Source organism: Cucumis melo, chromosome 7 (genome assembly GCF_025177605.1).
Source record: "Cucumis melo cultivar AY chromosome 7, USDA_Cmelo_AY_1.0, whole genome shotgun sequence".
Classification (NCBI taxonomy): Eukaryota; Viridiplantae; Streptophyta; class Magnoliopsida; order Cucurbitales; family Cucurbitaceae; genus Cucumis; species Cucumis melo.
In genome coordinates this window covers 28,185,895-28,465,069 of record NC_066863.1, presented here as the reverse complement: position 1 = coordinate 28,465,069, position 279,175 = coordinate 28,185,895, and the positions used below count along the sequence as shown (strand labels likewise).

General features: G+C 31.5%; 41 protein-coding genes and 2 non-coding genes across 80 annotated transcripts; 17 read left to right on the top strand and 26 right to left on the bottom strand.

The window, feature by feature from the left end:
- Nucleotides 1-187: 187 nt before the first annotated feature.
- On the bottom strand, nt 188-4,052 carry LOC103494689 (palmitoyl-monogalactosyldiacylglycerol delta-7 desaturase, chloroplastic-like). The gene is made up of 4 exons (XM_051087410.1): nt 3,605-4,052; nt 3,152-3,520; nt 1,572-1,678; nt 188-713 (listed from the first exon to the last, which is right to left on the bottom strand). The coding sequence occupies exons 1-4, from the start codon at nt 3,968-3,970 to the stop codon at nt 506-508; spliced, it is 1,050 nt and encodes a 349-aa protein (XP_050943367.1). The 5' UTR covers nt 3,971-4,052; the 3' UTR covers nt 188-505.
- Nucleotides 4,053-10,662: 6,610 nt separating this feature from the next.
- Nucleotides 10,663-14,268, bottom strand: LOC103494688 (phosphatidylcholine:diacylglycerol cholinephosphotransferase 1-like). The gene is made up of 3 exons (XM_008455991.3): nt 13,371-14,268; nt 11,354-11,491; nt 10,663-11,078 (listed from the first exon to the last, which is right to left on the bottom strand). The coding sequence occupies exons 1-3, from the start codon at nt 13,767-13,769 to the stop codon at nt 10,767-10,769; spliced, it is 849 nt and encodes a 282-aa protein (XP_008454213.1). The 5' UTR covers nt 13,770-14,268; the 3' UTR covers nt 10,663-10,766.
- A 3,314-nt stretch (nt 14,269-17,582) lies between these two features.
- LOC103494687 (SNF1-related protein kinase regulatory subunit gamma-like PV42a) lies at nt 17,583-19,564 on the bottom strand. The gene is made up of 3 exons (XM_008455990.3): nt 19,041-19,564; nt 18,330-18,690; nt 17,583-18,030 (listed from the first exon to the last, which is right to left on the bottom strand). The coding sequence occupies exons 1-3, from the start codon at nt 19,469-19,471 to the stop codon at nt 17,698-17,700; spliced, it is 1,125 nt and encodes a 374-aa protein (XP_008454212.1). The 5' UTR covers nt 19,472-19,564; the 3' UTR covers nt 17,583-17,697.
- A 2,424-nt stretch (nt 19,565-21,988) lies between these two features.
- Nucleotides 21,989-23,437, top strand: LOC103494686 (protein TOO MANY MOUTHS). The gene has a single exon (XM_008455988.3). The coding sequence runs from the start codon at nt 22,007-22,009 to the stop codon at nt 23,324-23,326; it is 1,320 nt and encodes a 439-aa protein (XP_008454210.2). The 5' UTR covers nt 21,989-22,006; the 3' UTR covers nt 23,327-23,437.
- A 5,566-nt stretch (nt 23,438-29,003) lies between these two features.
- On the top strand, nt 29,004-32,709 carry LOC103494685 (PTI1-like tyrosine-protein kinase At3g15890). The gene is made up of 4 exons (XM_008455987.3): nt 29,004-29,476; nt 29,961-30,108; nt 31,363-31,625; nt 31,701-32,709. The coding sequence occupies exons 1-4, from the start codon at nt 29,433-29,435 to the stop codon at nt 32,353-32,355; spliced, it is 1,110 nt and encodes a 369-aa protein (XP_008454209.1). The 5' UTR covers nt 29,004-29,432; the 3' UTR covers nt 32,356-32,709.
- A 2,556-nt stretch (nt 32,710-35,265) lies between these two features.
- On the top strand, nt 35,266-36,268 carry LOC103494684 (ethylene-responsive transcription factor ERF003-like). Its single transcript, XM_008455986.3, has 2 exons — nt 35,266-35,370; nt 35,763-36,268. Exons 1-2 carry the CDS (start codon nt 35,288-35,290, stop codon nt 36,190-36,192), a joined length of 513 nt encoding a protein of 170 aa, XP_008454208.2. The 5' UTR covers nt 35,266-35,287; the 3' UTR covers nt 36,193-36,268.
- A 5,516-nt stretch (nt 36,269-41,784) lies between these two features.
- On the top strand, nt 41,785-46,183 carry LOC103494683 (ATPase 9, plasma membrane-type). The gene is made up of 13 exons (XM_008455985.3): nt 41,785-42,021; nt 42,118-42,237; nt 42,327-42,425; nt 42,513-42,650; nt 42,736-43,050; nt 43,130-43,456; nt 43,537-43,656; nt 43,732-44,269; nt 44,350-44,864; nt 44,950-45,123; nt 45,224-45,406; nt 45,500-45,681; nt 45,772-46,183. The coding sequence occupies exons 1-13, from the start codon at nt 41,974-41,976 to the stop codon at nt 45,866-45,868; spliced, it is 2,856 nt and encodes a 951-aa protein (XP_008454207.1). The 5' UTR covers nt 41,785-41,973; the 3' UTR covers nt 45,869-46,183.
- Nucleotides 46,184-47,225: 1,042 nt separating this feature from the next.
- Nucleotides 47,226-50,075, bottom strand: LOC103494682 (uncharacterized). 2 transcript variants are annotated; one of them, XM_008455984.3, is made up of 4 exons: nt 49,529-50,075; nt 49,188-49,440; nt 47,910-48,024; nt 47,226-47,448 (listed from the first exon to the last, which is right to left on the bottom strand). In XM_008455984.3, the coding sequence occupies exons 1-4, from the start codon at nt 49,688-49,690 to the stop codon at nt 47,292-47,294; spliced, it is 687 nt and encodes a 228-aa protein (XP_008454206.2). In that variant the 5' UTR covers nt 49,691-50,075; the 3' UTR covers nt 47,226-47,291. The 2 variants fall into 2 exon arrangements, with proteins under 2 accessions (XP_008454206.2, XP_050943366.1); XM_051087409.1 differs by having other exon boundaries at nt 47,910-48,015; nt 49,529-49,956.
- Nucleotides 50,076-54,313: 4,238 nt separating this feature from the next.
- LOC103494680 (thymidylate kinase) lies at nt 54,314-60,809 on the bottom strand. 9 transcript variants are annotated; one of them, XM_051087407.1, is made up of 8 exons: nt 60,663-60,809; nt 59,703-59,829; nt 59,048-59,233; nt 57,787-58,143; nt 57,408-57,519; nt 56,651-56,710; nt 55,985-56,089; nt 54,314-54,648 (listed from the first exon to the last, which is right to left on the bottom strand). In XM_051087407.1, the coding sequence occupies exons 3-8, from the start codon at nt 59,074-59,076 to the stop codon at nt 54,532-54,534; spliced, it is 780 nt and encodes a 259-aa protein (XP_050943364.1). In that variant the 5' UTR covers nt 59,077-59,233; nt 59,703-59,829; nt 60,663-60,809; the 3' UTR covers nt 54,314-54,531. The 9 variants fall into 9 exon arrangements, with proteins under 9 accessions (XP_050943364.1, XP_008454202.2, XP_050943360.1 ...); XM_008455980.3 differs by lacking the exon at nt 60,663-60,809 and having other exon boundaries at nt 59,048-59,236; nt 59,621-59,891; XM_051087403.1 differs by lacking the exon at nt 60,663-60,809 and having other exon boundaries at nt 59,621-59,891.
- Nucleotides 60,810-60,917: 108 nt separating this feature from the next.
- LOC103494679 (uncharacterized) lies at nt 60,918-64,370 on the bottom strand. Its single transcript, XM_008455978.3, has 5 exons — nt 63,335-64,370; nt 62,613-62,695; nt 62,092-62,203; nt 61,808-61,860; nt 60,918-61,434 (listed from the first exon to the last, which is right to left on the bottom strand). Exons 1-5 carry the CDS (start codon nt 64,287-64,289, stop codon nt 61,291-61,293), a joined length of 1,347 nt encoding a protein of 448 aa, XP_008454200.2. The 5' UTR covers nt 64,290-64,370; the 3' UTR covers nt 60,918-61,290.
- Nucleotides 64,371-65,614: 1,244 nt separating this feature from the next.
- LOC103494678 (3-isopropylmalate dehydrogenase, chloroplastic-like) lies at nt 65,615-69,895 on the bottom strand. Its single transcript, XM_008455977.3, has 11 exons — nt 69,550-69,895; nt 69,280-69,409; nt 69,059-69,170; nt 68,148-68,223; nt 67,947-68,035; nt 67,527-67,613; nt 66,813-66,929; nt 66,604-66,711; nt 66,437-66,490; nt 66,203-66,355; nt 65,615-65,902 (listed from the first exon to the last, which is right to left on the bottom strand). The coding sequence occupies exons 1-11, from the start codon at nt 69,764-69,766 to the stop codon at nt 65,828-65,830; spliced, it is 1,218 nt and encodes a 405-aa protein (XP_008454199.2). The 5' UTR covers nt 69,767-69,895; the 3' UTR covers nt 65,615-65,827.
- Nucleotides 69,896-71,592: 1,697 nt separating this feature from the next.
- LOC103494677 (putative UPF0481 protein At3g02645) lies at nt 71,593-73,203 on the top strand. Its single transcript, XM_008455976.3, has one exon. It carries the CDS (start codon nt 71,593-71,595, stop codon nt 73,201-73,203), a length of 1,611 nt encoding a protein of 536 aa, XP_008454198.3.
- An 853-nt stretch (nt 73,204-74,056) lies between these two features.
- Nucleotides 74,057-74,988, top strand: LOC103494676 (uncharacterized). Its single transcript, XM_008455975.3, has one exon. It carries the CDS (start codon nt 74,160-74,162, stop codon nt 74,757-74,759), a length of 600 nt encoding a protein of 199 aa, XP_008454197.1. The 5' UTR covers nt 74,057-74,159; the 3' UTR covers nt 74,760-74,988.
- Nucleotides 74,989-78,017: 3,029 nt separating this feature from the next.
- LOC103494674 (protein NUCLEAR FUSION DEFECTIVE 4) lies at nt 78,018-82,304 on the top strand. The gene is made up of 3 exons (XM_008455974.3): nt 78,018-78,747; nt 80,422-81,323; nt 81,595-82,304. Exons 1-3 carry the CDS (start codon nt 78,418-78,420, stop codon nt 82,058-82,060), a joined length of 1,698 nt encoding a protein of 565 aa, XP_008454196.3. The 5' UTR covers nt 78,018-78,417; the 3' UTR covers nt 82,061-82,304.
- A 660-nt stretch (nt 82,305-82,964) lies between these two features.
- On the bottom strand, nt 82,965-84,086 carry LOC103494673 (uncharacterized). The gene has a single exon (XM_008455972.3). It carries the CDS (start codon nt 83,982-83,984, stop codon nt 83,382-83,384), a length of 603 nt encoding a protein of 200 aa, XP_008454194.2. The 5' UTR covers nt 83,985-84,086; the 3' UTR covers nt 82,965-83,381.
- Nucleotides 84,087-123,848: 39,762 nt separating this feature from the next.
- On the top strand, nt 123,849-132,358 carry LOC103494671 (protein TOPLESS). 4 transcript variants are annotated; one of them, XR_001763247.2, is made up of 28 exons: nt 123,849-124,099; nt 124,624-124,751; nt 124,869-125,048; nt 125,177-125,290; nt 125,362-125,520; nt 125,777-125,954; nt 126,042-126,168; nt 126,287-126,396; nt 126,512-126,677; nt 126,811-126,920; nt 126,999-127,068; nt 127,148-127,221; nt 127,299-127,394; nt 127,492-127,587; nt 127,678-127,805; nt 127,932-128,166; nt 128,260-128,421; nt 128,514-128,615; nt 128,761-128,907; nt 129,194-129,304; nt 129,403-129,582; nt 129,669-129,797; nt 129,874-129,969; nt 130,228-130,416; nt 130,509-130,675; nt 131,068-131,337; nt 131,690-131,748; nt 131,988-132,358. XR_001763247.2 is itself a non-coding variant. In XM_008455969.2 (26 exons), exons 2-26 carry the CDS (start codon nt 124,672-124,674, stop codon nt 131,279-131,281), a joined length of 3,420 nt encoding a protein of 1,139 aa, XP_008454191.1. In that variant the 5' UTR covers nt 123,849-124,099; nt 124,624-124,671; the 3' UTR covers nt 131,282-131,577. The 4 variants fall into 4 exon arrangements, 2 of the variants coding, with proteins under 2 accessions (XP_008454191.1, XP_008454193.1); XR_538691.2 differs by lacking the exon at nt 131,690-131,748; XM_008455969.2 differs by lacking the exons at nt 131,690-131,748; nt 131,988-132,358 and having other exon boundaries at nt 131,068-131,577.
- Nucleotides 132,359-135,238: 2,880 nt separating this feature from the next.
- LOC103494670 (uncharacterized) lies at nt 135,239-139,208 on the top strand. The gene is made up of 10 exons (XM_008455968.3): nt 135,239-135,712; nt 136,246-136,311; nt 136,396-136,576; nt 136,687-136,883; nt 137,297-137,347; nt 137,436-137,527; nt 137,782-137,915; nt 138,359-138,441; nt 138,634-138,738; nt 138,965-139,208. Exons 1-10 carry the CDS (start codon nt 135,407-135,409, stop codon nt 139,100-139,102), a joined length of 1,353 nt encoding a protein of 450 aa, XP_008454190.1. The 5' UTR covers nt 135,239-135,406; the 3' UTR covers nt 139,103-139,208.
- Nucleotides 139,209-139,921: 713 nt separating this feature from the next.
- Nucleotides 139,922-141,507, bottom strand: LOC103494667 (triphosphate tunnel metalloenzyme 3-like). Its single transcript, XM_008455964.3, has one exon. It carries the CDS (start codon nt 140,983-140,985, stop codon nt 140,197-140,199), a length of 789 nt encoding a protein of 262 aa, XP_008454186.2. The 5' UTR covers nt 140,986-141,507; the 3' UTR covers nt 139,922-140,196.
- Nucleotides 141,508-141,540: 33 nt separating this feature from the next.
- On the bottom strand, nt 141,541-143,648 carry LOC127143758 (uncharacterized). 3 transcript variants are annotated; one of them, XM_051087402.1, is made up of 3 exons: nt 143,506-143,648; nt 142,415-142,767; nt 141,541-141,929 (listed from the first exon to the last, which is right to left on the bottom strand). In XM_051087402.1, exons 2-3 carry the CDS (start codon nt 142,709-142,711, stop codon nt 141,792-141,794), a joined length of 435 nt encoding a protein of 144 aa, XP_050943359.1. In that variant the 5' UTR covers nt 142,712-142,767; nt 143,506-143,648; the 3' UTR covers nt 141,541-141,791. The 3 variants fall into 3 exon arrangements, with proteins under 3 accessions (XP_050943359.1, XP_016901457.1, XP_050943358.1); XM_017045968.2 differs by lacking the exon at nt 143,506-143,648 and adding an exon at nt 143,148-143,184; XM_051087401.1 differs by lacking the exon at nt 143,506-143,648 and having other exon boundaries at nt 142,415-143,067.
- Nucleotides 143,649-143,906: 258 nt separating this feature from the next.
- On the bottom strand, nt 143,907-147,082 carry LOC103494669 (uncharacterized). The gene is made up of 6 exons (XM_008455967.3): nt 146,615-147,082; nt 146,387-146,511; nt 146,194-146,290; nt 145,062-145,171; nt 144,881-144,955; nt 143,907-144,252 (listed from the first exon to the last, which is right to left on the bottom strand). The coding sequence occupies exons 1-6, from the start codon at nt 146,682-146,684 to the stop codon at nt 144,202-144,204; spliced, it is 528 nt and encodes a 175-aa protein (XP_008454189.2). The 5' UTR covers nt 146,685-147,082; the 3' UTR covers nt 143,907-144,201.
- A 2,107-nt stretch (nt 147,083-149,189) lies between these two features.
- Nucleotides 149,190-154,473, bottom strand: LOC103494666 (NADH dehydrogenase [ubiquinone] flavoprotein 2, mitochondrial). The gene is made up of 10 exons (XM_008455963.3): nt 154,214-154,473; nt 154,103-154,135; nt 153,920-153,985; nt 152,921-153,037; nt 151,970-152,047; nt 151,745-151,850; nt 151,380-151,426; nt 149,826-149,903; nt 149,670-149,735; nt 149,190-149,553 (listed from the first exon to the last, which is right to left on the bottom strand). Exons 1-10 carry the CDS (start codon nt 154,268-154,270, stop codon nt 149,446-149,448), a joined length of 756 nt encoding a protein of 251 aa, XP_008454185.2. The 5' UTR covers nt 154,271-154,473; the 3' UTR covers nt 149,190-149,445.
- Nucleotides 154,474-155,348: 875 nt separating this feature from the next.
- Nucleotides 155,349-160,010, top strand: LOC103494665 (formamidopyrimidine-DNA glycosylase). Of its 10 annotated transcripts, none has more exons than XM_008455961.3 (10): nt 155,351-155,739; nt 156,290-156,341; nt 157,179-157,236; nt 157,499-157,567; nt 157,700-157,825; nt 158,098-158,148; nt 158,307-158,384; nt 158,524-158,623; nt 159,180-159,214; nt 159,325-160,010. In XM_008455961.3, exons 1-10 carry the CDS (start codon nt 155,511-155,513, stop codon nt 159,730-159,732), a joined length of 1,206 nt encoding a protein of 401 aa, XP_008454183.2. In that variant the 5' UTR covers nt 155,351-155,510; the 3' UTR covers nt 159,733-160,010. The 10 variants fall into 10 exon arrangements, 8 of the variants coding, with proteins under 8 accessions (XP_050943354.1, XP_050943356.1, XP_050943357.1 ...); XM_008455960.3 differs by lacking the exon at nt 158,524-158,623 and adding an exon at nt 158,675-158,777 and having other exon boundaries at nt 155,354-155,739; XM_051087395.1 differs by lacking the exon at nt 158,524-158,623 and adding an exon at nt 158,675-158,777 and having other exon boundaries at nt 155,642-155,739; nt 157,483-157,567.
- A 1,634-nt stretch (nt 160,011-161,644) lies between these two features.
- On the top strand, nt 161,645-164,627 carry LOC103494664 (protein FAR1-RELATED SEQUENCE 8). Of its 3 annotated transcripts, XM_051087393.1 has the most exons (4): nt 161,645-161,793; nt 162,224-163,190; nt 163,284-164,359; nt 164,454-164,627. In XM_051087393.1, exons 1-4 carry the CDS (start codon nt 161,725-161,727, stop codon nt 164,526-164,528), a joined length of 2,187 nt encoding a protein of 728 aa, XP_050943350.1. In that variant the 5' UTR covers nt 161,645-161,724; the 3' UTR covers nt 164,529-164,627. The 3 variants fall into 3 exon arrangements, with proteins under 3 accessions (XP_050943350.1, XP_008454181.2, XP_050943351.1); XM_008455959.3 differs by having other exon boundaries at nt 162,224-164,359; XM_051087394.1 differs by having other exon boundaries at nt 161,713-161,793; nt 162,228-164,359.
- A 1,778-nt stretch (nt 164,628-166,405) lies between these two features.
- LOC103494662 (protein FAR1-RELATED SEQUENCE 6-like) lies at nt 166,406-169,226 on the top strand. 2 transcript variants are annotated; one of them, XM_008455957.3, is made up of 2 exons: nt 166,406-166,673; nt 166,905-169,226. In XM_008455957.3, exon 2 carries the CDS (start codon nt 166,935-166,937, stop codon nt 168,942-168,944), a length of 2,010 nt encoding a protein of 669 aa, XP_008454179.2. In that variant the 5' UTR covers nt 166,406-166,673; nt 166,905-166,934; the 3' UTR covers nt 168,945-169,226. The 2 variants fall into 2 exon arrangements, with proteins under 2 accessions (XP_008454179.2, XP_008454180.2); XM_008455958.3 differs by having other exon boundaries at nt 166,456-166,673; nt 166,908-169,226.
- A 1,157-nt stretch (nt 169,227-170,383) lies between these two features.
- LOC107991265 (zinc finger BED domain-containing protein DAYSLEEPER-like) lies at nt 170,384-173,242 on the bottom strand. Its single transcript, XM_017045975.2, has 2 exons — nt 172,997-173,242; nt 170,384-172,668 (listed from the first exon to the last, which is right to left on the bottom strand). The coding sequence occupies exons 1-2, from the start codon at nt 173,041-173,043 to the stop codon at nt 170,640-170,642; spliced, it is 2,076 nt and encodes a 691-aa protein (XP_016901464.2). The 5' UTR covers nt 173,044-173,242; the 3' UTR covers nt 170,384-170,639.
- Nucleotides 173,243-174,769: 1,527 nt separating this feature from the next.
- On the bottom strand, nt 174,770-179,996 carry LOC103494661 (signal recognition particle 54 kDa protein 2). Its single transcript, XM_008455956.3, has 9 exons — nt 179,541-179,996; nt 178,329-178,428; nt 177,998-178,151; nt 177,322-177,472; nt 177,094-177,242; nt 176,757-176,857; nt 176,516-176,673; nt 175,536-175,650; nt 174,770-175,434 (listed from the first exon to the last, which is right to left on the bottom strand). The coding sequence occupies exons 1-9, from the start codon at nt 179,769-179,771 to the stop codon at nt 175,106-175,108; spliced, it is 1,488 nt and encodes a 495-aa protein (XP_008454178.1). The 5' UTR covers nt 179,772-179,996; the 3' UTR covers nt 174,770-175,105.
- Nucleotides 179,997-180,884: 888 nt separating this feature from the next.
- Nucleotides 180,885-191,158, top strand: LOC103494660 (uncharacterized). Of its 3 annotated transcripts, none has more exons than XM_017046041.2 (3): nt 180,911-181,205; nt 182,536-182,760; nt 190,910-191,158. In XM_017046041.2, the coding sequence occupies exons 1-2, from the start codon at nt 180,984-180,986 to the stop codon at nt 182,725-182,727; spliced, it is 414 nt and encodes a 137-aa protein (XP_016901530.1). In that variant the 5' UTR covers nt 180,911-180,983; the 3' UTR covers nt 182,728-182,760; nt 190,910-191,158. The 3 variants fall into 3 exon arrangements, with proteins under 3 accessions (XP_008454177.1, XP_016901530.1, XP_050943349.1); XM_051087392.1 differs by having other exon boundaries at nt 180,924-181,205; nt 190,783-191,158; XM_008455955.3 differs by lacking the exon at nt 190,910-191,158 and having other exon boundaries at nt 180,885-181,205; nt 182,536-182,976.
- LOC103494659 (uncharacterized) lies at nt 183,013-195,851 on the bottom strand. Of its 6 annotated transcripts, none has more exons than XR_007822283.1 (12): nt 195,271-195,834; nt 194,360-194,428; nt 194,048-194,137; nt 193,819-193,940; nt 192,944-193,139; nt 192,523-192,698; nt 192,080-192,209; nt 191,490-191,650; nt 190,954-191,057; nt 189,795-189,915; nt 183,317-183,558; nt 183,013-183,183 (listed from the first exon to the last, which is right to left on the bottom strand). XR_007822283.1 is itself a non-coding variant. In XM_008455954.3 (11 exons), exons 1-11 carry the CDS (start codon nt 195,589-195,591, stop codon nt 183,513-183,515), a joined length of 1,518 nt encoding a protein of 505 aa, XP_008454176.1. In that variant the 5' UTR covers nt 195,592-195,851; the 3' UTR covers nt 183,201-183,512. The 6 variants fall into 6 exon arrangements, 2 of the variants coding, with proteins under 2 accessions (XP_008454176.1, XP_050943348.1); XR_007822284.1 differs by having other exon boundaries at nt 189,795-189,897; nt 195,271-195,831; XM_008455954.3 differs by lacking the exon at nt 183,013-183,183 and having other exon boundaries at nt 183,201-183,558; nt 189,795-189,897; nt 195,271-195,851.
- A 1,025-nt stretch (nt 195,852-196,876) lies between these two features.
- Nucleotides 196,877-199,487, bottom strand: LOC103494658 (uncharacterized). Its single transcript, XM_008455953.2, has 5 exons — nt 199,014-199,487; nt 198,495-198,627; nt 197,744-197,958; nt 197,383-197,556; nt 196,877-197,246 (listed from the first exon to the last, which is right to left on the bottom strand). Exons 1-5 carry the CDS (start codon nt 199,173-199,175, stop codon nt 197,160-197,162), a joined length of 771 nt encoding a protein of 256 aa, XP_008454175.2. The 5' UTR covers nt 199,176-199,487; the 3' UTR covers nt 196,877-197,159.
- Nucleotides 199,488-200,856: 1,369 nt separating this feature from the next.
- On the bottom strand, nt 200,857-203,260 carry LOC103494657 (U11/U12 small nuclear ribonucleoprotein 25 kDa protein). 2 transcript variants are annotated; one of them, XM_008455950.3, is made up of 5 exons: nt 202,931-203,260; nt 202,334-202,433; nt 202,085-202,184; nt 201,901-201,989; nt 200,857-201,391 (listed from the first exon to the last, which is right to left on the bottom strand). In XM_008455950.3, the coding sequence occupies exons 1-5, from the start codon at nt 203,133-203,135 to the stop codon at nt 201,154-201,156; spliced, it is 732 nt and encodes a 243-aa protein (XP_008454172.2). In that variant the 5' UTR covers nt 203,136-203,260; the 3' UTR covers nt 200,857-201,153. The 2 variants fall into 2 exon arrangements, with proteins under 2 accessions (XP_008454172.2, XP_008454174.1); XM_008455952.3 differs by having other exon boundaries at nt 200,857-201,380.
- A 1,734-nt stretch (nt 203,261-204,994) lies between these two features.
- Nucleotides 204,995-209,297, top strand: LOC103494656 (uncharacterized). Of its 2 annotated transcripts, none has more exons than XM_008455949.3 (10): nt 204,995-205,349; nt 206,059-206,143; nt 206,370-206,444; nt 206,545-206,581; nt 207,144-207,227; nt 207,330-207,390; nt 207,504-207,610; nt 208,080-208,145; nt 208,850-208,990; nt 209,090-209,297. In XM_008455949.3, exons 1-9 carry the CDS (start codon nt 205,268-205,270, stop codon nt 208,943-208,945), a joined length of 693 nt encoding a protein of 230 aa, XP_008454171.1. In that variant the 5' UTR covers nt 204,995-205,267; the 3' UTR covers nt 208,946-208,990; nt 209,090-209,297. The 2 variants fall into 2 exon arrangements, with proteins under 2 accessions (XP_008454171.1, XP_050943347.1); XM_051087390.1 differs by having other exon boundaries at nt 205,036-205,349; nt 208,850-208,994.
- A 1,847-nt stretch (nt 209,298-211,144) lies between these two features.
- Nucleotides 211,145-213,900, bottom strand: LOC103494655 (deSI-like protein At4g17486). Its single transcript, XM_008455948.3, has 3 exons — nt 213,471-213,900; nt 212,321-212,608; nt 211,145-211,780 (listed from the first exon to the last, which is right to left on the bottom strand). The coding sequence occupies exons 1-3, from the start codon at nt 213,601-213,603 to the stop codon at nt 211,497-211,499; spliced, it is 705 nt and encodes a 234-aa protein (XP_008454170.1). The 5' UTR covers nt 213,604-213,900; the 3' UTR covers nt 211,145-211,496.
- Nucleotides 213,901-217,483: 3,583 nt separating this feature from the next.
- On the top strand, nt 217,484-221,268 carry LOC103494654 (uncharacterized). Its single transcript, XM_008455947.3, has 4 exons — nt 217,484-217,746; nt 218,109-218,158; nt 218,260-218,312; nt 220,634-221,268. Exons 1-4 carry the CDS (start codon nt 217,499-217,501, stop codon nt 221,027-221,029), a joined length of 747 nt encoding a protein of 248 aa, XP_008454169.2. The 5' UTR covers nt 217,484-217,498; the 3' UTR covers nt 221,030-221,268.
- A 2,434-nt stretch (nt 221,269-223,702) lies between these two features.
- LOC103494887 (zinc finger protein 3-like) lies at nt 223,703-225,129 on the bottom strand. The gene has a single exon (XM_008456267.3). The coding sequence runs from the start codon at nt 224,755-224,757 to the stop codon at nt 223,945-223,947; it is 813 nt and encodes a 270-aa protein (XP_008454489.2). The 5' UTR covers nt 224,758-225,129; the 3' UTR covers nt 223,703-223,944.
- Nucleotides 225,130-237,546: 12,417 nt separating this feature from the next.
- Nucleotides 237,547-240,837, top strand: LOC103494652 (Golgi SNAP receptor complex member 1-1). Its single transcript, XM_008455946.3, has 5 exons — nt 237,547-237,947; nt 238,675-238,914; nt 239,636-239,803; nt 240,071-240,184; nt 240,478-240,837. The coding sequence occupies exons 1-5, from the start codon at nt 237,897-237,899 to the stop codon at nt 240,589-240,591; spliced, it is 687 nt and encodes a 228-aa protein (XP_008454168.2). The 5' UTR covers nt 237,547-237,896; the 3' UTR covers nt 240,592-240,837.
- A 963-nt stretch (nt 240,838-241,800) lies between these two features.
- Nucleotides 241,801-244,062, top strand: LOC103494650 (uncharacterized). Of its 2 annotated transcripts, none has more exons than XM_051087389.1 (2): nt 241,801-242,360; nt 243,683-244,062. In XM_051087389.1, exon 1 carries the CDS (start codon nt 241,824-241,826, stop codon nt 242,253-242,255), a length of 432 nt encoding a protein of 143 aa, XP_050943346.1. In that variant the 5' UTR covers nt 241,801-241,823; the 3' UTR covers nt 242,256-242,360; nt 243,683-244,062. The 2 variants fall into 2 exon arrangements, with proteins under 2 accessions (XP_050943346.1, XP_008454165.2); XM_008455943.2 differs by having other exon boundaries at nt 241,802-242,360; nt 243,710-244,062.
- LOC103494651 (aquaporin NIP6-1) lies at nt 243,417-246,266 on the bottom strand. Its single transcript, XM_008455944.3, has 5 exons — nt 245,957-246,266; nt 245,392-245,616; nt 245,079-245,273; nt 244,586-244,647; nt 243,417-243,935 (listed from the first exon to the last, which is right to left on the bottom strand). Exons 1-5 carry the CDS (start codon nt 246,185-246,187, stop codon nt 243,734-243,736), a joined length of 915 nt encoding a protein of 304 aa, XP_008454166.2. The 5' UTR covers nt 246,188-246,266; the 3' UTR covers nt 243,417-243,733.
- A 3,487-nt stretch (nt 246,267-249,753) lies between these two features.
- On the bottom strand, nt 249,754-254,275 carry LOC103494649 (uncharacterized). 2 transcript variants are annotated; one of them, XM_008455942.3, is made up of 11 exons: nt 253,623-254,275; nt 253,347-253,418; nt 252,821-252,862; nt 252,629-252,731; nt 252,192-252,256; nt 252,034-252,078; nt 251,844-251,951; nt 251,649-251,736; nt 251,439-251,485; nt 250,267-250,370; nt 249,754-250,023 (listed from the first exon to the last, which is right to left on the bottom strand). In XM_008455942.3, the coding sequence occupies exons 1-10, from the start codon at nt 254,232-254,234 to the stop codon at nt 250,281-250,283; spliced, it is 1,272 nt and encodes a 423-aa protein (XP_008454164.2). In that variant the 5' UTR covers nt 254,235-254,275; the 3' UTR covers nt 249,754-250,023; nt 250,267-250,280. The 2 variants fall into 2 exon arrangements, with proteins under 2 accessions (XP_008454164.2, XP_016901449.2); XM_017045960.2 differs by having other exon boundaries at nt 250,306-250,370.
- Nucleotides 254,276-255,989: 1,714 nt separating this feature from the next.
- LOC103494647 (probable 3-beta-hydroxysteroid-Delta(8),Delta(7)-isomerase) lies at nt 255,990-259,391 on the bottom strand. Its single transcript, XM_008455939.3, has 4 exons — nt 258,988-259,391; nt 257,240-257,386; nt 257,031-257,139; nt 255,990-256,368 (listed from the first exon to the last, which is right to left on the bottom strand). The coding sequence occupies exons 1-4, from the start codon at nt 259,139-259,141 to the stop codon at nt 256,104-256,106; spliced, it is 675 nt and encodes a 224-aa protein (XP_008454161.1). The 5' UTR covers nt 259,142-259,391; the 3' UTR covers nt 255,990-256,103.
- Nucleotides 259,392-259,534: 143 nt separating this feature from the next.
- Nucleotides 259,535-259,607, bottom strand: TRNAE-CUC (transfer RNA glutamic acid (anticodon CUC)). Its single transcript has one exon. It is a non-coding gene; the product is annotated as a tRNA-Glu (tRNA).
- A 2,458-nt stretch (nt 259,608-262,065) lies between these two features.
- TRNAE-CUC (transfer RNA glutamic acid (anticodon CUC)) lies at nt 262,066-262,138 on the bottom strand. Its single transcript has one exon. It is a non-coding gene; the product is annotated as a tRNA-Glu (tRNA).
- Nucleotides 262,139-262,430: 292 nt separating this feature from the next.
- LOC103494648 (potassium transporter 5) lies at nt 262,431-268,139 on the bottom strand. Its single transcript, XM_008455940.2, has 8 exons — nt 267,980-268,139; nt 267,193-267,661; nt 266,312-266,350; nt 265,297-265,557; nt 265,129-265,181; nt 264,751-264,865; nt 263,817-264,594; nt 262,431-263,285 (listed from the first exon to the last, which is right to left on the bottom strand). Exons 1-8 carry the CDS (start codon nt 268,118-268,120, stop codon nt 262,778-262,780), a joined length of 2,364 nt encoding a protein of 787 aa, XP_008454162.2. The 5' UTR covers nt 268,121-268,139; the 3' UTR covers nt 262,431-262,777.
- Nucleotides 268,140-276,103: 7,964 nt separating this feature from the next.
- LOC103494646 (ethylene-responsive transcription factor LEP-like) lies at nt 276,104-277,148 on the bottom strand. The gene has a single exon (XM_008455938.2). It carries the CDS (start codon nt 277,087-277,089, stop codon nt 276,409-276,411), a length of 681 nt encoding a protein of 226 aa, XP_008454160.1. The 5' UTR covers nt 277,090-277,148; the 3' UTR covers nt 276,104-276,408.
- Between the last annotated feature and the right edge of the window lie 2,027 nt (nt 277,149-279,175).

Genomic DNA, 279,175 nt, shown 5'->3' with positions numbered 1-279,175 from the left:
TTTCCATTGCACTGAATTTATTTGAATTTAATGATTTTATTATTATTATTATTATTTAGTTATTATTAATTGTTATTATTATTATTAAAATCATTTTAAATGATAAAGCAATCGTAAATATTTAAAAATATAGCCAAATAAGTTTCAACCTATTCCATTTTACTTCCAAAAATATAACAAAAGAAAATAGAAGCTGAAAACAACGTTATATTAAATTGTTTAGAAACACTCTTACAAATATTTCACACACTTAAGTTTCTCTCTCTTTATTGAAATGGCCAAAAGTATAGACAAACTCCAATTTTCTTTTTCGCTTTATTCTACATTTCAAATATTTAAAAAACATAAAATTAGAAGTGTTCAATAATATATATCAAACAAATTAATTAAAGGGGATTGATTCATACCACACCACAATTACAGAAGTTGAAGAAATCAAAGAAAAGTTGAAAGAGAGAGAGAGAGAGAGTATTTAATCATTTATCAACCATGTTTTACTGTTATTTTACTCGCTCTTAGGTTGAATGGCCAACTTTTGCATGTGATTTCGAGAGGGCAACTTCACATCAGTGGCTAACCCTATGGCTTCAAGAAACAAAATGATCCACCAAGTTACGTCGAACTGCCACCATTCTAGGCCATGTCGAGCTGAATACTCAAATGCATGGTGGTTATTGTGCCATCCTTCTCCAAACATAAGTAACGCCACCATCCTAAAAAAAAAGGTCAAACTATTAGTTCAATGAAAATACATGGATGGAAATATCAATTGAATATTTGTTTAGGTTTTTTCAGATTATCAACTTTTATTCAAATTGCTGCAGGTCTCAGCAACACAACCATCATTTTGATACCAATTAATGGAGAAGTACATATAGTACGGATTCCCCCTCAAAACTAAATATCTATAATAATTAGAAATATGAGTCATTTTGGTTTTTCCGATCCTCAACATCTCAATAGAACCTTTTTTTTGAACAAGAAACGGTGGGTCAGTAGGTGCACCCGGGCATCTCCACTAGGTGGACACCCCCTTAGTACCATCATCATATCCGCTTCATTAATAATATAACATTGAACAGTACACGGAAGCAGGAGAGCCCAAAACGAAAAACAAAGGGCTTGAGAACAGCCCCAATGGTAACAAAGTATAATAATATATTACATTATCAACATAAAGCCTCGTGGTTTTGCTTTGAAATCCACCGGAAAGGTTTCATATTAGTAAAAAATCATAATTTGATCTAATAATAACTTAGGTAACATGATTATATTCACTTCCTTCTCTAATTAACATAGAACTATGTTTTACATTCAATCTAATAATAAGGATTACTAGATGTAGAATTGCGTTCAAAGCTAAGTACACTTTAAGCAACGTAGAACTAATACTATATATCGATAATAATTAACTATCAATTTTATAAGCGTTCCTCTAACCATACTTTCATATAACCTTTTTTATTTGTATGTGATCTGACATTATGAAAATTATATTCATGGATGTAATCCTGAAATAGTTATTTAAAGCAAATGTGAAAAAGAAAGATAAACATTTGGAGATATATCACCAATTATTTCTGGACTGATCCCCAGTGTTCCATTGTTGTTTTCCCCACATGTGGCCAGCAGAGTTTAGAGAGAAAGTGACATGTTGAAAGCATACAATTCTCACACCCTGCCCACAACAAAATAACTAAAATATTCAATGCCATTATTTATTCAATATAACTACTTCATCAAACCCTTTTCACCACCACGATCGACGTCGTCCTTTCAATTTTCAAATATTCTCTTTTCTGATGTAATTAACATATATATGAACAAATAATTAATGTTCTTCAACCCCACTTCAGATATTGTACAAAAGAAGAATATAGATTGTATATCTTAACTACTTAACTTGCAATAAATTAACTATTCATATCTAATTCTCCCTAAGTACATCAATTTAGTGACTCAAAACTCCATCTTCCCCTATATTATGTTGTTAACAAAAAAAAAAAAAAAATAGAAAATAACAATAAATAAAACAGACCCAATAATTTTGTTATCAGTTATATTGTGTTAGTACAGCTGTCATCAAATTATAAAAATTAATTACCAATTAATGTGTCTTAAACTCTTGTTATTTTTAATTACCATATTTATACCCACTAGGGTTTCTTCTATTGTATCAAAATTAATATTCAACAATGATGATGTTTGGTATGATATTTTAACAAGAGCATTGCAAAACGATCAAAAAATTTTAAAAAATAGTAAAATTTTACTTTATATTTAGTAAATATAAACAAAAAAAAAATTGATAAAACTTTTATCTATGTTTATCAATATCACTTATAAAAATTTATCAATATTTATCGATGTTTAAATAGAATCTAAAGTTTTGTAATATTTTGTAAATATTTTTAGTATTTTTAGCCAATATAATAATTACCTTCTAATAAACTTTAATCTTACAATATTACATAGATTATACATATTGAATTGAATAGTACGTGGCTTCAAGATTTGAATCTTTTAATGTTAGTATTTTTTAAAAAAGATACAACGGGTGAGCAGGTGTACAGTTAGATTATATATACACACTCTTATAATAAATCAATTGTGCTATCGTCCTGATTTGTCAAAACAAACATTAGAAAATTTTGGTTTTTCTTGCAAACTTGTATTGGGTTGTAATTAATAAGCTAACATGTTGCGTAAAATTAATAATAATTATTATTGTTTTAAATTATTTTACATTTGAAATCATAACTATCTAACATATAGTGTAAACTTACTATATATTATGATTATTAATTATTCTAAATAACAAAATTTAAAATATATTTTCAATGACTAAATGGTAAAATAGATATGTTTTTTTTATACATATGAAAACGTCCTATAAAAATATTTTAAATGATAAAACTGTTGAAATTATTTGCAAATATAGCAAAATATATATTATTATATGTGACTATATATCTGCTATTTGTATTGTTATATAAACATACATCGTAGTCTATCACAATTTCTCACGGATATGATTTATATGATACTTTGTTATATTTATAAATATTTTAGTTTATTTGTTGCATAAAAAAACTTAAAACTAAATTAAATTAAGTCAATCTAATTAAAAGTAAAATAAAATATATCTTACCATTCCCCAAACGAGAAAGGGAAGCCCTCCAACAACATAGAGGATAATTGCAAGACCAAAATGATGAAGAATATATGTTCTTCGAATAAACCTATAAAAGGCTTGCTTTTGTAAATCCTCAGCATTTTTAGGTCTTCCATACTTCAAATATCCCACAAAAATATTGCTAAATGTCTTTCTTTTTTCATTCCTTTCCTCAAATTTTTCGATATATTTTGGATTAACTTTTTCAGTCAAATCATATGAATCAAATATCCAAGCAATATGTCCGAACCAAAACCCATACACTGTTGGGCTATGTGGATCTCTTTCCGTATCAACAAACTGATGATGAATTCTATGTGTGCTCACCCAGTCAATTGGATCGCCCTATAAAACATACAAATATAAAATCACAAAGAATGGAAAAATAAAAGAAAAGGCCTAGGACATTTACTAATAAATATCACTAACTTGAAGAGAATGAACTCCCATATATGCAAACGTGTATTCAAGCCATTTAGGAAGTTTGAAACTCTTGTGCGAGAGTTGTCTGTGGTATGAGAGCGTGACACCAAACAAGCCGGTGATAATGTAGAGTACAACGGCAAGCCAGAAGGCTGGCCATGTGAAATAAAATGGTGCCAAGAGACTAAGCAAATGCATAGCCATAACACCACCAAAAGAACGTCTGTCTAAAAGTGTCCATTTTCTTCGAAAAAACGGCCTTCTTCGTCGAGGTCTAACTCGAGCTTTGTCTTCTACTGCCATACCCTTGTGATCACTATTTTTATCTTCCAGCTCTTTTCTTGTCGCCTCCATTTGAGGAGTAAGGGACATTAACGGCAAATTAAAATTAAGAAAAAAGATAAACAGTAGTATGAGGGAGTTTTTGAAAGCACCAATGCCTCAACTCAGACGATGCTAGGTTTAATTTTTCATGCCTTGTTATGCCTTTATTTATAGTAGACTGAGGGTTACATTTTTGGGTACTAGAAAAAAAATAATATAACGGCTTTTCTTTTTCGTAAACTAAATAATAATGGACTATTTGAAAAATCTAATGGTCATAAAAGTGGCAGGTCACCAAGATCAGTGACCACATTTAAACTATAACTCTTACCTTCCTGATCCCTTCTAGTGTATCTACTGAGATATGACAATGACTTCAAATGTGCATCTACTGAATTATTGTTATGATCTCCGGTGGATTTATTAAGGGTCAAGTGAGGTCGCGTACTTCCTCACATTATTGGGTTTTACGTTTTAATATTAATTTTGAAGTCATATTACAATATATACTAAATAATGCTTTGTTTTAAACAAAATATAGCTGTAGCATGGTGCTTGTGTCCGCTTCGTAAAGGTATTAGTAGTGTGTTTATTATATATAGTGTCTTTGTATAAATTGTATGAATCTACCACTTATCGTTTTGAATGAGTTAATTTTAGATGGATTATATATATATATATGTGTGTGTAATTTCTTATTTATGTTTAACAATCATAAATGTATTATAAAATTACATGTAGAAAAGATAATTGCAATAGTCACAAATATAAAAATGAAACTGAAAGTATTAACGTGCATAATTCAATAAAAAAGAATTTTTAGTATATAAACAAAATTAGTTTAATTTATATACATTCCAAGTATCCTGGGGTTTATTGACATATATATAATGTAAATGTACTACATTCTCCCATTAAGGGTAGGTTTAATCTCTTAAAATTACATATTTTATGTACTTTCATTAACATTATTTAATAAGCAATATATATAAAATATAGAAATTGGTAAAATTTTTCGTAAATATAATAAAAGCGTCGGAATATTTATGGTCCGTATAACAAATAAAAAATTCTATGAAATCGGTTTTAAATATTCCAAGTTTGTCTTTTCTTTCCATATTCTTTATCCAACAATTTTTCTTCTTCTTTTCGTCGTTATATCTTCTTTTATAATTTTTCTTTTATTTTTTTTAAATTGTTATTTGATTTAAGATCGTGTACCAAATATGAAGAGATATATATATTTTTTAAATTTTTTCAAATTGTTATTTGGTTGTTTAAGATCATGTGCTAAATATAAAAGATCTAAAATGATCGTAATCTTAAGAAAATTGCTCATGTATCCACCAAATCTAAATGATCGTTTATCAAATATATTACACGCGATGTCAATTAAGGACGGGGAGTTTTTTGTATTTTTCATTGTGGGTCTATGGTTTTTTTCATTTTTTATTTTCAAAATTGTTTTATACGGTGTAAATATTTTGTCGTTTTTTTATATTTTTTAAAAGATCCCTATTTTTAAACTTAAAACTCAAAGATGTGATGGTATATAACTTAATTAATATATCGCGGCGTGGCGATCTATTATTAACAACAGTGGCGATCTTTTTATATATAACTTAATTCAAATATTTCCTCTAGTTCCTCTAAAGCTCCGTGGCGATCTATCATTAACAACAGTGAATGGTTCAAAAGAAATCAAGGTTGGGATTTAAACAATGGAGATCAAATTTCTTTCTGGTTTTCTAACTGGTCTACAGAAGGCTGTCTATCTACTGCCTATCCCAGACTATTTGCTCTCTCTATCGACAAAGAATCATCAATCAAAGATGTGTGGAACTCAATAAACAATCAATGGGAAATTGCATTTCGAAGAAACTTGAATGATAGAGAATTTAGTACTTGGCAGAGAATTTTAGGGAATCTTCCAGTTCCTAGAACAAACAGAGGTTCAAGCAAACCTACCTGGACTCCCGACAGCAAGAAATCTTTCTCTATCGCCTCTGCAAAACGCTGTATCTCCCACCAGCCGGAGCTTTCGGTAGCGTCTCCTCTATCTAAGCTGCTGGATCTTATTTGGAAATCTTTCATTCCTATGAAGATTAAATTCTTCATGTGGTGCCTGATTCAAAGAAAGCTAAACACAACGGAAGTTATACAGCAAAGAATGCCAAATTTGGCGCTTCAACCAAATTGGTGCGTCCTCTGCAAAAAAGATAGTGAATCGGGAGCTCACCTGTTCCTTCAATGCGATATGGTGAAACCCCTGTGGTCTCTGCTCCAGCAAGCTCTCAACTTCGCCCATTTTTCCGATGATTTTGAAGCGTTGATCTCCTTCTTCCTCTACCTAAATCAGTCCCTCCCGAAGCACAAGATCGTTTATTGCGGTGTGATCGCTATCCTTTGGTGCATCTGGTCAGAGAGAAATAATAGAACTTTTGATAATTTAAATTATCAAAAAACTATTATTAATTTATGGGAAGAATGCAAAATTCTCATAGGAAATTGGAGTAGTAGGGACCCTACTTTTAAAAATTATTCAGCATCTACCATAGCTCTTAATCTTAATGCACTATGTAATTAGTGTTTGAGCTTTTCTCTAGCCCTTCTTTAATAATATTCTAGTTTGATCTTAGGCTTGTCCTAAGGTCAAATTGGCTGTTTCCCTTTTCAAAAAAATTAATATATCGCGGCGATCCTATTCTCCCTTAGTATAATTTTCAAAAAAGCAAAACAATCTTTTTTAAAAGTTGAACCTAAAATAATTAAATGTTGACCCTATAATTTCATGCATGTGCCTAAAGGTCTACATAACTTTGAAGTTATAAACAAGTACTAGCCAAACGCATTAAAGAAGCTATATATGTATGTATATATATATTTTTTCTATTGCTATATGGTCCACAGTCAAATAGGAAAATGAAGAAATATTAAAGAAGCTGTTTAAAGACCCATCAACCGTAATGTTTGTTGGCAAAATTCAGTATCTATAAATTAAATAATTTGGAGGGTCTTTCAAAAATTAATAGGGCAACTTTATTTTTCATTATTTCAAACTGTTCGTTTGTCATTTATTTAATTGATAATTGAAGACCGATTGTTGGTTGAAATTGGTGGAACAATGACATTCGTCTTCCATATTCATTGGAAACACTTATTTTGAACATTAACCACAGATTGTACTTTACTTTTTCTATAATTATGCATATATAGTTCAAAGAAGATACGAATAATGTATTAGTAATAAAAAGGGTTTCTGGTTTAAATCTTTTATATCTATACTACTGAAAAAGAAAATATGTAAAAGTATATTATTCTTCATATATATATAAAAAAGATATAAGAATGAGAGGAAATCACTTTTCAGCAGCTTTCTTATCTTACATTGTCGGAAAAAAAATCTTGAATGGAAGAGTAGAGAGTTCACACCTCTGTTGTTCATGCACCGAATAGAAAGAAAATAAGGAAAAGAAACTTCTGAAAAACAATAATGTGTATGGTTAGTATTATGGCTAAGTTTAGTTTGTTGGATAGGACCCATGTGTGAAGAGTCTTAGTTTCGAAGGAAGACAAGGCCTAAGCATGAGGAGTATGGCCTTGGTGGGAGGCATTAAAGAAGCATAATCATAATTCGAGATAGTTCTTGCAGCACAAAAATGGAGCTTAATTAGACAGAAACGAAGTCAAAATGCATTAACGGGAGTCATAAAGGAGGGCAGCTATGGCCTTTGAGGCCTCCCTCTACCTTTAAGCACCAGCGGCGTTGTAAGACAGTAGTCTTCTAAGTTCTAATTCACAAAAAATGCTCAACACCAAATTATATATATTCATACAATAATACTGTTCTCCACAATAATACTATTCTCCATACATAGGAGTTTATATAAATCAAACATTTACATGTGGGTGTATATATAGTGTAAATTTTGAGGAATAAAATTAAAATAAAATTCAAATGTAAGATCGTAACATTTTGAGAATCTAACAACTAAATTGAAACCAAAAACTAAATATATAACATTTTAAAATATACAAGAAAAAAATAGGAACTAAACCCAACGAAATAATACTCTGTGATAGGCCTAATTGGGTAATGGGTGATTCGATATCAAATAATTGTGAAGCAGCCCTTGTAGGGTCCTAATGAAATTAATTATTTTCGGTCATAAATATTGTAACACCCAATAAATTTAAGGAACTTATTATGGGTATTACATTAAGTGGACTTCAAAGTTAAGGAATATATTCAGTTGTTTTGTGTTGGATTAATTAAATATATATACATGGGTGTGTATATTTAATTAAAGATTATGGAGTTTGGTATAATTTGTTATTAATTAAGACGTGAGAGCCAAGTATCCCAAGTTGTTCAAAGATTAGAACTTTTGAGGACGAAAGTTGTTAAAGGAGGGAAGATTGTAACGCCCCAAAAATTAAGATAATTTATTGGGCGTTATTTTGAATCCATTTAATGAGAATTATTTGATTTATGTGGGAATTGAAATTAATTAAATATTTGTTGGATGAATATTTAATTAATTAGAGGTTTTGGCATGTGTTATTTGTTGAGATTTTGATTAGATGGTAAGTTAAGAGAATTAAGTAAAGTTGTGGACTTTTAGTGTTGTTGAAGTTGAATTTAATTAAATAATTATGGATGTTATTTAATTAAATTATGGGGTGGAAAGTTTGTTGGAGATTTAATAATTATATGTATATGTGGAAATATATATATAATTATTATGTTAATGGAAAAGATTTGATTGATTAAAAGAATTGAGGACTTAAGTTAATTTGAGATTTTGGAGGGAAAAGTTGGTTTTGGTGGAATTGGATTTAATTGAGTATATATATATATATATATATTTAATTAACTATTTGGAAAAGTGAAGTTAATTATATGATGGAATCTAATTATATTTGTTTGGAAAAGAAGATAATCCATGAGGAGAGATGGTTGATTTGATTGGACGAAAAAGATATATATTTATAAGAGAGAATAATGGTTTAAATAAATATATATTTATTGTAGATTTTGGTGAGAGAAAAATAATAATAATAAAGAAGTATTATTATTATTACTAATGGTTATAAATGCCTAAGATTAACGCATTTATTTAGGAAAGATAATGGGAATAAAGATATATGTATATTTTTTTTGAGTCTATAAATAGCATTGGAATGCTTAAGTTAGAAAGTAAAAGAAAAAAAAAAGTTCTTCATCTTCTTCTCTAAGATAACCCTTCGTTGTCGCAGCCGCCTCATTAGTTGAAGTTAAGATTGGTCTCTTTGGAAGCTTGAGGATTTAAAGTGATGAATTTTTCATCAAGGATAAGAGGATTTTCCAACCTCCATCTGAGTAACCTTGGTAAGCCAATAAAATTAAATTAATATTTTATTAATTTAATTTTGGATCTATTTGAGGTTTCTTTAAAGGTTCAATTGGCTAAACTTTTTAAGATTTAAATCTTGGATTTTTCCCAATCAAGGTTGAATTGGTTTCAACCTCTTTTTTTAGAAAGTTAATTAATTTGAGAGAAAGAAAACTTAGTATCTTAATTAAATGAAATTAGCAATTGGCTAACATCCAAAAATTCTCTCAAATTAATTAACTTTCCAAAAATTATTATTATTATTTTTCTCTCACCAAAATCTACAATAAATATATATTTATTTAAACCATTATTCTCTCTTATAAATATATATTTTTTTCGTCCAATCAAATCAACCATCTCTCCTCACGGATTATCTTCTTTTCCAAACAAATATAATTAGATTCCATCATATAATTAACTTCACTTTTCCAAATAGTTAATTAAATATATATATATATATATATATATATATATATATATATATACTCAATTAAATTCAATTCCACCAAAACCAACTTTTCCCTCCAAAATCTCAAATTAACTTAAGTCCTCAATTCTTTTAATCAATCAAATATTTTCCATTAACATAATAATTATATATATATTTCCACGTATACATATAATTATTAAATCTCCAACAAACTTTCCACCCACAATTTAATTAAATAACATCCATAATTATTTAATTAAATTCAACTTCAACAACACTAAAAGTCCACAACTTTACTTAATTCTCTTAACTTACCATCTAATCAAAGTCTCAACAAACAACACATGCCAAAACCTCTAATTAATTAAATATTCATCCAACAAATATTTAATTAATTTCAATTCCCACATAAATCAAATAATTCTCATTAAATGGATTCAAAATAACGCCCAATAAATTATCTTAATTTTTGGGGCGTTACAAATATCAACCAAATAATCACACTTCTTCTTACTCCCAACTAAATTCTTAATTAATCAAACTTTTAAATTAAGGTCAGTTGCTTACATCTTCATGTTCAACTTTGTGTCTAACTATTACAAGTTTTCAAACTTTAAATTCTTAAATTTTCAATAGCTTTTAATATCATCAATTCCGTAAAAAAAAAAAAAGAATGTTATCGATCCAATTAAATATATTTAAAAAGTGCAATTTTGAAAACCCACAAGAAGTTGAAGAGAGAAGTCCATGCCCTCGGTTTTGTATCGTCTCGATTAGATTGATGATGGTTTATTGTGAGAATCGTGACCATGTAAATATTAATTTGTACTTCCAATATATATTTAATTATTTAACTTTACTATATCAAATATTATTTTAATTTGGACATTAGTAATTGCAGGTATGTAATGCTAACTAGAACACATTTAGAATTAAGAAGAAAACGAAACCCAAGTTCCTTACTAATTGAAAATTTTCCAATGGGGAGGGGCTCAAGGCTCCATCTTTAATCATCTTTTGTTGGGTTTTGAAGCAATTAAGCAAAAGTTTTAGCTAACTTGTTGTCAAGGTTCTTCCTCTGCAGGCAGGCTTCATAATGTCCGGCAAGGGAATCAAAAAGAAATCCGGCACCGACGCCTACTGCTAAATCGATAGTATAGTGACCTCTAGTACCCAACAATCTAATAACTTGAAGAAGGTTAAGAATGTCGAATGTCCAAGCTAACCCCCACCGTTGCACCCGTCGCATGTCCAACGACGCTATCACTGATCCGGCCACATGACCCGAGAAGAACAAGAAGAACGATATGTTTCCAACTGGGAAATCCATCTCCGATCCCAAAAATCCCTACAACTCATCACAAAAATACATTTTAGAAAAACCTGAACCAAGTCAAACGAAAATAGAGCATCAGAAATGTTTGAATTCTAATTTGTTCAAGATAGAATAAAGTTTATTTAGCCTCTAAATTCAGAATAAGTCTATCCCCATGATTTCAGTGTTAACAAAATGCTAACTTTTGAAATGTCTAATTAGTTCTATAACATTCAAGAGTTCTTTTTATGACGTGTGGTAGAGATACCTCTTATAATTGCAGGTAATTAAGCAGTGAGTGAGTGCACCTGAGGAAGTGGAAGTTGGGTGGAGTAGCCAAGAATGCCACGGCAAGTGAAAGTGAACACAGCTGCAAGAGTAGGCCTTAGTCTCCCTTCGATGAGCCAAGTCCATAAGATGTAGCTTGTTTGCATTACCACGAACACCTAAAATACCAACCCTTAATTAAACTAATTTATATTAAATTTAAAATGTATAATTTAATCAATCCAAACCTTTAAGGTTCAGTACTATAATTCAAACAACTAAATAGTAATATTAATTAGTTAAGACTTTCATTTAAAGATTTTAGTTAAGTAGAGAACACACAACTGAAAATATTTGTCCCAATCTGTGTAGCTTTGTGGCTATTGCCTTATTTTAGATGTCGAAGACTCTCAAAATCGGACTAAAGAAAAATAACAATTTTTTTCAAACTTCTTAAAAGTTTCATTAATTTAGTTTTATCTAAATTTATAATTGAGATGAAATTATGTAATTATGACCCATGACGAAAATATTAGCGAATTAATATTCTAAAAAGCAAATACATCGAAGAAAAATTTACCGAGCACAGTTCAAGGAAATGAGTCTTAAAAGAAAAATATATCAAGACCAAACCACTTGATTAGTCATCCAAAACGATTGCATGCTATCGAGCATTTAAACTCCTAAAATGGTCAAGTCTCAGTGTTCGAACACTGACGTACCTCCAACACGTGTTTGACATACCAAATTGGCATCTCTATTGTTTTTATTTTTATTTTTTTTTCTTTCAAACACATTCGGAAGACGATTAGAACACACTATTTTCAAAAACAAATTTTGAAAAATGAAACATGGCCTACTATATTTATTTTCGTAAGAAAAACATGTATAATGTCTATTATTTAAAAAGATTAATGTGCCGCCATGTCGAGTATTAACTTGAGCTTTTTAGATCACAAGGTAATCGAAGAGGCACCAAGATTATCAATAATCAATTCAACTCAAGAAAAGAAAAAATCATTAACTAATTAAGTCATTGAAATAAACACACTCATGTACTATGTAATAAACAAACTAAGAGAACCTTAAAAAGAAATATTCGCAAAACATCTGCCACTGCCCTACATAATCTGACATATATATATATATATATATATATATATATATATATATATATATATATTATAATTTGACAAAATTAATATTAAAATATATATAGGGATAAAAGTGAGGGACACGTGTCCCACTATCCTCCGTCCATCCGTCGGTCTATATGAAAACATAAATTTAAAATTTAAAAATAATAATAAATAATAAAAGAAGGTAAGATAACTCCTCAAACTAACTTAAGTACTTTATTAATTAAAAGTCATTATCACTCTGAGGTTCAATCCCTGTATTAAAAAAGTTCTTGAACGTATAAATTTCCACCGTAATTAAATTAAATCGATGGCTGAGACATTTGGAAAACGGAAAATATGACGGACGCAAAAATGACCCAATTGTTCTATAATTTAAGTAAAAGTACAAAACCCAAATGTTAAAATAATATTTTGTCTCTATGAGATTTATTCAATTTAAATCCGTATTTTTAAATATCAAATCTTCAATTAAATCTTAAAATGCTAATAGTTAATAAATGGAATTTTAAAAAAAAAAGAAAAATCAACAAGGAAATAAACTAAAGACCAAAACCGAAATTGAATATCTAATAAATAGTATTAAATTTCAGGATCCAAATAGCATTTTAACGAAAAACCAAATTACACTCTTAAAAATAGTGAAAATTTTGCTTTGAAATTTCAAGATTTTGATGTTTGGAGCCTCAAAATTTCACTTGGGGAAGTTAAGTTTAATATTAAAATAATAATAGTAATAATAATAACAATTCCAATTCCAGAGGCAGACATAAATACAATTATTGGGAACATAAATAAATAAATATATAAATAATAATAAAAGAAAGATAAAAGGTTTGACCAAATCAAATACTCCAAAAATTAAAAAATTGGGAAATTTGATTGGGAGAGTAAAGTTTGGAGAAGAAAAAGTTCTAACCGTATTGAGAGCGGCGAGCAGAGTATTAAGCTCTGGCCACGAGGACAGCACGCCATGAAGTGACCGCGTTATCACAAACCCTAAATCGAACGGCGGAGAAGCCGCCGGAACCATCCGGAGCGTATACTCCACGTGGATAAAGAATAGCATACCCAAACCGAAAATACACGGTATCCAATGATTCTTCGCTACGTATACCACATCCTCCACCCTCCATGTCATAAATGACGCCTTCCCTATCCCTGTTCCTTTGTAACAATATCCCCCGCCATCCCCACCGTTCGAATCCTTAATCCCCATCTTCCTTCCTCCTCCGCCGTCGTTGCCGTGGCCGTTTCCTTTGCTGTTTCTATGCCGAAGATTATTGGTGGTTGGAGATGCAGAACCGTCGAATGCCATCAGAGATGGGTGAGAGGAGCATTGGAGGAAATTACAATAAAGCGGAGGTCGGTGGCGGAGGTTTCGAGGAGGAAGTGTATGGGAGATTTTAGAGATCTGAGAAATTGTTTGTGATAAAAAGGTGAAGGAAGAAAAAGAAAGAAAGAGAGGATTGTTATTTGTAAATGAGAAAGAGGTAGGTGAATGATGGGTGTACTATGTGTGGTTGAACCATTGATTAAATAACCCTTCAACCACTCTTTATTGTATACATTAATTTAGGCTAAATTTAACCTTAGCCAAAACATAATACTTCAATGAAAATAGAAATTAATAATAATAATAAAAAAAAAAAGTAACCCATTTCATTACTTTTGAATCTTTCCGTGTTTTTAAATTAAGGTCAATACTCTTGTAATGAAATTACATTGGCAGAGCGATCGTAATAAATCTCTTATTTATCTGTTTTGAAGTAGGTTTGTGGAGACTTCTAGTCATGTGTATAAAGTATGCAAGTTTACGAAAGGTATTTGACTTTACTTTTTCTTTTTCTTACATCATTTTTTGGGTGTTGTTAAAGATTGTTAAAGCTCGACGAGTTGCGAAGATCGATGGAGTCACAAAGAAGTTTTCTAGTTTAGATTGAAAGACCGCATGACCATACCATTCGGTGGGATGTCTAAAGATATTATTGTCCGGTGATTCCTTCAGTTCCATTCCTGATGGAGCTCTCTTAAAATGGACGATTTCTTTACATATTGACGAGTTTAACTCGGGTTTTGTTGCGACTCCCTTGTAGAGGAGCTAGTTCGTTGTCTCCTCCTAATCCTAGTCATTGGAAGATCAAAAAATATAATTTTTAATTTCCAATACATAACTTTTTTTAGCACAAAAGTAAAAAGAAAAAAAAAAGTTAAAGAGTAACTGTGTGTTCTCTCGTTGAGAGTCAATTATTGAGAAGTCAATGTGAGCCGAAGCTTAGTGGTATCAGTACGTTTTTCATTTTTAGAGGTTTTGGTTCAATCCTCCATTCAATATTTTGTTCTTTTGTTGTTTTAGAACTACAGTGACCGATGATCCAACCTCGACTTAAAAGAAAATTGTTAAAATAATGAGTTTTTTCCTAATAAATAATATCTTTTGCATGAACAAAATATGTCTTTTTCGTTCCCTTAATTAATGCATCCCATGTGCAATTTTGACTAAAAAAAAAAAGTGAAAAAGAAGTGAGTTTTTTTGGTTTTTTATTTGAAATTAATTGTAAATAGGCTTACTTCAATCTCACTTATGCCATCATTTTTATCTTTTTTATTTTAATTTTTTTTGTTTTTCTTAAAAGTCTCACTCTGAATTCCAATATAATTTTGTTTCAAAAAAATAAAATCAAGATAAGAATTTGAATTCAAAGTGTTTTATAAATAATTATAAATTTCTTTATTTTAGTATTTGGCTATCTACATTTGTTTTCAAAATCAAACTAAAAGAAAAAGGCTGGATTTTATAATAACTTTGTTTTTATTCTTTCATTTTTAAAATCTATTCTCTATAAGTTTTTTCAAAAATAGAAAAATTGGATACGTGCCTTCCATATCCATAGAACAAAACCACGAAAAACAAAATTTACTATAAATAAAGTGTAAATATTTTGTCAAAATGTTCTATTTTTCACCGTTTTCCTTCTCCCTTCTCTTTACAATCATTACCTAAAAATAATGAATTCAATCTCTTAGGATATATTTTAAAAAATATCTCAACTATCTTTATTATTAATGTATGGATTTTCACCCTTTTACTTATATATCTTACTAGAAAATCCATGTGACAAATTAATTATCTTTGTTTCTATAATTATTTCAGAAGTTTTGAGAAGAGATATAAAAATAAACTAAAATGAATATTAGTATAAAAATCAAAATAAACAAAGGTTTAATTTTATGTGTCATTGGTGGGAACAATTATGAGAGTCGACCTTTTAGATGTGGCCAAATTTTGTTGCTTTCCCTTTTTCTATTACCTATTGGTTGTGGATTGTGGCTTTCGTATTGGTTGGTATACAACTTCCCAACAAATTCCTTCTATCCCATTTTTGGATAACATCTTTATCTCTACCACTATTCATTAATTATTTCAACTTTTCCAGTTAAATGGATGGCTTAAGGAAAAAGCAAATTGTTATAGATAACTAAAGAAAATATCTGAAATTATTTTCACACGTTCCAAAACAGTTCGACATTTTCTTTCTTGAGAGTTGAGAGGTTCTATATCTCAATATAAACAATGTTTGAGAAGAAATATGAGGGGATTTAGTTGTGTGTGATTTCTCTAAAAATGGAAGCAATGTGATAGAGTGACAAAAGAAAAATGACAAATTAGATTAGTTTCAATATTCTCTATACATTTGTATAGAAACTTTTATTATAAAGAGATTGCTTTGACTTGTACGAAAATGTCATAAATTGAAAAAAGAAGATGATGGAAAACAGATCGGCTCAATTTCATGAGGATTAATTAAAGCAAGTTGAGATGAGGTTTATTACTTTGATCCTAAATTTCCTCGACAAACACACGTTTAGTAAGAATAAAGTATGAGGAAAGAATATGTGTGTGGGATTGTAACGACAACTTTCACTCTTAGAAGCAATAACTCTCATCACACCAAACAAAAAATAAATAGATAACAATGTCATATGTCACAAAATTGTTGTCGCCAAATATATGAGCTACTACACAAAGTGAGTATATATTACAAAATTAAAAATTTTTAATTTTAATAGAAGTGTGGCGGGTGGTCTATTGTTGCCTACCGAAATTAAACTTTAAAATTGTTGCAATGCTATCACGTGCAGAATGGTTAACATTCTCGAGTCTTAGAATTGCCATTATAAATTATGGTAAAGGAGTGATTGGTCACTAACTACAAATTGTATTAGGAGTCATATATATGTGTGGGAAATGTATTATATTTTCATTTCATTAATAAGATCTATAAAATGTTATTTTCATGTGCTTTTAGGTGTCTTATGTTTTGCTAGATGAAATAAAACATGAACTAAAAACTATGCGCCACCAATAAAATTGAAATTTATATAATATACTACCCCTCAAGAATATTATAACATCAAAGTTTGATATATATAATCTATGTCATAGATATTTGATGTTATAATAATTATTGTAAGATTCTCGAAAACCAAAAAAAAGAAATGATTATAAAATGGAACAACTAAAGAATTCATAAAGAGTTTTTTTAAAGGGAAAAGAATAAAGTAATAGTACGTCGTTGATTTTAGGCCTCAGGAAACCCCACAACAGAAGGAAGAAAATTGACATCCAAATCGAGACTATATTACAAGAAACTTTGTACGGTGGGAATCATCCTGACACCTCAGTAACACGTGAACATGTTTCCCACTATTTTGGACATTTTCAAATATTCAATATCAATAATTATTATTATTAATAATAATAATAATAATAAAAAAAAAGAATTCAAAAGAACACTTTCACAATTTTCACAATTTTCACAATTTTCACAATATAAATAAATTAAATTAATATAACGCCAAATATTGTTCCAATGTATTCGATGTAATGGGTGGACATTCCAAAGGGTACACGTGAACCTTATTATAACTATTCCAACCTATTGTTTATTTGTCCCTTTTCTAACTAAAAAATGTGGATCTTGTTTGTAGAATACAAACACTTATGGAACCAACAAAAGCAGAATACTTTTGCATGTACAATATATATATATATATATATATATATATATATATATATATATATATCCCCTCAACAATAGTTCACCAAAAAAGAAAAGAAGAAATTACCATACAAGCTCTTTTATGGAAACCCAAATATAAACAAAACATAGAACAAAGAACACAAGATCAAAATACATACATACATATATATATATTATGATATAAAGAGAATGAGAAGACTATTAGGTTTGGATTTTGGAGAGAAGTGAAAGCCTTATCACTCTAATCATATCTGATAGGGAGATTAGCCCAAGCAGCAAACCATGTTCATCAGTTACCCATACTCTGTGCACGTGTTTTGACAATACCTTCTCCATCACTTCCTCCAACGAACTTTCCGGCCGACATGTGACCAGCTCTCTCACCCCTACCCCTGCCCCTTCCAACAATGGACTCTTTCGAACTAAATCAGTGAACTCTAGCGCTGTCTGGTGTAGCCATGATTGCAGCGTCGCTAGATGGCACCCCCTTAGATCCGTTGCCGAGAATGTCCCTACTAGTTTTTTTCCTCTTCCCTGATAGAAACAAGAGTTGCAGATATATAACAATCAGACTACAATATAAAATAGTTTACAAATTAGATTCTACAGAGATCTAACATTGGAAAGAGATGAGAGATCTTAGGTCAAGAAAGATGAAGATATCTCACAATCTTAATAAAATAAATAAGTTGCTTATTGGTCATATTATAAACTCTTCCACTGTTGCGTGCTGACTTTTCTACTCTCTTGTAATTTGTCGAATGTTTCTTTCTTTGGTTGTGAGATACCTTATGAAGTCCTACGACTCAAGAATGGAAAGAAATTTGACTTACGGTAAAGAGTTGTGCGTGGCTTTGTTGGTCGACGCCGAGTTGAGTACTTCCAACAATGGGAACTGCATTGAGAAAACTAGATTTCATGCACTTGATAGCTTCAATGACACTTGTTTTATCTGTAATTGCCATAACGTTCTCGTTCATCATCCCTTCCATTTCCTTCACACTTAGCCTCAAAATCCCTTCGATTTCTGCCACTTTTCCTCTTAGGAACCTCAAGACATCCATCTGGGTCAGCATTCTATAACTCGACGCTGACTCAACCAGCTCCACGCCTACGGCCTCCTCAACCTGCCCATCCACAGGAACCAGGGCTCGGTGGATCCCCTTGCTGAATATCTCCATACAATCTAATATGCTATATAAGATCGAGCAGATCGAGACAAATCGTATCAGTTGTAAATGCAAACAAATTATTTATTATTCCCTAGTAAAATCATTTCTAATTGGTTCTGACACCGCAAAAGCTCAAACTCGATTGTAGTTTAAATTTAAATTTTCTACATGATGGCTATATTTTCAATTGTAGATAAATAAACAATCTAGAGTACAAAAAGTAAAGAATCAAACACCAAATTGAAATTCACCCCCAAAAGAACACAAAAGTTGAGAATTAATACCTTCTTTTTCATAAATTAATTATGTAGCCTCTTAATTAAGATAATATTTCAATAAATACAAATAATAAAACTTCAACATTCCACTTACCTGGTGTTGGGATTCAAAGTCCAGAGACTCAAACCTTCAACATTATGTCCAATAATATTGGATACGGGAACCGCCATCTTCCGTTCGAGATCAATCAGATCATCACGACCGCCATCGCCATCGTGATCATCGCCAGCAATATGAGCCAAGATATCAAGCATGGTGACCATACCAATATAATGCTTTCTTAGAACCCCAGTCCGCTTATCAGATTCCATGATCATAGAACCACCTGCGCCAATCCAATGGCCAGGCGGCGCCGCCACGGGAACCGCCACCACATGATTGGCAACTAGAACGTTCATTGTTTGAGCAAGAGAGGCGGTGTACGGCACCTCCACCAGCCGCCTCTTGTCCCCCATCAGATCCTTCACCTTCTTCTCTCCCACCGCCGCCTGAGTTTCGGTTATTCTTTTCGCCGTCGCCTGCATTTTCCCGGCGGTTTTTTTTTCTTTTTCTTTTTCCTTTTTTTTGCTTTTTTTTTTTTTTTTTTTTTTGTCTTTTGTGGATCGTGGATTGTGATTTGAGGATTTGTGGAGTTTATTTTCCTTGTGTTTTTGTAATGTGAATGAATGGAAAGAGAAAGAGAAAGAAGTTTTGTTAGGTGTCAACCATTGGAGAGGATTCCGTTGCATGAGGGTGGCTTTGCTGACACGTAACAAATGCTAGTATTAGTAATGACTTCACCTTTTTTCTTCACCCTTTAAAACTTGTGGGGATTGTGTACTTTAAGATAGGAAATCATTAGGTGCATCTTTGTTTCCTTCATTTTATGGCACGTTTCTTCTTGGGCGTAGTTTTAGACTATATTATAGATATATAGATGCAGTCCGACTGCATATATCCAAAATTAACATTAAAGTGAGATCTTAGGTTAGTTACACCCTGAGTCTTATGTGGTAGTAATTTAACTACCAGCTTAAGAAAAAGAATCATCTTCATATATATGAAATGCGTATTTCATACATCAGTACGACGTAGAATTCTTTCAAATTTTAGCTTTTTTTTTTTTTTTTATAGTTTTGTTGGTCTCATATCAATCTTTCTAGGATTACCATGACTAGCTTCCTGATCACCATATATATATATTTCCTCTCTTCTCCTTCTCTTATTCTTTTGAATATCTTTCCTCCTTCCTCCTCTTCATCCTACTCCCCCATCATTCAATTTTTTAAGGTTCATCCTTAACATATATCCATAAAGATATGAGCTTTTCGTACTGTTGTTTGATCAAAAATATCGAAATTCCGTTTGAGTTTAATGTTTTTTTCGAGTATAGCTTAATTAATGTATTCTAATATGATGCAACCGTATCTAAAAAAAATATTTATATCAAATAATTTCGAAAACGAAAAAACATCCATAATGAAAAATACAAAAAATAACCCAACGTTTAATTGGCCCAATGCCCCGATGATTAATTGGCTACTCTCGGGTGATATATTTGGTAGACGGTCTTTGTATACAGTTTAGATTTGGCAACAATTGACGATTAATGACCACCGATTTGGCTACAATTGACGATTAATCGACCACTTATGCGTAATATATTTGGTAGACGATCTTATACACACAATCGTTTAGAATTCGACTACAATCGACCATTAATTGGTCCCTCAAACGTAATATATTTGGTAGATTACACACTCATCGTTTAGATTTGATTACAATGTTGTACCCTAATCTAATCGTGTAGCCAAATCGTTTAGATTAGCCATCATTTAGATTTAACTACACCATACTCAAATCTAAATTACCAATACCGAACAACGATATCATTATTTAAGATCGTGCACCAAATATGCCAACTTCCCAATCAACAGCCTACGAGCTAACTCCGCTTCTCTGGATTCCCTAGCTAGCAATAGAAAAAGAGAACTGACTTGTTTTCGGAAAGGGGCAGCAAAAGATTGAAATCTACCAAAGCTAAGCATATAGATAGACTCCTCTCTGATTATTCCCTGGGATTCTATTCAGATTCTGGGTAATCACGTACGAAAGGAATGACATTATCTTTGTCAACTAGATTTGAGAACAACGCCTGAACTGAACTACTACTGGCTTAGCTGTCTAGCTACTAATAACTTGGCACCCGTCCTGCCCAAGTTGTTGAAGCTGAATTCAGTAGAAAGGCGAATGAATTAGATGAAGCAAGCTCGATCGCCGGAACTCGCTAGGTCTGTCCCCTAATCCCTCTCTGAACCTTTCGAGAATGGAGAAAGAAGGGTGAGATGAAAGCGTGCACGAAGCGAAGCGGTCGAGTTCTCTTTTCAAGCCTTCCTTGGGATTGGATCAAGGTACTGCGTCTAATAGAATGAAATAGGAATTCCTTCCGCCTGAAATGAGAAATTCATGGATAGGGCTGGACATTAATCGCATGAATTAGGAAAGATTGGTTCTGTCCATGGAGTCAGTCAGTGGACAAGGAAGAGCCATGAATATTTGGTGCATAATCTTTTAACAAAAGATAATAATAATTGATTGAAAAGAAATATCATGATTTAAAAAAAATAAAAGAGAAAAAGAGAAAAAGAGAAAAAAAAAAGATGAAAATAAAGGATAAATCTGAAACATTAAAAAAAAACGGCAGCTTGATGCACGATTTTGTTATACATAAATGTTTAGGTGTTTCGTTATATTTATAAAAATTAATCTATCTAAAAGCTAATTAACAAAGTAATACATAACTAGACAAAAAAGAAAAAAAGAAAAGAAGATTTATCATTGGTTTAGAAAAGAATAAAATAAAATAAAATAAAGTTGGACCCACGTGGAGAGCCCACTTCATCAAGAGCCCAAAAGCCCAAACGCGAAAAACCCGTGACCTCCTTAAATACAAATATTAATTAACATTCCTCCTCAAATTCCCGTGACGCAATAAATAACCTCACCTTCTTTAACTATAAATACTCCATCCCCCCAATTTCCCTCAAATTCCTCATTTCTCCCTTCTTCGACCTCTTCCCATGGCCGACTCTTATTTCCTCACACTCTTAACCCTTCTCCTCTTCCCTTCTTCCCTCTCCGCCTCCTTCACCGTCATCATGCCCGACTCCGACTCCGGCGCCCCCTCCGCCCTCATCGACGGCCCTCAATCCGGCTTCTCCCTCCACAATGCCGCCGTCCGTACCGACCCCGCCGAACAATCCGCCGTCTATGACATCATGTCCGCCACCGGAAACTACTGGGCCACCCAAATCCCCGACGTCTGCGGCGGCCGCTGGCACGGCATTGAATGTATGCCCGATAATCACAATCTCTTCCACATCGTCTCATTGTCTTTCGGCTCACTCTCCGACGACACGGCTTTTCCGACGTGCGACGCCACCCGGTCCACCATTTCCCCTTCCCTTACCAAACTCCCTCACCTTAAAACGCTATTCTTTTACCGTTGCTTCTCTAATAATCCCCAATTTATCCCTTCCTTTTTAGGGCAGTTGGGTTCTTCGTTGCAGACCTTAGTCCTTAGAGACAATGGGCTTATAGGCCCAATTCCGACTGAATTGACCAATTTGACCCGCCTCAAGGTTTTGGATCTTCATGGGAATAACTTAAACGGGTCGATTCCGGGTGGGTTAAACCGGTTGCTCGGTTTGAGGTCGTTGGATTTGAGTCGGAATAAGCTCACGGGTTTGCTCCCCAGTTTGGGCTTGTCTAATTTGAGAATACTTGACGTAAGTCAGAATCTTCTGATGGGTTCGATTCCAATTGGAATTGTTAGGTGTCAGTCTTTGATTAAGTTGGACTTGAGTCGTAATCGTTTGACTGGAGTGATTCCCGAATCTATCAGTGGTCTTACACAACTTGTTCTTTTGGATTTGAGTTATAACCAAATCTCTACACCACTTCCGACCTCGTTCCCGCTTTTGAGTTCTTTAGAAGCTTTGATTTTGAAAGGAAATGCGATGGATTGTGTTTTGTCCAGTGATTTGTTTGATGGTATGATGAGCTTAATGACTTTGATTCTTTCTAATATGGGCTTTCACGGTCCAATCCCCAATTCTTTGGGTCGGTTGCCCAATCTTAGAGTCCTACATCTTGATGCCAACCACTTCAATGGCTCAATCCCTTTAAGTTTTCAAGGCTTGACAAACCTCAGTGATTTAAGGCTCAATGATAATGAGTTGACTGGACCAATTCCATTGCGAAAGGATACGATATGGAGGATGAAGAGGAAGCTTAGATTGTACAATAACTCAGGATTGTGTTACAACTCCAAGGGTGGAGTTGTCGATGTCTCGGGATCGTCCTATAATATAGGTATCGGCCCATGTAATGTCCCCTAACTCGAATGATGGAGATGTATCTTTAGACCATGAAAATATGTAGCTTGAGTTGGTGTAAATGAACCACATGGGATAGTTTCTAATAAGATTGAAGCTTAACTCTCTCATATATATATATATACTCATATTCGTTATTTATATGTAAATATTTTAATAAAAGTCAACTTACTATTATTATTACTATTAAATGTTAAAGGTAGCTAGTAAATTAAAAAAAATACATTATGTTTTTAGACATTATATCTCATATTTTGATTCAATGAAGTTTAAGTTCACTTATAAAATTGAATACTTGTCCACTTCACATTATTACATGGTAGGTCATAAAATAACTACTAATGTTATAATGCTAACAACAAACAATTATAATGTAAATAATACATAACATTTAAAAATTTAAATCATCATTTCCTTTTAGATCGGTGCAAATAAATTGTGGATATTGTGAAAATGATATTTAAATCTTAAAGTCATATCAAGGATAGATTATATTGCTAATAAAAGTACTATCATTAGTACAAGTCTTTCATTGACAAAGTACTAAATATATATAGTTTTTGTTTTTATTAAAAAACCTTTGAAAAAAAAAATCAAGAACAAAATATTGAAATAGTCATCAAATAAGGTCTTCGTTATTTATCGATATAGTTCAAATTACTCAACAACAAATTCAAACATGTTGAAGTATTTTTTGTTATAAGTTCGAAGTGGAAATTGAAAAACCTTCATGACTTCTAGAGATGAAGGTTATACTAATACCAACGCGTCAAACTCAATTTGGACCATATATATAAAAGTATTCAATAATTCATATTAAACAATGAAACCTAAATTTTAAAACTTTAAATAATAATAATAAATAAGCAAACGTGTCAACCGTCAAGAAGCTTAAAAACGACTAGGGATAAGTGAAAGACAAAAATTATTTTTCCTCCCCCTCCCTCTTCCATTATTTGTTTAAATCCTAAGAAAAAAACTAACATATTTGTTGTAGTTTAGTAATTAAACTATATCTCAAAATTTAATATTTGTACGGTTGAAAAAATATTAGATTTTTGTTCTTATAAACCATGTGATTCTGTTTAGAATAATTTTATCGTAAATTTTAATCTTTAAGAGGTCAAAATTGTAACCTAAATTACTATTTAAGAAAATATATATCGTGTCGTAACCGTTTCAAAGAAAAAACAATCTCAACGGTCTCATTTATAATATAATAATATATGAAAATTAGATGAAATTAATGAATGGATTCAAAAAGTTATAAAGTTTCAACCAACCCATTTAGGCCAATGCCATTAATTTCTTGTTTCCATGTGACAAAAGAATAATATGTATGTATGTAAGTGTATATATAATAATTCCACAAAAAATGAATAATTGTTTGAAGCAATTAGCTGGCTCTCTCTCTCCTTCATGACCAATCATTGAATACAAACTTTATGCCATTTCATCATTCCAATCATTAATGCTTTTCTTCTTTTGTTTACATTTATTACACTTCAACATTGAAACTCATCCACACATATATATTTTTCTTTTTGTCAATCAAAGTTTTTTTTTTTTTCCTTTTCCTTTTTCAACCAAATCAAACTTTTGGTGAAAAAGAAAAAAAAATTACATTTTTATAGTTCGGTAAAACTCTTAAGACAGAGCTCGGAGTGAAGAATAGAAAGTTATGACATCTAATGAATTATGAACTAGAATCCATAATGTAAAGAATTGATAATGTATAAAACAGAAGTGTTTTTAGAGGTGGAATCCACGAAGTTCTTCAGCCAAACAAACAACACTCTACTTCTTTACTCCTACTTCCAAATTCGTTGGACCAAACACAACCCTTAATAACCAACCATGGTTGGAATTATGTATAAGGATTTTATCAAACCACATGAATTATTTGTGAAGTTCTATCGTATTATAAAATCTAAATTTTAAATTTCAAATCAATAGTATAAAACGGTATATAATTAAAATTTATTTCCCTCAAATTTTTAGATTGAATTGGTAATTTAAGAAATAGAAATAAAATTTTAATTTTCTTCCAAATATAATGAAACCAAATTTGTAATTAAATATTTTATATATTTCTAATTAATAATGTTTTACAAAATTTAAATGGTGTTTAATTATCACATGCTTGTTTTATTTTTGAGTGTCAATATCTAGTTGAGAGAGAGTTTAGAATTTATGATGGATAGTGATAGTTCCAAATTATATGCTCAAATAAAGGACTTCACTTAGAAGACTTTTAAGTATAAAAGCAAAAAGTTTGAGACAAACAAAGGGTTAATATGATCTATATAGACGAGAGTTTAATAACATAAGTCTTCGAAATTTATTTATGTAGATATTTATCTTAATCATTATATTGTTACATTCTTTTTTGTAGTTTCAAACGATAATTTATCGAGAATTACCGAATCTTCTAAATAGATCTTTACAGGCACCTGATAAAATCGAAAAAAAAAAAAGTAAATTGGCCATATCAACATAGACCCCAATGGCTAACAACACTTAACCACTTAGAGAAATAATCTATAATCTATTTGGTTAATTCGATCATATATATATATATATATATATATATATATATATATATATATATGATTGTTGTCATTGTATTTTCCATCATCTCCTAATCTTTTACTTATTTTGCTTCTTTTTCTATCAATATTTTCTTTATGTCTTTAGTGTATATGTTGCTAATTCATGAAGCAAAGAGATCCACTATATCTTTATTATTGGTAGAGTAGAGATGAAAATATAAATTATTGTTTGTGTTGCGAACTATATGAACTTTTCATCGATGAATAATTTTTTTTTATTTTTTTTACATAGAGTAGGATTCATTATATATTTGCAAGTAAAGTTTCAATAATTTCTAAATAATTATGACACCTATATGTAGACTTACAAAATGAAAAAAAAAAAAAACAAAAACTAAAAACCAAATTTCTAATTAAAGATTTAAATGTTTAATTACTAGTCTCTTATAAAACTATTTTGTTTTCTCAAGTTTTCAAATCTCGACAAAGACTATTAATATTTGATAAATTACATACGTCATGATAACAACGTAAATAATAATAATAATAACAGAGATATACTTTTTAGTCTTTAAAGATTGATATTATCGTTGATTTGATCTAAAAAATTTTAAAAGTTATATTTTTTTTAGTGCATGAGATTTGAAAAAAGGGTTTTAAATAGCTTAAGAGTTAAACAAAATAATCATCTTTCAAATTTAATAGACTACACTATAAGAATTATCGTCTCTTCCAATAAAAATTTCTAATGAGATGCCTTTAAAAACATCAGGAAAAAAAAAATACTTTTTTCCTTTTTTTCCAACAATTTTTAAACCATGAAATAAAATAGCTATCTCTGTCTTTTATGATCGTTTAGTAAGCATGAGGATGAGTTGTGATTAAGACACCATTTTTTAAGGTGGTGAGACAAAGTAAGAAGAAAAAATTATGATTGTCCTAAACTCTTAATTTTTCGATGCATTTTGGACTTTTTTTAACAAAAAGTTTTGAAAAAAGAAAACACACATTTCCTTTTGTACTAAATTGATGTAACTCTTGAAATCTAATAGACTAGATAAATTAAACATGGGTCACAAACTAAGATAAGTTTCATCCGAATACTCTTTAGTGTAATTTAGAAAAATTATCTTAAATAAAAAAACTTCTGAAAACATATATTTACAAATATAGTAAATTATCATCATCTATATTTGATAAGTTTCAATAGACCGAAAAACACTATTATTATTTGTATTTATCGTGACACAATAATAAAAATATAAAATTGTTATCACGAACGTTTTGAGATAATATTTTATTGAATAGATGTTAGGGATGAGAGAGAGAGAGGTAGAAAAGTGGGAGCATTACAATACATGATTGAGCTATAAAATTTTAATAACCATAAAATATCATTGTCATAGAAAAGATAGATCAAATCAATAATGAGTAAATATTTACACTAAATAACCTTTCTAAAGTCACCAACTACGTCATTGACTTCAATAATTAGATACAAACGAAACTATATTCCTCATATAGTATAATAGTCTACATTACAAACTATACCAATATTACACTTTTTTTCCTTTTAAAAAAACATAAGTAATGATCTCTAATTCTTTTAATGTTTGCATTACTTTTTTCATAAATATTTCGATTGAATAGATATTGGTTTATATGTTGGATAAAAACTGGGAAATACAAAAGATAGAGATGATTTACTATTTTAGTTTTTTAGGTCACTGTCAAACTTGTTTTACGTTTAAATTTTCGTTTAGAAATTTAAAAGGAGTTTATGTACGATGGAGCTTTGAAAAAGCTTTGTTATTATTAATTTAAGGATACTTTAGCGATTAGTTTTGTTAAATTTGATTGGTTAGTGTATATATGCAAGTAAATATATATACAATGTAACATAAATACATTTATCTTACGATGACTTCAAATTATCCGATCATAATTTGTCATGTGATAAGTTTTGATTTTTCATTTTGTTAGAATATTTTAATATATTTTTATGTAAGTGGTAAGAAGAAATGCATAAAGATAAATGTGCATTCAAGCATAAAAATCTATTCCTACAAAAAGAAAAAATATATTATAATCTAAATGTCTATTTGCCTGAACGTAATAAAGCAAACAATTAATATTTGAGTTAAATGTAAAAATTATTGTAAATGATAAAGCTATCGATAATTTTTACAAAATAGAGCAAAATTTTACATTTTATCAATGATATATACTAATAGACATCGATATTGTCGATAGACTTGGATAGAATTATTAATACATTCTAGATTTTATTTAATTTTGCTATCAATTAGTTCTAAAAGGTTGTAACTAATTTGTAACTAAGTAGTAGTCTCAGTAGCAAGATCGAGTCAAAAGCCATCGGGAGGCTAAGACAAAATCTCTCAAACCTAAATAAGCCTTTAGAAAAGTAGTAAAACGAAGGGTTTTGGGTTGTGGTGGAATAGAAAATTAAAATGCAGGAAAGTAAAAGAGATTGACAGAAAAAGAAAACAAAACATGAGATTACCTTTGTCGATTAGAGAATGTGAGACTATCTACTGATTAATTAATTGGTTTATCATACAAAAGTTCGTAAGTTAACTGATGATCAAATTTGATCGACTGCCTGGAAATGTTGGATAGACTCTTTAAGGAAAATCAAGTGTAAAGAATTTTGATTCCTAACGACTTAGCTAAATGTTGTCAAAAGATCTTACTTGATAAACTCATGAATTGATTATAACATTAGATTAAATCGGCCAAAACTAGACTAACGCATTCCATTAATTGGTTTCGTTACCTTTTGATATTGATTGACCCTAAAAACGCTAAAAGTTGAACCGTGGCTATGACTAAAATATATTGCTACTCAAATTAAGCATGCTTTTGTTACGACATGTATAGCATAGCATAGCATAGCATACAAGTATACGCGGTTAAGTTATAATGGAAATTAAAAAACTCTTATTTTAAAATTAAAAAAGATTAAGAAAAAAAGGGGTTTCCATGAGATTATTTGTTTTTTAAAAAATAAAATTGCTCTCCCGAGTCGTTTCGGTTGGGAATTTGTACACAGCTGGAATATTTGAATTTTAAAATTAACAAATAAAAAAAGAGAAAGAGAGAGAGAGAGTCAGACATGGAGGCGTGAAGAAGACTACAGGGGGAGGACGCCATTTCTCTCTCTCTCTCTCTCTCTCTCGCTATCTCTCTTCAAAACGCTCTCAATCCCCTCTGTTTCCGCCTCTCTCTCTTCTCAAACAAAGCCCAACATTCGTCCAACTTCTCTCTCTCTCTCTCTCTTGTTTTTTTTTTTTTTTGAACTTTTTTACACACCCAAAATCAAAACTCCATCAAACCAAACCAAACCCATTCCCTTTTTCTTTTTTTTTGCAAATGTTTGTTTCTTCCTCTGTCCCTTTACGCTTCGCATCTCTCTCTTCTTCTTCTTCTTCTTCTTCTTCCTTTCTGTAACATATATTAACTCTGTAAGCTAATTAAGCAACACCTACCTTTGTCTTTCATACTCACTAACTTCCCTCTGATTTGCCTCTGTTTTCATGGCCTTTCGCCCCTTCTCCTGCTGTGGAATTGGTTTGGATCGGTACGTTTGGACTAATTAACTCACTTTAACTCTCTTGATTTACTTCGTTTATATATTTGGTTTTATGTTTTGCTCTCTGGGTTGCCCTTCTTACTTCTTTTTCTCTGCCCCCTTTTAGTTTTCTGAAGGATTTAGCTTCTGGGTTGGGCTTAATATTTTTTTTTATTTCTGTAAATCTTTTGAGTATTGTATTGGGTTCCAATTCTTAGCTCGGGGTCTGACTTTGAATTTGTGAGATATTGTTTAAACTTCAAACGGGACTTTTATCGAGCAGTTTGCGGGCCTGGTGTCTTTGGAGGAAAGAGAGATGGGTATTGGATGTAGAAGTTGAATTTTGGATTACATAAGAATTTTCCGCGAACTTTACGTTTTTTTGTTGATCTGATTCTAATACTGTATTATGATCCTTACTCAACTGGTGGAAAAATTTTGCAACTTTCTGGGAGGTTTGTTTTTGTTTGTTGACTGTTGTTCTATTCTGCAGGAAAGAAAGAGGGAAGAAACAGCAAACATGGAGGGTCTTTTCATTGAAAGAATTACACTCGGCTACAAATAATTTTAATTATGATAACAAGCTTGGAGAAGGAGGATTTGGTAGCGTTTACTGGGGACAGCTGTGGGATGGATCACAAGTAATCAATGCGTTAACTTTTCTTAGTTTCCAAACTCCCGTAATTATTTTCTTAATGATGATTAAAGGATGCCTAACTTATCATAGTTTATCCTATCAATTGATGTGACATGGATTTATTTAGATTTGGAATATTATTCTTCAACTTGTTTCAAATAAACTATGCCACCATTCTTGGTTAGAGTCATTTTAGCTCCATTTAAATACGTGTTTTATCAGTTTTAAAATAGAAGTAAGCTGGTGAAGTTAAGATCTTTCCTTGTGGCGAATAAACTATTGAATGTACTACAATTTTTTGAGTTCGAGTGAAAGTGTACACTTCCTTGAAACTTCATGTATCATGTGAAATTTTTGAGATGTTAATCACATGATTGTGAAAGGACGGAGACCAGGGCTGTTTGGTACGACTTTTATCATTAAGATTCTTATCTTGTTCTGTTTAGCTACCTTAACATGCCAGCAGAATGTCACTATTTACAAGGATGTCTAAAGCGCATTAGAAGCTTTTCATATTGAGTTGTTATAAACCCAAACAAAATCACTGCCCTATGATCTCTGGACTATTCTTTCATATTCCACAGAAAATGTATTATATTTAGAAATAATATAATACCCTAAACTTGATCCGATCTGTTGGTCTTCATGGAAGTGCTTACATGGTAAATTGGTAATATATAAGGATACGTGCTCATTCTCTTCTCTGGCCAATTTGGAATTTTTGAGGGCCAAGTGCACAAGAGTTGCGAAATTTGGGCGAATGCCAGTATGAAGGGTAACCACCGATGGTTAGCTTAGTGTTAATAAGGTCCATGAAAATAACAAAGGACTTGTAAAAATTCGGTTAAATTATGGTGACCAGTGGCCACTTACCCAGGATTTGACATCTTACAAGTTTCTTTGGAAAACAAATGTAGTAGTGTTAGAGGATTCTCAGAAGTTGATGTGGAAGTCAAACTCCTCACGCAAATTGAAAAAAATAAGAATAATTTAGCGTTCCTGAAGATTTTGAATTTTAGATTTGTTGAGGCTAGGATTGACAATATATAGTAGGTTCAGCGCTTTAAGGAGTTAATACCATAAAGTTGAAAGAGGGTATCTCGTTTGTAAATAAATCTTCTCCTTTGCATAGTTCAAGGTTTGAAATTCCATGTCAGAACTTTGAGTTTTGGTCTCATCTGAACATGTTGACGCTATTTGTAATTTTGAATCTCAGAACTGCAACCTACTCTGAAATCTAAACGGAATGTTTTTGCAGATTGCAGTTAAGAGGTTGAAGGTCTGGAGCAACAAAGCAGACATGGAATTCTCTGTGGAAGTTGAGATACTGGCCCGAGTTAGGCACAAGAATCTATTAAGTTTACGTGGATACTGTGCTGAAGGGCAAGAGCGCTTGATCGTGTATGACTACATGCCCAATCTAAGTCTACTCTCCCATCTACATGGACATCACTCATCGGAATGTCACCTTGATTGGAAACGTCGCATGAAAATCGCCATTGGGTCTGCCGAGGGAATTGCGTAAGTAAACACATCTTTATTTCATCTTGGCATTCTTTTACGCATTTTGATCACTCTGAATTTTGTTTGGTTCAGCTATCTTCACCATCAAGCAACCCCACATATCATTCATCGAGACATCAAAGCTAGCAATGTTTTGCTGGATCCTGATTTCCAAGCTCGTGTAGCTGACTTCGGATTTGCAAAACTCATCCCCGATGGTGCAACACATGTAACTACAAGAGTCAAGGGCACACTCGGATACCTCGCTCCTGAATATGCCATGTTAGGTAAGGCATCAGAGAGTTGTGACGTATACAGCTTTGGCATTCTCCTGCTTGAGCTTGCCACCGGCAAGAAGCCGCTTGAGAAATTAAGTGCAACAATGAAACGCACAATCATAGATTGGGCACTACCGATTGTAGTTGAGAAAAATTTCGAGGAGCTTGCAGACCCAAAGCTAAATGGAGACTACAATGCAGACGAGCTAAAGAGGGTCATCCTCGTTGCGCTCTGTTGTTCCCATTCACGACCAGAGAAACGACCAACCATGCTCGAGGTGGTTGAACTACTAAAAGGAGAATCAAAAGAGAAGCTAGCGAAATTAGAAGGCGATGAACTGTTCAAGAGCCATCAAGTAGCTGCACAAACTACAGAAATAAAAGCTGGTGAAGATAGCTCAGACTTCATATCAGAAGAACAGGATTCAAAAGAGAAGGTGAAAGAGAATTCAACACAAAACCCCACATGAGAATAGTAAGTCTACTAGCTTAGAAAAAAAATTTCAGACAGCTTTCTTTCTTTCTTTCTTTCTTTCTTTTATCATTTTTATCTTGGGAAGTTGTGGGTTGGTTATACAGTAGTAGTTCTTCAAGTTCCATGTTACCTCTGGCTGTCCTTTACAAAAGCATGCCAGAGTGGTAATGGCCTATTGATTCTCAAGCATTGTTTTATGAGTGCAGCTGAGATTGTATGATTTGTGGTTCCCTTTTTAGACTCTTTTTTTGGGGGTTCCATTTTATGTTTGGATATATATATTTATATATATACATATTGTAAGTGGCTTCAAACTGTATCCAACCTGGTGGTTCTCTCTTTGGATGTATAGACCCTTTTTTTTTTTTTTTTTTTTTTTTTTGTTTTCATTTTGTTGTTTTAGTAGGAGTGACAAGATTCTTTACACCAACTAGTGTTTTTTTTTAATTGCACTATAAAATTGTTTAGGTGCTTTGGTTAGTCCCCACAGGCAAAAGGAGCAGATAAAACAAGAGAAGAGAGTACTATTAAAATGATTATAACTTTAGATTTTATTTTGTTAAAATACAAGAAATTTGAAAGTATCAATCTTATATTACAGGGGTTGTTATCAACTTTCTAATTTCCATCACTCATCTCGACTAATTTATTAAAATTAGTTAAACATTATGAAAGTGATATTAGGAAGGTTCGATCATCGTTAAACTTTGTCATTTGTTCTATGACTAATTTCGAGTTTTTAAAAGTTACAATAATATCTTTAAATTATTAAAAATAATGTTAAAGAATTTTTTAGGATGAAAACGGTTAACATTAAAATAGTAAAATAAATTAAAATATTTATAAAATAATTACAAATTTTTTAGATTTTAGCACTAATAAACACGGATGGATAGATAGACCTCTATTAGTGTTCGTCGATATCTATTATTGATAGAATTTGAAATGTTAATATATTTTATAAATATTTTCCAACAATTTGTCATTTACAATAATTTTTCTAATAACAACAAAATTATAGTAAATAAATTTTAACTACTTTACCCAACTATAATAAGTAACAATATTATAAATAATAATTAAGTATATAACAAAATTTTAAAAAAATTACAAATATTAAGAGAATGTTGGATCACATTTAGCATTAAAAAAAAAAGATAACTTTTAAAAACTTATCAGGAAATAAATACATAATTTTAATAATCAAAACATATAATTATGATTAAATTCATAAAAAGAGCAAATATATTAAAGTGTTTGATTTAGATACTTTCTCAAATAGGATTAGTGATTTTCCCTTTAGATACTATTAGGGTTGAGGATTGCATGGAACCAACAATGCCCCATACCAAATCCAAATTCTTTTGGGTTTTAGCCCAAATCGACTTCGTCCTCCCAAGGCCCCTTTGGATTTGTTCTACTTTAGTTTGTAATATAATAATTAATCTAGTCTTATCGTAATAAAATATCGTCGTCTATCTGTGTTATATTATTGTATATATTTATCTGTATCATGTTATGATATAAATAATATTTTATTATTTTATATTATAAATAAACTGTGGTATTTTTCTATAATTGTAAATATTTCGATCGATTATTTCGTTTTATTTGAGAACCGTCGTTGTTTTTATTTTTTATTTTTTATTAGATGATTTAAATACTATTACTAATTCTTTTTGTTAGGATCACTTTGATTTTTATGATTTAAATTTTTTTGTGGAAAATATATAACTCCTAAGTTAAGGATTTTGATTGGGGTACTTTAGTAATTTAATAAATTCGATAATGTGTTATGCTAAATTATATATAATTATGCTTTTGCTATATTTCCAATATATATATATATATATATATATATATATATATATATATATATATATATATATATATATAACAGTGAGAGTAGGGTATCCCCATAATATCAATGCATGCTTTGCTACACACCAAGGTAACATTCACAAATGTAAAGTCAAAATTGGAAGCTAATTAAGAAAAAAAGCATATAATTGTGTTTGTGAGATAGAGATTCAACATATTGCAAATAAGGCCACCTAGCTGTTCCCTTTAATTTGGAATTATTTCTCCTAATAAATAAGTGTATATAAAACATTAAAAATAAATTAAAGTACACTACCTACATCCTCAAATTCCCATATTGAGGCTAAAATCAAGTTATGTTATATGGTGGTGGAGAATGGAGAAGCATCGTAATCATTGTCCTAATAAGAATATATACGTAAAGTCACACGCATATAAAGTAATTATTAAGAAATTAATTTTACGTTCCACCTTCTAAAAGAAAATATCTATACATACTATGTTTAGTCACGTCAACATCATTTAGAATTCAATAGCAACAAAACATTATTTATAAGGAAAATAGCATATAATTCAAAAGGTAAAATAAAAAATTTTCCAACCCATTTAATCACAAAAATGAACTAATAATAAGAGTAATGAACTTCCATGCATTCTCTTCCAATCACACACAACGACCAAGACAACATAAACAAATATTGTTTCTTTTTCTAAAATTTATCACATGAAATTGACATGGAGGAGATTATATAGTTTAAAATGCACTTAAATATTTAAAAATTTCGAGTTTCACCCAACTTTATACATTCTACTACTCAATATTCAATCATGATTTATTTCATTGTAAATTTTTTTTAAAAGAAAATATAATTCCTTTGGTAATTAAAGTAATATAGGCATCAAGAAAGATGTAGACTGATATATCAGTTGCACTCAAATATATTAATCATATAATTTTTTCTCTTTAGAAAAAAGCAAAAAGAAAGAATGGTAAAATGATGATTTGGTAGGGGCATGCAGAGGGGATGGAAAGGGCAAAGAGAAAAAGATTGCTATAAATTTGCACTATTATTCTCTGATTTGTGTGTATATTTACTTTTAGAAAAATGGGAAGACCTCAACAACGCTATAGAGGAGTCCGTCAAAGGCATTGGGGCTCTTGGGTCTCTGAGATTCGTCATCCTATACTGTATGCTGCATCTCTCTCCCCTCTCTCTCACCTATTAAAATCACTTTCTCCCAAATCACTTCATTTTGTGTGACAAGACTTCTACTCAACGTAGTATAAGGAATGTAGAAATTTTTGTTTTAGCTTCTCAACAGTTTTTGTGATCACTCATGTTCTATATCTAAAAAACTCAGTTTTCTTTTTTATGAAAAAATATATTTCTTTAATACTGTTATTTCTTTTGTAATCGACAAAGATGGTAGAGACAAGTGTAGATTTTGGATGAACTAAGGATGTTTCTATGTATATATTAACATTTGAATAGGTTGAAGAAAAAAAATGATGAACGTAACGTAAGATAAGATGTATCCAAATACATGTTTAAAATTATTATTGAATTGTAAACGAATCAGGAAGACAAGGATATGGCTGGGAACTTTCGAAACGGCCGAAGACGCCGCCAGAGCATACGACGAAGCAGCTACGATTATGTGTTGTACTCCCAACAATCTCTCCACCAATCATAGCGCACCACATCATCCCTCGCCGGCATCGCCCTCGTCCAAGCTTCTAACTCCGACATTGATCGAGAAGTTGCAAAGATGTCGAATGGCTTCCCTCCAAATGACCAAAGCCCAATTCGCCGTCCGGAAATCCGCCGACCCAACTCAAACTCCGGCCACCAAACTCGAGGGAGGTCACTGGCCGGAGAAAGAGGCCAGATGGGTCTCCAGCCGGGAGGTTGAGGAGGTCCGCCGGCTTGAAGATGACCACGTGGAGCAAATGATTCAAGAGTTGCTTGATCTTGGGTCCTTTGAGTTTTGCCCTAATAATAATAATTAATAATCATCATTTTGGTTCTACAAATAATTAGATTACATTATTTATGAAATAAATTCAATGCTCTTTTTCTTTTTAATTCGAGTTCAATCACATAAAGAAAAACCAAATATTAAGATGCCATGAACAAATCATTTTTTTTCTTCCATGCTAGTTGATTCACCTCTATTTTAGGAAATCTCTATACAATATATCAAATATCACTCCACATTATGAAATATATATATATAACATTTAAGTAGAAAATTCTTAGTTCATATACAATTTCTTTTTATTTTTATTTTTTAAAAAATCAACCAAAAAAGAGTCAAAAGAAAGAATTGTTTAATTTATTTGACAAGTACATGTTGGAGCTACAACCTTGGATCATGTGAAGGGAAAAAAAAAAGTAAAATAAGGAAAACTATGAAAAGAAGTTGAAGAGAGAATAGAGAAAGGGAGAATAAAAAGGAAAAGGAAAAAGAAAAAAGAAAAAGGAAAAAGGAAAAAGAAAAAGAAAAAGAAAGAAAGACAAAATTAATAAAGTAGGAGTGAGACTAATGAAGGCTTGATTTAGACTATACAATATATGTTTGTTTGTCTAGAAGAATATGACAAATAAACTTTGATATATATTTTTTAAATTAAATCCCTAACAAGCTAATTAAATTAAGTTAATGTATCAAAAATACTTTATTTATGAACTATTTTGTCATTTTTTTCAATAAAATTGCAGCATATTTCAACAATAGTATATTTAAAAAATTATTTAATATATAAAATATTTATAAACAAAAGAAATTTTTGATATTAAATTTAAAAACATAAAAAAAAAAAGTTTAATTTTGTTTTCTAATGTTCAAATTTTGTTAAACTCAAGCATGCATGGTTCTTGAATTTTATTGTTATACTTCAAAAGCTTTTTTTTTTCCATTCAAAACTTTATATATATATGAATAAAACACATAGTTGAGCTATACTAATTAAGGTCAATTATTGGGAAAAAAAACTTTCAAGAAATAAAAAAAAATTAATAATGTGTTAAAAAAATAGAATTTTATGAAGCACTTGATGACAACCTACATAAAAGGAAAAAAAAAACAAGTGGAATAATATAGAGATAGGTAGAATGAGTATGTGGGTCAAAAGTGATGTTAGAAATGGGAAATATATATATAAGATGAAAGTGATAAAATAAATAAATAAATAAATAAATAAACCTGTCAAGTCCCTTATCAAGATGAGAGAAAAAAAAAAAAGAAACAAGTGAGAAAACAAAATGAGAATGTTTTGAAAGTGAGATTATAATTATTGTGATTTTTAGCAAACCACATGCATATTTGAAAAATATGCCTTTTAGTGTTAAATTTAATTATATATTAGTTTAAAATATTATCATATTCAAGATTATATCTAAAAAAATAAAAGAAAAAAAATTATTGAAAAAAAGCATTTGAAACCTTATAGATGGTTGATGTCAAATTTTAGATAATAAAATTCAAATGACACGAACACTAAAGTTGTTTTTAGAGAAAAATATAATGTGATTTGTAAAAAAGGAAAATTTGCATACGGGTGTGATCCTACTACACATTTTGATGTCAAGTCAAGAATGCAAGAGAGCATAAGTTAGAGGATTTGAGAGTAGATTCTAATTACCTCGTTATATAAAGTTATAATTATATATATACTTATAGGGGAAGTTGTTTTAAGGTTGTTCCCTAGGGTTTCAAGCTTTCTCAAGATAATTAGATAGCCAACTAGATGAGGGGCATAATCGATATCAATTGCCCTCTTCTAAGGTTGAACATCTTTCCTTAGGCTCATTTTGATCCTAGGGTTGATGCTTTCGGCCAAAGAGCACATATGAGATATGTCCCATTAGTTATTTTATTTTCTAGGGGTCGACCTCAAACTTGGCCTAGCTGAGATCAAGGACGAGAGCATAAATTTGGGCTTTCGCATTGTCTTACCTTCCTCTTAAAACTATTTCGAGTTTAGGGTGCTATTTTTAGTTCAAAATTTAATTTACTACTTTTTCAACTTTATTGTTTTGATTAAGCATTCAAAATCACCCATCACATTGGATATATACTTTTAATTCTTTTATTAATCATCCTTAAAAAAAAAAGTTAATTTGTTCGTAATTTAATTAGTTTGAATGTTGAATATTAATCTAAAATAAGTGAAAAATAGTATTGAGCAAATAATATGTTGGATGAAAAAACTAAATTTTCCTTTTCTTTTCCCTTCCCAATAAACCAAATCTTTTTATTTTCAAAAAGGGAAAACAATAATAAAAGGAAATATTCTATGAATCAAATCTTGGTTATAATATTAAAAATATTTATTACAAGTTAAAGAGCAACAAATACTTTAAAAAAACCTTAAGAATAGTAAAGTCATCATCGAATCCAATCTTTAATTATTACTACACATAACTCCAAAGTTAATCTCTAGATTAAATGGATAATCATTTTAATTAAGTAATAATAAGTAAAAAAATAATAATTAATAAGCTTATGAATGTATAATATGGAATAATCCATCAATTAGCATACAAATTCCAACAAATTAAGACCCAACTTTATCTATTATTATTTTTATTTTTATTTTTTTGGCTTAATGATTGTCTCCCCATTTTTTTTTTATATTTATGTAATAATATATGCTTTTTCTCCCATAAATAATTTATCTCTCCCTTAGGAAGCTCATAAGTAATGATGCTATGTACATGTAGTGAAATTGATTGTGTCCCCCATTACAAATTTTATACTCCAATTCTTTTCATCTTCTTCCTATCATCATTAATTACTATCAATTTTTTAAGTTATTACTATTCATTTACAAAAATTAATCTTTTTCTTAAAAATCGACTAACTATTCAAGGGTTTCGTCAAAAGTTACATCATTGATGATAAAATTATAAAGCAATATTGAACCTTCTCCTATTACTCTTGTGGAGATTTCTTCACCCTATTTCATTCATTAAAAAGATCACAGTAGAATGTTATAATATTATATAATATGAAGGAAAAAAAGAAAAAGTGAATGACAAACAATACATGCTCGAATCCGACTTATTAATATATATATATATATATATATATATATATATATATATATATATATATATATATATATATATATATATATATATATATATATATATATATATATATATATATATATATAAATGGGTTTTGGTTTCAATCATGAGTTTGAAATTTGTGTTCATGTGAATCATGTAGGATAGATAGTGATAACTCATCACTCATCATTTTGATCCTCTTTGCCTTTCTTTAAATTTCCATCTCCTATTTACTTTCTTTCCACACCCTCTGTATTGTATTAATGATGATAGGGCTAAATTATTTTATAATAACTTAAAAAGTTCACTATCCTATCAATATCAATGTCTAATTTAATAAAAATAATACACTGAAGAGAAGTATATTATAAAGATGAATTTTTCTTTTCACCCTTTACATTAAATTATAAAATTGCGTATTTAAATTTGAATTGACTTTATCCCTACGTTCATATGTTCATATTACTTTGCGTACGTCAATTTCATCTTTATACGTTAATTTGAGAGAATTTATTTTTTTCTTTTAAATATCTATTTAACTCTTTAAATATTACTTTCTTTGAGATTATATTAACAATAGTTAAGTTAATTTATATTATATTAATACTATAATTAGATAAATAATAATTGTGACTCTCTCACAATTGTATTACCATCAAGAATTTTCTAATTACAAGTAAATAAGCTTCAAACTTTTATAATTCTCTATAAAAAAAAATTATATAATTCTAAAATTTCTCATTGTCATTAATTGCTTTAAGAATTAATACCGATCCATAAACTTCAATTAATGATGTAAGGTTGTTTGGAAAATCTATGATTTGTAAATTGTTAAAGATATTTATAGTTTATTATTTTTAAAACAAAATGAATTGCATACAATATTGTTTTTCATCTTATAAAATATTGAATGAGAAAAAAAAAAGTGTATAAATTCAATAATAATGTCATTAGGTGTTAGATGATGACAATTTCCAGTAGAGATGTTATATAATTTTGAAAGTGATTGGTCGAATTTTTTAGATCCATGAAAATAATATCGATTATCTTTCTAACTTCGTTGAAATAGTACAAATTGAATTCCAAAAAAAAACAATTAACAACGATTAATTAATCAATGGGTAGAAATCAATCTTAACCAAGCTTTCAAATTAAAGGTGTAATTCTTATAATCCCATTGATAGGTTCATACATTAAACTAAACAACTTCTATATCTACCCTATCACGATTACTTTGCATTTCCACATTTAATATGCAAATTTCACCCCCAAAATTTTTAAGTAACTATATTCATATATCGACATATTCTCTTCTTCTTCTTCTTTTTGTTGATGATAAAACTTAATATGAATTACACTTCTTTCATGTGTTGTCAACAGAAGAACATATATGCCTTTATTATGCAATTTCCTTACCTTTAATTAATTCTTTTATGCAAAATGAACTTATAATAATGATATCTCTTAGCTTCTTTCTTCTTTGTTTACTTGTAGCTAGCATGCAGCTCCGCAATGAGATTGAAGTTTTTGATCAACAAAGAGCTATATGAAATAGAAGCGCATTCAATCAACGGGGAAGAGAGGGAGAAGAAGATCGAGACAGTGTTTATATAAGTGGTTGATCAGCTTAAAGCCTACGTCCACTATGCAAGATCAGATAGATTTTTCTTTATAAAGAGAGAAGATTACGGCACGAGGAAGATTCATATATAAATCCTTTCTAAATGATGGAGTTCATCCTATTGTTCACTTGGCGCCAATCAGATGACACTGATATTAAATTGCATTGTAAACCAGGTACAAATAGAACACATTCCAACATGAAACCGCAACACACCCTTCCATTGTAACGAGTGCTTTATTCTCATATGGTAAGCTTACAGGACTTGATTGAACTTTGTATGTATGATCCAACCTGTTCAAATTGTCAGTCACATGACAAGATGTGCAATCCAATCGACAATTGTTGTGTTGAATTCCACGACAAATATCCTTCGACAAGAACGAGAAAATCAATTAACTCAATCCCTCACAAATTAGCGCTGGGAGGTTTAAACCAAATAATACTTCAATCAAATTGTGTTGAAGATACAATCAAAATTGATAATATAATTAAGATATACCATCAAAATTGGACAATTTTGTTTTTGAAAATACAAAAAAAAGCTAATGCAAAACTTAAATCAAATTAACAAAAAGATTTTATGTCTTCTAAAATAATAATGATAAGTAATGCCAAATTAATTGGTAATTTTGAATTGAATGGTGAAAATTATATTTCGACCGTTTGAAAGCAAAATAATAACGAAAGTGAGGGGGCGTTAACGTAAAACAGCAATCATCCCTTCCAATTGCAACAAATGGCGCAAGAATGAAGGAGAAGGAAAACAGAAAGTTGCGCAATGGCGGTACTACACTCCCTTACGACGACCGAGCTTATAGGAAAACCATAACTCTCGCTCCTTCGTTCATTCCCATCACAAGACTTCATTATAAAACCATCATTCTCCTCTTCACTACAACATAACAAGAAAAACCAAAAAAATATTTTACCATTTTTCCCCTGGCCGAACCCGAGTTGAAGGAACCTGAAGGCGCTTCTCACTCCTTACAATGGAAAACTGAAAAAAAAAAAAAAATTACTGTTTTCTCCAAATACCCATTTGCTTCTTTTTGCTTAATCTTTATATTTTAACTTCTATACATTTCTCAGAATGACGGATATCAGTTTGCAAGAGATCAAGAATGAGAACATTGATCTTGTAAGTTGGTGTTTCTCTTTTTTTTTTACGGGTTGTTTTTTACTGTTTTCAATTCTTGTGGTTTTTGAAAATTTTGAGTTGTTGAATGATGTACAGGAGCGTATTCCCGTTGAGGAAGTGTTTGAACAGCTGAAATGCTCCCGAGAGGGTTTGTCCTCAGAGGAGGGGCGTCAGAGGCTCCAACTCTTTGGCCCAAATAAGCTTGAAGAGAAAAAAGTGAGTTGCAAAATTAATGAAACCAAACATAAATTTTCTTCTTTTATGGGTTTTTGTTCTAACGTTTCAAACTCTGTCACAAATTGCAGGAAAGTAAATTTCTTAAGTTTTTGGGCTTTATGTGGAATCCACTTTCATGGGTTATGGAAGCTGCAGCTATTATGGCAATAGTGCTTGCCAATGGAGGGGTAACGTTTATCTCTCTGTCTCTGTTTCTGTTTTCCTCTGTTTTTCAAATGAGATTCTGATGTGATCATTTCAACAATGGATTATAGGGACAACCACCGGACTGGCAAGACTTCGTGGGGATTACTGCGTTGCTTATTATCAATTCAACAATTAGTTTTATAGAGGAAAACAATGCAGGCAATGCTGCAGCTGCACTTATGGCAGGACTTGCACCAAAAACCAAGGTAAGTTAATGATTCAAGAAGAAGAAGAAGGTGATTGTTGGTTGGTGTTTTAGTAGTTTTTACTGATTTGTTGATTTGATGGAAGGTTCTTCGAGATGGAAGATGGTGTGAAGAAGAGGCTGCAATCTTAGTACCAGGAGATGTTATCAGCGTTAAGTTGGGAGATATTATTCCAGCTGATGCTCGTTTGTTGGAAGGTGATCCTCTGAAGATTGATCAGTCAGCACTTACTGGTGAGTCTTTGCCGGTTACTAAGAACTCTGGTGATGAAGTGTTTTCTGGTTCCACTGTCAAGCAAGGTGAGATCGAGGCTGTTGTAATTGCCACTGGTGTCCATACCTTCTTTGGGAAGGCTGCTCATTTGGTTGATAGCACAAATCAAGTGGGACACTTCCAAAAGGTAATGATGCCAACTTTCACATTCTCTTTTAGAGTTATGATGATAATGTTGAAACTGATGATAACTATTCAATTCTCAGGTTTTGACTGCCATTGGAAACTTCTGTATTTGCTCGATCGCCCTGGGGATGGTGATAGAGATCGTAGTGATGTATCCAATTCAACATCGTAGATATAGAGATGGGATTAACAATCTCTTGGTGCTTCTCATTGGAGGGATTCCAATTGCCATGCCAACAGTGTTGTCAGTTACAATGGCTATTGGTTCTCATAGGCTATCCCAACAAGGTGCCATTACAAAGAGAATGACAGCCATTGAAGAGATGGCTGGGATGGACGTACTTTGCAGTGATAAGACAGGAACACTAACTCTCAACAAGCTTACTGTTGATAAATCCATGATTGAGGTCAGTGCATTAAACACATTAATAAAAGATATCATGGAAGTAGTGAATGGAAATGATACTCATGGAATTGTAAATTTCAGGTGTTCGTAAGAGATGTAGACAAAGATAATTTGGTTCTGCTTGGAGCTAGAGCTTCCAGGGTTGAGAATCAAGATGCTATTGATGCTTGCATTGTTGGAATGCTTGGTGATCCTAAGGAGGTATTCTTTTAACTCTATCAAATATTTCCTTAATAGACGTTATCTGATGACATTCTAATATGTTAAACCTTACAGGCCAGAGAAGGCATTAAAGAAGTCCATTTCTTGCCCTTCAACCCAGTTGACAAGCGTACAGCTATTACATATATTGACAATGATGGCAACTGGCATCGAGTTAGCAAAGGAGCACCGGAGCAGATTATCGAACTTTGCGACCTCCGAGATGATATCAAGAAGAAGGCTCATTCAATCATCGACAAATTTGCCGATCGTGGTCTTCGTTCACTCGCTGTTTGCCGACAAACCGTTCCAGAGAAAACCAAAGAGAGTGCTGGAGGACCATGGCAATTTGTTGGTCTGTTGCCTCTCTTTGATCCCCCAAGGCATGACAGTGCAGAGACAATTCGAAGGGCACTAAATCTCGGTGTCAACGTTAAGATGATCACTGGTGATCAATTGGCAATTGGAAAAGAAACAGGGCGTAGACTTGGAATGGGCACGAACATGTACCCATCTTCCTCACTTCTTGGACAAAGCAAGGATGAGTCAATTGCTTCTTTGCCTGTTGATGAGCTCATTGAGAAAGCTGACGGATTTGCAGGAGTCTTCCCTGGTGAGTTTAACTTTCTTAATAGCATAATTCTGTTTGTGCCGTTGCTTTTACACTAAATGGATGATGTTGATTAAATACAGAACACAAATATGAAATTGTGAGGAGGCTTCAAGAGAGGAAGCATATTTGTGGAATGACAGGAGATGGTGTGAATGATGCTCCAGCTTTGAAGAAAGCAGACATAGGAATTGCAGTTGCTGATGCAACTGATGCTGCAAGAAGCGCTTCTGATATAGTCTTGACAGAGCCAGGATTGAGCGTAATCGTGAGCGCTGTTTTAACAAGCAGAGCCATTTTCCAAAGAATGAAAAACTACACCATTTATGCAGTCTCAATCACCATCCGTATTGTACTTGGATTTTTGCTAATTGCACTCATTTGGAAATTTGACTTCTCCCCTTTCATGGTTTTAATCATAGCCATTCTCAATGATGGTACCATCATGACCATCTCTAAAGATAGGGTAAAACCCTCTCCTCTTCCTGATTCATGGAAGCTACGTGAGATCTTTGCAACTGGCATTGTCTTGGGATCATACTTAGCTGTTATGACCGTTGTTTTCTTCTGGATTGCTAACGCTACTGATTTCTTTACGGTACTAAAAAATTACACTTACGATCGCTTTTAGCTACACAATACAATTGTTTGTGCTTCTGTATTCATAGATTTCTGTTGTTCAGGACAAATTTGGTGTACATTCTATTAGAGGAAGTGGTGGTGAGCTCACAGCAGCTGTGTATCTTCAAGTCAGTACAGTAAGTCAAGCACTCATCTTTGTGACAAGATCTCGAAGCTGGTCGTTTATCGAACGCCCTGGTCTGCTCTTAGTGTTCGCTTTCTTTGTAGCACAACTGGTAACAACACTCACAATAATACACATAAACAAATTGATATAATCATATAAGCAACCCCATTATAGATCTTAAAACTAAATAATAATTCAATTATTTTTAGGTGGCTACCTTGATTGCTGTGTACGCCAACTGGGGCTTCGCTGATATGAAAGGAATTGGGTGGGGATGGGCAGGAGTTATCTGGATTTACAGCGTAGTCTTCTACATTCCTCTTGACGTTCTCAAGTTTGCCACTAGATATGCTTTGAGTGGCAAGGCTTGGAATAACATGATCCAAAATAGGGTACAGTACATAAATTAAAAACAAACATGGATAATATTTTACTTGTTCCTGCTGCCTATTAGCTCACATTCTCATTTCCTGCTGCCATTTCAGACTGCTTTCACATCAAAGAAGGATTATGGCATTGGCGAGAGGGAGGCTCAATGGGCTGCAGCTCAACGTACCCTCCATGGCCTACAGCCTCCTGAAACATCTGACCTCTTCAATGACAAAACCAACTACAGGGAGCTGTCCGAAATCGCCGAGCAAGCCAAGAAGCGTGCTGAAGTCGCCAGGTAAATATTAACAAGCAAAAACTCTAGTGTTTGATCATCTGTAATGTCATTTTCCTTGAGGTTGTAATTGGGTTGTGATGTATTTTGAAGGTTGAGGGAGCTTCATACATTGAAAGGACATGTTGAATCAGTGGTGAAACTAAAGGGATTGGATATTGAAACTATACAACAACACTACACTGTTTGAAGATGAAGATGAATGGTAAAGAGAAATTTGAGGCGGCGGAAAAGGTGACCGCCGGCGACAGCAACAAGACGTAGAAATCATAAAAGAAACAACAACAACAAAAATGAGATATTTCTTTCTTTTTTTTTTCTTTTTTCATATTATTTGATTCATTGATGATTGGTTCAATCACATTAGGCTGTGTCTTGTTGTTTGATTTTTGTAGTAGGAAAGTAGAGTAATGGCAATAAGTCGCCAGCACGTGTGATTGTGAATTTCCAATCCTATGTTGGTGTCATCCCGACACGTTTCATCGGATAGGGTCTTATTATTCCATTTTTCTTTCTTTTTATTATTATCAAATAAGTAATAATAAAAAAAAAATTAGTATTTTTCTCTTATTATATTCTTTGATTATTTGATTCCCACATTAATTATGTTATATAGTTAAATGGATGAATTAATTAAAATCCTAGAGAAAATTATATATAAATATTTTACCCAAGTTTAATTGAACTTTGAACAAATTTTAAAATTTGTTAAAATTATTGACGAGTTGCAATACATAATGGATCATCCAACCTAACATAGGACTATAGTGATGGTGGTTCGTAAAGATGTAAGAATATGGATTTCTAGTTGTTGTAAAATCCGGAGTTTTTTTTTCTTTTTCTTGAAAAAAGAAAAAAAGGATATCATTTCCATGACCTTTAGAAAACGTAGAATATATATAAAGATAATTATAAAGACAATAGAAATTTATCACGATAGATTTTGTTATATTTGCAATTTCTTTTAAATATTACTATACTATATTTATAAAAAGAATTACTTTTAATACAAGTTTGGAAGGAAGTCAATTCTTAAAAAAGTAACAATGATTACTTCATGGTTCATATATAAATGAAAGCCGTTACTATCTCGCCAATATAGTGATATAATTGTTTGAAATTTTGGTGGATTAAAGAATTAATTTTAAAAGAAATTATATAGAGATGTATTCAATTCTTTAATTTGTTAGGTTATTACACCGATTAACGTAAATTCTTGTTAAACATATTAAGTTTAAAGATTCTGTTGCTTACTTTCTACAACATTTTAGTTAGTTATTGAGACTGTCTCTTTTTATTGCTATATCAAACCATAATAGTTAATAATGGTACTTTTTAAAGCTATTATTAACTTTATTTTGAAAGTTTGGTGCTTTTTTAAAGTTTACTAAAGTTTAAGAATGTTTTTAACCTAAAACACCGAGTTTAGGAGTATTTTGTATGGTTTACCATAATATGTAAAAGTTCTTCTATTTACGTAGACGTCGAGAAAAGCCTTTATTCTAGTTCTTTACAGGTTGAATAAAATCTGTATTCGATGGAAAGAGTTTAGGTCAAAAAATGATTTACTCATTTTCCATTTCTCATTTCTAGTTCTTTACAATTCCTAATTATCATCTTTCAAAACGATATCCCAAATTCTTTAAGTACCATAATGCTCCTTCGGCTGCATGCTCTGCTGCCATTTTCTTTCTTGTTTGAAGGTTTCCATAGCATTCCACAACTGCTTCACAATCTCCCTTCATTTCAATACTAACCTTGAATCTATACCTGAATCAAAATCAAAATTTTGCATCAATTCCTAAAATCCCATCAAATAACTCTGTTTTCCATAAATGAAGCTAGTTACTAATTTGATTCTTTGCTCGGATGTGTTTTTTTCTTCCTTTCGATCCGATCTATATTCTTGCTCATGTTCGCACAGTACAGATACTATATTGACATGTCAAATCCAAACATAGCTAAAAAGAAACCTTCATCAGCTGATTCCATGGTGCCATCTAATTGTACCCGTTTTGAATATAAAAAGAAGAAACAGAGTTGTACGACTTATAATAACAAATTTTGTTCAAGTAAGGCTTGTAAACGCTATAAAATCTTCAAAAAGTAGTTGTTAGAAGAGGGCAACTTCTGAGTACTATCGGTTAATCTACAAGACCAAAAGGCATAACAAGTAATCTGTAAGTTCGCAAGTGTATTACTTATGTTGATGAGAGTTATATTGAGCTTACTTTCTTGCATGGCTGGGACCTTCTTCTTCACAGCATTCAAATAGAGGAGGCTGCCAGTGATTTGCAGTGCATATCTCAAATAGAAGGGACTTTGCCGCTCTCTTTTCTGGAGTACCTAAAATGAAAAAGGGTGAAGCCAAACCATTAGAGCAAACTTTGAGTAGTCAAAATCAAAATTTCTGAAGCGCCATGGCAACGCTCATGGGAATCAGAGAGGCAACAAGCAGTCTTCCTCATCCAACTTAAACGAAGATAAAGTAAGCCATCAAAGTGAAAAAGCTTAAGCACTTTTGGATATTTAAGTTGCAAAATTATATTCCATCCTTTTAATTAAGGGGAAAAAAGGTATAAACATGTTTGAATAACTGATTTATTTTATTTGATAAATGGAGAATGAGGCTCACTCCTTGCACTCCTAGCTTATGTGCTCAACTCCAAAGAACAACAACGATTTTAAATCATTTAGTCTCCTATTTACATACTCGAAGTGATATTTTGAGATTCCAACTCTCAAGAGCAGAGCATCATAACTTGTTCTTTGGAGCAAGAGAAAGTAATAAATTATAAGTCATTTGATAACGACAAGTTTATAAATACTCATAACATCCATAAGTTTCTATATTTGTAATTCACTTTCTATTAATATTTAACATAAAACAAGTCAGAGTTTTGAAAACTAAACAAATGGTTTTCAAAAACATTTTTGTTTTAGAATTTGATGAGTGTTTCTCTGACTAATTAAAAATTAATAAGAGGAAACAATCATAAATTCAGAAACAACTCTCAAAGCTTTCAACCACTAGGGATTGTGATCGAATGATTTATGAAATCTAATGCATGCTATCATTCGCACACAACTTCATTCATTACTGAAAACAAGTCATCCTGAGAAGAATCAAAAGAAAAACAAGAGAGAAAAAATTGAAAGAAATCAAACTGTTCAAACATGATCCAGAAAATGGTTTTGATCCAGAGTTTTGTTTTGGAAAATTTTTAGAGACCAAATCCTTACATTTTCTTTCTTTCCTTTTTAAACTGCACTTTGAAATTAATGGACAAATATTAATGACGAATTGGGAAGTGAATAGGGGTAATAAACAGGCGATAAAGACAGTGTTCCTGATGAAATGCATGTGAGTTCAGTTGAACAATCAATTGTTGGAAGAAAATCGCGAAGAAAACAACAATAACCGAAAATGATAACACACAACAAGAATCATCTATCTCGAATTCGAAATAACAATCAATGAAGTTGAGGAACTAGGTTTAAACCGGCACCTTCTTTGGTCGAGCCATGTCTGCAACAACTACACCTCGAAGCTAAATCCTTGCAATTATCTTTCTTTTGAACGAAGTAATCCGCCGACGGAGCCACCGGAATCGTCTTCGTGTTCATAGCTCGAGCGGAATCAGAACACGCTAGTTTCATCGCCGGCAAGCCAGGGTAATCATTCGACCTTATTTCCGGCCGGTGATCAAACGGTATAAACTGAGGAACGCGCCTAATATACCTAGATTTCTCAAATTTAGCCTGAAACAAGTCAGATCGAAAGTCAAAAAGGGTTTCAAATCCCGAAGAAAAATCGAATACAACCGCAGTAAATCAACAGAGTTTTTACCGGAATCGAGGAGTGAGTCCCAGTAACATTGCGCGGGTTATTAATTGGAGGAAGATTTTTAAGATTGATATTTAATCTTGGAGGACAAGAAGGATTGTTCTTCTCCATCTGAATTCCTCGATTCTTTCGCTCTGCTCCGACGATTTCTGTGCAGTGTCTCATCAATCAAATTCAGAGCAAGAAAGTGTTGATATACAATCCAAGAAATGGGATAGGTTGTGCAGATTCAGGCCTTTCGATGATCGGAATAAATTCTTGGTTGGTTGTTGTTGTTGTTCTTCTTCTTCTTCTTCTTTATCTGAAAAGTGATTCGATGGTGTTAAAGGTTCCATGGGGGATGGGTAAGAAGTGAATAAGACTCATTACACTTTAATTTCATCCATAAAATGAATCAAAATTGAAGTGAACTCATTACACTCTCATTTACAAGAAAAAAAAGGGTAATTAATTATAGTTGAGGTGTTACAATCATATCAAAACTATCATATGGTAATTCAATATACTTAGAAAAATTACATTTTCCAATAGGTGCGTAGTGGAAAATAGATTATGTCCGAAGTTTCTTAATATGCATGAAGTGAGTAAGTAATAAAGAGATCGAGAGATTTTAAATGTATTTTGTGATTTGTTGTGGTGTGGTGGAGAGGATTTGGGATCATTCGTTTCAAAAAAACTATTCCCGAAAAGAAAAGAAGAAACGAGCATTCTAGAAAGTACAAGGGTAAATGGGTTGGTTTGGTTGACCATTGGAATAACAGAGTATTCATAAACCAACTCATTGTTCTTTTTTTTGTCTTTTCATTCCTAATGTTTGTTAAATTTAAAATTGTTGTACCTGTAAATTCAATCATCCATTCAAAATTTTTTAACATTCCATATATTATTCATAAATATTCATGAAGCACAATTTTAATAATAAAGTAACAAAAAAGTCCTTAAATAAAGGAGAAACCAAATATAAACACAACTTCTAAAATACATTCAAGTATCCCAAATGTTTAAATTTGTAAAATTCAAAAAACATATCAAGTAAGTAATTTAAATAAAATAAATAAATTAACGAGCATGAGGCGATATGAAATCATGAAATAGAATAAGAAGTGAGACGGGCCTAAATTTAGTTTTACTAAATTATAAAAAAAGAAAATACCAAAATTTTGAACTAACTTCATATAAGGATTGGACGTTGAGTTATTCGATCATTTTTACAATCCTACAAACGATGAGTAAAAATATGTTAAAAAAAAAAGCTCAATATAATGAATCAATGGAGGGGATTGATAATCACACTTTAAAACTATGTTAGGTAGTTTTTGTCTTAATGTATTAAGAATCTTTCCAAATAAGATACACATATGTCTTTTGCATGAGTGAAGGTATTTTCGACTTTTATAAACTTGTAATTATTTATTTTAAGATTCCACTTGCCATTTTGGTTTCCTATTTTTCCAAATGAAGAGTTAAAATCCACTTTCTTTCTTTCTCGTTAACCCTAAAATTAAACTCACCATAGTACTAATTAGTTTATAAAGAAGTCTCACCAAATACCCTCGACTCAACTCATTTCAACTTTACACTTCGATCACAACACACAAGACCGAGAAGACCGAGGTATTGTTCATTATTATCTACTCAACTAAAAAAATGACAATAACCCCATATGAAGTATCTTTCCTAAGAGCCCTCTACTGTTCCCATTTGGCAAAACAAAGCCATTCTCCTCATATCTGTATTCCCCCACATTCTGACCTTTACCAAGGAACTCTATCTCTTTGGAATAAAACACATCATAATCTCTACCGCCTGGGCAAAGTTGTCGTGGTGGAGCTCGATGTGACGATTCGAACAAGCTTGGACTTGGTGCCATTGCTGCAGAGGAAGGTTGAGGAGGTCGAAGTAGCCAATGAGGATTTTGAGAACAGGTTATTGTTGGAGAACATGTTTTTGAAGAAAAATTAAGTGTGAATATTTCTTAAAACTTTTTGTGAGAAACTAATAATAGAGATTAGATTTAAGATTGGTTGAAAATATGGAAAACAAAATACACTTGGCATTATCAATTGGAGTGAACATTTCTAGTGAAGAACCAAACAAGTTTATTAACATTATCAATAAAACTTATCCCAAAAATAGTAAAGAAAATTGGTGTAGACAAGTTCAAATCAGTGGATCAATTTGAAAAATTGATTATCGAATAAGATCAAAACAAGTAGAGATAACTACAATGAAGTTTATCTACCACTACAGTAAGAGATATCTCAATCAACTTCTTCTTGCCCTCCAATGATTGCAAGTGATCAAATTCTTGATGATAAACTTTACAAAGGTTAAAATATTGAAATACCTTAAAATTCTTTAAAGAATTTATCGATAGAAAATGAATTGAGGATACCTATCACTTTAGAGTGATAAATATCGAGTAAATCTAATAAAAAGTAAAATTTTATTATATTTAAATATCTTCGATAATTTTATATTTAAACTAATTTCATGGTGGTTAAAAAAAATCATTTTTTTCCTAAACAATATCAATTTTAATATAAACTTTTAATCTTGTTTATTTAAACCTTAAACTTAATCTTTGTTTATTATATTTATATTTATATATTTTTTTTTTATTTTTTTTTTTTTCCATTTTGCTGCTCAAAAGTTCTTCCCTTTGACAAGAAGATGGCACTTGAATCAAGACAGCCCTCAAGGATGAGTACCTTCAAAGTATATTTTGTTTCCATAACTTTAAGTTAACATCCTTACCCCCTTCAAGAAAAAAAAAAAAAAAAAGAATTACTTTCATTTTATTCTTACTTTGAATATTTTCATATCTGATTATTTTACCAAATCAACATTAAATACATGCAGAGTAACCTTCTTTTTCCTTGTTCAACTATACAAAATCTCAAAGTCCAAGTCATCATAAATGATAGAGAAGACTTTTATTCTTTCTTTCGAACTTACAAGATTTTCAACTACTAAGAGAGAGAAGGGAGAAGCTCTCTATGCAACTTTCAACTACTCAGAGAGAGATAGAGAAAGGTATTTATAGACTACTTACATAAATTGGCATTGGAAGTCACGAATTAGAAGGAAGCAACTCCTTGCTTCCCATTCCTCTCTCAGCATTGAGTATTGTGTATATTAATTCATACTGGTGCAGCATTCAAATTTTTCCACCTATCTAACTTCTGCTCTTTAAAACTCAAGAAAGTCAAGCATAAATGTTTATAGAATTCAGCATCATCGTTGCAAACTTCAAGGCAAAGTCAAACAAATCTTGTACCTTGCTCTTCTATATACATAACCAAAATGCATACTGGATTATGATAAAGAAAAATCAGAAGTGAAATGAAGCTTACAACAGTAATCGCATCATTTTTAGCTCTGCTGTTGATCTCCCAAGTACTTGTAGAAGCAGATACTGAACATAAGCAAAATCAACATGTAAGAAAAGGATGGAAGGATGAAGAAAAGAGACGAAGTAGAAGCAGAAGCAATGGAAGAAAAAGAAGAAGATCTGATTGTGATCCACTTTATCAATACTTATTTGGAACCTGTGGGCAGTGGCCTTTCCCAATCTCCCCATCAGATAACCCATTTTTGGCACCCTCAAGACCTCCTCTGCCTCCTTTAGTTTCTTCTCCTCCTCCAGTTTATCAGCCAGCTCCCTTAGTTCCTTCTCCACCACCCCTTCTTGCATCGCCACCACCACCCTTGACTTCACCTCAAAATCCATCTCCGCCACCCCCAACACCCCTGGTTCCTTCACCGCCACCACCAGTGCAATCTACTCCGACTCCTTCAGAAACGGTTCCACCTCCTTTGGTGCCTTCACCACCACCACCATTATCATTTACTCCAACACCTTCAACTTGGTTTCCACCACCTCTAGTTTCTTCACCACCACCACTATTATCTACTCCGACACCTTTAGTAACGTTCTCACCGCCTATGCCACAATTTTTACTACCTCCACCAGTGCTTGATCTGCCACCTCCTATTGAATTCACACCAGATCAACCACCGTTCATCCCTATATTTCCTCCACCACTAGTATCAATCCCAACGGACCCACCGCCTTTCACATTTCCACAGCCTCCCAGAACCTTTCTTCCACCTCCCCTCGTTCCTGAAGTCCCAGATATTCCACAGGAACCATTTCCCTTTGTGTCTGCACCACCAGCACCGGATATTGGTTTTAATGAGCCATTGGTGCCACTGCCACCTGAACCACCCTTCACAACTCCATGATTCCATTGCCAAGGAAGTGAATCGTTCGTTTTAAAATGCAGCAACTAGTAGCCAAGCCGTTAAGCATGTTGACCATAAGAGTCTTTTACTATCTTCAGTGTTCTGTCATGTTTGACTTTGAGCATTTTTACCCTGGATGATTACATTATACATGCCAGTCTATAAAGCATGAAACTTCTACAATCTTCAACTTCTCAAAACGTTCAAAACTAGAAAAAAGTTAGCCTTGCTCTAACAAAAAAGTTCAAATATTTCTGTATTCTTAGATGGTGTAAGCTAATGGGGACTTGGGGAGTGGTAGGAAGTTCGATAGAAGTGTCATGATTGAACTTATCTTTTCTAGCAATAATCACATATTGCTTCGTATTGTCTATGTTATGGAAAGCCTTCTCATTTCCCCATCTCTTTGGAATGTTATTTCCAGCAATTATTTACCTTCTCTCTTTGTAATATCCTTGCCTTATTTATTAGTCCTTTTACCCTTGAGGATTTTGCTATATTAGACATCTATCATTGTATATATATAATAGGGTTTACTCCTTTTGTCAATAATAAGAAGAATCTCAGCAATTCATAATTCTATAGTCTATAATGCTTGAAAATTAGAACTTTGTGAGAAAGGAACGCCAAATTAAACTTATATAAATGTTCAAAGAAACATAAAACACGTAAGAAAAGCCACCAAGTTCTGAACATGTTCGAAATAAAAACATTAGGGTTAATGAAAAAGAAAACCACTCAAGCTTCAGAAGAATGCATCAATTTGACCAAAGATGGGAAAGAGGTGCCCCATTTTGGCATTTCTTGACACAGTCCAGGACAGTCTCCTGTAGCTCTTTCTCGATAACTTCCATGGGTCGGCAAGCATCAACAATCTGCAATTAAATCAACAAAGGGAAGCTCAAAATACAGTCGGCAAACAAACCACCTTAAATAAGACGAAACATAAAGCCCAAAGCAATGTCTCCTCATCAATAAATTCGTTGAATAGGAGAGATTAGACAAAGTCATCAAAGGAACTTTCTATCTTGGTTAAATATATATCGAAAATTCTCATCCGTTAGCTCCACGGGACTTGAAAAACAATTTTTTTATATATATTCGTGAGTATTTAGGTCAGCTTACGCACCTCTACTAATCTCACAGGACAACCCAACAGATCCTACAACATTTAGGTGTCAAGGAAACTCATAGAAAATTAATTCCTAAGTAGGTGGCTACCATGGATTAGGACAAGTATTTTTTTAAGGGGTAGAATGATGTAGGAAGAAGAAGATTAATTTTTTTAACACAAAAATAATAGGGTTGATCGGGTAATATTCTATGTTACTTCCCCAGTTACCCCACTTATAATGAACTCTATGAATACGAGTATTTCCCTCTGGTATGAAACACATTATTACTCTAATAAAATATTCACAAACTTAATTTTGGGAGGATTGTTCTTTTAGGCTACTTACGCTACATGAAATAATTTTCCTATACTTCAACCATCGTATTCAATTATAAAGAGCTTGGATTCTACCCCAAGTTGCACCCAAATAGTCTCTTCATACTTGACAGTTACAAGAATCGGTGTCAGGGTAGAAAGGAAAAGATCATTTGAGATGAGGGGAAGGAAGTGAGAAGGGGAGCCTCGGCACCCATCGTAATTTATATAAGGTCACCAAATATTTTAATGTTCAAAATTTCCTTCATATTTTCAGTTTGAACTATAAGAAGCACAAACTAAAACTCGAGCAGCAACCAACATATGGCTGGTGCTTAAGTTAGGTTTACTATCATACATATTTATAAGAGGAAGGAAAAGAAGAAACATCCTACTATGAATAGGTATGTGAAGAAGTATAAAAAGGAAAACTAAAGAGTGGTAGTAGTTAGTTAGGGGGAAGAGGGGACAGTAGGGGGCATCAGTTACTTGGGAAAAGGGTGAAAATGTTCTGGGAGTGGCCGTATCAAATTGGCTACTGGAAGCTTTTGTATGTGGATCAGCTACGGCTTCTTTTCTAATTTATCTAACTTCCCCAAAAAGTTTTCAAGCCATTCAACCAAGTTTGAAAAAAAATAGTTAAATAACCAGATATTTAGGTGTTGGGCACATGCCCATGGGGCAAGGAGTGTCCAGTCTAGGCATCCTAAACACATACCACACACCAATCTCACAGTCTAGGCGTATAAATGTTTCCAAGACACAAATGTAAAACAAGTTACCTGCCAATTAGAACCAAGCAAAACTTGATAGGACTTAATAACTTTGTTCTGGAAGTCTATCCGCTCGTATCTCTCACTTCCATATCCTCCTCTTTCTGCAGCCATCTGATCATTCAAAACAACTCTTCATTCACCAAGCAATCATTATACAGAGAACGTTTTTGAACTTGAGAATTTGTCTGGTTGGTGAGGGTTGTAAATCAAAGTCAAGTTTCATCATTTCCATAAAAAATGGCAATACTCCTATAGATAAAGTCACGCAGATAGTATAATCTTTTGATATCATATATGGTACAAAACAACATTATTCTCTTGGATATTAATTTAATGTTTTCAAATCCATCGTCATCAATGACATAATAGAACTTTCAAATAAGTCTAATAACCTCTGCTCTACCGAACAATGACTTACTGTATGCTACAAACCAGATATTCATTGAGTTCCATACAAAAATCCAATACAAAATTTACAATTGCTCCTATATCTATATGAGCAGACGTGGTTGAAAGTCATTATATCATCTATGATTTGAAGGGTCCCAAACCAAAAATGTCAATATGTAGCTTCAGTACATTTACAAGTTGGAAAAGGTGATTCATGATAAACCATCCTAATAAATGTATTTAAATTGTTCCAAAATGAAATGATGTAACGATTTAACCGACCTCTGGAGATATTTCTAGGTAAAGTACTAGATCTGGAGCTGGCAAGCCAACCTCTGGCGCCTGCAAAGGACAAACATGACATCAGCATTTCCTTTTTTCTTTCTTTTCTCTTTGTTGGACATGAACCAACAGGAATATATTGCTTTTTTAAACCAGAAAACAAAACTTTTCATTGAGTAATGAAAAGAGACTAATGCTTAAAAGATAACCCCAATCCTCACTAGGAAGTGGAAAAAAGAACAAATAAAAAGGCATGAATTACGAAGGAGAAAGAAAAGCCTCTCACTTAAGACATATATCATAGGAAGAGTAATTAGTAAACAATCTGGAAAGGGAACACCAAGTAGAGACTTTTTGTAACACCAGTGTTTAGGAGGGGTATATACATGAATGAACAAAATCACTTCCAAATGAGAGGGAACTATGGTTAACAAGCACTTAACAAAAATAAGATATAATACTATAACAAAAATCACTTGGCAATAGGAGAATGATAAGGGCCCCTCACAGCATATAGTGAAGCAAAGCCTTAAAACATGGAGGTTTAAAGCTAAGCCATAATTACGAAAAAGGCTTTTGACTTAGACACCACAAAGAAGAAATGAGTTATACAAGTTAAATTACAAAATGGGTGAAATGAACCATTACATAACTTCAGAGTTTTAGCATCCCACATTAAAAATACAAATAGAAACGAAACGTTGATATCATATAAATAAACAAAGGATTCATCCAAATTGTTTATTTGTATTTTTACCTTACACCATTCAAGGTCAAGTCCTTTGGCACATGAAAAGGCCACCCCTGAGTAAGAATACCGATCAAGAATAAGAGTGGTTCCACCTTTCAACTTAGTTTCCATTAAGGATCTGCATGGGTATTACAGTAATTAAACACAAATCACATACTATTGGGGTAGAAATATACCATACCCTTATATTACAAGCAACAAAATGGTTATGGGTCATAATTTTGCAACTTCTGTTGCTTGGAACTTCTAAAACCAAGTATCAATATTTTTCATTTTAATGCTTGCTACTTAATAACAATAAAGAAAGCTCCATCATTTCTTAGGAGTTGAAAATTTATCAACCTAAGAAACTAGTATGCAGGTTGTATAAAGAAAAAATGTAAACCTCTTCTCCCATCGGTTAGCACTGAAAAGAAGATGTACTGTGTGGTCATCCAGCTGTGATTCATTAGAAAGATAGGAAGATATCATCTGTCCAACGCTAGTGGTTCTGTCAGGAAACCGCCATAGTTCAACAGAATGGCCAAGTCCTTCTAAGTACTGGGTTAATCTACTGGACTGCGTAGTCTTCCCACATCTATCCAACCCTTCTAGAACCACCAAGGCTCCTCTAGAGTTGCTGCTAGAACCTCTTGAGATGGAATTCTGATTAGTTCCCATTTGGATCTTCCGGATAAAGTTCTTACACACAACTTTTGGTCGAAAACACGAGAATAATCTAGTTGTTACTACTCCAAAATTCCTAAATAGGAAAAATAAAAATTAAAGAGGTCCTCTTTATCAATAATTTTCAAAAGAAATTTGAAAATGTTCATGATTGAAGCAGAAACTATTTTATGCACATTCGATTTTTTTTAGAAAAAGACACCTTCAAGAAAAGATTCAAATGTATGTCTAACCGACACATCATAGCCCCCCAAAACAGATATATAAGAGAATTTCTATTTTTACCACCACACTTGTCGTATGGTATTAATTTTTACTCTAAACCATCAAATCGCACCTCAAACTTAGGTGAATGTTGTGGTCTTAACCTTAAACTTAAAAGAGTCTTATAGTTTTTCCTCTATGATACGTTTAAATTCCAAATATCATCAAAAGAAATGTTCTAATAAGCCAAAGTGAGCAGGAATATTGGTACACACTCCTTACAAAAGGTTCAAAAAATAATTAAATAATAATAGTAGTAGTAATAATAATAACAATAACAGTACCATGAATTACAAAACACATATCATCTATAATAGGATTTTATAAGAAGCGGACACGAGAGCAATATTTTCTGTTAAAATTTTAATTTTTGATAATGTTATGCAATGGCTAGTTTGCACATAACTAAACTAAAATCAAATCTTAATATTACTGAAATTAGTGGTAAATGGAGATTTTTGCATCGTCATTAGTAATTGAATTAGCTAAAAATGAATAGATGGTAAAAATTACAACATTTATCAAAGTCTAGTGTCCAATATGATGAAATAGAAATTGAAGGTTTATGGGGAACAATGATGAACTTGACACTTTCAAGGGTAAAAATGATAGACTTGACACTTTTAAGGACAAATAAAATCTTCCCCAATATATAGGAATAATTATCTAAAAAAAAAACATCATATATTACAAGTAAAACAAGACATTAATCTTACAATGGCTTATAAAATGTGGAGGCAAGCATGGATCATACTTTGCCCTTGAAACTGCGTAAAATTCTATGCTAAAAACCTTTATCCCAGAGTCAATTAAAAACCATGAATAGAACTTGCAACTACCACAGACGCAAACGACACTGGTCCTCAAAGGCTAGCTGAAGTGGCAGCTCAAGTGAAGGAGGGCTGCTAAATTCAACATCATAATAAAAATGTGAGTAGATTTTACAATTAAAAAGAAGAAAAGGAACAGTGGTATGGAAAACGAAGTGGGCACAACTAAATGAGACATAAGTGAGTCCAACCAACTAGATTCAATAGGAGTATATATTTTGGAGTATCTCCTAATCTTTGATCTGAAAACATTTTGGAAGAGCAAAGCAAACATGAGTTCAACAGTACTCGATAAGAAATTTTCATATCAAGATACATTTCCTTTTACAACTCTTAGCAAAACTTTCTAAAGCAACTAGCAAACTTTTTAAAAATAATAATAATAATAAATTTTCAATTTAAAAACTTTGCTACAAACAGTTCTTTCAAAACCAAAATCCTTCAATCAAACGAGCTTACCAACCAGATGTGATGTTTCAAATGAACAGAACTTGCATTTAACCAAGGCTTTTTGAGACTTTTAAAAATCGGATATGCTTACGCTGCCGCCGTGAATAAGACGACGCCGCCAAACTCAGCTCGGGGAGCGTAGGCCTGAACTCGCGGGAACAAGGAATGATCTTGCGCCGGTTGTACGTCGTTGAAGGCTGTTCAGAGGGGAACCGCGGCTGTGAGGGAGAGGGAGAGTGAGAACTCAAACCGAGGAAATTGATTAAGCGGGGAAATTAGTTTTATCAGAAGACATTTAGTAAAATTAATTTATAAAGACTAAAATATAATTTAGAATATTTACGAAACAAAGTAGTTTTTTCAATTTTTGGAAAAACTCTTAAATTTTATGTTTGAATTTTAAAATGATTTTCATATTTTTAAATTGATTGTATTACGTTTGGTTACAAAGTTATTCCATTAATTAGAAAACTATTTTCAATTTGAATGAAAAATAATATTGGTAAGACAAAAAAATGATTTTGAAAATCTTAAAATTGATTTTTTTTAAATAATATTATTTAAAAGATAATCTCAAAATTACGGTACCAATTAAATTCATTATTTTTCATAAATAATTAATTAAATATACATAAATAAATAAATAATTTTTTTTTTAAATTTACTTTTAAACAATTAAATTCATTTTTGGTACCAAATTTGTAGAAGTTATTTTTCATATATTTATAATTTATTTTTATTTATTATATATGGTTCAAAAGGTTAATCTATAGTTACTCAATTATTAAATTCTTAAATGCTTGATATTTGTTTTATTAACTATTCATTGACATTCTTTTTTCTGTATTTCAAATTTTAAAAAATAAATAGTAACCAACAATATCTTACACAAAAATAAATTTAAATAACAATTTTTTTTTTTTTTGGGATTAATTTCCACTCAATCACTCAACAAAATTTATCTAAATATATCCATTTTCAAGTCCAATGATTTTCTTTTTGTCTTATTTGTTAAAAATTAAAAAGAATTTTGTTTTGACATTTGTGTTACCTCATCCTCATGCAATTTCATCAAAATGTCCTTGTTTCTTTTTCTTCTTATTTTCCTTCAAGTGCTATTTTTATTAAATGCAACCAACTTGGATGCGGCCATGCACCAATTCGTACAAGTCCACAGAAGTAGATCTTTCCCCTTCTTATTTTCTTCAATTCAGTACGAGTTGTAGAGCGAGACCATGAGAAAGGGGAAGAGGGAAGAGAAGAAAGGGAAGATTTAGTATAGTTATAAGTAAAATGAAATGAAAAATGGTTCAACTGCAGGCTAAAATTGTTGCAGACCACTTTACTTTCAAATCCATTATTTGCCAGCAGAAGCAGGGCAGTTCATTTTGCAGCTAAAAAGGAATGAATTCCCAAAAAAAAGAAAAAATTTAATCAGACCAGGATTTGATAATACAATCTATTGAAATAAAACTTTAAAAAACTGCACTTTCCCATTGTAGCGATGAACTATCTCCACGCCTCCAATGCCAATTTGCCTTTCATGCCAACAAGCTCAAGGCTTCTCTCTTCATGATATGATGACATAAATTAAACAAATTTTAATATCACAGAACTTTCTCACCAACAAAACTGAAGAGGAAACCTCGGGAAAGAGAAGGACAGAGAACCACTTGAACTCAGGCCTTGTAATCCGGGTTGTCTCGAAGACCAAGAGCGTTAAGAACCATACAGTAGGAATCCCAGTCGGTTCGTCGAAGATACTTCAGTAGCTTTTTCCTCTGTTGTACCATTGCAAGAAGACCTTTCTTAGAATGCTTATCCTGAAACATATCGACCAATTTTCACATTAGTGATCAATGATGTGACCGCAAATAGTAAAGAAAAAGTAAAAAATAAGCATAGCTCAAGTGGCCTCATTCAAGTACATGCTATAACCTCAAGGTTAGAGGTTTGAACACCCACCCCTTTTGATAGCACAGAATCAGATGAAAAAAACTTCGCAAATTAGTAAGAGAGAGATATGACTCCTAAAACCAGATATGAAAATTCAATACAACATACAACGGAATCGAGAAAAGCCAACTATGATCTTTTTTGTATAAGAAACATTTCATTGATAAATGATATATCCAAGGAGAGAAATACGATCTTTAAAATGTGCAGTGAGTCAAAGGAAAATATGGTTTCATTTACCTTCTTGTGCAGAACGGCAGTTAGATGATTGATTTTAGTTGTCAGTTGAGCAACTGCAGAGTACGTAGGGCACAAAATTAAGCATTATTTGAATCGGGGAAAAAAATCAAAAGCATGTCAAAATCTTTACCATAAAAATGAAACCTACTAGTCTCGTGTCTGTTAAATTACACAGCCTTAAAGAACTACAAAAATAAGGGAGGGGGAAGAAGGTTGGTGAAAAGTGCTCCAGAACTAGGTTGGAGGAGATGAATGGTTAAAACTACTACAGTCAAATGATATACCTTGAACACGAGCAGATCCACAGTCCGATTCTGACATTTTAAATTTTTCTCTAACTTTTGCTAGCTCAATTTTCATCTTTTCCGCAGATGACATGTTATCCGGATGGAAATACTGCACGAAATTACTGACTTGAGTAAATAATAAAACAAAATCAAGTAGTTCAACTTTTACATGAAGTAAGCAGAATGAAACTGCAGTGTGAAAGTTCAAATGCAACCTTAAAAATCTGGAGCTTCCTTCTATTTAACAATAAAAGGGGGTAAAATCAGGAAAGCGATTGTCTTGGACGATTTGAAGAACAGAACAGAAAAAAATGAATATTCTCATAACCATCGAAGAATCCAAAGGTAACAATGAACAAGCGCTGAGCTAGAAATGAGCGCTAGAGTTGTAGCAAACAATAGGACAAGCAAATATGTGTAGTCCAGCATCCATTACTTTCAAGGGCTATAATAGTTTTAAATTGTTCAACGAAAAGAAAAGCTAAAACCAGCTAATATTACAAAATGGAATCTCATACCTTCTCAACAAGATGTTCCTTTGGAGGTTCTAACATATAGTTTGGTGTTCGAACTAGCTGACCCATGATATCGAGCCGCTGGACTGGGTGAGCAAAAATGAAACAGTTTCAAACTTTCAGTGAATCGAGTAAAAGTGCATCACTCCCCCACAGTAGGACCAAGATAACAGTTCAAATCAATAACGTCCAAGAGACATGATACATTATGAAGATTTTGATTTTAAATTAGAAAGGGATAATCATAGACTTCCTAGTAGAAGCATGTGAACTATGAAGTGATTATATTATCTCAATCTCTCCATTTTGTAAACTCTTAATTAGAAAAAGAACTAAAACAGCCCTTACTAGTTCATTTGCTTTACATAGCTTCCTTACAAAATAAGAGCATGTTTGGATTGACTAAAGAAAAAAGTGTTCTTCAAAAAAGTCATTTTTGTTTAAACTATTTTGATTATTATCTCACTCTCTCCATTTTGCAAACTCTGAATATCAAAAGAACTCCTTAGAAGTTCTTATGCTCTACATAGCTTCCCTGCTAGGCACTTAAGATGGCTCCTATTCTAACTTTTTAAAGTTCCAGCATTTAAATGGGCACTTATTTGGCAAAATTTTTAATCCATTTACTCTTCCAGATTAGTTACAATAACACGATCAAATTTCTTGGAACAGTTCTGAATAAAACTAGTTATAATTCATAACGACGCACAAATTTGTTTACTCACGTGAAGCTTTCTTTGCCTTTTCATCATCAGAAATCTTCATCTGCATCAAGCTCGCTCTCAAATCCTGAAATGAAATCCCCCCAATTCTCGACTCAGTCTCCTTCTCCTCCATTGTTCTAAGCTTCACCAACCTGTCATTCAACTCCGACAATGAAAACCAATTCTTCCCTTTTTCATTATCTGGCCTCAGAGCTCTCAACTTATTTCCCAATTCATCATAGCTATACATCTTCACAAACTCCGTCTTCATTCCCACATTCTTCCCATCTTTTCTGTCCTTCATCTCCTTCCCAAAAACCGACACTGGTAACCTCTCTGTCCCACCCATCACCGGGTCCGACGGTTTCAATTTCAAGCTGTCCTTAAAAGCCGATAAAGACAACGAATCCCCAACCTTCAGTTCATTTTGCATCCCTCTCGCTGAACTCACCTGCCGTAAGCTCTCCTTAATAGAATCAAATGGCATACTGATACGGCCACCTCCCTTCGAGTTTGCAGGTGCATTACCGTCCTCACCCTTTCTCATGCTATTATTCTTGTACAGCTCTTGAAACGAGACACCACGCTGCCAAGACGAAGAAGAGGAAGGTGTAGAACTGTGGTCGGAGGGAGGAGGCACAGACGATCGGCTGCGAAATTCGGATAGATTTTTTCTGATTTCTTCAAGTGAGGCGGCTTTGGAAGCCGGAGAAGTCGAGCGATTGAGAGGAGAAGTGAATTGGTCGACAGGTCTTCTAGCCGTGGGTGAAGAAGAAAATTGTTGGTCCTGTTTGAGGCGGGCTCTGACATCGCTGAGGTAAGAGGAGATGGAAGATCGAGGTGAGGCAGTGGATGTATCAGCGGTTTCATCATTTGGATCAGATGGGGCAGAGGAATTGGAAGAGAAAAGATGAATGAGAGAAGGATTGGTGAGAGTTTTAGGGTTTTTGGGTTTGAAGGTGAGTTGAAGCGCCATTGTAAGTAGAAACTGAAGAAGAAGAAGAAGACGAAGAAGAAGAAGAAGGCGCCGAAATCTGACTTAGGGTTTGAGAAATTAACCTCTGGGACGGCAAACCGGGTCGGGTCGGCAAAACCGAAGAATAAGTCATTTAAATTTTTTTTTATTCTATATTGTTTTCTTTATGTATTGTTTATTAAAAAAATATTGTAAATGACAAACTTTGTTAAAATATTTACATAGTGTATATGTTAATACACTCTCTAAAATTGATAGAATCTAAAATTTTGCTATATTTTATAAATATCTTGATTCATTGAGAGACAATAAAGTTTAATTACAATATAGTTAATGCCTCATTTGGTAGCAATATTCATTCATTGTTTTCAATTTATGAGTATTAAACGTGCTTTTTCTTTCAATTACAATATAGTTAATGTCTCATTTGGTAGTGATATTTATTTATTGTTTTCAATTTTTGAGTATTAAACGTGTTTTTTCTTTCTTATATAAGTATAGTGGTTGAATTTTGAGTCAAATTCCAAAAATAAAAACAAAATCTTAAAAACTACTCTTCTTTTTTAGTTTTTAAAGTTGGGCTTGTTTTCTAAATCATCGATAAAAATGGATAATAAATAAAGAGATTTAAAGTTAAAAATAGTGTCCACAGTTTCAATTTTCAAAAACAAAAAATCAAATGATTATCAAATGAAACGATTTAATTTTCCAAAACAAAAACAAAGAAGTCAAATGGGTACCAAATCGAAGATTGTTTTTTATTTTGTATATGGTAAACCTTTGATTTGCATTTAACTAGTACTATAAAGACTCAAAATGTTTAAAAAATAAATGATTTGTTAAATATAGTTTAAGCTTTGTGTCTAATGCAATTACAAACAAGTTGCTTTTGTAGTAAAATCGTGAATTCCAAAGGATTTGATATCTCAAAATTTGTATTTTGAATTTTTTATAATTTTACAAACAAAATAGACACTAAGGTTCGAGAACTAATTTTGTAATTTAGTACTTAATTTATAGCTGAGCACCTTTTAAATTAAGAACTTTTACCATTGGCTCATTTTGTTATTGGATAGTTTTGGTCCCTTCAAAGTGAAATAAAGGACAAATTTGGTCCCTAGAGAAAACAAAATAGACATAGAAGGTAAAATAACCCAAATGAATCAATAGTTGTATTTATATAGCATGAAGTATCTCTGACTAGCAGAGTTCTGGCTTGACGACTTGCAACCTTCATTCCTTCCTTGATTTTGTCATTCTCACTGTGAACCTTTCTGTTTCAAATTAAGTCGATGTGAATGAAAATTTGGGAAAGAGGCAGCAAATTGGCCTGACAAATTAATTTTATTTTCCTATTATAAAAAATGTCAGAATGTTACAACCTAAGATGACAGTTATTTATAGTTCCAACGCAAAAAGAAGACCTTAAACTCAACTTGTTCATAAATATATTGAGAGAACCTCAAGGTTGGACACTGACATCAGAGCGCATTTGCAAAGCAATGAAGCAAACAAAGGATCCCTCGCCCACGTTCGACTCAAACTGTAGCAAGTTTATGGGACTCTATAGACTTTAACAGCTCCTCACCCATCTCTTTGCATCCGACTCGTTTCTGTGCAGTTAAGAAAATCGTTAGAATGATGACCAAAAAGAGGAAGTACTAAGGATAGTTATCAAAATTGGCAGTAAAACAGAACATCCTAGCTCCGCAATACATTTGATCATAAAAGGGATGTAATTTGAACCCTAAAAGAGTTGATCGAACAAATAAAACCAGCTTGATTTGATCAATATGGGACAAAAACTAGCAAATTATTCATTTTCATGATATTTAAAATATATTGGTTCAAGTCATTTGATTACTACTGGACAGAGTATCCAAAGACTAAAGAGAGAACGAGAAAATACGTACACATCCAGCCGAGTATATGTCTCCGGTTCTAAATCCTTTGTCCAGAGTATCCAAAACTGCAGCCTCAATTCTTTTGGCAGCATTTTCTTCACCGAGACCATACTTTAGAAGCATAGCAGCACTGAGAACTGTTGCCAATGGATTTGCTTTATCCTATAGATAAAGCCATGTCATTTTATATCATAAAACTTTGTATCCTTACTGATATGATTTTGATTTTCTAAAAACACAAACCTGTCCAGCAATATCAGGAGCTGACCCATGTATAGGTTCGAAAAGTCCAGGTCCCTGTGCAAACGGTTAAGTTCATTAGAAGGGATCGAAGAAGATTAGATCATAAGAGAAATGCACAACTTAATAGAAAATCCACGATACAAATGTAAGCGAAAAATTTTGATTACCGATTCACGTAAACTTGCAGATGGAAGCATCCCAATACTTCCGGTAATCATGGATGCAGCATCCGATAAAATATCACCAAATATGTTGTTTGTCAAAATTGTATCAAACTGCAAATTCCCACACTCAGTCCAAACAAAAATCAACTAGGAGCTATGAAGCCACTTTAATAGCTCCTATTATGGAAATAAGACTACTTTTCAATGCACACCTGTTTTGGTTCCCGAATTAGTTGCATCGCAGCGTTATCAACGTACATGTGCGAGAGTTCGACATCAGGGTATTCTGCAGCTATTGCTGTCACTCTCTTCCTCCAAAGTATCGATGCCTACAAAATAGACAGTTCAAGTGTAAGGTTGCTACAGCACACATGACCACACTTTTACATGCATGGACCATACATAACATACTGAGCTGAAATGTATGACTATATTTTAATAAAGTAAGGAAATCCTGAACTGAATGAATCTTCAGCAAAACTTAGAAGAAATCTGGAGATCACAGCAACACATTCTCAAAATTCAACCTATTTCCAGCAAAATAAAGGAATGGTCTGAGGTTGTCTTCTCGAACTTCCTAAAAACCTTTTCCAAGAGAAACAACTTTTTCAGTGGAGATCAATGAAATAGATGAGAAAGGCTAAGCCCTAATTTAAGGCTAGAGAAAGATTTTCTGCTCGGCACGATGCAAAATTTGCAATAATACAGAGAACTAAAATTTTTAAAAAGTTGACAAAGACGACCAAGAAGAAGAAAGAGGCACGATATTATCCCAAACTTCCTCCACTAACAGATTCCATAGAAAGCTTCCACCATCCTTCGTTAAGTAGGAAATGCTTGATAAGGGATGAAAAGGTTGTTCTTATGAATAACGATGGATACAACATCAATCAATCAAGAAAAGAAATTATCAAAGTTTTAAGCACCTCCAACACATTTGCTTTGTCTACAGAACAAACTCTTCCTTGACGCTTCCGAGCATTGTTAAATGCCACTCGAGCAACACGATCAATCTGAAATAGAAGCATTAACAAACCGAAACATAATTGTAACAATAGATACAATATGGTATATAAAATAAAAGAGGATTATTATAGATATAGAAACAAATTAAGCATGTAATCTTAATTTCAAGAAAGGTATAACTTTTACATGCAAGCGTGAATGATCACTTTGAAGAATGAATTTGTAAATCAGCGTGAAAATTTTGAATTCGAGGAATGCTGATCTCAATGTTATTGATGATTTTATGATGAAAGATGAGAGCATGTCGAATAAGAATAAAAGGTCGTGGATACTCTATATGCAAACTCACAAGGAAGTGGAATTAAAAATAAATAAATTACCTCCTGTGCTGCATACACTTCAGTATTAAATCCAATTTCTTCCCCATTTTCACTGGTTTTAAAACCTCTTGGTTGCCCAAAATAAATACCTAATTCAGGTGGAAGAAATCATGCGATCCTTATTCAAAACCCCAAAATTGAGAGATGGATGGAAATCAAGACATGCAGTCTCATTTCATTTGGGAGGGGAAAATTATTTACCTCCGGTGAGTTCCCTTACGACCATGAGATCAACACCTTCAGCAACCTCTCTCTTCAAAGTCGAAGCATCCACCAACTGAAGAAGTAAGAAACGGAGTAATCAATAGGCAATAGAGTCCCTCATATAAGCTTCTTCCTCATACTCGCTGGTATATCTTCATAAACTCACAGGCACATGAATTAATCTCAATTAAAAATGTTAATAGGGAAATTCTTTCATGTTTTCATTTAGGACCCATGAAATTTGAAGTTCCACCCTGCGCTTCTAAATATAATGCAAGCCATTGAAAGTCTTGACAAGTTGATCACTGAACTTACCAGCAAAATTTCTCTTATTTTTAGATATCCACGAGAGTTTAATCAACTTGCACATACCTCAACTATTTTCTTGGAAAAACTGTTTAGTCCTACTACATTTGGTTGCTAAGGTAACTCATAAGGTATTAAATCTTGAGTAGGTGGCCATCACGGTTGGAACTATTTCTTCACACCATTTTATTATTTACATAACCTTACAGACTAATAGGCTAACCCATTGGTGATTACGAACATTAAATCATAACATGTTTTATTAATTCAGATGTCTAAACTAACAGGAAACGAGGCCATCTATAGGGCTTCAAACAATAATCCATAGTCGTTATGAACATATTGACTATCGAGTCAGCATAAGGCTAGCCTAAAATTTAACATAAAACAAGACTATCTATAGGGTATCAAACCAAGCAACTTTCCCCAGTCTTCAAATAACCAAAAACATCTATTCGTTGCATCAGGAACTTGACAAGATACCAATCTTGTTTATACGGAATATAACTGACCACAGGCCAAAAAGTAAAAATGAACCTTGAGCTTGCAATATCTTTGTAAATAGTTTGGTGTAGTAGGGAGAGGATATTGTAGAAGTTTACCTGGGGAAAAACGGTTGCAGGCCGCAAATTAGCAAACACTCCAAGACCTTTCCGAAGTTGAAGCAACCCAGTCTCTGGCTTCAAATGTTTTGGATTATCATCCCATTTGTAACTTGGTAAACGGAACGAACAAAGAGATTATTCAACAAACCACACCATTTAAATAAAAAAAGAAAAAAAAAAGGACCAAATGTGATAGCATAAGCTATAAGTAGAGTTACCCTCCAATTGCCCCAAATAGAATGGCATCAGACTCCTTTGCTGCTAAAAGCGTCTCATCTGGCAATGGAACCCCGGTTAAATCAAGCGCAGCTCCACCCACAGGCATCTCTTTGTAATCAAATCCAATCCCTAATCGAAAACAAAATCCAATCTCATCAAAAACAAATACGAAATGTACAATCTCACCAAAGAATTCAGTATCCATCCAACAAAACATAAACCCAAATGGAAGGGGAAGAAACAGAGAGGGAGTATAGAGAGAGAGAGACCTTCAAGAGAAGCAGCAAAGTTGAGAACATCCTTGGCGACGGCGATAACTTCGGGGCCAATGCCATCGCCGGGAAGCAGGGCGATATTATAGCGCCTGGAAGGGGATGTCCCGGCAGAGCACTTGACTCGGAAAGGAGACGGCGATGACTTTGGAAGCCTAATAGATGGGGAACAAAGATTGAAAGGCTTAGCGTTGAGATGCAAAGCAGCCGCCATGGATGAAGTCAGCTGAAAGTCTCCAAGTGTGGAAATGGGGAATAGAATGGTTATTGGGCTTATTGCTTCTCTTTGCTTAAAATGATGTTATTAAATTTCCAGCAAAGATGCCATTTTTTTCCTTCTTCTTTTTTTGCTAAATTATACAAATATAAATAAGCTTTTCAATGCTTTCTACTTTATAAAGTAGTAATCTATTCAAAGTTTATAATATTTTCTCCTCAACCTCATAAGATAAAATAAAAAATTATTCGAAAATGTGTGGATATGTTTTGAAATTGTGTAACTTATAAAATAATTTATTACCAACTTTCCATAAAATTTCAGCTCAAACTTAAAAAAAAGTAACTTCCGATACTAAAAAAAATTACAAAATGGGTAAACTATTTATACCTTCGTTGTCTTTTTTATTTGTTTGTCATAAAGTATACGTAATTTGTATTTTCCTTTTATTATTCTTGAAAAAAATTCTATAAATAAATACAAAAAAAATCTTATTTTAAATATAATAACTAAAATAGACTTTCAGTCCATTTTTTTAAATTTAAAATTGTTATAAATTAGTTTTTAAATATCAAAGAAAGTATACTTATTTAAAAAATATAGTATATTTAAAAAAATAGAATTTAAACGTGAAGGAATGTATAATATATTTGATTAGGAGAAAAATATATAGACATATAAAATGAATTTTATTTAAGTATAAAATTGAGAACTAAATATTTTAATTAAAAATTTTACCAGATTTAAAGAAAATGTTAGGATCTTGTTTTTTTTTGTGAAGCTCACATGTTTTTAAAAATATAGATTTAATTTAAATATGTTTTATTAAACAAAGCTAAATTAAACGGAGCCTAAGTCTCTGCAATATAATTTTAGTTTATAATTTCTAAACATTTTTATAAGGTCGATATTGTTAGAAGAATAAAGATATTTTAATAAAAAATTGTAATCAATAGCAAAATAAAGAGACGTGATTCGAAGTAACCTAAAAAAGTTTTTATCTTCTATGAGTAATAGCACATTTTGAACAACTTATATAAATAATAATCATTCTCGATCTAGAACGATGGTAGGATTTGAATAAAACACTAAGATCTTTGTTCTTTTCATCATAGGACCAAAACTATCAATTATTTTGAATTTTCTTGGCATAATATTAATAAGAAGACGAGAGTCATATGTAAAATTTTCAAAATTACTTGTTTTCAACCAAAGTCACACAACAATCACGTAACAATCACGTCATAGAGATCATTGAACAGATGCTCAAAGGAAAAACAAAAAACTGTCCATTTGAAAATTCAAATAACCTTAGAAATAAACATTGGACACTGGAACTTAAGAATTTGAAGAAGATTTGATAAGATCAGGTCATTTGAACCGATTCAACGAAGATAAAGTGAAGAAGTGAGTTGTGTGCACCGAAAGACAATTTCTTCGAACTCCTAAGTTTTATTGTATTGTTCTTTATCACTCTTTTGACGCGATTCATATTTAGCATGGTCGAGTCGATTTTAAAGCTTTTAGGATCAATTAATAATCAAACTAAATCAGATGTAAGGTTTTCATTTTTCATTTTTTTATTTTTATTTTCCAAATCTCCAAATTTGCTCTCTTGGCAATGTGCTTCCCTACATCTCTTTGCTATTCCCTTCCAACGACAAAACGAAAGTTGAACTGAAAGTCATTTAATATTGATGAGGTTTTAAATTTCTAACTAAACTCCCTATTCACTTTAACGCCAAAAAAAAAAGAGAACGCATATCATAAGAAACCGAACCTTCTTCACCCATCATGGAACGATGCTTCCTCGCCACTCAACAATGCCGTCCAATTATTCCTCTTCCACCTTCGACGAGCTCAAATGGGTCATTCAAATTCGTCGAACCCTCGAAGAAGAACAAGAGGACGATGAGGACTATGGAATTCCAGTAGCAATCTTCAAGGTCCCCAAATTGTTAATGGAATCCGATCCACATTCCTACATTCCACAATTGGTTGCCTTGGGACCTTACCATTGTTGGCGACCGGAGCTCCATGATATGGTGAGACTCAAGCTCTCTGCTGCAAAAAGAGCTAAGAAATTCAGCTCTACAAACCTCCAATTTCATGATCTCGTCGAACAATTGTTGAAGCTCGAGCAGAATATCCGGGCGTGTTACCATGGTTACTTGGATCTTAATGGCGAAACTTTAGCCTGGATGATGGCCATTGACGCATCTTTCTTGCTCGAGTTTCTCCATGTCTATGCCGGCAAATTCGAGATTCTCCAGCGAGTTCCTTCGAGAATGTCGCATTTGATGGATCACGCTGGGACGAAGCCGGCACATAATGCGGTTCTTAGAGATATAATCATGCTTGAAAATCAGATTCCGTTGTTTGTATTGAGGAAGATGATGGAATTCCAATTCGAGTCCTCTCAACAATCTGATGAGATTTTGCTCTCCATGATGATCGGTTTATTCACAGAGCTTTCTCCATTCAACACTACGGATGGAATTCCAGAGATTCAAATTTCAGATTGCGCTCACTTGCTAGACTTTTTATACCAAATGATCGCTCCTAAATCGAAAGAAGCATCAGAAATCAACGAAATCCCAAACGAAATCGAACAATCTCCACAAATTTCATACAGATTCAAGCAATTCCTCAAACGCCTAATTAGTTATACAAAACGAGCGATGCAATCTCAACATATAAAGACGATCGCTCGCCTACCATGGACGATTCTCTCCACAATCCCTCCATTCACAGTTTTAAAACAACCCGCTGAAATTCTGTTCTTCAGAGAGCAACAAGAACCCAGAGAAGAACCAGAACCTCAAAACCTTAAATCAAACGCAAATAGACCGCCATTAACGGAAGAAATAGCAATACCTTCAGTTTCGGAGCTCTCCAAAGCCGGAATCCGCTTCTCACCCTCCCATGGCGGAATATCAACGATCACCTTCAACTCCCAAACCGGAACGCTGTACCTCCCAACCGCGAGGCTAGATGTGAACACAGAAGCAACGCTGAGAAACCTAGTAGCATACGAAGCGTCAAGCGGAATAGGGGCGTTGGTATTGACAAGATACACGGAATTGATGAACGGAATCGTGGATTCCGAGGAGGATGTGAGATTGTTGAGAGAAGGAGGAGTGATTGTGAATCATTTGAAGAGCGATGAAGAGGGAGCTTGGATGTGGAATGGGATGAGCAAATCGATCAGATTGAGCAGAGTAATGGAGTTAGATAAGGTGATTGAAGAGGTGAATGAGTATTACAATGGATTGTGGAGAGTGAAAATGGGAAGATTTGTGAAGGAATATATATACAGTTCTTGGCCTTTGATTGCTTTAACGACGGTCGCTTGGTTTCTTTTCTTAATCGCTCTCCAAGCCTTTTGCTCTTTGTTTGGTTGCTTTCGCGCCCTTCCTTCTAAGCGTTCTTGAAACCACTGGTGGTTGGGTTCAAATTCAATTGCAATTTGGTCCTCGTTTTACAATTGCTTTTCCGTCCTCATTTTTTTTATAATTACGAAGTGTTCTGAGTGCTATCTCTAATATTTGATAATTTGATTCTTTTTCTCTTTAAAAGTAAATTTTAGTTCTTAGGTTTGACGATCTACGTGAAAGATCTATGGATTGTCCTTCAAGTTGTTGACGGGAATGTATCGGCCTTTGATTTGTTTATCGACTTGTATCAACTTTAGTCTTGTTGATTGACTTATAACTTATTGACAAATTTAGATCCACCTCTGACTCGTAGATAAGAATGCAAAACTAACTTTAAACACAAGTTTACAAATATTTTGGAATGGAATGGGGAAAAAAGTTTGAATAAGTTAAAAATAATTACATGTTATTATTGCAAAACTAATTACTTTAAGTAATTAAAGTTTTAGGCCGAAAATAAAACTAAAAATCGAGGAAGAAGTAGGACGGTTGTCGAAAATATTTTTTTGCGTATAAATTTATAGAATTGTATGTAATAGATACCACGGAATTTTAAAACTTTATCCTAGTTTATATAGTTAACTAAGAATTCATAATATTTTACTCGAGCTTTTGTGGAAATTGGGAAATTTTGTTTGGTCTTGAAAGTTTTCAAATATAGCAATTAAATTCAAAATAATTAAATATATTAAAAATTTTCAAAAACTTAGGAAACCAATGATTGATTTACAATCGGTGAATGTTACCTAATTACCCTCAAACTTTTGCTTAATTCACCATCTCTGCCCTCTCTCTCCTTATAAATATCGCCTTTCACCTCTTATCACTCGTTTTGATAATTTGCGGCACATTGAATATTTTGGCGCCTCCACAAAGCTCAAAACCCTTCGTCTCTAATATTTTTCCTTCTTCTCCAAAACCTCGCTCTCTCCCACTTCACCTCCTGCAAATCCATGGCTTCGCCTTCCGGAGCCGAATCTCCACAATCCGCCACATCCTTGCGGTCGCGATGCTACTTTATTTCTCACTCAGCCTTCGCTTCGTCGAGTACGGCTTTCACGTCTCGACCGTCCTCCACGAAGCCTGTAGCAATGTCTAGAAAATCTTCGCCGGCTGCGGTGTTGACAGCGTCCACGGTATCTTCGTTGAGATTTCAGATTGATCAGAGATCGGCATCTCCCAGTCGTTCGATTTCGGTTCAGAAGAATCGCGACAGTAATGCGAATGCGGTTCCGTCGAACAAGAGAAAAGTGTGTGTGTGTTCTCCGACGAAACACCCTGGCTCCTTCAGGTGTTCTCTTCACAAGAATTCGACGCATTCTGTAGATGTCTCGAATGGTAGCCAATTACGGAACGGATCGTTGAATGTTCGGAGATCGGCAATGACGAATTCGCTAGTGAGAATTGGATGCGTAGAAGGTGCTGACCTCGTGAAAAGAGCTTTATCGGCTTTAATTAGGCCTTCTTCACATCAACAGCGACGGCCATCAGCTTTTCAGCGTAGACCTAGCCGTCTATCACTAATGTCAAAAGCAGAGGAAGAGGAGGACTAGAGGCACGTCCTCCAACCCTAATCATTCATTGTGAACTGATTTATTGTTTTGTTTTTGTCCAGAGAAACGATAACTCCATTACGAATTCTGTTTTCATGATACGATTCACAAAGTTAGTGAAGAATTGGAGATGGATAACAATTATGGAGTCTAGAGCTGTGAAGATGAAGTCGTTAGTATTATCAAATTTGTTTATGATTCTTATATTAGAAAAGATTTTGTTTCTGAGTTTCTCTTTGGTAGGGCTGAATATGATCAATTCTTGTAAATCTTCTATACACATTTTGATTTGAAGATTATGTATGTCAATATTTAATGCAGAATTTTACTTACAAACTTGGCATTGCCTCTAATTGTTCAATTGATTTGGAGATTAACTTTATCAATTTAAACTTCACATTGGAAAAATAAAATTACTTTCTCACTAATTGTAACAAAAAGAAAAAAGATATAAATTTATGGTATAGTTTTGATGAAATTGGAAATGATAGAGTTGAAATTAAAACAATTTGACAAAGTTTGGAATATTTTTTCCATACATATATTTTCTTTGACAACTCGAATATAATTATTCTGAGAATATTTTTAGAAATGCATGAGAATATTATTTACAATTATATGACAATAATATATATATATATATATATATATATATATATATATATATATATATATATATATATATATATATATTAATTTAACCTATAGGTTTTTCCTCAGATTTTATCCCAATTTATAAATGAAGTTATTAATATCTTAACCATATTTAAACATTCCTTTGTGGTTTTTTTTACGATATTTTTATTTAAAATTTTATCTCCCATTGTTGTCTCTTGACATAATGAATGTTTAAGAGATTGCATGTGTTTATTCGATCAATTATATCTTCCATAGCATGAATTTTGTTAAAAGTTTTAATCTTCGATGGTTGTGATATACTAAACGGGGTAAAGTTAATTAGTGTCGATTGCAATCATTAATCTTTAAAAGTTTAAGTAAAAGTAGTTGTGGTGGTTCATTAATTTCAATTCTTTGGACAACACTCGAACTCAATCGCTATATTAAAACTTTAATATTATAAAAAGCATGCAACAAACTTTAGTGGAGGTTTAGCAAGTTGATAACCAATAAATAGAATCGTTTTAATAATTGAGTTGTAAATAGTGCTACTGTAGCAAAGTGATAAAGAAGACAACAGAGTTTTACAAGGAAAAATAAAGTTTAGCAAGCTCGAGTTAGCTCAATTGAAGTTTGTACTAAAAATCATTGAGAGAGAACCTTCTAAGTCAATCCAATCATGGGGCAATTATTATGTCACAATAACTAATGACAAGAGCTAAAGCTAAAAGATTTCCAAGAAGGATTAAATGTTTGCTTCCAAGCTAAATTTCCAACCCACGATGAGGAGTTGCAATCCCTAATGTTTCGAGAGGTACTTGGACACACAAAAAGCATACCATAAATCTAAAAATTCAAACTCATTCACATCTTTAAAAAATTATGTACTTATATAAACCTTTTTTTCTTTGTACTTTTAATAATGGTAGTACGATGAAGATTCAATGCCCAACAAACCCACATCAATGACAAAAGGACTCTATAAATTTTACATCTACTAAAAAAACAAAATATTATCGATAATTAAAATAAAAACAATCTTCAATCTTAAAAATAAGATCATCCATTCAATTATCTATATCCTACCATTTAAAAAAACAATATATATGGTTCAAATTGAAGAACCACACGTGTTGGAAGTATGTGGGAGCAAAATTGGACCATGTTAGGACTCAGTCAAACTATCAATAGTCCTAAGGACCTTTATAATGTACCCATTTTCCCCTTGTCTTAAAATAGTGGGTGGCATAACTAACATTGAAAAATGTAATGTAACGAACAATACTTTTTAGTATAGTATTATGTGGATGAAAATGAAAATGAAAATCGAACATTTTACTTTTAGAATGAAAAATCATGTCATTTGACAAGGAGCGTGAAGAATAATATATACTGGATGTGATTTTTTTTCAATTTTTTTAATGCCGGAGACAAGCACTAGGTGGATATTGATATCATAATATAATAATACCAACAACTCATGGGGGGAAAAAAGAATCAATAAACAAATGTATTTAAGAAATATTAATTTCTCTCTTTTTTTCTCTTTCATGATATCATATTGTGAATCTCATTCTATATTCTAAGATTTGTTTACTCATTAGTTCAAATTCGATTTAATATTTTATTTATATTATATTATATTATATATTTTTTTCGATTTTTGTGTTGTGGTTGTGAGTATTTACCTTTAGCTTTTATTCTATAAAATTATGAAAACATGAAATTACTATCTAACAAAAATTTTAAGAATGATCAAAATACAAAAAACAAAAAATTGATATTTAAAGGTTTTGGAAAAGTAAAATAGAATAATGATGAAAAAGTGAAAATTAAACACATACATGTATACATATAAGACAAGAAAGTTGGCATCTTGGTGTGTTATGTGTTGTTTCTTTCCTCTTTGATTGCAATGTTTGATGTGTTGCTATTAAATATGGTGTTTAGTGGCATCACATCCGATTAACAATTTTGATAATTACTCATTTCTACATCTTCTTTCCAAGGCCACAATCAAACTATCCAACTTTAGGCCTTTGGCAAAAAATATTGTACTCATTTCCATCTTTCTAATGCTACTTTATCACATACATAACAAAGGAAATATGGATGAAAATGGTAAAAATAATTGTAAGATATAATAAAATTTTCTAAAGGATGTGGATGAAATAATCCAAATTTTTAGGATGTTTAGGAAAATATAAAAATCTTTTCTTTAATTTTATTGCGTATTAATTTGGACCGTTTTTAAGCACCAACTTAGTGCTTTCTATAACCGTTTTAATTCTTCTTCAAGTTTCTTTTTTTTTTTCTTCTTCTTCTTCTTAGAAACAATGTCTTTTCTTTTTTCATGTGATTCCTTTTGTTCATCCTTTCCTGTTGACTTTTGCAATGAAAACACAGATTTAAACTCACAAATTTGTATTTAAAGTTGAAAAACAAATTTTGCAAATAAACCAAGAAGGCCTAAATACAAGAGCATTAGACATCAATAATGAACATCATAAATGATTGAATTCAAGGCTCTAGCACTAGCTCTGATTATATATTCAACATCACCAGTCACATGGGTATTAACAAAAATTAAACTTTCACTTTAAGTATTCACATTAAAAAAAGAAAAAGAAAAAGAAAAAGAAAAAGAACTCAAATCAAACACTATCACTGAATCTGGTGCATTGCCTTGTGATCAAAGGATGATGTACCGACAAGTATGAACAAAATACAAACTTTTAAAAGAAAAAAAAATTGATTCTTAGCTTCCTAGGACTGCGTGTGTTGGGAGAAGCCTTCATGTTGTCTGGCTTCAATTCGTTTTTTCTTCCAATTTGACACCTACCCGTCTTCATCCCTTCAAAAATCAACTTATCTCGCTGCTTTACGCCAAAAAAAAAACAGACCTCATTTCAGTTTATTCCCATTTCTCCTCTGTTTCTCCTTTATAAACCCTTTTCAGCCCCCAAAATTAGCGATTGAACCCTTTTGCCCATCTGGGTTTTAGTTGATTTTAGTAGGGTAATCGTCTAATCTTAAGGGGATGCCGAAACTGGTTTTGAAAGGGGGAACTAGGCCGCCATGGGTTGGCTTAGCTGCTGCTGTTTGGGTTCAAATAGCTGGTGGTTCTTCTTATAACTTCTCTCTTTATTCACACTTGCTTAAATCTGTTCTGGGTTTGAATCAGCAGCAGCTTACTGTGTTGGGTGTGGCTAATGACATTGGAGAGAGTATGGGTTTGGTTCCTGGCCTCGCTTGTAACAGATTTCCTCCATGGGTTATACTTTTGTTTGGTGCTTTCTGTTGCTTTATAGGTTATGGAGCTATTTGGCTTGCTGTTAGTAGGACTGTCCCTAATCTGCCTTATTGGCTGGTGAGTTTAATGTTTATCTTTCTCTTTTTCAAGATCTTTTTTTCACGTTCTATGTGTTCTTCTGGCTTCCTGTTTTCAAGAACTTGTGGGTTTTCTTCTTTCTTGGTTGTTTGATGGTTTTGTTTGCTGTTCTTGGTTAAAGAAACGGTTTGGATTTTTTGTTGCTTTGTTATTAGCCTATGATCTAAGTCTTAATGTTTCTCTGTTAATGAATTCTTTGTTTATTGGTTTCTGGGAGATCTTGATTCAAAGCTGCTTACTAACTAGTTGTAACTTGATTGATAACTGATTAGCTAAATGCTGAGGGTTTTGATAGAGAAGTTTCTTTGTAAGATTTAATCCTTTTTTCGTTGATATGATACAAACAACTGAACTAATAATGCAAAGGGTTGATAACAAATCCCCGCAATTCATCTAAATGAGATCATACGAAAATGATTTTTTCAAACAGTATAAAAAGAGGTTCCTATTATTCCCTTCCATCAACAGAAATAAGAAATAGTCTTACACTGAGGTCGAATGCGGTTCAATCAAGTTAAACAATCATGATACATGATTATTTCCCTTGTGGAAAAGATTGTTTATCCGAATCTTTGTGAGTACATAAGCCTCATTAAAGTTGAATGGAGTGAACATACGGCATTGGCTAACTAATGAGGTCAAATTGTCAATAATGTTGTCATTATTTCATTCTTTTCCCTCATTAAAGTTTTTCACCAAAAGCACAGAAGAAGAGATGGGTCATATGATTGTTGAATAGGTTTAGGGTCAACATTTGAGCAACTTTTAGCAGAATTAGTTATTTCATTGGCATTCATCTATATATAATGACAGCCATCAAATTTTGAAATGAATGTATATGGCTGGTCAAAGTAATGCTGTCATCTTATTGATGCTAATGTGGTCATGCCATCTCTTGTAGTTGTAACTTACAAGCACAACCAGTCAGATGAAACTTCATATGTATTCAATGGATAAGGTTTAGTTGATTACAAGACGAATCCTACTATATGCAAGCAACTTTGGAACTCCGTCCTACTTGATTCCCAAGTTTCCTTCTAATTCTCACTTCCAACTTTTCATTTTGCGCCATTCTATTATCTACTAACTCTGCTACGCAACTTCAATTACATTTTCATATCTCCCATCGTTGATTGCTGAACGTCTGATTATAGTTTTTGATAGAAACTATAGAATTGGGACAGAAAACGTGTCGATTGCTAGAAAATACAATAAGAATACCTGAGTAAGTAGAGAAACTTGGAGACACCATTGAGAGAGAGTTGAAGCTTAAACTACCAAACATTTGTCTGCCTTCATCTTCATTAATTCTATTCATAATAACCATCCATGCCAGCCTATTCCTGATAATTTTCCTAACAGATTTACCCACTGAGCATAGGTAAAGCAGAAAAGAGGCCTAACATATATGATATATGTAGAAAATGGATGGGATATGAGTCATATGAGTGCTTACATATTCATCCATTTGCAAAGCTTAATTTCCTTTATATTTTCCTAGTCTTTGCAGAATTTTCCTTAGTTTTACTTCTTGATCTTGTATTCTTTCATTTTTTCTCAAGTAACGTTAGGTTATTCATTTAAAAAGAAGAAAAAAGAAAGAAAGATATAGGCCATGTGCATTGAACTTTATTATATTGAATGTCATGGCAGCTATGGCTCACACATTGTATTGCTACAAATAGCAATGCATGGTTTGGAACAGCTGTGCTTGTAACCAACATGAGGAACTTCCCTCTCAGCAGAGGTACCGTTGCTGGCATTCTTAAAGGTTATGTTGGGCTTAGTGCTGCTGTATACACGGTGATATACAGTTTGGTGCTCAAAAAGTCTGCTTTGAATTTACTGTTGTTTCTTACAATTGGGATACCCATCTTGTGCCTAGCGTTGATGTACTTTGTTCGACCTTGTACTCCGGCTTCAACAGAGGATCCATCTGAGCGAGCTCATTTTCTTTTCACACAAGCTGCTTGTGTTTTGCTAGGTCTTTTTTTAGTATCGACCACAATTCTAGATGCAACAACGACCCCTAGTGATGCCGTTGGATACACCTTAGTTGCCATTATGGTTATCCTTTTAATGTCTCCTCTTGCAGTTCCCATAAAAATGACCATTTGTGCAAAAACAAAAACAGTTGGCCCTCGAGTTGATTCTTCAGAACCTTTGGCTTCTGGAGGAAGCGATTCTTCCCAAATTGAACCTTTATTGACACCATCTTCCTCAGCTACGAATCTCGGAAGTTTCTATGAGAATGATGATGCATCAGATGTTGAAACCCTTCTTGCTGTGGGAGAGGGGGCAATTCACAAGAAGAAAAGAAGACCTAAAAGAGGGGAAGATTTCAAGCTCCGTGAAGCTGTAATCAAAGCTGATTTCTGGCTGCTTTGGTTCTTGTACTTCCTCGGGGTCGGTCCTGGAATAACAGTTCTCAACAATTTGTCTCAAATTGGGATTTCGTTAGGCATTAATGACACAACATTGCTATTGGCTCTTTTCAGCTTCTGCAATTTTGTTGGTCGTTTAGGCTCCGGTGTAATTTCTGAACACTTTGTCAGGTAAATGCTTGTACATAACAGATCACTGAATTAATAACTTGTTCCAACTTTTGTCAATAGGGTATCTCAGAAACTGCTCCCTTTCTTTGTCAAGTTTTGGGGGTCTTAAGACTTCCAAATCTTCAAACTCAACTATCGAAGAGTAATTTCAGAGTTAACCTGGAGATTTTTCCAAATTACTTTGACTTTATGTTCTGAGTATCTAGTGATTTTCTCTGAAGGTGCTCCATGTGTCAAATGCTCATCAGTTCGGTACTTTTTGGTCATGCAGGTCAAGAATGATACCTCGCTCGCTATGGATGATGTTTGCACTCGTACTCATGTCTATAGCATTCCTCCTGTATGCCTCCGGCCTCACAATTACTCTCTACATCGCCACTGGTCTCACTGGAATCAGTTACGGAGTTCTTTATTCTATGATGGTCCCTCTTGCATCTGAGATTTTCGGCCTAAAGAATTTTGGCGTCATCTTCAACTTCATGCAGCTGGGGAATCCAATAGGAGCAGTCCTTTTCTCAGTTCTACTCACCAGTACTTTATACGACAAAGAAGCTGCTATGCAAGGTTCGATAACCTGCATAGGCCAACAGTGCTTCAGGACGACTTTCTTCATCCTTTCGGGTGTCGCTGGGTTGGGTTCAATCGTGAGCTTGATTCTGACTATCAGATTAAGGCCAGTGTATCAAATGCTTTATGCTGGTGGCTCGTTCCGCTTGCCTCAAAGTTCAGGTCATTGATGTTTTGTAGATGGCTTGAAACATCGTGCTACATTCGTCGGTGCGATGCTTTAACTTAAGAGTTGAAAAATCTGCAGCTTGTTTTTGCAGCATAATATCTTTTGACAAGTGATAAATTTTGTGTAACTTGAGAATTTCTCTATAGGCTTTGGCCAACTTGTATTCTCTGAGTTGAATAACTAATGTGTGTTAGGGTTCTTTTCTCTTTTCTTTTCTTTTTCAATAATGTATGTTGTGTTTGTTACCCTTGTGCATTAAACACAATGTCAAAGGCCTTTTTCTTTTAGGTACAAAATACATCAGTATGCTGTTTGATTCAATAATGATGATAATAATAACAATTTAGTATGTAAAATTTGACCCTTTCTTTCCTTGGAAAAAGACCAAATGGGAAATAGATAACAAAACTTAGGAATTTGTAAGTCCTGCTTTGGTATATCAATTTGACAAGGGCTATAACATATTTCTAAATATATTTGTCCACTTCTTTTACTTTTCACTTAAAAGATTTTAATTGCATTTCCAACACATTATATTGGTACAAACAAAAAAAACATGAATTATAATATTAATCAACCTTTTCTAAAAATTATAAATATGCAATTCTACATTTTCAAAACTCTTGGATAATCCTTTTAATTTTTATGGATCATTAGCAACGATATAAACTTTCACATTTTTGTAACATGATACTGTCCATTTAATTGTCAAGTTCGTCCCTTTAACATAAGCTAAAGTAATGATTAAACAAACAAACAAATTAACCATTATAATAATCTATAATTAAGTTCTAAATTTCATTTCAAAGTTCTCTAGTTTCTCGATTATCGTATTTACTATTTTCTGTTCTTCCTTTTCTTTTTTATTTATCTTTGAATAAAGTGGGGAGAGATAAAGAAAAATGTAATAAAGAATGAAAAGTAAGATGTATTAATTAGATTATTACAAAGCTCAAACCACAAGAACAAAAGCTGGGTTTGGCAGAGATTACATTACCATAAAAATCTTCTAAAAAACACCAAAATCAATTATATCTCTCTTTAAGTCTTAACCTAATAAAGGCAGACATCGATTAAATATTCATCTTCAAGAAAGTAAAAAAGAACACAATGATCATCATCATTCTAAATCAAACCCTTCTTCCTAAAGCTTGTCTTCTCCTAAGACCCACCACTTCCCAAAACAAAAACAAAAAATGGAAATCCAATCTAATGGTGGAAGAACACAAAAAACCTATCTCTCACCATTCAAAATTAACCCTAAGTTGTTAACAAATTAAACAAAAACAACAATTTTGTTGAAAATTCCATGAATTTTATTTTCAAGTAGGTTTCAAATTCTGAAACATTGCATCCCACCTGATTTCCTCAACGCCCTCCTTCTTCTTCTCCTCCTCCGCCGCCGCCGACGACCGTACATCGTACAAGATCGGACCGGAAAAGTGTTGAATCCGCCGCCCAATCTTTACATCATGATCCGGACTTCCATTGGTAAGAAGAAACCTCCCCTGCGTTTTCCCCACGCTAAATGTCTTGTTCCTCTTCAGAATCTTAGCGGCGTAACTTGATTTAGGAACAAGAACTAGGGCTTTGGATTCTTCTAATTGATCATCGTGATGAGTGAAGTTTCGTATGAGATTTGCGAACCGGCGTTTGGTTTTCTTGAGAGCGAGGAGAATACGAGTGATTGGACGAGGGTGGAGAGCGTTTTCCTTACGAACAAGCTTAAGAATCTCTAGACGGTGTTTGGCTATGGAGATTCCGATGCTTTGGAGAAATTCATGGTTGAAATAGAGAATGTCTTCGTATTCGAGCTCGTTGTTGGCTAGGGCAAGGCCGTATTCGTAGACTAAAGATGGATGGAGAGATGTTTTTGAAAGCCATGAGAACCAATCCATCTCTGATTTGATTTGATCTTCTCTCATTTCTTTCTCTTTGAATTGGTTTACAGAATTTGTTTCTAAGTCTCACACTGATCCCCCCCCCCATTTTTATACTCAATAAAGAAGAAGAAAGAAAGAAGATGATGACGACCACCACCACACTTTTCTTTTTCTTTTTTTCTTTTTTCTTTTTTTCTTTTTTTCTTTTTTTCTTTTTTCTTTTTTCTTTTTCTTTCCTTGTGAATTTCAATATTCAAACATTTTAATTTCTTCTATTCTATAAAATTATTTGTAATTTGTTGGTTTTAAATACTACTTTTGACTTTACCTTATTTTCATATCCTTTTAATGTAAAATAAAAATTAAACGATTAAAGTATTATTTTTTTTGTTGTCTTTTTAAGTTTTTATTGAATTTGGTTAAATATTAATAATTATTATCCAATGAGAAAGAGAAAGGATCAAATATGACAAAATATTTACACTTAGTACTAATTTTTTCTTTTATGATTTTGTTTTATGCAGCTTAAAAAATTTGACAATTATATCTATTTTTTAAAATCTATTTGAAATGTACTTTTTTTTTCTTCTTTTTTTTTTAATAATAAAAAACATTTCCGATAATTTAAAAAGGGTTTTGTCCCAAAAAAGCGTTTATTTGAAAAGTCATAATATACTTTTTAAATTTAAATTTTTAGTGTTTGACTACTTTGCATTTGACTCATATATATTACATATAATTAAAAGAAATATTATATATATTTATATATATGTATATAATATTTGACGTTTTTATTATACAAAAAAGTCGGCTCTTAATTATGAATTTAATTACAGTTTATCTTAATTAAATCATAATTTGGATAATATATTTTGATTCAACATTTTTGTTATATCAAAGGTCGGTTACTCACTGAGTTAATTTAATTTATCTTAATTCAAACTTTCATTCAATAACACACATTAATGAAACTAAATTATATATATATAAACACACACATTGTTTATGAAAAGAAAGAAAAGAAAGTTGAGAAAACAGAGTCTAATTTTTTTTCTTCTCATTTTACTGTTATTTTTCTTTTGACAAAATTGGTGTTTGTTTTTGGTTATTATTTTTTTTAACAAAGAAAGCAAAGTATTGTAGAAATATTTTAATTTTTTTTTTTTTGGACAAGATAGATTTTGACTAATTGCCCTTTATTAGTCAATTTTCCATAAAAAGAAGTTTAACTATTAGTTAAATTTATTTTATTTTTTAAAAAAATGGACACAAAATATACAAATTAGGTAGAAAATTATTTTAAACTCCTTAGGGGTTTTATTGGACCAACTACACTTCTCTATGTAAATTGTAGTTAATGAACAATATTAATTTAAGTGGACTACAATATTTCAATATGAAATTGTTTTTTTTGAAATCTACCCATACAAGAATTGATTGCTTGGATAAATTTAAAACGTCTTTGTTAAGAATACGTCGTCCTTGCTTTTTTCCTTTCAGTGAGGGCTCGAAATGAAAGACGTTCGGACGTCTCTCAAATTCGAAAAGATCCCAAGGCTTCCTTCATACCAAGGCCAAGAGGATGTTGTCTTCTTCGAGATTGGAGATCGGATAGGCACTTTTCCTTTGGGTAGGGAATTCTAAGATTCCGCATCTTTCTCGTTGGAGCTTCGCGCACTGGAGGTTAGGAAGGAGAGGTTCAAAGAATTTTCAAGGTGGACCTGGAAGCCAACGAGTTCAGTCTCAGAGCTTCATATTTGTTAATTCATTTAATAAAGGTCTAAAGTCATCACCTACTTATATACTTTTTTCTATAAGCTAATTGAGTTTTATTTGGTATAACGAACTATTAATAAAAGAGTGTTAGGTTAAAGCTTGAGCGTGACAAAAGTAAAGATATATGAGAGTATTGTGGGGTAGCAACCAAACGAAATGGGTCACATTCCCTTCAAAATAGTGTATAGTGTGAGATATCAAATTGATGTAAAGTGAACACCTAAGGGTTTGTTTTTGTTGAAATATGCAATATTTTTCTCCCCCATCAATCAAGGAGAGAAAAAGAGAGAAGATTGGATTGGTTGAACTAAAAAAACAACTCTTTTGTGTTTTTGTTGAATTATGGTACCTAATAAAATGAATTTCATATCATTTTATTTTATTTTTAACTTGTTCTTGGCTTCAACTATCATGAACAAAATTTTGTTTCTTTCTCACTTTTTATAATTATTCATACCATCAACTTTCTAAATTTCAATTTAATATCATTTTGCTAGTTTTAGTTTGCTTTCTTCTTTTAATTTTAGTCTACAATAAATCATATATTTTATAAATATAATAGATTTTTTAATTTTAAAATTTGAGACACCGTCAAATATAGAAAATTTGATAAAATACTTACGATTCATTCAAAAAAATTATAGAGAGTAAATAGCTTATCAATTTTTTTATTTAAAAAAACTCGAAATATTTAATTCTTTCTTATTAACATATATATTTTTTAATTTTAAGCTTTGTTTTCACGTGCATTTTTAGGGAGTTTAAATAATAACAAATATATTTAATTTTCTCCTTCGCAATTTTTGTTTTCAAAATGGAACAATTTTTAAATTTTTTGGAAAACTTTCCTTACTATCTTAGAATTGAGAAGAAAACTATTTTGAAAAGTTTATAAACACGAGAAACTTTTTTTACGTACCTCTCTAAATTGAATAGTAAAGAGGGTTGAAAAAATTAAATTAGGTCAAACTCTTAGATAAAAATAATAGCTTGTCGGAAAAAAAAATTATCATAGGATGCATCTATCTCAAATGTTTCGTATCTCTCTACCACACGAAAATAAATTTAGAATGCGTCTAATCATCGTCTTATTTATTAAGAATTTAATTAATGGTAGGTTGGAGGCTTGGGACGTTTTGATTTATGCAATAAGTCTTTAATAATTGAATGGTGTTAATATTTGATGTCACTCTTTATTTAGTAAGATTTTTTTTTTAGTTTTTTTAAAATATGTTATCTTATGCACATAAATTAAAAATAAAATTAGAGAATTTATTTAAAAAAAGTTTGTTGTGTATGAAAGAGTATCTAATTACTTTTTTTTTGAAGAAAAGCAAAAATTGGAAATGCTTCAAAGTCAACTTTTTGGGTTTGACTTAAATTATTATTTTCTTTTGCTTTAATTAATCATATTAGCTCAATCAACTCTCATATATTAATGTGTGTATGCAAATATTTTGGTATTTGACCTTCAATGAAGAGATAAGACATGCTTTTATTAGTATATATATATATATATACCCAAAAAACATGCTTTTATTATTTTAATTTTCTTTGTAAATTTCATTGTTTTTTTTAAGTATTTCACTAAATAGTTTAGAAAAGTTCGTTATCCTCTTGAAATTAAAAGCTTAGCATTGTTGATGTCAAATTTTGGTTGAAGAAAACCTCCACGTGATACCAATTTGATTGTTTTTCTTTTAAAAAAATTATTATAAACAAATGTGAAGTAATTATAATGATACCAATTGATAAAGTAAATCTAATCCAATAATAATTTACATTTTTACGATAATTATACTTATTTTCAAAAAATAATTATTTCACTTATTGAATTTACAAAAAACACAATAGACATAACATATAAAGTTTGATAATTTCGTCGTTTAGTGATTTAAATATTGAAAATAGAAAATGATAATAGGGTTCACAGACAAAATATTATCCAAAAATATAAAATATATGTTTGAAAACAAATTTAATTTTAAAGTAATATTTGGATTTAGACATTAAAAATTAAGAAAGAAAGAAAGAAAGAAAGAAAGAAAGAAAGAAAAGCAAAAAGGTATTTTGTTTGAGAGTCAGAATTTGCAAACATACACACTCACATGCTTTGCTATCAATTTTATTTTGGCTTTTTTCCATGAGACCTTCACGGATTCAATTAACTTTATTTTTATTGCATTTTTTTAAACACTATTTTGTATGAACTTATATTGGCATTTTCTTTTCAATTTTTTGTTCTTTTTTTTTTTTTTTTTGGATTTTTTGATTTAGACCAAGAGGGAGTTAAATAATTTAAATAGATGTGTTTGTATATACATGTAAAGGATTCATTAATTAGCCCCTACGAATTTAATTTCATATGAATAATCGAGTTGGGTATAGTTAGTGTCGAACTTGTAAAGACTTGTCATAAGGTTTAAGAACAGTTATTTTTATTGGGTTATGGGTGTTTTCTTATTGTTCAAAGACTTTAAGTTGTGAAATTTTATTTTGTTTTGTAATTTCTTTGTTTTAGTTCTAATTCTATCTTTTGTCTTCAACTTTGATCTCTACTTAGCACTCCTTTTTCTTTTTGTCAATATTATTTCACCTTTGGGTATTTAAAAATTAAAATTTATGTCTCGTTTTTTAGTTTAAAAATTACAATATTTTCAAATATAGCAAAATAAATCAAAATATAGCAGATTTTATCGATAATAGACACCAATGTATATCATTTATAGAATTTAAATTTTTGTTATATTTTGTAAATATTTTTAGCTATTTTGTCATTTACACCAACTTTTCTTAAAAAAGTCGAACTTTTAACTGTTAAAAGCATGTTTGAGAGCTCTCTATTTTTAATTTTTAAAAATTAAACTTATAAAAATTTAATAAATGCGAAAACTCGAGAATAAACAAAAAAAAAAATGCAATAACCAAAAGTGTTATTAAAAAAAATACTATTTTTTATATAATTTGATTTTGATGGTTAGATGCATAATTAAATGTTTGCAACATAAGCTTAAAAAGAAACTAATTTTAATTTTCAAAAAACACGGTGAAATTAACTAGAATATTTATAAAATATATATAATTTCAGATTCTATTTTTTATTAGTATTTGTTAGTGACTTGGTGACCTTTAAAATATAACAAAATTCAGATTTTATTACTGTCTATCATTAATAAGTCAGAACTTTTGTTATATTAAGTAAATATTTTGAATAACTTTTGGTACGTTTGAATTACACTTTTAAGTATTTAATTTTAAAAATAAGTTATTTTGAAAAAAAAATTGAAATGTTTAGAAACTACTCAAAACTATTCTTTTAATTGTATTTTGAACAATTTTTACAAAAACGAATTTTTTGAAAAATACTTTTTTCTTTAAGTCAATCCAAACGGACCCAACGTTGCATTTAATTTGTTAAATTGAATTCAAAAATTAAGAAATCTAGAATTGTCCCTTCGGCCTTTAAAAGTGTGTGTTGGAAGGGTGGGCCTATTCTGTATTGGGCCTGAACCTTTGGGCCTTGGCCCAATAAATAGATTCAATAACGTCGCTCATAATGGTTTTAAAGAACTCTTATAAGCATATATACTTCTCTTCTTCTTCTTTTTTTACTATAGTCTATAATAAACTACACTTTTCAAGAATTGTTTTTTTTTTTTTTCTTATACTATGGTTTTTTCTAAATATATATTTTCTCTTTTTCATTTTTGAATTCATATACAAAAATTAAAGTAGAATTAAAATCGAAACTAAACAATGTTTAAGACAAATATAATGAAACTAAGAAATTTGTTATAGTTTGCTCTCAATTCTATGATTTTTGAAACACACAGAATCTAATGGAGCCTTAGATTTTACTATATTGATTATGATGATAAGATTAAGTGCTGTTTTTTATTTTTATTTTTATCACGTTTAATGCTTTAAATATATAAATAAATAAAAGTTCCAATTATATTAATCATTAAATCACATTAACAAGATGTATTGATATGATGACACATCTTTTATAAACATATAAAATCAATATTTTTTATATGTACATGGTACTATTTTCGCCTTAAGTATAAATAATATATGCATCTCACACAATAAAGTAACTGTACCTTGGTTATACGTTACTTTAATAGAAGAAAAAAAATGATTGTGGATATATAAATAAAGACAATTATTTTTATTGGTATTAAATTTTTTGGGATGAAACTAAAAACAAAATTCATTAAGATGATGTATGTCTAAAGTGGACAATATCACACATTCATAATATACATATATATATATATATATATATACAAAACTTTTGTAGCTTTAGTGAAAAGAAAAGGGAAAAAGAAATAAAGAAAGAAAGAAAAAGAGAAGAAAATGGAGTTTGTGGGAATTACTTTGAACAAATAATTATATATACATACATACATATATATATATATAAAGGAGGATTCTCTTTTCAAAGAACCTTCTTCCTCCAAATGCCAACATCCCATGAAAGAGAGAGTGTGAAGGAAGTGAATTAAATGACACATACCAACATTTCTTTTTCTTTTTTTCTTACTTCTTTTTTCTTTTTTAATTATTATTAATTTATTTACCCTTCTTGATTCCCCTTCTCCTTTTTTCACTTTTCCTTTTATTTATTTATTTATTTATTTATTTATTTTATTTTATTTACCTTTTAAATTATCATTCCTTTTTCTCTTACTTGATGGTGGTCTCTTTCCACTTTTTGTAAATTTCTTTTTTCTTCCCTTCTTTTCATCTTTTGAAGGAAACGCATGTCCATGTTTGATTCTTTGTTATAATCTATCCTTTTCAACTGTTCCTTATTCTTTTCAACTCCATTCTTGGTTTTTGTTTCTTTCCCTTTCTACTTCCTACCTTCTTTTCTAGGTTTGACGGGTATCTATTACGTTTCTTAATTACTTCATTTTCACTACTCTTATAAAACAATCTCCCTAACTCTACTTACAACGTTTGAGTAACAGAGTTCTTTTTTCATTTCTTTTCTGTCGTCATATGTTTCTTAAGAAAAGTTTCCTTGATTCTATTTCTCTTCCAATGAGTGGTCGTTTGTTTAAGGTGTTATGTTAACCTTGAAAAAGATCGACGTGAGACAATTGACAACATAGATCATGTCAAAATCATCTTCAAGGTAATGTTAATTCTACTGTGTATATATATATATATATATATAACAATTGATTTTTGTTCAAACAGTACTTTTGTAAAATATGTGAGTCATCCTCTTCAAACTTTTGATCGTGACAATGTGATTCATTGGTCTTTTAACCATCTCATCGTATTAAACCATTTCGATTTATTCAAATTTTTTAGTAATATGTTTAGGTCCATTAAATTTAGGTTTTAAACATAAGACGACAAGTGTGTTCAAACTTTTTATTTTTTCTTTTCCTTTTAAGATGATCTTTTACGTGGCAAAACTTTTAGTCTTTTTATCAAACTATTCTTATTCTTTCTTGTAATAATTAAGAATATATTGGGAAAATCCCCCAAGACTATGTGCCAAACTATGTGATTAATTTGAGATGAATTCTACAAAGTTGAATGGTGTTTGTAGCCAATTGAAAACCCTCATCACAAATTTCATATTACTTTGATATATAAATATATATATTTGATAATTAATGATCAATGTTGCTTTTAACTTCCTTCGTTATCGTAAAGTTGAGAATTGTTCCTAAGGTCTATAAGATGATTAATCTTTTCAAAAATTCTAATTCTATAGTATCGTTGCGTGCTAAAAATGCTTAGGTATAGGATAGGAGAATCATTAATAAAATTGCTTTAGAAAATTAAGCATTTAACAAAACTTTTAAAACGCCTCTTTTTATGACATAGTCAACACAAACAAAAAAACAATAATAATTTTCTTTTAAAAAAGATCACATGACAAATTCTAATTGGACAATTAAATTACAACACATCTAAATAATTACTTGTCGAAGTAATTGTTAATTAGACCTTGTTGATATAACTTGTCAAAAGTAATTGTTATATTTGCAATCAGACCGCTAAAATTAATTAGTTTATTTTTTCCAACTTAAAACTAAAATATTGGTCTTTTTGTCATTTAAGAAATTAGGGTTATTATATTGATGTACTTAATCTAATATGTAATGTAATTACTATAATAATAATACATCGACTTTGTTGAGAATATTAAATATAATAAATATTTTAGATGTCCTTATCATTCATAAAAAGTCAAATTATTTGGAACCTTATGAAATTACAAAAGCCTCCCCAGTGGATCCAAGTTGTTTGAAATTTGAAAATTCTGTTTGAAAATGACATCTATCTTATTCCTCCTCAAATTTTTATTTTTCTATAATAATAATTATTATTATATAATAATAATAATAATAATTATTATTATTATTATTATATAATAATTATTATTGTTATTTAGGGTATTAAATTAAATGTCACCATCTCACATTATTTAAAGATTGAAATTAAATACCACAAAAATGAGTTTTCTCGAATTTTATATCATATCATCTCTTGGTCCACAAAATTCAAACCCCCTTTTTTTTTTTTGCTTCTCCATTCTTTTCCTCTTTTTCAATAAAATATAAATCAAACAAAATACTTTAAAGCTTTGTAATATTAAAAATTAAAGTGACCTTCGAATCGACATGTACGTAATTCATGACGGTTAGTGTTTCATATGTTAGAATTGTATTAACTATTGAGAGTGACGTGAACATTCAACAACATATTCGAGTGCTATCTTTTTTCTTATCGTATTTTTGAATTTGTTCAACTTTAATTTTTTTTCTAATTTATTTATTATCATTCTCTAACTAAATCTTAAAAATATATTTTTATTTATGGGACGTTTTGGTTTTTTCTAAAATATTTTAAAATAAAATATTGTTCTTTCACGATATGATTGAATTTAATTAGCAAAATTTGGAGGGGTAAGCTGCAATTTATGAAAAGTGATAAAATACGTATTTTTAGGAAAATAAAATTAAGATTATTTAATTCCCTTATTAGCCAATACTTAAAAAAAAAAAAAAAAAACTATTCTTAACATCACTTTTTATGATTGGAATTGACACCTCATCTCATAATAACATCACTTTGTTATTTTTATTATAATATCTTTTCAAATTATTATCTTGATATGTCACCATCAAAATTAGTAACATTGGCTATGACATATATTTGTTTAGGTGTCTAATTTTACACATGCCCTTACTAAAATTAAATTCTAAAATTTTCTATTCATAACAATTAACTCATTTAATTTCAGTTTTATGTATTAAAAATTTTAAATAGGTCACAAAAAAATATTAATAAAAATAAGTGATTTTTTTAAAAATAAAATGCATGTCACCTATATAAACTCGATATGCCTTCTACCATAAACAACTTGGAGATGTGGACACATGTCACTGCGTTTCACCAAAAATTCAACTTGTTGTATTAGGAAAATAATTTCTTCCGAGTACGATGTTTAACAAGAACGTGGTTTGTCAAGTCTTCATATAACTCGACTGGTTAACAAAAGTCTCGTTCTTAATAATTATTTGGTTTTTAGTTTATTTTTTATACGTATCCTTAAACACGTGTGGACATATAATTGGTTGGGAGTAGCTTTGAGCAATGCATCCCACAAGAAGAAGGCGGGAGGAAACGTGGACAACGCTCAAAATATATTTTGAAAACAGAGATTTATAAGATGAGTTGGTTTATGAGAAAAATTTGAAATCCAACTTTCACGAAAAATTAAAAAAAAAAAAATTGTTTGTTAATCTCTTCCTAATTCTTAAAATTATCAAAACGTTACAAAGATTATCCATTTTATTTTTACTATGTTGCCATGAATACTACTGTCGCCAATCATCGATGGTCAATTTCAACAACCACCTCCACCAACATCGACGACCATTATTTGACATTATTAGTTCATAGTAATTTATAGTTTGCCTTATAAATTTTCATTTAAATTACAAGCCACATTAAATGTTGGAGCTTTTTCAATAGTTTCTCCATGTGTCAACAACTATTATTTCTCTCTATCAAGATTGTCTTTTGTTATAATATGTGGAGTTGAGAAATCGTTTTCTTTTAACTTCAGCTAATAGTACAAATTTATGCTTGTTGAATTAATATAATTGATTAATCGAGTTAAAAAATAAGTACGATTTAATCTCAAACAACATGGTTTGGAAAAGTTGAAGTTGCTGGAGTTGACTATCTATTATTATTATTATTTCGAATTCTCTTTCGTATCGTCTCCACTATTTGTTACCGTGATTGTATCTCCTACCTCATGATTTTCATATTTTCATTTTGTTAAGTAATTATTATTTTCTAATCATATACTAAAATAGTTTGCACCCAGAGGTACATATTATTATAAATATACTAATATAGTTTTGTACTTCAAACACGAACTATTATAACTTGCATACTATATTGCAATCTAGAAACTGTTATATCTCACATGCTACGGTAACATCTAACTACGATAACAAATTTGACTCTCCAATCACCCAAAAAGTTATGATTCTTTGTCATAAACTATCATAGTCATTTTAGCTAAGAAAATGTATTGTTTTTCATCATATATCAATTATTTAACATATGAGGAAAAAGGGGGGAAAAAAAACATTGTTCAACTAGTCATGGATGTGTATAAATTATTATTTTATTAGCTCCACTAATGTTGACAAATTTTCACATATGCAATATTTTTGTTGGTTTTTAAATAAGAAAAAGGTTTACCCTACCTATTTAGTGCCCAATAAAAAATTTGACAACAACAATTGAGATTAAAGAAACTAAAATGGCATTCAAGTCAAATAGTTTTCCTATCAAATTTGTATTGTTACCGATCTCTAAAAAACAAATAAAACGAAACTCAAAAATACAAATCACCTTAAATAATTCAAACTTCAATAAATAAATAAATTTTCTTTTTAAACATTTCATCCTCCACCAATTCTAAAAATTCTTTTTAAGATTTTGCAAAGAAAAGTTTCACGATATGAATTGGAATTTAATTTAAAAAATTCCCAAAATAAAAAATTGACCAAATTTTTACATTTCACACAAAAATCAAATATAATAAATTTCATCTTTTATAGTTTTTTCCATAAAATGTAAATAATTTCTTTCTTTAAAAAATTCCTTTGAAAATAAGTAAATAACCTTATTTTAGTAAAATTGTAAAAAAAAAATATATATATAATATTTGATAAAATATTTATATTTCAATAGATTTTGTTTGAAAAATGTAAATAATTTATTTAATTTTTTTATTTTGGAAAAAAGCCTTTTTTTAATATCAACACTCTTTACTCATTAGTGTTATTATTATTATATAAATCAACAACTAAAATATTTGATAAATTAGAATTTAATAAGAATTAAAAAGGAAAATAGTGAGTTTAAGAATTGAATCGGAAGGGAAACCAAAATAGATTTGGGTGAGGTTGGAGGTGACACGCGCGACATTTACTAAATGAGTGTGACCCCACCACAAGGTGGGATCCCCTCCCCCCTCCCCCCCATTTCCTTTTTAATTTATTCTTCTTTGAGATCTAAATCAAATAACAATATCCCTTTTCTTTTCTTTCTTCTTTTATATTAAATAAAATCAAAATTTAAAAAAAAAAAAAAAAAAACCCTTATTTCTCGTCTCTCTCTTTATTTCTCTCATCTCATCAATATCTTCTCTTTGGACTTTCTCCTTTTTTTTTATTCATTCATTCATTCATTTTTAATTTTTTTTAAATTTCTTTTTTTCTCTTTCCCTTTTTGAAAGTGACTTATAAAAAAAAAAAAAACAAAACCCCAAATTCCCATTTTTGGGTTCCCTAAATTAACCTTTCTTTCTCTCCCTCTCATCACTCATCAAACTTTCCCCCTTCATTATTTATTTTTCCATTTTTAGGTCTTTCTAATAAATTCTTCCCTCAATTCTCCCTTTCCTCTTTTCCTCTCTTATTAATCAATAAACTATTACTCTTCAATTACTCGATCCTAATTTATAATTAATAATATTAGCCTCTACTTGTTTCTATCTCATACTCTTCCCTAATTTAATCCCATTTCTCCCTATATATTTATTCATTATTCAACAAAAATAAAAAAAAAATACAAATATAAGTTATTAATATACATAAAGAGTACGATCTGTTTGAATCTTTTCTAACCTTTTTACATGCAATTTTATTAGGTTGAGAACGAGAAACAAACTCGATAAATTAATCGAAAATAAAGAATTGGGTATGGTGGGTAACATCATGGCCCACCTCTTTTTTTTTTTTTTTTTTTTTTGTGTGTGTGTGTGGGGATATGATAATTGATATTATAATTTATTTATAATAAAAAAGAATGGTTGGATAAGGAAAAGACAAACAAATGAATAAAGGTATATTAGTTCTTAATTATTGGGACTGAAATGAATGGAAACATAAAGTCAAGAATAATCTAATTTTAAGTTTTTTTTTTTCTATTAAAAAAAATAATTGACTAATTTAAATTTAATTATATATTTTTTTTCTTAGTGGAGAAATTATCGATCCAACCAGATGCTGTCTCGTTATTGGAGGCTATTCATTTCTTTTTCACGTGATTCTCAATCTTCCTCTTTTTAAATTCAATTATAATTAATACTCTTTCTATTTTTATCTTTTTATTAAGTTTAGAGTTTGATTTCAAATTAGTTATTTTTATAATTCGATTTAATTTAAACTTTGTTCTTTTTTTAATAATCTATTTTTTTGTATTTAGTGTTAGAGGTTTATTTATCGATTATGAAAATTATAATTAATTAACAAACTATGTTTAAAATTGGTTCTAATATTTTTAGTTAATGATTATTTTAGTTAAATTGTAGATATTGATCTCAAATACTAAAAATGAATAAATTGAGGTTAAAAAAATATAAAAGCTTGAAGCTTATTTGATCAAATAGAAACAAAACTCTAAATTTGACTAAATCTAATTTAAATTTTTCTAAAAACGTCTAAAATGTTTTAAGAAATAAAAACAAAAAGCATGGGACAAAGTTAATTTTTTAAAGTTAAATGAACATAACAAAACAAAATAGATTTAAAGAAAATGGGAAATTACATCATATAACTTTTTTTTTTTTTGCATATTGTAAAAATGACAAGTAATAAGATATATCAAAAAGTTATTAGAGGATCATCCGCATTTAAATTTACTATTTTTGCAATTTAGAAAATACTTTTATCATATATATATATATATATATATTTTTTTTTTTTTTGCTATTTTTGTAAATGCCCCTTATTAAAGAGGTTCTTTAAAAAAATAAACAAATTGACAAATTATTTATACTTTATAGAACAAAACCACTAAAAAACAAAATTTATTACACTTATTTTTCTATAAAAATAAATATTTTATTTTTGACAAACTTAAAAATACAAAAATCACATTTAAACTCAAAAAAAAAAAAAAGTAAAGGAATAAACTAAAATAAAGTTCACATGAGTAGGGGCATATGTTAGTGCTTGAGTTGATGTGAAATTTTGGTCCAATCATGTTAAGACAAGTGTATATGAAGGCCTTTTTTTTCTTTTCTTTTTTCTCTCTATTTCCTTTTTCTTTCTCCAAATAGTGCTTTTGAAAAGATTGATTGGGCCATCTCACCTTACCCTTATTTGGGTAATTTCCTAGCTGGCTTTTTTGGTGTCTCCATTTTTGACCAAATCGGATTTTTATTTTTTTTCTTTCTTGTATTTCTCCACCATTATAATAAGTTTTCTTTTTTATTCAATTATAATAACAAATCGATTTTATTCTTAGGTTGCTATATATTTATATATCTTTTTTTTTAAAAAAAAATCAAATTAGAAATAAAGTTGTGAAATTATGTTTTTAGCCCCAAAATTAATTTTAGGTTTGGATGTTTAGCTAGGTAATTAATTATTCAAATATCTTTACTTTAGATTAGACACTTTAGGACACAATGATTTTCTTATTTAGTGTAATATATTAAAAAAATAATTTACATAGATGACCAAAAAAATTAGAAAAAAGCAATCTATACTACTTTTTTTTTTTTTTTTTGCATATCGTAAATATGAAAAATATGACAAGGGTGGCATCTGCTTTTAAATTTACTATTTTTGCAATTTAGAAAATGTTGTAACATGCGTCCTATTATCATAAAAAAAAATTTGCTAGTTTGCAAAAAAAAGGTACATGGACTTAAGAGGAAAATCAAACCTATAGCCTTAAAGAAGGAAAACCATGTCACTTATTGTTGAGCTCGATTGTTGTTGTTATTATTATTAAATGATAATTCATGGGTTTGATAGTGGGTTAGTGGAGGTTAGAATTGAAAGTCAAAATAGATGGTGGGAGCCCATAGTGCATGAGAGAGAAAAGATAAAGAGATCCTTAAAATTTTCAAAAAAAAAAAAAAAAAAAGGGATTTTTGGTTTGGTTGTCCACATCATTGCATCCTCAACTAGGAAAAATCCCTAATATCTAATGTTTGAGTGCTTTCCCATACTTAAATTCAAGCATCTTTGCTCCATTTTCATCTACCATCTATTCATCCTAATTTTGGTCAATTTGTATATATGAATATGTAAATAAATTTGGATTATTCCTTTTTAGAGTTATTATATATATATCTATGGTTTAATACTTTCTACTTTATTCGTATCAAAACAAAACTATTCCTTTTTCTAACCTACTTTATGAATCTTAGGAATGTTTGGTTCATAATTTTGTTCGATCCTTTAGTCTCTTAAGGTAGAGATCAGTGTTAATTTAGTTAAGATTTGTTTAATTGTTTTCTTGAAGTTGAACGTACAAACTCGATTTCACTTCAAATTTGTTTTACTAGAAAAGTAAGTGTTTTTTAGTTTTTTTGTTACTTCGTGCTAATCTTCTATCGATCACACGCTTGTTATTTATGACGATAAATGGTTCATTTTAACAATAACTCTTTATTTTTTAAAAGTAATATCGTTCGAAGATGCATATATAAACATTTTAAGGAAAACAAATCGAAGTGTAATTTGTTCGACCAGCAAAAAAGATATACACTCCAATAAACTTTTAGAAGTAGGGAATCTTTTAGCCTAACACTTGAGTGTTCATATATTCAAAAGTTTTTATCAACGGGTCACACTTAGATTTAAATATTTAGAGAAACGAGTTTTTAAAAATACAAATCCATGTCCGCCTAACCATCACTTAATTAATTAAGTTATACATATTCATCTTTATACTTCTGATTTTGTTTCGTTTTTGTCTCATTCTTTCAATTTAAGTATATTTTAGCCTTTGCACCTTCAAACTATTTTATTTTGGTCATTGATACTTTCAAGTTTGGTTTTTCTTTTTCATGTATATTTAAAAGCATAAGGATAAACTAAACCAAATTAAAACTACAAAGAACTAATATAGACATCTTATAAGTATAGAGATCGAAATAAATTAACGATAATACAACCGATCAAATTAGTATTTCAAAAAAAATTAATAATTTCTTTTTTGGTATAGTTAATGGAATCTATAAATAGATATATTGTATGTGAGTGGGATCTAATTAATTATAAGAAAACTTAATCTAGGGAACCTAAGTTTTCCTTTTAACCAATAAAAATGATTAATAATAAAAGAAAGAAAGAGTTAAAATTTAGTCAAAGTGGGAATTAATATATGAATTGTCAATCACAATAATAAGAGATAAAGATAGAGAGAGAAATAGGAAAGAGATGAGATTAAAGTGTATTTGTTGGTATTTGAAACTTGAAAGTGATGAAGAGAGAATTTTGATTTAAAGTGAATTGTTGGTATTTGAAAGTGATGAAAGTGACATTTTAATTTCCCAATGTCCTTTTCTTTTCTTTTCTTATATATAACTCATCCAATATATCGCGATATTTCGTGGTTTCTTCAAACCCTTTTACTCAATATCTCTTTAATATATATATATATATATTTTTAAAAAAAATTTTGTGGTAAGAAATTAATTGGACAAAAGAAAAAAAGACTTTATGATATTAAAAAAAGAAGAAGGGAAAGTAGTGGATGTGGAAAATAGATAAAGGCTTCAATCCAAAACCTACCCTTATTTTATTCCTCTTTCTCTCTCCCTTTTTTTTTTTATTTAAATCAATTGATCCCATAAATAAAAGTTAATACAATTTTGTGAGTTTCCCAATTTATGATTTAAATTAAAATCTTCATTCTATTTTTTATTAAATAAATCTATTGGTTTGTCTTCATTTGATTTCTTTTTTTTATTTTTTTGTTTAAAATTACAAGTTTTTACTTTTTAACTTTTTAAAAATTTAGAATTCATTAATTTGTGAAAGTTTATTATTAGACATTAAAAAAAATTAATTTTATATTTCAAAATCAGTTCATTTTTGAAGAATTCTAAATTTATAACTAAAATTGTAATTTAATCATTTTATTTGTCTAAAAGCTTTAACATGTTTTCTAAAAATAAATAATTTATTTTATCATCTTGATTTTTATTTATTTTTCTTAGAAGAAATGTTTACAAAAATAACAACAATAATTTATGATCATAGGATCCATGGCTCTACATTTTCCAAATTACAAAAGTAGCAAACCCTTTGATTCCTTCGATAGTCTTATCTAATTATTTATCATATTTACAATATGCAAAATAGAGATGCTATAGGCTGTTTTTTCTTTAAAAAAAAATGTTATCTGATGTAATTTTTCAATATATATATATACAACTCGAGTTAGTCTATGATATGATGTAAAAGTAAAAAGATTTTCAAAACATCCATAGTAAATAAAGTTATGAAAAAACAAACAACTATCCTAAATGGACAAACTAAAAAAAGACAGAGTAAAATGAACAATCCAACCAAATACTATTTATCTATTAAATTGCATTAAATATAAAATGTGTGATTAATTTTTTGAAACAAAAATTTGAGCAAAAATTCTAACAAATAAAATAATATTTAAAATTTTATGAAAGATTATTTTAAATGACAAACTAACAAAAACATTTAAAAAATATAACAAAATTTTAGATCTATATCTTCAAAGTTTAAAATTTTTCTATATTTAAAAACAATATTTTATAATAATAAAAATACATTTCTTTCCAACATAAAAAAAACCGACAAACTATTTACAATTTATAGAATAAAATCATTAAAATACAAAATTTTGATACGAACCGTAAATATTTTGTACGTTAAAAAAAAAATATAGATTTTATGTTACATCAATTCGTCGGTGACAAGTTGGGTATAGAGAGGTGAGTGGTTTTATAATTTATAATTTATAATTTTTAATTTTTTGAATTTTAGAAAAAAGTAATAACATATTTCAAATTATATATAGAAATGTTTTAAAATTGGGGAGAAAGGAAGAGAGAGAGAGAGTAGGGCGGAGGGAAAACCTTAGGCATCGGTTACAAGTCGCTGACATATTTACCTTCAAAAACCGTGTCCTTTCCTCCTCAACTTCACTTCCACACACCCACATTTTTTGCTTTAGTCAACTTCTCTCCACCAAAATATCATCCCATTTCTCCTCCTCCTCCATATATCGCCCTTCTATTTTTGTTCTTCTAAATTAAACTCTTTTGTTTTCCCTAAATTAATCAAAATAGAAACACTGACGTCATATACATGACATTTCAATACTTTTCTTTTCCTTCCTTTTTTTTTTTTTTAATATATATATATATATATATATATATATTCAACTATTTCTTTATTTATTTTCTCATCACTCTACTGTACGGCTTCCATTTTCATTATTACCCTTTTAATTTATTTTTAAAGTTCCTTCCTCTTTTTCTTTATTTTTTTTATTTATTTATTTGATAGATGAACCCTAAAGCCTATATTATTTATATGCCACCAACTTTCCATTTCTACTTTATCATTAAACTATAATTTACGATCCTCGGGTGAAATTTTGTTATGATTTTATACAAAACTATTGTTTCCACTTCATCCACTTTTCTAAAAACTTTTCTTTTCCAAAACCCGATTAGATTATTTTGTAATTGGAACACCGACGAACTTGTAATACATGATTATCAAATATTTTAAAAAAAAGGTCAAATGTGTATAGCTATTAAATGTGTCTCACCTCACGTATTGTAAAAAATAATTATTAATAATGAGATAAAACATGTTAAAATATCATTTTAATCTAATTTACTTAAGTTGATTGTTGTTAATTCCTTTTTTTTTTAATTACATTATATTTGCATATTATACAACACAAAAATTGACTTTTGGAAGGATTATATTTAAAATTCATTAAAAGTGTGCATAACCCCAGTTGAACAAGATTTTCAGAATATAGTGATGATAAGAATGGTATTTTAGCTTAAATATAGAAAAAAAGAAGAAGAGAGAGATCAATATGATATTAAAATTTTGAGTTTAAATTTGTTTTGAAATAAAAATAAAAATGTCTTAAGAAATATAATTAAGTCAGTAGTCAATGTAGAAGTTAGAATATATATATATTTTATATGATTCTGAAAGGTATGTGATAATAAAATTATAATTGATTTTGATTGACAAGGTATGGCATAAAGTAAAGTAGGTAAAAGACCCCACATTAATCAATATCAAATATTTAATTTTCTTTCAATTATATTTCAAAGAAACTATATATATATATATATATATGTATGTATGTATATGTCATTTGTAGCAGCCACAGCTAGTGGGTTTAGTTTACTATTTTTCATCATTTATTTTTAAAATAAAAATAGGAATTTTCCTTAAATAAATAATGAAGTAAAATATTATTATGTTCGTACCATCCATGAAAATATATAATATGTGAATTTTATATTGAAAAAAACAAGTGTATAAATTTTAGAAAAAGTTGGTACGTTCATGTAACCTATTTAATATATGTCGATATATTTTTGGAATCCATGTCAATTTATATTATTAAGAAAAGTATTCTTACTTGTTATGATCATCTTGAAAAAGTTTATAAGTATTTGAAAATAAATGTATTGATAAAAATTTAAAGATTTGATTAACACAAAACTTAATTTAACATAAAAACAAATCAATCATCAATAAAGTGATGATTCCAAAATAAACCATAACCTAACTATCACAAATAATCTAATCTAAAATTAGGTTCGATTATGGTTTTAATTATTCTCAAAACTTTTTAATATAAGTCGAGGTGTTAATAATAAAAATTTAAAAAATATATGAATTTGGAGTTAGGATTTATCTAAAGTATTTCAACTTTTATGCAAAATTATTTATTAACTTGGAAAATGAGTACAATATTATTGTTTTTATTTTTATCTAATGATGTTTTTCTAATCTTAAAATCTCTCTCTCTCTCTCTCTCTCTCTCTCTCTCTCTCTCTCTCTCTCTCTCTCTCTCTCTCTCTCTCTCTCTCTCTCTCTGTCTGTCTCTCTCATAAAAGGGTCAAAATTGATTTGTTTAAGAGCATGATTTCAATGACCTAGACCAGAGACTAAATGCTCAAATGTGCCACCAAAGTGGACAAGTTGCTAACTTTCTTTATATATATATATATATATTATATACACATTCCATCTATTGCTATGTTGACATCCTCATTACATACCCCAAATTCTCTTTTTTATCATATGTTCATCATATTGTTATTTATTGTATATCATATCTAACAATATATCACCTTATAAATATAATGATAATAATAATAATGGTTTTATTCAAATTACAAATTTATCATTTTCATTAGGTGAATACTAAGTGCAAGTGTAATATATATATGTATATATTTGTTCAAACTTTGACATGTAATGATTACGATATTATAATGAATTGAAGTATCCCATCTTCATATTTATGAAAAGTAAAAGTTCCACATTACGACCTTATATGGAATCTTTTATTTTTCTTTTAAAACGGTATGATTTATCAATATCAAAACCACAAACAAATATGTTTGTATTATTTAAGAAGTTTTTCCTTTTTTAGTTTATCCATGTCAACCCAAAAATAAGGAGGGGGATTCTTCGGTAAATATGTGAAAGTTAAAGGGTCAAACAAATAAAGTAAATTGAAAGATTATGTTTTTAATATTTTCAACTTTTCCAACTCTTTCATTGTGTGTAGTAACCAAACATAAATAAAATTCTTGTAGATATTTTTATTGTTTTTCATTCTTCAAATTTTTTGCATGCATTCATATTTGAATAAATTAGATTTATTTTTTCTAGTTTAATGAGGTTTTTCTTTTTCAGAATAAAAAGGTCACAAGTCTTTAGTTCAATAATTTCAAACATGTGGTACTATACTTTGAATGGTAATAATTGATCGATGTCCTATTTGTCCAATTATTCTCGGATTTTTTTAACTCATCAATTCGACATTGCGATATTTAGTTTCTTCACATCGATCATTTCGTAATTTTGGTGGCATATGGTATAGCACGTTAAGGGCAACAAATGAGGGTGAATATATCATTGTTGATGGAATGTTGTTTTTTATTTTAATTGACTTTGTCTTTTGATTGTGCCGGATTTGACATTGTTATCATTATAATCGTTGGATGTTTGTTTTCCTTAAAAGAAAAATCTCATCATCATCGTTAAAAAACATTGAAATCTATACGACTGGACATGATGACTTAGAATAACATGACATAAAATTAATTGTGTAATTATATGTTTAGCTAAAAAATTAATTAAAACGAATATTCAAACACAAATAAATAACTAATTGAAACAAGAGTATATTAGTAAGTTTAAAATTATTAAATTCTCGTTTCGTTTTAGATGTATTCTCTATCTTATTCCTATATTTTTTTAACGTTTGAATAATTCAATTTATACTAAATAAATCTTACCATTAGTTTACTTTTCATTTTTATTTATTTAAAAAAATCTCTACTAATTTGTTAACATTCCATTTATAAAAATTTACAAACATAATGTCTACTGCCTCTCATTACTTGCATGAAAATACTATTGTTATTAAACTATACTCCATGGATCAAAACATTATTGAAATTTATTAAAAGTAAACATAATTGTTGTATACTAAAATAAAACAAAAATCAAAGCATTTATGTCACCATCACTTCAAACTTAAATAATCATTTCCTAGTCCAAATAACATTTTAGGAAAATAAATATTTAACAATAATGTTGACATAATAATAAAAGATTTATATAAATTAAATATGGTAAAAAAATTATTAAAATCAAGTGACTAAAAAACACCCAAAAAGATAATTTTGTGAAAATCTATTCGAAGAAAATATAATGTTTTAAATTTTTTTCAAAAAAAAAAGAAAATAATAAAAAGGAATAATGAATTAAAAAAGAAAAAAGAAAAGAAAAGAAGAAAGGGAGAGAGAGTTAGTTTGTAGAACAATGCCCTAAACCTCCACTAATTAAGGTATCTAAGTGGACCCCTTTTCTTCATGCTTTGTCTTTTTCTTTTTCTTTTCTTTCTTTTCCCTTTTTCTATTTAAAAAGAACAAAAAAAAAAAAAAAAAAAGTACAAATTTTTGTTACTCATCTTATTATGTAGTTTGAAATCTTATATTCTTACATCAAGTTTTGAATTTAAATTTCATTTCATTTTTAATGTTAAAAATGTTGTATATACTCTTACCATTTTCATATGTTTTAATATCCTTTCTAAAATTTGAGATTTATACTTTATATATTCTTTTGTTTTTCTCAAAATGAAAAAAAAATAAAAATGGAAGATAAATATTTTATCATTTTTTTTTTATTTTTGACTATTTTTAAATTTTTTTTACTAAATATAGTTTATTAGTTTAATTTAAAATATTTATTTTTATAAATTTTTATAACGATTCAATTATTTTAAAATTTATCGATAAAAAAATAATAAAAACACATAAGATATTAAAACTTAGAAATCAAATGGAAATGTTATTCGAAAAATACTAATGGCAAATGTATAACAATTTAAATGGGAAATTGTAAGTAGACATGAAGGCGAAAATTTACATAAATATAATAGAATGTCGAAAAACGTGTAAATATATTAAATTTTATATTTCGCTCTTATATGCCAAACAAGTGCTTTTATATTTGAATTTTCTTTAAAACGTTGTTAAACTTAATTATTAACCTCTAAAAGTGCTACTCGATAAAATTACTCCATTTTAAAACCTAGGTAGAATTAAAAATCAAAAGATAAACGAAATAAAAACAAGAAAGTCTGTTAGAAAATTGTGAAATCTGATAAAACATTTTCATAAGAATGATATCTTCTTTATTCCAAATGTGAATCGGATCAAGGGAGTCAAACTTAATCTTTACCGTCATATATTACTGAATATCCACAAAATTTTAAAGCAAACTAATGATCAGTACAAAATATATAGAGATGTATTGAAAGTTCAACCTAAAAAGAAATGTGTTGTCAAATCTCAAATATTACCTTAATCAAATGAGTTTGTGTATGTGTGTGTGTGTGTATATATATATGACATAATTATATTTTAAATGAACTCCAACACAAAAATAAAATAAACTTTAATGACAAAAAACTTGATCCAACTTTATTTAATACATCAATCACATTCACACAATACTTTGTCCTTTTTCCCCTCAAAAGAAAATCGGTCCAAATCTTCTCAAAATAATTCCATCACATCTTCCCCTATGAATAGTTTGAATTTCATGCATTTAATACAAAGACGAAAAGTCCTAAATTTGAGACGCAAAAATAATTATATGAAAGGAAAAAAAAAAAAAAAACCTTTTACAAAAACAAATATATAAATTTTTATTTGGTCAATATATATATATTTATATATTGGGAGCCATCCTTATCTCTTTTATTTTGTCACGCAATTATTAAATATTTACAAGTACTAATTAAATTATTGCAAACCAATGGCCTTCTTTTGACCACGTTTCTTTGGCTTCTTTCCTTTCTCAAAAATTCCACCATGTGGAGTCGATCTTCACTTTGATGTCCATTTTTTATACTTATTTTTATTCAAGAAATCTAGAGATTTTTTTTAAACTCTATTTAGATTATATTAAATTATGTTTTCGTGGAATAAAAAGAGTTTTAACAACTTTATTATTTTCTTAGCATTTTTTTTTTTTAAAGTTTGAATGCAATACTTTTGATATTAAAATTGGCTTTATACTTTTTGTTGTTTATTTTCAAGAGAAAAAAGTTTGGTTTAATTTCAATGTTTTTTATTTAAAAAAAAAAAAAAAGTTGCTGATTCAAACAGTATAGTGATGCACATAAAAACAAAGCATTAGCAAACAATTTTTAAAAGGCATAGAACTTAAATTGAGAATTGAGTAACTTTTTCTAAGTACTTTTAATTTCATATGAACTTCTTTTTTCTTTAAAAAATAAACTAAAATTGAATATAATATTGAGTTTGGCATAAAGAACACTCTTACCAAATAAAATAATCAATTATAAAGTTGTTTTTATTTCCAACTTTATAGTACCTTATAATAATAAGTTTATTACATATATACATGTATTAAGATAAGTATCAATTTAAATCATGAATTTTTGTAGTTATTAATTTATAGTTTAAATTGATATAACTTATCAGATTTGAAATTTAAATTAAGTTGATATTTTTTATCTAAATGTTAATATTAGAAAAAATATATAAATGAATAAATAAAACTCGTGTGGGGTCGAGTTCCTATAATGGCTTATCCAAAATGTGTTTGGATAATTTATTTATTTTTAGTGATACGTTTCTAAATTTATTATATTTGGTCTAAATTGATTACATAAAAAAATTAAATTTATCTACTTTTATGTTGTGTTACACGAAATTTGATCATTTAATTTATATCTAAATAAAATAGATTCATCGAATTTATTTAGTGTTAGTCCCTAAATTAAGTTTATGTTTTTTGTTTCTTATTTTAAAAAAAATAAAAATATTTGATAGTCGAAGGTTTCTCGTTTCCTAAATTTAAAGAAAGTTTCTAAAGATTTGACAAAAACAGAAATTTTATGGAAAATATTTTATCTCTATTTTATTCACGTGGTCTTGAGTTCAATTCTCGGCATTTGTTTTTTAACATTATTTTATTATTTCTTCTCTTAATTTTAAGTATTTAGATTGATGTATTGTTTTATTTTCAAATTTATGATCTAATTTTAAAATCATATTTCTATCTAGCTATATTTATTTTATATTTATTAGTTTTTTTTATTTTTTATGTTTAATTTAATTTAAAATTTTAAACTATTCAATATTTAAATTTATAAATTATTTTAATCTCTCAAATTTAAATTGTGAATATGTGTATTTAAATATTTTATAAATTATAAATTTCAAACTAAAAAACAAGCAAAAATGTTAGAAAAAACAGTACAAGAAATGAAAAACAAAGAATAATTATTAAACAAATTTATATTTCTAGTTTTTATTTCGAGAAACAGAAACGGAAATAATTTATATTTCTTGCTCGGAAAAGGAATGAACAAATAACGAGGATCGTAGAAGAAGAAATAGAAAATAGAAAACGGGTCCGTTATCAAACGGACCCTTGACTTTTAGATTTATTTTATTTAAATCGTAAAAATTTAGAAAGAACAAAAAAAAAATATTTGGTTTAGGAATGAATAGATTTTCTTGTTAAATTTAAATTAATATTCTTTAAATTTGATTTTTGTTTCTAATTAATTTTTAAATCCCATTTTAACTTTGAATTTTTCATGAAATACTTGACATTCATTTCAAATGATATAAAGTAAAAAATCAAATTTGATTTTAATAGTGGTAAAAAAAACTAAACTTTAATTAACTATAATCAATAAAAAAAAATTACAACTACTTAATTTACTGCCATCAAAGATAAAAAGAAAGTAAGCTTAATAAAATTTTAAAATTGAACAACCAACTTGAAACAACAAAAATTTTGAAAACTAAAAAACAACTTTAAACGTAAATTAAAAGTAAAAAAATTTAGAGACCAATGAAAGTAAAGATTTTTCAATAAATTAATAAAACTCAGTTTTTTTCTTTTCAAAAATAACTTTGGAAGTCCAAAACATTTACGAGAATAACAATTTAATTCACGAAATTTGGTTCGCAACAGTTTTTATGATAATTCAGTCTTTAAAGTAAAAGGAATGTGAATTTTTATTATTTGATAATAAATAAAAATATTAAAACTAAAATTAGTTGATGGATTCACAGTGTTATTATGTTAGTTGTGGAAGAAAAACAAAAACAACACAAGTTTTATAAATTATTTGATTTATTTTTAACGTTTGATCTGAGACTTGTCTGGATGCCATCTTTAGATATACGTCGTTGTCATAAAGGGAGAGAGAGAATATATATATATATATATATATATATATATATATATTATTTATTGAAATGGAAAAGAAAAGAAAAGTAAATAAATAAATAAATAAATAGATAAAAAAGAAAGTAGAAGGAAGGGGTCATTGATAGAGAGAGGTCGCTTTCCAAGTAAAAGAAAAATAGACCCACTGTCTGACATCTGACAGACTCGCCCCCCCCCCCTACTCGAAGAGTATTTGAGAATTTCAATTTCTCCCGATAATATTATTTCCACGTTTTAAACATCCACGTTTTTATTTTTATATTTTCTTTATTATTTAGAGAAAGATTATTATAATATTGGGGGAGAAAAAGAAAGGAAGAAAGAAAGAAAGAAAGAAAATAGATATTGCCGAAAGTGACCTCTTCCATCCCAATCCCATCTCATCAATAATCCTCCCCTCCTTCTCCATTCTGCGTCACAACTTTTAACTCTCCTTTTAATCATACTCAAATCACTCCTTCTTCTTTTTTAACTTAATTAATTATTTAAATATCCTATAACGATTAGGTATGTAAGAACAACTCGAGCAATCTGATAAGTCGGACTATCCAACCCATATAATATCGGTTGGGTTAACGTTTAAAACGTAGGTTGGATTGCGGGTTTGAGGATTGAAAAATTCGGATCAACCTAACCCAACATGAATTAATATAATAAATATAATATTATATTTCGTTATTTATTTATTTATTTATTTATTTAATAAAGTTAAACAATCTTGAGTTCCAAGATTTTTTTTTTGTTTAACTTGGTGCAAAACATATTCGATTTACGGTTGATAATTTCCACTTACAAACATTAAAATTTAGAAACGAAAAAAGTAAATAAATAATACAATCCACCACCCCAATTCATATTTTATGAGTTGGGTTGGAAACTTAGGATTATTCGAGTGGACAACCCAACCAACCTGAAAATATTAGAATGTCTCCCAACCCAACCCGTTTACACTTCAATAAGGATAGGGTTCAATGAAGACCATATGTTCAAACTCTTGCAACGTTATTTATATTTTACCACACGTGAAAGAGAGATATTAGATGTTGTATTAAATTTGTCTATACTTGTTATCTTCAAAGTTTGGATTGAGTTAGTGATTTAAGAAAATCATATTTTTATTCCTATTTTGAAATATCACTAATGAAAACTATTGTTGTCTCAAATTTCCAAAAGAAATCGTATCGTATTTATATATATTAGTATATTTTTGTTGTTTGTTTATGAGTTTTAAATATATTATAGATTTTTTTTACGATATTAGTAATAAAAATATTGGTGTTGTAAAAATATCCATGGAAATGGTTAGGAAAATTCAATACAATCAGTATATTTTATTAAAAATAATAAAAATATAAAAATTTTATGTAACTGAAGTGGAGGATATTTTAGTATTACATCAAAATATAATACTCTTTTAATTCATACTATACATTTTATTTTGTGTAGGTAAACATTAATATATGTCACAATATTAATGTTATTGAGTCCTATCCTCTTTAAAAGCATTTTGATGTGACCTAATAATAGATGATAATTTTTTTTCAAATATTCAATGAGACTTCAACACGTGGCACTCTCTTTTTTCAGAAAAAAGAAATTAATTAAAATTTCCTTTTTTTTTTTCCTAATTGTCTTTGTCTTTTTTGTTCATTTTCATCTCCCCCAATTCAATTTCTTTTTACCTAAGCAGTGAGCATAGTCGACGAGATCTATAATTTAAATCTTACTCAAACAACTGAACAGAAAAAGTGGTAAAACTACCTCTACTTCTAAAAGTTTATATTATATTTTTCAAGGAAAGAAAAACAGAAATTAATTAATATGTATCATATATAATAAAAAATTTAGATGGGGGGATTATTTATATATATAACTATGAAGATAAGAGTGGAGGAGTTTTAAAGAGAGAAGTATACGCCATGAAATGTATAATTGGATTGGGAATAAATTAGTAGTATGAAGCAAAAAAAAAAAAAAAAAAAAAAAACAAAAAACAAAATCGGAAAATATCCTAAAAAAGAAAAAGAAAAAGAAATTGCATTGCACGTGCCACTTACATTCCTTTTTGTGTAAGCACGTGAGCGCATCTTTTATTTATTTATTTATTTATTTTTTCATGATGTTTTAACTATTTTTATTTTCTTTAAAATATTCGTTTAACTAATAGATTAAAATCCAGATAGATTATATATGTTATATGTAGTGAATCGATCTTGAGATTAACATGGAGGCTTTTAAAATATATAATAATGAGTTAAACTATTACAAATTATAACAAAATAGTTTAGATATATATTTCTACAAGTCTATTAGTCACAAAGACAATATAAATTAATAAAGTTGTAAATACTTTTTAGGTTTTTTAAAAAATATAACAAGGCCAAATATTTAGAGTGTAAAGAATAATTTTGAAAACAGAAAAGCCCACAGATCCACTATGGAAAATATAAAAAATGTCCAACAACGCGGTGCTATATATTTGGTACAAACGTTTAAATTTGACTAAAATTTATTTTTTAAATTTTATATTTAATCTGGTTACACGATCGTTTAAATTTAAATGATTTTCTTTTTTAAAATTTGATACATTGTTTATATTTGGCTAAACTATTTTTTAAAAAAGAACAGAAAAATAATATTTATATACGATGTTTTAGATTTTGCTATTTTTATAAACGAGTTTTAGATTTGGTTATCCACGTAAAAAAAGAAAGAAGACGTGAAAAGAAATAACAGCTAATTTTAAAAAATAAAGACAAATATAAAATATTTAAAAAATAGCTAATTGTATAGGGTTTTTTATGTTTTTGTGTTTACCGGAGGTTTTCATTTAACAAAATTAAGTGTATTTATTTTGCAACCCTCTAAAAAAAAGTAATGAAAGTTAATTATGTGCATATTAAAAGGGGGAAAAAAGCTCCCAACTTTGTAGTAGGAAAATTCTATTATGTACATTGTTAAAAAGGGGTGGGCCATTTCTATAAATTAGAATACTTTTAAAATACGAAATGATTTTAAATGATGATTTTTTTTATTATTATTATTATTATTATATAGTACGTATGCTTTAAAGTTGGAATTTTTGGTAATGCATAAAAATAAAAATAAGTGGAAAAAAAGAGAGTAAGTAAAAAAGACATCTATTTTTCACTTAAGAGGAAAAAAAAAGTTTGGATTTTCTATTTCTTGATAGTGGAAAAAAAGTTTTGATTTGATGATTAATGGAAACTAACAAATATTCTCCTTAACGATTTTATTCTCAAATTTGTTCCTTTCTCAAAACCATACATATTTTCTTAATATTTTCATCTTTTCAAAAAGTAATGTTTTTTTCCCTTTTTTTTTTTAATCTTTTGTTTTTACTTGTTTTTGTTTAATCTCTCTCTTTTTTTATTACCTCGTTAACAGATATATTTAAATATATCAAAATTAACCAAATCTATGATCTATCAATCTCTATCCTTTATAAATATTTTTAACAATTTTGTTATTTACAGTAGTTTCTTATTTTTTATATTTCAATTCTTTTTAATTAATTCACCCACTAAAGTTTTTTTTTTTTTAAGGTGTGAAAAATCTTTATAAATTCAGTACATTTTATAAAATAAAAAAGTGTAGATTCCACATGTTATATAGAATTGAGGTACAATGTAATAAAATTAAAAGATAAGTGTGAGAATAGATTCAACCAAACAATTTTAGTCACCAAAGTTGATTTTTTTTCTTTTCTTTTCTTTTCAAAAAGTCACCAAACAAAAATAGTAGAGTTTGGGAAGGGGCCAAAAAGTGGGCATAGGTAGAATAGAAATGAAAACCCTAAAAATAATTAATGGAGAAAAGGGAAAAAGAAAAAAAAAAGTAAATAAATAAATAAAGGAAAAGAGTTAATAATTTTTTAATTTGAAGAAAAAAGAAAAGAAAAGAAAAAAAGAGGAATATCTTTTGCTTGCTTTTGCTTCCATCTCTTTGTTAGGAAAAGTAATTATTACTTCTTTAATAGGACCACCCCATGCCCTACTACTTCAATCTTACTTTCTTTTCTACAATAATTTAATCTTATACTATTTTCTGTTAAATAATTAATTGCCATAAATTTTTACTCTATTATATATATATATATATATATATATATATAATTTTTTTAGAAATTTAGAAGTGTTTCAATTTAATTTTAAACTCTAAAAATGAATAGTATAGTTTTGTTTTAAAATTATTTTTATAAAGTGAAACATGGAATCAAGTAGTTGGTTCTCGTGTATAACTAATAACAATTATAATTCCATTGTAAAATTGTTAATTAATACATAATTTATGATTAATACAAAGTATAAAATTAGATAGGAAAGCTATAATTAAATATATACATGGTAGTAGTTTTTTTACCAACTATTTATATAAGATAAAATTTATTATATTTTATTATATTAAAAAAATAAGGTAGTGAAAAAAATATTGACGTACAAGCTAAATCGTAGGCTTGATAAACAATTTGTCATCGAAGTCGTATAAATGATACACGACTAAATAGGCATGTTTGCAGCTCACTTGCGAGTATAGGAGTACGGACTGCCAGTTATCCATCATGCAGGAAGTCGTATACGATACATAACTTTAATGCCAAGTACCCTAAACCCTAAACACAATTAAATAAACTTAAAAAAAAAATTAAACATTTGACAGCATAGAATGTGACTAGTTAGATCGAGCAAAGTCGTTCGCTCTAAATCAAAACTACCATATTGTTTTTATTAGTTTCGACATCAACCCTATTTTTATTTAATCTTTTTATCTATCATATTTCTGTTCGAAAAGAACATTATTCTTGAACTTTTTTTCTTTATTTTTAAAGGAATTAACTTTATTTAAGTAATTTTGAGATCTTATCTCAAAATGGATCGAGTAAAGATGTATATTATTGATCATTAACAACCAATCAACATACTATACTTTTGCTAAATACTTTTTGAAGGTAATATTTATTCAATTTCCCTTATCAATTCATATAAACCAAAACTTTTAATAATAATGATAATAATAAATAAATAATAATAATTATTATTATTATAATTATTATTAAGTCACCATCATTGTAGCCTTTTTTTTTATGGCCAGAACTTTATTGATTGGACTATAAATTGGGAATTTTAAATTTTCTTCTGTCTATTTCAATCACATATAAATTAATTAATTAAAAAACAGCCAGAATTTAAAATATTGGTTTTTCAATGAATGAGTTAAAATATTATTTTTATCAATCTATTTTGATTTTTCTAAAAATGAACTTCAATATTTCGAAATAATGCTAAAATGTAAACAACAAAACAAGTTACTTAATTTTAAAACTAAAAATAATCCTCAATAAACTCTATTATTAAAAATTAAACAAATAAATTTGACATCATATTGCCTCATCATTTGTTGTATTTAATATTTTGTGAATAAGCTTCTAATTAACATCCATGAAATTTTTATATATAAATAAAAGAAAAATTATTGTAAATAGAAAAACAGTTGAAAATATTTATAAAAGTTCGAACACATGACATTAATAGATATGAACTTTTTACTATATTATGTATTTAAAAAATACTCGTAATTGAACTAAAAAAGGAATATTAATAAAATAATAATAATAATAATTTTGGAACTAATAAAAGAAATGCAAACATATTAGTTCCTTCCTTTTTTTTTTTTTTCCTTTTTTGGGAAAAGGACTTTTCTTTGTTTATCAAATGTCTTATCATCCATAAAATGTCATGGAACCCATAAACTCCACATTATAAACAATTAAAGAAAAAAAAGAAGAAGAAATGTTGGAGAAAATAAAAAGCCAAATAAATAAAAAGATAAAAAGGAAAGGGCAAAAATAATAAGAAGAAAAATCCACTTGTTTGCTTACTTTTTTAATGTTAAAATTGGGAAGAAGCCAAACAAGTCATTAGAAAGTCCCTTTAGCTATCATATATCTCTATCTAAATATACTTTTAATACTTTTTTTCTTTTTTAAATTTCATAACTATCCTTTGACAATTTTAAATTTGCTTTAATTTACTTTTTTAAGCCTATTTTTCAAGTTTTACATTATTTTCAAATATTGCAATGATAATTTGAATACTTTTATCATTCACTAACTAAACACTACAATTATAGTAACCGTCCGTTTTGAAATTTATGTTTAATAAAGTCCTTATAATTATAGTTATCTTATTTTATTGCATTTTCAATAAATCTTAATTTTGTTGATGATATTTATATATTTTTAAAAAGATTAACATTTGTACTCTAGAATTTAAAAACATATTCACGTGCATGAAAATCATCATTATTATTTAGTAAAAGTACAAGGATATTTAATGAAGTTTTTATAATTTGAAGGAAAAGTTTATGAGACAATGGGAGTTTTCTTTTTAACTAATGAAGCATTGGAAAATGTATGTGGATATTAATTTTAATGGAAATTTATGTGTATTTTTATTTCACGAAGAATTTTTAAGTTATTTGTGACTTATGAACGTCACATAACAATATCAAATAAACACTAAACCTACTTCTTTTTTTTTTTACTGATAAATCTTCCATGACTCGTGTACTTGTAAAATATTTATTTTGGTTTGTTGGGTATATTTTTTTTTAGTTTTTTTATAGTTTCAAAATATTTGTTTTCAATACTAAAATATTTTTGTTGTAAATAAAATTCTAAAAAAATATGAGACATAAATTTTAAAAAAATAGATCTATTCCTATTCTTTCCTCTTTCATTAAAAAGAAGAAGAACCACACAAGAAAATGTGTAAAGAAACAAAGAAAAAAATAAGGGGGTAAAGAGACAGTGTCTTTTGGTTAAAAAAAAAAAAGAAGAAGAAGAAGAAAACTTTAGTAAAAAATATGATAATATAAGATCGAGTAAAGTAAAGTAAATAGACGATATATAATTTGAGTGATTTTGAAGAAACATGCTCTTGACCGTACGACGAAATCATTAAATCATTTTAATGTTTCTTCATATGACACTTTATTGCAATTTTCATATCGTTTAAATTGGTTTTCAAAGTGATGTTAAAAATTTTGAACTTATATTTTGATTTGGTCCAACAATCAATCAAGCAAATAAATAAATTTAAAATATTGAAATTTAAATATAACAAAAATGATATATGATTTGACAATGGAAAAGGATTGGAAAGACATGTCTCTCTCACATGGGATGTGATAAATAATGGAAGGCTTAGGTTAAGGTTAAATATTTTTGACAGAAAAATAGTACAACCTTTTTGGCCACCTTTTATTTATTTACCCTTTTATTTTATTTTGTATTCATCTTAAATGGGTAACAAACTTTTTTTTTTAAAAAAAAAAATTAAAGTCTAAATAAAATAAGATATTATTACTTCTCAAAAAGTTTGAGTCAAATGCTGAAAAAACTAAACTCAGTCACGTGTATATTATTATTGGTCACTTCAATAATTGTTTTAAAGGTAAAGGTAAATCTTCTACGTACTGGTTTCTAGTTAAGTTAAGTTCTTGTTTGCTTTTAAAGATGTGTTTTTATTCTAATTGATTGAGTTTTGTTATAAATACCATTAACTTAAAAAAAGAAAGTAAGCAGTAGTTTCAAACTTTGTCAAATCAAATCCTACCGTGTTTGTGTCAAATTTGTTGAAGTATGCTCGGATTGAGTACATTTAATATTGGAGAAGGTTTTCTCTAAACTCATTGTCATCTTAAAGGTTGATGGTTCCTATCATTTGCTGTTGTAATTATAAATTGATAATGTAGTGTATAAATTAAATGTAGTACGTTGAATAGAATAAAAAAAAACTATAAACTTAAATAAAAAGAAGTAAAATCCTAGAAGAATAAAATACTTAGCGTAAATAATTTTCGTATTCTCATAACAAGGTTGGGTTGCTTTAAATAAGCAAACACTTTTATGCTAAGGTCGTGAGGCAAATAATTTTTTTATAATATTATGTTAGTATATACTTCCTTGTTTATATTATAAACTTTTCAATCCCACACTAATCTTTTCGTATTTACAAAAATACATTGATGTAACACACAAGAACTGAATGATGTAGGGACATTTTTCTCGAGATTATATTTACAACATATTCTATATTAAAAAGATATAGATATAATATGAGATGTATCTATCTATTATGTAACTTTACCCTATGATTAAAAATTCAAAACAATATGCTATATTTTATTTATCAACATCTACACTTTTATATTCATGTCAATTTTATGATTGTACTTTGAAAATTATATTTTATATATATATTCATTAGTGTACTTTTTAAGTTATTACTTCCAATGGTCCTATTACCAATAAATGATATCAAATGTTTGCAAGCGACATAAATGTCCATTGATGTGATACTATTATAGTCAATATTTTTTTTTAAACACTCATTTAATGTTAAGGACTATTGAAATTCATGAATTGGAGGTGGGGAAAAGTCCAAAATGTGATTTCTTTGAAAAAAAAGAAAAGAGAGAGAGATGGAAAAGAAATATGGTTAAATCAATGAATTAGACTAGCTAAGTCTTAATTTATTTACGTTTTATTACTTCATTTTCACTGTTTTACTTTTAACTTTGATTCATTTTAATTTATATAAACGATTCTTTCAATTTTTTCAATCTCATTATTATTAAATATACTGATTAAAATAAATTAAAATCGAAAACATATGACACGATAAAGTACATTTTAAAATATAGTAACTTAAATGAAGTGAAATACAATGACTTGATTAATATTTAAAAATAAATCTTAAAATTAGTATTTTGAATTTTATTATCAAGATGGTTTAATAATGAAAATAATAATGAAAGAAATTGTAAAAAAAGAAAAAAAATGAAAATGTCCATCACAATATATAAAAAACAACCATAGTAATTTTCCCAAAGAATTAAATATACTTATGAAATTTTTAAATATATGTTAACAATAAATTAAAAGTAGATATTTTTTGTTTTAGCATTTTACTAAAAATATAGAGATTAATTTTTGACATTTTAAGAATGATATTTAATATTTATTTTAACTTTTTACACTTAATAGAAGTTTGGATTTAGTTTATGATTGCATGGAGCACAATGCTTTATTTATATGGATTCATAAATGTATGTTGAGTTAATTATTTGAAGCTATTCAAGTTTCTACATCTACATAGGGTTATTATAAATAATCAATAAAAGTCATAACCATAAGATTTATGATTGAATTTAACCTTAAATGTTGTGGGGGTCATAAAGTCCACTGTAGAATATTTTTTTAAAATAAAAATTAAATTTTTTAGTCATCGAAATCGGAAGAATATGTTTGTTTGATCTATAAATTTAAAGTTTTACATTTTTAGTCCACACGATTATAAAATTAGATTCATCCAGTTTTTAAAAAAGATGTTTAAAATTATAAAAAATAGTTTTAGAGATTATGATCAACAAGAATTGTTATTTTAATTTAAAAAACCATATAATTATTTGAAATCACGTTACAAAATTATTTGACGGTCTTTTTAAATATTTTATTTTCAACAACTACATACTATAAAAATATAGTTTGAAAACACACAAAACAAATAGATACATTTTTATAGATCCAGGCACTAAATATATGCATTTTTAAGACTGAAAACACACGTGAAATAAAAGGATATTTTTTTATTTGAAAAATAAGGATGTACGATACGACGATATATTTGGAGGTTGAAGTTTTTTTATAAAGCAATTTTAAAAAATATATATACAAAGTATCGAGTACATGAGTCCATCGAAAAAAAGTTATATATTATCACATGTTACTTAACGATAATTAACATGATTTCCACTTGAAGAACCCATCTTTCAAAAACTCTTCAACATAAACCCATATCATCATATGTTCAAATGACACAAACAACTTTGTTAAAATCTTAAACTTTATTAATGTACAAACATCAGAACTGTTGAAACATTTTTATTATTAAAAAAATTAAAAGGCAACAAATAAACATTTCACAAATTTACACAACCTTTCATATTTAATAATTCGTGACGAATGTTTTAAACAACTTACTTATATTTCATTACAAAAAATCACCAAACAATAAATATAAATATTTCGTTCACTCTCATGTTATTTTAAAGTTCTCATTTATTAGTGATACTAAGAAATTGAAAAAATGTCCATAAATGAATAAAAAATTGAGTTGAATCAATGTGACCTATAAACAAATAAATAATAAGAAGAAGAAGAAGAAATCGGAAGTCGCTGACTGACTGACTGACTGACTGAAAAGGGATCCAATCCAACAATCTCAACAGAGAGAGATCAATATTTCAATCCTACGGTTTTCACTTACCCTCAACGATATGAAATCTGCTTACGCCCGCACCCGATTGTTCTTAATTTTGTATATTATTCTTTTTCCAACTTTTTATCATTTTATTTTTAGGGGAAGAAAAATTAAAAAAAGAAAAGAAAAGAAAAGAAAAGAAAAGAAAAGAAAAGGCGTCTGGGTCCCAGCTGTCACAAAGTCGTCCGGTCACTTTTGTTCCCTTGTCAGTAATTCGTGCAACCACGCGCCTCTAAGGAGCGTTCTTACTTTGTCGGTCTTTCCTTTTTCTTTCTTTTTTTAAAGATATTTTTTTTAGTACAATTCGGCCTCTCTTTTTTAATGTTGTCTGTTCGGCTGGAATGTTAAATAATATATAATAATAATTCTTAAAATTAATAACATTATTATTCCATCATTTTTCGAAATGAATATTCATTGTGTTTTTTCTTAAAATATTAAAAATAACATAGCTCTAAATACAAATCATTATAATCCAACCAGAAAAACTAACTCTTTGTCTCAAACGCTTAATAAATTCTATATATGTTAATTTATCGTTGCTAAAGAATGTATTCGTGTTTGTTGTTAGTAGACGATCTCTACTCAATCAATGATAGATCACTTTTGTTGATGTATATGACATATAAGTTCTCAATCTTATAATAAAATGATAGTTGCAAATATAGCAATTATATTTAAAATAATTAAGTATATAGCAACATTTTAAAAAAATCACAAATATAGCAAAATCTGTCAAAATCTATTAGTTTAATAGGCCATGTAGCAAATGTTGGTCTATCACTGATAAACCATAAGGGTCTATCAACGATTTTTACTATATTTACAATTTTTTTTTTTAAATATTCCTACACATTTAATAATTATTCTAAAAATTGTTACCTTTTATAATTATCCTATAATAAAAACAATAAATATGTGTGTTGCTTAAATTTATTGTAAAAAAATTGAGAGAAGAAGATGAAATTATGAAATTTTAAATAGATGGTAAATTAGGGAAGAGAAAACTATACTATTGACGATGTTTTTTAAAAACTCTTTTAGGACGATAATTAGAAAGATTCAACTTCATAAAAATGAAGAAACCTTATAAATTTATTATGAGTGAATCAATTTAAAAACATATAAACATAAATAAATAACATTAGAAAATTTGTTGTTATAAAAAAGGTCTTGAAAGACCCATTGACCAATATTTAAGTTCACAACAAATAAATGCGAATTTTAGTATAAAATCTAACGTCGAGAAAACAAGAGGGGTATGTTGAAGAAAAAGAAAAAAACATATTTTAATAAAAAAGTATAGTGGAAAAAGATTGGTTTGAAATTTATACAATTGAAAAAAAAAGGTGTAAAAAATAAATCCACGTGGAAATAATAAATGTTAATCGGGGGGTGCTTTTAAAAATTAGATCACATACTTTTCTACTCCCACGTCCTTAGGCTTAAACCGTACACGTCTAACAAAAAAACTCACACTCCACACTGACACCCAACTAATATAGCAATCAATATATATATATATATATAAACAATTTGGCTGTTTAGAACATTAAAAAATTAGTTAAAAAACATGTATTATTAATATGAATATTAATACATACATATATGTATGTATGTATGGACAAAAATACTATAATTGCAATTAGGGTGGGTTTGGTTATAAATTGATATGTTATATTCAATCCAAATCGTGGAATAACAGAAGTCAATCTTTGTTGACTTGTGATAATGCTAAATTCTTATTTATGGCCATAGTAGGATATGAAATCAAGTGGGAATGAGACGGACAGCTAGAGTAACCACTAAGCTAATGATAAATATTAATAATTAAATAATTTTTTTATATTATATAAAGACGAGAAAGTTGAGAGGAGTCTCTGGACCTATGCTAAATCCGTCGGTGCTCAAAATCATATATGAATATAACCATTCTTCTTCCCAAGAACAATTGTATAATCATTATTCTTAGTCGAAGAAATTTAAATAATACAACCTAACTCCACGGGATTGAATTAATTTCCTAACATGAAAAAAAAATGCAGTCTATCTTATTGTATATCATAAATCCAATATGTATGTGTTATAAGCTATAAATTTAATTAGTTTTCTAAATATCATATGATAAATTTAGAACTCAGTACTTATTATTTAAAAATTTTATGTATATGTTATATAATTTCATTTATATGCTTTTTTAATATATATATATATATATATATATATATATATACATTTAACATGAATTTAGTACATGAAAATTCATATCAAGTCAAGTTATTGAGTTATACTCAATTTAGCCCTTCATTAATGTAATTAAATGTAGGGAACAAAAAAAAAAAAAATCTTTTGAAAGTGCAAAAATTAAATTAAAATTAAGATAATTAAAAGTGAATGTTTTGAAAATCTAAAAAAAAAAGAACTCCCCTTATTATTCTCTTTTAAGTGTTGAACTAAACTTAACAAATACCTAAAATTTCTCAACTAATACCTGCATTCATGCTCCAACATCTAAGATATAATATGAAACAATCAAAATAAAATTTGAATTTTTTGAAGACCAATTCCTTTTAAAAACCAATCATTTCTACCAACCAAAATATTTACAATTCAGCTCAAAATAGTGTTATATGCAGTAAAATTTTCAAATTAAAAAAAAAAAAAACAACTTTTTGAAAGTTTTTTTCTTCAAAATTTAACTTATTTTTTAAATAATTATTATAATATAGACAATGAAGGAACGAAGTTGGAAGTGAAAGAAGTGTTATATAGACTTAATTAAAAAAAAAACAGTTAATTTAAAAATTGTTTTCAAATATTTTAACATCACATAGAACAAAATGATGTTATTGATAATAGGTGTCTATATAAATAATAGGTGATATTTAAAAATATTTTATTTTTCCAATTAAAATAGTTTATAAGAGAAAAAAAATAATAAAAGAATTATTGAATAAATAAAAAAATTAGATTTGTTTTCTTTTTCTTTTTTATTTTTTAATAAATTCTTAACCAATGAGAATTCAAAAGCCATGAAAATAAATTCAGGCAAAAAAAAAAGAAAAAAAACGTACGTACTGCTGGAAAGGAACAAGGGACCCACCGGCACTTTCTCTTACCAAAACAGCCCCTACTCAAAATCGATAATTACAATGGTGCCACTTGGGATGACAAAACGACGAGAGATAACGTGAGATATTATTGGGGATATAAAGAAAAAGAGATGAAAAAAATGGGTGTTAGAGTAAGTTAGCGTCTCGCAATGATGAAGCGTAATACTGTATCACGTGATATAATAAGTAACGCATCTCTTTGGAGGTGGGTCCCATGGCAGGCTGTGTAATTTTTTCACAAATCTGAGGGCCAAATGAAGGGGGTCCCTCTCCCGAGAAATCTTGTCGTTTATTGGGGGATCTGAACGACTATTTTCTCTTTATTTATTTTATTCGAATTTCGGAAGCCGGTGGGGGAGCCACTCATTATTAGCCGCCACCGTTCGATGCGGCGGAGTGTTGATTTCAATTGGTTGACATTTTCATCCAACGGTTTGGATACTTCCTACACCCTCTGGATCTGTTTCACATCCCACCAGATCCATCTTCTTAGTTATCAGAAATTTATTTTTGTGAACCTCAAATTAATATATGCAAATATTTCTATTCTTCTTTCTTTAGCAGTAGAGTTTTATGAACTTGATTTGATCATTACACTCTACGTTTCGTAACTCCTTACTTCACATTATTTTCATCTCTTATCCTAACCCAATTACTTCTTAAATAGTTGGTGGACCGATTTTATTGTATCCGTGTTGTGTTTATCTTAGCTTTATTGAGGTTGTTGCTACTCATCGCACCTTCATTAGGGGGTTTCTCTATGTCTTTTGAAAGTTTAATAAAAAAGAGAACAAAAAACTTATTAACTAATTATTGTTGACTAGAATAAAAAGAGTTGTAAGATATTTGTTCTTATTTTACTAAAAAAAATTAGATTAGGTATTTTGTTTTTGTTTTTGGTTCAACCTAGATTTAGGTAATTGGGTTAAAAGATTTTTCTTAATTTTTATTTTATTAATAATAGAGTAATGAAACCCATTTTTAATTTCTTATTTTCAAAATTAATATTTATATTTATTAAAGATTTGTTTTTTTTTTTAAATTTTCCAATCAAATTTGAATAAGTACTTTCCCATTATTAGTAAATATATTTCCACAGCTTAAGAGATTCCGCGCCGATGAAGTCGACAAAAACGAAGCCGGCTAAGAAGGGCCCACAAGAAATGCACTTATTACAAATCGCAACTGTAGTTATAAACGATAGCTTATCAAAATTTAAATAATTTTTGGTTATTTTATCCATTGATAAGTACCTGTGCTTATCATCTGCTTTAGCTGTCTCCTGGTCCCTATATAAAATCACCATTCCTGCAAGTTCATGTATTTTTCTTGAGAGAGAGAGAGAGAGAGAGAGAGAAAGAGAGAGATAAGCTTAGGAGAGAGAAAAGAAGAAGAAGAAGAAGAAGAAAGAGGAGGAAGAAGAAAAGAGTGAAAGTCTTCATTCTTAGAGAGAGAGAAAGAGAGAGAGAGAGGAAAACAAGAGAGAGAAAGCTTCTCTAAGCTCTCTCTCTGTTTCTGAGTTTCTGTTTTTTTGTTCTCTGAACCAACCCTTCTATGTTTGTTCTTGTTTTGTTTTCAAGGTATGAACAATTTCTCTCTCTCTTTTTCTTCTTTTTTTTTTTTTCTTCTCTCTATTTCTCTCTCTCTGTTCGTCGAATCTATTACTTTAAAGATAATTTCCCCTTTTTTGTTTATTTTTTTTTCTGGATTTGTAATTTTTTTTTCTTTTTATGCTTGACCTGTTAACCATCCTTTCTCTCTCCATTATATGCTCTTTTGCATCTTCGATTCTCGTAGGGTTTAAAGCCGCTTTCTCTCTCTGTATATAGAAAACCCTAAAATTATTTTTACTTTTGGCCCAATTTTAGTTCCTAGCAATATGTCTCTCAGCTAATTCTTGTCGAAATTTATCTACCCTTTTCCGATTTTTTGTTGTATCTATTGTGTTAGTTGTTGGAGGTAAATTTCTTTTGGCATCGTGTTCTGATTTTTCGGTTAAAGGAAACAAAATTTGACTGCCCTTTTTTTTGTTTTTCCTGTTTGATTCTTTAGGTATTTTGTTCGATCCCTCTCATATATCTCTGTTTATTTTTCTATTTTCCAGATCTAGTGGTTTTTTCTGCTCATACTGATAAAAACGGAGGTGGTAGTGATGTCGTCCCTCAGTAGGGAGCTGGTGTTCTTGATCTTACAGTTTCTCGATGAGGAAAAATTTAAGGAGACAGTTCACAAGTGGGATATTTTAGTTCTTTTTTTTTTTTGGGATGACTTTTTTTTTTTGGATTAATTTTTGTTTTAGAAATTTGGTGCTTAAATTTGCAGCATTAATTGCTTTATTTTCCATAATAGGCTTGAGCAGGAATCTGGGTTTTTCTTCAATATGAAATATTTTGAGGATGAGGTGCATAATGGGAACTGGGATGAAGTTGAGAAATACCTCTCTGGGTTTACAAAAGTAGATGATAATCGATATTCAATGAAAATATTTTTTGAGATTAGGAAGCAGAAGTATCTCGAGGCATTGGACAAGTAAGCTCTCATTTTCCATTTTGATGGCATTCTCTGCTTGTAAATTTGAACTTACCTCTCCTTGGTTCCATTTTTAGTTGGATTATTTCTTTTCATTTCCTTTTTTCTCTTTGTTTGCAATTGTACAGGCATGACCGCTCCAAGGCGGTAGATATTTTAGTAAAGGACTTAAAGGTTTTTTCCACGTTTAATGAAGAACTTTTCAAGGAGATTACTCAGCTATTGACGCTTGAGAATTTTAGGTATGACATTACATCAATAGGATATGGTTTTTGCTGAAGAGCTAGTTGGTAATGTGCTGCCTTATTATTAGGGAAAATGAACAACTGTCTAAGTATGGTGATACGAAGTCTGCACGAGCAATTATGTTGGTTGAGTTGAAGAAGCTAATTGAAGCCAATCCTTTATTCCGTGATAAATTGCAGTTTCCTCACCTTAAAAACTCAAGATTGCGTACTCTTATTAATCAAAGGTGATTTATCCTCCATTCCTAGTTTTTATTCCCCCAATTGTTGCCATTCTAGAAATTGTCCCATTTTGTGCGTGCCCCTCCCCCCAATACAATCACATTTTTTGCTTAATGAAAATTTAGCTTTCTAGGATTCAAGATGTGAATTGTTAACTTCTGTCATTACTAACATTTTTCTTGTTCTAAAGACTAGAAATATTCATTTGTGTTTAAAGAACTTGTTATATAAATGAACCACTAAATCAAATCGTAATTGCAGCTTAAATTGGCAGCATCAACTTTGTAAAAACCCTAGACCAAATCCAGATATTAAAACCCTCTTTGTGGATCATTCTTGTGGACAACCAAATGGTGCTCGGGCTCCTTCTCCTGCAAACAATCCACTTCTTGGTTCCTTACCCAAACCTGGAGGTTTTCCTCCTCTTGGTGCTCATGGGGTGGGTTATCTTTTGTAACTGTTAACCTCGTTCTCATTTTTGAAGTAACTTAACATGCATCTTAAAGATTTGTATTTTTCTGTTCAGCCTTTTCAGCCCACGGCAGCACCTGTTCCAGCACCTCTTGCTGGTTGGATGTCTAATCCCTCGGCTGTTACTCATCCTGCAGTTTCTGGTGGAGGTGCCATTGGTCTTGGTGCTCCATCTATCCCGGGTAAGTTGATTTCTTCCTATGCATTTGAGTGCTATATAATAGTTTTTGTCTTAACATGCTGATGTAAGCTACTATTAAGGTCTTGTATGATTGTGGTTTTATTTTATTTTATTGGCAGCTGCTTTGAAACATCCGCGGACCCCTCCAACTAACCCTTCTGTAGAATACCCTTCTGCGGACTCTGATCACGTTTCTAAAAGGCCAAAACCTATGGGGATGTCTGATGAGGTGATTTAGTTTTTTCTTAATTTTATATTTATGATCCTAGTTCAAGTCCTGGAATGTCACATCTGTGCACAACTTACTGTTTTGTTCTTGCTGCCTCTTTTTTCATATAATGAAGGTAAATCTACCAGTCAATGTTCTGCCAGTATCATTTGCTGGTCATGGTCATGCCCAAACTTTTAATGCACCAGATGATTTGCCGAAGACTGTTATGAGAACACTGAATCAAGGATCATCTCCAAAGAGCATGGATTTCCATCCGATCCAACAAACTCTGCTTCTTGGTATATTTAAATTTATTTTGTACTATTTACTATTTTTAAACTACCAACTGAATAATGTAATTGTAGATGGTATACTTCTCTATTTTGGTATCCCTATAAGTAATGACAAATATAAAGAAAATTTTCTTTTCAGTTGGCACAATTGTGGGCGAAATAGGGTTGTGGGAAGTTGGATCTAGGGAGAGACTTGTTTCAAAGAATTTTAAAGTCTGGGATCTCAATGCATGTTCAATGCCTTTACAGGTATTTCGTGTATACTAATATCACGGATAACATCTTATCTCAATTAGTGAAATCTGAGTTTATCTTGATGATTTCCAGGCAGCTCTAGTTAAAGAGCCTGATGTATCGGTAAACCGTGTTATTTGGAGCCCTGATGGTTCTTTATTTGGTAAGATTGTATGTTTTCTTGTAAATTTTATGTTGACAAAGTGAGCACTGTTTGCTGAATAAATGTCGATCTGTTATAGGTGTTGCCTATTCGAGGCACATTGTTCAAATATACTCCTATCATGGTGGTGATGACATGCGACAGCACCTGGAGGTGTGTATGATTTAGAGTATTGTATGTATTGTGTATTCTTCCCATCTTTTAGTATGACACTGAAATTTGTGAAACAGATTGATGCTCATGTCGGTGGAGTTAATGATCTAGCATTCTCCAATCCCAATAAACAACTTTGTGTCATAACGTGTGGTGATGACAAGACCATTAAAGTAAGTTTTTTTTTTTGTCTTATTTAGGTCATTTGAGGAATGGAAGGGGGCTTTTTTTGCTGAAAACCTTTTTTTTCTTCCTTTTTGATGTTGTTAGGTCTGGGATGCTGGCAATGGTGCAAGACAATATACATTTGAAGGCCACGAGGCTCCTGTTTTTTCTGTTTGCCCTCACTACAAGGAAAATATTCAGGTTTGCTCTTGATGTGCAACTTGAGATTTTGTGGGCTGCTTGATGGATATTCTGCCTAATCTGCTACATGTATGTTTTCGTCCCTCTTAGTTCATCTTCTCAACAGCACTCGATGGAAAGATAAAGGCATGGCTATATGATAATATGGGCTCACGAGTTGATTATGATGCTCCTGGACGTTGGTGCACAACCATGGCTTACAGTGCAGATGGTACGAGGTGTGTAGTACTTACTCCATTGTGTTGAGAGGTTACTTGGACTTGCCTTTTTTTGCCCCATGGTTAAGAAGCTTACGGCACTTTTATTTGTATCTCACTTTAAGTGTTTGGTGATGGGTGTTTTAGGCTCTTCTCATGTGGGACAAGTAAAGATGGAGATTCTTATATTGTTGAGTGGAATGAGAGCGAAGGAGCTGTTAAGAGAACTTATCAAGGGTTCCGCAAACGATCTCCAGGTGTTGTACAATTTGATACGACTAAAAATCGGTTTTTGGCTGCTGGTGATGATTTCTCCATCAAATTTTGGGATATGGACAATGTTCAACTTCTAACAACCGTTGATGCTGATGGGGGGCTCCCAGTAAGTCTTCACGCAAGTAAACTGAAAATTTAAAAGTATAGTTGACAGTTGCTTATTCTGACCGTGTCCTTTTCATTCCCTTAAATATCATAGGCAAGTCCTCGCATCCGCTTTAACAAGGATGGTACACTTCTAGCTGTTTCTGGCAATGATAATGGAATTAAAATCTTGGCCAATGTGGATGGAATCCGGCTGTTAAGAACATTTGAAAATCTTTCATATGACGCAGCTAGAACATCAGAGGCTGGGACAAAGGTAGTTTGGTCGTATGTTTAATTGATGCGACTCTTCACCATATGGTTAACTCTTCTGTTAAATACCTAATTAACTTCTATTTAATTTTTCAGCCCACAATAAATCCAATTTCAGCTGCTGCAGCCGTGGCAGCAGCAGCAGCGGCTGGTAGTGCCGCTGATAGAGGTGCCTCTGTTGTCACCATGTCTGGAGTGGTTGGTGTTGCTTAATTGCAAATTAATGTTTTTAGCAGGAGCTTTAATTTTTTACTGTCCTCTGCATGTATGAATAAATCATGAAAAATTTAGTTCATACTTTTCCTTACCAATTGATTTAACATCATGCATATAAATCTGCCAGGCTGGGGATTCCCGAAGTTTGGGCGATGTGAAACCTAGAATTCCTGAAGATTCCAATGACAAGTCAAAGATTTGGAAGCTCACCGAAATTAACGAACCATCTCAATGTAGATCCTTGAGGCTGCCTGAGAATGTAAGAGTAAACAAGGTAAGTCGTTCGTGCTATAAGATGAAATTCAGCGTACATTCCTTTTGATTCTGCTTCTCTAAATTGGAGTTTTGAATGTTAAACCACAGTTCTGTCTGATTTGGGACATTTTGGGCTTTGATCTGAACATATTGAGTTTTTTAATCTTTAACAATAATTAGATAACTATGTATATGAAAATCTTGAGTAGAGCGGTTTTTTGGGAGTATTTTGAGCTTCAATAGCTCGAGATTTCTGGGTGTCCCTTGTTTTTTTCTTCTCTGACTATTGTTCTTGATATACTCAGATATCTAGGTTGATTTACACAAATTCTGGAAGTGCAATCTTGGCTTTGGCATCAAATGCAATTCATCTGCTATGGAAATGGACGCGAAGTGAACGTAATTCAACTGGAAAGGTCTCAGCTTTTTTTGTGCTATCTGGGGCCTCTTTCATTCAGCATTGGACTCTAAATTTTGATTGTATTTACATGATCAACACTTTCCTATCTTGCAGGCAACTGCAAATGTTTTGCCGCAATTGTGGCAACCATCGAGTGGCATTCTAATGACCAATGATGTTGCTGACACTAGTTCTGAGGAGGCTGTGCCCTGCTTTGCTTTATCCAAAAACGATTCTTACGTCATGTCAGCTTCTGGTGGAAAGATTTCCCTCTTTAATATGATGACATTTAAGGTGACTTACATTACCCTTCAATTGGTCATTGCAATTGTTTGCTGATTAGTTAGTTCTACATATGTTCACCTTATTTGCAATCGCAGACGATGACAACTTTTATGCCACCACCTCCTGCTGCCACATTCCTTGCCTTTCACCCACAAGATAACAATATAATTGCCATTGGGATGGATGACTCCACAATTCAAATTTATAATGTCCGCGTGGATGAGGTAAAATATCCTCTAGAACTACTTTTTCTCTAAGTTTTGTGGCAATGTCATGCAATCAAATCAATGTTTAATGCAGGTAAAGAGCAAGCTTAAAGGCCACTCTAAAAGAATAACTGGCTTGGCCTTCTCTCACTTACTGAACGTGCTAGTTTCATCTGGAGCTGATGCACAGGTAATTTGCCTATGCAATGTCGTCAGTTCTGTTGATTGCTTATTGTTGTATGGTTTCATCATTCAGATATGTAGCAATGTAATATTGTGGCCAATTGCACTTTTGAGTGAAGACTTACAAGCATTCTTGTACTTCGAGCCCTCCTCAACTTCTTAGTTACTCGTCATTTGATAGACATATAATGGGACCGTGTTTGAGCCTATCGTTTTTTGGCGAATTCTTAAATTGGAGCCACTTGTTTATTTGTTGCTTATCCAGCTTTGCGTGTGGAGCTCTGATGTGTGGGAGAAGCAGAAAACAAGATTCTTGCAACTTCCAAGTGGGAGACCACCATCCTCACAATCCGATACTCGAGTACAGTTTCATCAGGACCAGGTTCACTTTCTGGTCGTGCACGAGACGCAGATTGCAATATACGAGACTACAAAACTTGAGTGTGTAAAGCAGGTCCTTTTTCACACCTTTTTCTGTTTGTTCATCTGTTCTTTGTTCCGGAAGCAATGCCTTACCCACGTCTCCTGTATCATTTCACATTTCAGTGGACGCCACGGGAATCTGGTGCACCAATCTCTCATGCAACATTCTCTTGCGACAGTCAAATGATATATGCCAGCTTTTTGGATGCAACTGTCTGTGTGTTTACCGTCGCTAGTCTCAGATTACGTTGTCGAATTAGTCCTTCGGCTTATCTTCCTGCTAGTGTGAGGTATTTCTCTCACTCCAATTTAATGTTTACGTAATGCTCCTGTTTTAAGGGCAATTCATAAGTTGATGAAGTTCTGCTGTAATAAGGTCTTGGATTGGGCATATGATCTTCGTTATGTTGATTATTGGTTGATAACTTGATGGCAAGGGTTGCTGTATTTTTCTTTTCTATTCCGAAAAACGTAGGATCAGTTAAGAGAATATGATGCCAATAAAAAGTATGCCATTTTAGGTGATAAAAATTTGCGATGATATGATATACTCAACTATATCAGTTTTTATTTTTCATCTTCGTATTCCAAAAATGGGAAAGAGCATGCCCAAGAAGCAAACCAATTTCGGACTCTTTCTCTCTCCTTTTTTCTTACCTTTCATTCTACTCGTTATTTTCAGCAATGCTTCTGTACAACCACTAGTCATTGCAGCACATCCCCAAGAAGCAAACCAATTTGCTCTAGGGCTATCAGATGGTGGGGTTCATGTCTTCGAACCACTCGAATCAGAAGGAAAATGGGGTGTGCCTCCACCTGTCGAAAATGGATCAGCATCAAGTGTGCCGACGACTCCATCAGTCGGAGCTTCAGGTTCAGATCAAGCCCCGAGATGATCGAGCAGCTAGCACGAGTACTTTTACATGCTTGATTGCTGGCTCTCCAACTTTAGGTATACTTCAGATTTTAACTGGTTGACCTTTTTTTTTCTCCTTGGAACATTTGTTAGCCATGCTTGTATTTTGTAATTTTTTTATGGTTGATTTTCCATTCCCCCCAGTTTGTTGTTCATGATATGTAGTTTTACTCAAGGAAACAGCAAAAAGATGTAGATTTATCTTCTTTCCTCAGATTCTGTGTAAGTTAACATTCTGCAGGAGTATTACTAATAGCCAAATGACCTTACTGATAATTCTTTCTCAAATTTTCCTCTTCCTTCCATGATTGTTGTTTTCCTTTGGTGTCCCTCTTCGACTCCACTTCTACTTTCTGCTTGTGCTGCTCATATTGCTTGAATTGTTCAGGTTGCTTATCTGCTCAAATCAATCAGGACTTTATTCCAACGCAACGCTGAGATGTTTGAGTTGAGTTGGTTTTTTTGTCCAATTGATATTTATCATGTGTGAATGTATAAAACTATTATTCATAACCTGACTCGGTTTGTTTGGTTTAAATTTGGTTGATCATCGGATTAGAGCTTAGCTCTTAACAGATACGCATAATTGATCTCTATCACATTGTAATTTGTTGAACTAAAAAAAGTCCGGAAATGTTGAATGATCAAAATCATTTGGATGATGACTTTAATGATCAACCTTTCAGGACATAACATCATGAAGGAAAAGGGAAATTCATTACAAAGTTGGGAGGACAATTTGTTAAGAACCGAGCTCTGTCGTTAGTAATCAATATGTAGATAAGAAAGGAGGTTATGAGGAGACTCGTCTTTACATTCAAGTTGAAGTAGGTTATCATTTTTGGGGTTGGTATGATCTAGAACGAGTATGAAACATCGTGATCTAACACAATGGAAAAAACTCATGTTTGAATTGACAAGTCACTATCTTTTGTCTCATTGCACTTATATATAGGTGTTAGAAAATTATATAATCTTTTCAGGTGTTAGATTTGTACCTTGAAGATTCGTAATTGATGAATTATTTAATAATTATTTTATATGTAATATTATATTATCCAATTATAGTAAAAGTTTAAGGTTATTAATGTAATATTTAGGGTCAGCCAAGTTGACCTAGTCGAAGTGTGTAAATTGGTTCGAACACTTGTGAATATAAAAATAATAATTAATGTGATTTTGAATAATATATAAAAAAGAATTAATGTAATCTAAAACATCTATACTTTGGGAAAATGATTGGATTTCTTATCAGCTCTATGGATACAACTTCCAATGTACATAATTGTCCATGTACACATGAGAGGAATACAATGATCATGATATATTTAATTCCTTTTTATAAACCTTCCTCTTTATAAACATGTTAATTAAAAAGATTTATTTGATTTGATCATGAGTAAGTTATCTACTCTTGTTTATAAGGTCTTTTGATTTGCATCATATAGGACATGTGTATGAGTAGTTTTAAGGGTTGATTTTAGGACTTGAACAATGAGGTTACATTCTCTCACTAACTCAATAAGGACTTGGTTTATGATTGAATCATAAACATATTGTTAATTAGACGATATTATTGGAATTTAAGGTGCAAGATGTAATTACAAAAGTAAAACAAACATTAGTTTTAATTATGATAAACTTATTTGCAATAATTATACATACGAACACATCTTGTCATATAACGCATAAAATACAACTACAAATATGACAAAATACAATTACAGATCTTTAGTGGAGGAGTGACTCATAAGAGCTCAATTATATATTTAGCGGAGTGAAACATAATTGAAAGAATGAAATTTAGTTAATTCCTAGTTTGAATGTAACGTAATCATTCATAATTTCTTTTTAATCTACTATTTTGAAAAGGAAAGTCAATGCAAGTCTAATTAGGATTTTACAAGTGTTTAAGGGTACCTCCCTACAAAAAATGTTTAGTTTAGCTAAATAGCATAGAATTAGGATTATGCATTCACTATAAATAGCAACAATTCATCCCATTTCAGGCCGAGTTTAGGTTTCTCTAAGAAAAAAAAAATAAAAGAAATGCATCTATACAAGTAACTCTTTTAAAAATATTTCACTATCTATTTGAAAGCGAATATCACAACTGCATCTTTTGAGTCTCTCCACTCTTTTTTTCGATACTGACAAGAATAAACTGAGGTGTAACATGATATGATACAGTAAATATAAACTCTAACAATTTTATTTTTAATTTCACCTAAAAACATTATTCCATTAGAGATAGTTGCCTTTTCCTTATCTATGATAATCTTGTCATTAAACCAATGTGGGACTTTGATTGCATATCCAACACTAAGATTCATAACTTACAATTTAACATAAGATGTCAATAAAAGCCTACTTTTTTTTTTGTGATGATCTTTTTTTTTTTTGTGTGCATATTACACTCACATCCAATGTCAAAATATATTATAATTTTGTTGTGTGTGAAATAAATGTGAATATTTCAAATTGATCTCTCAATCAAGTGTCAACAATTTTAAAAAATATACGTGCAATTAAAGGATTAATACAAAAAGTTAAAGAAAAAAAACCATAAGAAAAACATATCTTTTCATTTTACGGAGTATTGTACAAATACATGACTTAATTACTTGTTAAAATATCAACAATATGAATGTTTCAAATTGACATCTCAATCGAACTTAATTTGCATATCAAAGCTTTACTAATCAAAAGAGATTCCAAATTAGGATTGAAGAATAATTTGTTTCAACTCTAGAGAAAAAGAATTCATTCCAACCTCAAGCCATCTAATGACACAACCACATTGAATAATGTCTAACAAAGCTCAACAAGCTTCATCATAAATTGATAATTCTCTATCAGCAACATGGTTTGACTTTCATGCTTACTTCATCATTACACACAACAAATCCATCAAATTTTATCTTGAATAAACGAAGAAGAAGGAGGAAGATCTGTCTGCCAAACAGAGTTTAAAAGTGGCCATGAATGGATTCATTGTTTATTGTTCTGCTAAATCTTAAGCTATGTCTTAAGGTCTCAATGGATAAGGTCTATGACATTGGAAATATGGCTGCCAAACACAACATAGTTTCTGTCTATGCCAAATTGATGAAGCTAATCCGAAGAATATCGTGATTTTTATTTGCTAGAGGCCATCTATCTTGCTACAAATATGCAACATAACAAATAGCTCACATCAACTAGATTCAAAAAAAAGGAGACCAAGATGACCAAAGAATTCTACTTCCCTTGTTTAACACAAAATATGGTGTTTGACTCCAAACCACCGTAGGACAAATGACAATCTTCATGCTTTGTAATGATAAAAAATCCAATGAAAGTTCAAGATTTATTTGTTACAGATTTAAAAAACTAATGTTTCTAAATTTAAAGATTAAATAGTCGAGTTTGGAATCACACATTAAATAAAAAAATACAATATTATGTTTAAGCTATTTATAAATGTTTCAAAACTATCACTAGAGTAGAAATTTGATAAAACGATGATGAAAATTATTTAGATTTATGTAGGTGCAATAGTAACAAGAATAGAAACTAGGTCTTGAACATCACAACCACATTGTCAATACCGTATCCTTCCCGCCTCAATTTCCATCCACAATTTTTACAGATTTCTATCCTAAATAAATTTAACACATTTAAGAAAGATAAATGATGGGTTGTGATATTCAAAGAATAAAGGTACTTTCAACAAATTACAAAGTCGAGATCTTTTTATTATTTTTAAATATAATAAAATGAATTAAATATTTATAAAAATATTATTATCTATCGATGATATATACAAATAGATTAGTATCCTTTATGTCTAATAAAATTGCTAATATTTTACTATTTATGATTAGTTTTTTTAATGGAAAATGAAAAAAAAAACATTTTATTTTCTAAATAAAAGACAATGGAAAGAAAATGGGAGAAAATGGTAATGAAATATCCAAAAGGCAAGGAAGAAGCCTTACACGCATGCGCCAATAGGGAAGAAGCAGCATCTTCAAGTTCAAGCTAAGCTCAATCCTCCTTCTTCTTCTTCTTCTTCGTTTTCAATTCTGATTCTTACCCTTTTCTTGTTTTCCTCATTCTCCCAATGGGTTCCATTTCTCTGGACATTTCTTCCACCTTTTTTACCATCCCTTCTACTCGCTCTAACCGTATTTCTTCCCGCTTTCCTTCTGCTTTTCTCCCATCTCGCCCCTTCACCTTCACTCTCACTTCTTTTCAATCAACACCTCTTCCCGCCCTCCAGTCCAAACGAACCTCCCCAAAATTCTCTGTCTTCGCCTCCACGGCCACACCCACATCAGAGAGCGATGAATCCGATGTTTTGACCAAGATTCCCCCCGATGACCGGATTCCGGCTACCATTATCACTGGATTCTTGGGTTCTGGGAAGGTATCAACTCTCTTAATATCTTTTTTTCGGTTGCGTGTGCATGTTTCTATGTGTCGGGTCGTGAGCTATAAGTGAAATTAAGTAGAGTTTGCAGTATTGTTTTCTTGTGCTATTTGGATTGGTGTTAAGGGAGTGTGGTTTTGTTAAATCACTGTTCAGAGAGTATTTTTATCTTAAGAATTGAGGTTATAGATGAAATGAATTTCAATTGGAATTCCAGAGGTTTCTGTTTACTTCGTTTGCATCTTGTAAATTCTTGTTTTTGTCCCGCTGTTCGTTTACTTGTCGCCTCTTGAGTTAACAATATGCAGGGTGGGGAATTCGAAACTGACCCTTTGGTGGAGGATATATTAGTTGAGAGTTCGTTTACATGTCTTTTGAATTAAAAAAAAAAATCGCTTGGAACTGAAATTTTCTGACTTGGGGATAAATGAGGGTGTTTCTTTTAGTTTTTAACAATTTACAGTGAATTAAGTTATTATTTGGAAAATTTAAGAACCTTTTTGGTTGTGCTTTCGTGTGAAACTTTGCAGACAACATTGCTTAACCATATATTAACAGCAGACCATGGGAAGCGAATTGCGGTAATTGAAAATGAGGTATGAGATAGAACTTTCTGTACCTGATCATGTGGCTCCTTATCGGTTATATTTTTAGCATTGCATTTTGTCTTAAAACTACAGTTTGGAGAAGTAGATATTGATGGTTCTTTGGTTGCTGCAAAAACTACTGGAGCTGAGGACATTGTTATGTTGAATAACGGATGTCTTTGTTGCACTGTGAGGGGTGATCTTGTACGGATGATATCGGAGCTGGTTAATAAGAAGAAAGGGAAATTTGACCATATTGTGATCGAGACTACAGGTATGAAGAGTTTCCCAATCATGAGAATGAATGCACATCGGTCCTATTTATTCATGATGATTTCATTTGGCGCGGTCTTATACTTTCTGTTTCATCAATGGAACATGTAGGATTGGCAAATCCATCACCAATCATTCAGACATTTTATGCTGAGGACTCGGTTTTTAATGACGTGAAGTTGGATGGTGTTGTCACATTAGTTGATGCCAAACATGCAACATTCCACTTGGACGAAGTTAAGCCGGAAGGAGTTGTAAATGAGGCTGTAGAACAAATTGCTTACGCTGATCGAATCATAGTAAACAAGGTATTCATGATAGGTGACTGATTTAGCCTCTCGAGATATAATGTTCAAACAAGTCAACTTAACTTGTGAGTAGATTTTTCTCATTCCCAAGCCAAGCCTGTTTGTTTATACACAAAATTTAATGCGTAGTTTTTTTTAATCCTGTGGCATATTGATAGAAAGTCGCCTTGTTATTCTGCTTCTAAGGTTTTGCTTTCAAGTAAATGTCTATGGCCTCCTCACTGGTAATGCAATTTAGAAAATTTGTCCGTGGTATTCTTAGGTAGATGATGGGCTTCTTAACATGCGGTTATGTCTCATGTACAGATTTTACTACAAAAAAATAAGTAAAATAGACAACCTTGAAATTTACTTGAAATAATTTTTAGTTTTTGCTCAAATGCTTGCCTAATACGTGAACTGTATGCCTCTAGACTGATCTTGTTGGCGAGCCACAAATTGCTGATCTGGTCCAACGGATAAAGGTTAGTATCACTCAACACTTATTCTTACACACTGATTCATTAGCTTTTCAATGTGTCATTTATGTTTCTTTTTTCCCTTCCGAAATAGAAAATAAACCGGATGGCTCAACTGAAGAGGACAAAGTATGGCAAGGTTGACTTGGATTATGTTCTTGGTATAGGAGGCTTTGATTTGGAGAGGTAGTTCCGTACCATCTAAAATTATTTCCTTTGTCATTGAAAGAGACTCCTGATTCTTTTGTTGTCACTTTTCCTGAATGTAACACTTGTTGGATAAAAATATTCATTTGAATTCTCTTTTATGTTCCATATATTTGTTTATTACCATTTTTTACTCTTCCTGGTGCTTGGCTTTTTGTTTATTCTTGCCATTCCTGCTTGATTTTGGATGATTAAGTTTTGTTCTTCTCCTCATCCTCATTTCATGTTTACAGGATAGATAGCTCTGTTGATACTGAATCAAGGGAAGATCATGCTCATAGTCACCATGAGGATCACGAGCATAGCCATGACCATGACCATGATCGTGATCATCACCACCACGACCATGAACATGACCACAAGCACGGTAAAATTATGCGCTCATATAATGTGTTATATTTGTTGTGCATTATTTGAGTGCTACACTTTATACTTAGCCATGTCACTCTTCTATCATATTGTCGTGGAGATTCCGATCATATGTGTAGTATGGCCTCATGGTTCTTGCTTTCTGTTCCTATGAAAACACTGCATCATCCAGATTTTTTGTAGATGTTTTACCGATCCAAGTACAATTTACGGTTAAAATTTACAAAGAACTCACATATTTTGTTCTCATTTATAAAGTTCCCCGTGTGTGAACGAAACTTACTTTTGACTACAAAACACATTGCTCAAAGTGCAATGCTTGAATAGATTGTTTCAGCACCTTGATCATGGAATTTGAGTCGTACCAAGTCATCGGGCATCCTTAGTTTGTGTGTTTTTTGTTCTTTCTAATCTAACATCATTTTCAACTTTTCAATGCAGACCACCATTCACATGATCACACGCACGACCCTGGCGTATCTTCAGTCAGCATCGTCTGTGAAGGAATCTTGGATCTTGAGAAGGTTGGTGTGGAGGGTTTCCTTGTCATCAAAATGAACTCAACACTCTTCATTGGACTACTAATTTATTCGTACCCCTTCCCATTTTAAGAATGCCTCATGAGTATTTTTTTTCACCATTCTTTCTTTGTCATGGCTGTCTCTGCTCGTTTGGCCTGAGCGAAATAATTTCATCTCTTTGTTGGTATCATTCAGGCAAACATGTGGCTTGGTACGTTATTGTTAGACCGTAGTGATGACATATACCGGATGAAGGGTCTCTTATCAGTGCAGGGTATGGATGAGCGATTCGTCTTTCAGGTGAGTGAAAGAAAAATCAACGAAATGGATGACTAATGATTGTCTTTTTGTTCAGTGACCAAACTAACCGCTTTCACTAAACCACCAAGTAGAACTTACATTTCTAGTTGTTTAGTTCTTGGTATCAAATTTTAGAAGATTCATTGTATTAATTCCTTTCTCTTTCATTTACATGTCAAAATGTTTTTCGAGTTCAGTAATCTGTTTTTTCTGTTGGGTACGACAGGGTGTTCATGATATATTTCAAGGTTCTCCCGATCGATTATGGGGTCCAGATGAGCCGAGAATCAACAAGATTGTGTTTATAGGAAAAAACTTGGATGGAGAAGAGTTAGAGAAGGGCTTCAAAGCATGTTTATTGTGATGACCTATGTGGCTACATAACATGATTTTGGAAAGATATTGCAGTTGAAACATTAATAGAGGTTTTTTTTTTTCTCTAAGAAAATTTAAATATCATTTTTTTGTTATTTTTCCTCCCTTACATCAGTGGTCTCATTTTATAATGAAATCTAGGCCTGAAGTTGATCCAGTTCATTCAATCTCTTCCTTCCTGCCAAATAGTCATGAATTGGTCTGGGGGTTCGATAGTATTTGTGTGAACTAAATTTATAATTTAAATTTCTAACCTAACTTAGCATAGTTGCGTTTGTTTTAAGCTCAAATAACATCAGAAAATCAGAGTCGTAAGACAAGTAAAAATTTGAACTTCTAATTGAATGTTAGTTAATGGTGGATTACACTTGATAGCAAATGAAAAAAATTAACAAAACCTTGAAAATTCTTAAAGATAATTAAAAGAGATTTGAAAGTTAAAAGCAAATTAACAAAGGGAAATTGTGAACAAATATTTTTTAATCAAATACAGGGAATTTATTTTTCTTAAGTAAATAGTTTGTTTCTTTTTTTAATATTTAAAAGATATTTATTAACAAAACATTTAAAACCTTTATAAAAGATTTAAAAGTTAGAATTTTGATAGTATTTAGTTTTGGTTATTGTAAAAAGAAACGTGATTAAGAATTCGAACTCAAAGCAAATATGAAATATAACGAAGTTAGTAAGAAATCATCCCATTTTTTAAAACTAACACATGCAATGTGACAAACTTTTTTTTTTTTTATTGTATACTCAATCCAAACAATTTTTGATCTAACACAAGTTATGAATAGAAGACCCGAAATATTGAGAAAATTACCTAACTCGAATTGATTTTCATCATTTAAAAAGAGTACAATTTATGAAGAACTTGTGAAGGTACTCTTTTTTTTTTTACCGAGATCGACACCGAGATTTTAATATTTATAAACTATATTCTTTTCTATTTGAAAAAAAAAAAAGGGAAAAAAACCAATTACATGTGTTTCAGGAAAAATAAAATTTAAAACTAAAATAAAATCTAAAAGAGAAAAAAATTGGGACGGCTGACGGCATCATGAAAATGGAAGAAGAAAGGTTTCAGGAGAATGGCGGCAACTTCCCAGATCGGAAAATGGCAAACTTAGAACTTTGAGAATACGAATAACGAATCCCATTTTCCTTCATAAATCCTTCCAACAAATCCCTATCTCTTTCCGCATCTTCACTCTCACATTCCATTTCATAATTCCTTCCGAATTCAAATATCGTTTCATCCAATTCCAATTTCAATCCTTTCCATTCATACACTCTTCTCTCGTTCTTGAATCCCCCCAAGCACACAAACCCATCAACCCCATACTCCTCTTTCACTCTCTCCAAAATCTTCGATTCTTCCATCAACAACATTCGATTCGGTTCCTCCACGCACGCGCGGCCGATCGATGGTTCCAACGCCTCTTCCTCCTCCTCGATGCGGCTGATTCCGTCGGAGATTATGGGTTTTGCTTTGAGAGAGAGGACGCAGTGGGAATCTTCGTCGTAGAGTCGAATCCGGAGGGCGGCGTGGTTGGAGGAGAGCTCAGCGTTGGGGCCGTCGAAGAAGAAGTTGTGTTGATTGTGGGTTTTGATGTGGTGAGAGGAGAGGAGGTGGGAGAGTTTGTGGTGAGAGGAAGAGTCGGGGAGACGGAGTTTGATTTCGACCTCCATTGGTGGCGGTGGTTGTTGATTTGTGGGGCGGAGGTCGTAGAAGAGGCGGCAATTGCGGCGAAGATGGAGGGAGGGGTGGCCGGAATTAGGAAGCAATCGGAGACTCATTTCTAGTTGTCTCGGAGCCCAGAAAATTGGAGATAAGGCTTTCAGTTTCAACCCCTTATGAGTTGCGATCATATCATTTTCTCCCACTCTCTTCTTGTTTCTTATTTTCCAAAATTACTTTCATTTTATTTCTTTTTTTTTTTTTTTAATTGCTTTAATTTTGTTTCTTGTTTTTATTTAAAAAATTACATTCATTTTGTTTCTTATTTTTTAAAATTACCCATTCTTATGATACGTAAAATTACAATATTGCCCATTATTTAGGGTTTTTTCTCCTCTCTTTGGCTTCCTCTTCTTCTCCGGCAGAAGCTTCTTCTTCACGAGGCTTAGAGATGGGTGATGGAAGAGTTGGGCAAGACCAACCGGAGATGGATGAGAGTGACACCAAGTGAGCAAGAAATAAAATAGGAAGGAACAAGGTGGTTTTTTCGTATCTACCCTCTATTTTAATAATTTCCCTCGAATTTGACGTAAAGGAAATGTTAATATTTCTTTTTAAACATGTCATTCAATAATTTTTTAACATGGATCATCCATCGGGCTATGAAATAGTTTTTCTATATATAATTTTAAACAATGGTATAATATTTTCAATTAGACAAATAAGTATTTAAAATAATATCATAAAAAAGAATAATTTTTAACATAAAATAGTAAAAGAATTTATCGAAACTACACAAGTTTTTCTAAAAAACTTCTACACACAATAGAATATCAAACATTAAAGACGACAACAATCAATCTCATTATAGGGACCAGGCCAACCTAAATATAAATATAACTCGATGATTGAACATATGTTCTTGACCAAAAGATCAAACATTCAAATTAAATTCAAGTCTCCCCAATTGATTTACATGTATTTAAGGAAAAAGAGATCAATTTTCTCTCATAAGATGCAAAGATTTGGTAGAATCTGTGAAAGCCAACAAATTTGGTTTGAAATGTTTGAAGACGAGAGATATATTTGCTTGGTGGTGAAAGATTTCTGATAGGCCAACACCACCTCTCGATTCCTGTTTTCTCCACCATAACCAAAAGTATTTCCACAAATCAGTGCAAACCTAATTTGTATCTTTTTTTTTTCTTTTTATAAATTGAGTTCCTATTCTCTCATTTATGATGAGATGCTGTAGAAATTATCAAGAAATGTAAAAGAATTATGAAACTAAAGTCATGAACATTGAACAAGCATAAAGCTTCTCAGTAGTTTTGAAATGATTAAGATCAAATTTACTCTAAAACATGTTATTAACTATTCAAAATAGAAATGAATAGTGTATGTCAATTACTAAATTCATGAAAAACAAAGAAACAATTAAAAGTGTCAAATTAGAAGGATTAAAGACGAGTTTTGGGGTGATTTTGAATCACAACAATGATTTTTTAATCATGTCAAAATCACTCCAAAACATGCTTTTTATTCTCATCTATTTCTATTAAAAAAAAGTTTAGAAATTCAAGATATTTGAAGTAAATAACGAGATTCAAATCATTTTACCTTGGGGGAATGGAGTGTCTCATCATGATCTTCAAGAGAAGCCATCAAAGCAGCTACCTCATTACATAACTCATGGCTTTTGTTTATGATCTGAAATTGCTGGTTTATCTCATACACAAGATTTTTCCTTTCCTCCAAACTGTCGAACAAAGCTTTCTTCATAGCTCTTGTATCTTCTTCAAGAATTGTCAATCGTCTACCGATCTGTTCAACTTCACAAGCTTTCACTCTCGACCTCGAACCACTTTTCGATGAGTATTTCGCAACCCCATTTCGATCAAATGTTCTTAAAACCATCTCATGACTCGAACCATCTGCTTCAGTTGCATGCCCATGAGAGCGTTTTTGGTGTTCTGCCATTGTAGCAAAAAAGTCAGTTTCATCAACTTCTGAGGCCAGTTTGCAAGTTCTCTCGGTTGTTGTGTGAAGTTTTTTGAAACACAAGAAGAGTTTAATTACTTGTACTGTAAAAATTTTGAATCTTTTGGGCTTCGGAGAGAGAGAGAGATGGAGAGGAATGTATACTTGGGAATCGGTGCCATATGGAGATAACAGGATGTAAAGAGAATGCTAATAAATTTTAGCGTCGATAGTATTGGAAAAATAAAACTCTTTCATGTTCTCAACAAAAAGAAAAGAGATTTTGGTGGGGAAAAAAATAAAAAGAAAGAAAAAGAAAATGAAGAAGTTGGGTAGAAGACATGATTATGACGTAAGAATGAATGAAGCTTACAAGAGGTTGCAGTGGCAACTGACTGGAGAAATTCGGTAGTACTGCCGCAGTAGTATGAAAAAATTTACATGCTTAAAACAAATGAATAATATATTAATAAATTATTTATAGAGGGTGACAATATATGTACCGGAGAGTTAAAAAAGATATGTATTCTAGTCAAAAGATTTGTGGTTCAAATCCTCCACTTTTACTAGAAAAAAATCGAGTCTTTTATGGTTCAAATCCTCTGCCATCTTAGACCCAAAAAAATCGAGCAACCCAACATACGGAAAATGTACTCAACATAACAAAGTTTTCTTTTTGAGGCAGAGAGGTTTGCTGCACATTTCTCAAGACGAAGTTTTAAGAGAAAAACCTGTTATCGGGATGAAGTTTATAAGTCGGTGGATACGAGTCTCTAATGGCGGCTTTTGGAGGATTGTTGTGTCAACTTCAAGTGGCAAGTTTTGGCTCCATTTCTACAGAAGCTTTGGCGTCATGTAAAATCCTGCAGCATTTCCAAACCATCAACCTTATCTTCACCTTATAAGGCAACAATGAAGTGAAAAGGTATGTTAAATAAGATGGTCTTAGATGTATTGTCTAATGAATTACTCACAACCAATTCAAATGATCCCCATACATCATACATCTAAGACAATCTAAATGACTATTCAGAATCCTTCAGTTTCCGCATAATTGATTTCTCCTGTTAATTTTCTTATGTCTCAATCCTTTAATTTTAGAGTTTAGTTAAGAGACAATAGTCGATCCAAATTTGATCAGAAATAATTCGTTTCAGAGAGATTTTCATTAAGATGGTTCGTAATCTTTGAAATCAATATCTGTCTACAAAAGGGTGAGCCACAGGCTTGAATTGAGCATAAATGAACATGTTTGAAGAATTGATCTTGCTCATCGATGCTGAAATTGCTTGAGAAAGACATGATACAGGAGGATGACGAAGAAATGATACATGACGATGACGCTTTAGCTAGTAATGTATCATTCGTTTCTCCTTTTCGTGAAAGGGGAAAAGGGAAGGGACAAAGGAATAGTTTGAGTAGTCGTCTTAATCGACAGGCACCTCAACCTCCATTTTCAGGTCAGAATTGCCAAGAATCTGCAAAAGAACAAAAAATACATATTATAACAGCTGGGGGAATATATGAATTGAGAAAATTATGAATGACTTGCAGCACTCAGATGACAGAAGTCAGTACAATAATAGTTTGCACGGGGTCACAAAATTGAACTAGATGACTTCTAGGAAAAATCATGGAAAAGTTGATATGGTGCAAGACACTAAGTGATGAATAATGAAGTAGTTCTGAAGTGTAGAGAATAAGCAAATCAACCATGATTGGTGGAACCCTTTTCATTCAGATGCTGAAGACTCGGTAAGTATAAATCAAAAACAATTTAAAAAATTAACTTTAAAGTTCAACAACGAGGTACTGTTATTGATAGAATAAAAATTTTCTTAAGATTTCAAATATGATTGTGAACGTTAATGACTAGACTATTTATTGATCACAAATTGTCCTTGAGATTTCAGCTGCTTTATCTTTGTGGTAATATTTGGGTAATTCAAGACGATTAATGTACTTACTCCATTTAATTGATCCAAGTTTCAAATAATTATTAATTATTTTTGTGTTTGTATGCGTGTTAGATTAGGAAGTCACTGGCCCACTAGGTCTTGTTGGTACAAATGAACAGGAATGAGATTTAACATGGTAAAAACAAACCTTAACGAAATCGTCCTGGGTTAAATGGACTTCCTTTGTGTAACCTGCTTCCTCCAGAAGTTGGCTCAAGACTTGCTGCAAAAGAAAGAAACGAACGTAACTTTATAACATGCCATGTGCCATGGAAAATATAAACAATTCTCTCAATGCCTCATAAGATTTAATGTATCGTCTAGAGTACCTTTCTTTGGTCATCAGACATGAAGGGACCAGACAAATCTTGTAGCACTTCTATCATGTCATTGAAGGACACCTTCCCATTCAAGTCGGCATCGTAAACTTTGAACATAACTGATGGAACCAAAAACAAATAATAACTGATGAGTCCAGCTTTTTCAAGACAACAAAGCTTATTATATTAGCATATCATTTATTAAAATTTTAGATAATCAAATTTTTAGTTAAAAGAGTATGTTGTTAGTGGCTAAAAAAAACGATTGACAAGAAAGAAAAGAGGAGATACAATGCCATCTTTCTGATAGGCAGAAGGAAATTAACCACTGAATTCAACCCCTCTCTCACAACAAATAAAGAATGTTATTTGACTAAGAAAGTTTATTAAGAGATACTAATGTACATTTTGACCCAATACTCGCACTATCCAAAAAAAAAAAATTAGAAAGGCTGCCTAAAATCATGCAGATGACTCTTGGGATTTTCATATATCAACTAACTAAAAAGACCAAATTACTCTATCTATGTAGGTCTTATTGAGCCAATTACAATAAGTTGATTTTTGAGGACTCTTTATAGAAGCCCATTTGATATAACCTTTTCTCACTATCTATACTTCTAGAAGAAGACTACAAACATATAGGATAGTAATTGCTAGGAGCGTAAACAAAGTCCTTCGTTGTTTAAGAAAGAAAGAGATCTAGTGTACATAAGTATGAACAATAATCTCCACCAATATAACCTTCTGGGTGAAATCAAAAGCACAGCTCTAAATGCTTACGCCCAAAGTGGGCAATATCTTACCAATGTAAAGATAGGTGGAGGTTCTTTTGTCCATTTCAACCTCATAAATTCCCGATACCATCAAATTCAAGAACATAAGTATACCGGCATTTGTTTCTATATTTCAAGGAGCAGATCATGTAATATTTATGGGAAGAAAACGTCTTAAATGGAAACTGGAAAGAGCATTATTCCATAGCATTTCTGTACAATTAAGTACGAAAAGTGGGAAATATAAACAAAAAATTTGCTCCAAACTTCAAAGGCAATATTTGGAACACCGTCAAACAAATCAAATGTCGAGTATCATCGACAGGATCTAAACAATCGCAAGTAAGTATGCATTTTATACGTACATTCAATTTTACGTTGGATGCTAGCTTTAGCACTAAATGCAGACAAAAATGCCACGAAATCCTTAAAGTTCAAACCATCAACCATCTTTAGCAGCCTCTGGGGAACACAAAAAGGAAAGGACAAACTATCATTCGCCGATTAAAGTACACGCAATTTCAAGAAAACAATCATAGAAATGTTTAAAAAGAAAACCTGAGAAAGAGGATTCATAGCGAATTCTGGAACTGATAAAAACTCATCGGCCAAGATGTATCCCTTTGAGTTTCGATCGAGTTGACAAAATCTTTGATACAGTGACACTATTTCCTGTTGCGTAACTGAGTTATATAACCAAATTGAATGAGAACCGAGAGAAATTAGAAGTGAAGAGTATGGAAAGAAAGAATAAGGAACAGAAATCGGAAAGAAAAAGAAACTCACATAGATTATCGCAGTGGCATTGAACTTCTTCAATATCATATTGAGTGAGCATCGAAGAGGAGTTTCCCATTGTTTGTTGCTGAGATTCAATACACGCGCAAATCAAAATCTACCTTCTCACCTCGAAGAAGAGGCAAAATGTAGGTAGATTACAAAGAATTTACTATTATAGTAGAAAAGGGAGAAATCAAAACAAACTATAGGAATCGCTGAAGACCAAAAAACTTATCAAATTAAGTGGACGAATTAATTGAATTCTGTGGAGTTATTTGTTGATCGATCATAAAAAATTTCAAGAATCCAAACAGAATCAGATCAAAAGAGGAGAGAACTGCCCGATCTGGGGCTGAGAACTGCGCCCTTAGCTGTTTTTGCTTGCATGAAATGATCTGAGTTCTATAGAAAAAAAAGAAAAAAAATCTGTTGAAATTGTAAATCTGACCCTAAATAAAATTGGAATTTAGTCCTAAGCTGAATTTTAACCTTTCAAACTTATAGGACTAAGATTTAATAGAATGATATTGTTGGCATTTTTATCTCAAATTAATTAATTAGTTTAGATGATAAGAAATCTAATTTTATTTACTACTAGTTTTATTATTTTGAATAGTTGTAGAGTTCCAAATTATTGATATTAAGTTCTGAATCAAACAAATTAGAGCTAAAAAAAAAAAAAAAAAAAGTGTAGTTAAAAATTAGATTAACAGAGAGATATTCGAGTTGACGTGTTGGCTTATTCATCAAAATGGGTTCATAAAAAAAGTGTATGACTTAGAAAGAAAATTGATTTTGAAATTTGGTTTGATTTAAAAATAAATGAATTGATTTTAATTGGTTCTAAATTTAAAATTATATGAACTTTGAATTTGTTTGGTTTTAATTTAAAGAGATGATTTTAAATTTGGGTGAGGTTTAACAATAAAATTAACTTTGATTATAAAATGAGTCATAGGTGATTGAATTTTTATTTAATTTAAAAGAAAAAAGAAAAAAAATTATTTATCTTAAAAAAACTACAAAATTTATTTTTTGTATGAAGTGTGAATATAATTTTCTTTTCGAATTTTAAAACGAGTGATAGGTGATTGGATTTTTATTGAATTAAGAATGAAAGATGGGTGATTGAATTAATTAACAATAAGTGATGAAAATTGAGTTTAAAATAATGAGTGATTGAATATTTAATAATCAAATGTGGGTGATGGTTAATTTTTAATATTTACTTTTACTTCTTTTAATCTCAACAATTGATTTTTCCTTTTCAAAATCCAATGATCCAAATCAAATTTAGATATCACCATCCATCTTCTTATATATTATAAAATATAAACTCTCCATTTTCTCTATAATTCACACAAAATTTCTTATTTTCTTTTCAATCCTCAAAGTTGCAAAAGGTGTCCATGTGGTTCTTTTTCAAAGCTCTCAATCTCATCTTGGTCTTGAGGGAGTTTTTACTATGAGGATTATTTGTTGCAAGTTCAAATTTATACTCTATATAGAGAGTTTAGTGTATGTTATTTAAAGTTTCGAGTATTTCGACGATTGGGTTCAAACATGTGGAAAGGATTTAGTTTGCTGAAAAAAAAGAGCAATAGTTTAACGAGGAAGAGGGAGAAATGATCACATGAGGGTTAGGAGAAATTTTCTTTTTTAGCTTAGATAGCATGGGGATAGAAAATAAGGAGAAGATAACCCAATAATTTTTTGATAGAGAAATATGAGTTTGATGGCTTTGATATCATTAAGAGTTTAAAAATGTACCCCTTTTAGAGATGAATGAATCTCCCACCAAGACCTTAATTCATTCATAAAGGTTTTTACATGTGTCAACAATAATTTACAAAATGGAAAGAAACCAAGAGTGGGAGATGGACAGAACCCCTGAAAGACATCTTATCTCTTTAAAATTTTTCTTTTTTAAAGGATCAGATTAAAATATGAGAGTAAAACAAAGAAACTATATGTTTGTATTTATCCTCAAATTTTGGCTTCTTCGCGAGTTCTAATTTATATATCCACTCTATTTATCCTCAAGCCTTGGCTTCTTCGCAATCAAAAAATGATTTTTATATTCGAAACCCATTAGAAAGAAGGATTATTTGTTGCAAGTTCAGAGAGGAGTGCATATTATTCAAAGTTTGACGATTTGTTCTAAAGTCGTGTTAAGGATTGAGTTTACTAAAAAAAGGAGCAAAATAACAGTTTGATCTCTAATGGATGAAAATAGTAAAAGAATTTTTTCAATCAAAACCCTAAGAGACGCATGAGAAGATGAATGTAAATCGAATTTGATTAAAACATTGTAAAAATCACTGTGTCCTCTTCTAATATTTTTCTCAACTTTTTGCATTTGAATTTAGTTACATATTCTTCTCGGTTGAAATTAATTGAATCTGTTATTACATGCTTATTTATTATACACTTAATTATTATCCTAAGTGCTACACAATTGGGAGGGGGAAAGAGGTGGGGGGGGGGGGGGGGGGGAAAGAGGTGGGGGGGGGGGGGGGGGGGGGGAAAGAGGTATAACAGCAAAAAAACTTTGTAACTATTTAATACACGTTAAACAGGATTAGGGAAAAAAAACACAGATGAATATTGAGGCCATTGCTGAAGTCGTCCGTAGCTTATACAAAAGTCAAAAAAACAAAAGCATGCATAGCTTAGACAACAGAACAAGTAGGCATTGTGTGTTATTGAAAAATCCACCAGAATCCATTCCGGAAGTAAAATAGAAACATTTTTTTTGGGGGGTGGATGAAACTTTGACAAAATAAATAATAATCCACCAGATTTGGCATTATTGGAGGAAGTAAATGGGAGGCTTTTCAGCAAGCATCAAGGTCCCGGCATGGAGGCGGTTTCGGTTCGCTTAGCAAGGTTGTATTTCCTCCTTCTGGTCCGCACCGAATGCGTCCTGGGTTTTGTGTGCCATGCTGAAATAGGACATAGATGTTACATTTTTTTTTTAATCATAAGCCAGCATTGTGAAGAAAATTACAGAGAAGAAATCTGGGGAACTTGACATCAGCAAGCGAGTTAGTTTCCTTACCGGCGGTTTCTCCCCTCTTCTCAACATCTCTACTATCTCGACGACTCTTTTAGGAGTGACATCTTCCTGAAAATGATACAATATACGCAAATAATTGTGATTCAAGCACAGAGAGTTTATATGGCTTGGTTGAATGAAAATGTTATGCGCACTCACATAGTAATTGTATGTGTATCCTTCAGATCCATTAGAGTAATCGGCAACTGTGATCATTGGAGCGTTAACACAACATCCCTACAGAAGATAAGCAGATATCAGATTATAACTTACGAAGGTAACTCAACGAGTCTCATCAGGCATGCCAAAAGAGAAGATGAAAGAGAGGTAGCAAGAAAGAAAAAGAAAAAATCGTGGGGCTTTATCTAAACAATTTGACCAGCATTTTTTTTTCTTCTGTGAATGCCAAGCTACTTCGACACAGACCGAGGACAACCAACTCATGATGGTTAACAATTTGATCAATATTAGTGAAGAATTTGAAGTAAACATAACATGAGGACAATGACAAATAAATTTGTAAGCTGTTCAGGCAACCAACATCTTGTTCTTCATCCAAATGAGTAATAAACGTGTGGAGGAAACTATATCCATAAAATTGCTGAAGAGCAAAGGCCAGGAATGAGAAACTGCTTTTATTTTCTTCGAAAGCATTGAATTAATCCATGGGGTGAGGGAATCGAACCACCGATTTCAAGGTTGTACTACCAGTTAAATTATGCTCATTTTGGCATAAGAAACTACTATTTAACCATGCTAGTATCTCCTTAAAAAGACAAGTTCCACTTCAATGAAAATGCACTGGAGCCAAATTATCAATTTCAATTTGACCAGCCAATTCAAGAGACCAAGCTCTCCCAAGAATTGAGTTCAACACAAGTAACGTCTACCTCCTCTCACGCTCCAACTCGCTATAAACTATGGCCCACTAACATAATGGCCAAACATAAATACCATATAAAGAACAGCCAAAAGATAAACAGAAACTAAAATACAAATAAAGTAGTAATTAACTGGTCCATCACTGCTCATCCTAACATATGTATTTGTATGTATGAAGTTTCACCTAGTCAAAATCCTAGAAGTCTTCTGTTTTGGAATCCCATTGTGAGTAAGTTTCGTAAGAGGTTCTCATCTAGTAAGAAAAGCTTTTTTCTCAAGGGATGACAGACTCAATCTCATTTAATCTATTTTGAGTGGGATTCCAAACCTTGAAGAAACTTGTGGTGGTATCCTTTGTTGAGAAATCGAGGCGGGAAAAGAGTTGCACTTAAAATGGCACTCAGGCACTTAGTAAAATGGGGCTGGTGGTGAAGGTCCTTGGGTTAATATAGGCAACTTGAGAACCCATTTCAAGGCCCTTTTGAGTAAATGACATTGACGTTTTCGTCATGAAGTTCAGCAGGTTAGCTGGTAAGTAGGTACACAATTTTTAAAAAGATACACCTTGAAGCATTAACACTTTGAGCCTTAAAAACACTGATTTTACACTTTGGACCAAGTGTCGAGAGAGAACAAGTGCCAGACTTGATTGGGCCACAGCATTCTCTGCAGGCCCTTCCTGTATTTCCTCTGTTTGAGGGAATTCTATGCCACTGTTATCTTTCTCTTCTTTTTCTTCATGAAAATTTGGTATTCATTGAAAAAATGTTGTATAAGAAGGTCAGGGTAGATGCCAAGGAAATAGAATGAGAGAAAGAAAAGAAATCTCACCATGCATTCCATTTCTCCAACAGAGAACAGACCATCCTTTGTTACTTCTGCACATCACAAACATTATGGACTTATCTTCAGATCTATATATCTCCAAAGTTCTAATGAATAAATTGTAAAATAATAATAATAAAAAAAGTACATAAATTTGCATCAATAATATAATTATGATTATTGTTATAAAAGTTATCTTGTAGAAATTTAGATTGTTGTTCATATGAGGTCAAATACTTTTAACATATATGGAGTACCTAAATAGTAATAAGTTAAGTTTAACTTCAGACTTCCAATCGCTTACAATAATTTATAATTATGAATTCTCCCATGCCCAACGTTTCATGAGCAAACTGCTACATAACACTCACCATTGCGCTTCACTCCCAAGTGTTTTAGCAAAGCATCTTCTATTTCCCGAGAGCCACGAATCATGCATGGAGTAGTGCCACAAACTAACAAGTGGTACTTGCCCACCTGAAAATAAATTAATGAAGTTCAGCAGGTTAGCTGGTAGGCACATCATTTTTAAACAGATCACCAAAAATCCAAATGTAAATCAAGAAACAATATAGACTTAATTTATTCTCTCTCACCTTAGCTCGATTGAACATTGAATAAAATGTCGCAACTTCATATACACGGATGGGAGCAACCTCCACAACTTTAGCTACCTGAGTCAATCATAAAGGTACCTTTATAATGAAATATATTGGCATAACATCCGTCATGTTCACAGCCTTACATAATTGTTCTACTGATACAATCAACTCCCAATCAACCTATGGTACAGAGCTATGCTCAACTCATAGTCATTTAAATAATAATAACAAAAATCAATCAATCAATGACAATCTAGAAAGTGCATACTTTTGTGATTAAGGACTAATATAATTAAAGGCGTTTTGTTTTACTATGAGTCTCTTAAATAAAGGAACGAAAAATTAATTTAAATAGCTATGCTAGACAAATTAAATATTGAAGAAGCAGCAAGCATGTTATTTAAGAATTTGGAGGCCATGAATCTCCTTTGTAAGAAATCACCTTATTTTAGTTATTTAGCTGATTTTCTTTAGAAGATGCTCCCAGTTTCTCTATGCACTTGTTTTGTTCTGAAGGGTGCTATTGTTTTAGGATATTGACTTATTGTAGTTAAGACGATCATTTTAGAGTCATGGTTGTGCATAATCCAAGACCAAATGTTTTTTTAGATTACTGAAATTGGAAGAAGTAGTTCAAATAAACGAAGCTCATGGATTTTTGTTAGGATGTTATGCACAACACGACTATTTTTGGAGTACATTAAGCAAGCCAAATCTACCCAACCCTGAAGAAAATAATAAATGAATAAAGCACACAAAAGAATGAAAGAGAGGCAAAGGCTTTAGCAAATCAACTATGAGGAGTCAAATCCAGTGTATGGTATAAATATTCTTATCATAGTTTGACTATTGCATACTAAAGTTCTTTCATACATTTTTGGAATACTTCAAATTACTGACACGATATCAAACTAAAGAGCAACTTCAAAGCATATGCCAACATACTGCGTTCATTGCAGAAACAGGAAGCCATCCACCATGTTGCTGTTGTGCAAGATCTAACAAAGGAATGACAGCAGATTGTTTATAATTGGAGGGGTAGTGGGATAATATCTCTGCAATCTGCACACAAATAAGATCAACTAAACCCTTTTTTTATAAGAAATATTTGATTGATGTCGACAAGATGAAATTACAAGAAGCAAACATATATCCCTATTTGCTACAACAATATTAAACCAGTTTTTTAAAATAATAATAATAAATATTAGGCAAACATAAGTATGAATGATTGTAAAACCAAGTACGGGAATATCATACTGATATTAAGCCCACCAGACAATCTACGTAAAAAAAAAAGATAATTAAGCTTCCACCCACTACAAAATGACAAAGAGCATCTTAAATCCTCATCACATATCTGTGATAATAAAGTTTCTAAAAGCACAAAATGTGATGCATACAATGTAGTTACCAAATCAACTTACAATGATAGACTAAGATATTGCGATTTCATGTACAAGTGGGGGAAAAAGGCTTCTTCGAGACTATCTATCAATTATGTTGCGGGAATCATGTATATTGGGTATTATTTTGGTTAATTCCCAAAAGCTACGCTCTAACAATCATAAAAACAGAAAGATGCGCGGTGGTATCCATTGCATCATTCTAGTCGTTTACATTGGTCTAACCCTTACAGTACTCATTTCCTCTTTTATTTAGATGAGTTGTTGTCCCATAATTTGATAGGTTGGAAGCCAGACATGGCTATCTATAAGCAACAAATTGTAGCAAGTTAGCTTTCCAGGTGTTGGGTCAAATTAACAGAACAATCATTTGTTTTGAAAAATAAATTGTCATAAGACAAGCCAAATGCAGAAGAATATCGATCTGAAAGGCACCCAGATTTCCCAAATTCCCAAATCAATAAAGGTTAAAACATTCTCGTCTCAGACTAAAAACACCAGAAATCCTAAAATTTCTAGAGTAATTAAAAACACCTACCTTTTTTTTGTTCGTCTCAGAGAATTCCCAAGGAAGATCGGGATTGTTATCCGGCGAATCAACATGCTGCAACACGTCAAAAACTCAAATTCATGAGCTCAACAAAAAAAAAAAAAAAAAAAGTTAAGCCTTTCATTCAATTGAGAGATTACAAAGTTAGATGGAAAACACCCATGGACTCACATAGTTGAAGGCAGTTGAGAAGCATCGCGAAGTCTGTAGGAGACGAAAACTGAAATTAGAGAAAGGAATTGGAGGATGAAAGAGAGTGAAAATAGAGAGTGAGATCAAAACCTGACGGACACTTTGCCGGATTCCGGCAAGACGATTGGCAGCCAGGCGAGCTAGCATGTTCGGAGAGAGAGAGAGATGAATTTTAGGGCCTAAGAATGGAGCTCGGATTCAGGCTCGAAGTGAAGAGGAGAGAGAGAAGGAGGGAGAAGCTGCCCGGTGCTTCGCTACGGTGATGAGATGTTGGAAGAGAGACGAGCCCCATTAAAACGATGCTTCGGCCCAATGACTCGATTTGGACCGGTTCAAATTCAACCTTATTTAAAGCTCGAAACAAAATTTAGATCAACCTCCTCACGGATTAAATATTCAAATTATTTCTAACCATTTAGTTTTTATACTTTTAGCATTGTAAAAATTAATTTATCAAAAGTTTATTATTTTATGAGATAAAATTTGTATTTTATAAAATTAAGAGTCTCTTATTAGTTTTTTAGTTTGTTAATGCAAGAATTGTTATTAAAAATTTACATTAATGTCTAAAAATAATTTTGAAAGTCAGAAAAATAATTTTAGCTATATTATAATAGCTCCCGCCCTAAAAGTTAAAATATTAAAACGTAGTTTTAGTTTTATACTCGTTATTCTTTTAACAAATTGCAAAAGCAACCTAATTTTACCTTTTATTTAAAAAAAAAAAAAAAACACCTATGTTCTTACTATAGTTCATGACCATTCACAGATGTTTCAGAACTGTATTAAAAGTATAAAGTATTTCAATTTTAGATGAAAATCAGGACATGTGATGTATTCATGTTTTTAATTTTTGTTATAAGTCATTGTCACGTCATTTTTTAGTACAACAATCATGGAGATAAGATATTAAATCTTAACTTCCATGAAAGGATAAAAGTACCTACTATTGTTTTAAGTCATTGTCGCACCCAAAGTCTCAATTTTTATTCAATATTCTAATAATTTTTAAGCTATAATTTGTAGTTATAACATGTGTGCCATCCTTTTTAGTTGGAGGGTTTTGTTAACTATAGTTTTTTTTTTTTTTTTTTGAAAAAATTGCAAAAACAACCTAAAAAATATGATACTAATTGCAACTATATCATTAAATTTTTAAATTTAAAAATTGATCCCCCCAGAGTATAGATTTGAAGTTCCAACTTTTACGATTTATGAGTTTACTTTTTATAATCTTAAGGCATAACGAGGACTTGATTGAAAAGACTCGTTCACGAGTCTCGGTCAGCGCAAGCGGTAACCCATTTGTCAGTATCTATCACTCCTACTTCCTTCCTCTCAAGCAGAGCGCGCCAAAAGCATCGTTCCGTGTTCCGACCACCATAACATGCCGGAGTTACCGGAGGTGGAGGCGGCGAGGAGAGCCATAGAAGAGCATTGCGTCGGGAAAGTAATTAAGAAGGCCGTAATAGCCGACGATACGAAGGTTATCGACGGCGTATCACCTTCCGATTTTGAGGCTTCGCTCTTAGGCAAAACCATCCTCTCCGCCCATCGTAAGGGCAAGCACCTGTGGCTCCGCCTTGATTCTCCTCCTTTCCCTGCATTTCACTTCGGTACACTTGCCTCCCAATTTCCTTTACTTTTTTGAACTTCATGTGGTTTTTTGTAGTCACATTTGGTATTCTGCTATTGAAAATGGGTTGTATTGCCTTATTTCTAGTGGAACCGTTCGTTAATTCGTGTGAAAACTTAGTGAAACTTGGAATTCGTTAGTTTCATGTGAAAAATGCAAAGGGAAGTTGTTAAAATCAAGGTTGATTTGGAAGTATATGAGTGTGAATAGTTGTTTCAACTATTGTAGATTTTAGAGTATGGGGGTTCTAGTTCTAGATTCCAAATTCATAAGGCGACTGCCTCTACTTTGTTTAATTTGTTTTTTGGAAGCACTAATTTTGTCCCCAATTGAAACCGGCTGCTCGCATTCATTTCTTCCGTGCTGAAGTATTTAGATTGTTAGCTAAGAAAGCTTTTTTGTTTATCGGTGATCAAGTCTGACCTTGTTGTTTTAGACATTCTCTTCCATTTTTTATTTTCACAACACTGATTCTTTTACCATTTTAGACTTCCTTTAATCTCGTTCATGTTCATGTTGATTTGCCTCAGGGATGGCAGGTGCCATATATATTAAAGGTGTGGCTGTCACAAACTATAAAAGGTTAGACATGATTAGACCAAATTTATTGGTCCGGCATTAAGCAATTATGCCTAGAAAGTTATGCTTATATCTTTTTGGTTCTGGCGTTGGCACTTGTGTAAGGCGATGGTTCTTTTTTACTTGGTTTATGGCTAAATTAAAAGTTTAAGAAGGAATCAAATTTCTTGTTTCAAGATTTTAATTTGGCAATTCTTTATGTTGAAAGCTCCTTGATAGAAATATAGAAATTGTATGACCTATTAGTTATAGTACATACTTTGAGTGATACGAGCGGACTAGATAGATAGAGAGTTTTTATTTTATTTTATTTTATTTTATTTTTTCCTTTTGGAGTTAAAGGGAGGGAGAATTCAAATTTTTGACCTCTTGGTTGAGAGCTTGACAACAGAGAACAACTCATTACTATATCATTAAGTATATTTTGTTGTACAAGATATCTTCAATCATGAACTTACTTGAACGTGATCCATTCTATAGGTTGTACGACTATGTCCTTGAGTTCTAAAAATGTATAAGCCATCTTCAATCATTGATGTAAAGGGAAGGAATATTCATATGATCATACCAAACTGATGAGTATATTGACTGCACATTTGACTAATCAAGTTAATATAGCTGTTCCGTTGTCATGAAACACAATTTAAAATGTTAGATTTTATTGCTTGTAGAGTACAACCGTCCTGGTTTTTTGGTTGCATATTTTCTGGGGATGATTCGGACCACTCATATTATACATCCTTACAAATATATTGATGTGCTTTCCTCATTTGTCACAATGATCTTAGAGAGAGTAATTTATGACTCCCACTTTTGTTTAACAAATGGTGATATCTGTAGGTCTATGGTTAATGATGATGATGAGTGGCCTTCCAAGTACTCTAAGTTCTTTGTTGAGGTAAGATCGTTTGTTTTCCTTATTAGTATAAGGTTGCTAAGTTGCTAACTATTTGTTTGTGAGACTATGTAGCTGAAGTGTTTATTTGCCTTGATGTAATTTACCCTCTTCACAATTATTTGAGATATTCATGATCACATAATAAATTAATTTATTTTTGGTTTTTTCTAATTATTGTCATTATCACATAATAAATTAATTTATTTTTGGTTTTTTCTAATTATTTTCATTACAACATAATCCCAGAAATCTCCTTGTGCAGCTCGATGATGGTGTAGACCTATCCTTCACTGACAAAAGGCGGTTTGCAAAAGTCTCCCTGCTCGAAGATGTACCTTAATATTACTCGTGAAATACCTTTAATTTTATGGATTTCTTTTATTATATGATCATCTTAGTGTGAGCCACCGCCAATTTCATGCACGACTCTTTTTTAGCTTCACTATCAATTTTGTTTTTACAGCCAGCTTCAGTGCCCCCAATATCTAAGCTTGGCCCAGATGCTCTTCTAGAGCCAATGGCATTAGATGAGTTTATTGAATCCCTGGAGAAGAAGAAACTAGCAATTAAGACTTTATTGCTTGATCAGGTAAAACTTCCTACACCTTTGTCAGTGGTCTATGTTCACTGTTCACAATGCATGGTTTATCGATTTAGTTGAAGCAGTGTCCATTTCCTGATGTTTAACAATAAGAGTGCTTTGTTTGGTACCTGTTTGGTGTTCGATTAAAGAATCAACTCTGTGTAAAGTTGCAGTGTCAGAGTGTTATATGATTTCATTTCTACAAAGAATTAGAATGAAATTTTATTTTCTCAGTTTACAATTATGATTTGTATTAATCTTCGCCTGACTTTTCACAGAGCTACATTTCGGGTATTGGCAATTGGGTTGCAGATGAAGTGCTTTATCAAGTAAGTTCACCTTAGGGATGATGTATATTTCTTGGTGTTACTCTGAGGGTGTAGATATTGATACATTTTTTTTTTCTCGTTCGCATAGACTACTTTATAGGGCTCCATATGAGTACTAATCAGTTTAAAACATCCATTTAAAAAAAAAAAATTCTCAGGCAAGAATTCATCCAAATCAAAGTGCTGCAACCCTATCCAAAGAAAGTTGTGCAGCTTTGCATAAGAGCATACAGGAGGTATGACTACTTTCTTTCCTCTTCCCCTCCAAATCATCCCCAACCCTTGCAGCCCTAGTCGGAGTTAGGCATGCTGCACCCATTTGAGATATTCATAGCAAAACATTCTTCATGGAAAATATAGAGGAACCGCCTGTAGGTCCTTAAAAGAGCAGTTGAAGTTGATGCTGAGTCCAACAGCTTTCCTGAAGAATGGTTGTTTCATTTTCGATGGGGAAAAAGGCCTGGACAGGTCAATGGTAAGCTCAGTTAGATGTTTGAGCATTTTGATGAAGCAACTGTATTCACAGGTAATTGAAAAAGCGCTTGAAGTTGGAGCAGATAGTAGTCGGTTCCCTAATAATTGGATTTTCCATTCACGTGAAAAGAAGCCTGGCAAGGCTTTTGTTGATGGTTTGCTCTTGACACTCTAAGATCTTATACTCCATCGGTTTCATGATTTTCAATGCTCTGAACATGAACTGTTCTAATTCAAATAATTTTTCATTCGAAGAAAAGCAAAATATCAACGGGTTTTTAATTGACCATTTGACGCGTTGGCTTACTTAAAATTGGCTCCTATACCTTCTCAATGGCGATTGTTTCCTTAAAAACATTGAACAATTAGTAATCATAACTACATTTCCTTTTATCTTCTGCAATGAAAAAAAGAGTAGAAATATGTTTGATTTGTTGATCAGGTTCGCAATGTAAAAAAAAGTCATGGTATTCTTGGCTTGCCTTCTCTTGCATATAACATCGATTTGTTTTTGGTATTGTTTTGGCGTTCTCTTAATCATGTCCTGTATACTGCAGGTAAGGAAATCCACTTTATCACCACAGGTGGCAGGGTATGTTGTTGTATAAAGACATGCTCACAATAATTTTAATTATTTCAAAATCTCGCCTAAACATGCATTCAAAGGCCTCATTTGATGAATATATTATTGACTTATCGTAGACGTCAGCCTTTGTACCTGAGTTGCAAAAGCTTACTGGAGCTGAACCAAAAAATCAAAACTCAAAGAGGAAAGGCAACGATAACAAGAAAATGAATGATGAGGGCGATGGTGAACTAGTGAGCAAGACAGAGAAAACTGCTGATATTAAGCAGAAGCCAAAGCCTAAAGGTCGCTCTAAGAAACCTTCAAAAAGAAAATCCAAAAGCGAGGACGAAGATGGGTCTGACGAGGAAGCTGAAAATGATGATGCCAGTGATGATGACAATGGTCGCCCTGAAGGAAACAAGAAAATGGGAAAGAAAACAAACATTGGACAAAGGTTTGATGCTGCTTCTGAACCAGAGAAGTCTTTGAAGCAAACGGTTCAGAGCAGTCGAAATGGTAGGCGGAGGAAGAAAGCAAAGTAAGTTTATTTCCTCAGACATCATATGTAGTATTTTGTTTTGTTGTTTTTCTTTTGGGGTGGGGGGAGGGGGTCTAACTATGAGAACATCTATCTGTAGAAGAACTTGCTCTTTTGTCATTACTGTTAATCCTGGCCGTAGATGTGGGGCATGACTTTTGTATCATCCGTTCATTTTGAAGAAGGAAGATGTTCGGCCTGTTTTTCTCTTTTCTAAATGCACAGTTGCACTGACACCGTCTATATATAGATATATATTGATGTTAACTAGTTTCTAGTTTATTTTATGTGCACCATGATTAATCTTACAAGATATTAAATCTTAAGTTAGATTGAACCTATTGTTTATATTTTAGAATCTATTTTCGTAATGAGTTTTCAAGTCCAAGTTTAACAAAGCACAAAACAAAGGAACTATGTGTAATTTTTGTTTGCTTAAGAGATGAAAGACTCTTATGATATTATTGTTATTAAAACTATGTCTTGGGTAATTTGTTTGCTCATATCTTATAATTACAAGTCTTTGACAGGATTTGTTCTAAAAGTGCAATAAAACTTTTTAAAGGTTAAGGTCAAACTTGGAATTAAATATACAACTTGTGGATATTTTCGTTTATTTATTTTTAATGTACATTGAATTCATAGAATACATATCAAATAAAGTGAAGAAAAAAACCTTTAGCAACACGATTTTTTTTTAATTACTCTAAAAAAATGAGAATGTAAGAGCATTTTAATTTGAATTCATGAAGTTCAAATTTCTCCAAATTTTATATGTTTTCTTCGCTAAAACAAGTTTATGTTTTTGAGTTTTCACGTTACTGAGTACATTTATTCGAAGTTTCGATTTTCTTTCGTAGATGCTTTTGGATTAAAAAAGGAATGTTATAGTTTTTAAAACTTTTTTTTTAGATTTGATCAATATTTATTTTTTACCCCTATTTAGTATTTATATGCTATGTCTTTTGCCTTTTGTATTGGTATGTCGTTTTTTCTCTCTTCGTGTTTGTTGTGTTGAGTGCTTGTATTTTATTGCCGTGCGTAAATATTGTGGGTCTTAGTCATGCATCTAAAAATTGTAGTAGGGCGGCTCACAATATGACTAGTCATTTTGTTATTAACTCAACCTCTGATACCTAGTTCGTTTTTTTTCCTGGCTTTTCAATCTTGTTGAATCGAATGACGTGCGGATTCGTATTTGATTCCTTTTGTTTAATATATTGATCATTTTCTTATAAAAAAAAAAGTTATATGCATCTCTTCGTAATTGAAATTTGTAATTCCATTTTTCTTTCATAATTTCCATTTTGTTATTCTTGGCTTTCATTCATTTAGAAGGTCAAATTATAAAAAATACCCTTGAGCTTTGTCGTTTATTTGAAAAATACTCTTATTACTTTCAAAAGTTACAATTTACCTTTGAACTTTCAAATGTTTTAAAAACATCCTCGAGGGTAAAAATTTCTTTAGATTTTGGACAGAAATTAAGATATCAATTATTGTAATATTTGTTATAACATAACTTTTATTATAATTTTCACGATTTTAGCTTCGCACAATTTTATTAACAAGAAATACACTCTTTTTTCCTTCTCCGCCTATTCTTTTTATTATTAATTTCATTTTGCATTTTTTTTGGTATAAAGATATTGTAATTATTATTACGACAATAAGAGATTAGAAATAAGTATCAAACCTCGAATGTTGAAGTTGAACCTTATGTCTCACATTGACATTGAAATATTTACCTATGGAAAGAATACATTGAAAAAAATGTTTGAAGTATAAATAAATTAAATGGAGACTTATCAAATAATAAGGATTAAATTGAAAAAACAAAAGTGAACTAAAACATAAAGACGACATGTCGTTTTTACAGGAAGAAAATCACACAAAGATGTCAGCCCAAGCCCAAGCCCAAGCCCAGCAAGTGGCTTGTGGGAAAGGCTAATGTATCAGACTTTGACGCACCGAAGCTGAACGCTGTGCACCCACCATGACCGGTGATGACTCGTTTTCTCCGAACGACGACGCCTTCGCGGCGAATCCGAACTTTAACATCTCCGTAAGTTAATTCGAACTCCATTTTTGTTCTTGAGCTCTATGTTTTTCTGTTTGAGATTAAAGGTTTGTCACTGCCATTGGTAGGGTTTTAAGGCTTGAATTTATCTTATGAATTTTGTTACTCATCTCTCTACAAGGCACATTGAGGAAATTGAGTTGTTTTTTACTTAGAAACTTTACAAAATCCGATGAATTGAGGGTGAATTTGCTCTCTGGATTCTGTATTTTGAATACAGCTTTACATGTGGTGGTGAGGAGATTCTGTCAGCTATTATCATGAATGTGAAGCATGTATGAATATGGAGTCCTTTTATATAGCCTTCAATGTCAATTGATGTTGATAAAATTTGGATATTTTTCTGTTTTGGCACCTTTCCTTTAGCAAGGAGAAAAGTTTTGTGTTCTAATGAGTTGTTTTCTTATTTATTTAGATAGAAGAAGGCTCTCAAAACAGTGGAGAATTGGTTGAGGAAGATGGGAATAATCTTGAGAATGAATGTGAGGAATTATTTCGGATTGATGATGATGATTTTGATGATGATAGAGATGAAAAAGTCCTGTTAGATGGTCTTCGAAATCATGGAAATGATGTAAATATAAGTGATGGTAATGAAAGCTTTGGTGATGATATAAGCATAAATGCTGACCATGAGCATGACAGAGATGAAAGTCCTCTAATTGATTGTCAAATTGATTTATCTGGAGATAAGGATTATCCCTCTCCAGTTGCCGGGATGGAATTTGAGTCGTATGATGATGCTTATAATTATTATAATTGCTATGCTAAGGAACTTGGCTTTGCCATTCGAGTGAAATCCTCATGGACTAAACGAAATAGCAAAGAGAAACGTGGTGCAGTTCTCTGTTGCAACTGCGAGGGGTTCAAAACCCTTAAAGAAGTTAACAGTCGAAGAAAAGAAACTAGGACGGGGTGTTTGGCAATGATTAGATTGAGATTAGTAGAATTTAACCGATGGAGAGTGGATGAGGTAAAGCTTGAGCATAACCATTCTTTTGATCCTGAAAGAGCTCAGAACTCCAAGTCCCACAAAAGGATGGATACTGGGACTAAAAGAAAGGTTGAACCAACCATTGATGTAGAGGTTCGAACAATCAAGCTATATCGAGGTTCTGGATTAGATGCAATCGACCATCAGGGCTTAAATTCTAATGGAGAATCTAAAATACATGTCTACAAGCCTAGGCTCCTGCTGCTCAAGAAAGGTGATGCCCAAGTCATTCATAATTTTTTTCATCGAGTTCAGCTTACTGATCCAAATTTTTTCTATGTGATGGATCTTTATGAAGAAGGTCTTTTGAGAAATGTTTTTTGGATCAATTCCAGGTGCAGAGCTGCGTACAATTATTTCAATGATGTGGTAGCATTTGACACTACATGTTTGTCCAGCAACTTTGAGATTCCACTCTTTGCGTTTGTTGGAATAAATCATCATGGGCAATCTATCTTACTTGGCTGTGGATTACTTGCAGATGAGACACTAGAAGCGTATGTTTGGTTATTAAGGGCATGGCTTACATGTATGTCTGGCCGCCCCCCACAGACTATCATCTCAAACCGATGCAAGGCTTTGCAAGGAGCAATAGCTGAGGTTTTTCCAAGGGCTCATCATCGGCTTTGTCTATCATATGTCATGCAAAGCATTCTTGAGAGTGTGGACGAGTTGCAAGAGTCTGAAACATTTTATGCGGTGCTAAGTAGGACAATATACGAATATGTTAAAGTGGAAGAGTTTGAAATGGCTTGGGAAGATATGATCCAGCATTTTGGGATAAAAAATAACGAGTGTATTCAAAGTTTGTACAACGAGAGAGAGCGGTGGGCACCTGTTTTCTCAAAAGATACATTCTTTGCCGGAATGTATAATTGCCAGAAAGGTGACTGGATAATTCCTTTTTTTCATGGTTATGTGCACCAACAAACTTCTCTGAAAGAATTCTTCGACATACACGAATTAGTTCTTCATAAAAAGCAAGAGATGGAAACTCACAAGGACTTGGAGTCCAGTGATTTGAGCCCCCTGCTAAAGTCAAGATGCCTCTTTGAGTTGCAGCTCGCTAAATTATACACAATGGAGATATTCAGCAAATTCCAAGATGAAATAGTGATGATGTCTTCTTGCTTTAGCCTCTCTCAAGTTGAGACAAACGGTGGACCCATCATGACGTTCTTGGTCAAAGAACGTGAAGGCGAGGAGATTCCTCGAGATGGAAGGGCTTATGAGGTTATGTATGATAAAGCAGGAGGAGAAGTCCGCTGCATTTGCAACTGCTTCAACTTCAAAGGCTATCTATGCCGACATGCACTGTTCATCCTAAGTTACAATGGGATAGACGAAATTCCATATCAGTATATTCTATCACGGTGGAGGAAGGATTTTAAACGCCTTTATGTTCCAGATATTGGATGCCATAATATAGATATTACAAACCCAGTTCAGTGGTTTGATCACTTATACAGAAGAGCAACACAAATTGTTCAAGAAGGCATGACATCTCAAGACCACTATATGGCGGCTTGGCAAGCACTTAAGGAGTCCTTGAACAAGGTACGTCTTGTTCCTGACAGGCATGTATAAATTGGCTATACCTATCTTGTAAATAACCTGACATTTTTCTGTACATTATATCTCATTTGTGCAGTTATGCCTAAAGAGCCTAAAGAATAGATTTTGTTCGATACTCATTTTGTTTTTAGTTTTCAGTTTTAAAAGTTGAAGTTGTATATGCATTTGTTTTTGTTGTTTTTATACAGAAAACAAAAAGTGACTCTTTCAAATGGATTCTATTTTATATATTATGGTCAATTTTGTGTAAGGAACATCTGGCTCTGTTAGGCTTTTGATGTGGTTAGCTACTCCAATTACGTCTTTGTGCCAAATTTTAGTGCTGGATATTCTAATTAGGGGCGAGTTTACAGTGGTAAATATCTCATATCCTGAATATACAGTCGTTCAAGAGGTCAAAATCTCTCACGGTTGAACTCAAAAGAATATCTTATCACAAGTTCAATTGTCTCTCTACAATAACAAAAGAGATTTCCTTTTTGTCTTTACTTTCGTTGAGAAAGAAATGAAACAATACGCTCACATAAAATTATAAAATCCACAAAAATTTTAGCTAAATTTGTTGTCATGTATTTTCAAATTTCCCGATTGATCTGAATATCTTTTTGAGAGCTCACACCTTCCATGAAAAGAGAAGAATGAGAATAACTTTGGAGCCGGCATATAGAAAAGGGGAGAATTACCTGAAGAATATCTTGAAATCTCATTTCTCAGGCTGTTTTTGTTTTTAAATGATAAAAAATATGTCAGTAATTCGTAGGGATGGGATAAAAAATCTCACAAATTACCTGAATATTTTGTGAGCATAGTTTAGAAGGTGACTAATAATGGTTATGTCACCTACTTAAGATTTAAAATCTTTTAAATTATTATGACAACTAAATATAGTGAGACTAGACGTTTTTTCTTTGAAAATAGCTTAGGTGCATGCAATGTGGTTTTGTTTTGGACGTTGAGAAACATAAATAAGGAGTGACAAGTAAATGTGAATTCAAATCCTTATTCCCATTGAAGGTTTTGAAAGAAATCTTGTTTGCCTTGTGTTCATAATCTTCATATATGCAATGAGATGCATCCAGGGTCCGCTATAATCAAATGTTGACTTAATCCTATATGAAGTGCCAAGGAGAATAAAAACTCACCATAATGGTTGGTCATTCGGTTAAATTGTTGTCGATCTCTGTTTTCGAGCGTGGATGGTACCCTTACATACAACTGAATGACATTTGTAATCGATAAAGAGTAAGCATTGAGTTGCTGGATTTAGATGATGTTCATGAATTGAATGGCAACTTTGTCACCAAATCTATTTTAGTGTTTCATTTATTGCTCTCGTTTCAAGTGTCTAATATACAAGAAAAAAGAATTCAAAATTTAGATTGTGATGAATTATATCTTTCAAACGATCAAAGTCATAATGAGATTATAAAAATGATGCTTTGCCATCAAATTTAAACTTCTTCCTATAAGACAATAAACACACGTAAATGTTGATAATTTTTATCCTTTTACTTTACTAATCCATCTACTCATTACACCAAAAAAGGAAAAAAAATTCATAAAACTCTCCAATTGGATGAGAATCATGTTTTGTATCAAATTAAATTTGATCGATGTGAACTCAACTTTACTACTGTTTCTATTTGAATCTTATTAATTTCATATATTTGTATATCTTATAATTTTTTAAACGGTTGAGAATATTTTTTTCAACAATAATTCTTCAAACAAATTCTATCTTAAAGTAAAATCAATTGAATTGTGCTCCAATTGAACTATAATCAGGTCGACATTGATAACAAAAATGAGTACAACTCAACTGACATTTAGTTTTACTAATAAATTCGTATTGGATATTTATTAGTACAATAAATATACTAGACGGACATATAACACTTGTTGAATAGACTAAACAGATACATACATGACAATAAAATTAAAATTAACCTTTGAGAATGGAATAAATCAAATGAAACATTGTAAGCATATAAAATGCATCGACTAACTTTGTGAATTTCTTTTTACCATCAATTTCAACCTCAAAGTTTCGACTTTTCATCCCACACATAAACGAAATCAAAATGTTTCCCGTTTTCAATAATTTATGTGTTAAAGAAAACCATTCTGTAATTAAAAGAGAAAAGGGGTAAATTTGCCACTGATAGCTATGAAGAAGAAGAAGCTTCTTCAACAGCAGGTTGAGAAATGGGTCGGTTGCTGATTAACAATGGCGTTACGAACATCAATTACAACCACGGAGAAGCCAACACATACCTGAAAACTTCCCTTCTCCAAGGTCAGCCGCTTTCTAGATTTCTTTTTTGATACCTTACAATTTTTTACTCTTCTTATCGAAATGAAATTCGATTGAGTTACGATTCGAGTTATGGAAGCCGAAAACCGGATCGGAACTTTCAAAATTCTATCAATTCATACCTAAATTGAACGGAATAAAAAATTAGAGTCTACTCATTGTAATTCGACTTTCTCTAGTGTCTATTTTTCTTCTGAATCTTTTTCTTTTCAGTAGAAATTGCTGATTTTCCATCTAGAGTAGATGGATGGAGTTTCTCTCAACACCGAGCCAGTGGGCGATGAGGAGGGGGATTATTTTGAGATCGAAGGGGATTCTGAAATTGCGGATTATGTTGATCAAAATGGGATATTTGAAGGAGAAAATCCCCTCCCTCCTGCTGTTGGTATGGAGTTTGAATCTTATGAGGATGTATACTACTTTTATAGTTGCTATGCAAAAGAACAGGGTTTTGGAGTTCGAGTTAGTAACACTTGGTATAGGAAGAGTAAGGAAAAGTATAGAGGAAAACTTAGCTGTAGTAGTGCAGGTTTCAAGAAGAAGAGTGAAGCGAACCGACCGAGACCAGAGACGAGAACTGGTTGCCCAGCTATGATAAAATTTAGGTTGATGGATACTAGAAGGTGGAGAATAATTGAAGTTGAGCTTGATCATAATCACTTGATCAACCCGACTAGTGGGAAGTTTTATAAATCTCATAAGAACTTGGGTGTTGGAACCAAAAGATTATTGCAACTAGATAGTGTTGAAGAAGTGCAAAAAGTTCGGTTGTTTCAAACGGTTGTAATTGACGCTGATCACAATGGATACTTGGATGTTGACGAAGGAGCGTTTGGAAATAGAGTAGATAATTCCAATCAATTGAAACTTAATGAAGGAGATGCTTTAGCAATTGAAGATTTTTTATGTCAAGCACAACTGACAGATTCAAATTTCTTTTATGTCCTGGATCTTAATGAGAAGGGATCTCTGAGGAATTTGTTTTGGGTTTCTTCGAGGTCAAGGGCTGCTTATACTTATTTCAGCGATGTTGTGTACATTGATACATCATGCTTAGCGAACAAGTATCAAGTCCCATTGGTCTTAATTATTGGAATAAATCATCATGGCCACTGTGTATTATTTGGTTGTGGTTTACTTGCCATGGAGACAGTAGAGTCATATATATGGTTGTTTAGAGCATGGCTTACCTCTGTACTAGGACGACCTCCACAAGTGATCATTGCAGATCAACACAAAGAACTCCAAATTGCTCTCACCGATGTCTTCCCGAGAGCTTCTCATTGCATTTCTTTATCTGATATTATGAGGAAGGTTCCACAGAAGCTTGGAGGAATGCTTGAATATGAAACAATTGAAATCGCAATCTTTAGAGCAGTTTACCACTCCTTGAAGCCAGAACAATTTGACGCATTGTGGGAGGGTATAATCCAGCAGCACAGACTTGGAGATCATAAATGGCTCCAAGAGCTTTACGAACATCGGAGACGGTGGGTTCCAGTTTTCATGAAGGATACATTTTTGGCTGGAGTGTTATCGATTGTATCCGGTGATGTAGTTCCATCTTTCTTTCGAGAATACTTGGGTGAACATACTTCTTTAAAGCAATTCTTCGAGCAGTATGATCAAGCTATACAATCACATCATCAACTAGAAGTTCTGGCAGATGAAGATTCAAAAAATTCAAGTTTCATGCTTAAATCAAGATGCTATTTTGAAGCGCAGCTATGTAAATTGTATACCAATGAGATACTTGAAAAGTTTGAGAAAGAGGTGGAGGGAATGTATTGTTGTTTTAACACAAGGAAGTTGAATGCTGAGGCGCCATTAATGACATATATTGTGAAAGAACATGTAGAAATGGAGGGAAGTAGAAGGGATGCAAGAGAGTTTGAAGTTTCATACAATGAATCTGACATGGAAGTCCAGTGCAATTGTGGCTTGTTCAACTCGAAAGGATATCTATGCAGACATGCTTTATCCGTTCTTACCCAGAACGGTATCGAGGAAATCCCAGCTCAATATATCCTACCACGATGGAGAAAAGACGTTAAAAGAAATTACATTCTCGATTATAGTTACACTACTAGTATTGATACCAACAGCCAAATTCATAGGTATGACCACATATACAGATCCATTGTGCAAGTGATTGAAGAAGGGAGAAAATCGAAAAAGAAGTACAGTATCGCTGTACAGGGAATCAAGGATATACTGAGCAAGCTTCGGCTAGGAAATGACACTTCCGGTTGATCAGTTTATGCAGATGTAAGGCTATGGAGATCACAGGAAAGAGATCTGAGCAGAAGATTGCCTTGTTAATTGATTGATATTGCTTGGTTAATTCAGAGTTGAGAGTTTACTATCTCACTCTAATCTATATCTAAAATCACATGCTAATAACTAATTACGAGTTATGTATAACGTAACGAGTTAAGCTCTACAACAAATAGTTTAATTTTTTTTTAAAAAAAGCAGTGTAACTTTTAATTTAAAAGATATAGATTATTGTTAGCAGTTTCTTATAACATAAACCAATGACGAAATCATTGCTTTAAGTTTAGTTAAAATTTAAAAGAACAGTTTTGTTTTAAAAATTAGGAAAAATTGTCTCTTTAGTCGGTTTTTAAGGTCGTGTACATTTGATTCTTGATGTTTCAAATTGATCGTTTTAATTTTGAAGTTTTCATTAATAGATTTAAAAGGTTCTACTGTCAAACCCATTAAATATACATGTGTGTGTATGTATATTTCTAACATTTCCCCATCCGTAGTTGGTGCAGAATGTTGTTTCTTTCCCTTAGTTTATCTATTGCGATTTTATGGACATGATCATTTCTAATGGAGAAATTCTCAAAACTAACCCCCTAAAGTTTTCACATTACCAAAATACATCCCATAGAAATAACACCGAGATACAATAATTTTTCTAAATATATATTATTTTTCCAAATCTTATTTCGAATCTTAATTAAAATTTCAAAATCTTCCCATATTTGATTATCTATATCAAATCTTATATCAATTGCTTATGCAATTGATCAAATCTTTTATGCTCATTCATGTGTTCCATAACTATATAAATTAATTTACAACATCTTTTTATAAAATTTGGGAAGATTGTGGTAGAAAATTTACAAAATTATAAATTTTTTAGACCGACTTTCTCGGTACAATTTTATCTAGGATGAATCAATATCCATATAATTTTTTTATCAAATATCATTATCTACGTAGTTTACCAATTATTTTTTCAATATTTAAGATTTGAAAAAAATCATATAAATCTTGATACTCATTGTTGGCAAGATTGACCGAGATAGCAAAAACGAATAGATAGTTTTAGATAAAGTTAAAAAAAAGTTAATTATCATGTAAATCCCGATCTCGATAATTGAGACACATCAAGAACAAGTAATTCAACGAAATTACAAAAAGGGTGCAAACTGTAAGTTATAAAATTGTGGTAGTGCGCTCTAATGGTGGAGCAAGAGAAATAGGAGGCTTCGCTTTTCTTTCATAATGACAAAGAAATTTCAATTATGGAGGGTGTAGTGAGTTGCAATAGTTTGAAAGATAGAGAGGAGAGGAGAGAAGCATCCCCCCAAATTCTGAGTTATTCAAACAAATCTATTAAAGAACAGGTGAAATTGGATATGAAGAAATCAAGTAGAATTTGAATTCTGACCAAATACATTGGAAAAAATGATAAACTGTATTCATTAGTTGGACATAGAAGAATAAAATCTCTATTCCATTTGAAACAATCTTCAACAAGATGCAACATAGAAGTCGAATGTTGCAAGTGAATGTGAGGCTATATCAACAGAAAAAATTTATCTATATGGAAAGTAAATCAGAAAGTAAGGCCGCTATTCAATTTCTATTAGTCCCAAAAAATCATCTCCTAATAAAAAATCAAAATCTACACTAAAGGAAAAGAAAAATCTAAAATTCACTTTTCACAGTGGCATCAGAAGTCTCTGTGGATGAGGATTGTAATGATCCGTACTGTAACCAATCTCTAGTGCAAATGAGAGCCTCAAGCGTTGCTGACGGCAATGACCTCCGATAGCTATCCATTCTTCTGATTTCAGTGTCGAAAACCGAGTCACGGTTAACGGTTGAAACCGGCATGGACAGAATATCACAAGCCATTTTTGCCAGCGTAGGATACCGATATTTGTTTAATCTCCACCAACTCAAGACGTCAAATTCTTGTGATTTGGGTGATAACTCCTCTTCTAAATAACGATCTAACTCCGATTTTGTTTGCTGGCCTTCAGAGATCTCAGAAATATATACATCAAAATCTGAGAGCCCGTCACCTGTTGTAAGAAAGATTTCTCCCTGATGTTCTTCATCCTGCAACTCGGTTATGGAAATACCGATATTCCCATCTTCTCCAAAGGTCTCTGAAAGGGTAAGTGTTTCCATGGTAAACTGGAGAAAAAGATCATGGAGACCATAATCAACAATTCTGATCCACTCATCTGCATTTTGAACAAAAACTTTGGAGAAGATGAATTCAACAAGCTTCAACTTGAACCTTGGATCCATTACAACTGCCAACGCTAAAACTAAGCAGCATTCTTTCCAATATTTATCAAACTTATCTTTCAAAGGCTTTGTCAGGTCACGAACAAGCGGATCCTGGCTCATGCTTGCATTAGTGAGCTCCGTTTGAATTTTTGATACTTCTGGAAAGAATACATTTGCAGTTGGATAACAAGGGGAAGTTAAAATGTTAGCCACACCGAAAAAATACTTCAAATATGTGCAAAGAATTTCTGCCACCTTCCAATCATCCACTGAAATATTTAAGTCGTAATTTGGATCAGATGCATCTAAGCAAGAAAATACTTCTTTCAATTCACAGGCTGCTACCAACATATGAAATGTTGTGTCCCACTTGGTTTGATTATCGATTGAAAGCTCCTTATTGCTGGGTACTTTAAGTTGGTGCTTCAACTCAATAAACTTCTCCTCTCGCACCAAGGAGGTCTTTACATACTTTACACTTTCACGAATCTTCCATACGACTTCACTTGTTGACGATAGAGCATTCTGTGCAAGCTGACAAAGAACTTGTGCTAAGCAATTTCCTAATAATAACTGACCATTAAGAAAATTTGGGTCATTAGCAACTAGGAAACTTCTAAAGTTCATAGCAATGGTATCACTCAAAAAGGACTGATCAACTGTGAGGGCGTAGACACGTCCACTCAATTGCCAATTAGATAAGCAAGTGACAACGGCTAGGTTAAGGGCATCATCCTTGAGAGAGGGTAATCTAACAACATTTAGGATTCGGCAATGTGAGTTCCAATTATTGTCGATGAAATGTCCTTTCAAGAAGACATAGCAAGTGGTGTCACTAGAAGTCCAAACATCTATCGATAAACTTATTCGACTAGGAATTCCACAAACAAAATTTAAGAGGCTTTCTTTCTCTCTAAGGTAAATCGATGTGCATTCTTCCTGTACTGTGGTGTAGCTCATCATATTGAACTGTGGTTGAAGATTTTTGACGAAATCAATAAATCCGGGCTGCTCTACCATGTAAAGTGGATACTCATGCATAATAATCATGATGGCAATATCATGATTACATCGATTCTGATCAAAGGGAAAACTTGCAAATGTAGGAGTTGCCCTATACCGTTTTCTAGGTGGATTGGCAGTATTCCTCTTGGTGAAAGTTGTAGGGGTACCATTAGACTGGTTCCGCTCACGACTTACAGGGCAGATGCCTAACGCAATGTGACGCTTTAGGTGGCTGGTGCCTGCTAGCTTTGAACCATTAATGTAAGCAAAAGCTTTATTGCACTGATTACAATAGGCTTTGATACATCCATCTTCAGCTGTCTGAACAGTGAAATAATCCCAAACAAAAGACTTTTTCCTTCTACGCTTATTTGAATTATCCATCGGTGTTAAAGGAAGATAAGATTCTAATTCCATTGAAGTCGTAACACTGCAAGATAAACAACAAGTTTACACTAAACATTCGTCATCATATACAAAATTAACTCAACCTCAATGCCACAAATTTACAAAAACATATTCGTTCAGAAATTCAAAATTGTAAAAAGAAGTAAAAATCTCAATACACATGATGCAACAGCAACCAAAAAGATACAAACAAATAAGAAATCCCCCACCCCCACTACCCTGTTTTTACCCAGCAAATAACACTTCTTACTTTCTTCTCAAACTTCGTCAAAACAATGCCCATTCTATATGCACTCTCTTAGGAATCCAGATACAAGAAAAAGAAGAATAGACGAAAACAATAAACGTACCCAGATTGATGAGTTTCATTATCAGTTTCTCCGTTTTGCAACTCCATCTCACAGATAATTAAAAAAAAAAAAAAAAAAGAAGAAGTGTTGGGTTTGGTATAATCTTCGGACTATGAAAAGAAGTTCTAAATTGTTTTTAAAAAAAGAGTTGGAGAAAGAGAAATTTTGAAAATTTGGCGCAAGGTCGGTTGGGGATGTTGAAGACGAAGCTTAATGGGCTTTGCGGTTCAGAGCTTCATAAACCCTAAAGTGGACCAAAACGAAAAGGAACAAATAAATAAACAACGAAATAAATAAAGTGAAAAAGGGAATTAGGGCGAATTGATCACGAACATACCTCAACTCAAATTCCAATTATTTTTAATCTTCACCGTCCATTCCTTTTTATCCTTTTAATTTTAGGAAAACTATTTTACATTCACAAAACTTCTAACAATTTTTATGATATAAATAAAAATATTATGCTCTATTTTATAAATATTAAAAAATATTTATGTTTTGTTTTAAAAACAATTCTTTAAATTTTGTTAGGTATTTTTAAGGGGTTTTTTAAAAGTAAAAAAATTTATTTACACTACTAAAATACAAAACTTCTTTAATATATTTTGTCAATTTTTTTATTGAAATTTTTCAATATTTTTAAAGGTTATTCTAATGATAAATATTTTACAAAACATAAATTTTATTTTAACTTTGTTAGATTTTATAATTGTCTATTATTTTCTATCACTAAGATGTCTATCAAAATAAATTGATTTAATTTGTTATATTTATATTATTTAATTTTAAATTAACTTCACAATTTTAGGTGTTATTTCTCCTTAAAAATTTTAAAATTAGGATCCAACTTCTTAAAATTCACTAAATATAAAATTCAATTTTCAATTAAGCAACTCTAACAACTTAAGTAATTTAAGAGAATTGGGTTGGATGGAAAAAAAACCAACGTATCGTTTGGTTCACTAATAATTAAATAAATTTATTATTTCATTATTCGCATCAACTCACATTTTTTACTTCTATCACATCTCTCAATTACTTTACTACAATTATTACAAACTTAATTCAACTAAAGTTTTTGTTTTTACCGCTAACTAAATATCACTAATATTAAAATTTTTGAAATTTATAGGGAGAGAGGTGAAGAAGAAATAAGAAAAGATGTCAAAAAAGTAAAAGAATAATCCTTCCATATATTTTTTTATTTTTTATTTTTTATTTTTTTTTATCCTTCCATATATAAAAAGTATTATAAATATTATAATATAGGTGTAATGTAATGTTTAGTGTTTTAAAAGACCAAATGTCATCTACATGTTCTTTGTGTGTCTTATAACTGCACACTCAGAATGTTCGTGTAACGGCAAATACTTGTGATCAATTAGGCTGATCGTAGAGAAGTGCATGTTGGTGAGAAATTGAAGAACATAATTTTCAATTTTCGTAAATTTCAACATTTTATTTTTTAATTATATTATTTCATAACAATTAATTTTACAATAAATAGAAAATTTGAAGGCAATTTTAATAAAATACAAAAAGAAAAAAAAAATTGAGTTGGTTATTTTCGCATATAACAAATCGAATTGAAATATTTATAGGTTGTTAAATTTAAAAAGAAAAAAAGAATTAACTTAGCTAAACTCACGTTCGTTCGACTGTTGAGTTGATAAAATTCAATTTTTCAATATACTTGTTTAAACACACAACAATGAAAACCACTTGAGAGGAAGAAAAAAAAAAAGTAAAGTTGGAAATTGGACAAATGCAAAATGTTAAAACTCTATTTATAAATTGACATAGAAAGCATAAAAAATCTATTCCGTTGCTAAACATTTTAAACATCTTGAACAAAGTACAAGGGTTGTGGCTGTGGTGGAATTACTGAGTCAAAAAAAGGGGTAAAAGTAATTAGCTCGAACCGTCGCAACCGTAACCATGCGCTAGAGAACAAATAAATATACATATTTGTCCGATGGCTTAATCAATCCAGTGAAATCGTCGACGTCGTCATAGTCTTTTTTCCTGTAGAAGATCAGTATTGCCACACGTTCTGCAAGACGATCTTGTTGGAATAAGAGAATTCAAACCAAACTTCGAATCAAAGCTCTACTTGTCTCCACCTCCAAACATTCCCATCATATCTTTATTTGAACCCATTTGCTTCATCAAGCTCTGTAAGCCACCCATCCCACCAATTTGCTTCAAAATCTGGGGAGGAAGGACCTTACTCATGTGCTGTGCGTTCATATTACGTGATAGTGCGCTCATTTCGCCCTTCTTTGGGATCTTCAGCCCTTTCATCTTGCTCCATACCTTGGCGAGACGCTTGTACTCTTCCATCATTTCCATTACTTCCTGAACACGGCGACCTGAACCTCGTGCTATTCGCATCATTCGCGACTCATTTATGAGCTTTGGGTTTGTGCTATCCAATTCTGTTTAAAATATTAAAGGATCATTTAACAACAAATTCAACCAGGACGAAGTATCCACAGCAAGAAAAGAAGGGAAGGATATGTGAATAATTTCTACTAGCCTTCATCCGTCATTGAGTCCATCATGGTCATGTACCGCTTAAGTTTCGCCTGGCTTTCCTTTTCACGTCCTTTCGGCATCAATTCAGCACTAACTCCGGGTAGCATTGAAAATACCTAGAGAGACCAGTTCTTAGAGTACTGCTTATATACATTTATTTAAGAATTTATTAATGAAAAGACCAACTTCAATAAGAGAATGACCCACATACTCTTCAGAATAAGCAATCATAGTATTACCAATTATTTAGAGCAGGACCATGTTAAAATTACATAAGAACACGCGTCCTCTCAATTTTTTATCCTGTGAACTCGGCCCACTCATAATCATAATTTTTTATCCTGTGAACTCGGCCCACTCATAATGCTCTGGACCTCAATATCTCCACCTTACCAATTAAAAACCTATTTGCTATGGAAGTTGTAGAATAAATGCTTCTGTAAATAAGTATGTGTAGGAATAGGATACAACTCGATCTTACCCTATAAAGTGTAGTATTGTAAGAAACAGAAGGTATTTCTAAGACTTATATCAAAAGCATTAATCTTGCCATCTTGGGAGTGTAAGGATTAGAACAACTGAACAAGAGGAACAACTCTTACTACAACAAATCTTTAGGGCATGTTGGGAGGATGAAGTGGAATGATTTTTCCTGAGTTTTGATTCCAAGCCTATGTTTGCGTCTTGTGTCCGTTTTGTAATATCAAACTCATCCTCTTCCCAAAGTTTTCAACCCAACTCTCTTCCCACCATTTTGATGCTTCACAATCCCATACACGTACGATTCCCAACTCATTCCAGTGCCTCTAAGATTTTCAGTAATCTTCGTGGCATTCCAGTCTACCAAATAACCCCACAAGTCACCCTACTACCGCCAAATCTCCCTTTAGAAATTTCAAAAGGTCAACCCACCCTTTCTTCTAAAATATGAAAGGAGCAAACAATAAAATTACAGCATATTATATCCAATGCAAATAATACCTGGCTAATTGGACCCATCTTAAGTAAGCTCTGAAACTGCTCGTACATAATTCTCAAAGTAAAATTTCCTTCTGAAAGCTTTTGCAAGAGCTCTGGTTGCTGATCCATTGGCACGACTTCATGAATTTTATCCATGAATCCAGACCAGTCTCCCATGCCTAAACAAATGACGCAGTAGTGCTTAATAAACAGGTAACACAGGCAGCTAATGCAAAAAGTTTAGATTCAATCGAAAAATCACCTAGAAGACGGCTGACAAATGGTTTAACATCAAAAACTTCAAACTCATCCATATGTTCTCCTGTTCCAATGAAAATAACCGGACTCTTTGTTGCTGCAACACTGCGACAATAAGTAGAAATTGAGGAAAGAGATTTAGTTCATAATACTCTAAGCTTCAATTCAACCAAGTAATAACCAGGTCATTTAATCAAAGAATAAATCTGAAGAATTTCAATTGATAAATTCCACAAGGCTAACAAACTATGAATCGAAACAAAACTTTGGTAAAACAATTTGCACAAAGATGCTATGGTTCTTCATTACCAAAAAGGTAAAACAAAAGCTCTGAAACTTACGCACTCAGAGCACCACCTCCCTTTGCGTGACCATCCATCTTGGTCACAATCACAGCACCAACTGCAACACTTTGTTTAAATGCTTGAGCCTGGTCAAATGCCGCTTGACCGATACTGCTATCCATGACAAATATAACGAGATCCGGTTTCTAGACAAGGCAGAGAACAGTCAAAAATTTTAACAAGTTATCATCAAATGGCCATAAAATAATAAGACAAGAAAAATACCGTTGCTTCAGAAACTTGACGCATTTCTTCAAAAAGAGCAGCTTCCTGTTTGTGACGCCCACTGGTATCAACAATTATGAGATCACAATTTTCTTTCTTGAATCTTTCCACTCCTTCGACCGCAATTTTAACAGGATCTGATTCCATGTAACTACAAAATGGGAAATAAAGAATAATTGAAATACTGAATGACAACTTGACGAATAAATCAAGCACACTGAGAGAGGAAGAAAACTCCAATGCATAAAAGAAAAAACAAAAAAGAACAAGAAAAAAACGAGCAAATGCACACACACATGAATTTACATTTTTAAGGTCCAGATCACTCCCAGAACCATAAACTATAAAGGAAACACACCTCCTAGGCTCCTACTTCTTCCATACCTCACCCATTCCCAATCCCCAACCATATCACAAATGTGCTGTGCTAAAAGAAGAAAGCTTAAGAGTCCAATACTCTCAAACAAAAGGACCAATGCATGCAAGAAAGTATACTCCTTGTAGCAGAAAAAAGTTCTGGGTAGGATACTACAGCAAAACTGTAAAATGATAACTAAATCAACAATTTGGTAAGACCAACCCTCATACATGGTTGCTATTCTTTCCAATAAAAGTAAACCATGCTTCCAAGATCACAGAAATGAAGGGTAAAAGTAGTATATGTGAACTACCCTACCTTCCATAAAAGGGAATCTTTGCTTTGGTTGCATTCTGCTTCAATTGATCAAAAGCACCAGCTCTGAATGTATCTGCACAGACCAAAGCAGGCTTCCAGCCTTTCTTCTGATGATAATATGCATACTTAGTACATGTTGTGGTTTTCCCAGACCCTGAATTTTAAATATTTAGAAAAGTAAAGATTAATCAATAAGATAAATAAAAAATAGTGACTATTGAGTAATGATGATAACAGTAACGAACCCTCATCATTCTACATGGCAGAAAGCCACATTTAAGTGGATCGTTAAACAGGTAATAAAGACAACAATGTTACAGCTGAAACATACCTTGTAAACCAACAAACATGACAACGCTTGTTTTCCCTTTCTTTGGTGTAAAAGAAGGCTTTCCAGGATCTAGCATTTTGCACAGTTCATTAAATACAGCCTACAGAGGGAGAAGAGAAAACATCTTAAAACCTAGCTCCAAATACCAATAATTATACAAATAGGTAAATCTTAAAATAGATGAGTTACGAATGCATTAGAAGGGTCCCATCGCACCAGTTCTAAAGATGTCCATCAAAAGAAATGTAATGTTTAAGAAGGGCAGAACTATAGTATGGCAAATGAATTGCATTAGCGTTTTGAGATTGCACTCCTTTCATCAAGTCATCCAGAAGGAAGGAGGACCCATTTTAATAAAACAAGTAAATAAAGGAATAAACAAAAGATTTGAAATAAATCTACGATGTTAAGATTGTTCAATGTTCTAAACAAACATCCATCCAACATCTAGAAAGCAAGAGTAGGTCTATACTACAGCTCGTTGACATTGAGCAGAAAGACTAGACCAAGTGATAGACCCATTCAGGTTAGGATGAACCAATCTACAACATAACTATTGAGAGCCCTCATACACTTGGTGGTTCTATCCCCTTAACAAAAGAAAGACTGGTAACGTTAGAATCCCCAGCCAAATCCCAAAAATGACCACGAAGATATAATAGATAATCCAACTCATCCCAAAATGAGTTTCTCATCGGGTAGGTGGTAATGCCATGAACACCAATAACCCAAACAGACCGGTCATCCAAGCAGGCAAAGTGAATGGATAAGGCCAAGCGGCTCTGACCATCTCTAGAATTGAACAAAACTCAAGAGTCACATAGAACAATGAATCCCCAGGAAGTACCAACCAACTCTAGAGACACTGAGGTCGGTTATCTCTACAAAAACAATTCTATTGCATTTCGTGGAATGGCAAATAACTAATCGCAACATCAATCCTAAACTATACAAATCCGAGCACATGTCATATCTATAAACTTCGACAAATAGATATAAACACAATTAACAACGCCAAAAATTCAGAAAGATTTTGCATTTCCCTTAATCCACTATATGGACATGAAATAAGAAACTCGTTCGAAATTCAGCTACAACTCTCGAATTTCATAAAATTAACTCTACGACACCAAATCAACAAAAAAAAAAAAAAAAAACCAATAATAGATAGTAAAAAGGAAAACAAAAAATACAAAAGGAAATGAAGCATACCTGTTGAATGATCTTGCGCTTATTGTGACCGGCAGCGAGGTCATCGAGATTAACAATTTTCTTGATATTGGTCTGCATATCACGGACAAGCTTGAATTGGACATCGGATTGAAGAAGAGCGCGGGTGATCTCGTTGAGACATTCGTTCAAAACTTTCTCATCGATCACCGTCGCATTGCTCATCTGCTGGAGAGCACGAGAAATGCTCCCCCCAAGCTGTGCTAACACCATTTTTGCCGATTCTTCGAAATCTGAATTCGAATTGTTGATCGATTAAGAGAGGTTTTGAATTAGGGTTCCGATTTGGGGATTTCTGGAAAATTTTTACCAACCTTCCTCTTCGCCTTTCAGAACTTGGAAATTGCAACAAAAAAAAAAAGAACTATTTTATAATACCAAGGACCTGCCCGCAGCAGATCCCTCCTATGGGCTCTTTTCTTTTCTTTCTTTTTTCTTTCCAAATGATAATTCCACTATTAGCCAAAAACCATCAAATTGACCAATTTCTATTAGTAATAGATTTTATTCGTATAGTTTCTATAAATAGAGTTAAATTTAAATTTTGTAATATTCGTAAATTCTTTTGTATTATATTATTTTATTTTTTAATGAGATATTGTGTTGTATTTGTTAATACTTTGTCTCATTGTTGTATTATAACTACATTTTTTAAAAGATATCATTTATGTTAAATTTTTAATTTTTGATCATAAGTAAGGTAAATTCCTAAATTATGAATAAAATTGTTTTGAACTGACATTTCATCATCAATTTGTTATGGTATGTGAGGGTGGAAATACTGATATTTTTTCAGAATTGATAGCTCCGATTTAGTGTTATATCGATAGATCTTTTTTAAAAATCTCATACATCAAAACAAATTAAGTTATAATGAAATTAAAATCTACCTTGGCAAGTAAACAAAACTCAAAAAGGGAAATTTTCCCACAAACACATGCGAACAATTCCATCTAACGTCCAAGAAACTAGAATTGTTGTCGAACATTTTTTTGAATGGCTAACATATTGGGATTGCTCAACCATCCCATTAGCATTGAACTGAGTAGTTTCTTATGCTAAAAATCGTAAATTTGATATCTTCATTCATCGAACGAATTATTGTTAAACTATTAGACTCCACTTTTTTCGAAACAAAACTTCCATAAGTAAAGGGTCAACACGTGTGGATTAGTAATGAGAAGGTAAAAGATTGGATGTAATTGAAATAAAAGATTTAAGAAAAGTAATCAAAGTATAATATGTATCAACGTTATTTGATTTTTTTCTTTCATTAATTTTAAATATCTGATTTAATGGAAAAGAAATAAAGAAACCAATCAAACTCTGTCACGTGGCACGCTGGCGAACCACTACGGGAACAGAGTGAAGAAGAAAAGATAATTTCGCGGTGGCCGTTAAAATAAAGGGAGATAATAGAGGAAAATGGCGGCGACGGCGACGGCGACCGGAGTCTTGAAGTTCGGCGCTCCGGCTCCGGTAAAGGCAAAATCAGGAAGGCATCTGACGAATTTCGCAAGGCTCACGGTGCGCTATCCAAATTACTTTCTCAATACGCGGATGAAATTTCCTGCCCTTCGAGCACTTGGACAAGGAGGGAAGCCGAGTGGCAACGACGACAACGACGCCGGCGGTTTCATCAATCAGGTGTTTGTTTTCTTTAATTGCCTTCTAGCTCTAAGTGTTTAAGAACATTAAACAGATGCTTAGCAGATTGCTGATTCAACATAGTAATTCGATGGCTAGTTAGCTGAATTTAGGCTGAATGAGAGAAAAATCGATGGAACTATTCAGTTAACCACATTTTAGCAGTATTTTGACTGATTTCTGGTTAGATTCTGTAAGTTTCATTGATTGAATTGGACTAGGAAATCTGGAATTTGAGTAAATTCTTGTTAGGTTGGTTATTCTGCCTTTCGATTATCAAACCTGGAAAAAGAACACTTGAACGCTAAAAAACTAAAGAACGCTAAAATATGTTGGTATGCAATAAGAAAAGTAACAACATAAAACACAACCTAGGCTTTGCCAGTCTCTTCTATTTTCTCCAAAGAAAATCCGCAAAAATTCACCCTCTCCTCCTAACCTCACACCCTTTATATAGATAAAAGCCCTAACAAATTTATTAGCTATTTACTAAGATGTCTCTTCTATCAACCATAGTGATATTCTACTAATCATCCTACTATTTTCATAACTAGAGATCTTGGGGAGCTCTTTCTTGCATTGATTCAAATTCTTCTTTGATGATGACTGCATGTTGAGCAACCAGTGTATAGACCGTTTATTATTGTTGTTGTGCCAAAATTGCTTTCAGGGTAATGGTTTCTTTTATGACACAATAAATCATTTTGAAATTCGATTAACAAGTTTCTATTACTCTTACCCAATAAATCTCTTTTAAGATATACTTGATTTTGACAGGAAAGCCTAAACTTAACATAACCAATATAGAATTGTGCAGAAAAATAAAAAGAAAGGAGAGTTTCAAAACATTATATTATATGCAATAAAATTAGTGAAGATGGCCTGGAATTAGAAAACTCAAACATAGACCTGCCATTTTAATTCCAAGATATACAAGTCCAAAATGTTAGTCAACCTCTGCTTGGGAATTTGCTCTTTGTACTCTCTAAGGTAGCAACTTTTCAGTTAAATTACATTTCTTGATTTCAAACTTGACATATTTAGACTGTATAATGGGATCTTTGATAGTTTGATTTAGTTGTTCTCAGCAATAATTTGATTCGTTTATGAGGTAGTGAAACCATATAATAATATTATCTCACTTCATAGGTAAGACGTCTTAGTCATTTTTGATATGTCATTAATATGAGTAAAAGACAAACTTTTGAAGTAGTTTAAATCATTTCTAAAATATATTTTTAAGCATGTTGCTAGTTCAGAATATGTCAAAGAAAATGATACGATATACCAATATTTACTCGGTTGCTCACTTGACTATGTGATAACACAGGAGGATGTGGAATTTTTCTTGAAACTGGGGGCAGGTTCCATAGCAGGGGGATTTGGAATAAAGTATGGAAGCATAATATTTCCAGAGATAACCAAACCCAACATTGTACAAGCACTTATCATGATATCAACTCCTGTGGTTGTAGCAATTTGGCTTTTGATCAAGCAAAGTCGCGAAGAGACACAAAGCTAACGGTCCACTGTCGTTTTTACAAGATAATGAAAGGTTTTTAACCATCCTTTTTTCTTTTTAAAGTTAGCACTTGTAAAAGCACCAGAAATTGAAAACAGATGAAACACTTCTTTATAGTTTGTGTTGCTTGATCATCTTCATTGTATAAGTTAACATTAAGAATAGAAATCATGCCCTACACTATTCATATTGCTCGGATTGTCAATATTTCATTATCAATTGAATAAATTACAAGTTTAGTTTTTAAAATTTTCAGGTCTATGTCTAATTGATCAATCCGAACTATAAAAAGTAGAAGTTTCAAGTCCGGATTTATTTGGTCGCTACACCATACTAAAACATTCAATCAGTTGATCCATCGAAACGGCTAAACATCAATATTAATCACACAATGAACAGGATGCACAGATATCTCAATTTCAACTTCAACTTCAAAATGGCATCTTCTCCATTTTTCTGTGGACAAAATCCCATTCTCAACAAGTTAAAATCATTTATTTTTCTAATGCTTTGAATTATTATAAATGAATATAATTTGAAATGTAATTCTAATCAATACCATCAACTAATGAGACAAAAAACACTCAACTCTATGCAAGTTATGAACATCCACTCTGAGCACAATGGTCACCTCTGGAGGACGCATGAAGAAACAACTCAGGAAAATTGCCAGAAAGTGTCTTTGAGCCATTTTTGGGTAGGAGTAGAGATCTAGAGCCAAGGAGGTTGAACAAAGACTTGTTTAGTTAGGTTTCAAACAAAGCCGAAGCCAAACTCGAGATTGCCTAAAGGTTATCTTTCAGCCATTTTAGAGCTCCTTGAGCTATAGACCTGCAAGTTCCAAATTTTACAAAATGCAAGAGTAAGCTATTGATATTGTGTACACATGAGGTTTAAAATGTTAGCAACCACATCCTTTGGTGTCATAACAAAATTCTACGAAGAAGGTAAGGATTTTTCTTTTGTGATTATTATTGAAAACATAGAACCTTCTTGTAAAACCAGACAGGTGATATCCTGCAACAATTTCATGATAAATAAAAAATTTGGGCACAAGGTATAAATTCAGTTGGATTTGAAACTTTTCCCTCATTTCCTCTTTCTTTTCATCTATCCATTCAAACCCCTTCACCAAAGTGGGATATGAAAGAGTGTTTAGAAATAGGATTTTTATAGTTCAACAAACAAGTAAGGAAGGAGATTTTTGAACATTTGACTTCTTGATTAAGGACATACTCTTAGGATGAAGGGTATATTTGGATAATAAGTCTTCGTGAAGTTTCAGTTTAGTGTGCAATTAAAATTACCGGTCAATTTCAAAATGTAGAATAATTCTGGCTAGCACACCAACTTATAAATACAAAGACAGAGAAAACAAGGTAAAAGAAAATAAACAATTTTTTAAAACCAATTATCCAAACAAGCATTCAAAAATCCAGAACAATAGAAATCTATTTCTTAATGTTAGAATTAGTACTTTTGGAAAGAATAAAATATACTTTTGGAAAAAATAAAATATAACATTTTATTTCCTAAATATTTCCTAAATCTTTTCCTTTCTTATTCCTATTGTACTCTATTTATACTCCCTTTGTACCTATTGTTTTTGTTCATAAGAAAAATAATAAAAACTAAAGTATCGTGGTTTTTCTCCCGGTTCTCGGGTTTCCACGTAAGTCTCGGGTTGTTGTTAATTGCTTTCAATATGGTATCAGAGCAAAACAATAACGAAACCCTAGAAAATAACCTAGGAGAAACCCAGATCGAAACTGAACCCGTCACCGCCGCCGCCGCCGCCGCCGCCGGAATCGCCGCCGCCGTGGACGCCGCCGTCGCCGCCGCCATGGAGAAACTGCTCCAGAACCTACAGAAACCGCCGATCTACCCAACGGGAGTGGTTCCGCAGCCGTACGCGCCGCCGTCTGACCAGAAGTTGATTCACGCGCCGCTCGTGTCCGGCGCGTGGGCCCACGCGCCGCCGCCGTTTCACGTCACCGCCCATCCCGTTCCCTTCTACGCGCCGTCGGATATCCAGCCGTCAAACCCTTCCGGCCATCTGCATCCTCATGCGCCGTCTACGAGCTCCGTACAGCATCCCTCAACCGTAAATTTGTCAAATCAGTACAGTAAGCAGCAGCTGTACGTTGACCCTTTACAGCAACCGCTGTTTTCTGGTAACGGAATTGATCAACCCCAAAACAGATCGGACATTGAAGCGGGCGAATCTTCAACGCATTCCAAACCAACCGAGTTGCCGATGTATTCCAAGAACCCGGTAACTTCGTTCCCTAATTCACAGTCAAATTATATAACTGGCTCTTTGGGTTCGTCTACAGGGAATTTTTCAGGCGAAAAATTAAGTGGTCAAAATTATTTTTCTTGGTCCCAATCAATAAAGATGTTCCTCGAAGGTCGATACCAGTTCGGATTCTTAACTGGAGAGACTGTACGTCCTCCACCAGGAGACGCCTTGGAACGACTCTGGAAAGGAGAGGACTCACTTATTCGGTCCATGCTGATTAATAGTATGGAACCACAGATCGGCAAGCCTTTACTATATGCAGCCACAACAAAAGATTTGTGGGATACAACTCAGACCCTTTACTCGAAACGACAGAATGCCTCTCGGTTATATACACTGCGAAAACAGGTCCATAATTGCAAACAAGGGACCCTGGACGTAACTACCTATTTTAACAAGCTCTCTCTCCTCTGGCAAGAGATGGATTTGTGCAGAGAGACAGTTTGGGACACACCAAATGACAGTACACAATATGCTAAACTTGAAGAGGCTGACCGTGTTTATGACTTCCTTGCAGGACTTAATCCCAAATTTGATAATGTTTGTGGTCGTATACTCGGACAAAGACCTCTTCCCTCGCTAATGGAAGTTTGTTTTGAAGTCCGCCTGGAAGAGGATCGCACTAATGCCATGGGTGTATTGACTACCCCTACCATTGACTCCGCAGCCTTTAGCGCTCGGTCCTCAAATCATGACAGTGACAAGAATAATGGGAAGTCAATTACTGTGTGTGAGCACTGCAAGAAACAATGGCACACCAAGGATCAGTGTTGGAAACTCCACGGTCGTCCCCCAGGAGGTAAGAAACGGTCCTCCAACGAGAAACAGAACTCAGGACGTGCCTACATTAGTGAGACTACACCTGCTAGCACTTCTCAATCAACTGATCCTACTGTGAGCCAGACCAAGACTCCGACTCTGGGTGCCATTGCTCAGTCAGGTATGCCTCAGTCCCTTGGGCTTATTAGCGTTGATGGGAAGAATCCCTGGATCTTAGACTCGGGGGCTACAGATCACTTGACAGGTTCTTCAGAACACTTTATCTCATATGCCCCGTGTGCCGGTAATGAAAAAATCCGAATAGCCGATGGCTCTCTAGCTCCGATCGCTGGCAAAGGACAAATAGTTCCCTTTGACGGTTTTGCTCTCCAGAATGTTTTGCATGTCCCTAAACTGTCTTACAATTTGTTATCTATAAGCAAGATCACTCGTGAGTTGCATTGTAAAGCTATCTTCTTACCTGAATCGGTTTATTTTCAGGACATGAGCTCGGGGAGGACGATTGGCACTGCCCGGCATAGCAGGGGACTTTACATCCTTGATGATGATACCTCATGTAGTAGTTTGTCTAGGGTTAGTTTACTGTCATCCTACTTTAGCACTTCTGAACAAGACTGTATGTTGTGGCATTTTCGACTGGGCCACCCAAACTTTACATATATGCAACATTTATTTCCCCACCTTTTTTCTAAAGTTGATGTCTCTTCTCTATCTTGTGATGTGTGTATCCGGGCAAAACAACATCGAGTCTCTTTTCCCTCACAACCATATAAACCTACACAACCGTTTAACCTCATCCATAGTGACGTTTGGGGTCCTTCCAAGGTCACCACCTCCTCGGGAAAGCGGTGGTTTGTAACTTTCATTGATGACCATACCCGTCTCACCTGGGTCTACCTTATCTCAGATAAATCCGAGGTTCCATCCATTTTCCAAAACTTCTATCATACTATCAAAACACAATTTCATACAAAAATTGCAATTCTTCGAAGTGATAATGGTCGGGAATTCCAAAACCATAACCTTAGTGAATTTCTAGCCTCCAAGGGGATTGTTCACCAAACCTCATGTGCCTACACTCCTCAACAAAATGGAGTGGCCGAACGAAAAAACCGACACCTTGTGGAAGTAGCCCGCTCACTTATGCTTTCCACTTCCCTTCCATCATACCTGTGGGGAGATGCTATTCTTACAGCTGCTCACTTAATCAATAGAATGCCTTCTCGTATCCTCCACCTTCAGACTCCCTTAGATTGTCTTAAGGAGTCTTACCCCTCTACTCGTCTTGTTTCTGAGGTTCCTCTTCGTGTGTTTGGGTGCACCGCCTATGTCCATAATTTCGGCCCTAATCAGACCAAATTTACCCCTCGGGCTCAGGCCTGTGTGTTTGTTGGGTATCCCCTTCACCAACACGGTTATAAATGTTTTCACCCGCCGTCTAGGAAATATTTTGTCACTATGGACGTTACTTTCTGTGAAAACCGACCCTACTTTCCTGTTAGCCATCTTCAGGGGGAGAATGTGAGTGAAGAGTCTAACAACACCTTTGAATTTGTTGAACCTACTCTTATTACCGTGTCTGACATTGATCCTCATCCCATAATCTTACCCACAAACCAAGTTCCCTGGAAAACATATTACAGGAGGAATCTCAGAAAGGAAGTTGGGTCCCCTACTAGTCAACCGCCGGCTCCAGTCCAAAATTTCGAACCTCCTCGAGACCAAGGTATGGAAAACCCTACAAAACCTTGTACTAATAATACAATGAGTGAGAATGACAAGTCTGATGTTGCTGTTCTTGAAAATATGGAAGAAAAGAACCGTGATGATGAGACTGAGGTTAGAATAGAAACCAGTAACGATGAAGCTGAACAGGGTCATACAAGAAAACTTGATGAGTATGATCCCTCTCTTGACATTCCAATTGCATTGAGAAAAGGTACCAGATCATGCACTAAACATCCCATTTGCAACTATGTTTCCTATGATAATCTCTCTCCACAGTTTAGAGCGTTTACAGCAAACCTTGACTCTACCATAATACCGAAAAATATCTACACTGCTCTAGAGTGTCCTGAATGGAAGAATGCTGTTATGGAAGAGATGAAGGCTCTCGAAAAGAATAGAACTTGGGAGATCTGTGCTCTACCCAAGGGACATAAAACTGTAGGATGCAAATGGGTATTCTCTCTCAAATACAAAGCAGATGGTACGCTTGATAGACACAAGGCAAGGTTAGTTGCAAAGGGGTTCACTCAAACCTATGGTATTGACTATTCGGAAACTTTTTCTCCAGTTGCTAAATTGAATACTGTTAGAGTCCTGCTATCTGTTGCTGTGAACAAAGATTGGCCTCTATACCAGCTGGATGTTAAGAATGCTTTTTTGAATGGAGACCTTGTGGAGGAAGTCTACATGAGCCCCCCACCAGGATTTGAAGCCCAATTTGGTCAGGAGGTGTGTAAACTCCAAAAATCTCTATATGGTCTGAAACAGTCTCCGAGAGCATGGTTTGACAGATTCACTACCTTTGTCAAGTCCCAAGGGTACAGTCAAGGGCACTCTGACCATACTTTATTTACAAAGGCTTCCAAAACAGGAAAGATAGCTATTCTAATTGTTTATGTGGATGACATTGTTTTGACTGGAGATGATCAAACAGAAATCAGTCAACTAAAGCAAAGAATGGGTGATGAATTTGAAATCAAAGACTTGGGAAATCTGAAATATTTCCTTGGAATGGAGGTGGCTAGATCAAAAGAAGGTATTTCCGTGTCTCAGAGAAAATACACCCTTGATTTGCTAACCGAGACAGGTATGTTGGGATGTCGTCCTGCTGATACTCCTATTGAATTCAACTGTAAACTAGGAAACTCTGATGATCAAGTTCCAGTTGATAAAGAACAATATCAGCGCCTTGTAGGTAAATTAATTTACTTATCCCATACTCGTCCGGATATTTCCTTTGCTGTGAGTGTTGTCAGCCAGTTTATGCAGGCTCCCTATGAGAAACATATGGAAGCTGTTAACAGAATCCTGAGATACTTGAAAAATACACCTGGTAAAGGGTTGATGTTTAGAAAAACAAATAGAAAGACCATTGAGGCATATACTGACTCAGATTGGGCAGGATCTGTTATTGATAGAAAGTCTACATCCGGTTATTGTACCTTTGTTTGGGGCAATCTTGTAACTTGGAGGAGTAAGAAGCAAAGTGTTGTGGCCAGGAGCAGTGCTGAGGCTGAATACAGAGCTATGAGTCTGGGAATATGTGAGGAAATTTGGCTCCAGAAAGTCTTGTCAGATCTTCATCAGGAATGTGAGACACCATTGAAGCTTTTTTGTGATAATAAAGCCGCTATTAGTATTGCTAACAACCCAGTGCAACATGATAGAACTAAACATGTTGAGATTGATCGGCATTTCATCAAAGAAAGACTTGACAGTGGAAGCATATGCATTCCGTACATTCCTTCAAGCCAACAGATTGCTGATGTTCTTACCAAGGGGCTTCTCCGACCACACTTCGACCTTTGCGTTAGCAAGTTGGGACTCATTGATATTTACCTCCCAACTTGAGGGGGAGTGTTAGAATTAGTACTTTTGGAAAGAATAAAATATACTTTTGGAAAAAATAAAATATAAGATTTTATTTCCTAAATATTTCCTAAATCTTTTCCTTTCTTATTCCTATTGTACTCTATTTATACTCCCTTTGTACCTATTGTTTTTGTTCATAAGAAAAATAATAAAAACTAAAGTATCGTGGTTTTTCTCCCGGTTCTCGGGTTTCCACGTAAGTCTCGGGTTGTTGTTAATTGCTTTCAATACTTAACAATCCTTCAAGAATCCCTTGGCAGAAAGATTAGAACAATAGAAGACTTTGGAGGGTAGCTTTTCAAAATTTTAAAAGTAAAACTGGTTCCCAAGTTATAATCATCAGATTCAAAGAGGTATTATTGAAAGCATTGGAAAGAGATCATACCCAGCAAAATCTTGTACTTTTTTCCATAGATCATTTGAGTCCCCATCATCAGCAGATTCAGTAGTATTAGCAACTGTCTTGACCTCATTTTCTGTACTTGTATCTGCAAATGCAATCAAATCTAAAAATTCCAATATTGTAAATGTAAATGTAATTCCACTAATTATAGTCTATGGAAAGATAGGCCAAAAGGGAGATAAAGGGAAAAAAAATGCCCATTAGCAAGAAAATAAAAATAAAAAAATGCAGTCTGTGTAACCATTCTTCTTTAGTTTCCGTTTCACAATTTTCTTCATGAAATATTTGAATTCTTAGCCAAATTCCCAAAACTATAAGAAGTTTATAAAAGTTTCCAAAACTTGGTTTTAATTCTGTAAATAATTGAAGAAAGTAATAACAAAACAAAAAACAAAGTAAGGAACAGGTAGAAATTTTGTTCATAACATTAATTTTCAAAAAGCAGCAAACTGGTATCTAATATGTATCAGCTATTGATACACCCAAATACTATATAAATACATATCCAATCAAATCGCTTGATTTGTCGTACCCATTTTATTATTTACTTTTTTTTAAATATCGAATGTGTATCCACTAGACACGTGAAGGGGGCACACTAGACCTCCCTCTTTATATATATATATAAAGAGAAAAAGTAGCTTATCTAATCTTCTCCAACCCAAAACTAAACAACCTATTGAAAAGCTCACTGTCTCAACCCAAAACTAAAAATAAAAATAAATCATCCAAGTCCCCAAATTTACATATATCCTAGATTATATGTACACTGACACATATATATCCTCAACGTATCTAAATCCTAGCTTTTTAGAAATTGGCATAACATCACATCCCATCATTTTTTATAGAACCTAACAACTTTCGCTGAGAAAAAAATGAAAGAATATAGGGACATAAAAAAAAAACAAGCCCACATCATATACTATCATATCCATATCTCATATATTTATCTGTCTATGCTTCATAGGACCGAAACCAAATGATTGTCACACAAGACCTCAGTAATGCACCATGACATTCAGATATTATTTTTGGGGTTCAAAGTCTTGTGCCTTTCTTTTTAATGATAGCGTGTACATGGATTTCTGTTGTAGGTGCTTGGAAAAACATGCAGGAAAGATCTGTGAATATTGCTTACTAGTTGGTTGTGGTTGGGATTTTTGGCGAGTTCTGAAACGGCTCCCAGTCCCAGCATTGTTGCTCAGTGAAGCAAGTTCTTCAAGCAATTCTCGCTCTTTTTCACTGTAAACATGGTTATTGCTAATAATTACTTAAAGATGAAGGGAAAGTAGAAAAGAAACAGAATGAATAACATTTACAAGGAGAAAGATTTATGTTGTAAAGCATAGTAGTGTAGATATGGTTGTCAGTGTCACTCTCAGCCTAATGATATTTCGGTAAACAAGACTGAAACCAGCAAAAAAAGCATGTTGTATTTGAGATAAATAGTATCAAGGCCTGAAGATTATACCTGGCTTAACTATGAACCCGTTTTATAAGTTTAAATGGAAAAGGCATGTCCATTACTCCCTCTACCTCTAGTGGGTCTCTTTTATATCCAAATTAAAGGTCAAGAACCCATGTCAAATGTTTCCATTATAACGAAAACAAAACGTAAGTTGACTGTTTAGGAACATATCCAAGAAAATCTTCACGTAAATTTTATCTTTTTACCTGATACGATTTGGTATGGTTACTTTGATTGTGAATAAGTGGTCTCCTCGAATTGATGGCTTATTTAGTTTTGGAACACCTTTCTTCGCAAGAACAAGAACATCACCAGGCTGAGTACCAGGTGGAATTTGAAGGTCAGCCATACCTTCAACCGTCTTTACCTGAATAAGCCATATCAAAAGATATTGTTAGGCACAATCCTTGGTCAATAGTTCAGTTATACACCAAAAAATGAAGTCCTATCGTGGCAAAGCTATTAACTATTATTTAAGTTTACGAAATGAAGGTTACAATTGCAACAATTTCTAGCTGATATATCAAACACTACGAAAAAAAAGCTCATAATAGACAGTGTTGTTTGAATGGAAACCATTAGCTTTAAGCATCTCAATTGAAAGGTATCCCCAACATCAATACACTTGTACATGCTGCAGGAGGCTGATGCACAGTTCCACACTGAAAGAATTGGCCGCACAACCAATCCAACTATTTACGGGGTTTAATTACAAACTAATAGATTGAATAAAAATTAAACCCTCTAATGAGACAAATTCACAAAATACATCACAAAAAGATTATTAAGAGTTCACCTTGACAACAGATCCCATAATGGCGTCCAGATAACTTATAGCTATTGTTGAGTAAAGATTGATGCCATCTCTTTGAATTCCGGGTATCTCTTCAACATCAAGATACACAAAGAGATCTCCAGGAGGGCCCCTGACAAAGAAAAAAACCTAGATGACTTACATGCATGAATAACTAATGAGAAATTGAAAATAAAACCTTGACAGAAAGCCAGGGCATTCCCATTCCTCAAAATAAAGGAATCTCAAGGCCATGTATACCGATAATCCATACACATTACATTTCAAGGACTCATGAGGACAGATAAGTCATAAGTGCCTCGCAAGGTTATGGATCAGAAACATCTAGGCAAACAGATATTTTTATGGGAAAAAAGTTTATGCACACATGACCTAAAATATTCTAAAAAAATAATAATAATAAAATAAAATATTTAACCCCATACCCTCTGGGTCCAGCATCACCTTCTCCTGCAACTCTTAGGATACTGCCTGCACTGACTCCTGGAGGAACTTTAACCTTGATGTTTTTCTTAACACGGATGCGCCCTTCACCAGAACACTTCCGACAGAATTCAGATATGACCTCACCATTGCCACCACAATTTGGACAAACAGAGACCTGACACAAGCATGGATTTAAACAAATACAAAACTATCCCTGATAATGATTAATGAATGATAGATAAAGCATTCCAATCAAATCATATCATATATCAAACAAAAGCTTCTGGTTGAAAATTGAATGGAAGATGTAAACTGAACAATTAATGTAGCAAATAAAGATTAAATGAATTTTCAAATTCAGCCTGCTATTAAGTCAAGGAAACCAAGGAACAAGTTCTAAAGCAACATTGATGCCGATACCTGAGAAAACAAGCCAAAAGGTGTTTGCTCGGTTCTCATGACTTGACCTCTCCCTCCACATGTTGAGCATATCCTCATTTTGGAGCCTACTTTAGATCCAGTGCCAGTGCAAACTTCACATGTTTCCAGATGGGACAGCTCAAATTCTTTCTCTGATCCAAATATGGCTTCAGAAGATCCTAAATTGATGTCATAACTGAATTCAAAATATTTGAGAAGTTATTTGATCGTCATTTTAATAAATATGGATTATAAGAAATAATTTCCTACAAATGAAGATTCAGCATGTACCACAGCTACCGGAATACTTTATAAAATTAATAGGTCGCTGCCTGGACCTTAAGTAAGAAGTGGCCGTAGAGAAAGGCAATTCAAGTTATCATGGCTTGCAAAAAAATTTCAAATCACTAAAATAAATTAAGGTTTTCCTGATAATGAAAAACCATAATAGTTTTGGAAGTTCTAGGTTGGTCTCCGGCAGTATCTAATTTTATATTTGCTATTCTGACTTCTTTTATGGTGGTCCTTCTGGTGGTTCTTTCTCCTCTTTTGATAAACTTATGGGCACCACTTTAATGATTTCAGTTTATCTTATTTAGTCTCCAATTGGAAATGTTTATTGTACTTGTCTATTGGCTTTTGCTGTTTCCCGTACTTCATTCATCAATGAAATGTATCTTATTTAGAAAAACAAATACTCCAGTAAAAAAATTGTAACCCATATACCATATAACGAAGATGGAAATCAGCAAAGGTACAAGTAACATTTCCTTAGTTGAATCTGACTAACACAGACATTGAAAGAAATGTCACTACTCCAAAAATAGTAACAAAACAAAAACGTGCTTTCAGGCATGTTTCACACTGTTACTCACCGTATGTCTTCACCCTTAGTAACAGTACTACTTCGACGTGTGCGGAACCCAGTTGGATCCATACCACCAAATCCTCCCATGCTCGGTCCAAAGAATGTCTCAAATAAATCAAATGGATTAGTCTGCAACAATATTATAGTACAAGGCTCAAAATTTCTTGATGTGAAAATGCATCAAGCAAGCACTATTTCCCTCAGAAATTAGAGATGATATCAAATAACAACAATACCGTATAAGCACTAGAACCTCCTACTGTACTCTTAACACCCGCTTCACCATATTGATCATACAAAGCCCGCTTCTTATCATCTGAAAGAACCTGTCAGCATTGTACAATTTGTACTTGAGATTCAAAGGACAATATTATAAGTGTGAAAGTATGGAAGGTTTAAGTGTTTCGTCATCAATCGATGACACCACAAAATATGGCTAATGAAGACTGAAAGATTACACATTTCAGTTATATTTGTAACTTGAAATGAAAAGTTCTGAGAACATGCACCACATCCATTACGGTTAAACTTTTTTTCCTCAATCATACCTCGTAAGCAGCACTGATTTCTTTAAACTTCTCAGTTGCCCCAGGTTCTTTATTGACGTCAGGGTGATACTTGAGAGAAAGGAGAGAATTAAAAAAAAAAAAAAAAAATTGTCAATTCGATATGGCTAGCAAATTTATTAAGAACATTTCTTGGCTTAGGTTGGTTGCAATTATTTGGTGATTATGGAAGAATCTTAACGACTTTTTGTTTGGTAAAACTAATGGTAAATGAATGTAGTAAAATTACTTTTTAAAACACAAAATGATCCCACAATTTTTAAAATATGCTGCTAAAAGTAAAATTTGATGTCAATTCTTAACAAATATTTCTCTTCTCCTGCAGGCTGCAACCAATATATTAGTACTAGATATATAAAAGCAATGATTAAAATTCAAAAATTTGTTAAGGAGTGACACCTGATTCTGCTTTTTACAGCTAGGGAACAGATTCTAAAACTGTTTTATTAGATTCCTTCAAAGTTAATTGTACCAAACCGGTTAAGATTATTTCCTAATCACTCTTAAGCTCTGGAATCAATCCCTAATGCGTCCTAAGAATAACAGAGCTACCGTATTCACGTTTTTCACTGGCATTAAGCTTATTCGATATTTTAGTTCATAAGCACCAAATAAGAGTAAATACAGCTTATCGTCCACAATTATAATAGTCATGCCTCATGGATTTCTCACAAAAAATCATCAGTTATTATTGAGAGTAAAGTAGTAGAACTAACAGTGATAGACAATACGTGAAGAAGTTCGAAGATGGCATTGAAAGCTTAAACAAACAGAAACCCTTTTCAGAGAATTTTATTTCACTACAGATAAACTTCTCAAACAACTAATCTCCACCTTGATCACGATTACCAAATTACACAAAAACACACACACACAACGAACAAATCCCGTACCTGACGAGCCAATTTCCGATAAGCGGCCTTAATTTCCTTACTATTAGCAGATTTGGGGATGCCGAGAGTGGCATAATAATCCCCAGAAGCACTAACAACAAGTCCTAGGCGTCGTCTCGAAGAGACCCTTTTATTAAATTGGGAATTGGGAGAAGAAGGAGAAGAGTTAAAGGAATAGGAATGCACAGAGAGGAAGTTTTTGTGGAACCTGAGATGGGTTCCGCCATGGAAGAAGGAAGACGATGAAGGTGAAGAAGAAGAAGCAGAGAAACGCTCAAAGGTGAGGGGAGATGGAAGAATAGAAAGAGATGAAGCGGCCATTAAAGGCAATAGTAGAAAGAAAATGGGTCTGATGAGAATGCTAAATTGAGGGGAAATGGGTTGATTTGTTCATCGTTTTGGTGGGAAATTTTACGTTTGCTTTGGAGACTGTGGACGATAGAGAATCAGCAGTAATAGTAGAAGAAGAAGAAGCAGAAAAAGAAGGGGATCGAAAGATGTGGTCTGATTTTTCTTATTACCACGTAATGCCACTCTTTTAATTTTGTTTATGCCCTTTTATGAGATTTTAGGGATCTTTTTATGAGCTTTTCTTCCCCCAACTTTTTTCTTTGTTTCGAAATATATCTCTAAACCTTTAAACTTCTTAAAATATCTAAACTGTCCTTGTTTAAAAAATAAGATCGAATTAATGAATATCCACAAACTTTATAAAAAAAAATAATCCCAAAATTTATATCAAAATTTTCTAAAAAAATCTCACAACTTCTTTGTCCAATAAAAAAAATGTATTTAACTACAAACAAGAGCTAAATTATTAATACAGATTCATTAAAATATTTAAGTTCCAAAATTATTTGGTGCAATTTTATCGAAAGAAAAATAGAAATGCAAGATTGTATTAACTGCTTGTATTATATAATAACAAAGGTAGTTTTTACTTTTTTTTTTTTTTTAGTTTTAAGAATATTTTTTTAACTTGTGAAAGTTTAAAATATTTTTAAAGCTTAATCGATAGCTTAAATATTTTCATCTAAAACTAACTATGAAATTATTTTATTTTTTTTTTGATTAAGATAGTAGAAAGTAATTTGAAAAGTTTATGTGAATAAGAAGAGAAATATGAATCCACACAGATAATAAATGTAAGTTAACGAAAATAATAAAATGATATATAAACATAAGTCAACACAAATAATAAATAGAAATGTGAGAGATGGGATTAACAAAATAGATTATTACAAGTGCGAGTAATTGAGCTAAGTTTTCGTTCGACTTAACTCAAGTTGTGAGCCAAACACCTCTTTAGTTTTTTTTCTTTTTACAAGTTGAAAATTTAAATCACAAATTTCTGAGTTCTCAACCCATATATGTCAAGTTCAATTAATCTTTTTGTGTCGTGTTTTTATTTCATATATTCGTAAAATTAAACTAAATAGCAAGAAAATTGTTGTTTAATTGTATTTGTGAATTCTTAGTTTTCTTTTAGAAAAAAATCTAATAGGCCTCCATGAACCTGACTTTTTAATTAGTTATCGAGAAAACGTGTTAAGATCCGCAAACGAATTTATAAAAAATATGTTGCATTATAATGAAAACCACGAAATCATCAAGTTGAATATAACTTTTTATTAAAACCTATGGGGGAAACAATAGAAGTTCACAACAAACCTGTGGTTGCAATCAAACCATTCAAAGGTTGATTGATGATATTGACCAAACTCAAACTAAGCAAACACACTGATTAGCACACAATACTTCTATTCTCTATTCATAGGAAACCCAGAAGACGGTAACGAACATGCTCTATTCCTCCCTGCTCTCCCTCCTTTCCTCCCTAATTTAGATCATTCTGCCAGCAATAATTTAGATCTTTACTTTCTTGTTTGCTAGAAGACATCGGGATGGAAGCGGCCTGGAATCGAGCTGCTTTGTTGAGCTTGTTTCAAATGCATTGTCAATGCATAATTGTTTATCTGTAACCAAAAGACACAGAATTTTTTTTTCAACTGGTTAGAAAATGTTGCATCAACATGAACATGTTTAGAAACTTAAAACAGGTCGGTTGGTAGTGGAGAAGATATTTCAAAACGTTCTACATTTAATTCTCACCTCTAAGGTTCTGAGCTGCTCTTGATATTGAGCTAACAACTGTTTAAGGTGCTGCAACTCTAGATTTTTATCCTCAAATTCTTTCTGGCGTTCATGTTGTATAGCAACTGCTCGCTTCAGAATTGTATTTTCTCGTAGAAGTACTTCAATTTGTTCCTTTAGTTGCATATTTTCCTGAGTGACAATGAAACGAACATGAGTTTACAAGCTGAATCGCTACTTTATGGCAATAGCATTTTAAAATAAGTAAGCCCAAACGAATTCTAACTGCTTTCAAGTGCTCCAAAAATATATCAGTACCCCAAAATTGTCCCCCATGTACGTGAAATTTTTGGAATTGTGGGCACTAAAATTAAATTACCTTGTGAAAGTTTTGTGCAGCATCAACACTAACACGAGCAGTAATTGAGTTCTCTAAAGCCTCTAATGCCCTTGCTGCACGAGTCTTAGCATCAGCTACTGTGGTAGCATTCGTCATTTCGCCAACAAACAAGTCGATCCATTTTCTACCATCAAGAGAAACAGTGCTTGAAGAATTCTCAGAAGCAGCAGCCTCTCCGTCCTTAGCAATTGAACCTGATAATTTTGAAACGTGCACTAAATTATTGATCTTTACAGAAAAGAAATAAGATAAAGGTTAAGAACGATGCTTTATGCATAAAATGCATGAAAAGTTCATAACTACTGTCAATGTTTTACGAGCTGAAGGCATAGAAATAAGATGTCCAGACTAGGAAAAAAGATCACATTAGGAACTTTAAGGACTTATAAGGAGCAATAGCCGCAATACAACATCAAATACAAAAGAATCATAGGAGATTATAATTCCTCGTGTAGATTTATAAGATTTTTGCCGACTGCTTATGGTATATATACCACCCATTCCAATTCAGTAAACATAAGTTTATCGACCCAAACTACAAAGAGAAGTGTAGGTAGAAAATAATTGGGATTCCAAACTATGACAGCAAGTTGGCGACCCATTAAATCGCTTCCAAGAAATAAGCAAGCATCAACATATTCATCATCATAATTATAATTAAAATCATGAACGAACAGGAACAAGGAAACTACATACGAAGCATCCTTCATTACTTAGTATTCTGTGATACCTTGATCCAAATTTGTCTCTGGTTCAGCAGAAGCAACAGGATTTTCAACAGCAGACCCCAAACACAGGTCACTCAGACTTCTGATAGCAGCATCCAAGTCATTGCCACATTCTTCAAGGGCTCTCACAAGAAGCTGAAAGGCAAAAATCAAAGCATGATAAATAAAAACTTGGGAAAAAGACAAACTTGAAATATCAACTACGACGTATATGGGAGCAGTTATCTAACAAAACACCGAAAGAGATGCATCAAATATTGAACAACTCAAATTTCAAGCCGCCGCAACTAATTCAAATTACTTGATATTTCAACTTTCAGAAGCATATTCAACTATTAACATACAAGAAGAAGAAAATAATTCTATCATATCAACTCTTGTAAGATTCAGGTTATAATCCTATCATATCAATAAATAACATATTACACACAAAACAAGAACAATGACCAAACCAACAGAGTACGACAGCGTCTGAAATTCAAACCAAACTGAATCTAAAACCAAAAGGAAGAAAGAAGAACCTGATGGTCCATCTGAGGGAACAAATGCTGTAAGTGATCAATATGAGAGGGAGCAGCGAATCTAATAGGAGAAGTAGAGCAACGGTGGCGCTTGGCAATGGGAGGCGAAGGTGGGAGTTCTTCAAAGAAAGATCTCTTGGAACCGCACACCACAGCAGACATGGTCTCCGGGTTGTAGCTTGCAGAAGCTAATTCCTAAAGAGGCCTTCGTCGCCGGCCGGAGCAAACAACAAATTCAAATCCGAGAGTATGAACAGAAAGAAAGGGAAAGAAAAAAAAAATAGAAAGATTAGGGTTTTGGGAGGTTGCTTGGGAAAGAGGTGGAAGAAAAAAGAATTTGATTTCTTTGGGGTTAGGTTTTATCAATCTCTGTTTTCCCCTTTTCTAAGGCATGAACATTAAACAACAAATGGGGAGCGTTTACATGCGATTTCTTGAGGATTTATATGGAAACAAATAAACAATTAAAAATTTTGAATATCAAACGGCAAATGATAGATTTCTTGTAGTATTTATAATAAATAATATATGTCTTTGTTACATTATATAATATTATAACGTCATTAAATAACTATTTTTTTAGTATTTTTGCAAATAACTTTTTCTTTTCACTATTTTTGCACTATCTTAAACTATCAAATTTGAAAAATTAATAAAAAAAAAATAGATAATCTTTAATCAAATAAGAGTTTGAAAAAAATAAAAGAAAAATAAAAAATAGAAAAAAAATGATGGAAACAATCTAATAACAATTTTAAAAAAATAAAAAATATATATATAAACTGAGACAAACGATACGAAAAAAAAGAAAAAGACCAAAAAAGACCGAAAAAATAGAAGAAAAATAGTTAATTTCATAGATGACCATAAGTATTTTACTGATTTGTTATGTTTACGAAAATTAACTTTGTTTACTTCAGTTTTATTAAACTAATCAACTCTCTATGTTTTTTTATATTTAATAAATAGAATTATATTAGATTAATTACAAGTTTCTCTCTTAATTTTTACATTTATCCTATTTTATTCCTGAATGTTTGAATTGTTTATTAAGTCAAATTACATATAAAATTGAATCTTATATGCCTATTGGAAACAAACTTTTAAATTGTTTTTAGTAAATTTTGCAATAATATTAGACACGGCATAAATACAAAACTTGGAAATTCAAGTTTTATTTGGAAGATTGAAGATATGATGTTTGGAAAAATATATGAAAATTAATTTTCTTTTTCATGAAAATATGTCACGTGCATTTTATAAATATATAAACAATAGCAACATTTTGTTACATTTTATAATCTTTTTTCAGGCATTCTAATTTTAATGGTAACCAAGCTTTAGGGAATTAAACTAATATTTGATCTTTAAGTCTAATGCTAGTACATGGAAATAAATCAACTTTTAACAACAAAATTTATATGTAAATATGCTTTAGTTGTAAATTTTGACACTAAAATCAATTACGAAAATTTACATTTTTTTCTAGTATTTGAATTTATTGAAATAAGTATATTGAGTTTTGGTTTGGGGTATTTAGATCACCAAATAAGTTGGATTCGATCATTAGAAATTATCAACTTAACGTTTTGCCTACCAATTCACCCTAACTTAATCTCCAATTCACTACAATCAATAACTCTAACAATGGTCTATTTTGACAACTACTATTGACACACTTTGTTGATGAACTCTGGCGATTACTTCCGCATGGCCAAGGCTCTAGCAACTACCCTCATTGACAACTCTGATGACTACCTTGCACCGCCAACCCCCACTCCCGCAACCACTTCTATGTAATTTTCAAACACGTTTCACAACAAAAGTAAAACAACGAAAAAAATGTAATCAAATGAAGCCAATTTTCAGATTATCATAGTAAACGACTTCACTGCTAACACCAAAGATGGAAGGAGAAGTGAAGCAAAAGAACTTTTTACAAAACTATCCAACAATAAATGGAGGCTGATATTTACATTTCAGAAATCTTCCCTCTATTTCCTTTCTCCTAGGCCTACTCTCCAATCTAACTCCTCTCGTTCATAAATCAAATGCTTAAGTTTCAATCCTACAGTTCCTAGCTAAGTTCATTACCTTGCATGCAGTTGCAGCTTGTGTTATTCCATGTCCATTTCCAATCTCAAGCAATGCGAAAAGCAGAGGAAGCCCTATTCCTGCCTTCTGATGCACTCTTACAGAAACCCCATACCCTGGAATACAATACCCGTCCTTTGAAGAAATTTGACAGCTGAAATCTAGCTCTAGCCATAGAAGCAACCTCCTCTTGGTTCGAATCGTCCCTGTGAACTTGATAATCCTTGATATCGTCTCGACTGTCTGCTTGATTCTCTTCAACAGCTTTTGATTCTGGCGAGAAACTTTTATGAGAAGTATCAGTTTACTGTCTAATAGAACAGTGCAAGAATAAAATATTGAGAAAGTTTGCATAAATCGTAGATTGCTACTGCACAATGAGACTCAAAAGATGTATGTACATTTCAGTTTGGCTAGTATGTCCATGCAACAAATGTATTAGACATACATAAAACATTGTTGAGTAGACTAAAAAGATACGTATGTATAAAAATAATAAATATTTTTATAAAGGTGTTATTGTCCTATCATATCCTAAAATTTTAGGAAAGAACGGGTCTCAATATGAGTCTCGTGTTGTATCCATGTCTTGTATTCACTTTTTGCTTTTTAACATGGCATCAAATTGAGCAATTTTGTTCAGAAAAGAGAACGGCATGTGCCCATGCATTGGCATGTCTATGCATGTGCTAGTGCACCCTATAAAGAGAACAACTAAGAAACGATACTGTTTTGCAAGAAACGGACACATATGCAACAAACAGCTATAAGAAAGAACAACTTAGTAACTCACAACAATATTGTTTTGCAAGGAACAGTTTGGTTCTTCCTGTCTTTCTTCATCGATAAACAGTTGATAGACATATGCCTAATAAACTGAAGCTGCATTATCACAACAGGGTAAAACATTAAAAGCTAGAGAACACCTAACATTTAACTCAACGAACAAGCAAGAGAACATCGCAATATTCCCATACCTGATCACCATCCTTAATACTATAACCTCTAATGCATGCCTTGTCATCAGTGAGTTTTTCTCCTTCATAACATAGGCAGAAATGTCCCCAGATAAGTGACCTAAGAACATATACGACATTCAGCAATGTTTAATGTGATGAAAATAAACAAAACGACATTCGTGTAAAACCCAATAGCATTTTAAAACTCCTAAAAGAAACAAAAACAAAATCTTCGGTGATAAATTAGCCATAAGTGTCATAAAATACCATGTAATCTTGTAGTGTTCACTCCCACCGGGCGAATCAAAAACCTCCTCTATCGCTCGTTTAAGATCAGCTACAGTACTGTTACGTGATACACGAACGCCTAGATAGCCAAACAATCTAAAATCAGTTTAAATAGGGTTGACACTGTAACTACCCACAATATAAAAAACAAGTAGTATCAAATCAAATATTTAGTTATTTTCACATGATCTCCACACCTACAAGTTAAAGCATGAGAAAAAAATGCATAAACTAAAGAACCGGAAGATTTAAACATATCCCCGTTGCATTTTTCTTAGCCATTGTCGCCATAAGCGCCAAACACCTTAATTACCTACTCTTTTCTAAACGCATTTTACCGCTACAGCGTTATCAAGAAACCATACTCCAATCTGTTCTCTTAAGCAAGTTATATTGAAACAGTTTCCAGCACAGTTTCCAGCACAGTTTCCATCCACCTTTCATCATTCATTTTCCATCTCGATTCTCAACCACCAGAAAACCGACAGAAACTTCATCGAAACAAGATTCTCTACTCACGTCTTGCAAGAAACAACAGTGAGATAAAGAAAACGAAGAAAATAGAGTAGGAATCACCAAAAACAGAACCGTCGAGCTTCAAGACGAAGAGATCGATGAGATCCTGACGAGGAAGCAAGCGATAAGGCCTTCGACTGAGAGCGTCGGAGTCAGGATTAAAGTCGAGCGTCGGCGGAGCAAAACACCGGTAATCAATGAAGCGGGTGAAACGCCATAAGTTAGCGATCTTAGTCCGGTCGGAGTGAGGAGAACTCGTTGGCATTGTAATGGTGTGAAGAAAGATTTTAGGGTTTGGGATTGGGAATGGGAAAGGAAGAGAAATGGAGGGATTTAGGGGAAATTTGTTTTGTTGGTTTGGTTCTGAGCTTTGAAATGGAGAGGAGAGGACCGTTACGAATTGCAACGGAAGGAGGTTTGTTTACATATGGACTCGCGCTAAGAACTATACTTTTCGAATTCGCTCTCTTTTCTTTTTATTTTTTGTTCTTCTTTAATTTATAAATTAGGTCTTTTTTTTTTTAATAATTTCGAAATATATTTAAATAAGTTTACCCTTATATATGTTTTTAAATAATTGTGAGTAACTATATTTTTAGAAAATGAGAAAAATATATAATTTTAATTTTAGGGTTTTTTTAGGCTTGTTTCTATTTGGTTTCTAAGTTTCAAAATGTTACAATTTTAACTTTAAAATTCGAGTTTTTGTTTCAATTTGACTTTAGATTTCAATATTTTATATTTTTAACCTTAATTTTTCGTTAAATTACTTGATTTCAATCATTTGATGTTGATATCTCTTAATTCTTACCGATAGTGTTGTCTTACCTCTATTTTTCTTTTTCTTTTTTCTCTCATTCCTTCAATACCCTTTTACTCTCTTTCTTGTTAACTATTTGACACTCTTTTATCTAAAAAAAATGCACACTTTGATTGTTGTTTGTATTTTGGTTGTTGTGAAAATCGGTGCAAATTCAAAATTGAAAAATTAAGAAATTATGAGAATATTTATATATTTTGTTGGGAAATTGATACATTTTTAACTTATGAAAACTTCAAACAGATTGATCACAATTAATATGGGTGGAGATTTTAAACTTTATTTAACAAAATTAACGGTTTATGTTCAAGTACTAAAGTATTTTTGAACTTTTATTGAGTTAAAGAGTATTTTTAAACAAGTTTTAACGGTTCCATCTAAACTAACCGTACGATATTTGTTAACTCATTTTATAAGTTCAAGTGTTTAAAATTTTTGAAACTTTATAAGCATTTTTGACGCAAAAGTAGGGTTGAGACATATTTTATTATAATTTTCTTTTCAATTTTACCTCCGAAACTTGTCGAGAATTTTAAAGTAGTTGAAAAAAAAAACCTTCTAAACCTACTAATTTATTTGTTTCATAAGTTGACATTTATGACTTCAATTACTCTTTTTCTAAATCAAGTTCAATTGGTTTTATACATATGATACACAAATAATAATTCTACAAGGGGTACTTTTTTCCTTTAGATTTTATTGTCAAAATTGAAAAATTTAATAAAATATTTATAAAACATAACAAAATATCAAACTCTATTAATATTATATGCTTTTATAAGTAATATAAGTATATTAATGTTTATCGTTGATAAAATCTAATTTTTTTTCTTAAATATTTATTTTATTTTATTATATTTATGAAGGTTTACTTTTTCTTAAGGAGTTTTGTTTTCTAAAATAAATCATGAGAGGATATTTATAAATTTTTTAAAGTTGGATGAGTAAAAATAATAAAATATTTTAATATTAGGATAATTTTGTGGAATAAAAAAATGAAATTATTTATATAAAAAAATCAAAGGAAAACAACTTTCTTTTTATAAAAAAGGAACGAAATAGGAAAAGAAAATTAAGAGAAGAGTAGAATTTAACATTATGATTAGAAAAACAATAAAAGGCTCTCTCTCTTTTTTCCCTAAATTAGACCGAATAAGATTTTTAGGGTAAATTAAAAATCAGAGACAGTATAAAATAAGACGAGATATTATTAAAGATGGCACGTGAAAGTCAGGTGAGTTTTGTTTTTACATCGAACATATATGGAAGTAAGATGTTTAGAATATGCATATAAAGAATTGAGAGGAATGACTTGAATTGAAACGGAATTAAATAGGAATTTCAATTTTATTTCTTATACAAATGAAAAAGAGAAAAGGAGATATTTCCAAAATTTAAGAAAATCAAGAAACGAAAAGGGAAAAATATTAAAAGGACGAAAGGCCGAAGATTTGCAATTCTCCAATTTGCTACGACAAAATTCAATCTTCTTCTTCTTCTTCTTTGCTCTCGTTCTTATCTCCTTCATCGCAATCCAATTCTTCAAGGACAAGAAGAAGAAGAAGAAGAAGAAGAAGATGCGGCGGTCTGCTACAAGAAAAACCGGTCAACCCAATTCAACTTCCGTTAATTCTTCCGCCGTCGATCTCTTTCGTTCCGGTACTTGATCTTTTCTTTTTTCCATAATTCCAATTCTTCTACTGCTAAATCTCGCCATAGATATCGACGATCGTCTTTTGTATGTATCGTGGTTAATCTTTTATTAATTACTCTTATGATGCCTTTTTATAGGAGATTTTTATGTTTACGATGTTGTGTGCGCATCTTGTCATGTCGATGGTTTAGTTAGTTTTTAAATTGAGTGGGATTTAAATAGGGTGAATAGCTTTAGTATTTAGCTTCAATTGTGTTTACGGCTATGAAATTTGGGAATTTCAAGCTTATATTATGATTTTTTCGTTATATGTACTCGAGGACCTGTTGGAGTTAATCCGAGATGATATGGAGTGAGTTGAAGGTTTGATTAGAAAGTGAGAGTTGTTGAGTTGGAAATTGAAAGCAAGAGAATCTGAACATGCAAACTACTTTTGTTCATTGTTTTTTTTTTTTCCACATCTGATTGAGTGAAGAATGATGAAGTTTGTTGGGTGATCTACTGGCTGTTTTTAAGAAAAACTATGTGGTTGGTGGCTTTCTTAGTTATATGGTAGTAACTAGTAAGTATCATGCCCATGTTGAAGTGTACTGTTTTGTTCTTGTGAGGTGATTTATGTGAAAGTATCTGATTCTTTTTATATCTTCCACAATATAAGCTCCTATTTTACTCTATTTTCAATTCTTATGAACTCAAGATTCTCAATTTATTCAGCCTCAAGTAGAGCAAGCACAAAAGAGTTGGAACGGATCGATAGCCTATTTTACTCGTACGCCAATCCCACTTCTGGTTTGATCGAGTAAGTCAACTTTGGTCAATTGGAATATCTCGTTTTTCAGCATTGTATCAACATATATTCAGTATTATACTGTTAAATACCTAGCAATATTCCAACAACAAACTTCCATCCATGTTCTTTACATGATCAAGGAGGCTATTCTCCTTATCATTAAGGAGACTTCCGAATGCTTGTATGAATAAGATCCTTACAGGTGTAAGTAGTACTGACTATTTCTCTTTAACAGTCCAGAAGGAATTGAAAATCTTTGTTCAGACATTGAAGTGGATCACACTGATGTAAGGATCTTGATGCTTGCTTGGTAAGTTGTACTTGGAATTATTGAAAGCACTTCTTTCTCCTTTTTTTCTTTTGGTTTATATGACCTCATTGTCTGGGAACTAATGGATTGCACATACCAGGAAAATGAAATCTGAAAAACAAGGATACTTTAACCTGGTAAGAATATTTACTCTCTCGTGGACCTATGATCATTATAAATTATACAACAGATCTTCTTTCTAGTATTACTTGAACCTTTGTTGTCCCAAACACTTTTTTTTTTTTGTTGATACTCTGTCCTTTTATTTACCACAGTATGCATCACATCATATAATCCTCTCTTTCATTTTCTAACTAGTATAGTAATCCATGAAGGGTATATTTTATTTTATCCAAGTGTTGAGTCTTTAACTCCTTTAGAGTGGGGTTCTAACCCCCATTATTGTGTAATTTGATACCATCATGGAAATTGTTTTTTATTTAAAAAAAAAAAAACATTGATTTCATCTGTGTTCAGCACCATCTTATAAGGAAAATCTTGTCATTTATATTCTCAGCTTCAATTTAGAAATTTCAGTTGCTAAGAATATCTATGAATTGTTTATGTATTTTATGTTACTCTCGTTTCTTTGTCTCGTCTTTCTTCATGTCCACTTCCCATCTTATTACAAGATGAAGCATTTATTCCCTCCTTGGTAAATTCCTTTGATGGAACATTAGTCTGGTACATATTTGATAGGATGAATGGCGAACAGGCCTCAAATCCCTGAGGGCTGACACTGTTAGTAAATTAAAGAAGGCACTACCAGATCTTGAGAAAGAGGTATTATACTTGTCTTGTTGAAACTTTCAAAATAAATTATGTAGTGTATTGCATAATTTTGTGCATAAAGTTTTAGTTACCAATTTCTGACATTTTGAGAAGGTAAGGAGGCCATCAAACTTTGTGGACTTCTATTCTTATGCATTCCGGTATTGTTTAACAGGTAAATAAATAATGTTCGGTGTATTTTTAATCTTGAAGCTTTCTTCATGTTCTACTACCCTATATTGCAATTTGATCCTTACGTTCTCTTTGTTCCATTGATATTTTTTTTAGAGGAGAAGCAAAAGAGTATTGACATAGAGAGTATATGCGAGTTACTGGATCTTGTTTTGGGGTCTCAGTTTCATTCCCAAGTCAATGCATTTGTTGAATACTTGAAGGTGAGCACCACCTCATTTTTTGGTCTTTTAGTTTGCCACATTTATCCACAGGCATGGTCTGTTTGACACTTCACACCGCTGTTAACTCCAGCACTACTTAACAGTACTTCTGGGTCTTCAATAGTAGCACTAGCACTTAGTCTAAGAGTTACATTCTTGATTTATAGCCTCTCGACAGCATACCTATTGGAGCACACTGCCAAGTGTTGATAACTGGACTTAAAGTCTTAAACATATTTTTACTAATAGTTATTGCCGTAGCCACATAGTTAATCTTTTTTCTCATGAGAACCTTAGGAGTTATGACATGGTTGGCAATTTTGTGGAAGACATGTTTCTGAGTAACAAATTTTCTCGCATAGGATTTCAACCTTTTGCATTTATTGACCGATTATTCCCATGTTTTCTGTCTTTTCCCTCATCAAGAAGGTCAAAAGAAAATTTCTTATTTGCCATATTACATATGCAGATACAAACTGACTATAAAGTTATTAACATGGATCAATGGATGGGCTTCTTTCGATTCTGCAATGAGGTACCTCATTATCTCCCAAAGCACACTAACACGCCATGTATAATGATATTTGCTTGCATATATCGCACTACCAGTGGAATGCAGTGAGGAAAATAGTTCTGGAATCAACTAATAAAAATGCTCCGAATTTTACAAAAGAGTCGGTGCAAATTCAATGGCACTCTCATTCCTTGAATTGAATAAAAAAGGTAGGGTCTTCAAAATAATAATGATAGTAAATAAATAAACAAGTAAAATCATCAAAATAAAATTAAAGGAAAAAAAAAGGATCTTAAGCTTGATAACCTATTAGTTTTTGAAAATTAAGCAATATAAACACTATTTCCATCTCAAGTTTCTGTATTTTGTCATCCATGTTCTACTGGATTTTGAAAAATAGAGAGGAAATGAGCATAAATTTCAAAATAGAAAACTAAAAAACGAACTAATAATCAAATGGCCTTAGTTTCTAAGTTAACTGAATTCTTTTAATTTTTCAGTTGGTTTATAAAATCCGTACTTGAAAAATGAGTAGTTTAAAGTATTCTTCTCCTACTCTGTCACTTTTCCCCTATTGAACTTATAGATATGATGGAAAATAAACAAATTTCTAATTGAAATAATCTAGAAAAGAAAAGGATCCACCTTAAATTCCTTTGTTAGTATCATCACCATAAACTATTGATGAATTCAAGCCTTGACGCTTGATGATGATGATTATGCAGATTAGTTATCCAGACTTGAGCAACTACGATTCGGAACTCGCTTGGCCGTTGATCCTCGACAATTTTGTTGAATGGTTACAAGCAAAGCAGAATTAGAAACCTGATACAATGTATTTTGATGTATACGCCACGGTTGTTGAAGCAAGTATCCTATTAATTTCTCATACCGATTTAGATTCGATTCAATATTATTTTCCTCGTCGTTACTAACACTCTTTATGAACATCTCTGTTTCTTCAGGCTCACCTTCGATTACACGTTTGGATAGCAGCAGGATTTTCACTCATTATTTCTTATTTTACTCTTCTTCTCTCTCTCTCTCTTTTTTTTGAAAAAAGGAAAAAATTAACTTCTTTGAAATCAATGGTCATTCCCATTATTATGTTCAAATTATCATTTCAAACATTCATGGAGATTATTCTTATGCTAAATTATTGAAGTTTCTGCCTCTGCTTTTCGTGGCCTCCATTCTTCATCGTCTTTCTTAGCCATTCCATTGATATTGACAGACTTTTTGCATATCCATGAAACAGCAGCAGCTCAAGTTTTTTTAAAAAATCAAAAAAAAAAAAAAAAAAAAACTAAATAAAGTACAAGGATTTCAATGGGATAGTTGAAAATACATGAACCGAACCATCTTTAAATATATGAATGGTTTAAAATTGAAGTAATGAAGGTACCAAGCTGGTCGCTTAAAAGGAACTCAAGTTTAGATTGGATACTATCTTAAAATGAAGTATCTAAATTTTTGTCGGTGGATAGATGATATTTTTATGTTTTTACATTGGCTTCCTCCTACTCGAATCATCTGTTTTTCGTAAATGATTCCATTGCTTTCTTGTATGCATAATACAATAACGAATTTGGTAATTTCGGATTGAAAGGAGTGTATTCTATGGAGTATTTGGAGATATTCATGAACATTTAATATCAATGTCGAATCTTTTGATTTTTGGATATATCGACATATCAACGGATATCTTCATCCTTTCGTAGTATTTATTTATATACGGTAAAAATTGTGCAATATTCTACTTTTGGTTGCCCAAATTTGCAATCAACTTTACAATTATCTTAAATAATAGCAAATGAAAACATTGTTTATACAAAAGTAAGCGTATATATCTAATCTAAGTAGCAACAAGTGTAAAACACAACTATCATCATACAACAATTATAAAATTAAACTCCAACTTATAAAGAGAAAAGTCATTATAAAAGTGAAAATCTTTTATGAATCAAATACTTAAATAATAAAAAGCCAACCATTAAGCTAAAATGAATGAAAAGAATATTTAAACCAAAACCTAAGAATGAGTCAAAGCAAAAGGTTTATCACATGGAGTAGATGTGTATTTTAGTTTGAAAGTGAATGAATGGTATGGTAGGTTGCCTCAATGTCCACAAAGAAAAAAAAGAAAAGGTTAATTTCTCAAACTTTTTGACCCTTAAGCTTAAAGCATTCCCTTTCCAAAAATAAAAAAATAAAAAAAGCTTAAAGCATTCAAAAAGAGCAAAAGAAGAAAACACAAATGTCACAAATTTCTTTGTAAATCTGCACCTTATTTTAGGTCATTTTGCCTTTTTTTTTTTCTTTTTAAGGACTCTTGCCAATTCCTATGCTAATTTTAAGGGTTATTTTACATGATTTGAGGAACTTTGTTTTCCAAAAGAAAAGTTATATTAAACTCTCTTTCTTCTCCATCACAGATACAAGAGAATTAATTAACTCAATCACATATATAAAAGAATTAATTAACTTTTTAGAAAAAGAAGTAAAAAAGAATTTGCCACGTGACAAATTATGATTAGATAATAAAAATTTTATTGAAAGGTTTGAAGACTAAAATTGGACAATTGAACATGTAGAAACTAAAATTAAACAAACTTCATAGTATGGAAACTGTATCGGTGTTTTTAAGCAGACAGTTTTATGTTAATATACTTTAAAAAAGTTTGAACGTGCTAAAAACTTATTTGACATAATATTGAATGTTCTACAAGATAAAGTTTCATGTACTCACTAACTACTCTTAAAATTGACTAATCGCTAATCACGGACCGTTACATGACAATTTTTTTTTTGTTTATTTATTTTTACATGTTATGAAAGTGTAGGAATATAACCCAACTTTTAGAAATGAAACAGAACAAGTCTTTAGTGCAATAATCAAAATTGTACTTAGCCTTGAAGAAAAAGCAATTGACCCCTCTAGAAAGCATTCCATTGGGCCCTATTTGCAATTTAATTTGGATTCCAATCCACATCTCAGCCTATAATTACCACTTAAATGGTAGCTCAATCAAATCCAAGAAAATTGAGACATTAATGGTGGAAAAACAAAACATTTGAGGGGCAAACAACCCACTTTGCCTAGTAATACACAATTTACATAATCTCTCACAAACCCCAAAACTGTTCTTTCTTTCTTTCCTTTTTGTTGCAAGAGAAAACGATGAGCTACTAACAGCTCATAGATTAAATTACAAACTTAATCCCCTCGTTCGAAAAGTTAAAAGTTAGTCCTTATAATTTGATAGATTCTTCGTAAATAATAATTCACTTTTAATATCACAAGGACTAAATTCTAACTTTCTTCGATGTATAGTGACCAAACATGCAATTTAATCAAACTAATGACGATCTTCAAGAATTTGAAGTGGGGATCAATGGTGAAGTTGGAAGACGAGGGCGTCTTGTTCTGCTTCTGCCTCTGCGGAGAGTAATCGGAGAGGACGACGAGGAAGAAGAATTAGAATGAGAACCTGAAATTTCAACTGTTTGAATTTTTGGCATCGATTCCTTCTTCTTCTCTTCTTCTTCTTCTCCTCCTTTTTCTTGTTTTTCTTCATTTGTTTTCTTTTGAACTCTGTTTTGACCAAATCTTGTGGAGCTTAAGGTTGCTGGTAACACACAGTTGCAAATCCATCCTGCATTTCGTTTTTATCATCCAAAATCAATTTTGATTATAAAATTGCACTTAAAAAGAGTAAAACTAAATACTAAACTAATTCAAAATGACTAAAGACATGTATTCTATTGGTTAGGAATCTATATAATAGTCTTGTTGTTATTCATGTTTCCAAATTTCAAGCAGAGGGAAAAAGATTAGAGAAGTTTTTTAGTTTTATAATTTGGTTAACATATTGAATGCTTGCTAAATAATTTACCAAAGGTTTCAAATATCATTTTGAAAACGTATTATATGTATTTACATTGACATTTGGAAGTATAAGAAGGATTATTTTGACCTTCATTAATTAATACAGAGATTAATGTAAAAGTTGTGGGGACTAATAATAAAATATTTAAAAGTAGAGAAATACAAAAGCACTAAAGTTCAACATCAGCAGTCAGAGACATAAACAGGAAAAAGAAAAAAGAAAAAGAAAACAGCAAGAAGTTAAAAAAAAAAAAGGAGATGTAAATTTAGATAAAAAGCGGAAATGAAGGGTGGGATTTGATGTTACCAATTCTAGCAAGGCGATTGACCCAACTTGGGATGGGATTTCCAGTGAGTTTGATGCAAACATGGTTGCAAAAATGGTTGCAATTTTTAGTGATTAAATTATAAGCATTTCCTCTGTAATCTTTACCAAGTTCTTCCATTAATGACTTCACTTCTGCTTCACTCAAATCTGTTTTCCCAATCAAAATTGATTTTCTGAACCTGAATCCTTCACATTGCTTTGGTTCTCCTTCAAATATCCCTGTGCTTGGATATTCATGAGCTCCAAATGCAAATTCAATTCCATGAACTGCATTACAATAATCCCATAACATTTACTCAGTGTCTCAATTAGAAAATGTTTCAATTTTCCTTCATTTTCTCAACAACACCCAAACACTAGGGAAGATTTTGCAAAAATAAAGTTGTAGTTCAAGAACAAAGGTAAAATGAAAATCCCTTCACGTTTATCCAATTTTCCTCCATTTTCTCACCATTCAGACAGAATCCCTCACAGTGGAGGTCCAGATAACATTTGGAAAGTTTGTGTTAGAGCAAATCATACTTAAAGTACAAACAAATTAAGTGAACTAAGAGCAAAAACCTAGAAGTTCGTCTAATTTTCCATCATTTTCTCACCATCCAAACAGAATCAATCAAAATGGATGTCCAGAAATCAGCTGGAAAGTTTGTCCAAGAGCAAATTATACTTCAAGAACAAACAAATTAAGTGAACTAAAAGCAAAAACCTAGACGTTCGTCTAATTTTCCATCATTTTCTCACCATCCAAACAGAATATATCGAAATGCAGGTCCAGAAATCAGCTGGAGCAAATTATACTTAAAGAACAATCGAATTAAGTGAATTAAAAGCAAAAACCTAGTAAGTTCATCTAATTTTCCATCATTTTCTCCACAGCCAAACAGAACCAACCAAAATTCTACAAGAGTAACATCACACTTCACAAGAACAGCAAACAGGGATGCATAAGCAAAAACCTAGAATTACATTCAAATTTCCCTCCTGTTTCCCCACTAACCAAACAGAAAACAGAACTCATAAAAAGTGGATTCATCACTCAACAATTACCAAATCCAGATTAAGCAACAGAAATGCAGATCTAAACAGCAGATTCCAGCAGAGAAAGCGATGAATTAGTAGAAGAACAAACCTTGAAGACCAGAATGGTAAACACCGAGGCCGAACCAATATGCATAGCCATTAATGGGAGTGAGATCGTACACATTGAGGTACACTGGGGCTGATCCAGAATCGGCATTGCTGGAGATTCTTCTGCACAACATTTCGATCTCACTTCCACTAACTTACTGAAACTAATAACTCCATTGCTAAATAATCTTCGAACCAATAGAAAACGATCATCGGAAACATAAAAAGGAAAAAAATAATTAATGGGTAATCATAACTTTCTTGATTATTAACAAAGTTTATAGTTTTTTAAAGTGGGGATTGGTAAATGGGAATCTTCTGATTCATTCAAGTGGGTGCCACCAGTTGTTGTAACACTACAAACTCCATTTCTTCAATAAATTTAGGATTTTGTCTTTCTTTTCTTCAACTCTCTCTCTCTCTCTCTTTCTTTTTACATTATCATCCCTATATTTATATTTAATTACATTACGTAATTTCACTTTTAATAAACTTTATTTTTATTAAATTTAGTTTAGTAATAATATAAACAATTATTATATATATAATAACGATGAAAATGATATTTTAGTTATTGGTTTTATTTATTTGAAATTTTACAATTTTGAGGCCATACCGAATTGATAATTCTTTGATTTTTTCTTCTTCTTTGAAAATGAAGTGTACAAACATTGCTTCATCTATGAATTCTTATCATTTATTTTTTTTTCCACTTTTGAAAAAGTTTTCAAAACCCCAATTAAATTTTCAAGGATGAAAAGGCCATACCCAATTGACAATCGTTTGATTTATCATTTTCTTTCTATCGGCTATCAGTTCTAAACAATATGAAATTTTACAATAATTTTATCAAATAGAGTCTTTTGATACACTCTTCAATATTATATTTTTGTTATACTTTGATTTTAAAATCGATAATATAAATACTATGTTAATCAATTTAGGTTCGTTTTTGTGTCATTGAGTATCTAATGTGGTGCATTTTTATTATTGGATTTGATTGTATTTAATACATAAATATAACTCACCAAATGATAGAGCTACTAAAAATGCATCACATAAAAAAGTGAGTAGACAAGTAATGTTATTCTTCTTGAACAAAATAGTAAACTAGAAGCATTTTTGCTTTATGAAATGTGGATCAATAGTGTTAAACTATAAACCTATTCGTGAATTTTAAACCTTTGTTATATTCAATCTCATGGGACGTTTGAGGCAAAAAAACGAGTTATTAATTATTATAGCAATAGCTTATTTGTAGTTAGGTTATAATAATTTGTGTTTGAGATGTAGATTATTTTAGTTTATGTTATAATAATATGTGTTTGATCGATAAACTATTTTAGAAAAAAAGTGATGGATGTGTAGTAGTAAAAATTGTAGTAAATAATAAATATTGTATTAGATGAGGTGAATTTTAAAATAATGTTTACCGTAGCTAATTTAACGCTCTTAAATAGTATTTATTATAGCAAGAAATGATTATTATAATTTTAGATAGTTTTTGACACAAATGATTTCCAAAAATTTCAAAACTTTAAACGATGTATTTAAATATTATATTTTATTTTCATCTATACCATAAAATTACTTACCTAATTGATTTTATCATGTTGAATATATTCATTACATTTTTTAAAAAATAGCAAATTGTTAGAAACTATTTACAAACTATACCAAAATTCATCAAACTCTCTCTAACTCGTTTAACTTTTTTTTTGTTGCTATATTTTATATAGGTAGTTTTAATATTTTTTTTATCCCTTAACAATTTCCCATACATTATTTAACATAACTATGTTAGGTCAATATTTTCTAAATTCAATATCTCACTTTCACCATTGTAGTAGGTAAAATATAATAAAATATTTTAAAATGAAGGAGATAAATAAAATATTGTATATATGATTTTTCTAATAAAAAAAAATGCCATCTCATGAGACATATTATTGCATGGGAGGACAGAATAATAAAGTTAAAAGATGAAAAAAACGAAAAAGAAAAAAATGGTCGGTCAAAAAAAGAAAAAAGGGGTAATGGTAAGAACATTTTATTTTCCTAAATAAAGAACCGAAAGAACTAAACACATTTTGGCCTTTTTTTTCTTTTTTTTTTTTTCTTTTCCCTTTTTCATTTTCCTATCATATATTAAAGTTTTTTCCAATTGAATTTTGTACATTTTAAAATAACTTTGATCTCATTCAACCATTTTGTTTTGTTTTTTCTAAAATTTTAATCCAAGATAATCCAAAATTAACAAAACAAATAGCAATTTAAAATTAATCTTAGTCAATAACATACTTCTATTCGGAGGTCGCATCCTCCCACGATATCTTTTTAAAAGCAAAATATTAATGCTCCTTAAGAGTTTTGCTATAAATAATGGTGGTTTTGGATGGACACATCGAGATCAATTGGATTGTATACGTCTTTTTAGTTTGATAAGTTTATTTATTCTTGACACAATGACCAATTTCTCATAGTCACACTCCAAATAATTTTCAAGTTAAATTAACTTACACATATGACCTTCATTTTCTCTCAATTTTAAATCAAAATTTTGTGTATTCTCGAGACAAATTAAAGTACGGATGAGACCTCGACCTTATCTTAAATTAAAATTTGGTTATATTCCAAAATTTATTCCAAATTCAAATTTAAATATCAACCATAAAATAAAAAATCTTGAACAACATAACATAACTAATTAAATAAAAAAAAAATCAAAATTTTATGGAAATTCCTTCAAAATGTACAAAAGTAACGAAAATTTCCCATATTTACACTCCAAGTCCCTCGAAATCTTAATCAATTAAGATAATAATAATAAAAAAATACCAATGTTTAAATGTTTTGGTGATCATTAAAAGGAATTGATTCGATGGCATGTTATCGTGTTAAGGACAATTTATTAAAAGTAAACATAGTTTTAAATTATCAAAAGATTGTACTTTCTTATATATGATTATCAATGGATGTGTGTATATATATGTCCATGAAAAGTTAGCATAAAGTGGAAAATGCATTGTATTTATAATTGTTGATTAAAATTAGGCAGTTTAATTAATTGAAAAAGAGAAAGAATATAATGATTACCATTATAAGGTAGTCACTATAGTTGGTCCACTGCTAGAATGGGTCTAACTTCCCCCATCCTAATGGTTTATGAGAACTATATGAGTTGTTTTGAAATTTCAATTTAGTGTCTGAAGATCTAATTTTGTATGTTGTTGATATTTTATAGTCATGTTCATCAACTCGGTAACGTTGCACTAAGTTCTCATTACCATTGATGTCTTTTTTGTCACTTCTATCATTACTTTTAACATTACCTCCACCAACTCCAACGACCATTATTTTAAATTATTAGTTAATCTTATTTTATAGTTTTTTTTAATAATAGTTGGACAGGAATAAAGATACTTTTGTCGTGTAATAAACCAAACAAACTTGTATATTTATACTTTTAAGAACAAGTTGTCAAACACATGAGTGTTCTTAAACTCTTGCCCTTCCATGTAAAACATCAAAGAGAACACAAGCATTTTAACCACAATTTCACCCCTAGCAACTTTGTATACTCACAACACCAAATTTAACAATCAATGAAGACACCACGATGTGACAACTTTGATGCTATGCAGATACCTTTGATCACATGCACATTCAAAGGTTAGTTGTTGCAAATATAACAAAGTCTATTATTAGCGATAGACTTCTATCGCTGATAGACTCTTGTGACTTTATCGGTGATAGACCAATATTTGTAATATGATAGATTTTCGCATACTTTACCATATTTACAATTTAAAAAAAAAAGATATTATAAATATAACAAATATTTTAAGACACAAATGAAAAATTAGCCAAAAATTAAGACCACCGGATAGTGATCCCAACAAAAACGGTGGGCCGGAGGCCTAAATATTGACACATTAATGGGCCTGGCAAATGAAGACTGAGCCCATAAGAATCAATGACCTATGTATTATTATTCATTCGACTTTTTCCCACGGCCAGTGTTCGACAATGTTTCGCGCCAGAGCCAGTTGGAGTTCATTTTCAAAGCGATTGAAGCCATTGGAAACCAGATCATTTTGCTCCAAACCCCACATTCAAACCAACAAGAGCAGCAACAACGGAAAGATCAATGGCGACAACAAGGTTGATCCGGATCTGAGCAGCTACCACGAGGCGTACAAGCAGCTGGATAACTTGGACTTCATGACCGCCTCCAAGATCCTCTTCACTCAACCTTCAAAGAAAAAGAAATTTGGGTATCACTTTCTATTCTCTATCTTCTTCTTTCATGTCTGTTTTGATCGGTTCTACACTTTGAGTGGCTTTTGGTTCCTCAAGTTATTTGGGGCATTTTATCAAACATGTTGTGTTCACGTCTGTAGTATGTAATTGAATTATGTGGGCATCGAGTATGCTTGTGTACATTTCAATACATAAGTAAAATTTGAATTTTCAATAGTAGTTGCATCGTGTTGTTTGTTTATAATGCTTAATTATAAGACGTGTGTGATGATTTGTCCTTTTAGGATTAAATTTTGTTCAAAATCCATTTTTTTCTGCTGATTTTATCTTCTTGTTACCAACATATATGTATTTAACATCTTTCTTTCATTCTCAGGCTTGATTTCCATCTTGTGCAACTCTTCTTTGTTTGTATGCCGTCTTTGGGTGAGTACCTTTATGTTTCTCTCTATATTAATTCTGTGTTAGGCTAGAGACATTATATGTGTCTTAATCATTTGCTTAAATGCACCCATTTCCTGAAACAGCTGTGTATCTGGTGGCCCAATACGCTCGTTACGAAATGAGAAAGATGGAAGCGGTAACTAAATTTCAGGGCCTCATTTTAAAGTTTCCTAAGTTGGCATTCTGCGTTTACTGGTTTATGTTTTCTTTAGTCATTCTTTTCTGAAGTCATTTGTGCCCTTTGATCTCATAATTTGACATTTTCACCTGATACTGTTTTCGTAGCTTGGTCTGTCTTCCATTTTCTGGTTTACGTTCCTTGTATTCTGATATTTCAGTAGAATTCATCACTGAAGTAACCAGCTTTAATTTGTTTCACGTAAAGCATTTATGTATTGCTCTGCACAATATAAAGTTCACAGTTGTCAACTAGGTTATTGGTCTATACTAATAGATCATAAAAGTTTATAAGCAATAGAAGCATGTCATTGATAAACTTTGTTATATTTGTACATCTTTTAAAATGTTGCAATATTGTTGGTTATTATTCCTAAAATTGCCACCCATTATAATTACCCAACCTATAATATAGGTTTTTGTTTGGGTGCCTTTTGTTGGCCCTAGGGGTTGCCTTCTTGTAGGACTGTTTTGATTCCCTTCATTTTACCTTTTCACTGAAAGTTTGGTTTGTCATAAAAATGTAATTGGTCAATAAGGCACTTATCTTAGCTTTGGCTACTTTAGGAGTATTTTTTTGTATGCCTTTCATTTTTTCTCATTGAAGAAATTCATGAAGTGTTAAGCTTTAAGAGGTCTTTTCTCGTGAAAAGGAAAAATGTTTTAAGAAGTTTTTATGTCAAGTATTAGTGTGTTATAGGAATATTTTCCAACTCTCCCCCTCCCATAAAAAAAAAAAAAAAAAGATTAGGTTATCATTTTTTGTTCAATTGTCTCTGAATTAAAAAAGAAAAAAGAAGAAAAACTGCTAGAATCTTTTTAATCATTTTTTTTTATCTCTATGAATGTGAAAATGGAATATATTTAAATTTGTTTACAAGAGTAGGGTAAGGATCATATATTGAAATTTTAATTTAAAAATAGAAAGAAGCACATGAAAATAGAAAATTTTGGTCTTATTTTCTGCGTCTTTTTAAACACTTTGAACAAACTATCTTACCGTATACGTTTTCTAACTCAAAAAATTATTATTATTATTAATATATAAAGATAGATGATGGATATCAAATATGGCTTTGAAACCATGTTTTAAGTTTTCATGATTAGCAATTTTTAATTAGATAGCAATGCAAATGTTGAAATGACTGCATCATCATTCTGTCTTCTAAATCAAGATTAGTAGTCTCTATCTTTATGTTTCGCATCATATACTTCAATTTTGAAGTTCAACTTTTTGAGACTCTGGTGTTAGATTATGAATTATGGTAACTAGTAGTTTTCTTAAAATTAGACTTGTAGTTTCAAGAGTGATATAGTGCTAGAAATTTCAACAGATTCCTTTGGTAACAACGTCTGGTACTCCTAGTGAATAAATTTGAGAATGTGGAAAGTTGGAAAGCCAAATACTCTCAACTTTATATCTTTGTTGATCTCATTCAGTTAGTTTAGTTCACTATGTAGCGGCCTTAACTTCTGTAACAGGTTAGCTCTAGTAACTATTTGATAAGTGTTATCCTCGGGATTCTAGGTACTCTGTCTAACGTTTGCAGAGTGGTCATGCTGTCTGTATAAGATGGCAAGCAAAGAACACTTTTTTTTTTTTTTAACAGAAATAAATAAATAACTTGTTGATAAAAGACAGAGTTTAGGTGTTTTGAATTGTCTTAGAGAAGGAGCAAGTTAGAAGGTTAAATGAAATATTTCAAACTTTCGAACATTTGAAATTCTAGATGTTAAACAACCTAGAAGTAGGTCATATCATTTTTTTTGTTTAATTAGATATAAATCTAATTTAAGAGATGAAATGACTGCATCATCATTTTGTCTGCTAGATCATAATTAGTAGTGTATTGTATGAGCACGACGTGAACCTTCCACTTACCTCTCTTAATTCCACAGATTAAGCTTTTTTAGTGGAATACTCCTAACTACGGGGTCCTCAATGAACAAGGAGAACGAATACTTCGCTACTTTGGACATGAGACTCTCATGAATTTGATTCCGGAACCACTCCAAAAGGCCTCATGACTTCGTGTTACTTTTTCTATCGTTTATAAAATGGTCACAAGGAATCTGTTTCTGCACAAAATGGAATGAAAAATAACTATATATTATATATGTGAATAATTTTTAAAAATGAGGCAAAGAAAGATAACAATGCTACCCATGGGAATTTGGATACTTACGTTTTCCATTGGTTCTTTGATCTGGCCCCTTAACAATATTTATCTGTGATTTTCAGTTATTCAATGGTTTTCTTAACCAAAGTCACCATATCAGGACCTGGAGCTGAAAAAGAAGAAAGAAGAAGAAGAGAAAGCAAAACAAATAGAGTTAGAAGAGGCTGAAAAAATTCATGAAATGAACCCGGAGCTTCAGGAGGTAAAAACAAGACTCGATAAACTTGAGAAGACCATGAAGGAAATTGCTGTGGAATCCAGAAAACAATCAGGGACTGGTAATATAACAAAGAACTCTGAAAAGGGTGAAGATGCTGTTAAAACCAAACATGGGGTAAATATTGATCCAACCAAGTCTATGGATGACCATCTTGGTGGACAAAAAATAGTACCCGCTCCAGTTTTGCCCAAAGATTGTGCTAGTGAGTCTACAACACGAGAAGATAGTAAGCATCATAACCAAGGTGAAGGATCCTCTCTAGATGACAAGAGATGAGGAAAGCGCCTCTTAATTAATATTACTGCCATATCCTGCGCATGGTAATTTTCCTTTGGTGAAGCTAGAGAAATGAGAGTGAGCCATGTTGCTGCCAAGAATCCAATGGTTCCAGGTTTTGTTAATAATCATATATGGTGAAGCTGTATCTTTGATCATTAACAATGTAAATGGTTAATAGGTAAAGGATCCATGCCTATTTTGTTATGACAATTAATTACTTCAGGATTAACATTCAATTTCTGTTTATGTCATGTAAATGTACCCAGCTACAAAGCAATTCTTCCCTCTCTTTCCCCTCTCAGATATTATTCAAGGAGGCCGCCATAACATGATTGACAATTTTGTACCATTGGATGCAAGAGAAAATCCTAAAAGTATCTCGAATTTATATTTAGTAATTGTTAGGAGGTATAAAAACTCATCCACCGATTATTAGAAGACATCCGCACACTGTGGGACTTCATTTAATGACTTTTTTCCTCTTGTAATCTCACTGAACTCATGCAAGTCATTGGCAGTGGAAATGTGGAATGGGATTGAACTAGAAAACAAGTCATTGTCATCAAGTGGGCAGCTAAGTGGTTGTCTTACTGCTCATCATGCTGTATTGCAGACCCCGAGGTCAGAACAAATTCAACCCCACCTTGTCCCAGGTCTACTCACTGTAGTTGTAGCTTGAGTTCAACATAAATTGATGATATACAAACAATATGTTGGACCAAACAGGTGATTTATTTTTTTGGATTTGATCTTCTGACACATTAAAGCATTAACTTGATATTTTGAGGGTAGAATATCTGAGAAAAGGATGCTTTATTCATGTTATATACTTTCTTTTTCCCATAAAGTAAAGTAGTCTAATTAAATGTATTGGAGGAGAGCTTCTTTAATGATTACTTGTTATCCTGAGAGGAAGAAGGTGATTGGTTTAAACTCTCACCTGATGGTATGTGATCATAGATCCACAGTTTTTTGGTACATTCCCTGGCTACTTTAGGTATATATCTGAGGAATTATTATATGGAGTTCAATCATATTTTCTTTTAGCACCCTATCTCTGATTCAATTTATATCAGTAAATATTTATCATATTACTTGATTTGATGAAACTTGATTCATTACTCAACCTCTGATAAATTACTACTTATGGCTTTAGTTGAGGTGGAAAATCAAAGGCTATGATTCTTCAAATGTTGCAGAATGGGCAGTCTAACCCAAATAATGGACATACCAACTGCTGAAGTAGCAAAGACAACAGATGGCCAAAACCCAAAGTTTGGTGAGTCATTTTCATAAAGGTTGTGTGGTACTGGTATGTATGATAAGGTAAGAGATTTTTATTGTCATCAATTGTCTTAATAGCAGGATTTCTGTTACTTTTACATCTTGATACTAGGAGAAATTAGTTCCATTATTATGACTAATGATCATAGTTTAGATATATGATTAATATGAACATGATTTGTTTGGGAGATGAACCCCACCACTGGTTTGGCCTTATTAGGAGATCCTGTAGGTCAGAAATCAAGACAATGAAGATTTACCCACAATTTAATAATGTGGGAAAAATGATGATGGTGATGGAATAGCTGAGTGTGAGAGGAGGAGGGAGGGTCATTATGTGCCTTCATTACTTTTTCACAAGGTTTGCTATATCTACACCTACCTCTTTTTTTTCATTTCTTTTTTGTTTTTTTGTTTTTTTTTTTGATCTTCTTCTAATGTGATGGTCTATTACTTTCAACTGCAAGTGGGTCAACAATGTTGTCATCCACCATTCTATTTGCATACATATATATTCATATGTCACTGTATGGTGGTCTCATTAAATGAAAACTACAAGCATCCAAATTTGTGCTCATTTCATGGACCACACATCATAGTGTTTAGTCTTTGAAATTTAGGACCCCTTTATCCAACAATTTCATATTGGGGATTTCTTGAATCTTCTTTCTCTCTCACACACAAACATATTTGATTGACAAGAAGCCTAAAATATAATGTTGGATCTTGAATTATTACTCAACTTTATGTTTGTCTCTGAAATTTAATTTTTTAAATTATATTCTGGTTTTAATTCATGATTTCCTTCTCTTATCATTTCAAATCGTATCTATTGCGTGACTAATACGATGTCATCTTATTATATAAATAAAGGTCTTTCTTATTTTATTGACTTAAAACATAACATCTCTTTCTGGAATAGAATAGGAGTCGTTTTTAGTATCTAGAATATTACGGATTTTGAATTATGGCATACCTACATGTTTGATTCTGAATTCTCCTTTTTTTTTTATCAAAGTTTTGATTAGTTCAATTATTCTTAAAACTATATCGTAACTCAGAAGTTCAACCGGATTAAAAACTTTTATTTTTTTTCCATTGAATTTGGAAATCAATAAATAATATAGACATAGTATTGAAGAATCACCCACATTTCTCGTAGTGTATGCGTGTGGAATCAATCTTAATTATAACGGTCATAAAAGCATGAATGAGAAATTTCCTCTATGCCTACACTTAAAGTTTAGTCACTTTTACTAGTGGAGACTTGCATCTCTATCTATCACTACTTTTTTTATTTTTCAGACAAAAAAATGGAGTGAGAGAAAGGGGATTACTTTCTCAAATTCCAAAGTATTTTTAACAGGTATAGTTTTTTTTGTCATGTAATAAATGGGAATTTCTTTTAAACAGGTTTACTTTTGTGTTCTTCTTATGTTGCCAAAATGGATTATTTACAGAGACAATCTTCTCAAGTATTGGAAACAAAAACAAAAAAGAAAAAAAAAAGGAAAAAAAAAAAAAACAAAAAAGAAGGATCTAAATCAATTTCCATCTTAGCAGAAAGCATCAAATTTTCAAAAAATGGAAAAAGAAGAAAAATAATTGAAGGAAAGTTCCCTTTCTGATTAGAGCTTAAGAGACAAGTCAAGCTTCAACAACTCATCTTGTTTAGGCTTCATCTTCATATGACTAAAACCACCACCACCACCACCCCCACCGCCGCCGCCGTCCCACCAGAACCCTCCCAGCGACGGTGACGCCTCCGTGACTGCCACCGGAGAGAATCTCTTCACACCCTCAAACCTTGCAGCTCCAGTGTTCGAGGAAATGCCTCTAAGACTTCCTACGTGGGAATTCCCTTGCATCAACCGACCAATCGCCGGATGTTGATCGAGCGGCTGCCTTGACCATCCACTGTGACCATAAATTCCAGATGACCCAATTGGAGAAACATGAAGAGAAGGCTTATGAACCATGGAATGAGCTTGAATTCCAAGCGACCTATTAAACGACCCATGAAGAGGAAGAGAAGCCAAACTCGAATACCTATGAGCAAGCCCAAAATTAGAGCCAGACCCAACTCTTTGAGTTCTCTTAGCTAAAGTCCTCTCTCGTTTATGAGCATTTTGGTGTCCCCCAAGAGCTTGAGAACTGTAGAATTTCCTTTGGCAATAGTTGCAAGAGAAAACCCTTGGCTCTGTTTCTGTATCTGTAGGTTCTGTTGCTAAATTCGCATCGAAACAGTCGATTAAATTGAGTTCTGGATTCGACCCATGATCAAAATCATTATTGGAAAGGGAGAGATCCAAACCCATGTGAGAATTGGGGTTGATTTGGTCTGTTGTTCGATCTCCCCTTGGACATGGTGGAGAAGACTCTGAAGCAGAGATGATTGTTGAAGTTTCAGAAGGAGATGGTTCTGGTATGGGAAAATCCATGGAAGGAGGAAGAAGTAGAAAAAAAAATGATAGAGGAGAGAGATCGAAAGAAGAGAGAGAGAGATAGAAGGGGGTTATTGATATGGTAATAAGTGAAGTGGTTTGTTGTCGTATGTATAGCAGAGAAATGGCACTGTTTTACAGTTAGAAGGTCTTAATATAGGAAGTCAAGCGAATGAGAAGAAGAGCCTTTCTGATGTGTTTTGTTTTTGGCGCCTCTTAAACTCATCGAGTTTTCACACACATATTCACTTCTTTGTCCCCATTTATTCTTTTCTCTTTCGAGATGATTCATCCTTTTGTGTTTATTCAGTCTCTGATTCAAAATTTAGTAGCCTTTGGAACATTGTAACACTACCTATTATAGTCCATTAACTCTAATAATTAAATGCAATGTATCAAACGTTTTCAAGGGTTCCATCATAAAAGTTAATCTTAATAGAGAACTTGTAATCGATAATCTAAATATGAATTAATTAGTTAAAACATCCTTTGGTTAAAGGTAAGCGAAGTTTAAGTATAGCAATATTTATGGTGCACTTCAAGTTCTAATTTTTACGTATTTTAATTTTTTATCATATCTAAATCTTTATACATTTTACTTTTGACGAAGATATAAGAAGAATTTTCATAATTTGATAGTTCAAATAATTTTGTGAGAAAATAATTGAATTTAATTTAGTCAAGTATGTATCCGTGCTTGCTTTTGTATACAAATAATTTAAACAACAATACCCAACTTCTATATATTGTCCACTCTGTAGGACCTTAATATTCTAAAATAAATAGCTGTAGGGTTTGTTTTGTACAACTAAAGTTTTATTGTTTTATTTATTTATCTTTAAAAAAATTCATTCGTCCTTTTCAACTTCAAACGATTATTGTTTTTTCATCTTATTTTGGTTCCTAAAACTTTTTAATATTATTTTAGCCTTCTAAATTTTGGATAAAAATTTCTATTTCAACCTTCTCAACTAGCCATATTAGATAAATAACTACATATCGTAATAGAATCATTACGAAAGTTTGAAAACCAAAACCCGAGTTAAGCTTCTCTTTCCCCTCCCCTTTTTTCCTTTCTTTTTTTTTTTTTCTCTATCAATCTTTTTTTTCTGTCCCCTTAAAAGCTATTGTTTTTACAAAATTTACCAAACAGCATCATGAGATTTGAGTATCCTTTTCTCCATCAAATTTTTATTTAAAAAAAAATAAAAAGATGCTTAATTTTATGTCCATACCGAATAAGCGGTGCCGTAGTTTTTACTAAAGATGACTTAACTGTCCATAAAATCCCTCATAAAATCAATGGAATTGTTGAGATACTTCCCATTCAACTTTTACATCTTTTCTTACTTTGTTTCTAAATATAAAATTAAAATGTCGTCTTATTTTATAGTCTTTGTTAATTTATAAAATATTCTTGTTCCATACAATTTTGTTCTAAGTTTATCGTAACCTATTCTATGTTTCAAAAATGTTAAGGTTTCAACCAATAAATTATTTTAATTTATGAATTCATAAGAAAAGAAATTCAAACTATGATGTGCTTTTATTAGTTTCCTAGAATTTGAAGTATGTATGTATATATATAATATTGTCCAAACATTATTTTAAAAAAAATTTAATGTCACATCCATTATTTCTCATCTATCCTTTGGAAAGTAATCAACATTAATTTCTATTTGCTTATAATAATCAATTATGAACTTTTCCTCTAATTGTGTATCAAATCAGCTCAAAATATATCGACAAATTTGTTGGCTTAATCAATCAAGATAACAAGTTGAAGCCATTCACAATTTCTTTTAAGTTATCATTAATTTTCACTTTCATTATAGTTTGATCAATCAAAATCTTCATTGTAATTAAATATAATTGGGATTATCTATTTGAATTTTATTTATTCAAACAAGTTTTTTTTTTCTTTTTGATTGAGATTGGATATTAGCCCTATAACAATATACAGATTTATAAATTACATTTATGATTAAAAAAACTTAAAAACCAATTTAAGTTGCTCAATCAATCAAAAATATATCACAAGGGATTTATACTTATATATATACTATTTTATTTTAAAAAACTTATATAGACAATATTCATCATAAAAATGGCTCAATAAATTTTAAATTGAATGATATGCAGGAAAATGTGAAATTTGATTCAATTTGAAATTGAATGTCCCAATTTTGAAATTTGTACTATTTTAAATTAATTGTAGGTTAATTCTCAAATAGTAATTTGCGATTATTAAGAAAAAAAAATCGAGAAATGACCCTTTTAGTTTTTTAGGTTTTGAAAAATAGACGTGGTTTTTAAATTCCAAAAGCATAACTTCTTAGTCGATGAAATTTTGAAAAAGTGTGTTTTTAAGCCCTAAGTTTTCAAAATATACTTTGTAGGTCTCGTTTGTCAATAATTTGTTTTTTAAAATTAAAGTTTATAGACATCTACTTTTGTCTCGAAATTCCTTTATTTGTTATCTATATTTTGTTAATGGTCTAAAAATCTAAGCAAAAAGTTTAAAAACAAAAATAGTAGTATTTAAAACTCGTTCTTGCTCTTGGTATTCAACAAAATAATTCAAACCATTTTACTTAGCAAAAATGAGAAGAAATGAGAAGAAACTTTGACTAATTAATTTTTTAAAACCAAACAAAAAGAATGAAATGATCAAGAAACAAATCCTTAGTTCATGACTTTTTAAAAATAAGCTTAAGAGATCCTTGAAGTAATTTTGTATTTATAATTATATGACACTTTAAATCAAAAACGTTTTTTTATTTATTTATAAATTCACTCTTTCTATCTACATTATTTTGAAAACTAGAGATAGAGGAGAAGACGAAATTCTTCAATAAATATGAAACTAAAAAAAACGGGAAGACGAGATTATTTGATGGATACACAAGTTTTGATAGTGTTTACTATTTTCAACTTAAATTATTTACACCAACTTATAAAGTCTGAAATATCAAATACATCTATTTTTAGAAACTCAAGAACTAAATAAGTTATATTTTGAAAATTCTATCAGTAGAACACGAATATTCTTCCAAACTCGAGAATCAAAAAAAAAAAAAAAATTGCATGAAGAATTTAATGTTACTTAGGAATAGAGGCTAAATAGTAAATAATTAATTATTTTTAATAATAAATAGTAAAAAAGAAAAAAAAAAAGAAAAAAAGAAAGAGACCAAAGTATTCTTAATTATACAGCTTGATTGTAGCGTAGCTTGGTATGGTGGCTAGAGCAAGTCATGTTGTTTAATTTATTAACATACTTAGATTGGGATATGTCTCCCTATCTTAATACAAAATTATGTATATATAAACAAATAACAAAACAAACCAAAATGTTAACAAAATTTCATGTTTTAACATAAACTTTGTTAGACTTCTACAAGTGACTTTAAATATCATTGATATCTGGTGGACTTTGATCAGTACGTAGTAATAACCCTATTTAAAATTTTTGAAATATTTTCAATAAATTTGTCATTTACAATCACTTTTATATGTGTATTCATATATATATATATATATATATATATATATATATATATATATATATATATATATTATTTTAAAATTAAAATTTAATTTTGGAAACTTTTTATTTAAAAATAATATTTCATCTAAGTCTAACCACCTCATTCCTAAGTTTTCTAAAATAAAAATAAATTCACATATTGTTATGATCAATTATAATATAATGACAAAATATAGTGACCTAGATTTATATATATATATATATATATATATATATATATATATATATATAAAATTTAAATAATGTAATGACCTAAGATGATCTCTTGGACTAGAACATACAATGGTTTTGGTAAGGCTTAATCTCGACATGTTGGTCTAGGATAGGCCTAGGCCAACCCCCTTTTTCTAGGTCGATTTTGATCATAGGTTTCCACTTTTGGCCGTGCGAGAGTTATGCATCTTCTTGATTTTTGTTATTTATGTTATTTGTTAAATGTCGATTATGACCATTGGTATGCAATAACTCCAAACGATTAATAAGAGAAAAGCAAATAAATCAGACAATAAAATTTTAAAATCATAATAATACTTTTACTATAGAGACGACCAAAATGGTAATTTTGTAAATATTTTCAAAAGGGTATATCTCTACGTCACATTATCAACGAAATATTTACGGTTTTGGGTTATTATTATTATACATGTATATCTAATTAAATTTCTTTATTTATGTGATATTAATTAATTAGAGAGGGCACTATTTTAGTTGTATGATTAGAACATCTCATAGTATAGATTGACTTTTTAGTGAGTAGAAATTTGGAATCATAAAATCCTAAAACAATGATGGGTAAGTTGGGGAGAAGATAGAAGAATTATTTATGAGTTTCAATTCAAAATACATAGATATATAATGCATCGATCTATTGTCCACTCAAACTAAGCACTTACAATTATTAAAATTTCATTTTGTGGTTGCACCAAGTTGAGTATTATCTTTTCCTCAAATTTTAGAAAAGGGTTAGGTAAGCATCCACAAGTGGACTCATTCCTCCAATCAACTTATTTATAATATCACATCCTTTCATTTGTCTAAACCCTACCATATCTATTTTTTTAATTTTCTTCTTCTTCTTCTTCAAGAAAAGGAATGATTAATTTGAATCTTAGAATGTATGTTTTAAAGGTATATGATTTGGAAATGGTTTAGAAACGTTTTCATATATGGAAAAAATGAATCGAATCTATAGTATATATAAAAGGATGGAAGTGAAAAACTTTTTAGTCACATTTTATCTTTTATTATAGCTTTTTTTGAGTCTTGTATTAGCGACAATTTTGTCATTCACATAGATTTATTGTTTGTGATCATTTTCACCTTCAACAAGATAGAGTTAACTTTTAAAATTTTAAAATTTTCTCTCAAATTAATTATGTCATTTAAATTGATCCTAATTCGTTCTTCATTCCTCCCCTTCCCTTAATCTTCCATTTTCTAATTATTCTCATTACTTTATCTCATATTTAACTCTTTTGTATTTCTTGTAATCTTTCAAATTTTTTTTTTCAAATCTTTGGATATAAATAATCTATTTTTTTTCCATTCATCTTAACAAAATGTTAAGGGTGAAGAAGTAATCAAATCATGATTTTCTATTCTCTTTTGTTGTCTATTCTTTTTGTATATAGAAATCTGTGTATGTAGGTATTTATAAATGTAGCAAAATTTTAAATAGACACTAATAATTTTGATTTGAACCAATTATCCATTGTTTTTGGTTTGTTTCTTGTTTTAGTTGAATTAAAAATAATTAAGAGATTTGACTTCGGGAAGTTATTTTAAATGACAAAAATTTTAAAAATATCTATAAATATAACAAAATATCATTATCTATTTGTAATATATCAAGATAAAGGTATAAATAGATATAGATAATTGTCTATACCGATCTATTACGGTCAAAGATCTACTTAATGGATAAGAACAACAATTTCTATTCCAATTTTAAAAAAATTTCAAAACTAATTTGATTAAAAATTTGTAAAATTTTTTTTATGATGATTCTTTTCCTATTTGACTCCATGGTGAGAGATTCAAACTACAAATATCTTAATTAGTCATTGGTACATACTAACATACACCTTTGAGATATATATATATATATATATATATATATATATATATATATATATATATATATATATATATATATATATATATATATATATATATATATATGTATATATATATATATATATGTTCGTATATATTTCATATATGCTAATTATGCTAATCTAATATATATGTATATGCTAATCTAAATATTGTGTCATAGTAATGACTAATTCACACGTTGGTCTTAGGATCACTAGAAGAAAATCTCACTAATTAAAGTTTTATTACTCTCTGATTAATTTCTTTTGTCTCTCCAATTGTTTTTATATGAAATATATAATAGAAAAAGAATCATATTATGTAGAATTTTATTTCAAATGTATCTATCAACTATTTTTCAGAAGAAAGTGATTTCACCAAACTAGATATTAGCTAAAAGAACAACAACAACATTTTAAGTTTTGTATTATTTACAATAATTTGCATTATTTTATTGGGTTACTCAACCTTTTTAACTCAAAAAGTTTTTTTATTTTTTTTTATTTTTACGCGAATAATATTCGGATGCACGTGTGAGTTCCAACATTGTTTACAACTCACAATTACACCATATAAGAAATTTAATTAAGAATATACAGTTTTTTTAGAAAACTTACCACTTGATAAATTGTGATCGATGGAGGATTGAGCGTGCAACATGTAATGCTTTAGGCTCAGAATTTGGACCAAGATTTAGAATTCGAATTCGACACCTGAAGAACGTTCCACGATTCTCCCATGTGACATGACTACATCATACTTGCTTGTCTTAAAGGCATTCACTCGAGTCCATTTCGACAAAAAAATCAATTCCATTTTGGTTCTATTGTTATTTCCTTGGTCCTATATTGCTTCTATTTCTACTTTATAGTTTGATTGAACAATGGCTTTTAGTACAAAACCCACCTAAGAAACATTTATATAAACTTTTAGTATGGAGGAAGATTCCAAGAGAGAACAGAGAAAAAGAGATTCTGATTTCAATGTTCACATTTGATTCTATCCATTCCAAACAGAAAGTTATTTTGTACGCAACAAAACTCTCAATAGAGAAAAAGAAATCGAAAACTCCCACTTCTTAGTCACTTCAATTGAAGAAAATGTCCAAATGGGAAAAAAAAAACCCTAATGAGACCCAAAGTAAAGCATTAAGTGATCAGAAGCCCCAATGGGACCTTCCCACGTGTGAATAGCAATGTGGTTTGTCCTTATTCTTTCTTATAGAGAGGTGACAAATGGCCGACAATTGGATTGACAAATTGATATCAAATAGAAAGAGAAGAATTAAAATTAATTAAAATGATATTAAATTCTCTCTTTTATTAGGGTTCTTCATTTTCTTTGGTGGGTGTCCCACACTAAACACCACAAAAACAAAAAACATACAGTACATCACATATTTCTTCTCATTATGTTCCCTCTTGAACTAGTGTTTCAAAATTTGTTTGATGCAAATTTGGGATGAACATCCCTACTCGCTGCTCTCGTTCGATATTTAACTCGAATAAAAAAAAGTATAAATATGTATATTATATTGTTTTCGTCATTTCGCTTTTATAATAGGTACATTAAACACGTGTGATAATAATTTTGAATAAATATCTCACTTGTTTGGTTACTATTTCATAAGCAATTTAATTTATATTTTTCTTTTAAAACTATGACAAAAATAATACACATTCACGTATTACATCTTGATTATTTCACTTTTGTAACAATATGTCTTTTTTTGGACCCAATTGATCAATGGTACTGTTTTAGATAAATATCTTAGAACCTCGACACTCCATTTTCTGATGCTAGAAATTGCAAAAGTATTAGTTCTTTACTTTTTTACACACGTGAAATTTTAGGTCTACTATATTGTGTACATATTAGTTTATCGTTGATTTTTCTTTTCAAAAAGTGTTTTAAGAAAACACATTTACTGTTGTATTTTATTGCCTAAAAGTTTGTCATTATTGATCCAATTTTGGTAAAAAATAACTTTTATTTGGAGAGTAAATTTAAAAAATTATATCTAACATATGAAATAAAATAGAATAATTAAGTAAAGTAAACTAAAATAGTAACTTTCCTTTATTTAATTTATAAATGTATTGTTAGACAAATCAATGAAGTATTGAATTATGCCAATAAAATCAAATTCACACCACTTTTCTAGGTTAATTAACAGAAATTAAATTAAATTTGATTGTTTTTTAATATTGAAAAATTTGATGTACAAATCTTTTAGATCCTCAACCTACACTTATATTATATTATATTACTTGATATAGTCAATTTTGGTGTTTTGTTACAATGAGATTTGCAAAAGTAGATAGGAGACGATACGATGTGACATGTTGTGTAAGTGAGTTGCATTAATTGTTTGAAACATATATATTTATTTGTGTAATTGTGTATCATGCATGTTTTTATAAATGGTTGGGTTTTATTGGAAAATAATTCAACATTTGCTAGTGAATAGGATCGTTTATTAATGAAAACTTGAAAGTTTAACCGATGTATTTTTATCTGGGACAATCTTTTTTGATGTACGTTAGGGTGAAAGATTTAAAACCTTTACAGATGTCAATTGAGCTAAGTTCTTAAAGACTATTTTGGATATTTTAAAATATATAATCAAAATATGTTTAGAAAATATAACAAAATTTCAAATTCTCAAATTCTCAAATTCTGTTATTAATAAAGGGTAGTATTGATAGGAATGAAAAATTTAAAATTTTGCTATATTTTGTAAATATTTTTTAATTGTTTTCTATTTACGATAATATTTTTTTTTTATTTTTATATTTGTAAATTTAAAAACAAATCAAAATGTTCTAATTTGATTCTTTTACTATTAGTATATACAAAAAGAAAAAAAAAAAAATCAAATTTTCTCATTTTTCAAATTTGTTCAATTTTTATTTCATATATTTTTAAATGTTCAAATTTAGTTATTGCATTTTCAATAAAAAAATAGTTTACAAAAGATAGCAAAAATACGTTTCATTCTCACACTCATAGTATTAGAACTATTAAACTCATTATTTTTTTTTGCTAAAATACCATTTTTTAAAAAAAAAAATTTGTCAAAAATAGGAAATTTGACAAAATATTTATCTTTCATAGAAAGATAAGTATAATAAATTTTGTTTGATTTTGTTCTATGAAGATAAATAATGTCAACTTTTCTATTTTTGAAAAGACTCAATTTTAATTTTAAAATTAAAATTTGTTTAATTTTAAATCTTTGAACTTTTTATTGTCCAATTTTAATTATTCTATTCACTTTCAGAAGATCTTAAATTTAGTCATTCAAGATTTAAAATTGGTTAAAATAATAATAATAATTTAATGTCGAAGATAATATTTTTTTATCATTATCTTTTCTAAAAGAAAAATAAGAAAGAAAGAGAATTAATTAAGTAGAAAGAAACTTGTATGTTTTCACATGAATTAATAGAAGTTATATATGTTTGATCATTGTTTGTGTTAATGAAATGTCTTAGAACTAAAAAGATTGAAAAGAAAGAAGATGCTATTGGGTAAGAATGCACTTATAGATTTCATCTCTCTCTCTTTTTGGCTTATATCCAATTGGATTGAAAGTCCAAATGTACACATGACTTCCTTTTTGTTGGTTTCTTCTTTTTAATTAAAATTTTTAAATTTAGGGTTTCTTAATTTTTCTTCCCAAAATCTTTGTGTAAGATTTTCTTTGTCCACTTTTAACTTGTTCAATTGATGTGTTAATTAAAGTGGTTCACTAATTCAAATATGATAAAGCAAATCCAACCAAAATTATGATTCTTTTTAAGAGATGCTTATTTGGTGAATTTAATTAATGACACACCAATATGATCATAAAACCATTGAATTTGAGCAACTCCTATCTAATAAAAAATAATGCTCAATTTCTTTTGATATCTTTTCGAATTCAAATCTTTCAAACCAACGTGATGAGATCATAACTCTAGTATATCAATATATATTTAGATTGAATTTAATTTCGACTCATCAATTTAATTAATATTTTGGTATTATATTCATGTCATGTGTATACTTAATTAGTTCTCTTTATAATAAAATAAGAATTTATAACGATAACGGATGTGATTGATATTTATTAGTAATTCTCCAACCCACTTTCAAATTTTAATTAATTACTATTCAAATTTGGCAACTAAAATATTATTCTTTCATATACTATCTTTTCCAAATAGGACTTTGCAAAGACATATATAAAATTAAAGGGGAAGCTTAGCTTGGTTTTGTTGACTTGCATGTAGAATAAGAATCACTTTGCAAAGTATAATTTGGCTCAAAGTGATTTTCTTTTTCCTTTTTGGAGGAAACAAGCAAAGCATAAAGTTTGAAATGACTAAAAAGATGTTTTTAGGGTTAACTTAAACTTACAATATAGCTTTTGATTCAAGTCTTTAGACTACAAAACTAAAAGTAAGTTTTAAGAATAATAATGTGTTGGCACTACGTTATAATTATTAACATCAGTATCGATAATAAAAAAATATTATAATTACTCTTTAAAAGAATAAATATAATTAATTATTAGCCATTAATCATCACTAAGAATCACAAACTGAACTAAAATTAAATTCGGTAATACGTCTACAATTACATGTGATTCGAACAATCCAAATTCAAAAAAAAGGAAGAGAAAAAAAAAATTCTAAGTCAATTATCATATGTATACCCGTACTATTATAACTCAAGAAGAAGTAAGTCAACTCTCGTTCATAAAACTTTTGCTACAACTAAAAGTAGTCTCTCACTAAATTTAGGTAGTGAAAAGAAATTGTAACAAGTCACAATATTTAAATCACTATCGTGTACATGCAAATCAAATGCAAGATTTCGTCAAAAAGAATTTAGTTCAAGTATGATTAATTAACGTGACGACTTAACCAACTATTCGAAAAGTTTCCTTCATCATTAGTAAAATTATAGCTCGTCCATGCAACCATCTTCGTCTCAATAAGAGAACGAGGAAGTACAATCTTCCCTTCATCTTTTCAATTGATTAATTTTATTGTTCTAATAAAACAAATAGATATCTTTGAGAAAAAGAAGAAAAAAAACTAATTGAAGAAGTTCATCCTTGTTTAATTTTTTTAGGTTGAAAACGTTGAATTATATGTTCGATTGTTACTTATTAGTACGTAGTAGTTTAGTATTTATATTGAATACTTTAGTATTAATATATGATTAAGTGGATCATATTAAATTAACTTAATTACTATTGGTTGAATGCTTTTAGTATTAAATATGCTTTTGAACTTTTTAGTATTAATTTAAGGTTTGATGGATTATTAGTATTAGTCGTTAAGTACTTTTTTGAATTGTTTTAGTATCAATTTGTGGTTCGATAAACTATTAGTATTAATTTAGTATTTTTTTGAAATATTTTAGAATTAGTATTAATTTAGGTAGAACACATTTTCAAGTGTTTAAATAAAAAAAAGAGGTTATTATAAACTTTTTCAATGTATTTAAATAGTTTTGATGAAAAGAATTTATGTGCAATTGATTTTTTTTGAAAATATAATTTCTATTTTTTATATTTTTGGTGTACAATAATGGTGTCGATTGCGATCGAGAGGCAGATGAAGTTATTGGGATTTTGGCAAAAGCATTAAAAGAGTAGTTGTTACACCTCTTTGAAATGTTTAAGAAAGTGATGAGCTCCAAACAATTTAAAACACTTTAAGTAAAAAACGAGTATCAAAAGAAGGTCCTATAAATTATCATATGATTTTATGTTAGAACAAGAATGTTTATGTTTGATAGTAAACATTTTACGTATCGTACATAGTGGATTAAGCTATTAGATTTTAAGTATGAATGTTATGAATTATTTCGATTGTATTTGAAAGGGTTATAATAATAGGCAAAGTACTTTTATGATTTAAAGTAGTTTTTTTGACCAGAACATATATTAATGGACACATTAAAGTAGTTTCAAAGAGTTGGTGGGTGAAGTTTTTTGCAATACATTCTTGGAAAACTATTTTATGGAGTTGCTTTAATAATTGAGTAGATTTCTTTTAAAATATCATATTTAATATTATTGTGTATTTAAAATCATTCATTGTTTTAGAAAAATAATGTTTGGGACATATGATTCATGATTCCATTTATTTTCCATATTTATACATTTTATAATATGGATATCCGATAGAACTACTTTTTTAATTATAACTTATCTTTTTAGCATGTTTTTGTCAGGGTTAGTTTTTTTAGGAATTCCACGTGCTTAAATTTAGAGTTACTATGATTGAGCTAAAATAAAAATGAAGAAGTGTTTTATCCCTATAGATAGAAGTTTTCAATTCTCTTAAGCATTCCTTAACCATACTTTTCATGACCTCATGACCCTTCTTATTCTGATGTGATATTGGTTTTGTTCATATCATTTACTCAACAAAGGGTATTATATGGCCATCGATTTTCGCTTGGTTCTTCTTTGAACTACACCTTACTATTAGAGGTTCCACTTTGATACCATCTTTATCGTTGATAGATTTTGCTATATTTGTATTTTTTAAAAGCATTGTTATATACTTTATTATTATCGCTAAAATTGTTATCTATTTTAATTACTCAAGAATGAACCCTTGAGACCTCGTTGAAGAACCTTCAACGATACCAATAAGGGATAGAATAACTATAATAGATAACAATTTTAGGAATAAAAATTAAGTGTATTGCAACCTTTTTGAAAAATTACAAACATGGCTACTAATAGACTCTTATGGTTTATCAGTAATAGATCAATATTTTCAGTATGATTTATATTTAATATGCATTTATCATCTATAGACTTAAACAAATTTTGCTATATTTATAAATTTTCAAAAATACTGCTATATATGCTAATATTTTAAATATAATTACTACATTTGCAACTAAACCCGACGATAATCGATTACCCAATCGTAATAGAAGGAACCAAAGACCAAGCACGTGAAAGGCCCATATATTTGTTTCACTTGAAAGAAATGGGCCTAGACAAAGCCCATAAAAAGTTAGCCCAGCTCAAGTAGAAAACCCACGCACGTGACGTCGAACTAGCAACCACCTTTGACGACGACGTTTCTTAAAGATAAAAGTCAAAAACGAAAAAAAGTTTTAAGCCGTTTACATATTCATTAGATAGAACTCACCGGATAGCCAATTAATATCGATGTTTAAAATGAGAACGGCGTAGACGATCTCAATTTTCTTTTCTTTTTTTGTTTTTTTTTTCCTTGATTAAAGCTTACGCAAAATTGAATTTATTTTTGCTTCGTCAAGGACTCTCACCGGTTGATTTTTGCAGACGATCTGTCTCGTCTCTTAGCGAACCCATTTCTTCGTCCTCTAAAGCTAAAATTTTTCACCAATCCTTAAGGAAGAGGCGGAGGAATTGGATAGATTTGAGAAGAGAGGATTCGATTCGCAAATTTTGACCCCTGTTTTTTTTTTTTTTCATCAATAATTGATGTCCATATCCATGGAGATTCCTAGCTCGTGGGATGCCCTTCGCAAACAGGTTTGAATTCTTTTATTAATTCTTGTTTCTTTTTGGTTGTTTAATTCTATTTGCCTTGTTGCCCTTATTTTTTTTCGATTCGGTTTTGTTTTTGGCTTTATTTCTGATTGTCGGTAACCTTGAATCTTGTCGTTTGGATAACTGTGAATTCCGTTTCTTGTTGTGTGTGATTCGAGGAATTATGAATGATCGATGGTTTGACTTTTAACTCCTGATCTATAGCTTTTTAGTTTTGAATTTGGAGAATTGGGATTTTGGAATGTGAGATGTGAATTTGGTCCCGTTCTTGTTTTGATTATACTGTTGAAGTCGTTAAATCTCTGGATTGTTATTCTTGGTATAGTTGTTTTACGCTTCTTTGTACAGAAATGTTATTCAGATATATAAGCGTTGTTAAACAATTGGGAGTCCGGGTCTATACCATAATCTTCCTCTAACCTTCATACATATATATATATATATATATATATATATATTCAAATTTTCGTTGTTTGTAATGAGATTGTAAAATTGATTAATTTATAATGAAGATAATTTCTTGATGCTCGAGGATTTTGCAATGAACTTGGACTGGACTACATTGTTCTGCCTTGTCAATTTTATATCTTTTTTTCTTTTGTATGTATGAGAAATTGAGCTTTTTCTCATTTCTGCTATTTAATTTGTTGTTGTTGTTTTTTTTTTTTTTTGGTAATGGTAATGGTAATGTTTCTTATGTTTCCTACAGGCAAGGAAACTTGAAGCTCAGTTGGATGAGCAGATGAATTCTTTTCGAAAACTGGTTTCAACAAAGGGTTCTACGAATGTTGAGACTGCTGATAGTGATGTTGAATCTGGGATAGAACGTCTGTTAAAGCAGCTACAACAAGTGAATTCACAGATGCAAGCTTGGGTCTCATCAGGTGGTTCCGAAATGGTTTCCCATACCTTGACTAGACATCAAGAAATTCTTCAAGATCTTACGCAGGTACTTTGTCTTTAAAATTTTTGTGTAGTAGCTATGTTAATTTTTCCAGATTGGAAAGGAATGAAATGCTGGTCATTCTTTTAGATAACCTGTAAGTTTTGAAGAATTTCCTTGTGCACAATTACACAACAATAAACTCATGGTTTTGGTTAGTTGGCATTTTCGTAATGGTGGTATTGGAACAAAACTTTAGGGAGTTTCGTAGCTGATTCAAGAACATGAATTTATGCACAGGGGATTTAATGTATAAGAGTTGGATCTGAGCCCTTCACCGTTGTGGAAAATGTGATTGGTAGCAGATTTAGAATTTTAAAACACTAAAAACAGATGTATGTTTTAAAAATTCACTTTCTAGGTCACAGGGTGACAGTATCCAAGTCCTATTTTCAATAGATGCAATTAATTTGAAAACTAGAAATTTAACTTTGGTACAACACCGCAAGCTCTCATCTTCCCTGAGCGAGAATCTCCTTCCCCTTTAATTATTGATATTGATATTGTTGAATGTGAGGAGTGATGAGTATGAGGGTAACTATTGGAACTCTTTAGACTTCTTTGTGAGATCTGGTGTATAATTATTCTATATTAAGTAACAAGCTAAGAACCTAGACTTAGCTTCCGCAAGTTCCTTCTTTTTCTCGTGATGTTTTTGGTTTTCATTGTCTTGCTAGAAGTTTGTTGTGCATGGAATGTAAGACCAAGTTTTGTTGATTTAGTGCAGGAGTTTTATCGTCTTCGCTCCAGCCTCCGAGCCAAGCAAGAACATGCTTCACTTTTAGATGACTTCAGGGAGTTTGATCGTTCAAGACTTGAATTGGAAGATGGTTTGGGAACTGCAGAACAAACTCTTCTAAAAGAGCATGCAACTATTGGCCGTAGCACAGGACAGGTATCTTTACCCATCATAATCATTTGTATGGACAACAATTCCATTATATTCTACTTGAAGGTTTGGTTTATGGATACCTTTCACCGAGTTTCATTTTTGGTTTGTCAACGTTGTTACCGTCTTAGTTACCGTAGGAATGAGAAAGTTGTGTAAGTTATCATGTTCTGTTACCTGTCATTTATTTTCATGTTTTCTGTATTAGTTATTATTTACATGTTCATCCAGCGTCTGAGTTTTAACTTTTTTTCTGAACTTTTGGTCTTACAGATGGATAATGTGATTTCACAAGCTCAAGCAACCCTAGGTGCACTTGTCTTTCAGCGATCGACCTTTGGTGGCATCAACTCAAAGCTTAGTAATGTTAGCAGTCGCCTTCCATCGGTAAGTAATTATTGTTGCTCTTTTTCTATTTTTCTTTGGCGACATAATAGTTTTCAACACAATTAATTTTCTAGGGTAATTGCAAGGGGTAAAACATTTTGGGATAATGGTCTCTCGTTGATAGAATCTAAGAATTGGACCTAATACTATAGCTGCAAATTCTTTTACAGAGTTATTGATATTGATACTTTTACTTTCAATCTAATTGCCATATCTGCAACTGACCCAATTCTTGTTATCTGGTATTCAAAAGATGAATCCATTTCACTGATTTAATTCCAATGATGGTTCAGGTAAATCATATCCTTGCAGCAATAAAGAGAAAAAAGTCAATGGACACAATCATACTCTCTCTTGTTGCGTCCATATGCACATTTCTGATCTTCATCTACTGGTTGACCAAGTGAGTTGTGATTATGTTCTTGGCAACTGTGTTTAGTGAAAGTTGTTACATGCTTGTTGTTTACATACTCTTCTACAGGGTCCAGCTCATCTTTTCTTATTGACTCTATTTGTAACAAATTTTCCCAGTAATTCATTAAATATTTTTTGTAAATGTCACTGAACTTTATTCCCTTGTCGAGGCAGGGTGGTGTGAGGGTACCATATAATAATCTATTTACCTGCATGGGAAATTGAAGTTGGTTCTATAACTACTTTCATATTATATATTTAGTCATAGTGCCGACAATGAAGATTGAGTACAATAGGTGTAGAGAATTTGAAATGTAGACTTCTTAGTTGCACGTCTTGGTGTATTGTTTTACATTTGTATGTCGGTCGAGCTATGCACGTCTTGGTGTATTGTTTTATGTGTTGATTATTTTCCAATGCTTTGTGAGACCAAGGTTGCATACCTTATCCAGCATGTGAAAATATTGTTTCTGAAACACCAAATTGTCTTGACGACGTACCTTTTTATATATAAATTTTGTTGGCAAGTTTTGAGATAGGATCTTTGAATATATTTGAATTTTGATTTGGAATAATTATCCGATTGGGATGATAGTGTAGGAATATTTAATTGTGTGCATTGTGAATTAGACAGGGATGGTTTGTATCGACTTTCTACGCCTTGTTATCGGAACTTTGTTGGTGAGGGTATTTTTTTTTTTATAAAAATTATAATAGTTATTATTACTAATTGGAAGCACTTTTTTAAGCATTTGCTTAGTGTTTAGCTTTGTGGATCAAATAATTATTGTCAACCAAAGAAGAGTGCATAAAATTTAATACTAAAACTGAAATTAAAGACATATCTCCGGTGTCAAAGAATTTTGGTTTATATGAGTGGAATTTTGGTAAATAGCAAAGTTATTGAAAATAATTTTAAAATATAATAAAATTTAAGTTCTATCGGTAATAAACATTTATTGGTGTTTATCAACAAAATAGTTTGGTTCATTTTGTTATATTTGATCGTTTATGATATCATTTTGTTATATTTGATCGTTTATGATATCATTTTGTTATATTTGATCGTTTATTATATCGATACCTTGATTAATTACGCTGCTTAAGGCAAATATGTTCTAAACTGACAAGGTAATGGATAAACTTTGCGAGTAAATCAATAACAATTTGAAATATGAAATATGAGTCTGATTTTGTAATATTTGAAATTTTCTTTGGTGAATTTATGAAAAATTGGGTGTTTGTAATTTGTGAAAAGAGAAAGAACGAAACAGCATACCGTTGGACCAAAAAAATCGGAGCGGGAATGGAGGAAGACGATGATCCATGGTTAGCTCCCGACAAGCTCTACCATTTCCTTCTCTGTTTCTCTCTCACAATCCTCTTCGCTTCATTCGCCCTTCACACGCGTTATCCATTCATCCGTCGCCACTCCATTCTCATCGGATCCGTCCTTTCTCTTTGCGCCGGAGCCGCCAAAGAGGTCGCCGACGAACTCGGCTTCTTCAAGTCCGCCGGAGCCTCCACCAGGGACGCTGTTGCCGATTTAATCGGCGTCTTGCTCGCTTCTTTCCTTCTTCACGCTCTCAGATTCTCGATCCGCAGCAGCGGCGGCGATAAAGAAGCTTGCCCTAATCGGGACATTTTAATGGTCTGAAATGATATGAGAGGTTTTTCTTTTCTACTTGCTGATGGAGGGAAGTGAGTCGACGTTTCTCGTGTTCTTGATCATCGATGCGATGAACAGAGGGATTCGTTTGAGGTGAATTTAACGTGGTTTCGTTTTCTTTATTCCGATGAGAATGTTTTATATTTGGGTTCATTGGATTGGTTTTAGCTTGCTTGTTGTCATTAGATTGTTGAAGAGATTTTCAATTTCATTACGTTGTCATGAATATTTTTAGTTAAGAGTGTAAATTAAGAAAGGAGGAGTAGATTACTTCTTATTGTATTACATTCTTGCTTTATGCTGATTTAACTGCTGAGTTAGCGATGCGTTTATTAGATTTTGTTAGGCGATTGCAATATAGCATCAAAGGATCTTCAAGGTTTAGCTAATCTTTCCTTCCAATTTTGAGTAATAATGATATCCCCAGGCTCTTTATTAACATCCTTGCTTGTGTGTTGTCGTCCTTCCTTCGACCAGTGTCGACGCACTTGCTTATCTGTGTTAACATGCTTGCTTGTGTGTTGTCGTCCTTCCTCTACTGCATGTTGATGTGCTTGCTTTAGTCATGTTGACGTACCTGCTTGCACCAGCTTTGCTGTGTCAAATGACCTACGTTCCCCAAGAGCTCATTGTATAGAGAAAACGCTATAATCTCGCTAGATAATCTTTTTGTTGATTTTTTAAGATCGTGCTGGTTTCCTCACAATTTTCTCTTCTTAACGGTTTTCTTGAGGAAACATTTATATTCATAGCCTCTTCAACCGCCTTTGAGGGAGAAGTGTCTCTTCTTAGTTAGCTATGGCATGTTAACTTTATTGTGGGATCTCTAGGGAAAGAATAATAGAGTTTTTAGAGGAGTTGATAGGGACTCTAGTGTGTTTGATCCCTGGTGACATTTTACGTTTCTCATTAATTTTCGATTTCAAAGACTAATTATTTATAGGCGACGTTGAACATAGTTGGTTATCTTGTCTCTAGAGTTTTATGTTTCTCATTCAATGTTTCTATAAATAAAGAAAAATATATATTGTCATAACCAAATTCCAATTTCTAAAACAATTTTAAAACACTGTTGTTTGTAGTTCTAAACTTTGGGTTGTGCTTGGAAACGTTCATAAAAAGGATTTACAAAAACTAGAAATCAAATGGTTATGGAGACGGGCCATAGTTTTCTAGATACTACCCGAATTGAGTTTACAATTCAAGTGCTATAGTTTCATTTCCAGATTACAAAAACAATTATTAGGGAGTTTCTTTTCCTTTTGGTTAAGAACTGGAAATCCTTTGGTTAACTATCATACACAATGACCAATACTTGCAGCCTGTCCATAGACATTGTTCTGTTGCGTATTTACTACTGATACCGAACATACATTTGGTTTCATTTTTCCATCTTATCGATCTTTCTGATTTAGGTTCAAAGTGTTCTCTGGGTTATTTAGGTAGGTCGGGCAATCGATCTGTTGTCATCGTCGAAAGCTTGCTGCAGTAGAAGGCAAGCGAGAATCACCATCTTTGTCAGGCAACTTAACTGCAGTGTAGATTCCAGCTCCACACAATGTCCCTAATATGGGAGCTGTGAGGTAAATCCATATGGCTTTGAAATTGTTTGCTGCAATGGCTGGCCCCAGTGTTCTTACTGGATTCATTGAAGCTCCAGTTGTTTGTCTGTTACATAATTAAAACGAAAAGCTTTTTTAGTTTGTTTGTTGTTTAATGGAGGTAATGTTTGTTCATAAGATAAGGCTCTAAATTTTGAAACAATAGCCACTTAGTTCGCATCTGTTTAACTCAAGTTCTTACTCCATTATATACAGGAAATATCTACATTTTTAAGAGGAATCGATTATTAATAATTGGATGGATCATTATCGATAATTAAGTCTCTATACTTTCAATTTTGTGTAATAATTTAATCTCCGTACTTTTAAATCTTAGAAATCTATCAAAATTTGATGTCAACTTTTATTATTTAATGATTTAAACTTTGTAGCTTATAAATCCGTTGAGTTTCCTATGGATCTAACATTTTATAATAAAGATTAAAATCGTATCTTCATTGCGGCTATTTTTCTATAAAATTTTAAAACTACTAGTTAAAATACATTTCAATTTACTCAAACTATATTATGCTAACATATGAGAACAAATTTGAACAAACAAAAAGCAGTTAATAAATTTTAGAAAAATTATTTCAAAGGAAAAATGTGTTAGAAAATATTTACAATTATAGCGAAATTTTAGAATCAATTCTACTTAATTAAAAAAAATGTAAAGTTTTGAAATGACCGGAGATATAGTTTTGGTTTTGGACATACCCGGCAATGAGTATATTGAGCATAACCGTTGCTCCTACGGCGATTCCCGCCAACTCTCCCACCTGCCATTTTCATTTATTTATTTGTTATAAAACTTATACAAATTTGACAATTGTCCATTTAGTAAAATTTAAATTACGAAAACTTCTAAAAATATTTAGATCTCAAAATATCAATAGAGATAGATACAAATGGTAGTTCATCTTGATCGGTAGTAGTTCGTCGTAAATATTTTGTTATATTTAGTAATATTTTAGTTTATATTAGTATGTTTGAAAAAATTAAAAATAAATTTTTAAAGATAATTGTAATAAAATATATAAATTGACTTAAACAAACTTAGAAGTAACTCAAATCGTATAACATAACATTGCCATACAAAATCTAGATAAGGGTTTAATTGATACATTTAAAAATAATATGTATATATATATGATCTAAATTGTATTGAGTTTTCTTTTTGTTTATAGACGAACAAAAAAGAGGAACTCACAGCTCGAGTGTCGGTAGCAACGGCGGTGAGGACAAACATGAGGTTGAAGCTAATAATAAACTCGAGAGCAAAAGCTTGGGCATATCCACATGAAGGAACAGTGGCTCCTCCTCCCATTATTGGATCAAAGATCCATTTCAATGCAAACGAAGAACACAAAGAAGCCACCATTTGAGCTCCAATATACAATGGCACCTGAAAGAGAATTCAAACAAGTCTTAAAATATGAACTTAGAAAAGATCGTATGGTATATATGGATCAAATTCTTAAATCACAAAGTAACCGAAAAACTTAAGCATAATGGTTACATACATGCTTCCAAGGAAACTGCTTCAATGCAGCAAAAGCAATGGTGACGGCTGGATTCAGATGGGCTCCGGAGATGTGACCCGTTGACAAGATCACGATCATCACTGCAAGGCCGGTGGAAGCCGCCAGGCCGATCAACGTTTCGGTTCCTTCCGTCTTTTGGTTCACTATGGCGGTGGCAGTTCCGGCAAATATGAGAATCAAAGTGCCTATAAACTCTGCTCCCACCTATTAGTAGGGAAGGAGAGACAACTTTTATGTATATAATCTTTAAATTCCAAAAAAAAAAAAAACTTAGAGAGAATTGCTCTCTTCTTCCTTCTCTTTGTTCCAACCATAATTTAGGAGTTGGAGTGCATCTTGAGCTACACTCATCGTTGTGTAGTCTAAAAAAAAGTAATTAAAGAAGAGTATTGTCAAGTGCATGACGATAAATCGTGGTCGGACAAATTGAGTATGAGCTTGGCGGATATGAATGCACAAAAATATTTCTTCTGAGACGTGGGGTTAGTGTAAAGCTTAGAACTTTAGAAACTAAAAGGCTGATCTCTTTCTATTTAAGGGTTACCTTTCTTGCAAGTGAAACAGGAGGGTATGGCAATGAACAAGAAGAGACTATTTTAGATAAGCCTCCTTCTTCACTCCCCCAACTATCATCAACATTGAAACAGATCCAACTTTTGAGAAGAGATCTTTTACCATTCTCACTTCCATGCTGATTTTCTTTCACCCGTCCAAACAGTGGAGCTCCCGGAGTTCCCGGCGTCACCGGTGTCGATGGAGCTTCCTCTGTATCCATAACACCAAAGTTCTAAAAAGGTTAATTAAGTTTGTTCTGTTTTTGGCTTTGGGGTTTGTCACTTTTGTGGTTGGTGAGTGAAGTATGCTGAGAATGTTTGTTTATTTATAGCAGAAATTTGATTGACTTAAGGGAATCCCAAAAGTAAGAAAACAGAAAATTAATAACATAAATTTAGTGGTTGTAAATAATATTTTGGACTCTTTTCCATCAAAGTTTTTTTTAACGTTTAATTTGACAATTTACGATTCAACCCACGAAGATGATTATTTTTCTCTTAGACTCTAAGATGTCACTTTTGAATTATTAGATTCAAATATTATACATCTTCTTCAGATCATACTTACATGTACTAGTTTTTGTGATCGGATCGTTTTAAATCAACATGATGATACGATGGAAATGGAAATGTCGTGGTTCTAAACAAAATCTTTTTGGATATTATATTGGTGATTCCATGATGATATTTATTGGTTTAATTTTGTTATTTCGACTATTAATGATTGTTTTTATTTAAGATGTCTTTTGTGGAAACAATACATTTCATATTTTTAATCTTGTATCAAACAAAGCATATGGGATTGTGACACACATCTCAAAATTGCACATGAGTTTGGCTCTCAAATTTCTTATAAAATTTTATAATTAGGACCAATATCCACCATTTTACTATTATTATTATGTAAACAATAATTATAAGCCTTAAAAGAATGTCTCCAACACATGATTTTGAGTTGAAATATGATTGATTAGGGGAAGTATCCCAGAAGGCCTTTAGCTAATTAGTATTTTAATCCACTATTTATTTTTAATGTATTATAACATTAAACATAAATTATGAGATGCAAAGAGAGAATCTCTGAATTTGGCATATAAATTATTTGTAACTATTCCATTTTTGTTTTTCATAGTATTGTTCTAACTAAAGCTTAATTAATTAAGTGGGTTGGTTTTGGTCCATTCTTTCTCATTTCTATTTATTCTTTCGCCTTTAGTCGTTATGAGAAATATATATATATATATATATATATATATATTGATGTATGGCTAAATTGGTTCACTTTTTGTTTCAAAGTATATATGCTTAATTCTTTATGAGTGTGTCGAATACAAAAGCATTCAATGCTATAAATTATTAGAGTTTCAAATTTTTTAAAATCGTTAAGTTTTGAAATTTAATTGTATGGGTATCTTAAAATTAGAATGAAATTGAGTGAGTTGTCTTTTTTTTTTTTCTTTCAGAGATATTTCATTGTCTTAATAGTTGGAAATACTATCGATTCTAAGTTTTCTATTCTTTGTTATATATCTCTACTTTATTCTTTCGTCAAGAAGAAAGAAAAACGACCAAACACATTACATAATCAATCAAGAAAGATGACAAGGGAATAACCCTTAAAAATGATAAACTAGGTAGAATATGACTAGGTGGCATAAAATTTGCTATTCTAATCAATTTGTGAATAATATTCTTTTCCATTGATCGTAGTTATCAAAAAATTAGAGCTACAATTGAAATTGAATTTGTTCTTCCATTAAAAGCAAAAGAAATCTCATACACTCTGATTCATACAAAAAAAAATATCAACACGTTCGAAACTAAAAATACAAGAATTAATATTCGTTTAGTACAACAATTATAAAAATGAAGGATCAAACTTTCCACATCTAAAAAGATCATGTAAATTATCATTGAACTTACTCGTCGATAAAGTACAAAGATAATGTGGTTCACGATAAGATTGATGAAATAGAGGGGAAAGTAACCTATAAAGGTCGGAGTAAAGTAGAATATAAATAGGGTGTGGCATAGAAGTTTTGGATCCTTCTTGTGACCCAAATGTCCTAATCTCTCTTTTCATTTATGTGTTAGAAAACTTCTCTCACTTTTGGTGACAAAGAATTTTACATCTTTCAATCTTCTTAAGTTATTAGATTGTAGTTGAATCAACTTTTGCACTTATAATGCCAAAAATGTGAATGATATTGTAGTTGAAGCTTGAGGCTTTAATTTCTTTGAGATAGTTTTCATTCTCTTTAATTATTAGTACTCGAAGTAAATAAAGAGCGTAAGTATACCAAACCTTAAGAATAATACACCAAACGTTTCAAAAATATAGAATATGAAATACTTTCAAAATATAAGAATGTATCAATGCATTCTTAAATATTGCACGTGAAAAAATAAAAATACACATTTAATTATATTTTATTTTAGAGAAAGATTATCCTAAACTTTGTAGTCATGTTATTAATATCACTAACCACGTGGGGAGAACCCACAATAACTAATATATACGAATATTTCACAAATACCAAATATGATAGATAATAACACATCAAACAACTCTCCATACCTTATGCCTCAATCGATTACTCGCACTAGAGCAACAAATCCAAATAAGCTATGTGTCTTAATGTACAACGCTCAGGGAGCATATTCCCCTAGATAGCCTGAACTTTAATGATAACCAAAGAATAAATGGTACCTAGTCTTAGCCCGACTAATAAACCAGGATTATCATAGCACCAACTATTGATGTCATGCATCTATAATTGATTTCAAACAACCACCCAAGCAATGAAACCATGTTTGAAAATATTACCTCTAAACGAAAGGAGGTTAGCCCCAATCACCGCCAGATTCCTAGGACGTAACGAATCCGAAGCACTACAGTTGAAAACGCTCCCGATCGATAGGGGAGCTAGGTCACACAATCCTCTCTACCAACCTCAGCCACGATTTTAAAGGAAATCGTCAACCTTAGCATGAAGGAAACTATTTGTATCCAATATAACCATAGTACTAATTGTTGTAGAATAGGATCTATTTCTAATGAAAGTTCAAATCATATCCAACAACCATATCATAAGCATATTCACGTTCCTGCCAACGCAAATGGGTTCTGTCAACCAATTACATAGTTGAATTACTATTCTCTCTATATAATGGGTCACCTTAAAAAAAAACATAATACCATAAATAATAGCAACAACAACAAATTGGACCAAACATAATGTCTACAATTTGCATAGAAAAGATGATTAATTACAAGAAAATGTTTTACTAGATATTTGAAAACTGAAAAAAATGTTTTGATTTCTCTACCTTAACTTAAAATTATGGAATTAGATAAAAAGAGATCATCTAATTTTAAATTATCGAATTAGATAAAAAGAGATCATCTTATCTTATTTTAAAGTTGTCTAAATAAAAAGAGTGAATCTCCTTGACAATTATGACATTCAAATATATTCATATTAGTTCAATGATCCATCCTCACCGTTATCTTCCTAAATTAGGTCACATTTTTTAGTCCACAAGTATAATCATAATAAAAAATTTCAATTGCAAAGGTAAGATTATCATTTATCAAGTTTGCATAAGCATGCTGCAAATGTAATTTTCATTTGTTTTTTACCATTAATGTGTAAGATTAATCAATAACGTACTAACAATTAACAAAGAAACCCTCAACCATCGTAATCAAATTGTGTTTGTTGATTATCGATTTAACTATGGAGCTTCTAGTAAACCATATTTCGTACCGATTACAAAAGACAAGTAAACCACAAACAGCCTACTTTTTAAATTGCCATTAATTCTCCCAATAATGAATACATACCTCAATTTGTAAGATCAGATAAGACAACTAATCACGGATTTAATTAATAAAGAGAGAAAAATGGAAGATATCCGAACTCTCTCTCAAATCCCCACTTTATCTTTATAAGAAAGCTTGCCTTTTATTTTCCACAAGCAGCTACGAGTCTCGCAAGTCACAAGGAGTATTGAAGACCACAAAAATCACAGCTGGTGTTTAGTGATAAACAAACTGCAAGAGCCCAGAAGATCGATCAAGTAAATACAACAAACGGAGCAAAGCCAAAATCAAAATGACTCTGCTGCTATTCAGTAAAAGCTAACAATTTCTACTTTGGTACACAAAAAAGATGGAATGTCCTCAATAAATGGTTGAACATAATCCAATCCAATCTAGACTACTTCCTGCTTTGTAACAATTAAATTATAATTGGGGAAAAGGGAGATCAAAGATGAAAAATGGCTACGAAAAAACCTATATCAAAGATTTCAGCGAACTACGCCACTTAAGTACTTTTTGTTGTATTGATCTGCAACTTTGGACAGTGATTGTATTGTGATTGGGAATCCGGGACCCATCTGCACATTACAAAAATAATGAATTACTTCACCATTTAGTAGACATTCAGTAGTTGCAACTAAGAGGATGTAAGATCCCAAAGAGAAGAGATATGTATCAGCGAAGTGTGCAACCATCATTTCGGTTTATGAACATGTACTTGAAACAAATTATTCGTAGAGTAAAACTGATATGCATCAACTTATAAACAGCCTACCAATAGAACTCCAAATGTAGTGAAATATAAGGATCAGAATTACAACAAAAGTTTACGAAGTATTCAAGGTAATTGAAACCTCCTCCTTTTTTTAATTTGTGGAATGTTACTAGAGCCTAGACTATTAAAAACTTTCCTATTTTCTCCCTATTTTATGATCGCCATGACCCTTCCTTAGCTGATAACTAACATGCCTTCAATGCTGAATACTATCCATTAGCATTCTATCACCTACAAAAATAAATGATGGACAAATAGAGAATGGGATCTTATGGTCAATATTTAGAACATAACCTGTCTCATGTCTCATATCCTTTACTAACCTTTCAGACATTTTACAAGTTTTATCATTTGTCAAAACAGCCGATATTCCCTTGAACTATTTTGAATATGTATGCTACAGATGAATTATTCAATAGCCTTGATAGCAAAATAGTACTATGAAAATTTTTGGAGCCGTTGAACTTCTTAGTTTCATGCCAAGACATCGAGTGTTCATACATCGAGTGTGATTCATCCTAATAGCACAGACACGTACTTTTTTTTAACAGTTTTAGGAATTCGACAAAGGGAAGAGGCAGATAACTTGCAGCCTATAGCAATAAAGATCTAAATTTAACATCAAAATAAAATCTTAAAGATGCAGTGAAAGAAAGCCCGTTATGAAATCACAATATTTGTCCCTAGGACCTCCATGATCCATGTTCATCAAGTTTAGAATTGGAAACTCATGCATGATTACTATTGCATGATCCCAGTAGATCTCTGAGAGATTTTCACACAATAATTTTAGTTGAACTCAACAATGTATCACTATGCTCATAAGAAATTCAGATGTTGCCATGGCCAGAACAATAGTTGAAAGAATTACCGTGCTACATATGTGGAAGGAATTTAAATATCCAGCATATTTTGAGGCTGCAATACGCATATAATTCAGTCAGAGAAACCAAAGAAAATGCTATGACTATCGGCAGAAGAGTCGTTCCGTTGATAGGAACATTTTTCATAATAGTAGTATAAGGACTTAAGTTCAATGATGAATGAACTTGTATTGAGGGGGAAAAAGAGTACAACTTGCCTTTTTTCAAGCCGGCAGGCTTTGCAAGCAAAAGAGCATTCACAAATGCACCAATATTTTCTCGTAAGAACTCTTCTGAATGACTCACCTGCAAGAAACAGTTTGTGCTAATTAGATGGGTACATTCTGAAACTGTTTCAGCATCTGCATTCCTTATGAAACTAAGCTATATGCTTCAAACTAAAGTTATTTTACCTTCCCAAGCCCCACATGCACAATAGATGTGGAATCCATTTTAAAATGCATGTGTCCTTCTCTTGCTTTCTTTAAGGCTCCTTTGATATCACTGGTCACAGTACCTAGCTATACAATATGTCAGCACATCTGATTTGATTTCAATCTATAAGCAATGAAACACCATAGAAACAGAGGATTGTGTGCTCACTTTAGGATCTGGTAGCAATCCACGCTGTCTCAAAATCTTGGAAATCTAAACACCAATAACATCAAACGTTGAGTAAATGTTCTATAAAAATATTCTTCTTGAATACATAGCCATCAGCTTAGAACAATACAATACACAAAAAGTTAATTTCCATAAACCTTGCCGATGCGCCTCATCATTTCAGGGGTAGAGAAACACTTGTCAGCATTGAATTTCCGACTGCCTGCATACGTAAAGTTAGAGAAATGAAGTCCCAAACAATTATTAGTTTGAAATTCAAGTTCTCTAACTAACACCACCAACTTGATTTTGCAAAGCTTTTGATCATGTTTGTTGGGCCCATTTGAACTACATTATATTATGAGAAGCTTTACCCAAGAAGAAGAGTCAATACTTAGGTGCACTTCTACAAAACTTCTTAAGCTGTTATTTTTTCATGACAATCCTAGACAGTATAGAGAGACCTTAAAAGGGCTAATTCCACCTCTCATTCAACATTAGGGTTTAATTTAGTTCTTGAAATTTTAAGTACAGGAATAATATAAACTTTTCCCTAATAATAAAAGGAAATCCATAGGGTCAGTTCAGTTCTTACTTGCAATTTGCTCTATAAGTTCAACGCCACCTACAATATCAGCTCCAGCAGCCCTTGCTTCCTCAGCGTCAGCCCCTTCAGCAAAGAAAGCCACTTTGACAGTCTGAAAGGTAATATATATTTTTTCAACAAATTAACTATATATTGAGTTCCAATATGACGTGCTCATTCAAACAGAATTCATATGCTTACCTTCCCAATGGAATGGGGCAGAGTCATGTTACCCAGAACTTGCTGCATTTTAGAGGAAGAAAGTCATGAATGCAACCAACATTTTATAAGATAAATACATTGTAAGAACTACGTAAGTAGAATACTAAAGAACCAAAGAACAGAATCATCAGGGGAAAGGACGGAGACATTGTTATGTCATGTTCATTAAAAATCAAGGATGTGAATAACTGTCAGAAGTTATATAAAATGAGTGTCAGAGTAGACCATTTAAACTTTCTAACAAATTTAAATAGTGAATCAGACAAATCATTCATATATATGCCCTCTGATAACCTACTTTGAGAACTCTATTAAGGTGAGCTTAAACTGAACCGTTAACGGGTATCGCATTCCAATAAACCAGTCGAGTACGGAAATTCCCAGGTTTCCTCTCTCTCCTAAATTTATTTCGTAGTTTCAATCTAGGCTAGTAACAGAATCATTCAAGCTTAATACCTACTGAGAGCGAGTAATCCACTGAGTACAAAAGTAATAAACGCAATACCATTTTCCTAGCATCAACCCCCAATCTTGCATGTGCTTCAACAGTCTCATCAAAATTTCCCTTGGCAGCAGCCTGAACTTGAATTTAAAAAAAAAGAACAAAAAACGAAGATTAAAGGATGGGATTGTCAATAACCATTTTTAAAGCACGTTCATTTTACAACTTCAGAGATCATGCAGACAAATATTCTACAATCTACAGCTTTCAATTCTCCCAAAACTCCGGAATTAGAGAAATTCCTCATGAAAAGTTAAAACCACAATCTTATACACTGACCTTCACTTGCCGGATAGCGTCCGTCAAATCAAGAACTACCTTCTGTTCCTTCTTCTCGACTTTGATCAGCATTGGAAATGGAGCAGTAACTTTATCCTCCTCAACCTTCAAAACCCTCCTCCTCCATTGATTCGCCGCCTCAATTTTCTTCCTTTCCTCCTCCATTTGCCCACTCACCACACCCTCTTCTCCTCCACCCGAACCCGTATCTTCCGGAAGCGGAGCAACACGCGCCGCATAAGAAACAGGAGTTATAGATGGACTATCCTTCATATACCGAACATCCTCACGAGTCCACGTCCTCCGACCTTCAGGGCGTGGCGGCGGCGGCGGCCCCTGTGGAGGCGGAGGAGATTGAAGCGGTTCTGGGGAATCTTGGTTCTCATCGGCTTCTTGCTTGGGCTTGACGGCATAGGAAACTGGCTGAATGGGAACGGAACGAGAGGTTCTTGGAGAGGATTGATCAGGGGGAGACTCGGGATCTGGGTTTGAATCAGATTGAGAGGAAGAGAGTGATCTACGAAAGTGAAGGAACTGGGGAGTTGAAAGAGAAGGAGGTTTGGCAAAGGAATGGCGGCGAGCATGAGTGAGGATGAGCTTGAGAACTGCCATTGCTGTAGCTCCTCGAGACGAAGAAGAAAGAAACTGTGGTTTTAGAGGTTTAAGTCGGGAAGAGATCGCAGGTTCTTGGTTTAGAAATATGAGTCGAGTCCGGTCCGGTCCGGTCCGGCCGTTGTGACCGTCTATGGCTATGCTATGGAATATATATGTTTTGGAATTTTGTGCAATTTATGTTTATTTTCTTCATTTATTTTGGAAATTGCAAAAACACCCCTAACACAATTATGCCCTCAAACAAACTTTTGGTTATAACAAATGCGCCTTTAAGTTTGTATAAATATTAAAAATAGACCCTCAAACTTACGGTAGTGGTAAAAATTGAACTCTCGAATTCATAATAAATTATTTTGTTTAAAAAAAAACATGTCTTCAAGATAAAACTTCAAAATCCAATATGATACTATAATTGAAGTCAATTAAACATATTCAATATTATTAAAACAACAAACAATTCATAGACGTTACGCTTGATAGCTAAAACATAAACATGTGAAAATGATCGCCAAACTAATATCCTGACTAGCTACCATATCGGTGCAATGTGATATGAATGTACACAATAAACTAATCATTTTTCATTCATGTATGTAGGACTTGTAATAGAACATAATGCATATCATTTACATCTCATAAACTCATTCAAAAGTATATTGGTAATCTTTGGCGAATTTAGTATAGACCCGTGGATATTAGTATCTAATCAAATGACAAAACATTATCAAACCCCTTCTTTTTATTCAAGTTCAAGTCTCACTCCTTACATTTTTTTCAAATTATTTTTAATGAATTATAAAGTCTCTGTCAACAAAATTTATGGATCTACCATTATTGATAATTGTCATGGATACAAAAATCTAATAGATCGAAAACAACCTCAATATAACTCCAAAAACTTTCAATAATCATATATAAAAATCTTCCTTTTCTCATTATTCTCAAGCCATTTAAAACACAGGACATACTTTGATGTTGTCATTCCTACAGCTACTACCTTTTTACCCAAATCACTTTTTTCCTATTTTTATCTACACAATCTTTCTCTTTCACTTCAATTACTCTCTCTCATTCATTTTTCTTAATCTTGGAGTATTATTTTGTGTTAAGATTTGTGTTTTTTAGTTGCCTAGTTTATATATTTTGTGTTTTTGGGTTTTCGTATTTAGGTGTTGGTGCACCTTAGATTGTGAGAATAAGAAAAGGGTTGGATCCTCGACCATGAAAAATATTTGATATTCTTTTTAGCATTAGTGAAAATAATGGTCAGCAAAGTGGAACACACAAGTTGTGGAAACACATTCCAATTACTTTGTTATTTATTGAGTTCTAAAATGTTAGAAAAAATATCAATTTATATCTCTAGACTTTAAGATTATATTAACTCAAATTATAAACTTTGACACTTAAATCTCTTAATTTCATAAATAAAAAAATTTGACACTTTATTTAGAATTTTCTTTAATAATCATCCATATATTTACTCTAATTACCACAATTCCTTTGCAAAAATCCACTAGTTTAACGTTGCCTCTTCATTTGACATAGCTCACTCAAACTTTATAGCTCTGCGAAGCAAATCTAATGGCATAAAACAATAAAAAAAGAAAAAGAAAAATTAAGAAACACTTTACTCTTATAAACACTTATCTAAGTGAGCTTAACTTAATACTAATTGAGATAACCTTCTTTCTTAAAGAGGTTAAAGGTTCGATATCCACTATTAATAAAATCAATCAAACACTCCGATGATGAAGAAAAACATACCCAATTTTTCAAGTAAACGTTAAAATTCCAGCAATGTCTAGTTTACTAAATGGCATACAATAATACAACAAGAATTTTGTGTAGTACATGATTGATAACTTAGAGGCTTTTGGTTTTCATTTGGCTTTCAATGCTCATTGCATTGCAAATTTTCTTCCAACACCGTATAGCAATAAGCGAGGGGATAAGAAGCCAGAATGAGTTTGCCACTACGTAGTATGAATAGTAATAAATTGGACCTGAAGAAAAATCATCACCATCTAACACAGCTGTTATGTAGTACAACAATGTCCCGTAGAGCTGACCCAATGATATGGCGAACTGTAGTATGTAACTGTACGACTTTCCCGATGCTATCGCGTACCTGCAAATTAACCAGGCCGACAAAATTACGCCCCTAATTCGATTACTTAGAAACATTTTTTTTCAGAACTTGAAATAGTCAGGAGATGTTTCCAAAAATAGCCTCTAAAAGTTTTCATCCTTAACAACTAGCACCATTCTTGACAATTCGTTGTAATAGTTTTTCTTTGGTCGAGGTTCCTATACAAATTTGACTAATTTTACTCATACTTCCAAATTATGAATTATGTTGGGATTTCTCAGAGAAATCTTGACTAAGATGAAGATTCAATTGTTGTAATCCTTTATCAGATTTTCTGTAATATCTAATCTTCATTTCCAAAAGATAACACGATTTGGAAAAGATAGATGAAGCAAATGTTTACGATGAATCAAGTTCTACAAAAGATTAAGTGATTCGAGAAAAGTTAGATCTAATCTTGATCTTTGTCTTGGCTAAGATTCCACCCAAAAAAGATCTATATGTGATTAACACAAGTTAAGTTTCTGTTCAATTCTCAGGGTTAATCTTGGCACCAAAAAAAACTATTTTAACGATTTCTCTAAAAGGGTGCTAGTTGTAAAATAAAAACCGAAAACAATAGATGTTATTTTCGACAATTTTCCAATAATACGATTCCTTGTGTGTATAGCATTTCTAAATTCCAAGTAATAAATTCTTACGCTGCTAAGATGCAAGCTGGACCCTCTAAAACAGAAGTCAGTCCTTCAATACCGACAATTCCAGACTCCCTAGCTGCGTATCGAGAATCTCCCTTGCTGTATTCTTTCCCTGACAAGTTGTGCACGAAGTTATTAGTTAGAGGATTATCCATACAGCCTCTTTAACTACCACAGTTATGGTACTAAAATAGTGAATTAAATTCACTTACAAACTTCGGCAAGGTAGAAAGAAGTCTTGTCCTTGTAAAATTCTGGAGAAAAAACAAAGTAACCCTCGAGAACCATGTGGGTAAGGCCAGTAAATATCCACCAGCACATCAGCAACCTATCAATCTTTGTCTTTTTGGTAAGTCGTCCTGTTATAAGGGGAGAATGAAGATGAAATCAACAAGCATAGAACCACTACTAGAACTACAGTTTTTTCCATTGCTAAATTCAGATTAAAAAGAAGATAAAGATAAAGATGGAGAGAGCAAGTATACACACGGAAAGAAACACAAGATGTACTATATTTTAGTACAACAACTATGGGTTGAAAAATCAGACATGCAACACAAGGAGCACTAGAAAAGAAAAATATATCATAGCTTGCAACATGAGTGTTGGGTGCTGGAGATCAATTTCTTCAACTATAAGCTAAGATGACAGTTATGTCAGTATTGTCAGAATGTTGCAACAAGGAATGATGTGACAGCAACTAGAGTTTTTCAGTTATTGATGACTGCTTCTATGCTATCTTTTACAAGAACAAAAGAAAAGAAAAACAAAATGCCTAGCCTGAGCTTTCCTGGGCAACGTCAAACTTCTTTTTTTTTTTTAATCCTAATATTGCAGTCACAATAAACATCTTGGTTTTTCTGAAAAGTTACTGAGATGGTAATCAATTATCTTCTCCCTCATGGATGCAAAAATTTCTTTTTTACAATGCAAGTTTCCAACAACATTCTCCCATTTTAAAATTCCATTTCCAAGAGCGGATACAAATTAAAGATTGAAGGAAAAGTCAAAGAGAACATGATAGCAATAAATTACAAGGTCCCAAACTTTCTACTACTTCCTAGAATCTCTAGAATGTACCTCCCTTTGTTTCTTCTCCCAATGATTTTACACCAACATAATTAGTTGCTTCTGTTGTTTACAATTGTGACTCTCCCTATTTCGAGCCCTTGATACAATCTTTGAATCTATTGCCCATTATCAATTGTTTCCTACAATATTCATGTGTTAGGATCCAATATTTGTACAACACTCTACCTTTGCTCTGAATTTTGTTTCTCCCCGTCATCATTCAGTTCATATCCAACTTCTTCTGCATTCTCCTTCTTCCATCATCCGTTAAATCTCCTTATTATTCCTAAATGTCGCTCCTCAGTTTTTCCCTCCATCATGAATTTTCTAAATTATCGAACAACTTCTCTGAAATACACCATCTCCATCGAATATTCTCCTTAACTTAAAGTTCCATGTCCAAGGAAAAAAACGTTCAAGCACTAATTTCATAGAGACCAAATATTGGACAAGTAGACCAAAAGAGCACAACTCAGATAAGTAGTAACACAAGGAAAATCCAGCATCTCTTATCTGTTTAGCGGATCTTGATCCTCTCTAAAAGAAAAAAAAATCACAATAATCGTACGAAACACAGAATTCAATTTTCACATCGGTTTCATCACCAGCCTTCAGATTCAATGAAGACATTCAAAACGACGCGAAAAGCAACAAAATTCTCAGAGGACACAACAAAAAGTAGAACCATCGAAATCATTAAATTTTTTGTTCCCGATTAATCCACTCATCATGCAACTCCTAACAAGCAGACAAAGATCCAACGCAATAACAAGCTAGAACAGATAAGGAAAACAATCGGTGTTCACCTACAATTCACACAAAACAGAAATTGAAAAACACAAAACAGAATCGAAGAAAAATGGAAGCGAAAGAGGAAAGGAAAGCATACCGGAAAGCGTCCAAAGAAGGAGAACGAGGAAGAGAGAAGACAGGAGGTAGCCGCCGAGAATAGTAGAGAGAGGAAGTGAAATAGGAACATAGTCAGGGAGTTTGAGATCGGTGGGAACGTAAGGATGGGGAGCAGCTTCAGATGCCCCTGCCATCGGTGACTTCCTTCCTTTTTCCCTCTAGTTTTCAATCAACTTTGTCCGATGAACACAACTCAACTCACCGTTCTTCCAGTGAGCTGTATATATATATATATATATATCGATTCGTGAGCTGTCTACTATATATATTATATACCCAAACATGAGAAGGAATGCGGGACAGAATTTTGGAAAATTGTGTTTGGGAGCACCCATTGGATGTCTTTTCTAATGTCTTCATGTCTTGGCTTAAATTAATGCTTTATCTTTATTATTTCAAACAGAAATTTGCATAAAAACACATTATAAAATAAATTCTACTTTTTCTTGATGATTCAAGTTGTCATCGCACAATGTAGTGAACGAAAGTGGAAGAGTTGTAAATTATAAAACTCTTTTAAAAAAGGTTTCCGATGCCGGGACTTGAACCCGGGTCTCTCGGGTGAGAGCCGAGTATCCTAACCAACTAGACTACAACGGATTTTGAACAAACGACACTCAATTTATTTATTTATTTATTAATAATTAGAAAACACGATATTCATTTCTATCTATCAAATATTCTTTTTTCTCACTCCAAATTTTACTTTTACTTTTACTTTCTCGTATTGGTTATTTATATTATATAGTATCGAGTTTCTCTTCTGAAAAGGTATTATATTAATGTATGAAGTGGATAGATCGAATCTCTAACTTTGAAGTTTTGATGCTACGACATTTTGCAAGTTGAATTGTGCTCATCTTGACCCAACTAATCTATATGTTCACTAGGGTGCATTTAATATAGTAATTGACATGCTTCTTTTTTTTTAACATTATAAACTTTTTAAATCTCTAAGTTCCACGGTTTAAAAAAAAACTATGTATTTTAGTTTTTAATGCGATTATTTGAGTCCATTTATGTTTGATTTTGGACTTAATGGTATAATTGACACAAAATAAGAATATAAGCATCAAAGTCAAGAAAAAAAAAGGTTTTGGCAAAATATACCACATTGGGACCAAAATGGGGTCTTGAAAAGAAGATTAATTAGGGTCAAAGCTCAAACAGGAAGTATGTTCGACCTCGACCAAGGTTAAGATCGAGGATAATCTTAGTGAAATAGCTAATGGAGCATATATCCCACATATGCCTCGACCAAGTCATTGTTCTAGGATAAAAATGGGCCAAGGAAAAGAGGTTTGGTCTCGACCTTAAGTTAGGTGCGTAGAGGTTGACCTTGGCCAAACAATACGAAACTAGCAACATGAAACTAGGAACATCTTCTAACTCGATAGTCTCTTTCAAACTTTTTTTTCCCTTTTTCTCAAATGAAATGTCATTTTCTCTTCCACCTAATGCTAATATACTATCTTTTAATGCTAATATAGTATTTGTATTAACAACCAATCTTAAAGTTAAATGTTCAATTCCCCTATTCACACTTTAATACAATACCTTAACAAACAAAAAAACCTCTTATTATGTTATCTTATTTCTTTCCTTTTTTAATTAAGAAAACTACTCCTATAAATATTTGGGAATTAGATCGGTTAGGATGGAAATAATTTTAGACTAAAACCATTAATTGAAATAATAAACCGAACCCCAATCATGAATTGAGTTGGTTAAAAATTTCGGACTATTTATTTAGAACTAGTTTGAATAGATTTAAAGAAAAAAATATTTCTAAAAATACTCTGTTTTTATTTACTCTTATAATAAAAGTGATTTAAAAATATCTTTAAGTTTTTTTAAAATGATTTTTTTAAAAAATTAAACACTTTTACGAAGTATTCTTTAATTAAAAAAATAAAAGCAAAAATCAGGATTTAATTTTAAAAAAATGTCAATATGTAATAAATTTTTATTTATTATTGTGGGATATTGAATTTAGATTAACCATCCATTTCAATTTGTATAGTAATATATTTTTTTTTCTATAATGTTTAAACCTTGATTTTTTTCTAAAGAAAAATATGTGTTGATTTGCACATTATTGCTTCAAAATTTGTTAAAAAGACATTGTTTGATGCTTATAATAATTTCAGTTAATGAACTGTTAAATGGTGAAACAATAAATAAATACACTTTATTAATATTACCTTTACACAACATTAATACATCAATTTATGCATGCTTCTTTCATAGAGAACATTAATATATCAATTTATGCATCCGTATAGACTTCTTCACAATGCAAGAATACCAAAATTGATACCTCCAAGATTTTCAAAGATTCATCCAAGCTAGAGTCAACAATGTTAAATTTTTAATTCATAAAATCATATGCATGAGACAATCGGATCCTCTCACTTTATATTAGTTGCCTCATCATCCTATCTCCTTCTCAAACATTTTTTAATTGTTTCTTTCTCTTGCTTCTTTCGCACTCCTAAGATCGAATTTTAATTTTCATTAAAGATTTTTAAAAGAAACACAAATGACAATTTATCCAGGTAGGAGTAGGTTATATTATTTGATATGGTTGTGTAATTTAGGGTGTTTTTAGGCTAAATATTGTTGGGATTTGGTGTCTCTTGATTATAGGCTAAATATTGTTGAAATCCGCCTTGTATTATCTCAAAGTTGAATGTAAAAACCTAGATCTATGTATATGTATATATGTTCTGCTACCATCGTCCCAGATCTATTCCCAGCGTGAAAGCTGACAAAGTTGACCCTGCACACGTTTGTTGCTTCACCCGATAAGAGAAACTCTTCACCATCTCAAAGACTCGTATCTTTAGTTGAACCTTTGTTCTTTATTATGTGGTTAATCTACTACCCTCCTGACTGCAGACAATAAATGAGGAACTAATCAAGGCTGACTCTCGTTGAAATAATTAAAACAAGTAAAATCATAGAACTCCAAAATTTTATTCCTTATTATTCAAACGAACAAATTCCATCGAACACAGAAGAAGAAGGAAAAATTAAATAAAAAAAAAAAAAGGATTTCCGTTGCCGGGACTTGAACCCGGGTCTCTCGGGTGAGAGCCGAATATCCTAACCAACTAGACTACAACGGAATTTGATCTTCCAGTTCATGATATCTAAATCTTTCTGTGTTTAAAAGTAATATTTGGTTTCTTTCCAAAAAAATCGCATACCTGCATTCATATACCTAGGATCACTTTCTCCCATAAATAATATGTGATTTTCTTTGGATTTCTGATAATATCTCCTTACCAATTGAATGTTCGATCTCTAAATGATCTCAACTACAAAAACTTATAACTTAATAAGGATCATCCCCAAACATGAACATAAATTATTGGCTTTCACTATATATTAACTAAGCATATATAAATTAAAGAGAAATTATCAAAAGGAATACTATATTTCAGCTCTATATAAATGAGATTGCAAATTTGTCGGACTAATAGAAGCCGGCATTCAAATTGTGTCGATTTCATTCAATAATATATTTTCTCTTACGGAAGAAGTTTATTCGAACAACACCAACAATGAAATGCTTCTTCCAGAGACTATACACACGTTTATGGTATAACTTTTCTTTAGTACTATAACGAGTGGAGAGGTCTCGGACCTCTAAATACGAAAGTCATACAAATACCACTTTAATCCAACACACTTGGTACCACTTCAAAATTACAACCTTTAAGTATAATACAATAAACAAACACTTGTATGTTTTCTTTTGGGGGTCATATTTCATAAGTCATTCCAACCCTTAAAAGCCTAGTACGTGGAATCTCAAGAACATTCTCTCCCTGCCTGAAGTTCTTCCTCAAGAAACTATAACCATAATTAACCACCATTTTCTTAAACAATGAAGATTTTGGTTCAGCCACTACTTCTGCTTCTCCCAGCAAGTAAACCACTCCTTTTTTCATCGCTTTCTCTATAAATGCCACCTCTTCCTCCACTGCAGCCACTCCTAGTACTTGACGATCAGCCGTTCCATTTGACGACCCCCTCGATTTTGTCGATGCACCGACTGGCTGAATGGAGCCTGACGAGCGGCGAGACGAATGATTTGCCACTTCGGCAGATACCGTTTCACCTTGGACATGCACTGTTGCGGCTGAAACTGGCGGGTCAATTGGTACACCTTCTAGCATTATATGTTCTTGGCGTATGAATTGTATCAAGCTCCCAACCAACTGCCGCTCAAACTCATCAGAGCCGATTACTATGTCTTTATATCCATATCTGGTTCAAATTTTACAAATAAAAAAAGATTAGGATAAGTATACATCCGTGTTAATTAGTTTCTGGTTGAAAAAAATTAGTTTTGAGACGTAATTTCATGTGTATTCTAATAATTATCACTTTCACCTTCCTTTTGAGTTTAGTGATGATCGATCATTTAACATCATTCATATATATCAACATATGCAAATGAACCTAGGGTTAAGAATATGAATAAAATGATAGGGTTAAATTATAAGTTTAGTGAGAAGTTTTCGATTTGTTTCTTGTACCCTTATTTGGCTTAATTAATTTACTTTATTATATACACTTCCATTTTCATGATTAATATATAAGTTTGTAAACTTTTTAGATTTTGAATCTAAATTGGTTCTGAAGTCTTTTGCCATCGTTAAAAAAAAAAAAAAAACAATTGACAGACTTATTAAACAAATGATGTTATATTAAACACAAAACAACTATTTAAAAAATTAAGTGTACAGCAACGTTTTTAAAGAATTGTAAGTATAATAGTGATTTAGCAGAACGTACCTGACAACACATCGAAACATACGATACTCCTTCGGCTCCACTTGGCGAAACAAAAACCGTTCGTCGGGTGCGACTTTGCTGATTGGAATGGACTTGATGGAGACGAAGACGATAACGGAGTGAACCGAAGGAATACTAGAAATGAAGTGAGGGAAAATGGGAGGAATACCTTGAACCAACTCGGAGTAAAGAAGGCCAATTCCAGGGATTCGGTTAACATCAGGATTATTAGCTAAATCAGTTATATACCCACTAGAAACCTTATTATTAAGTTCAAAAATGTATCTTTCCCTATGAACATAATGCCACACAACCATGATAGTCATGAGAAAAAATGCAAGAACAAGAGGGAGAAACCCGCCTTGAGTGAACTTGTAAAGAACCGACGAGAAATAGAGAAGTTCGATAGAGCCAAAGATGAGAATGAACAAAACTATCAACCAAATACTCGTCTTCCAAATGACGATCATGATGAGAGAAACCATGGCAGTAGTCATGATCATGACGGTGACAACGGCAATGCCGTAGGCGTGACCGATGTTATCAGTGGTTTTGAAGGCAGCGGTTACGATGACACATGCTATCATTAGAAGGTAATTGATCTCTGGGATGTAAACTTGGCCTTCATATTTGGGTGAAGTGTGGATTACTTTTACTCTTGGGAAGCAACCTAAAGCTAAAGATTGTGATATTATGGCAAATGCTCCTGAGATCATTGCTTGACTTGCTATGATTGAAGCCGCTACTGCAACTACGAATGTTGGCCAGTATAAAGGATCTGCATATCCAATTCTTCATTAAAACGACAACAGAGACGTTTGTGGTCGATAGTTTTGATGTATTTATAAATATTTTAATTTATTTTGCTACATTTGAAAAACAATTTTATTAAAAATAAATAAGAATGTAATTGTGAACATGATAATCGATATACCTGGAACGGAGTCATAGAAAGTATTGCCAACATGGTCTGGGAATTTTCTTAGATATGCAGCTTGCCCACTGTAAGCTGCTAATAAAGCAGGAAATACAATGGAAGAGAAACTAATCTGCAAAATTTCACTCATACTATATTACAAAACACATGCCAAATTAATACTATACTATAAAGTCATTGAACACTTCTTCAAAAGTAATAATTAATAGGTTTCTGGACTTTCAATTTAATTTTGTGTAAGCGTTATAAAATTCACAAATGTACTATCTGTTAAGTGTGGTTGGCTTATTAAACACAAAACAAATGCTTAGTTTACACTGTTGTACTTTTAATAAAAATCAGTTCCAAATCTTTGATTTAAACGTACAAATTTACCTGGATAGCTCTAACATTGAAGTGACCCAAATCAGCAAACATGGCCTCAGTCCCTACACAAATATATAAGTATATATATGAACATGAATTGATCAAGAGTAGTTAATGAAAAAGAAAAAGAGAATTAATTAGTGAAAAGAGAAAAGAAAAGTAGAGAGAGAGAGGAACCTGTGATGCAAAGAAAAACACCACCAAGAGAAACCCAGGCTTCTTTGCCATTTCTTTTGAAATAATCAAAGATATATTTAGGGTTAAAAGCTTTAAGAACAGAAGGGTCATGCTTGAACAAATTGAAAAGGCCAATTCCACCGATGAATGCAAACCAAGTAAATATTATTGGAGCAAATGAGAATCCCACTTTGTCAGTTCCAAATCTTTGAATGCAGAATAGAATTACAAGAATTGCTACTGAAATCCCCACAACTGCATCTGTACACTTAAATCAATCATATTATTATTATTCAATCACCGCCACATGATATGATATATACATAAAAATGCAAAGACACAGTATGATCTAGTTGAGTTAATTTCTTATTGACGATCAAACTCTAATACTTAATAATAAATTTAAGTTACTATAACCTTTTAGTTTCAAGCATTATTTAAATCCTAGACTATAACAACATATGATTATTATATTTTAACAAAACTTGCATACATAGTTGATAGTTTATTAATTGTGAGGACAGGTTTATATTATTTTAACAAACCTTGCATACATGGTTTATTCTACAAACACCAACTAGATGCCTTTTGTTTTTTTCTTTCCTTACAATTAATTAAGGAGGAACAACTTCCTATGTTATATTAATTAAGGTTTATCATGTACTGTCACGTCCTATGTTTTGTGGTCAACTTTTGCACGTTAATAAACAAAAATTTAAGGTCTTAGAAGTCATATATATAGAAAATTCAGAAGGTGATTGAATAATAAACAAATACCATTGTGTTTCTCATCAAGGTTTTAATCAGTTTGAATTACACGTTACGTTGAAAATAATAATGATAATAGAAGTACTGATGTAGACATCTTATTTATATTAACTGGTTTTGATTAAAACAATAAGTGAGAACTTAATTATACGAATATTCTGAAAAGAATAAAAGTGATGAAGCACTGATAATCCAAAATTAATTATTTTTAAGGACTAAATTTCCAATTAAAAAAAGTCAATCGTACCTGTTCCTAGTGAACTGATTCCACTCACTGCTGAGAGTACTGCACAGATCGAACAAAATAATTAAATTTCAACTTTATTTGTTTGTATATATATATTTCATTTAATTTGAGGAATTTTGTGGAAGAGATTTTAGAAACTAAGATATAAAACAAATTCATGTTTTTAATTTTCTGTTTATGAGGAAACATTTAAAAGAACAGAAATAAAAATTTTGAATTACTTTTTCTAATTTTATTTTCAAAACTTTGCTTTCTTTTCTATGGTAATAAGAAAAAAAATGAGGTCGAGAGATTAGGAGATAATCCAAACATCACTGAACATAAAATAATCATAATTTTTTAAAAAAACCTGTCTTAAAATAACGAATATCGGAATTTAGATAATCTTTTTGGGATTAAAATATATATACTACTTTTTTGGCATATGTAATATAGAATTTTATTTCTTATAATTTCGATCATTCTTAAATTTAGTTTCTCATGTCTTTTTATAAAAATCGATTAACAATCAATAATTTTCATCTGAGAAAATATAATACATGAATATGCTATTACAATTTATAACGAAAATATTGACAAATAACAAAAAGTTTTTTAAAAAAAAACTAACGAAAAAATGTTATTTTCAAATATAAAAAAATAAATCAATATATTTACAAAATAAAATAAGATATCACAATCTATCGATCGTGATAATTGAACACACATATATATCTTGATAAATGTCTATTACGGCTAATTAGATAAATCGTGATATTTTGTTATATTTGTAATATTTTTAATATTTTTGTCATTTAAATAATTTTTCGTTCAAATAAAAAAGTGGTAATATAACCTAAGTTTTTCACAATAATGTATTAGCGATTAGAGATCTAAATTACCGGAAATAGATGGAGTGAGAACTCCATCACCAATAACCATGGAAGTTCCAGCAATAGTGACGAGAAAGAGAACAATTTTTGCAAACATACTGTTCTCAAGTTTCTCCTTCACCTTTTGAGACCTTCTCAGATTAGAAGGCAGAACAAGCTGATAATTAGAGAGCTCTCTATCCTCCGGCTGTTCGTTTGGAATCAACCCTACTTTCACGTAGCGGCACAACAATGAGTAAAGGGCAAATGTTCCACCATCACCATTGTCATTTGCCCAAAGCACAATGAACACATACTTCAACAATGGGATCAATGCTATGGTGTAGATTATCAGCGATAGAACTCCGATCACGTCGTCTGTGTTCTCGATACCGTTGCTGAACGTGCTTGCATACACGTACAACGGTGATGTCCCGATGTCGCCGTACACCACTCCCACGCTCTGAAATGCCAAACTCAATGTTCGTTGCCAATTTACCTGATAACCCATATAAAAAAAAAAAAGCTTTAGCTAATAAGTTACTCATTACTTATACGATAAATCTAATTAATCAATCTCCTTTAGAAGTTGGTGCCTTGAGTTTTGGTTATTATATATAGTTAATGAGTTATAACTATTTGAAACGAATAAACCCCATTTGAAAAAAAATAACTTTTTGCTCTTTAAAAATACTTTTAATCAAGAAAAATAAATTTTAATGGAATAAAAATTCTATCTAAAACGTATAATTAAAGAATAAATATGATTAACCATGTAATTTAGAATTTTATGGGTACAGAAGATAGATTTTCATACAGTGGGGAGTCGATGGGCGGCAGTGGCAGGAACCCGACCAGCCTCAAGATTGAGCGAGTCGACACGGCGGAGGGTTGCCCATGAGGACTTTCTTCCTTTCAATTTCTTGGTGCCTTCTTCCCCTACTTTCTCCTCTCCCATTTTTTTCCCTTCACTGCCTTGTACTGTGTGGCCTTTCTTTGTGTTGCTTGGGCTTTCGTATTTATAATATAAAATGATGTAAATTGGTAAGTTTTAGGAATTATTTAGTTGCAATTATTACTTTGATAATATCATATATTATATGTTCTTCCAATAAAATATAAAGTCAACTATATTATTTAATTTTGTAGCTACGTGACAATTACTCGATCTAATTAGGATATTTAATAACAATCCTTTGACTAAAAGGGTTTGGTGATATACATCGTACTACGACCTTTCTTTCATTATATTGAGTATTTTTGCAACTTTATTTGAAAATTATTTTGCTACACCTCGGGATTGACAAACAAATTAATTAATTAATTATTAAGTGATGACGATAATGTTAATTTGATTCCAGGATTCGAGTTACTTTGCAAAAAATTCTATGTTCATTCTAATTTTGGTCGATAATTCAATTAAGTATTCTTTAATTATTCGATTGTCTCACATTCATTTGTTTTTTTCTTCAAATATTGAATTTGTCCCTATGTGAGTTTGAATTTTTCTTCATTTATATTATTTTTATTATAAATTTTGAAAATATATACCCATATTTTATTTTATTTTTTTTTTATTGAAGTTAAAATCATTATTTAATCATTTTTAATAAAAAAATAATTTTAAAAGACTAAATTTAATATTTATTGGACAAATGAAAAAGTACAGAACATACTAAAATTAAATAAATAAGAAAAGAAATGAAGATGAAAATGATATTCTAATAGTTATTTAATTTTGAGTACTATTTACCTCTTCAAATTTAATTTCTATTTGAATTACTATTTTCAAATATAGTAAATTTGCTATTTAATTTTGATCGAGGTACTTTGCCTGAATTTGCAAAAAAAATATATGCTTATTTTAATTTTCCTCAATAATTCCGTTTAAGTATTCTTCAAATTTGTCCCTATGTGAGTTTGATTTTCTTTCAACAATTAATTAATTTGCTTCTAATATACTACGGATTATTCTAACGATGTACTTTTATCGATCATAAAGAATAGTTCATTTTAGTTAATATCTATATCATTATTATTATAAATTTTAAAAATATATTCACGAATGTTAGAATCGTTATTTAATCATGGACTAAATTTAATATTTATTAAAAATACCTAAAAGACTTTTGGATAGATGAAAACGTATAGGTCTCGAATATATTAGAAAATATGAAAATCAAAATAATATTTTAATAGTTATTTTAGTATTCAAATTTTAGCGGATTACATTTCTACGATTTAGCCCTAATAAATTTTAAATTAATTTATATTTTAATTGTCCTTTTTCAAATATAATAATTGATTAAACCGAAATCTTTTCAAATATAACAAAATTTTAGAATCTACTCGGAAGAAGAAAGATTCAAATGGCTCATAAATTTTCTTAACCGGCAACAAAATTTTAGAATCTATGAATTTTTATATTGATGATTTTGAAATCGTGCTAATTTTGTAAATATTTTCTTTAGCAGATTTGTTATTTAAAATAATTTTTAAAATTTTAAAAACATAGGTTTAAAAAATATCAACGTAGATTACATGTTTCAAATAATAATAAAAAATAACCAAATCATTTAGATGGATAAATAAACATTGTACACTAACTAAGATAATTTATTAAAAAACGAAAATGTCCAATATCAATTTCATATCATTAATGAGATTTTTTTAGTACAACATCTACAAATGGACTTCAAAAGAGATAATATACCTGACATATAATTTAGTAACTTTAACGTAATACTAACTAGAGCAAAGACTTTTCTATTTAATACTAAACATTTATTTTTATTATATTTTAATTGATAGCCAAAATGAGCAGCTCGTTTTGATCTTACATAACACTTAATATTATTGATCTCGAAGTTAGATATTCAATTTTCGCTTAGATTATTAATATAAATTCATTTGTATAGTTGGTTTTTTTATCTACTTATTTATTTAATAATTATGATTGAAATGATATTTCAATTTTGATATAAAGTCAAATTTTATTAATTTAAAAGAAAAGTTTATGCATTATTTGTTAGGATTCTTAATCAATATATAGTGACAAAATTGATTATTGCCAAGACTACATATATTATGTCAAAATAATCAATTCACAACTTTAGGATGTGTATTTTTTTTTCTAAAATAATGTGTTAATAATTTTACTATTTTTATTACATGAGTTTTCACCATTTTCTCTCTCTCTCTCTCTCTCTTTTTTTTTTATCTTAATTACTAAAATGCTCTTATCATAATTAGTTATTCCTTATTGCTTTTTATTATTAATTTTGAAGACATAAATGTTTTCTTTATGTAATTTATTTTCAAATTATTATAATTAATTAAGGTCTAAGAAGAAACTCACAAACATATTATTTTCATATTAAATCTTCTTGTTTGGATCAAAAATTGCAAAATACATCCAATATTGCTTGTTTTGTTTTCTAATAGACCATAATAAAGCAAAATATTTCTAAACATATCAAAATCCTACTATATTTTGCATTCAAATATTTACTATATTTTTATACTTTTATTATTTAGAAATAAATAAAATTAAAGTAAGGGACATTTTCAACCAAATGAATCGAAATATTTAGAAAATATAGGAAATCTTTATATTCATTGTTTGCATCAGTGTTTGTTCGTATTTATTATTAATAGAATCTAAAATTTTGTTAATTCGTCGTTAACATCAAAAAAAATTTAGGTTTCTTTTTGTTTCTACACATTAATTTTTTTTAAGTTAAAACAACATTAATTTCATACGTGAAAGTTAATTTTAAAACTATTTTTTTCTTTTCAGTATTTTTTTTTAAAAATAATTTTATAAACAATACTTCTACTGTCTACTTTCAACTTGCTTCCTTTGTTCTCAACATTATACCAACGGTTTAAGAAATCATATCAAAATTTGATAACTAAAAAAGAATAACGTAACTTTCAAAAGGTTTGTTTTTGTTTTTAAAATTCAACTAAGAACTTAACGATTGTATCTAAGAAAGATGCAAATTACGGTAAAACATGAAAAAAAAATCTTTTATTTTCAAATATACAAAATGATTTTCCAAAATGGAGTTAAATTTCTCTCTTAATTTATTTAAAAGATGCTTTGGCATAGGTCATGCACTCCAATATCTCATCCAAATAAACCATTGAGACACTCACTAAATGAAACACCTAAGTATATATATATATATATATATATATATATATATCAATAAATTCCCTTTAAATTAAAATCAAACTCATACCTATTAGAATAACTTAGACTTTTCTTTTTTAATATATCCAATTGAGGATATTAAATAAAATATAATTACAATTGATGAGTTAAAAGATAAAATTATAAGAGGCAATAAAATAAAAAGGTATTAATTATCAAAATGAAAAAAAGAATAGAAAACATAAAAATAATTTAAAAAAACAGCACATAATAATAATAATCAAAGAAGAAAATATTTGAAATGTAAAAGTCAAAAAAATGAGAGAGGTGGAGTCCCCAATTTAATTTGTTTGGTTTTCAAAACCTCAACGATAAGGACATAAGAAATCATTACCATTTGTTTTACATTAAATTAATGACAATTATTAACAATAATGCAGAATTAATTAAGGTTTAAATTAGGAATTTGGAATAATAATGTCAATTCCAATTAATATGAAAAATCACTCTACCTCCCTCAACTTCAACTTAGTTTGATTAAGACCTTCAACACATGAGAGGTTTGAATTATTAAATTTGTGTTGATATGTCGACATTTACGTAAATATTTCTATATTTCTGTAAGTTCCACGTTGATATGAGAATGAAGTATATTGAAGTTTTCGAGTGTGTTTAGATTACTTTTAGAGTGTTTAAATTTGAAAAAAAGAAAATCGTTTTGAAAAAATTTGAGGTGTTTGATAATTTCTCAAGATGCATTCCTAAAAAACGAGATTGAAAATAATAAATATATTTTAAAGGAAACACTCCGTATCAAATTTTGAGAAAATTATGTATATATAAACACTTATAAAAAGATAAAACAAAGTTTATAAGCGTTTAAATTTTAAACTTATTTTAAAGAAAATGTATTCTTAAAAAATATTTTTTTTATAGATAACACAAATGTACTCTTCATCGTTTCCTAAAATTTTTAGGTAAGATAAAACGTTACTAATGTTAATAAACACATAAAATATAATATTTTATTAGTTTGAATATTTCCTTGTTTTGTTTTTGTAACCTTTTAGAAATATTTGTCCCCATCAACATTTTATTGATGTCATTTTCATTCGTATTTTGATAAAATTGAAACGTCGACATTTTATTTTCGTCAAACGTTGATTATTAGAGAATATGAAATATATTAAAAAAACACATTTTTTAGTTTTAAATTTTTTTAACAATATGTACTCTTGGCTCTCTAAGTGTTAAAAAAATGTACATTATATCTCGTTTCGATTCCATATTATTGGATATTCACCAAATTTGTTTAGATCTTATTGATTCAAATCGTATATATCTTCTCCTAGCTAGTTAAGAATTCTCGTTGTAATCTCTCTTATTCCCACCCTACATTTATATGGGTGCTTTGTATTCTAATTATCCATCAACCAAGTTTATAATATAACCCAAGACTCTACCTTAATAGAGCAGGGGCCAGGATGAAGGATGAATTTTGGATATAGTTAAACAATGAGAAGGGTCCGGTGGAAAGCGTACCAATAATGCCATTGTGAGTAGTAGTAAGGGGCGGGTCGGTCAGTCGCTACCTATGTCCTCGCCATTGTACTCAGGGGTACGGTTAATAAGTTTAGGTTGATCAAATCGTTTGTCAAGTGAGCATTGCATTCTCTATCAGATAACAAAAAATTATTAGATGATAATGCACCATATGACTATGTTTAAGAGATTAGAAGTATTAGATATATGGATTATAAAACTTAAATCCAAAAACATATTTACAACTAAATAATTAACCACATAATTTATAGACTAATACCAACACAGATCGGACAATTTTGAAAACCCTAATAATAGTTCTTATCTTTTCTCAAATGGAAACTGAAGGTTTTAGTTTCCATGTTGAGTTGGATTTGAAAACGAACCATTTTTGGAAAACAATTCATTGGGCTGTTTATGAAACACATGGTGATCAGGTTGGTTAGGTCATTTGTGTAATTGGGCCTATTCGGATACACTATTATTGAAATAAATGGTGAGGTTTAGTTCATTTAGTGTTGAATTATTCGATCTCTAAAGGCTAATCTAATGATAACATTAAGAATGTTTTTTTGAAAAATAATATTAAGAGAATTATTATTGTAGGTTTAATTATATATATAACAAAAAAAAAAACTAATAGTAAGATATTTTGATGCACACCTATGTTCTTTTTAACTTCGTATCGGTTTAAATTTAAGGGTTTTCTCAGCGCTCTTACTCCACAACAAATGTTAAAAATAGGATGGCTAAGTCATTCCAAGCCCAACCCTTAAAATTATAATTAAACCATGGATTAATAATGGTGTGTTTAGAATATATTTTTAAGTGTTTAATTTAAATTATAAATTATTTAAAATAATTATGACAACTATTTAGAATAGCTTTTTAAAGTTCAATTTAAACAATTTTCATAAAATAAATTTTTTAATATAAATGAGTTTTTGAAAATAAAATATTGCTATATTTGAAAATAACATTATGAAATAAAAATTATAAATTTCTATTAGAAAAAGGATAGGAAACTCTAAAATAATTAACAATTACATTTGAAAACAAATATAAATTTTGATTAACTTTCCTCCATACCTATTCCAAATATGAAAACAAAGTTTTATGATTAAATTCAAAAAAATAGTTTTATGATTAAATAAATAAATAAATCAAAAGATATTTTAGTTTAAGAAATTAATTAATTTTCTTTTATTGGTTTCCTAATAGAATTTCGTTTTCTATAACCTTAAGGAAATAGGAGAAGTGTTTCTTATAAACATCTTTCATTCTATCGTCGAAATTTCACAACTTCCCATCAATACACAACTCTTTCAACTTAGTCTTCGAATTCATCTAAACCTCGATGGCCGAAGAAATCATTGATACTTGTAGGTATGGTTACTATATGGGTATGTCACTAAGAATAATCGATCCCGTTCTAAGGCGTCAACCACGAAACCAAATTCGAACTCGACGTAACTCGCCAACATTTGTCAAACGAATGGACCTGAATTTCAAACTTCAACTCAAATGCCAACACTTCCAGATATGTGAAATAGAAGGCAATACAAATACAACAACTTTACTTAGTGAACACATAAGTTCACAGCATGCCTTAGCAACTTTAGAACTAATTCCTATCTCCATCTTCAAGCATGGTGACAGAACTTTGAAGCGATTACTTTTTCTGGAGTTTCAGATGTACAGAGACATCATCAACATTGAACTTGTGGTCGACAAAATAATAAATCATTGGGTCAACAAAATTGAAGAAGATCAAGAGAATAGTTGTAGAGTGTTTAGAAAGATTTATCCTCTTGAAATCGTGTTAGAGTTGGTTGTTTTTGAGACAATTCGTGCAATAGATCAACCACAAGTAACGATGATTCCAACACCCAACAATGGTATGAAGAGAATGTTAAACAAAGCAGAAAACAAAGAAATAATGGACTTAGATGATGATGAAAGCCTATGTTGTGTTATTTGTTTGGAGGAAATTAGAAAAGATGAGGAAGGAAGTGAGACATTAGTGTTCCAACTGCCATGTTCGAATATGTTTCATAGGAGAATGTATAAGCAAGTGGTTGAAGACTAGTTGTCTACGTTTTCAATGTCCATAAGCAATTGATTCTATATTAATATTTTAGTGTTTTGTTTTGGTTTATTCTCTTTTTTTTCGAGATAAAAAAACATATCTTTATAGTTCGTGAGATATGAAGTGAGTGCAAATGATATGTCATTGAACGTACCGATATGATTTTCATCTTTTTATCTTCGTATGATTAATTACTGTCATTTGTTTTTTTTTTTCCTATTTGTCCTTGAATCTTTACAAGGAAATTTTTAATAATTCACTTTCATTTGATATGTGATAAACATTTATTTTTCTTATTTAAGTCTATATTAAATACTAATTTATTGGTGCATGAATATGTAAGTGAAAGAAAACTATCTCCCTATTCATATATAAATCTCGTTCAGTGTCACTAACGATTTTCACTACATCCAAGTTGGTTCGTATTTTAATCTTGAAATCATGGGACAGAGAAATATGAGATATGATATAGAAACCCCCTCCATAGTCAACATTGAGACACCCAAACCATTCAGGCCTCTTGTATGTTTGAAGTCAATGATTGACCCACACACATTAATTCCATAAACATCTCATGTTATAAGTCTGAAATTGAACTATTCTTTTCTTCATAAAATCTCAATTAGTCCATTCAAAGATTCTTCCAAATGATATAATCCAATAAAACAGTTCCACTATTCTATTAAAAAAGAGTTAATTAAATATATAAAATGTCGATTACTGCATATAGAACAACGTCAGAAGAATCACTTTCTTAACTATGACCCTTTTCAAAAGGGGATAGAGAATGGAAGTAGTTATCATTTTCTTTCATTTTTTTAAAAATGAGAAAAGTCTATCAAACCAAAAGAATACAAAATGCATAAACATATATAATTATTATACCAACCAATATATATATATATATATATATATATATATAATCTACCAACTGTACTTGTATCGTTGAGTGTTTCTTTTGCTGCATTTGTTTTGCAGTCGTTATAGAAAAAATTCCTTAAGAAAAGAGAAAAATGTCAAACATCTAAGTGAGTGAGTGAGCTGTGCAAGAAGATAAGTATAAGTACTTAAGATAAAATCATAACAATAAATTATAAAGATAAAGTGAATGCTTACAAATATGAAAAAGAAGAAAGAAAGCATGTGAGAGAAAATCGAAGTAATTGTTTAATAATTTAATAATTTAAAACTCATAATGACAATGTTGGAACAATGGTTACAAGCACACACACAGAGTGGGCATGGTGGTAATATATAGATATACTATACTGATATATCCTCCAAAAATAAATATATATATGTAACATCAGACAGTTTCTCAGCTTTGGGTGCCGCCATTCAATTAGAAAAGAAAATAAACAAAAACAAACACACCTCATGAGCTTAAACAACATTAAACCGATCATAAATTAAGTAGAAGAATATGATATATGAAATATATATAAATATATATATCTCAATAGAAGTAAGTAGATGAGGAACCGAATCCGAAGCTTCCATCAGAACTGGTATCGGGGAAAGGTGGAAAAACCGCGTTCGAATTGAATCCCATAAACGAGGAAGAGGAAGAGGCAGTAGACCAATCAACCATGGCAGCTGCACAGTCATTGTAGGAAGAAGATGCATCAGGTGGGAGCGGAGGGAGTTCGGCGTCATCATGCGTGATGCCATTGTCCATGAAGGCAGTGACGGGTTGATAAGAGTCAGAGTCAGGCAACCAGTCGTTACCGGGGAATGAACTCGTGGTGAAAGGGTCAAAGCAGAGGTGGTTAGGTTGAGACGTAGGAGTTGGAGGGTAGAGTTGAGATTCGTCAGGAGAGATAATGGAGGTAACGGAGGAGCCATGAGGCATGTCTGAGTAGACGAAATTGGTGCGAGCCTTGGAGCCACGCATGGACCGAGCGGCTCGATCGTAGGCTAAGGCAGCGTCTTCGGCGGTGTCGAAGGTGCCAAGCCAATGTCTTTCTTTAGTGGAAGGGTCTCTAATTTCAGCAGCATATCTACCCCATGGGCGCCTTCTAACACCAAGAAATCTAGTGGGTTCTTGTGGAAGAGGTTGTTGGTGGTCTTGTTGCTTTGATTTTCTTGGCTTAGATGAGGAAGAAGGGGAATTGGTTTTGGAGCTTTTGAAGTCCATAGGGGATCAAATTTTGAATAAACAAACACAACACAAAAAAAGGGGGAATAATAATATTATAGGCCTTGTTTTAGGGGGAGTTGCATGTTGTGGGGAGGGGCTTAAATAAGCCATATTAATGTAATAATTAAATATATATCTATATATATGTATATTATATATATATGACCTTTTTTTTTTTTTTTTGCTTTTTTCTTTTTTCAAACAAATCTTTTCCCACCACATTCATGTTTTATATAATATTACACAAAAACTCAATGAGGAAAACTCCATAATAGTGGGACCCAAGTAACTATGCATGATAATTATTGGTCATGTATAAATCAAACATATGTGAAAAGGTATTTGCATGTGATACCTCTCAATTCAAAATTCTCTTAGCTTTTTTTTTTTTTTAATTTATATAAATTGGAAATTAATATTAAATTAATGATACCAAGTAACTAAGGGGAAACTTCTAGTCATGGTGGTATTATATATGTTCTCTCCCTATACTTTTAAATTAATTCACAAATAATTATATGTGGTTAGAAACACTAAAAGAGTAGTTATACTCAAATGAGTATTACTTGGGTGGAGCATCGATCTTTGCACCCAATTTCATGCCCTTCTATCTATAATAAATAAACATCTCTTTTTAGGGAAAAAAAAATTGGACTTCCGAGTAAACTTATTTGCTTAAGTTTGGATTGTATGATGCATTTAAGTATATTTTCTACGTGTTATAATTGTTTGTAGTATAACTTTTTTAACAAAAAAAACTAGCGGAAGAAGAATTAGTTGATGCACCTAAATATCTTAAATCAAAAGGAAGACAACACATTACGTATATTGAATTTAAAAAGAAAAATATTCGTAAGATAGGAATGATTAGAAGATGTAGCGAAACGTTCCAACTAGGTTGGCATCTTCTAGCATCATCAACACACTTTGGAACTAAAAATGATGCATTCGAAAATGATAAATATTGAATTATGGTTTGTGATTTGATCATTATTATTCACTAAATTAAATTGAATATCATATTCTTAGAAAAAGTTATTATTGTTGCATTAGGTGGTTCTAAGGGCCAACTTAATCCTCTTGATTATAAAAGGTTAAGTGCTAACAATTCTAAAAAGTAGACATTTAAAACTAATAAAATTATATACTTTCAAATAATTATTCAAAAGTTTCAAGCAATATTTTCAACCACAAGTCTGAATTATTTTTGTTTGATATATTACACATGTCAAAAAGTTTAATCCCTTAAGATAAAGAGATATCTAGAAACTATGAATGAGTTTTCACATGCCTCTTTAAGACCTCATGGATGACTAAAATCACTTTTTTTCACCCCCCCCAAAATGGTAGAGTTTAGTTAAAAAAAAAAATTAAGTGTGAAATTACATTAAAGAAAATAAACAAAACAGAAAACAAAAACTTTTGATAATCCTAGTGGTTTAAGGAAATTTTAATAATAAGTAAAAATCATATATTTGTTTGGTCAAAATCACTTGAAATTAAATTATTCCTAACATAATAATAATGATTAATTAACTAAAGTTTTTAGTAATCAAAGCTTCTACTTGATCTACATGGCATTTTCAAACTATTTTTTGATGGGATTAATTAGATGAAATTTGTCCCAAAAAGTAATTTGAATCCAATCCTTTCTTGTATAACTATTCATGATGTCAATTGCTAAAAAGAAAAAGAAAAAAAAAGAAAAAAACTTTGTATTATTATAAACAATCACTTTCTAAATCTAATTAACTTTATTTTCTTTTTCATTTTAATTATCTGAATTAAAAAGAGTTAACTTTCTTCTTAAGTAGCCCAACAGATTTGACATTTTATTTACAAATATTAATGATCCCACAAACATGATTAATTTCTTCATAATTTATAAATAGAGAAACTATATATAATTATGGAATTAATAAATTGTAGAAAAGAGTATTATATAATTTGAAGGTATATATATATATATAGTCAATGATTTTATATAGTCAAAACCATGAATGAGGAAATGATCTGATCCACTTGATAGCCATTACAATTGCATGTTCTCCATCAATCAGCTAATAATTATTAACCAAAGATG

Bases quoted from the DNA above. Each gene is read 5' to 3' on its own strand.
- LOC103494689 (XM_051087410.1), bottom strand. From the start codon at position 3,970: ATGTCCCTTACTCCTCAAATGGAGGCGACAAGAAAAGAGCTGGAAGAT. The intron at 3,521-3,604 runs GTTAGTGATATT...TATGTTTTATAG, and splicing joins TGGGAGTTCATTCTCTTCAA to GGCGATCCAATTGACTGGGT. The intron at 1,679-3,151 runs GTAAGATATATT...TGTTGTGGGCAG, and splicing joins CCTTTCTCGTTTGGGGAATG to GGTGTGAGAATTGTATGCTT.
- LOC103494688 (XM_008455991.3), bottom strand. From the start codon at position 13,769: ATGGCATTCGACGGTTCTGCATCTCCAACCACCAATAATCTTCGGCAT. The intron at 11,492-13,370 runs GTTAGAACTTTT...TTGGTATTTTAG, and splicing joins TGCTCGCCGCTCTCAATACG to GTGTTCGTGGTAATGCAAAC. The intron at 11,079-11,353 runs GTGCACTCACTC...GATGAGTTGTAG, and splicing joins CCCAACTTCCACTTCCTCAG to GGATTTTTGGGATCGGAGAT.
- LOC103494687 (XM_008455990.3), bottom strand. From the start codon at position 19,471: ATGCAGGCGACGGCGAAAAGAATAACCGAAACTCAGGCGGCGGTGGGA. The intron at 18,691-19,040 runs GTAAGTGGAATG...GATCTTATATAG, and splicing joins ACTTTGAATCCCAACACCAG to CATATTAGATTGTATGGAGA. The intron at 18,031-18,329 runs GTAAGTCAAATT...TGTTTCTATCAG, and splicing joins GCCACGCACAACTCTTTACC to GGAAGAGGAAAAAAACTAGT.
- LOC103494686 (XM_008455988.3), top strand. From the start codon at position 22,007: ATGGCCGACTCTTATTTCCTCACACTCTTAACCCTTCTCCTCTTCCCT.
- LOC103494685 (XM_008455987.3), top strand. From the start codon at position 29,433: ATGGCCTTTCGCCCCTTCTCCTGCTGTGGAATTGGTTTGGATCG. The intron at 29,477-29,960 runs GTACGTTTGGAC...TCTATTCTGCAG, and splicing joins TGTGGAATTGGTTTGGATCG to GAAAGAAAGAGGGAAGAAAC. The intron at 30,109-31,362 runs GTAATCAATGCG...ATGTTTTTGCAG, and splicing joins AGCTGTGGGATGGATCACAA to ATTGCAGTTAAGAGGTTGAA.
- LOC103494684 (XM_008455986.3), top strand. From the start codon at position 35,288: ATGGGAAGACCTCAACAACGCTATAGAGGAGTCCGTCAAAGGCATTGG. The intron at 35,371-35,762 runs GTATGCTGCATC...TAAACGAATCAG, and splicing joins GAGATTCGTCATCCTATACT to GAAGACAAGGATATGGCTGG.
- LOC103494683 (XM_008455985.3), top strand. From the start codon at position 41,974: ATGACGGATATCAGTTTGCAAGAGATCAAGAATGAGAACATTGATCTT. The intron at 42,022-42,117 runs GTAAGTTGGTGT...AATGATGTACAG, and splicing joins AGAATGAGAACATTGATCTT to GAGCGTATTCCCGTTGAGGA. The intron at 43,457-43,536 runs GTCAGTGCATTA...TGTAAATTTCAG, and splicing joins TTGATAAATCCATGATTGAG to GTGTTCGTAAGAGATGTAGA.
- LOC103494682 (XM_008455984.3), bottom strand. From the start codon at position 49,690: ATGAGACACTGCACAGAAATCGTCGGAGCAGAGCGAAAGAATCGAGGA. The intron at 49,441-49,528 runs GTAAAAACTCTG...GACTTGTTTCAG, and splicing joins GGACTCACTCCTCGATTCCG to GCTAAATTTGAGAAATCTAG. The intron at 47,449-47,909 runs GTAAGCTCAATA...ATTTTGATTCAG, and splicing joins GGTCCCAGCCATGCAAGAAA to GTATAGATTCAAGGTTAGTA.
- LOC103494680 (XM_051087407.1), bottom strand. From the start codon at position 59,076: ATGCTTGCCTCCACATTTTATAAGCCATT. The intron at 58,144-59,047 runs GTAAGATTAATG...TTTCCTATTTAG, and splicing joins TCCACATTTTATAAGCCATT to GAATTTTGGAGTAGTAACAA. The intron at 54,649-55,984 runs GTAACTTGTTTT...ATTTAATTGCAG, and splicing joins TGCTTGGTTCTAATTGGCAG to ATTGTTGATGCTTGCCGACC.
- LOC103494679 (XM_008455978.3), bottom strand. From the start codon at position 64,289: ATGGCGCTTCAACTCACCTTCAAACCCAAAAACCCTAAAACTCTCACC. The intron at 62,204-62,612 runs GTATGAGATTCC...AATTTCGTGCAG, and splicing joins AGGAACATCTTGTTGAGAAG to TATTTCCATCCGGATAACAT. The intron at 61,861-62,091 runs GTATATCATTTG...CGTACTCTGCAG, and splicing joins TGGATCTGCTCGTGTTCAAG to TTGCTCAACTGACAACTAAA.
- LOC103494678 (XM_008455977.3), bottom strand. From the start codon at position 69,766: ATGGCGGCTGCTTTGCATCTCAACGCTAAGCCTTTCAATCTTTGTTCC. The intron at 67,614-67,946 runs GTAATTTATTTA...CTTCTATTTCAG, and splicing joins AAGTGTATGCAGCACAGGAG to ATTGATCGTGTTGCTCGAGT. The intron at 66,930-67,526 runs GTGCTTAAAACT...TCTATTTTGTAG, and splicing joins ACAAAGCAAATGTGTTGGAG to GCATCGATACTTTGGAGGAA.
- LOC103494677 (XM_008455976.3), top strand. From the start codon at position 71,593: ATGCCGTCCAATTATTCCTCTTCCACCTTCGACGAGCTCAAATGGGTC.
- LOC103494676 (XM_008455975.3), top strand. From the start codon at position 74,160: ATGGCTTCGCCTTCCGGAGCCGAATCTCCACAATCCGCCACATCCTTG.
- LOC103494674 (XM_008455974.3), top strand. From the start codon at position 78,418: ATGCCGAAACTGGTTTTGAAAGGGGGAACTAGGCCGCCATGGGTTGGC. The intron at 78,748-80,421 runs GTGAGTTTAATG...ATGTCATGGCAG, and splicing joins CTAATCTGCCTTATTGGCTG to CTATGGCTCACACATTGTAT. The intron at 81,324-81,594 runs GTAAATGCTTGT...TTGGTCATGCAG, and splicing joins ATTTCTGAACACTTTGTCAG to GTCAAGAATGATACCTCGCT.
- LOC103494673 (XM_008455972.3), bottom strand. From the start codon at position 83,984: ATGAGAGAAGATCAAATCAAATCAGAGATGGATTGGTTCTCATGGCTT.
- LOC103494671 (XM_008455969.2), top strand. From the start codon at position 124,672: ATGTCGTCCCTCAGTAGGGAGCTGGTGTTCTTGATCTTACAGTTTCTC. The intron at 127,222-127,298 runs GTGTGTATGATT...TTTGTGAAACAG, and splicing joins ACATGCGACAGCACCTGGAG to ATTGATGCTCATGTCGGTGG. The intron at 130,676-131,067 runs GTATTTCTCTCA...CGTTATTTTCAG, and splicing joins TATCTTCCTGCTAGTGTGAG to CAATGCTTCTGTACAACCAC.
- LOC103494670 (XM_008455968.3), top strand. From the start codon at position 135,407: ATGGGTTCCATTTCTCTGGACATTTCTTCCACCTTTTTTACCATCCCT. The intron at 136,312-136,395 runs GTATGAGATAGA...TTAAAACTACAG, and splicing joins TTGCGGTAATTGAAAATGAG to TTTGGAGAAGTAGATATTGA. The intron at 136,884-137,296 runs GTATTCATGATA...GTATGCCTCTAG, and splicing joins ATCGAATCATAGTAAACAAG to ACTGATCTTGTTGGCGAGCC.
- LOC103494667 (XM_008455964.3), bottom strand. From the start codon at position 140,985: ATGATCGCAACTCATAAGGGGTTGAAACTGAAAGCCTTATCTCCAATT.
- LOC127143758 (XM_051087401.1), bottom strand. From the start codon at position 142,774: ATGGCAGAACACCAAAAACGCTCTCATGGGCATGCAACTGAAGCAGAT. The intron at 141,930-142,414 runs GTAAAATGATTT...TGGAGAAAACAG, and splicing joins AGACACTCCATTCCCCCAAG to GAATCGAGAGGTGGTGTTGG.
- LOC103494669 (XM_008455967.3), bottom strand. From the start codon at position 146,684: ATGGGAAACTCCTCTTCGATGCTCACTCAATATGATATTGAAGAAGTT. The intron at 145,172-146,193 runs GTACGTATAAAA...TGGTTCCATCAG, and splicing joins CATCCAACGTAAAATTGAAT to TTATGTTCAAAGTTTACGAT. The intron at 144,956-145,061 runs GTACTCTAGACG...TTTCTTTTGCAG, and splicing joins TGTCTGATGACCAAAGAAAG to CAAGTCTTGAGCCAACTTCT.
- LOC103494666 (XM_008455963.3), bottom strand. From the start codon at position 154,270: ATGCTAGCTCGCCTGGCTGCCAATCGTCTTGCCGGAATCCGGCAAAGT. The intron at 153,986-154,102 runs GTGAGTCCATGG...GACGTGTTGCAG, and splicing joins TCTCAACTGCCTTCAACTAT to CATGTTGATTCGCCGGATAA. The intron at 152,048-152,920 runs GTATGTTGGCAT...TGATTGACTCAG, and splicing joins CTGTTTCTGCAATGAACGCA to GTAGCTAAAGTTGTGGAGGT.
- LOC103494665 (XM_008455960.3), top strand. From the start codon at position 155,511: ATGCCGGAGTTACCGGAGGTGGAGGCGGCGAGGAGAGCCATAGAAGAG. The intron at 156,342-157,178 runs GTTAGACATGAT...TGATATCTGTAG, and splicing joins GCTGTCACAAACTATAAAAG to GTCTATGGTTAATGATGATG. The intron at 157,237-157,498 runs GTAAGATCGTTT...CTCCTTGTGCAG, and splicing joins ACTCTAAGTTCTTTGTTGAG to CTCGATGATGGTGTAGACCT.
- LOC103494664 (XM_008455959.3), top strand. From the start codon at position 161,725: ATGACCGGTGATGACTCGTTTTCTCCGAACGACGACGCCTTCGCGGCG. The intron at 161,794-162,223 runs GTAAGTTAATTC...TTATTTATTTAG, and splicing joins ATCCGAACTTTAACATCTCC to ATAGAAGAAGGCTCTCAAAA. The intron at 164,360-164,453 runs GTACGTCTTGTT...TCATTTGTGCAG, and splicing joins TTAAGGAGTCCTTGAACAAG to TTATGCCTAAAGAGCCTAAA.
- LOC103494662 (XM_008455957.3), top strand. From the start codon at position 166,935: ATGGATGGAGTTTCTCTCAACACCGAGCCAGTGGGCGATGAGGAGGGG.
- LOC107991265 (XM_017045975.2), bottom strand. From the start codon at position 173,043: ATGGAGTTGCAAAACGGAGAAACTGATAATGAAACTCATCAATCTGG. The intron at 172,669-172,996 runs GTACGTTTATTG...TTTATCTTGCAG, and splicing joins AATGAAACTCATCAATCTGG to TGTTACGACTTCAATGGAAT.
- LOC103494661 (XM_008455956.3), bottom strand. From the start codon at position 179,771: ATGGTGTTAGCACAGCTTGGGGGGAGCATTTCTCGTGCTCTCCAGCAG. The intron at 177,473-177,997 runs GTAGGGTAGTTC...CCCATTTTGTAG, and splicing joins AAGATTCCCTTTTATGGAAG to TTACATGGAATCAGATCCTG. The intron at 175,435-175,535 runs GCTAGTAGAAAT...TATTTTAAACAG, and splicing joins GGACTCAATGACGGATGAAG to AATTGGATAGCACAAACCCA.
- LOC103494660 (XM_017046041.2), top strand. From the start codon at position 180,984: ATGGCGGCGACGGCGACGGCGACCGGAGTCTTGAAGTTCGGCGCTCCG. The intron at 181,206-182,535 runs GTGTTTGTTTTC...GTGATAACACAG, and splicing joins CCGGCGGTTTCATCAATCAG to GAGGATGTGGAATTTTTCTT.
- LOC103494659 (XM_051087391.1), bottom strand. From the start codon at position 195,591: ATGGCCGCTTCATCTCTTTCTATTCTTCCATCTCCCCTCACCTTTGAG. The intron at 194,138-194,359 runs GTATGATTGAGG...CAATGCTGACAG, and splicing joins AAATCAGTGCTGCTTACGAG to GTTCTTTCAGATGATAAGAA. The intron at 191,651-192,079 runs GTGAACTCTTAA...TGGCTTATTCAG, and splicing joins TTATGGGATCTGTTGTCAAG to GTAAAGACGGTTGAAGGTAT.
- LOC103494658 (XM_008455953.2), bottom strand. From the start codon at position 199,175: ATGTCTGCTGTGGTGTGCGGTTCCAAGAGATCTTTCTTTGAAGAACTC. The intron at 197,959-198,494 runs GTATCACAGAAT...CAAAATTATCAG, and splicing joins AGAGACAAATTTGGATCAAG to GTTCAATTGCTAAGGACGGA. The intron at 197,247-197,382 runs GTGAGAATTAAA...TTTTGGTTACAG, and splicing joins AGCAGCTCAGAACCTTAGAG to ATAAACAATTATGCATTGAC.
- LOC103494657 (XM_008455950.3), bottom strand. From the start codon at position 203,135: ATGCCAACGAGTTCTCCTCACTCCGACCGGACTAAGATCGCTAACTTA. The intron at 202,434-202,930 runs GTGATTCCTACT...TTGGCTATCTAG, and splicing joins GCTCGACGGTTCTGTTTTTG to GCGTTCGTGTATCACGTAAC. The intron at 201,990-202,084 runs GTATGGGAATAT...GTGATAATGCAG, and splicing joins GTATTAAGGATGGTGATCAG to CTTCAGTTTATTAGGCATAT.
- LOC103494656 (XM_008455949.3), top strand. From the start codon at position 205,268: ATGCGGCGGTCTGCTACAAGAAAAACCGGTCAACCCAATTCAACTTCC. The intron at 207,391-207,503 runs GTAAATAAATAA...TATTTTTTTTAG, and splicing joins ATTCCGGTATTGTTTAACAG to AGGAGAAGCAAAAGAGTATT. The intron at 207,611-208,079 runs GTGAGCACCACC...TTACATATGCAG, and splicing joins CATTTGTTGAATACTTGAAG to ATACAAACTGACTATAAAGT.
- LOC103494655 (XM_008455948.3), bottom strand. From the start codon at position 213,603: ATGTTGTGCAGAAGAATCTCCAGCAATGCCGATTCTGGATCAGCCCCA. The intron at 212,609-213,470 runs GTTTGTTCTTCT...ATTGTAATGCAG, and splicing joins TTACCATTCTGGTCTTCAAG to TTCATGGAATTGAATTTGCA. The intron at 211,781-212,320 runs GTAACATCAAAT...AACGAAATGCAG, and splicing joins CAATCGCCTTGCTAGAATTG to GATGGATTTGCAACTGTGTG.
- LOC103494654 (XM_008455947.3), top strand. From the start codon at position 217,499: ATGTTTCGCGCCAGAGCCAGTTGGAGTTCATTTTCAAAGCGATTGAAG. The intron at 218,159-218,259 runs GTGAGTACCTTT...TTCCTGAAACAG, and splicing joins TGTTTGTATGCCGTCTTTGG to CTGTGTATCTGGTGGCCCAA. The intron at 218,313-220,633 runs GTAACTAAATTT...TCACCATATCAG, and splicing joins AAATGAGAAAGATGGAAGCG to GACCTGGAGCTGAAAAAGAA.
- LOC103494887 (XM_008456267.3), bottom strand. From the start codon at position 224,757: ATGGATTTTCCCATACCAGAACCATCTCCTTCTGAAACTTCAACAATC.
- LOC103494652 (XM_008455946.3), top strand. From the start codon at position 237,897: ATGTCCATATCCATGGAGATTCCTAGCTCGTGGGATGCCCTTCGCAAA. The intron at 238,915-239,635 runs GTACTTTGTCTT...GATTTAGTGCAG, and splicing joins TTCTTCAAGATCTTACGCAG to GAGTTTTATCGTCTTCGCTC. The intron at 240,185-240,477 runs GTAAGTAATTAT...ATGATGGTTCAG, and splicing joins TTAGCAGTCGCCTTCCATCG to GTAAATCATATCCTTGCAGC.
- LOC103494650 (XM_051087389.1), top strand. From the start codon at position 241,824: ATGAAAAATTGGGTGTTTGTAATTTGTGAAAAGAGAAAGAACGAAACA.
- LOC103494651 (XM_008455944.3), bottom strand. From the start codon at position 246,187: ATGGATACAGAGGAAGCTCCATCGACACCGGTGACGCCGGGAACTCCG. The intron at 245,274-245,391 runs GTATGTAACCAT...ATTCTCTTTCAG, and splicing joins AGCAGTTTCCTTGGAAGCAT to GTGCCATTGTATATTGGAGC. The intron at 244,648-245,078 runs GTGAGTTCCTCT...TGAAAATGGCAG, and splicing joins TTGCTACCGACACTCGAGCT to GTGGGAGAGTTGGCGGGAAT.
- LOC103494649 (XM_017045960.2), bottom strand. From the start codon at position 254,234: ATGGCAGTTCTCAAGCTCATCCTCACTCATGCTCGCCGCCATTCCTTT. The intron at 253,419-253,622 runs GTCAGTGTATAA...ATTCAAGTTCAG, and splicing joins ACGCTATCCGGCAAGTGAAG to GCTGCTGCCAAGGGAAATTT. The intron at 252,732-252,820 runs GTAAGCATATGA...ATTACCTTTCAG, and splicing joins TGCCCCATTCCATTGGGAAG to ACTGTCAAAGTGGCTTTCTT.
- LOC103494647 (XM_008455939.3), bottom strand. From the start codon at position 259,141: ATGGCAGGGGCATCTGAAGCTGCTCCCCATCCTTACGTTCCCACCGAT. The intron at 257,140-257,239 runs GTAAGTGAATTT...ACAACTTGTCAG, and splicing joins TTTCTACCTTGCCGAAGTTT to GGAAAGAATACAGCAAGGGA. The intron at 256,369-257,030 runs GTAAGAATTTAT...GTTAATTTGCAG, and splicing joins CCAGCTTGCATCTTAGCAGC to GTACGCGATAGCATCGGGAA.
- LOC103494648 (XM_008455940.2), bottom strand. From the start codon at position 268,120: ATGGGAGAGGAGAAAGTAGGGGAAGAAGGCACCAAGAAATTGAAAGGA. The intron at 267,662-267,979 runs GTATGAAAATCT...ATGGGTTATCAG, and splicing joins CCGCCCATCGACTCCCCACT to GTAAATTGGCAACGAACATT. The intron at 265,558-266,311 runs GTACGATTGACT...TTAAGTGTACAG, and splicing joins AATCAGTTCACTAGGAACAG to ATGCAGTTGTGGGGATTTCA.
- LOC103494646 (XM_008455938.2), bottom strand. From the start codon at position 277,089: ATGGACTTCAAAAGCTCCAAAACCAATTCCCCTTCTTCCTCATCTAAG.